Raw genomic sequence first — 202,500 nt, 5'->3', positions numbered from 1 at the left:
ACCCAAAGACCAGTCTAGTTCATAAACCATCTTCCAACCCGGACTCTCTAAACCAGTACCCAAAGACCAGTCTAGTTCATAAACCATCTTCCAACCAGGACTCTAAACCAGTACCCAAATACCAGTCTAGTCCATAAACCATCTTCCAACCAGGACTCTCTAAACCAGTACCCAAAGACCAGTCTAGTTCATAGAACAGTCTAGTTCATAAACCATCTTCTAACCAGGACTCTTTAAACCAGTACCCAAAGACCAGTCTAGTTCATAAACCATCTTCCAACCAGGACTCTCTAAACCAGTACCCAAAGACCAGTCTAGTTCATAAACCATCTTCCAACCAGGACTCTCTAAACCAGTACCCAAAGACCAGTCTAGTTCATAAACCATCTTCCAACCCGGACTCTCTAAACCAGTACCCAAATACCAGTCTAGTTCATAAACCATCTTCCAACCAGGACTCTAAACCAGTACCCAAATACCAGTGTAGTCCATAAACCATCTTCCAACCAGGACTCTCTAAACCAGTACCCAAAGACCAGTCTAGTTCATAAACCATCTTCCAACCAGGACTCTTAGAACTCTTTCCCCAAAACTTGCACAATTCTCACAAACATGTAGAATGTAAAACGGGTTCTTTGTATCGGTTCAGTCTTAAAACTACATATCCCATGACTCCATAGGGCACCATGACCTCAGAGGTGCTGCAGGAAAATGTGGAGGCTAGCTACATCACAGTGGAAACGGTCTCCATTTATGGTGTGAAGGCGGAGCCTGAGAGTGTGACTGTGAACTCACAAGATGCAGAATTCACCTACCGAGCGAATCAGGTGAGCAAATCATCACATCGTCAGCTCAGTGGGCAGGGCTACTAGTTACACTCTCACACACGCACACGCAAGCGTGTACACTCGCACACGCACGCATACACACACACACACTTTGTGGGAGAACTCTCTTTGGTTTACATTCCAAAAAATGTAAACTCACTTGTCCTGTGGTACGGGAGTCAATTTCACTGTTGGTAACGTGATAGGGACGGGACGGGCAGAAATGAACGGGAGCGGGCGGGAGGGGAACGGAGCCTGAGATAAAATTAAAACATGCGGTGAGTGCACCCAAAGATTGCAAGGCATTTCTAGAAAAGAGAACCACTTACAACTCACAATACGTTGATTGGCTACTGCTACCCGCAGAGTAGCCTATCAGAGCAATACAAAGCAGCTGCCCTGTTAACAAGCCAATCAATCAGCGTCAGCGACTACACCGAAAACTGAAGGTGTTTTCTATTACCATATCAACGTGAGCTAATCGCTAACGTTATCAGAGATGCTAGTTTTTGTAACGGCAGGAATAAACACACATGGTAACAAAATCAATCTAAACATGTGTAGCTTTACTCAACACTTTAACACTAGGATACAGTGTAATTGTCAAGTTGTATGGCTCACTGTGTTCAACGTCGATCTTAATACTCTAGTAGGCCTATATTTGTAGAGGTTTCTTGTTTCGAAAGTTGAATCCGCATTTTCCTCTAGACTTAAACGTGTATTTATTTGTGCTGAGACTGTGTAGGCCTATTGGTGTTGTGTTTGGCTATGTTTTAAGATTGTGAAATGAATAAATAGCCTATCAGAAGAGGCTTTTGCGAAATAGCCAAAAGATGAATGATAATGCACCTTACTGTTCGCGAGATGGAAAGAGGAAATATAATTTACATGTCCATTTAATTATAGCCAAATCTAATGCACTTTTGTGCGTTTTAAATCCGAAATAAGATGGAATGCGAGGAGACTGCTATTAACTTTAACCCTTAGAACCCGATTGACGCAAAGTGCGTCAAAAAACACACCCTTTCTTCTCTGTTACATTGCTCCGAAACTGTTCATCGCAGCGAGATGAAATCTTTATTGCACGACAGAGCAGAAGTGGGGCTTTCCAACGAGACTACACACTTGTCTGTACGATCAAGTATGAAAATTAAAAAAAAATCATGAAATTAAATCAAATTGCATCATATTTACAGTCTATACTTCTCTGCGTTCACCTGCACACACATTACTCTAGTTTGAATAACTCGCGAACCCGTGATCGCATCGATATGGCAAGCATATCAGATGAAAGAGGGGGCACAGGGCTATCCATTGGTACCATGTTTATCGATCCTTCTGGCTTATGAAACCAGACGAAGTGACTGCAAAATAATAACGTCATGTACTAGACTTGTAGTCAAGACCGCCTAAACCGAGACCAAGACACTACCAAGACCAGAGGGTATCAAGACCGAGACCAAGACGAGACCAAGGCCAAGACCGACTGAGTCAAGACCAAGACAAAGTCGAGACGAGACCGAGACCAAGACCGAGACCAAAAAAAAAAAAACAGCTAGCGAGCTAGTGTTACCAAAGTCCTTTTAGGCATGTCCCTCCACTCGGCGGCCATATTGCAACGCTTTTTGGGTACTCATCGGGCATCCTATTCAGCAGAAATGCACGTGCGCAAGGCTTCACCACACCAACCGTGCTCCAGTGTCGAGTTCACAACACATGATTGGCACAATGTCTGCACAACACAGCACATAATTGGCTCAAAGTAGTCAACTCACACCACATGATTCGCTCAATGTATACACATGTCGACATTTTGGCGAAGAAGGGGTGGGATATGTGTAGGAGGATTTTTTGAGTGCTGTGTCTCCACATTAGAAAGTCTCTGGTGTTACACCATAACTTGCATCAATTGAATAAGAGCAGCATACTGGGGCAGGGTTCTCAAGTTTTGAGCTCAGCTTGGAGTGAGATTGGGGGGGGGGGGGGGTGCACTCACTCACTAATTATAAAAAAAAATTGGAAAGAAGCATTAACCCTTTGAGACCTTGAATTTGTCATTGTAATCTATACATCCTATATCTGTTTTTTGTCTGGGAAAGTATAATGCATAGCCTATGTCTCTTATGTCAGCCTTATTAAGGGAAACCATTTGTTTTTTTATGTCACCAGGAAGCATGTCAGTAGAAATAACTTTTCATATTTAGGTGGGATAGATTGGAATCTTGAAATATAATAATCGTGACGCTGGGATATTCTATTTGCTCACCAATTTACGAGATGTAGGCCTATATGTACTGAGTGAGACAAATATTTTATTTATTAGGCTAATTACTTTATTCACTTGAGTAGCCTATATTGTCACTGAATCATTAGACTAAGCATGTGCATGCCGAAACCGAGGACAGCAAGTTCATTATACATTATGGTGGTTGGCAGGTCATTGTCTGCAGCAGTCCTGTATGTTTAGAAAAAAATGTAGGCCTATGTGTAGCATACTCGCTCAAATTGATAACACTCGTTAATAATAAGCTAATTTTCATTCATTGTTGACATGGTCCATGGAGGATCAGATGGGTGTCCCGGGACCTGATGAACACGGCGCTAAAAAGCACAAACGAGTGTGAAAGTTGCAGCCGTGACGACAGGGAAAGTTCAGGCAGCCACGAGAGTGATTGGTCGTGTAAAATGAACGTTGCTGATGTCTGGCTTACACAAAGCTATAACGACACAATCATTAGGTTTTCTTAATGACCGACAGTTTAGTTTAGTTTATAGATAAGAAATAATTTTGCCATAAAGTAGGCTAGGCCAAATGTTCGTGAAAAGGCTTAATTTACACACCCTGTAAAGTACCATAAGTAGGCTGGTTTACCAAATGACAGTTGAATTTCTGAATAAAAAGAATGTTGGTGCAGTTTTGAAATCTTAAACGTGTAACCCCACACAAGCATAACGTGGTTGTAGGGAGGGGATGTGCTATTTTGGAATTTTACCTGGATACAACGAATAGCCTACTATTTTTTGATTGGATGTCGGTGGCTATTTATTTTTTTGATTTTGCTGGTGAGTGGTGCGCTAGTTCTGAACCCTGCGAGAAATCCTCTCGTATCCCTGCGCCTCCTCTAATAATTATGCAGAACAATGCAGAGACAGAGCATGTCATGAATGTTTGTGACTGTGAGCTCACTCACTGTAAATGTTTTCGTAGACTGGGTGAGATGAAACTATGTAGGCTATAGCAATTGCATGACAATGATGAGAGAGAGAGACTTTGCAAAACTTGCATTTTGCAGAATGCTTCTTTCTTGCCCCTGGACTGCAAATTTCTTTATGTTCCGTGAATGCAAATTTAATGATGGCGGAATTCGCTGACATTATTAGCCTACTAGGTCTGACTGAGACTGACAGCTACGACGTAAACCTAACGTTTCGCGCTGGCTACACTTGCGTCTTTTGATTGGATGAGCGCCAGTTTCTTAATCACAACAAAATACATGTATGTCATTGATTGGTTGCATTTGAAAGGTTGCATTTGAAGGGCGTGAAAGGCGAAATAATTTAATGTTTTCGAATGTTATGTTTTGTATCATGGACATATTTGTTGCAAATCTCCCGACCACTATGTCGACCCGAGACCGCAAGACCAAGACAATGAGACCAAGACAAGACCGAGGGATCCGAGACCAAGACAAGACTAAGACCAAAGACGGTCGAGACTGTGACAAGACCGAGACCACCGGTCTCGAGACATCCAACTCTATCATGTACACAAACCAATGCTGCACACTCATTACTCTCGTTTGAATTACTCGCGGACCCGTGATCGAATAGATATGCCACGCATGTCAGATGAAAGAGGAGACTACATCCTTCTGGGTTATAAAACAGACGAAGTGACAGCAAAATAATAACTTCATATAGCTGGACTTACCCCACGTTTTTGTCTGTTCTTGTGGCAAAGCATGTTTATAATCCAATGCTATCATGTGTTTCTCTATGGCAAAGCATGTTCATATTCCGGTTTTGAGATCCTAGCAAATTCCTGCATGGCATCCAATTCAAGGCTCACATTGCATCCCAATTTGTTCAACAAATAAACACCTTTTTTGCATTTACTTTGTTCATGGCAATGCAATAAAAAGTTGAGAATTATTATGACTGCATACACACAGGCACGCAGGCTAACACGCAACCTCGGGTCAAGTCAGGTCAGATCAGTTCGTGTCACCGATATGGAGCGCAGAAAGGTCATTTTTCATCACTAAATAAAAAATGGCATTTATTTCCGTAAATCACACAGCAAATATTTCTGTAAATTGCTCAGCCCCAGAGTATCCCTCCAACATGGCAATTATATTGCCCGATTCAGGACAGTCTGCCCTACACACACATGAAATGCATGTAGAGCTGTGAGCTTGCTGTGGTGAGATACATGTTGAAATATAAGAATTTTTATAATACACTTTTTATATTTTAATTCTTTAAAAATCAAAATAAAATCAATGCTAGTATTAATACATGAAATGATGGCAGATCTGAATAGCCTAGACTCTCCTGAAAAAAAACAATATATAATATATGTGTGTGGCACTTACAATGACCAGAATAAATCCTTATGAATAAAGGTAGTGAAAATGCCCTAATAACAGCTTAGGGTTCTAAGGGTTAAAGAGGCCTGTATCTACAATTGAAACTATCAGCAGCCTATGACGCAAATAGCCTTATCCAGTCTATGGATGTCTGCTTTAGTTGTTGACAGCAGGGTTTTTGTACGATTTAAAATTATACTTTCTAGATTTTGAATCTAGAATCCATGTTGAAGAGCTGATGTCCGTTATTGTTCGTGCAAATATAGACCGATTCATGTCCCTTGCATTTTGCAACTGTGAGGTCCATGGTAGGCGCCCGAAATAAATATTGTTTCATTTTGCGAGTGATCTCCACACTCAAAACTGCAAAAATGCTGAGGGAGTTCCCAAGCTAAGGTATAAGCTAGGCCTATTAGGCTACACAACATAAATTGTCACTATGCTGGCGACCCAAATAAGATCTACGACCCCTACGGGGTTAGTAACGTGATCGGGATATGACGGGAGTATTTGTGTAGGCTCGGGATGGGATGGGAGCGACAATCGATTCCCGTGTCACCCTCTACTCCACTCTCTCTCTCTCTCTCTCTCTCTCTCTCTCTCTCTCTCCTCCAGGTTCTTACTGTGACAGAGTTGGGTCTGAACTTGAGCAAGAACTTCACCATCAGTTGGATGTAGGCCTTCGCTCCAGCTGCTCTGGGACTTTCCGGAATATTCTGTTTGGGAATTCTGTGGAGGGACGGAAGGGATCCCTCCCCGCATCTTCCCCATGAACTGGCAGAGCGGAGCGTCGTCCAATCAGAGGCCTCTCTGCTGGGTCACGTGACACATGACCATGAAGCCTCTGGGGTGCAACACCACACTGGCATCTCTGATGGTCCACCTGCTGTTTCATACAAGGAAATGTGCAATACTCTGTGTGTGTGTGTGTGTGTGTGTGTGTGTGTGTGTGAGTGTGTGTGTGCGAGTGTGTGTGCGCATGTGTGTATGTTTGTGCGATCACCCAACCTCAGCTGTACGAGAATGTGTGGGTCCATCGCTACTGAGCTAAATTGCACTAATTATGACGCTTGATGGTAGTGACGATAAGCCAACCTGCCTAGGTGTGCGTGTGTGTGCGTGTGTGTGAGAGAGTGAGCCTGTCTGCCATGCCTGTGCCAATTGTCCCTCTCTGTTCTGTTTGAAAGGACATGTTTACTCTTATTTGCATGTAAACAAAGTTACCCTTATTTACATTATCACCCTTGTTTTTAAAATGCAAATGTATTTTGGGAGATATGATCACTAGCAGGGAGACTCATCGTCCTTTACACGTCAAGCTAGCGACGTCACTCGGGACAGCCGAGACTCATCACCCTTTACACGTCAAACGCGAGACGTCACTGTCGCGAGACGTCACTCTAGCGCAACTGCTACAGCGCCCGTGCCACGCTTGGGTTCAAGTTCCTACGGGGACGTGAGTTCGAGTCTGACCCGCGTAATCTCCTAATCCCACCCCAACTCTCCCACACTCACTTCCTGTCAGCCTCTTCTCCGTCTTGCTCAAATAAAGGCAAAAAGGCCTAAAATATAAATATAAGTGAAGAGCTGGGAATTGTAGTTTTTAAGGCTTATCTCAGAGCAAGTAGAGAGCTGGAAGTTGTAGTTTTTAAGGCTTATCTTAGAGCAAGTGGAGAGCTGGAAGTTGTAGTTTTTAAGACTGATAAAGTGGGGCGGTTGAGAGAAGCAACCTTGTCTGCGCGGCCTCTGGCTTCATCAACTAGTGAGATGGATCACATTGTGTGTGTGTGTGTGTGTGTGTGTAAATATGGTGTGTTTGCAGGTGTGTGTGTGGTTGCGTGCACACGCGCCCGGTTGGTTTTTGTGTTGCCGTTTATGAATAATTGAATAGCCTAATCTCCAAATCCCGTTTGGATGTCATTGATGATGTCATTGATGATGTACCTTCGCAGAGCTAGAATGAGCCGCTTGTATTTTGCTTTAATCTGTTTGTGTTTCAGCTAATGAATGACCTGTTTTAATAAAGACTACTGCACAGAGACTGTGTGTGTTTATGGGGGGGGGGGGGGGTGTTTGTATAGTTGTTGGGCACTCTAACTTCATGTTTTACAAACAGGCTCGCTATAGTGAGCTTTTGTGTTTACTCCCACTCAACAACATGCCACACACACACTCGCGCATTTCCCTGCCGTCTATGGAATCAAAACAACGCCATAAATATTTTGTACCCATGAAAAGATTTTCACATGTGTAATAGAGTTTTGCAGCTGTATAAAACCATTTGTGCTTGTGCACGGAAACTTTGTACTTGTAGAAATATTTTGTCCACATGTGAAAAACTTTTGTCCACTGGGATTTAGTTTGACCGAGTGTGGGGCAGCTTTATAGCTAAAAGGAATTGTATTTACACATACAATTAGGCAGAAAATGGGAGAAGTGTGACATCCATCGTTTGTGTGCTACACTGGATGTACAAAGCTACAAAACTTTTCACAGACAGGAATTTTGTCAGTGTTTTGTCAGCGTTTCTGAAGAGCCAATCAGCACATTGCATCGCCTACTGACTAGCCCAGTGTTTTTCAACCTTTTTTGTGCCACGGCACACTTTTGACACTTAAAATGTCCCACGACACACTAACATCCTGTGTGAAGAAAAAAGTAAACATACCATAGCCTAAAATTTCAAATAATACACAGATATGACCTTATTATGGCTTCTATGCAAGACCTGCTCAAAACAAGCGCCCTCTGTTTCATTTGTAGGTGACTATATCTAATTTAATTGTTGTTATGAACTGGATATGTGATGATTCTGTGAATACTGGATATGGGGCCCCCGTTGCACAATGCCTGCATACCACAAATAGTGCAATCATACAATCAATGAGAGCATGTGGTTATAAATTCTTTGATGCAACAGTTGCTTTTCTGGACCAGTGAGTGACATTTGGGTAATTTTCTGCGGCACACCTGATGATCTCTCACGGCACAGCGGTGGAAAAACACTGCAGTAGCCAATCAGCTCTGCGCACCGACTTGCTGGCCTTGAATCTGCCTGAACGGAGCAGACAGGCACAGAAACGGGACTGACTGCAGAGCAGACGGAGAATTGGCTCAAGCACAAGTAAGTGTATTTGGAGTGGTTACCAAGGTTACCAAGTAAATGTATTTGGAGTGGTTACCAAGTGAGTGTATTTGGAGTGGTTACCAAGGTTGCCAAGTAAGTGTATTTGGAGTGGTGTATTTGTAGTGATTACCAAGTAAGTGTGTCTGGAGTGGTTACCAAGGTCATTGTAAAACGCAGAACACAATCAGTGGGTTTTCACACCAGAGTTATTTCCACCTGTTTTATCGTTATATCGAGGATATGGTCTGATTCGGTGCGCAGCTGATTGGCTAGTCAGTAGGCGATGCAATGTGCTGATTGGCTCATGTGTTGAACATTTAAATAGGTCATATTTGTATTTGTTTATCTCCAGCTTATATCAGAAAGTGACATCTGCAACGCCCCATTTGTCGAGTCATCAATCGTGAAACGTCAATCAACGCAGCAAGTTGACATGTAAGGAAGTTGACATGTCATCCACTTAGAATTATAAGGTTCTATCTGACATTTTTGTCGAAATTGAGTTATCTATATTTTATATCTAACGTATGACATTATATCTAAAGAGGTTTGTTCCACTTAGAATTATAAGGTTCTATCTGACATTTTTTGTAGTGAACAGCATGCTCACTCGGACCCCCCGCCCTGTGTGTGTGTGTGATGTGGAATTTCATTATTAGCACTGATGCTGCTACAGTGGTTATAGCACACACATACACACACACACACATTAAATATTTCATTATTAGCACTGATGGTGCTACAGTGGTTATAGCACACACACACACACACACACATATGAAAGCAGACACACACACACACACACACACACAGATCAAAGCAGATGGGCCTAAACACATAAAAACAGAGGAAGCCAGCAAGTATGTATGTTACAGTAGCATGCAAACTCACACACATACCAACACACACACACATCCACATACCAGCACACAAACACACACATAGCTATACACAAAGACACTCACACACACACACCAGCACACAAACACAATATATAATAATAATATAATAATAATAATATAAATATAGATACACAAAGACAGTGTGCTCACTAATACACACACACACACACAAACTCACACACACACACAAGCAAACACAAACACACATGCACACATACACACACACGTGCAGGCAAGCAGACACACACACCATTACACCCCTACACACACTTACAAGCAAACACACACAGAGAAGCACACATACACAAAAACACGCTGCACTCACACACATGCACACACACACACACACACATGCACACACACACACACACATGCACACACACACACACACACATGCACACACACACACACACATGCACACACACACACACACGCACACACACACACACACACACACTCACATGCACACACAAGCACACACATGCACACACAAGCACACACACACACACACAAACGCGCACATACACAGTACACCATTACACCCCTACACACACTCATTTACACACACAAAAGTTGCAAGAGTAGGGCCAATCCTGTCAACTCAGAGAAAGTGGTAAACCTCCTACAACAAGAGCCCTATGACATTGTTTTGTGAGGAGAATGAAGCCATACAGCTCTTCTATGAGGAGGTTTACCACTTACTGGGAGTTATCCAAGCAGCAACATTCATTCTAATCTGAACAATGAAGTCTACCTGGAAGTGTGAAAAAGTGCAATACACCGAAAATCCACTAGGGGGCAGGTCCCAAAAGGGAGCAAATGTCCATAGACCCCTGTGTTAAGTCTGTGGAGTTAACTCACCCATGTTTGTCACTAAACCACATACCCCACAGGACAAAACAAACTCAACAGGTGATGTAGAATAAAACCCAAATGAACAAGATGGATGGGGCATGTGTTTGTGTTCGAAGAGCAAACGTGTGTTGTCACTCTGCTAGAGAAAGTTGATCTGTGAGAAGCCATAAAGCACGGGAGCAGATTTCCTTCTAAACCTGAAATAAACACACTTCATTCATGCTTTGATATTTCATTAGTGGACCAATCCTGATAAACACACTTCATTCATGCTTTGATACTTCATTAGAAGACCGATCCTGTCACTGCTCCAACAAGTCCAGTAAGAGTGTGAGATTCCTTCATGCCATGTGTGCTTTGTCACCACTACAACACTTCATAGCTTTGTTTTGCAGGGATGTGAATACATCTCAGTCAGGACCACTTAGTTCATTAATCCAGATAGTTCATAACTATGTTATGTTCAATGCATGTTTCATTTGGTGCTATAGCTGTGTTCTGGGAGACCCTGCCCTTCCATGTGCAAACATGAGAAGCCTAAGGCAGAGGGAGCACTCATCTGGTACAGTGTTGCACTGAATGGAGAGATGACCTTGGTGGTCAATGCATGCCATGTCCGACTATAGAAAAATAAAGTTTGAAGAAGAAAAAGTTTGAAGAAAAAGAGATGACCTTGGTGGTCAATGCATGCCATACCTGACTACAGAAAAAGAACGTTTGAAGAAGAAAAAGAGATGACCTTGGTGCTCAATGCATGCCATGTCCGACTACAGAAAAAGAACGTTTGAAGAAGAAAAGAGATGACCTTGGTGGTCAATGCATGCCATGTCCGACTACAGAAAAAGAACGTTTGAAGAAAAAGAAATCAAATACTCTATTTTTGTTATGGCATAGAAAACAATGAAATAAATACAATGACAACAGGTTCATCACATTTCCTTTCAGAATCTTTATTTAGACATTTAAATGTCAGAAACACATTTTATGTACATATTTTGATTCAGAAAAACAAGCATGTTTTATTGTTCTATATCAACACATACATGGGGCATTATGGGGCAGCCGTGGCCCACTGGTTAGCACTGGACTTGTAACCGGAGGGTTGCCGGTTCAAACCCCGACCAGTGGGCCGCGGCTGAAGTGCCCTTGAGCAAGGCACCTGACCCCTCACTGCTCCCCGAGCGCCGCCATTGTAGCAGGCAGCTCACTGCGCCGGGATTAGTGTGTGCTTCACCTCTCTGTGTGTTCACTGTGTGCTGAGTGTGTTTCACTAATTCACAATTGGGTTAAATGCAGAGACCAAATTTCCCTCACGGGATCAAAAAAGTATATATACTTATATATACATAAACACTGACATCTCAGATCAGCAAATCATTTTTCAAAGAAATTCAGCAAAAAACAGAATACATCATTGCTAAAACATTCTCATAATCCACACATTAATTTAAGGGAAAGAGCATAATATGAAGAAAGCAACATACCGCATTTGTTTAGTTTCATCAAAACAGCAGTACATAATTGAATATACATACATACATTACACATGTGTATGAACAGGAGTGTGTGACTGGTGTTCCTGCAGTTTATTTATACAGTCTATGGGCCAAAGCTGGAGCTAATGCCATAGTAACAAGCAGGGCCACAGATCAAGCATCACAATGGATGTTGCTACGGTTACGTGGTTACTGCGGAATGTTGTGCAGTGTCTTGACTTGATGAATTTAATGGGCCGTTCTTTTTGTCTTCTAATCGCGACTTGCATCTCGATAGTGACGTCACGTCTGTATCGGAAAACAGGTAACAGCTGTTTTTTGCGTTCTGTTTGTACACAACACGACGAGTCGGAGATAATGATGGACGCCCCCAGGAAAATCGCTCTTGCATTAGCTCTGAAAGAGTACAGAGAGCTACAATCCAAGTATGTGGTTCATCAGCGAAATATGGAAGAAGATGATAGAAAACGGAGAATGTAAGTACATGTTTCAGCTAATTTGAAAGTAGTCTATGAATGTTTTAACCGCTGTTTAAGTGAAAATTCCGTTGCTACGTAACGTAGGCCTAACTTGTAACGGCTTTTTATGTATAACATTGTAGCCTAACGCTTGTTGCGACATGCAGATGTCCAATTAAAGGTTAAAGAGCGGAAGCGGGGGTTGGGCTACTCATTCACTGAGACATCATTACACTGGAAACACAAGGGAAGTCAATTAATAAAACAAGCGCGATACACGAACGGGGGTAGTCACATACAAAACACCGGGTAAAACACATGATAAGCGCTTTCAGACATACGTGTAAGACCGGAGGTTCTGCCGATGTTAAACGGTGGGGCCGTATATCTGAACGACATAACCGGTCATATGGAAGTCCGAATTCACCCGGTGTTTATACTACCCCCGACCTAGTATTTCCTCCGGACATTATGTAAATGTGCTGTGTCTGAACGAGGCTTAGAACATGCGGTTAAAATTCACACCTAGTGAGAGGGCGTGTTGGTGACGTTTCTTTCGTGCGTCCATGTGGTTAAATCTGACTTAAATGCCAGTGTTATGATGGAGTGGCAAAGTGCTGTCCAGAAAATCTCCGACATGGAAAGATGCAGACATCACGGAGCTACTGTCCATGAGGGCATACAACATTTTGATAAAACACATGAAGGGAATGGCACGTTGTAGCCTACAACTGCATGGCAAGGCCAAACGAATTCAAAAGACTGAATCATCATAAGCAGAAGGCGCTGAAAAGGCAGTAGCCTACAGCGACGTCGTTGACGACAATAACAGGAGTATTTAATAAATTGTTAGCCAACACGGTTTTCTGTTCATTGATTGCCTTAGGCAGAATTAGGCTACAGAAAAGAATACAGGATTTTTTTCTCTCCCGGCAGTAAAGACAGTAGATTTGTGTTTAAAATTAAATGAAAACTAAAGGTAGGCTATAGGCTAATTATGCATATGACCATCCAGAGGAGGCTGGTGATCTGTCAAGAATGATGAAGATCGTAAGATACAGATGGTTTTATTGTTGCTGTCATTATTACCACAAACACGAATTGACAACGAAACCATGGCGATCGTGGGTTATATCTTGCCTGTTTATTAGGCCATGCACAGCCCTGTCAGAACTCCGTGTAGCATGCATACTGGCAGTTTTCATAAACCATCACCAGCTAGTTCGCACTTTGGATATATCGTTGGATTGTGAAAAGCCCAATTTCGAATAACTACAGTACAACAGATGAGGTAGGCTGCATCTTTTGCAATTAGAATTTCGTGTTGGTGAGACCTGTTGCCTATCAGACATGTCATCTCGAGTTCCACGACAGCTTAGCTAGTGCCACCGAAATATGACACTGAAATCCTCTCACTATTGGAGTCGCTCAGATAGAAACAGCTGTAACGTGGTTAGGACACTTTTGCTGTGGAGTGGAGACGCCATAAGTTAGGTGTGGTTTTGACAATCAGAAAAGCAATATACTGAAATAGTTTAATGATGTAAAGTCAAGTGCTGGTCTGGTGTGTGTGCACGCAGTTTTTATTGATGAGTCGGAGTGGCAAGGGCATTATAAAACTTCTCGCTCTTAGGCCTACTCATACACCGCGCTGAAATGGCGTAGCTGTCTAAATTCAAATCATATCATGCTAGGGCAGAAATCGTGGGACATACATTATTTTGTTATTCAGCACCCATGGTCAAAAATATGTTCCCGCGCGCCTGCATTACGTTGAAAACAGATAAATGTGTTTACTCGAAGCACACATACAAATACTGTATGTGCGCACTTACGTGACTATCCTACTTCAAGTATTAGCCTACGCACAATAGATTTCTCTTCTTTAGCCTATAATACATAGGCTACACTTTGTAAACAAAAAGCAGCTGTGACAAGCAGCGGCCGCATATATTCTGCGTCATATATCTCGCATCTTGTGAACTCTGAGCCCCCACCCCTCACTCGACAACCACACGGAGATTCTGTAATGTGCGTGTATGTCGTTCACACATACGTCCGTATAAGGTCAGTATTAGGTCCGCAGGTTAGGATCATATCTGAATCATCCGAAGGGTAGGACCTCCGTTTGACAAACCTCCGCATGTACTCCGGAGGTTATATCTGAAAGCGCTTGATGTAGGCTACAACCTAAAGAAAGACTCTAGGCCTACAAGCTAACACATACATGGCAAGATATAGGCTACGCAATTACACTCACAAAAGATGCAGTTTTTAAATGCAGTCTACCTAAGATGTTGAAAGATATTAGTGGAACTTTATTCTAGGTTTTCTAAGCCGAATGCTGTAAGCTACTCGGATACGTTAACCTGCAACAAAGAAAGGTGCCCCAGTCTGCTCTCTTTTATAGACTTGCCTGATTTTGCAGCCTCAACTGGATGATGGAATATCCCACTTTAATTAGAGTCTACCTATATGTTATATAAGTTTAGAATACCTATTCTGTAAAGTTCTTAAGATCTATTGCTAGTATAAGCAATCAACCCCTTTTTACTGCCTTAAGAAACAAAACAATATAACAAAGCAATAGATTTTAAACAACATTTATTAATTTTAGGTTTTCTCTTTTATCAGGGCACTGATCTCGATTGTATTGCGCTCCAGACATCAAATTATCCTCAAGACGGGAACTGAGTGGGAAATAATGCTCAACTGGAGTGATGCCACCTTTGCTCGTCATCTGAGGATCTCAAAACACCAGTTTGAGTACCTATTGACCAAGTTACAGGAGAACGGCCTACACACTGATCACACCCAAGGAAGGACTCTTCCTCTGGTATATGGCCAATCAGAACAGCTTCAGGGAGATTTCTGACAAATTTGATGTATCACAATCAGCAGCGCATGGAATCATCCACCAAGTGCTGACCATCATGTCAGGCATAGGAAACACCTTCATCTCCTGGCCAAATGCTTGTGAAAAAGCTGCCTCTGCTGCTGCCTTTCACCGTGTCTGTGGCCTTGATGGGGTTATTGGGGCAATTGATGGCTGCCACATCAGGGTCCAGAGGCCACCCATAAGAGGAGGGGATTATATGAACCGCAAGGCATACTATTCTGTTTTCCTTCAGGGGATTGTGGATGACCGGGCCCGCTTCATTGACATCTTTGCAGGACCACCAGGCAGGGTGCATGATGCCAGAATGCTGAGGAGTTCCACCTTCTTCACACACTGGCAGGAGAAGATGGGGGAGCTCTGTCTGCTTGGGGATAGTGCCTACATTGGCCATACCTTCCCATTCATCAAGACTCCAAAGCGTGACAATGGGGCTCTAACGGTGGAAGACCTTAGGCACAACTCGAAGATCAGCCAGGGGAGGGTTATTGTGGAGAATGCCTTTGGAAGAATGAAGTGCAAATGGAGGCGTCTACGTGACCTCCAGAACACCCGCATTGACATTGTGGTCATGATAATTATGTCTGCTTGTTTCTTACACAACATGTGTATCGCTGCTTCAGCCGTATGTCCAGAACACCGACATGGCTGCCCAAGGCAGGATGATCACAATGAGTAGACAAATTTTTACAGTTGAAAAGCTTCTAAATATATTTACTCTTACAATGCATTCGCTTTCTGTTGTTATTGATGTTTACTTGTTATATTCTGTGTGTACTAATGATAATGTTTTACCTAAATTGAATGCTTCATCATTTTCTAGCCCACAGTATGGTTTTGAGCAATTAAATATTTATTTTCCATTAAAAAAAAATACTAAATAAGAAACATAGAATAAAATTATTACAAAATATATTAAACATACATACACACACACAACTTCACTTAACAAACTAAAGATTTTGAATAAATATATATATATATATACATCTTAACAAACAAATATAATTATATTAAATAATAACATATATTAAATAATAACATATAATAATAACAAATATAATTCAATAGAGGGAGGATCAAATGTCACTCAGAATTTATCGATTAATCGTGTAATCAGGCTTTCAAAGCCCTGCTGGGAAGTCCTCATCTGGGCCATGGTCTCCTGGTGGCGTTGCTGGCTGGCCATTTCGGTTTCCCGGAGGAAAGTCAGGAGGTCATCGTCCCTTGGACGCTTGCGTGGCATTCTTGGGGTGGTACAGGGTGTTTCTGGTGGGTTGGAGTATGCTGTGCTGGTTGTTGGGCTGGGTGTTGATGTGCGTGAGGTGGTGGCAGAGACAGTAGGTGTTGATGTGCGTGAGGTGGTGGCAGAGACAGTGGTGTGGGAGGTGGTGAGTGTGGCAGTGGCAGCTTCACTGCAAACCACTGCTTCCTGTCTTCGGACATCCACCCCATCTTTCGTTCCTACAAAAGGGAACACCACATCATGTTGGGCCCCAAGCAGATCATCCATTTCTTTATAGAATTGGAAACGCATGGGGCCCTTCCCTGTGCTGGTGTTATTATCTTTGACCTTTTTATACCCCTCTGTTACGTCCCTCCACTACCTTTGGTGCTGTTTCCTTCCCTGTTGCTGTCATTGTCTCCTTAATTGTGTGCAGGTGTGACCTGTTAGGAGTGGGCGGAGCCACCCCTTTAAATATCTGTGCAGCCGTGCAGTCCAAGAAGACTTGTGTTCCGCTACCATGCCTATTGTTGGTCTTCCTGTGTTGGTCCTATTCTGTTATAGTTAAACTCCCTTTTTCTGTTGTTTTGTAATTTACCCCATTGTTTAAATAAACCCCTAGACAAAACGAGCCCAATTGACATTTTTGTCATTTTATGTTGTGGCCAGTGCGCCTGGTCATAACATTTGGGCCCTCGTCCGTTTTTGAATCTGGTAGGTTTTTTTTTTTAGTGCGATTTTTGGGTGAGTACCTTAAATTGTTCTGGGTAGAGAAGCGTGCACCTCAATTAGTAAGCCGCCGGGCAGACACTGAGTCTGCCACTTTATTATTTTAGTTTCATTATTTTTGGTGGTATCCTTAGTCGGTACGTTTCGGGGGTTGTGGTAGGCTGCGCAATCGGTCTGCTGCGTCCTCACGAGCTCGACGTTTAAAGTACACCGGGTAGGGGGATCCGCTGAAGACTAGTGAGGTTAGTTAGTTTTTGTTTGAATTGGTAAGTAGGGTTGGGGTGTAGCAGCGAATCTCCCAGTCCTCCGGTACTCTGTTTTTGTCTTGATTAGTGCATTGCATATAGCTACTGTAGTAGTGTTTAAACAGGCTGAGGTCAAGGTTGGCTGCAGTGATTTTCGGGGCTTTTGCCCATTCGTGTGTAACTTTTCCTCAACTTGTCAGTATTGTGGCGTGGTTTTGTGGTCATTTTGGGGATTTTGCTGACTTTGTTTAGATTTTGTAGTCGTGTAGCAGCCTGTAGTAGGCCAAATTTGTTTTTGTTTTATTTTGGATTGTTCGGCTATATTAATCATGTCTGTGGCTCAGGAGTTTGTGGAAAACCCTTCTGTAGAGGCGTTTAATAGTCTTAAAAAAGACGAACTTTTGGAATTGGCTACGTTTTTTGAAATTGAGTTATCCGCTTCTGAGAAACGCCTAAAACAAAGCATAAAAACTGTCCTGCTACCAGTTTTGGTAGAGAGAAGGGTTCTGCCTCCTGTTGATATGAGTGAATCTATCCGTTTAAAGGAGCTTTCGATTCGGGAGAAAGAATTGGATAACGAGAGAGAGTTGTTGCGCTTAAAAGCCACAGAGAATGAGCTAGAGATTAAACGTTTGGAGTTTAGAGCTAAGCAAGAGAATATTGACATTCACACTGGATCTTTTGACGTTAGTAAAAACATTAGGCTTGTGCCACCTTTTATTGAGCGAGATGTGGAAAAATATTTCCCGCACTTTGAGAAAGTTGCGTCCACCTTGAAATGGCCTAAAGAGGTGTGGACGCTTCTAATTCAGTCAGTCTTAACTGGCAGAGCTCAGGAGGTTTATTCATCACTGTCACTTGAACAAAGTGCGGATTATGATTTGGTTAAGGAACATATTCTTCGCTGTTACCAACTGGTTCCCGAAGCATACAGACAGCGCTATCGGCGGTTTAGAAAGACAGAGCGTCAGACTTATGTCGAGTTTGCACGTGAGAAAGAGGCTTTATTTGATCGGTGGTGTTCATCAAGGGAAATAGACAGCCGGGAAAAGTTACGAGCACTGATTTTAGTTGAAGAGTTTAAAAACTGCTTGCCTGATGCTGTAGCTACGTACCTTAATGAACATAAGGTCGAGTCTCTGCAAGAAGCTGCTGTCTTAGCGGACGAATTTGTACTTACACACAGGGTATTTTCCGAAGACGGGCAAAGGCCTAGGTCTCAGTTCATTCACACAGGAGTCCAGTCTACCAGTCGCTCAGAGCAGGCATGTTTCTATTGTAAGAGGCCTGGGCGCTTAGTGGCAGAGTGTCCAGTGCTGATGGAGAAACAAGCTGCGAAAGGCGTTGGGCTGATTACAGCGGAGTTAAATTCTGCGTTGCCCTGCCCTGAGTTATCGAGCGCGGTGAAGACTGGCTATGATCCATTTATTAGTGATGGTTTTGTGTCGTTGCCTGGTGACCAACACCTCACTCCAATACGCATCCTACGTGACACTGGTGCTGCGCAATCGTTCATCTTGCACGGTGTTCTACCTTTGTCTCGAAGAACAAAAACTTCCGAGAATGTGTTGGTCCGTGGCTTCGAGATGGGCTTTACAGTCGTTCCGCTCCATCGCATTGACTTAAAATCCAGTGTGATTACCGGACGCGTTGCTGTTGGAGTTTGTCAATCGTTGCCCATTCCTGGCATTTCATTTATACTGGGCAATGATTTAGCTGGCAGCAATGTGTGGAATCGTGTGGGTTCTAAAGTTCTCCATCGGGTGGTTGCTGTGCCTGGCAAGTCAGCAGACCATATAGTGGAGAAGAATCCCAAAGGCTCGTCCTCTCTCGTTAATTTAAATTTTTGTGATTCTTTTTCTAAGTTTAACAAATCTTGCCAGCCCTTATCCACAGATCGACCATTTAAAGAGGGCGATAAAGTGCGTGTGCAACTTCCCTTCCCTGCCCGTTTCAGTGGTCCGTATGTGGTAAAGCGCAGACCATTTGAACCTGCATGAAAGGTGCTTGAAAGCATCTGATGCATGGAGCTTGATCGTGCAGCCTTTTAACATCAAGATCAAGCTGGTACTGATAAAGTTACTTTATTTATAAGTACCTTAGTCAATGTTTTTATGTCTGCGGTTACTTTGTAACTGTTTTGTCATGTGTTTTTGTTTGTTTGTTTTGTGTGTCTTGTGTGTTTGTTCATGTTTCAGATTACAGCCTTTATTACAGCCTTTCTTGTTTATTGTATTGTTATGGAGACTGGAGTCACCATTTTGGTATGGGGGTGTTACGACCCTCCACTACCTTTGGTGCTGTTTCCTTCCCTGTTGCTGTCATTGTCTCCTTAATTGTGTGCAGGTGTGACCTGTTAGGAGTGGGCGGAGCCACCCCTTTAAATATCTGTGCAGCCGTGCAGTCCAAGAAGACTTGTGTTCCGCTACCACGCCTATTGTTGGTCTTCCTGTGTTGGTCCTATTCTGTTATAGTTAAACTCCCTTTTTCTGTTGTTTTGTAATTTACCCCATTGTTTAAATAAACCCCTAGACAAAACGAGCCCAATTGACATTTTTGTCATTTTATGTTGTGGCCAGTGCGCCTGGTCATAACACCCTCCACTAAGGTGGACCACTTCCTGGCCACCTTGTCAGGGCAGAATGCTTCCTTGTACTGTTCAGTAAGTTTTGAGGCCATATCTGCCCACAGCTCCTTCTTATTCTTCCGGCCAAACTTTAGCCGGCTGTTGAGGTCACTCATAGATTTTGGGAGACCCTCTCCCTCCCTCTCCAGATGTAGCCTCATCAGGTCCACCAGGAAGAGGGTTTGCTCCCTCGTAAAAAAATCATGCTTCCGCATGGGCAGCGCTATGGGATCGTTAGCAGAGGGTGCCTCAGGGCAGCTGCCTATATAACACATAAAAGCATTATGCCAGTAAGCACAAGGTTATTAACATCCTTACTAATGCTATTCTAATGATTAAACTATGGTCATTATTTCCATTATCTTACCAGCTTCAACGAGGTTGACTTTGATGGATAGGTCCCCATCAGCATAGAATACTGTGGGGTCGGCTTCATGCTGGTACAGAGGACCAGGGAACCGCAAGGTCCTCTGTGAGTTGAGGAACAGGTCCATACACGGCAATTACATTATAGCCATGATTTAGCTTGAATGAACATGTAATGGTACTGACCACAATTGGCTTGTTAATCCTTGACCTATGTTTCAGGTCTCAACTAATTATCACACATACATATCATAACAACCCTGAAGAGGTTTCCATTGTGTTCAGAGTGGGTGAAGTGCTTTGCTCTAACCAGGCACATTAAGGATTCACCCATTTATGGCCTATTCACACCAAGAACGATAACTATGTGTGAACGTCGTCATTCATATTAATTAACGCACGATATATTTATAGTTACCGTTGTCGTTCTTGGTGTGAATGGGCCTTTAGTGACTAGCCTAATATGCTTGAACAATAGTATCTTTCTGTGTTTAAACGTTAATCAAATATAGACACATGTTCATTACATATTGTCAAACATATTTCACAGTTTGATATCTGAATATTCCGTTATGATTAACGTTAACGGTAACGTATGCTACTGCTCTGACTCGGCATTGTTGACATGGCAACATGGAGCGTCTCTAGACAATTTTAACGGCACAAGCTACAAAATAACTTATTAGGCGGCACTTGACACATAAAGAGACTGTAGCGACATGCCTATAGGTAACAGTATACAGTGCTGTGTGTACGACTTCTTCATTTGGTTACAACAAAGACAAAAGTGCTTTAAATAGCATAAAACCATAATTTTAACTTACGTGTGATGCTTGTAGTAGCCATTTTGTAAACTGAACTCGGGGTCCTCTGAGTTCAGACGACTTGACGAGTTGTTTAAACAACCTCGGGAGCATTCTTTTTGCAACGTCCGTTTCGTAACCCAGGTAACCGGCTCGCAAATCGAGTTCGGTGGACAAAAAGAACGGCCCATAAGTCTGAATTAGTTGGTTAAATAGTCAACAGTGTCATACAAACCACACACACGCACACTCACACACACACACACTGTTATACAATAGACACAGTAACCGATTGTAAATAACAACTACAACAACACATTACATTTATATAGCGCTTTTCACACCCAAACACACACATGCGCACACACACACACACACACACACACACACACACACAGTGTTATACAATAGACACAGAAACCGGTTGTAAACAGGGCTCCGAACCGGTTCAAGGAACGAAAACAGTCTTCAACTGTTCCGGAACAGAAACGTTATTCTGAAATCCACAAAACCGGTTAATAACGTTTTTTTTTCCGTTCTCTATATATTTTATAAAATTAGATAAAAAAAAACCGAATAAATGGACCTTTGGTCCAAATGTGTATATTTTGTCTTGCTGTTGTAATGTAACCTATCCGTCTGCCACTTCGGATCTTAGGCCAGCTCGTAGCGTAGGCTACTGAAACTGATTTGGAAATTGTTTGTAGCCTATGCGTAATAGCCTATTTTGCCTGTCCACGCCTTGTCGTTTTAAAGTCGGGATTTGAAATGTTTGCGCAATTATAGCCTATTCTATGTAGAAGAGTTAAATGGGAAATTTGAGATAGGCCTTGTCAGCAACAGACAGGTTTGTTTATAAACAGGGTTGGAATTATAGCGCAAGCCTTTGAAGATCTCCATATGGATAAAACTTAGGCTACAACCAGGTAAGGAGTTTAGCACGTATCCAGAAATATTTTTGATAAGAAATTATTTATAGGCATAGGTTAGGCCTACAGAAAGTCTGTAGGCTATGTGATGGATAGCCCATCTGAATGTTGGATGCCGCCTGTGATTTATTGTTTTTGGGCATAGCTACGGTATAGGCTAAATCAAGGGGAAATAATGAGTATGTCTATTCTAAGGTAAAGTCCACAAAAATAGACTTGATAGGCCCGCCAAACACTGCTGGAACTTTAAGAACGAACGATATTTTGCGTTCTGAACCGTTTCAGGACCGATATGTTGGTGGCGGAACGTATGCAAGAACGAAAACGTTAAACATAGGCCTACCTGAACCGTTCGGAACGGAACGTTTGAAAAATAATTTCGTTTTCAAGCCCTGCTCCCCTTTGAACTTCACCAAAATACCACAGCAAATCAAGCATACTAAAAACCCTGTGTCAGTACCACAGCAAATCAAGCATACTAAAAACCCTGTGTCAGTACCACTGCAAATCAAGCATACTAAAAACCCTGTGTCAGTACCACAGCAAATCAAGCATACTAAAAACCCTGTGTCAGTACCACAGCAAATCAAGCATACTAAAAACCCTGTGTCAGTACCACAGCAAATCAAGCATACTAAAACCCTGTGTCAGTACCACAGCAAATCAAGCATACTTAAAACCCTGTGTCAGTACCACAGCAAATCAAGCATACTAAAAACCCTGTGTCAGTACCACAGCAAATCAAGCATACTAAAAACCCTGTGTCAGTACCACAGCAAATCAAGCATACTAAAAACCCTGTGTCAGTACCACAGCAAATCAAGCATACTAAACCCTGTGTCAGTACCACTGCAAATCAAGCATACTAAAACCCTGTGTCAGTACTGCAAATCAAGCATACTAAACCCTGTGTCAGTACTACGAGACAAAGTATACTACACAGCATACTGCAACACGTGTGTTACCCAACTCAAAGGGAAAGTGACCATAGAAGGCTGCGCAGACCCCCTATGATGTACTTGCTACAGGAGTGCCATATACACTACCTAAAACATCTCAGAATGACTACTGTAACTTGTCTTGGCATGAATTAAAAATCATTATCACTCAATCTTTGATCAGTGTGTCAGTATGTGTGTGTGTAATGTATTCATGACATTAAAGCTCTCGCCAAACTACGTACCGAACTGTTTGTGTGCTGAGCATAGTGTTGTGACATGTTCTGAATCAGCCGATTCACTGGTTTAACTACTCTACGCAGTCGAGTCTTAACTACACTAGCTCGACTACTTGGGGATCTTCCAATACTAGAGAGCTGCATAGAAATCTCAGATCTCTGGTCTTCACTTTGACTGGCAGGTACACAGGGTGAATGAGAATCACTCCCATTATCCTCTGTATTCAACTGCACAGTTAAGTCTATATCCTGTATGAATGAACTCTTTGGAGGCCCATTGGATGCAGAGGCCTCTGCCACCCAACTGGCGGTCCTATCTGTCTTGTCAATCTTCGCAACATGGGAATCCTCTGAAGGTAAGTCTTCCTGGTCATTCCTCGACTCATATGACTCACTGAGGGTTGTGTCACCTTCTTCATTGTCCATCTCAATTGGCAGAAAGTTAGCCAAGAGAAGTAAATTGCGATGAACAACCTTCTCCTGTCCATTAATTGTGTTCTTGACACGGTAAGTATGGCACCTGGGATCGGCAGCGACAACAATATATGGGGTGGACGCCCACCTGTCTGCCAAATTCCTGCGTCCACGTTCACCCTTGTTCGCCATCAAGACCCGGTCACCTTCAACAATGACATTCCCCTTTATCTTTCGGTTGTACAAGTCTGCTTGATGTTCCTGGCTAGTGAGAGCATTGGATTGAGCAGTAGCCAAAGCCTCCCTGAGATCTTGCCTCATTTTAGCAACATACTGGTCATAGTCTGCGATGTCACAGTCCCTTTCAGCACTCTGAAACATAACGTCAACTGGTAGACGTGGTACTCTTCCATACATTAAATAAAAGGGTGCGTACCCCGTTGACTCATGTGCAGTGCAATTGTATGCAAATGCCAAGGTCTGTAACATCTGCGGCCATTTCTGTTTAGCTCTTGGAGGGAGGGTTCTGATCATACTGCCCAAGGTTCTGTTAAACCGTTCAACGTTCCCATTTCCCATGGGGTGGTATGCCGTGGTTCTTGACTTCCTTACTCCAGCAACTTGTAACAGCTCTCGAATCAGTTCACTTTCAAAATTGGCTCCCTGGTCCGAGTGAATTCTTTCAGGGAACCCATACACACAAAAATACTTGTCCCAGAGCTGGCGTGCAACTTGCTTTGCAGATTGGTCACGGCAAGGATAAGCATGAGCCATTTTAGTAAAATGGTCAGTGACCACTAAAACATCCACACTCTTCCCATTAGTGTCCTCTGCGGACCAAAAGTCAATACAGACCAGTTCGAGCGGACTTGTGGTTTTAATGCTTTCGAGAGGAGCTCTCCCTTTTGGTTCAGGAGTCTTACTGACCACACATTGCTTGCAGGTCTTCACATACTCTCGGACGTCCTGTTCCATATCGGCCCAAAAAAACCTCTGTCTCGCCAGATACAACGTTCTGTACTGCCCCTGATGGCCTGCTTCATCATGGATGCCCTGCAACGCTTGCTTAGTTAATGAACTTGGAATGACATACTGGAACCTTTTCTTCCCAGTCAGTGGGTCTTTGCTCACCCTATAGAGTAGCCCATCTAACATCTTGAGCTTGTCCCATTGCTTCAGCGTTTTCAAAACTTTTCCTCGTCGGCCTCCTACCACGGACCACATACAGCAGGACTCTGGAAAGCGTACTTTCCTGTTGCTGTTTGTCTTGAAGCTCCTCAAGAGAAAACACAGGTAAGGGACTCTGACCAATTTGAGAAAACTGCTGAACGTCATGGGCAAGCCAAGAAATAACTGTTATTTGGCCCCATCTCCCACTCAACATGACCTTCCAACACAGCGGTAACCTCATCATTGTCGAGTGAGTGATGCTCCAAATCAGTGGTGTGTTTGAGAAGCCCAACTTTCTGCTGATTGGCACTCAGCCTGAAGACGTCCTGTATTGTGTTGTCCTTTATCTACTGCGCCTCCTCAAGCAGGGCTCCATATGGCTCGGACACCAGCCTCTTGCTAACATGACTCTGGACAAAGGGCTGTCTGCTGAGGGCGTCTGCGACAATGTTCTTACTGCCAGGGATGTATTTGATACTGAAGTTGTACGGCGCTAGCTTCGCCACCCACCTCTGCTCGCACGCGTCCAATTTCGGTTTGATAAGAATGTAAGTTAATGGATTATTATCCGTCCAGACAGTAAAAATATGGCCTTTCAGCCAATGGCTGAATTTATCGCAGACTGCCCACTTCAGGGCCAGAAACTCCAACCGATGTGCAGGGTATTTAGTCTGGGCATGTGACAGAGATTTACTGGCAAAAGCCACAATTTTCAAGACGTCTTTTCAGTGCAATCAGTCGTCATTCGGTGACTTTACTTCATTTGAATATCTGTGTGCATGCATTAAGTCTTCTCCTCAGATTTTATTACTGATAATTTACAGGCCTCCAAAACATTCAGCTAAAGTTTTTCTTGAAGAGCTAGGTGAACTGCTATCAGTTGTTTGCATAGAGTTTGACTGTCTTATTATATCAGGGGATCTAAACTTGCATGTGGATAATCCTGAAAAAAATTATGACAAGGAATTCATTGCACTAATCGATACTTTCTCCCTAACACAGCATGTACAGGGGCCAACACTGTTAAAGACCTGGCCTTATCTGATAATTTCTGCGTGTTCTTTGATGTGTCTATGTCCCCACACACTCATAACACAGCTATGATGGTAAAAAGGAGAATCATAAATGATCAGACAAGTGCTCTCTTTGAGCAAGCACTTTCACTAAAGTCAAGTCAACTGTCAGACTCTGAAGACTTATTTGATCACTTTAATGCAAAAATGGCAAACATTATGGATGACATTGCTCCATTACAATTCAAGAAAGTTAAGGACAAACAGAAAGCACCATGGAGGCAAAATCCAGCAGATATAACTCTGAAATATGCAAAGCAAGACAGTCCTTTTTTTCTAACATTATCAATAGAAGTTCAAATAACACTCGTATTCTATTTTCAACTGTTGATAAATTAACAAATCCCCCCTCACAATTAGCACCTGAACTTCTCTCAACTAATAAATGCAATGAGTTTTCATCTTTTTTTTTAAAGGTAAAATTGACAAAATCAGACCCAACATATCTGCTCAATTACAAATTCAACAACCTGAACTTCCAGCAACAAAAAGAGGGAAACTAAGAAACTGAGTTCAGCTTGATAGACTACGAAACACTTGAAAAAACGGTACAGAATCTCAGCTCTTCCACATGTGTCTTAGACACTCTGCCTACCAATTTCTTCAAAACTGTTTTTCACCTCATAGCGGCGGATGTCCTTCAAATTGTAAATGTATCACTGCTGTCTGGCACTTTTCCTAAGTCACTGAAAACAGCTATTGTAAAGCCACTTCTCAAGAAGAATAACCTGGATGCCTCCATGCTAAACAATTACAGGCCCATATCCAATCTACCTTTTATTGGCAAAATTATTGAAAAAGTAGTCTTTAATCAATTAACCACCTTCCTAACATCAAATGGGTATTTTTAATACTTTCAGTCTGGTTTTCGGGCAAATCACAGCACTGAAACAGCTCTCATTAAAGTTTCCTATGACATACGCCTCAACACAGATTCAGGTAAAACATCAGTCCTAGTGCTACTGGACCTTAGTGCAGCATTTGACACTGTTGATCACAATATTTTACTACACAGACTAGAACACTGGGTTGGATTTACAGGCATAGTTATCAGCTGGCTAAAATCATATCTACAAGAAAGGAGCTTCTTTGTTGCCATCAGAAACTGTACCTCAACACCAACGTCCTTGACCTGTGGTGTTCTCCAGGGGTCGATCTTGGGGCCACTATTATTCAACCTCTATATGCTCCCACTTGGACAAATCATTCAAAATAATTTGATTTCATATCATAGCTATGCAGATGACACACAAATTTACTTAGCTCTATTACCAAACGACTATGGTCCTTTTGAATCTATGTGTCAGTGTATAGAACAAATCAACACCTGGATGTCTCAAAATTTTCTTCAGCTGAACAAAGAAAAAACTGAAGTAATTATATTTGGTAAAAATGAGGAAAGACTTAGGGTTGCCACTCTCCTTGACACAAAAGGGTTGAAGGCAAAGGATACTGTTAAAAATCTTGGTGTATTAATTGACAGTGATCTAAATTTCAACAGCCACATGAAAGCGATAACTAAATCAGCTTTTTACCACCTCAAAAATATTGCCAAACTCAGAGGGCTGATGTCAAAACATGACTTAGAAAAACTCATTCATGCATTTATCTCCAGCAGGGTTGATTACTGCAATGGACTGTTCACAGGCCTTCCTAAAAAGACTATTAAACAGCTTCAGGCAGTGACGGACTGGGATTAAAAAACCGCCCTGGCATTTTCACCAACCAGCGGCCCGCACGAGGACGCGCATGCACGCGCATGCATGTGCTCGAAACACACAGATATAACTTCACATGCACGGACATAACACGTTTGTAGCCCCATTGGTGATGAACTCTAACTTTATTATGCATAAAGATTGAACCAAGAACATGGATATATCAAAATGCAATATGAAATATGAAAATGAAAAAAGAATAGCCTAGAATACATGGATTTCTATGTAACGTCACGAAAACATGCGTGCGCAAGAGGCAGAAAGCAGCACAACAGTGCTCTCCATGAAAAGAACAAAATAAGTTTTTGTGCTGAAAATTGCACCAATTCGAAATCACGATGGTTAGAGAATGTTCAATATCCCTAAAGGAATGCATGTCTTCGCCAAAAATGACAAAATACGATGTTAATGCAAATGAATGGCAAACTCTGAAATATAGCCTGAAATGAGATGCTATTATCATTGAGACAACAGGGGACCAGGGGTATATAAAAAATTACGATTGTAGCTTACAGCAGCCGACTATTTAAGTCAAGTTTATAACGTTGTGGCACCAAGCGTCTTCTGCCCCATGGCTGCCCGCGAATGTAGTTTTGTTGATAAACGGGAAACCCATCAGAGCAGCCGCTCCACAAACGTGTCTTAATTAACGTCATGCATTATAGGACCTCTTTCTCTGTCGCCATCAGCATAAAGGCCTCCAAATTATCCTGTGACAATCGTGTGAATTTAAGAGTGGAAAAATTCCGTTTGCATGGCACTTGAGTAGGCTACATGACAGTGTTAGAATTCATTTGCTAACCATATATAGTTGTAGGCACAGGTAAAGAGGTTTAACTGCTGGAGAAGGAAACAGCAACAGATTGCACAATTCTTGCAGGTAGCACATTTCTTGCTCACCAGGTTTATTTCTGTATCTTCCTATATCTCCGCGGCATCATCAAAGTCCGACGCTTTGACTGTACAGGCCTACTCGTTTAGAGGAGAGTTTTTCAGGCTGTCCCAGTGCATGGCGAGATGTGTCAATTCCGACTGTAGATTTTCAACGGTAGCACCTTCACTAAATTTAAGCAGACATTCTCTTATGTTTCGAAATGCATTTGGGGGCAGTTTATTAGCTTTTATAAGGGGAAAATTCCGAGGATCAAGGCATGCTAGATCGGCAATTCCCCGTGCTGAAGGTATAGACGCATTCGGTTTTGAAATTCCCAGAAGTCCTTGCTTCATGTAGCCTAACTTTTGTAAACCAATAATAAAATAAAAGATATACAGGCAGCATATTTATTGTATTCCAATTTCAAACAATGCACTTTTAAATCATTTGATTGAATAAGGTTACAAAAGAATGTAGACTGATGTAAATATTGAGGGTTACCATTACTGTAGTGTAGAGACTCATGTCTGGTATAAATATTGATCAGTTTCCATCTATAAAGGAGGAAATAGGAGTTAGAGATAAATGGCTTAATCGAAACCATGTAACACTATTGATGCTTGATAGTGGGCCGAGAGATAAAACCAATAAGACGGAGTAAAACCGTCTTTACGATAAATGGGCCGCGCAAACCCGACAAGCATGCCGCTTCGTGATTGGCCGGCCCAAACGGCCCACGAGGGGCCGCGGCACTTCTGGCATCTGCCCAAATGCCAGACCGTCCAGTCCGTCACTGGCTTCAGGTGATACAAAATGCAGCAGCTAGGATTCTAACAAAAACTAAAAGAACTGACCACATTACTTCAATTCTTAAGTCCTTGCACTGGCTTCCAGTAAGTCACAGAATTGACTTTAAAGCACTATTGCTTGTTTATAAATCAGTAAATGGAGCAGGACCTAAATACCTGTCAGACATGCTTCAGCAGTACACACCTTCTCGTCCTCTCGGGTCCCAGGTGAAAAACCTGTTAGTAAAACCTACTGTTAAAACTATACATGGTGAAGCAGCTTTTAGCTGCTATGTGGCTCAGCTGTGGAACCAACTTTCGGATGACATCAAAAAGGCCCCAACTGTAGCCAGTTTTAAATCTAGACTTAAGACCAAACTGTTCTCAGATGCTTTCTGCTAACTGTGCCAAGTTACAAATTCTGAATCTGCCTTGATAATTATTCTACTTTGTCTTTTATTACTTTTTTTACTACTTTTGCCTTTGTTTTTGCTTACTAATTATTCTTTATTTTTAAATGATTTTACCTTGTTTTATGTTTTCTTTTTATTATGATCTTTACCTTTTAACTATTCTTTGACTATATTGCCCTTCTATGCTTTTATTTGTTATTATTGTTTGGTTTTGTTTATGTAAAGCACATTGAATGACCTCTGTGTATGAAATGCGCTATATAAATAAACTTGACTTGACTTGACTTGAAAAGCAATGGGGCGGGCCTTGCTCTCTCCCTCTGGAACTTGTGAAATGACTGCACCCAACCCATCTAATGACGCATCAGTCGATAGGATGAACGGCCGACTTAAATCTGGATGAGCCAAGACCACTGACTTCAACAGGGCAGATTTGAGTTGCTCAACCGATTCTCTGTGTGAACTCGTCCAATCACTAGGCTTAAGTTTCTTAAACATGGCAGCACCTCTTTTCTGCCCATTGGTCCTCTTTGGTGCTGATGTCAGAGCAAAGAGAGGCTTAGCAATGCCGGAACAGTTCTGAATGAAGCGCTGGTAGTACATCACCATGCCTAAGAATGATTTTATTTTCTTTTGGGAATGAGTAACACCATCATCCCCCATCAACGCTTCTTCAGTCATGGCAGTAATTGCTTGTACCTTCTCAGGGTCGGTTGATACCCCACTCTCATCAACGACGTGGCCAAGGAACTTCACACTTCGCTAAAGGAAATGGCATTTTTTAGGGGCCAGCTTCAATCCATGTGCACTCAGTCTGCCGAACACCGTTTCTAGACGCTTCATAGCTTCCCCTTCATCAGGCGCGAATACCAACAGGTCATCTAGGTAACACAGCAGTGTAAGGAAATTCTGGTCGCCAAAGATGTTTGTCATAAGTCGCATAAAGCTGGCTGGTGCATTACATAGGCCTTGGGGCATTCGATTGAACTCATGCAATCCCATAGGGGTGGTAAGAGCAGTAAGCTTCTTGTCTTCTTCGCACATGGGGAGGTTATAATACCCTGATGTTAGGTCCATGGTGCTGGAGAACGCGCTGCCACCCAGAGCTGCCAGGCAATCTGCCTGATGAGGCAAAGGATGGGCATCTTTGACAGTCCGTGAATTCAACCAACGATAGTCCACACAAACTCTCAAATCACCGTTCTTCTTCCATACAAGTACCAAGGGTGACGCCCACTCACTGGAAGACTTTCGGATGATTTCCTTCTCCTCCATCTCAACTTCTGGTAATGCCCTGGAGGAACGCGCCGGTATGGGAGTCTGAACGGACGGGCATCAGTGAGGTGGATTCGGTGAACAAAGCCAGTGGCTTCACCACAGTCTAACTTGTTTCTCGAAAACACCTTCTCATACTTCTGTATCAGGTCGAATAACTGCTGTTTCCAATAACGCGACACATCACATGAATCTATGTCAATATCACTCAATCCGAGTTTCTGCAAAGCGTCACTGAAGTTAATGGGAGACGGAGATGAACAAGGACTACCAGTGTCAGCATCATGTACGTTCTGGCTGTGCACATGAAGACCTTTTTGAGACGAGTGAGACACACCCACATCCAGATCTTCCAACGCTACACATGGAAACACATCAGCAATTTTGGCATTCCGCCTCAATGTTACATGCTTGTCACTTGGATTGATGATCTTGACCGGCACCCATCTGTCTCCAGACATTGTGGCCACGGCTCTCCCAACCATGATACTCTTCTTGTGAGACCGAGAACGCGGAGCGTCGATGAGAACGGCGCTACCCTCAGAGACAGGTGTGTTTACTGGAAGCCTACCCCACACAAGATGTTCATGACGTGGCAGCAATGTCACAGCCTGGGCCAATTTAGCTGTTCCTATGATGTCAGGAATAACACTCCCCTTCCACCTATTGACTCCAGACAGCATATTTAGAAAATGTTCAACTGCCAGGTCATCTGTTGTTTCAGGCTTGCTCATCACACGCCAGTAACTGGGGGTTTGTTTGAGTTGGTGTATCAGATGTTTAATTACATTTGAGCCCAGAATCAGTTGATCGCACTGGCCTGGCACAACTAGCGTAGGTACACTCATTTCTTGGCCATAGACTTTCATCTCCAACTGATAAATACATTTAGGTTTAACTTGCACTCCGCCACACCCTACCAGTACAATATCAGTGTTCAAATAGCTGCTGTCTGGACATAGACCAACATCTTATAGCATTTGTTCAGCTTTTTCATTCATTGTACAGGCCATGGAACCGCTGTCTATTAATGCTTTCAACAAAACTTGATTCTTCACAACTGCATCAGTATAACAGAGACTATCAGATTTCCCTAACTTGTGCACATTCTGACATACAATCACACTTCCACTAGGAGCAGACTTGCAACTGTCTTCATACACAAATAACATGTCATCTTCTAAGCTGAGGGACTGACTAAATGCACCCACATTGTCCCCTCCCGCATGTGGGTAGCTTAGTTTCCCTGAATGTGTGCAGTGGGGTTTGGCTGAGCAGCACCGCGTGCTGTGCATTCTCTCCTCTGATGTCCAACCTCGAAGCACGCAAGGCATCTCCTTTCTCTCATACAGTGGGATCTTGTGGAATGTGTTTTGTCGCTACAGACACGGCAGGGTGTGACACGAACCCAGGGACCTGGTTGGGGAACACCAGGTGAGTTAGTCTGATTGGTCTTTTCCAACACCCTCTCCAACATACAAAGAACACATTCGAATGCACCTCCTCCCACACCTGCAGACTCACTAGACCTAGGAGGGCAGAATGGACTTGGTGCATTTGTAGACTCCTCCTCCTTAACCTCTGCCAGAGTAAGTAGCAGCTGTGGCTACCTGGATTGTTTTAACTTTCCCAACATTCCCTGACTTCTTAGACAGGTGCTCCCTTTGATGCTCATCGATAGCTTCCTGCACTTCCGTGGAGGTCCATCTGCTCATTGGCTTGCTCTTAAATACACTGGACAAGTCAGGGTCATTGCAGTTCCTTATGAACATCATAGAAATCTCTGCACTTATGTTCTCTAACTTTCTACCCTGCTTTTTCAGATGACGATCTGCCTGCTCAGCCGTTGTGTTCAAACGCACCCAATAGTCACCCACACTGGGTTGAGTGGCATAGAAATCCGCCAACGGTAAGCATGATACAGGACTTTCACTGAAATACTGCCTCAGGATATCATAAATCATTTCTGGCTGGACTGTCTCATCAGGGGTAGAGACACTCTTTAACCCCACTTTCTTCTTTCTTAAATACACCTCCATCCATTCTTGCACTGTGCACTTGTCAGATTCCTCTCCTCTGAACACAGCGGGCTCACGAACATTGGGCTTGACAATCACATTAACTTTGGTGTGATCAAGTGTGCTACTGGTATGATCATGTCTGTCTCCTAACACTGGGGATACTGCATTACTAGATGGTGAAACAGACTGAGGAGTGGCAAACAGCCGACTGGCTATTGAATCTCCTATTTGGTTTCCCAATACAGTAATTAGGTCACGGAGTTCAGCTGTGGGGTCATTGCTATTGGTAGATACAATGGGTCTGGAAATTTTTGGCCCTAAAGGGGACGTAAATACATGGCCTACCTTCACCTGTGTGTCCCTACCACTATCACTGATGAGTGGAGGTGGTGTCTGTGCGAAAGATGTGAATCCTACAGTGTGTGTAGCCATGCGACCTGCCCCCGCCCAAAGTGTTCGTAAAACATAACTTTTTAACTTCTTCTCCTGTGTCAATATATAGGCCTCTGCCCCTACCTCTCCCAGCAAATGGTGTTGCATAATCAAAATAATCCTGTCCAGACATACCTCTAGCCATAATGTGAACTGAATAACTAAATATGAACTTAATATTATGACTTTGCAGTCTCTTACTTTTACGTTCTTTAAAAGAAAAATTAAATTAAATTATACAATGTGTACACCTTAGTATTTAAAACCAAAACAGTTGCAGTCGGTGTGGATGATGAAGTATCACTGGTCTTCGAACACAATACCTTCACCACGCAGACAGCTTGACCCCGGCGATCGGCGTTTGCTGCCAGTTGAATCCTTGAAAGGTCACGGCACCAGTTTATGTAACCGACTTTAACCAGTCAGTTACATGATTAATAACTAAAAAGTCTTTCTATGGCTAGAAGTGATGTAGAGGAGGCGAAGAGTTGATTTGTCAGCATTTATTCCTGGTCTGAAAGACAACAGAGAGGGCAATCAACGGATGCCATGCAGACGAAAAGAGTTCTGGCATCCCCTTTCCAGACTTCCAAAACGTGAGAAACAAATAAAAATACATACATATACTGTAAGCTACATAATGTAAGCTATATACTATTCAGTACATTTTGTTCCAAGATGATCCAGTGTGAAATAAACAGCCTACAATAGTAATAGCAATGCACTTGATCGTATAGTATAGGTTACAATATACAAAACATGAAATAAACAGTACAGTAATAAGAGACATGACAAATCTTGGTTTTTTACATTTTCTAAGGCAAACATACCTGGAAGACAACAGACAGGGCAATCAATGGACGTCATGCAGACGAAAAGAGTTCTGGCATCCTACAAAGTAATGCACCCGTTAGCACCCAGTCAAAAGGCTACTCAGATAACAATCGGTTTTCTTCAAATGAATTTACGACGCTAATTTGCATATTCAATCTAATAAAAAATAACGGAGGTGTCACAGAACATTCTTACATCATATAAAAGGATAATATCTTAAGTAAAATAAGAAATACACAGTTTTAAAGCATTTCAACTTCGCAGGATTTACAAAGCCAGCCCAGATAGCAAGCATAGTCGGCCCGATTCTGGCTGAGTGCTGGCAGTGTCGGCTGAGGTCCGAGTCGGCTGAACCACAGTAAACACAGTCGGCCCAATCCTGGCTGAGTGCTGCCACTGTCGGCGGAGTTTCAGGTAAACCTCAGTACCCGACGCCTCAAGAGTGCTGCTGGCATGCGAGCCAGTAGCCTGGGCTATTGGCTCAATTGTTAGCGCGCTCGCCTCCCGATCCGAGGTGCTGCTGTTCGCGGGTTCGAGTCCGGGCGTGTGCAGGGCTGAATCGCGCAGGTTCAACACAACGCAGGTTACATTGGTGCCGTGACCCGGATCGGGAGTGTATGGCAGGCCGATTGAGCATTTATTCAGATATCTTGATATCAGGCATAATTGTCATGTACATGCAAGCCATTTCTGTCCACTAGTTAACTAGTGAGCTATTTCTGTGTGAACTAGTTAACTAGTGACAGCCAAAATGCTCACTAGTTAACTAGTAAGGCCCAAATTCTCTCTAGTTAACTAGTTCATATGTTTCATATCTTACTAGTTAACTAGTAATGCTCAGCATGTTCATTAGTTAACTATTGGACACTGAAATGTGCACTAGTTAACTAGTTTAAATACTTCTATATTTTACTAGTCAACTAGTAAGGTACAAAAATGTTTACTAGCTGACTACTGAATGTCAAATTCCCACTTGTTAACTTCTATGTAATTTGGCCAGCCGCTTGAGCATTTATTCTGATATCTTGATATCAGGCCAACATGCAAGCCATTTTTGTTAACTAGTTAACTAGTGAGCCATGTTTGTGCACACTAGTTAACTAGTGACAGCATAAATGCCCACTAGTTGACTAGTGAACACATATTAGCTTCACTAGTTAACTAGTGAGAGCCAGAAATGTCCACTAGTTAACTAGTAAAGGCCAAAATGCATACCAGTCAGCTAGTTGAAGGCTTTTGGGTCTCACTAGTTAACTAGTGACAGCCAAAAATGTGCACATGTTTTCTAGTGAAGGCAAAACTCCTCACTAGTTAAGTAGTTGGAGTAGGTCAATGTCACTAGTTAACTAGTGAACCATAAATGGCTTACTAGCTAGCTAGGTGATGGCAGCAGGCTCACTAGTTAACTAGTTGATGCATCCTTTGTCCAAACTAGTTAACTAGTGAGGTCATAAATCTATACTAGTAAACTAGTTGAAGCCTAAATTCACACTAGTCAGCTAGTGGCGCAGAATTAAAATTAGGAGGCGGAGAACTCTGGAAATTGAGGCTTTCTATTGGCTCCCTATGTCCAAATAGAACATGACAACCAATCACAGCACAGAATTTCACAAAATCTCACCCACAACATTTGCATGTGGCACACAAGTTAACATGCTGGTGCTGCTCACTAGTTAACTAGTGAAGACACAAATGGCCACTAGTTAACTAGTGAGGTCTGAAAAGTGTCACTAGTTTACTAGTGTGCACCAAAACACCCACTAGTAAACTAGTGATGGCAATTTCCATTCGACTAGTTAACTAGTGAGGTGCAAAAAGTGTCACTAGTTTACTAGTGTGCTCCAAAATGCCCACTAGTTAACTAGTGAAGGCTATTTCAGCCCCACTAGTTAACTAGTGAGATGCCAAAATGGTCACTTGTTAACATGTAAAGGCAAAAAACCCCTCTAGTTTACTAGTGAGGGTGTTGTAGGCCTTACTAGTTAACTAGTGGCATGTATATTTTGTTTACTAGTTAACTAGTTACACCTAAAAAGAGAAACAAACTGACCGTTTTTGCCCACTAGTTAACTAGTGAAACAATTGAAGTCTCACTAGTTTGCATGTGTGGCAGTGAAGCAGCTCACTAGTTGTTACCAACTAGTAACTATAACTACTGACAATGGAATTACTCTTTTAGAGTGAGTGAGTGAGGGAGAGAGACAGAATATTTCTGTAAATGTTTAATGTTAATTTAGAATAATTTATTTCTTTGAATCATTATACAGTTTTAAAATTTTAAATTGTTTGTGTTTTTGTATATGAAAGATGTCGATTGTTGTAGATAAAAGTAGCTTGTATATTTTAACTGGTTTAATTTCTAAAGTGTATATATGTAAAAGCTTGTATACTTTTTAAATGTTTGTTTTATTTGCAAGGTTGTGTTTGTCAAACTTGTTAATAAAAGTAGCTTGTGTTTTTAATTACTAGTTCTGGATTTGTGTTTATTTTCAAGTACTTTTGGTAGTTAATGGGCCACATGTGGCCGGGGACCCAGCCGACATTCAGCCAACACTCAGTCAGACCAGTTTTATAGTGCGTGGGCCAGTACAGGCCCAGAGGCCCAGCCGACACTCAGCCAACACTCAGTCAGATCAGTTTTATAGTGCGTGGGCCAGTACAGGCCCAGAGGCCCAGCCAACACTCAGTCAGATCAGTTTTATAGTGTGTGGGCCAGTACAGGCCCAGAGGCCCAGCCAACACTCAGTTATATAGTGTGTGGGCCAGACCTGGGCCAACAGAAACAATAAGAGTCATTTCACAGTGTGTGGGCCAGACCTGGGCCAACAGAAACAATGAGAGTCATTTCACAGTGTGTGGGCCACATCTGGGCCAGAGGAAATTATTTGTGTCAGTTATCAGTGACTGGGCCATTGTTGGGCCGGAGGCCCAGCCAGAACTGGGCCAACACTCACAAAACCCTGAGGCAAGGTAGTGGGCCAGAGGTGGGCCGGTCAAATTTTGCTATCTAGGAGCTTACCCCTTTCCAGACTTCCAAAACGTGAGAAAGTCTGCAGGTGTGTTACACCAATAAATGCCCCATCGGAAACAATAGCAAAACCATTAACGGAACCATTAAAAGATGAACATATATTACAAAAGAAATTTGGGGAAGTTCACTAAAGAGACAAAACTTTATTCACACTAAATTATGCCTTTGTTACACAAACACCAGCTTTTAAACACAGAAATACCCTTGCCTAAATGGGAATCAGAACACCAGAGCATATGGTTATTGAAAATAGAATATAATAAGTATATGTCACGCTGTACGATCTTGCGAGGATCCTTGGCTTCTCCAGGCCCCAGAGTTTGAATGTCTGCTTTTGCGCAGGCGTGCTGAGACTTCTCCGTGGACAGCGATTACAGGTAGCTCGTCGAGAATGAGATGAGGCGAAACAAACAAAAAAGGAACCAGAAGGAAAAAAGTACCAAAAGGGTCGGGGGGATAGATGGGATGAAAGAAATGAAGAAATGAAAGTTAAGACAAAGTAAAGATGAAGTAAAAGAAGTCGAAGCCCCAAACTACGGGAAAAGTTGCCTTTTAAAGGAGGAAACCTTTACCATTGGCTACTTAAAATCCATAAGTCAGAGGAGTTTTGTAAAAGAACATTGTACTCATGTGATTTGTATTACCACAATGTAACTAGCATGTATAAGATGGGGCCTCGCCCTAGCAAACTTTGAGTAGTGTTACTGGAATGTGCTGTTGCTAGTGAACTGCTCCCGGTATCGTGAATAAACCTGCAGTGATTTCTCACACCTGAGTGTGCCTGGAGTGTGCCTCCTCCACATTGTTCAGAGTCAAGTCCAGTCATGTAACAGTGTTGAATACAATGGAGTCAAATCAAGTCCAAGACATTTTACAGAGTGCTGGTTACAATGGAAATAAAATAAAATATAAAAAGAAACAAAAACTAGATAGAATTGCATACATCTTGAATGTCATCTACACACAGGACACATCATGAATCCAGATCTAATTCTTATAAAGGTAGTTACTGTTTCTCATTTTAAGTAAGTTTGCATTACAATTAAAAAATGTAAATTACATAGGTTACACTAGTATATCACTCAATATGAAATCCTTTAATCATTCAGTTCAAAGATAAAATGCAGTACATCATAGCATTATGATAGGCACTTTGCATACTTAGAAAACATGTAGGAAACTAAACACTCCGACCAGCGTGATTTACTTGTATATTAGCTATCCAGCTATCAACCAGTGGTTTCAACCAGTGCTGCTTTGCCAGCTGAAGCAGAGACCCAAGAAATGATTATGAATCTAATGAAAAGATGTAGGAAAAGTAGAATTTCAGATTTATTTAAGTTATACATTTTTTTTAACTTCACTTGTTTCCCTTATTTTCCTTATTATAGCCTATGAGTGATATTTTTGAATAACCATGCATAATCATGAATAATCAATAATTGTGATTACAATTTTGACCAAAATAATTGTGCTTATAATTTTTGCCATAATCGAGCAGCCCTCCTACTACCTTGAGTTGTCTTTTGACTAAAGCTAGAGTGTGAATGAATATGTCAAAATACAATAAGGATATTTGACACAAGAGTAAGGCTAAATAAAAAAAAAAATGTGTGTGTGTGGGGAATACGAGCATCTTAATCAGGGTGTCCTTCTGGCACATGGAAAACGAGCATCTTAGTCAGGGTGTCCCTCTGTTCTGGAATCTGGGTCTTCTGATGCATCTGGACCTGCTAAGAAAAACACTTTTCATTTCATTTCATCCACACTCATCATATTTGTAGACTGAAGTGCTGAAGAAGCTGCAAAACACTTTTTTTAAGTATAACACAGAAAATACAAAAATCTCTCTCAGATTGTAAAGTAAGAACTTGGAGAGATGACATGTATTAGCTTTGAATAATTAGATTAAATCATAGATTTTCATTTCAAAGTTATACCACCATTTCCCTTGGCAGTATTTTTATGAAAGTCAGAACAGTGTGAGTGTACAAAGTCTTTAATTCAATTGAATCGTGCTGGACATGTTGGAGGTCCTCTAACCATTCCTGTAGATGAAACTTCTCTCTTGACACGTGTAAGGATTCTGACAACATCTTCACCCCTGGAAATAGTCCAAGTGGATACCTTTTATTCATAGTCTGTGCAACAATGGCAACAACAACAACTTGCCCTTATCAAGGCTCCCAAAGTGGTTATTAAAGTGAGGGGGTAACCTCACTAACTACCACCTATATATAGAATCCTCCTGGGTGATGCACGGCAGCCATTATGTGCCAGAACGCTCACCACACATGGCCGGATTATCATGACCATGGGCCCTGGGTACAAAATCGGAATGCCCCCCCCCCCTCCCCACACGCACGCACACAGGCAAATAGTAGCCTACAAGCTCTCTCATAAAGGACATTTTTTACAGTGCATAAACCCTTAATCTAACAGGCTACAGATACATATGTTTTGGTGTTTTTTTTACAGAATTTTTTTTTTTCGAAAAAGTTTGAAAACTGGAAACATAGGCTAAAGGCTTAACATTGATCAAATAGCCTACAAGTTGAAATTTGGTAATGGATGCGATTGTAGGCTACATAAAGTCGGGGGTTCCTCCCCGAGGAAATTGTTTGAATTCTGGCAGCTAATTGGACGTTTTTCACGCAATTTTGACAGAAATTTTAATCTGAAAACAGACAAGTTTGTGTAGGCCATCATCTAGAAACTACAACAAAGTCTTTCCCATCAGCAAGCCCATCAGTGGTTCTCAAAGCTGCTGTAACCTACAGGTTGTGGGGTTAGTGAGTCTGGTCATGCGAAAGGCACTCTCCCGTCTTACCTGCTGATCCAGTAATATATATCTTCACCTTTAGCTTAGTCTCTGGTCAAAATGTGTGTCATATTCATAGCATGTAAACCTTGTCTGCATTAGATTGTAATCTATACTAGGCATTAACAAACACAAAACGCTCACTCTACGCGTAAAACCACTAAATTATGCGCGTGCTTACTGCGCTACACTCAAAATTACTTAATTTACTGTGTCTACCACCTCTAAAACGTTCAGACAGAGGTAGATTTCATGTTTGTTGAAGTGTGGACTAACTTGTTAAATGCGTTCGAGAACTCACTAAGCATGTTAGCTAAAATGACATCTCGACAATGAATATTAAATGTTTAGATGTGATATCAGTAGCCATGTCAGTGTAGAGCTGATGACAGCAGGCAGCTACAGACACCGTTTTTGACGTGATTTAATATTTTGATCGAACGGGTTGCACAAATCTGCATATGATTAGGGAAGTGAGGCCTGCGTTTGTAATGTGATTGAACATAATTCACTGCCCCTGGGCAAGTGCCCAGTATAATGGTTAATCCGGCCGTCACCACACCACCACACACAACTAGTCAAACTAGTCAAAACTACCATGTCACTCACCTGGGACAGTGTTCTCGGAGTTGATGGCAGATGGACTGCATGAAGAAAGTCCCTGTCATCTTATTCCTGTAAGCATTCTCACCTTGAATGGTAGCCATACAACAGAGAAAGTCTGAGTCAGGAATGCTGATGCTCTTACTTATTGCATCATCCTTTTGACAGGCCTGAATGAAGAAGACCTTGGGTTTCCCAGCAAGGCCAGGGCATTTCACTGTTCTGAAGAGATCGAGGAGATCGCTGACCTCCATGGCTTCACTGTCTGTGCCATACACAATGCCAGCTGAGCCATGACTGAGTATGCAGCAGACAAAGCAGTCGTTATGCTCTCTGGTCCGAAAAGTCTCAAGTGTGTCCCTCATGTGCTGCGCCGTCAGATTTGTAAAGATGTGCACCTCAAAGCCGAGCCAGGTGAATACCTCTTTCAGAGCCACTTTGGAATAAGAACATAATCAGTTGTTTATAATAATGAGTCACAAACAGTTTTTAGCACATTTTAAATGATGAGGTAACGTGATGACTATGAGATGTCAATAATATGTAAACAAAACAGCAAATCTTTGAAAATACTACAAATACAAATGCATGACAGTCCACGCACCTTCATCCTTCTCAGAGCCATTGCGTTGGGTCATTGTGTTATTTGTGAACTTATAAATGTTGATGATGACACAGCATCCTCGAGGCACAGTTGTCATTGCATACACTTCGACTTCCTGAAGAGAGGGAAGCAGAGCATTCTGTGAGGCTTTCCCACCAACTAAATCTTCTGACACTGAATCTACAGTATCAATTAGTGCAGTGATTCTTAAACTAGGGGTCGCGACCCCAAATGGGCCAATTATTTTCTGTATTCAGTCTGAAATTATTATTAGGTGAAACAAATGAAAATAATATTGGCCTTTTCTGCCTTTTTCTTATTTACACGCAGTTAAGAGAAGAGAGAGAAATGTTTTCGTCTTTCAACGGGTTCAGCCTATGGGCTACTGGTCCGCTGATAGAAACAATCTGCCCCCACTATGCAAACTCAACTTGTTCCCGCTATTTTAAGTGAAACAAAACAAAAAACATAGGTAGCCTACTAGCCAAAATGGACAGGTGGCTGCTTAAAAAATTGAACAAAAGCTCGGAAGTGCCATCTACCAGTGTGTCTACTCCATGATCCTCAGATGGGACAAGTCTACAGGCCGGTGAGAATAAAAAAGAACAAACGGAGCGTCGGCTTTATCAGAAAGAATTTTTGAAATATGCATTCACTTGCCAAGTTAAAGATAACCTCGACCACCCACAATGTGTGATTTGCGGCCATGTTCTGACGAATGAGAGCTTAAAACCTGTCAAAATGAAACGACATCTCAAAATACAGATGTCGGCTCAGCACCGTGGAGGAAAATCTCCGTGTCGCCGTATGCAGCATTCCTCCTAGAATTAACTTGCTATGTTCACGGAAGCATGCCCACTCTTCCCATTGAAATTGTTAAAAATAGTAAACCAGAAAAGGGAAATAAAAAAATACTGTTATTGTTATCGCCATAAATATAATTAGGCCTAATGTAACGTTGTAGGCCTAATGCTGCATGTGTGTGTGTGTGTGCGCGCGCTACGCACATAGCGCTCTGATCTGATATGGCGGCAGCCTACACTTGTTTAATCGTGATTGTTTGGTTTTCTCGGTTCTTGTTCATATGGAGTAAATAAAACAAATGACTTTGCTTTCTAGTTTTTGCTTGATTTAGTTGTTAACGTTTGAGGGGAATATTTGAGTAAGGACTTAGAATGGGTTTGGGGAAAGTGGGGTCGCCAGACCTCGCCATACTTTTTTGTGGGGTCGCCAGACAAAAAGTTTAAGAACCACAGACGGCTACAGAGCTGGGGGGTATTCCAGAAAGCGTATGTTAACCCAGAGTAAGCAGTAAACCTGGGTTGTCAGTTCCAAATTGGTCAGGCTATGTAAGTCACTATGGTAACATAGGCTCTGATAGTGGGTAGTGGGTTTTGTTCAGGTTTATGTTCAGATTATCAGGTTAGGTTCAGGTATTTAAGTGCACATTCCGCAAGGCCACTGCTTTGACACTTGTCACACATGCCGTTTCTTTTTGAGGAAGGTTCGACTGATATAGAAGCACAAATCATCTGTGCTATTAACCGTGAGAGGGTGCTAAGACCATGACATGATATCCTGTCTTATCTAGAGCACTACAGTTTTTCCGCGGAATCTTATACTTGAACAAAATTCTCCATCCCTACATTTCTAACGTTACGCATTGTGGATCCGCCCTCAATTCTCTTCAAATGATGTGCATCACTGTTTTTTTTTGCAACAGGGAGTTTTTTGTACAGTGTTGGAGACGCAGAGCATATCGGCAAAACAACTGTTTGTCGGTCGGTGCGTAAAGTTTGCCTTGCGCTGAAGCGATTCCTGCACAACTTCATTTTATTATCATTAAAATGTAGTTTCACCAACTGGCAGGTCAGCATTACTTATTTTAAAGTGTAATTCCGGCGAAAATTGACCCAAGTGTGTTTTTCTGCATTAAAACACATCAAATAAGCCGTGAAGACAGGTTTATTCGTTGATCAACCACTAAAGAATTTCCCCTTGGGGATCAATAAAGTATCTATCTATCTATCTATCTCTATCTACAGAGCTTGGCCTGGTATATGCTGTAGCCCCAAATCGCAAACAGTGGATTAGCTAAGGGCAGTAAGCCAAACGCTTCCCAAAATAGCATTTTTAGCATTTCATAGCATTTTAACCAGTAACATTGTTCAAAACAGCACCAAACCTCGTCAGTAGCTTCCTCAGGGTCCCTACACATAAAACGAAGCACCAACAACCTAGTTAGCAAACCCAGAGTTTATTACAGAAGACTTTTAAGAAGACTTACCAACTGTCCCCCTACCAGCACCGCCATAACCCTATCCAGAGAAATTCTTTGATCATCTCTATTAAATTCTTTGATCACCTCTAAATTTACGGCTCCCATTGACTTCCATTCAACACATGTAAACAATGGGGCACGGGTAACAGTGTTACTTACTGCTCAAGTTGAGAACTACCGTCCTGTCTCATTCAACATTCCTATCCAAAGGTATTGAACGAGCAGTCTCCAAAACAGGTCTCTGAATCCCTTTCACAGAACAACCTTCTGCATCCAAATCAATCTGGGTTTAAAAGTGGCCACTCTATTGAAATGGCTCTGCTGTCTGTAACAGAAGCCTTAGAGGAAGCCAGGGCGACTGCTCAGTCATCAGTACTCATTCTGCTTGACTTATCAGCTACCTCTGGTAGGGGTCCCCCAGGGCTCAGTGCTGGGCCCCTTCTCTTTGCAGATTATCCAAACCGCATAGTTTCTCATACCACTGCTATGCAGACAACACACATCTCTATATGTCCTTTCTACCTGATGACCCCTTGGTCTGGGCACGGATCTCGTATTGCCTCTCACATATCTACATGGATGAAGGCACACCACCTCCAGCTAAACCTCTCAAAAACTGAACTGCCAGCTAAACCTACCATACAGCATGACATCAACATCAAAATTGACTCCCTGTCTGTTGCACCTACCATCTACAATCATGTTGCCTCGGTCGCCCGGTCATGCCGATTCACACTCTACAACATACGGAAAATCAGGACTTAACTCAAGATGATACCCAACTCCTGGTACAGGCAATAGTCATCTCACGATTTGACTACTGTAATGCCCTCCTGACAATCAATCTCCCAGCCTGCACAGTGAAACCCATTCAGATGATCTAGAATGTGGCGGCGCGCCTGGTCGACAATAGGGTTGGTCCCCTTAACGCGTTGAATGCCAAAAGATTTTTTTTTTTATTACAAAAATAGACACTCTAACACACCTTATGTGCAATTTTGGGAACTCTATCATCAACAGAACTGAAATAGATGACGATCGAAAACTCATGAAAATGCACGATCTGGACATTTGATCATAACTAGGCTGGTTGCCGCTTTGGGTCGAATCAGTGACGCATGCACGTCAGGTCAAAACCAGGCCATTTATTTCCGTGGGTTTACGAGCATGTTCGAGAAACAGTCGGAAAAACCAAATGATCGCTCACTACTATTATAGGGTTTGGTGATGCACTGACTCCTCAGTTTTCCCACAATTCTGCGGATGGTGGGCGGGTGCGGTTTTGAAAATTGGTCAAAAAACTTTGGTGCTGATGGATGGCTGATGGATGATAAGTTTTGCTATGCAGTTATGGTTGAAATAATAGCCCATCAGCGCATCTCTAGTGTGTGTGCCTCTCTCTCGCTCAGAGGGGAGGGAGAGGCTGAGGGTCGATCCAGCATGGATTCTAAACTCTGTGGTGGATAGGATCTACAATTAGGTGTTAACAATACTACTACGCTAGGTCGAAGTACTCCCAAGTGCTATTGCACCACACATTGTAGTTCTCCTGTTTATTCGCTTGGAAAATCGCCATGTTTCATGTTGCGTGGCCGTAGCATTTCTATCAACTACTCGTGCAACTGTATTTAAGTCGGGAAAACTTGGATGTTTTTGATTACTTCTACGCTTAATTACAGAAGTTAATGCACTACGAGGTTTAAACGGCCCTCCACTTCGCGTCGGGGCCGTTTTACAACCTCGACCGTGCATTAACTTCTGTGAACAGACCACCGTGTCGTCCATTATCCCTTACGTAATGTCTGGACTCTGGACTTATGGACTCTGTAACATTTTGTGTGGAAAACATGCCTTGGTTACCATGTTTCAAGCCATTCTAGTGTGGTATTGAAAGCCTGTAGGAAGACTCAGCTCGATTTGCGCCAGTTCTCATTAATTTTCAACAAGTTAAGCTGCTTTATTCTGATTGGCTAACAGCTAGTAGGTTTCACCCGTAACATGACAGCAGTTATCAACTAATTTTAGCTCCATGACATGAACTTAGCTTTGCTAGCGAGTGCTAGCATTGTCCAAATGGACATAAATAAAACCTACTAGGCTATAGCTCATCCAGGTCTAACCTGAAAATGGGCATCAAAAAGGCCAAGCAAGCTAAGGATTGAGGATCACTTCAAGAACAATTCTGATCCCCAACACATGTGGCAAGGCATCCAGGCCATCACCCCCTCTGTCACCAACACCTGCTTGTCTGATGAGCTGAACCACTTCTATGGCCACTTTGATTGGGAGGTGGCCATCAAGGCCGTGGTGTCTGCAGATCACCAGCCCCTCACACTCTCCCACCAGTCCTGATCATGGGCGGATTATGAACTTTCAGGCCCCTGGGCCCAGATGTATTAAGGGCCCCCCACTAATTGACGTAAATGTGGGAGGGGGGGTTTGGGGGTCCTGGCCCACCTCAAGACCTGCTTACCACCCTCACTGGACCCCTTCCAATTCGCCTACCATCAGAACAGGAGCACAGAGGATGCCATCCCTACGGCACTTCACTCTGCCCTGTCCCACCTTGACAATAGAAACACTTACAGTTATGTGCAGAATAATAGCAGTGTATTTTAAAAAATTGAATAAAGCTCAAAATCCATAGAATAGCTGTTAATTCCATAATATCAATGCATTGGGAACACTGCACCATCAAAATGACAACAACCTGGCTCTCAACACCAAGAAGATCAAGCAGCTCATTGTGGACTTCTTAAAGTCTAAAGCTAGCACACACACACCCCCATTCTTATCAACAGGACTATCATTCGTATCACCAGCTTCAAGTTCCTGGTTGTACACTTTTCTGAGGATCTCTCTTGAACCCTCAACACCTCTACCCTGATCAAGAAGGCTCACCAACATCTCTTCTTTCTGAGGAGTATAAAGAAAGTTCATCTGTCTCAGTTCCTGGTGAACTTTTACCGCTGCACCATCGAGAGCGTCCTCACCAACTGTGTCACAGTTTGGTATGGAAACTGCTCTGCCCACGAATGAAAAGCACTGCAGAGGGTGGTGAAAACTGCCCAACGCATCACCAGTTCCTCACACCCCTCCATCCAGGGCAAGCGTGCAGCATAATCAAAGACTGTTCTCACCCCAACCACAGATTGTTCGCCCCACTACCCCCGGGAGGCGCTACAGGTCTCTCCGCATCCGAACCAGCAGGTTCAGGGGAAGCTTCTTTCCTACGGCTGTCACCCTACTAAACTCTAGCTCGGCATCCCGGTTTCACGTTTAATTTGCGTAGAAGAAAACATTGTTGAAACAGTTTGTTAAGCAGTTGCATGAAATAAAGAAACTACAGACAATTTGGTTTTCAATTCAACTGTTAAACTAATAAAGTTCATTTTCAAGGTATGTGACTGGAATTTCAAATGCTTGCGCATTGCATTACGTCTGAGCACCACTGGAGACAACATTAACATGCAGTAAGATAATGTTTAACTAAGTTAAGCCGTGTGCTTCTAACTTGGCCACAAAAGGCTGATACATTGTGCACACAAATCATGACGATTATTATTGAAATGTCAAAACCGAATTGTCCACTGAAATCAGAACTTAAACAACCCTGAATTCATAATGGTGGGCAACGCTAAAAATTGTAACCTAAATTATTAATTGCACAAAAGATTGCTTTTTTTGTTTTAAAAAATAGATTAGATCCCCCATGCAAACTCTGAAATGAACAAACTGAACAAAAATATTGGTAATGTTGCATATTGATAAAGTATTGAAGAATCAGATGAAAATACAGTTGCTTAATATATAAAGACGTATAAGCCTACATAATATTGATAATTTAAAAGTAAAAATCACATAGGCCTATTATTTAGGAGATTACGGGGTGAGGGTCTGTTTGTTTCAAACGAGTAGCCCTCCATATGATTTCAAATGAGTAGCCCTCCATATGATTTCAAACGAGTAGCCCTCCATATGATTTCAAACAAGTAGCCCTCCATATGAATCCGGGTCTTCAGGTAGCCCTCATAGACCTCTGAAGTTCGCCTACAAAAAAGCTGCCATCTTTGACATCCGGTATCTGGCGATTTTTCCTATGGGAAAATAACATGGGGATTTTGAATTATCGCACCTGCTAAACTCTCGCGGGGATGGAAAAGTCTGAAATGCAGACGTTTTCCTGAACACACTTTTGTCCTCTGCCTTCGAGTGGATATTGTGATCTCCAGTACGTGAAGGCGGCACACTTAGATTTTTGCTACCCCAGAGCTAACTTCCAATGAAACTTGCCATAGGTAGTTAGCTTCAATTAAGAACCGGATCTGCTTATATGGGCAAAGATGGCCGTTTTGGTTCTTTTTTGTAGCCGAACTTCAGAGGTCTATTCCCTAAAAGGTTGGAGACCCCTGCAATATACCATCTTCCCGCTAGAGAATTTCCCCCAAGAATTAACACATGAGGTTACACAATGTAGCTTTAAGTTTTTACCAGGGATACTATTCTGATTCATAATTAATGCCCAGTCCTGGCACAACACATGCAGGTTTAAATGGTGCACATTAAGTTATCTTAACTTTTGCTTTTGAGACAGACATAACATTACACTCAGCCTGATCCTGATGCACATGAAATTACCAAAATTTGGCACCATTCGATTGAAAATGAAGAGATCACTTCACATTTGAATATGACCGTCAACTCATTTGAATGTCACTCAGCAACTGTAGGATGACAACAGACAAATGTGCAGTGCTCTCTTCATTTTTTCCAGAGCTGTATTTCAAGTATAACCACATGTGACCTTGACCTTTGACACACACACTGCCCCCTTTGAGAAACCCTAGATTAAATTAATACATGTTTTAATAATAATCTAATAAAAGATAGACTGGCTCTGCTAGTGGTTTATTTAGTTACTAAGTATTTGTGGGCCTTCTGTAAGTGTGTGTAGATACTGACTTGACCAGATTGGATAGTCCAGACCTGTTTGTCTTCACCATGTACTGAGGTGGCCACGTTCTCCTGGTAAACTGGGAAACAAAAGTAAACAGGGAAATATAGAATCAAGCTCTCATCAAACCAGTTTTTTATCAGTATTTACTAGGGCTGTCACTTTACGTTAGAAAATCGATTGGACCAACCAACACAAGTTTCGAAAACTAAAATAGGGAATCGATAAATTTTAAACAAATTAAACAAATTAAACAAATAAAAAAGATAGACAAACCCCACAAAAAAGCAAAAATATATATCTGTATATAAAATATATAAAGAAATATTCAGCAGATTCTCCCTTACATTACACTATCAACTGGAACAAGTAAATTTTACTACCACTCTCAGATGATGCATGGGATTCTGGAGCTCAGGACACCTCCCAACACCTTCACACAGGCAACATCATGTAGCTAGGGATTCATATTTCCCTCAGGCTGTCAGAGCTTTTTAGCCTCAACTACACTCCCCTCCTCAGGCTGTCAGAGCTTTTTAGCCTCAACTACACTCCCCTCCTCAGGCTGTCAGAGCTTTTTAGCCTCAACTATACTCCACTCCTCAGGCTGTCAGAGCTTTTTAGCCTCAACTATACTCCCCTCCTCAGGCTGTCAGAGCTTTTTAGCCTCAACTACACTCCCCTCCTCAGGAAAATTGAAGACAAATACAAATGCTGGTCTAAACACCCACTCACACTCTTTGGAAGAATAGCTGCTGTCAAAATGAAAACCCTGCCCCAAATTAACTACCTTTTTTCTATGACCCCCATCACTTCTATAGATAAATGGTTTAACACTCTCAATTCATTAACAACACAATTTTATTGGAAAAACAAAAAACCCAGAATATCACTCTCAACACTACAAAATAAAAAATCACATGGGGAGCTTGAGGCACCAAACTTCCATCACTACTTCCTGGCAAATCACCTACAGTACCTAGTTAAATGGAAATGCTGGAATTGGAACAAAACCAATGCACAAATATCCCAATTGCAGACCTCCCCTTCCTCTCACAGTCAATCAAGAAATCCAACTTCTGCCAACACATTACCATCCAAATTCATCACTAGAATTAAACAGGTTCACCCCACTCTGGCACAACATTCATGATACAGAAAAGGAATCACACATCTTCACCACCTATTTGAGAACCACGATTTCATGTCATTTAACACACACACACACAGAAATATGGGGTTGAATATCTTCAATACCTTCAATATCAACAACTTAGACTGGGTGAATGGTTACAGTAGGACAAATTAATGTACTGTATATAAATAATGTACTGTACAGTAATACACTGTATATAAAAAGTCTGTATTGAAACATATAATGTATGCTTGTGTATGTAAAGTATATATTTTGATTTATTAAAATAAAGTTGTCCTCCGAGGGAGGGGGGGGAGTTTTCATCTTTCACCATCTGAGTGATATCAAAACATCAAAACAAACTGAGGTCTTAAAATGCTCCCACTTTTAAGTTTAGTTTGACAGACTTTTAGGAGTAGCATATCCACTCAGACATCAGAATCTTCCAATGCTGATCTGAATTTGACAGACTTTTAGGAGTAGCATATCAACTCAGACATCAGAATCTTCCAATGCTGATCTGATGTCTAGTATGTCTGCTTCTATTTAATGCCTATTTTCTATATCTCCTCGGTGCGATGGTCCATTTCCATGCATCATTGTGAGGCGAAATTGCATACATCACACAAAATCAGCTGTGTTTATAACCATTTCTTGCATTCCCTTAGAAAGCCTCAGTGCACTCGATTAAATAAATTGAGAAATACGGATTACCTCTTTCAGGGACTTGGACGATTCTTTCTGGGATTTTGGATGTGTTTGGCTGAAGTTCATTGTTCTCTAATGGGTGTACAGGCCTACAAAAGAGGAGCAAATGGTGTCATGCCAAATCTGAGTATTCACTGAGGACCCATAACTCCCTCAGTCAGGTTGTGACTAATTGCTACTTAACTAGATGTACCGCAAAGGTTCAAAATATGACCGCCTCTCAGTCCTGCACATTCTCTCCGAAAAAAAATAAATCTCGCTTGTCAATTTGTCTCCATCTCCTTCTCTTGCAACTTTTGTAAATGAGTGTGCATGTGTTTGCTTTTGTGTATATATTTGTGCTTCTCTGTGTGTGAGTTTTCACTTGTGAGTGTGTGTGGGGGTAATGGTGTGGGTGTGTGTGTTTGTGTGTGTGTCTGCTTGCCTGCATGTTTGTGTGTGTTTCATATGTTTGTGCGTGTGTGTGTGTATGTTTGATTGTGAGTGTGTGTGTGCGTGTGCCTACTTGTCTGCATAAGTATGCTTTTACAGCGGGGAAAATAAGTATTGAACACGTCAACATTTGTTTTGAGTAAGTATACTTCCAATGAGGCTATTTGCATGAAATTTTCACCAGAAATTAGTATTAACTCAGATAATCCACCCATATAAAAAAATCCAAACATTAAAGTCCATAGACTTAGAGTTATGTAAGTTATATGCTATGTCCATAGACGTAGAGTTATGTGTTATAAAGTGGAATGACACAGAAAAAAAGTATTGAACACGCCTGCTGACATTTCTTAAATACTTTGTGGAAAAGCCTTTATTCGTAATGCCAGCTTCAAGGCAGTTCCTGTATGACGAAACTAATCAGTCACAGTATTCTGGTGTGATTTTGGCCCATTCTTTTAAACAGATAGTCCTTTAATATTGAAGATTCCAGGGGTCTCTCTCGTTTATCCTGATCTTTAGTTAGGAACTGTATGTAAGAAAAATATTTAAATTAATCATAAAATGGCCCTGATATGTCACTCACTAGACATTAAGAAATCATGTTCATTTCAAATACTTATATCACTGACAACAGTAGTCCGGCCAGGATATTGTCATTTAAAAAGTGAAGTTGCAGCCCTCAACTGATGTTGATGTTGTGTTTTGTCATGTCATGTTGTGTTTTGGTCAGATGCGCCACCCTCCACCTATCTACTAATCATGAAGTCAGTAGTGTTTCGCCATCAGGGTTGGCAACCTCGAGTCAGGGGGGGATACACCGCTCTTCAGTATTTTGAAAGTGATTGCAGTACCAGTTTTGGCCACAATCTTACATATGGTTCCTTTAACGTCCAAAACTGTTCAATTGGATTGAAGTCAGGGCCTTGATTTCCTTTCTCTGAAACCAATTTAGAGCTTCTTTTGCTGAATGATTTAGATCATTGTCCTGCTGGAAGGTCTAGCCATGTCTCATCCTCATCATCCTGGTGGATGTAAAGATTCTCCTGGACAAACAAAATGACTCCATTCATCATTCCTTTAACTCTATGAAGTCTGCCAGTACCATGAGATGAAAAAAAGCCCACACCATGATGCCACCACCTCCAAACCTCACTGTTGGTATGGTATTTTTAGGGTGATGCACAGTGCCATTTCTCCTCCAAATATGGTGTGTAGTATGACATCCGAAAAGTTCAATTTTGCTCTCGCCTGACCAAAATACGTTCTCTCAGTATTTCATAGGATTGTCCAAATGTTGTGTAGCAAACTTTCAACGAGCTTTGACATGTTTTTCTTCAGCAATAGAGTCATGCGGGGTGAGTGTGCATAGAGGCCATGGCGGTGGAATGTATTACCTATGACTTTCTCTGTAACAATTGTACCTGCTGCTTCCAAGTCTTTCTGGAGCTTTCTCCGGGTGGTCCTTGGCTCTTGGGCTACACTTCTGACTATCCTTCTGACTTCCTGGTCAGAAATCTTGTGAGGAGATCCTGTGCATGGCCGATTGATGATGCAGTTCCTTCCACTTGCAGATAATGGCTCCAATACTGCTTGCTGGATGATTCTGAAGTTTTGAAGTGCATCTGTAACCAGTTCCATTAATATGTTTTGCAACAATAAGGTTGCAAAGGTCTTGGGAGAGCTCTTTGCTTTTACCCATCATTAAATGTTTCTTGTGTGACACCTTGGTAACAAAAACCTTTTTATAGCCCACCAGTATGTACTAACCCAGCTTATATCAATTTGCACAGATAGGAGGGATAATTTCTCTAACTACTTATAGATTCCAGTTTGTTCCTTGCCATTCCTTGCCTTTATGTACTGCTTTTTCTTAGCGTGTTCAATACTTTCCCCCTGTGCCATTCAATTTTTTTACTCATAACTGTACCTTTAGACATTAATGTTTGGATTTTTATATATGTGTGGATTACCTAAGTTAATACTAATGTCCAGTGAAATTTTAATGCGAATAGCCTCACTGGAAGTATACTTACTGAAAAAAATGTTGACGTGTTCAATACTTATTTTCCCAGCTGTATGTGTGTCTGTGTGTGTGCGTGTTTATGTGTGTGCGTGTTTATGTGAGTGTGTGTGTGTGTGCTTGTGTGCGTGAGTATGCGTGTGAGTCTGTGTGTGCGTGCGTGTGTGTGTGTGTAGGTGTGTGTGTGTTTATGTGTGTGTGTATGTGCCTGCATGCGTGTGAATGTATCTTTATGTGTGTGTTCATGAATGCGTGTGTTTATGTGCATGCTTAGTGTACAGTCACTAAATGTACACATGTATTAATTCCCCATGAACGGAATTCCACAAAACTTGGCATGCATTCAGAGGATGTCATACTCATAATAATCCTACACTTCAAATTCTGTGCACTTTTGAACCTGTCAGCCAAAGATACCTGCGATTACAATGTCTCACTTTTGCTTTTTCATTTGTAACTAGGTGGCGCTATACATTAAATGAGTGGTTATGGGATGGGTTGACATGGACCAACATACAAAAAAAGTGTGGTCCTTCTAGGCCCTATGGTTCTCGAGATATTCCCAGAAATCTGTGTCCATCCTACCCCCCTTTCGGGGGGGTCCTGTCCGGCGGGGGGGCAATGGATCAAAACACTGGTTCCATTTCATCCTTGTGGGGCTACATGCCCATCAAGTTTCATGCACCCCGGTCTTTCAGTGTCTGAAGACAAAAAAAAAAAATCCAAAAGAAAAAAAAAGACTAAATCTGTATGCTTCGCTGTGCAGCGGTCATAATTATCTAGCCAAGTTGAACACTTCGGCCGACAATTTTGAAATAGAATATGAGTTAGTAGGTTGATCTTAATACAGTTGAAGCCATATAAATATATTTATACATAATTTATTGACAAAAGTTTTTGTGTCATTTTAGAGGAGGCAGAACTTCCTTTGTAATCTTAGAGCAACTGTCTCTGGTCTGAATATGTCAGTGGGTGTATTCATGCGTGTGTATGGTGAACAGTCCAGTACCTCCTTTTTCCGCAGAAGTAGGTGTGCTGAAGGCATTCCTCCACTCTTGGTCTCTGCTCTGGATCTTTACAGATCATCAACCCAATCAGATCCTTGGCTTCCTCATCTGTTATCTCATCCAATGAGGGTGTCCCATTCAGAATGTTGGCCACACACATAGGATCATGGGGGTGTTCCCCAAATGGATGGTGCTCTCCCATGGTGAGAATGTAGTACACCAACATGCCAGCCACCTAGGGACAGGAAATTAGTTAAAGGTCTTCTCAACATACTAATTTTCAAAGCTATAGACAGGAAATCAGTAACATCTTGAAATCTGACCTGAATGTCAGTGCTCTTTCTGTACTGCATAGATTGATCTTTAGATGGACCTTTCTTCTTACGATGTGCCTGTAGTATCTCTGCTGCCTCCCAGTACTGGGTTCCTGCTCGGTCTGTGCTCTTGTGGGTCTGAGTTGTATTCAGCTTGCGACTCAGGCCAAAGTCAGCCAGCCGAGCCTGTCCACTCACATCTGCAGTTGCAAAACAAAGTCAGCCAGCTGTAGATCTTTAGGATCACCCCCCCCCATGTCTGGATAGAATTGATGTTACCCAACAGTCAACAACTGTCTATGATATTTATAATGATGTGACGCTCATTTGTTTGTGTAGATATGGGTTAGATATATTTAAAATTATCGACTAATCAAAAATTATCGACAAATTATTTTCAAACATCATTTTCATCAAACCCTAATCTTTGTCAGGATCTGGACTGAACTGTTGACTTTGTGCCACCCTGGTGGTCATTCTGTGTATTGCTTTTTGTCATGTGCTCTGTGTTTACCTGTCTGCTGTCATGTGACTGTCTCCACCCATTTTCCCTTATTTGGTCTTTGCTTCCTGTCTTCCTGTCTTGTTAGTTTTCCCTTCATTTCTGCTTCCACACCTGTTCCCGTTTTTTTTTCTCGTTGGTTTTGTCTAGTCCTGTCTTTCTGTTAATTGATCTATGTATTTCTACCCCGTTTCTCTGTCCATTAAAGTGTGCTTTCTGTTTTGGATTTATTTAATTTTTAAAGAATATTAACTGAATTTGGGTAAAATTGTCATCACAGTGTAACCACAAAAACATGAACCAAATAATTACACTTGCTGAAAAAAATGTGAAATTCTCTCCAAAATCCCTTCTACAATAATCTGGCATGATCTTGCACAATAACTTTTCTATATTTAATACAAGGAATGAAACCTCATTGTTCTTAATGTTTTAATTAATATGGGGAATCATGTCTGTCACATCAACCACTTGAAATGTCAAGTGGTGTAACCACCATTTAAGGAGCAACCTTTTTTTGTATGTATTATGTAACAGGATTATGTGACATGAAATCATGTCATAGAGAAGGACCCTTTAAGACCCCAACTGCTACGAGTCAAGGTTAGCAACTCTCTTAAAAAAGTAACATAATAGTGTTTTAGGCAAGCTTAGGTTACATGTCAAATGGTATGACCTTTTGAAAATATTGATAAATCATAATAATCATAAAATATTAAATTTAATGTAAACACTGTGTTGGAATATTCACATAAAGATGAAGTATGTACATAGTTGTCCATAATAATGCCTGAAAATTTTGCTTTTAAATAGAAATGTCAAATGTTTTCTGTTTGAGACCAAGTTGATCAGATTCAGGGCCATGGGTATGTAATTTTAGGTGCAAATATATTATTTTTATAATTTAAATAGTGACAGTTAGTAATAGTTTAAATTGCTGCATATCCTACCCCTAAATCCTCAAATTATGGCCGGGATGATAATTGCTAGTAGCCTATGGCTATCAGTCCACGTGCACTAAAAGACATTGTTTTGATTTAACTCAATGAAATTAAAGAGCTCTTCTTAATATTTTATATTGTTGGTTGGTTTAATACTTTTGCCAATGAAAAGTCGTTGTCCTAATGGGTCTCAACACGTCGCTCAATAATGTAGAAAAAGGTGCGCACATCTAAATGTTAAAAAAGTAGGTGCTGGACTCAAAAAGTGACAATAAAAATTACAAAGAAGTCCGCACACTAGAGCTCCATTCATTTTTTTCTTTTTATTCACCACATGTGACTTTTCGGGACACACTGCCCTTCCTCAGACATTAGATGTACACATACTTGTACTTGACTTGTCTGAGGAAGGGCAGTGTGTCCCGAAAAGTCACATGTGGTGAATAAAAAGAAAAAAATGAATGGAGCTCTAGTGTGCGGACTTCTTTGTAATTTTTATTCTCAACACGTCTCTCTCTTTGCCCTCCTCCTCTGAGCTTGCCAGAGGCTGAAGCCGCTACATTTAAACACGATTGTTGCCGCGAGGCATTCCAGCCTACAAATTTAATTTAAAAAAAGTAGGCTAAATCATGCATAATTAAAAAAAATAACTCAATTTAGGCTACGGGCCTACTGGGCTATACACAGTAAGGTTTCCATTACAGCACAGCGCAGCGCACGTTCAATGACTGAATTAATTGCCTGTCTCGCAATAAACACAGTGGATGGAATTCACACTCTTTCAACTACATGAAACTAGTGAACCATCAAATACCCCCCTATTGCCTATTAGTCCCAACATTTAGCAATATAAACAAACAGTCCAAAAAAAGTAAATTAAATCCCAAACCAAACCGAAAATCATATGCTTTTGATACCCTACCGCCAGGCCCTGGCATATTTGGCCCAAGTGGCCCTCAAATCGGTCTGGCACACCTAATTAAATACAAAATCTTTGCATTACCCTTAAATATACATATATGTTCAACTGTCATGAAGCACTGAAATTGCTAACTGGCTAACTGGAAGCCATGGCTGACAGGGGATGTCCTCAGGCTGCTGAGGGCCAGAGACAAAGCCTACAGAGCTGGGGATGAAACTGGCATGAGAACAGCGAGAGCCAACCTGTCCCGTGGCATCAAGGAAGCAAAAAAGGAATACACTCACAAGATAACCACCCACTTCAAAGACAGCAGGAACGCACAAAGCCTATGGCAGGGCATTCAGGCCCTCACGGACTACAAGCCCGCGCCACAGAGCTGCGAGAGCAACATCCCTCTGCTCAACAACCTGAACCGCTTCTTTGCTCGCTTTGAAGCACAAAACAGCACCTGCCCACAGAAGACCCATCCCCCTCTACATGAGCAGCCCCTGTGCCTCTCTGCCGACAGCGTGAAGAGGACACTTGCTGCTATCAACACCCGTAAGGCAACAGGTCCAGACAACATCCCTGGTCGTGCGCTGAAGGACTGCGCAGGGGAGCTTAAGGATGTCTTCACAGACATCTTTAACACTTCCCTGAAGCAAGCCATCGTCCCATCTTGTTTCAAAGCTGCCACCATCATACCTGTGCCGAAGAAAACTGCTCCATCCTGCTTCAATGACTACCGCCCTGTGGCACTGACACCCATCATCATGAAGTGCTTTGAGCGGCTTGTCATGTCACATATCAAATCCATTCTCCCCCCCACCCTGGACCCCTTCCAGTTTGCATACCGAGCCAAACGGTCTACAGAGGATGCAATCTGCTCTGCCCTCCACCCAGCCCTCACCCACCTGGAAAAAAGAGACTCATATGTGAGATTGCTGTTTATAGACTTCAGTTCTGCATTCAACACCATAATACCACAACAACTCATCTGCAAACTTGACAAACTGGGACTCAGTACCTACCTCTGCAACTGGCTACTGGACTTCCTCTGTCAGAGGCCTCAAGTAGTACGTGTTGGCAACAATACCTCAAGCAGCATCACACTGAGCACAGGGGCCCCCCAAGGCTGCGTGCTCAGTCCGCTGCTCTTCACCCTGCTGACGCATGACTGCACTGCAACCTACAGCAACAATCACATAGTGAAATTTGCTGACGACACAACTCTGGTGGGTCTCATCACCAAGGGCGACGAGACTCAATACAGGTTGGAGGTCGACCATCTGACCACGTGGTGCAGGGACAACAACCTCCTGCTGAACGTCAGCAAGACCAAAGAGATTGTTGTTGACTTCCGGAGAGGTCACACCCAACACCTGCCACTGACCATCGACGGTGCTGTGGTGGAGAGAGCGAGCAGCACCAAATTCCTGGGGGTGCACATCAGTGAAGACCTCTCCTGGACCACCAACACAGCATCACTGGCGAAGAGAGCTCAGCGCCGCCTGTACTTCCTGCGGAAACTCAGGCGAGCAAGTGCTCCACCAGCCATCATGACCACATTCTACCGAGGCACCATTGAGAGCATCCTCTCCAGCTGTATCGCTGTGTGGGGCGGAAGCTGCACTGAATACAACAGGAAAGCCCTGCAGCGCATAGTGAACACAGCTGGAAGGATTATTGGTGCTTCACTCCCCTCCCTGAAGGACATTTACACCACCCACCTCACCCGCAAGGCGACCAAAATTGTGAGTGATGCAAGTCACCCCGCTCACAATCTGTTTGATCTACTGCCCTCTGGGAAGAGGTACAGAAGCCTGCGCTCCCGCACTACCAGACTCACCAACAGCTTCATACACCAAGCTGTTAGGATGCTGAACTCTCTCCCTCCTCTCCCCCCTCCACCCTCAGCTACATAACATCCTGGACATTGGAATCACAAATGGCCGCCTGCACCACTCCACTTGCACACTTGTACACTTTGCAACTTGTTGTTGTTGTCCTGGAAACACAACACTTCTGCTGCTCTTACATAACTTGCACCACTATGCCACTTTATTTCTTACTTAGGTCAAACAGAACTACCTCAGCCTCTTATTGGCCTGACTTTGCACTAGTATTTTATTTTATTGACTGTCTATGCACAATTTCAACCAAATTTTGCTGCTCTTATTTTTTTCATTATATGTGCCCTCTTATTTACTTATTTACTTACTTTTTTGTTTACTTGAATGTTATGTTTGTCTGTGGACTTAAAATTGTTAAAATATGTCTTGTCTCCACCGTGGGATAGTGAGAAACGTAATTTCGATCTCTTTGTATGTCTGGAACATGTGAAGAAATTGACAATAAAGCTGACTTTGACTTTGACTTTGACTTTGAAAGTGATGTAGGCCTCATTGGTTATCACTCTGACTGATCAGAGGTAGCCTATCATTTCAAATTATTCAATAGGCTACATTTAAACTATACAATGCTCAATTGAATGCAGCACCAAAAATTACTGAAGCCTATGTGTGAAGAGTTAAATTACCCAGATTGTCGTAGACATTAATGTAATTTATACCAGTTATCACTGTAGAACAACTGAAACAACATGAAATAAACAGGGCTGTTGCTGGAAATATTTTATTCCTGTAGGCCACACTACCTACCTATATTCCTGGTACATTTAGAAACAGTATAGCTACATGAACTAATTATCTAAAGTGTCTTCCAGTAGCCTATTGTATAGGTTATATATAGCTTAGTTGGCTTGTGCATGTTTTGTAGCCTACACTTCTGTCAGTGTACAGTCTTTTAGCCCATCTTCACCATGATAACCCTTCCCAGATAGAAACCTTCTCTACTTTGAGAGACCAACCACCACTCATGCCATCAATGTTGAATTTTTGGCGTCTGACGGACACTGATCAATCTGACCAATTGACCTACAGTAACGTCGATTTGACACTCTTTTGCTGTCCGGGTTTGCAAATCATTCATTTAGAAAATTTAAGTTGCGCTATTTGTTATTATAATCACAGCACAGCCTTACTATGTTATCATTACATTATCACAATGAATAAGTCATCATAATCATCATCGTCAGCATGGCATGTCACACATAGCCTACCTACTCCATCACTGAGTTCTTATCATGTAGCCTCAACTAGTCTCTACACTCTCCACCACCTGCTTACTGTCCCTCTGCTCTGTATGCTTGCTTACATCCTCGTTCAAACTTAACAAACTTCAACATGTTGCTGATATATGCTAGCCTACTTGCAAAAAACACATTGGTGTTAATCAAATGTTAATAAAAATGTCACTACCGGCACCCGCCGCAATTTTGTGTAGGCAACTTCGATTACCGGTAACTTTTGATACGCTCACAGAATCCTGACTCTGAGCCAAAATGGGAGGGGTGCGGCCTGGCGTGAGTTGTTATTGGATCAGTCAAGTGTCAATATGGAAATGTAACCAATGGACCGTTGATTGTCCTTCCTTTGGGCCGATCGTTGGCCAAAATAATTAAGTTATATAGCCTATTCTATCAGCCCAAAAGGTGTGTCTGCCCACCGGGAAAATGCCCGGTATGCCAGATGGCCAGTCCGCCCATGCCTACCGCTGGTATGCAGTTTCAAACGAAATGCATGCCTCACAATAACACGTAGAAATAAAGACCTGCCTCGATTAAGCCTCCCCCAAATAAAGCCCCGTGCTTTGTGTAGCCTAAGTAAATAATAGAACCAGGTCATAATTTGAGGATTTATAATTATAAAAACTTCCAATTCATGGCACGTTTTTTATTATGACCGCCGCGCAGCGAAGCGGCGGTCATATAGGTTTAGTCAGATTTTTTTTTTTTCTTTCTTTTTCGGCATGGCCAAATTTCCGTCAATGAGTCCCGGGACACTGAAAGACCGGGGTACACGAAACTTGGTGGGCATGTAGCCCCACATGGATAGCATGGAACCATCGTTTTTCATTTTCATCTGTAGCCCCCCCGCTGGACTGGATCCCCCGAAAGAAGGGTAGGGCAGACACAGTTTTCTGTGAATATCTCGAGAACCATAGGGTTTAGGAATGTTGATCTTAAGGGGCCATGTCAACCCATTCCATAACCACTCATGTCATGTATAGCACCACCTAGTTAAAAACAAAAAAGTAAAAATGAGGTGTTGTAATCGCAGGTATCTGTGACCTAACATGGTCAAAACTGCACAAAATTGGAAGTGTAGGATCATTATGACACCCTCTGAATGCACGCCAAGTTTCGTGGAATTCCATTCATGGGGGGCCACACATTAAATTAATTTATGTTACTGTACACCAACTGGCCTGTAGGTGGCAGGAGACAGTTTTCTGTGAATATCTCGAGAACTGTAGGGCCTAGGAGGACCACCTTTTTTTGTATGTTGGTCTTAAGGGGCCATGTCAACCCATCCCATTTACACTTATTTCATGTATAGCGCCACCTAGTTAAAAATTAAAAAGCAAAAAATTAGGTGTTTTAATCACAATATCTCTGGCTGACATGGTCAAAACTGAACAAAATTGAAAGTGTAGGATCATTATGACACCCTCCGAATGCATGTCAAGTTTCGTTTCGTTCATGGGGGGCCATACAATAAAATAATTTATTGTTTAGTTATTATTATTTAGTGACCGTACACCAACAGAGTTTTCTATGAATATCTTGAGAACCGTAGGACCTAGGATGACCAATTTTGTGGGTATGTTTGCCTCCAGGGGTCATGTTAACCCACTCCATATGCACACCTGTGCATAGACAGATACACACGCACACACATACATTCACAGTAATCATACGTATGACATACTCACACAGTAGATATATGTAGGCATGCATGCACATGCACACACACAGGCACATACGCAGGCACACACATAAGCACATGCACACACACACACACACACACACACACACACACACACACACACATAACATAAACATGTACACATGCACACAATTCAAGAATTTCTCAGAATTATGAACAGGCAAGATGGAGGTGGGGTTGTATAAAATTAATTTTACATGTGAAATCTATGAACTAATCATGTTTTGGTACTTGTAGTCTAGCAGATACCAGTGAGAATTGAGTGTGCATAATGCAATTCAGTGAGACATTTAGAATCATATATGCCTTTCAGCGTGACTTATTTTTGTGGAAAAAATGTGCTGGACTGGGCGGCGGTCATATACTGTGATGTGCAACTATGTATGGTAACTTCCATAACTTTGTGGGATAGACATACCTGAGGTGTATTTACTAACAGGCCGCACTTAGGTAAAACCGCAGACTACCTATCGCTTCATGCATATGTAAGGGATAATGCCCGACGAGATGTCCATTATCAGAAATAAATGGACAACGCGGAGGCGTGAACCGTCCGACGCGAAGTGGAGGACGGTTCCTTCCGTGAAGTCCATTTATTTCTGATAATGGACGCATTGAAGCGCATTATCCCGTTTATACCATGGTCACTTACGAAATAAATACATATGAAATCAATTATTAATACTAAATAAGTTTAACAGCTAAAATCGTTACTTTCCAATGATTCCATTGTTGCGAAGCCTGCCTCCAGGATCAACTATCGTCCTACTATCGTTGTTATAGTTACCATTCATAAGTATTGATATGGAACGGCAATTAAACTTTTTTTTACCAGATCTACTTCATATGTGTAGTATATCACTTTTTATACGACACCCTTTTCAACCTAGACCATGGTATAAGCTTTCTTATGAGAGTCAGGGGAAAGTGTAAAAAGATGGGAGGAGAAGTGTAAAATGCAATTAGATATTCTCCTGCATGTATGAAAACTGGCCATGAAAGTGCACGTCTGTTTTTCGGTGAAATATTTCCGCCTTGTAAAAGCAGGTGTTATTCCAAATTGAAGTTAAATGCATCAATAAGAGAAACTTGCAAAGACAACAGAATCAGTATTCAGAGCACCAGTTTTGCTTTTTTGTACTATATCAAAATCAACCTCAACTATGTCAAAAGCAGCCTCAACTTTCACTTATGTCTTACTTTCACGTCACACACTTAAACTTTCCTACTTGCTAGATTTGACTATTAAATCTGTCATACCCTACGTGCACAAGTGTTTTGAGTAGAACTACTGCTCTTCATTATCTCCCTGCTTGTTGATATTTTATCATGTATTTTATTATTTCATGATCAATAAACGTTTGATTCCTTTTAATGTTATCATCAGTTGACTTCATTAAACTATGCTTGTGATTGAAGTATGCCGTTCAGTTGGGAACATTCAGAAATTGCAGTAGGGGGCGGAGAAAGACGCTGATTACCCAATGAGCTACAGGTATGATACATAGCACGTAAAATGAAGAGGCACAGCGTGCGCTTTTTGCGGTTTGGCCATGGCGCTGATAACGCTGTGTTTGCATATGTACGTAAATCGGGCCCTGTGAGTTTAATAGAACAAATAGGAATATAGATCAAATAAAAAATATTATAGAACAAATAAAATATTTTCTTACCAATTAAAACATTATGGGGCTTGATGTCTCTATGGATCACTCCAGCTTTATGAAGGACCTGCAGACCCAGGAGCACATCCTGAGCTATCTGTTTTAGCTGACCGCCCGCTGGCTTGTTCTCTTCTAGGTATTCATCCAGGCTGTACTCGCACAGCTGCAGGGCGATGTAAAAGAAGTCTTCATCCTTTGCAGAGTCCACACAGCGCACAAGGTACGGGCTTTCCAGATTGGGGTCCTGTAGGATTTTCATCTCCTCTTGTATAATTACAAAGTTTGCCCTGACCACTCTCTTAATGGCCACCTCAACACCCTCTCTCAGGCCCAGATATATACCCGTTCCCTGGCTGCCCTGGGCAATGAGGTATTCCTCGAGAAAAATAAGAGACCCCACTCTCTTCACAGTGTTTGATTCCATGAGCTTTTGTAGTTGAGACTTCCATCTTGTGCTGTGTTGTATCCACTTCTGGGAGACTGGTTTGGTGGTTGGGGCTACTGAATGAGATGTAAGGACATGTAGACATGAAGACAAATTAGCTCAAAGATATAATTAAGCATATGGAAAAACTAGCATCTGATGCTAAGAGAAATGAGGACATTAACAAATTATTTTACAAGTTATTAATAGTGGCAAATATCGGGGTTGCTGTGTGTACACTTGTCTAAACATATGGTGTAAAACTATTGGGAAGGCCTGAGGCAGGAAGGCAGAAAACCAATGTTGAAAATGTCCCTTATATTCAAAGTCCAATGTAAGGGACAGATAGACATTATGGTTTGGCAGCTTCACTAAGAGTGCATGTTACAGACACACTGTCCACAAGCGCTAAAAGTTCAATTTTCCCTTCAATCATCACTGGTGTATAGGTATATAAGAGTTATCTTCATCATTGATTCTCTCATAATGTGACACTGAGGTTGGATTTAAGGGTCTTATCCTGTATACACTTGGTTTAATAATGCTTCCTTCACTCAGAGAGATGAACAAACTATTCTCTGAGGCTCTGAAGATATTGGTGTCTGAATAAAGGCTTATAGGAAATGACTACCGGCCTTACCACTATTTTCACTGTGAGAATCCTCACCCACTGTTGCTTCCGAAGCACTACAAGACGAACAGAGATAAATTTAAAATAGGTCACACATGACGTTAAGTTTAATGTGGGGTGCAGTGTTTCCCTAGCCTGGCTAGCGCCACCACGTGGTCTGGGAACCAAACATTAATTTTCTCGTATTTGAAAAAAAATGCCCAGATCCGTTTATTGGGTGCCACGTATGTCTATCAAATGCGTCTGTGCATAGCTCATCATCGTCTTGCTTTCCCCCTTGTTCTGTGATTGGTCGCCTATCTCAGGCGAAAATTTGCTCCATGGTCTCCAGGCTGCCTTAGCAGCGTGGATCAAATCGCGCACAAGGCAGCATGGGAACACCCAGGCTAGTGTTTCCCACAGAATTGGAGTCAATTTGTTGTGGTGGCGGGGGGGGAGTTAGGGGGTGTTGAGTGTCTGTCACTTTAAGGCGTTAGGGAACCCTTGCAATTTTAACATAGTTAAAAGGCTGCTGATATATGTGTGAATCATGCCGTTCATAATGTTTTCTGCGTAGTTAGTTAAATTAAAGGTTCGTACTTCTCCTTGAGACAAACACTTTTGAGTCTTGGAAAACTTTTCCATTTACATCGGGATTTTGCAAACATTTAGTGTCAGACTCAATAGAATGAATAAGGCACACACGAGTAATCTAGTCAATATTGACAAGCAGCTGTAACTAAGCATGCTAAACTCACATTTATGAAAATTAGCTGGAATTCTCCTTTAAATAGTATGATAATCTATTTTATTATATTCTATGCATCTATATAGACGGCTACACACCTGAATATAGTGCCTTGTTCATAGCATTGAACTCTATTTACTGGTTAGATTGGTTGTCATAGCCTACCCCTTTGGTATCTGAAGTTTCTCGATGAGGTCTCTACGAGCGATCTTCTCCAGTATGTGTCTTGTGATGTTTAACAAGTCTGTAGTGCCGTAATGATGCTCCATAAGCCATACAGTTTCTGTTACGTCTTTTTTCTCCAGATTCCCCCATTGTATACCATCATACCGATCCAACAGCTTAGCTGTTAAAAACCTTTTAAACCGATTCAATTCTTTCTCAGAAAGATCATCCAAGAGTACGCAAATGTTGAATTTCTGGTCCTCCATGTCAGAGCTAAAACAAAACAAATCTTCGCAATTTCAAAGTAATATGCCACCATCATTTTGTGATTTACTTGATATCCAAACTTAGCCTACTGATTTAGATAGATAGATAGATAGATAGATATCTTTTTGTAAAATTAGTGCACAATCTAGTAAAACGTGAGCACAATATAGTAAATAGTATACAAATAGTATACAAACATTACATATACTTACTATGTTGTGTTATTATACGGCTCTTCACAATGCTAGTAGAACGCTCCATTGACTTGAATGGGATTTCCCAAAGTTCTAGCGGTAAGATATATCATGTAATTACCGCTGCAAACATATAATCACCGCTGTCAATGGCAACGGGTTTTGTGCTTCTGATACGTCTTTCATATCACTACGCAAGGACTGGAACTTCATTCAAACGTGAAAGCAGACGGTTGATCAGCTGTGTTCTAAAGAATGTTTGATTCAAGTTCAGCAGCGTGTGCTGTTGCAAACTATTTGTTTCTCAGCAAATGCCACGATGAACGGTAACAAATAGGCTAAGTTATGTAGGCTAAAGTGATATCGTGGGGAGTTTATTATTTCGTTTTGGCAAGTAGCCGTATAATAAGCGGGATAATGTATAGAACGCCGGTCAATACTGTGAAAATAAGTCCCTTCAGGGCGGAACAAGGTTCGCCCTGTCGGGACTTATTTTCCCAGTAATGACCGGCGTTCTATACATTATCCCTTACATGTTATGTACAAACACCTCCAATGTAACAATCATCGCAAACAGTTCATATTTAGTAAACAAAGGAACTTACAGTTTTGAGTTGTATTCTCTTGTTATTTCCTGGAGTCTCAGACGCTCCTGGTAGAGAACTGTCTGGACTTGCTCTGTCTAGGGAGGTTAAGGCGTGGTCATACTATCAAGAGCAAAGCAACTCGTCTTGTCATGAATGTTTAACTCTTTCCTCCCCATTCATTTACTGATGTAACACTGATCCCCATTCATTTACTGATGTCAGAATCCAGGTGTCACTCTTCCTCTCTCTTCTCTAACTTCATGTCCATAAAGTGTGTGTACGGCTTGTATCGCATAAGTCTTGTGTTTCTGTATACATGCATGTGTAGAGGAATACTGAAGAGTAGCATAGTGGAGCAGGCAACATTGATTAAGGGGAGGGACGAGCTGATTGCTTGTTAGATAGGGCGGAGGATTGTGGGCAGTCGTGGCCTACTGGTTAGCGCTTCGGACTTGTAACCGGAGGGTTGCCGGTTCGAACTCCGACCAGTAGGAACGGCTGAAGTGCCCTTGAGCAAGGCACCTGACCCCTCACTGCTCCCCGAGCTCCGCTGTTGTACCAGGCACAGGGGTGGACCTGCCATTAGGCATGGTCAAGCAATTGCCTGGGGCCTCAGCCACCAGGGGGCCTCGTCATCCCTGTATCATATTTCGTTTTTTTTTTTTTTAAATAAATGATCACAGCATCCAAGCAATATATTCTAATCCATAATAAAGATTGAACAAATATTTTGCCTCATGATTGCTCATAAACTCATCATAAAATCAAATTACTGCAGGTCCGCTTCCTGTCACCATAGCAGCAACTAGCTATCTGAACCAGGGGCGCCTGCAGGAATTAATGCTATGGTACGCACACCCTAATCAGCTAATCGGATACTGTGCATAGTTGGGAAGGTATGGTGGGCCAATTTAGTGTGAATACACATTACACACACTAAGGGAAATTTTCTCTCGTTGTTGAGCCTGATGGTACGCACAGTGCGTACGGACGTACACCTGCAGGCGCGCCTGATCTGAACGAGGTCTTGGTGAGGTGTGGAGTTGAGCGATTGACAGCAGCCATGAAACGTTTCCAGAGTGGAAGTGATAAAAGAAAAATTGAGGAGGAAGAATTTAGAAAGAAATTGCCTAAATTAACCAACTTCTTCCAGTCGAAGAATTCTTCCACGGAAGAAAGTAATTTGGATAGCTCTTGCACTAGGCCTACATATTCTTCTGATGATGATGATGATTATAATGTTGATCTAAGTGAAACAGTCGGACAAGATCACGGTCACTGCCGAAGTCCGCACTGGTGCTGTTGGTGCTGCTACGGACACCATTTCAGTAGCAGAAGCTTTGGGTGCAAACGAAACCAGTACGTGAGTAGCCCTAGCACGATACCTAGTAGCACTACAGTTATCAGTGACGACCCTGCGTTATGGCCAGACACCGTAAGAGATGCAGAGCGAGTTGAAATCGTTAAAAAAGGCTATGTGCTAATTAAGAACTTTGAATTCCCCCAAAATGCAGATAAACCACCCAGAAGATTCACGGTTGAACATTATTACATGACCATGAAAAATGGAGAAAAAATAAACAGAAAATGGCTAGTTTATTTGGTCAGTGCAGACGCTGTTTATTGTTGTGGATGTCGGCTTTTTGGAAGATCGAACACCTCATTTAGTTCGCACGCACACACTCACTCTCACTCTCTCTCTCTCTCCCTCTCTTCTACACATAGCCTACACAGACAGACTCTCATACATAGCTACATAGAGTATATTCACACACACTACACTCTCTCTCTCTCTCTCTCTCTCTCTCTCACACACACACACACTCACACCATTCATAATTGTACTTTCAAAGGTTTTTACTAATGTTTTTTGATTGTCATCTATGGCAATAAATATTTGTTGTATTTGAGTATGCCTCAGCGTCCCATTATTACAGAAATCGGGATCGGGATCCTTTGCCTTGGGCCTCAAAGTGTCCAGGTCCGCCCCTGACCAGGCAGCTCACTGCTTCACCTCACTGTGTAAACACTGTGTACTGAGTGTGTTTCACTAATTCACGGATTGGGATAAATGCAGAGACCAAATTTCCCTCACGGGCATGGGCGGATTATGAACTTTTGGGCCCCTGGGTCCAGATGTATTAAGGGCCCCCCACTTATTGTCGTATATGTGGGAGGGGGGGTTGGGGGTCCTCCCCATGAAATGTTTTAATTTGTTTGATGTGATTTTCTGTATTCTGGTGCATTTTGGGGATGGCCAATACTAAATTCAATCAGATTCATAGCCTACATCCTGATTTGTTGATATTGAGGCAATGACTCCCTGCAAAGGCTTGGGCTTTAGGGCCCCCTGACCCCTTGGGCCCCTGGGCCTGGTAGGCCCGTGCAGTAATCCATCCCTGCTCACGGGATCAAAAGAGTATACGTATATACTTACTACTTATAGATAGATAGATTTAAGCCTTGCTCCTCCGTTCCTTGTTTAATTATAATGTTGACTGCCTTGCCATATGTCAAGTTGATCTGGGTGTATCTGTGTTTCAGGGGTGCCATCAGCTGGTTGCTGTTTTGCCTATGTGTGATTTTGTTTAATTGTTTGCTTTTGTATATGTTGGATTCCTCCCTTGCGAGGCTGTAGTGTCGACCAACTGTAGCGGATGTATGTGAACTGGGAACAGGTCAACTGGTAGCGTATAGTCCTTTTTAACTGTTTTAACGCGTAGCCTACTGCTTTCTAGTAATCGGAGATAAGCCCACCTGGCGTGGCGCGCTGTCTGGTGGTGGGGCTGTTCTCGTAACTAGCCATCCTCTTCATGGTGTGTGTGTGTGTGTGTGTGTGTGTATTAGTGTGTTAGCCGCACCTTACTCTTTGATCTTCACATCTCCCAGACTTTGCATTGTAGCTCAGTTAGCTGTAGCCACTTTCTGTGTCTGGCCTAATCTGTTTTAATAATAAATTATTGTATTCAACTATTTATTCCCACAGCTGCTTCCACACTAGACCTAGGTCTCTAGACCTTATTCTTGCACTGTTGGACTACATAAGACGTCACTCATCAGGACCAATGAGGGAACTGGGAGTGGTCGAAGGAAATCGTGAAGCTGTCCGCGCGCTGACAGCTTCACGATTTAGAACCCCTGTTAACCTAATGATTCCGACCCCGCTAGATATGGAGAAGTTTCAGTCAAAGTAATAATACTATCCATAGTAGGCCGATGTAGGCTTACCCACGATACTGTTACAAGAATGCCTTCTAGCTATTTAATTAGACTCAACTTCCCCAAGAATAGTGTGCGAGGCCCTCCTCGGCCGACTAATTCGAGGCGCCTTTTACTGAGTAATGATCCTAGTGTGAAAGTTGGTCAGAGGCTATAGTGCTGGCCTGGACCACTATACTCATTTGGACAGACCATCTTACCGAAGCTACAGAGGGTTCAGGGTGTGCTAAGGTTAGCTGTCTAATTCCAGACTACTAATAAAATCAGTGACCCACCACAGTACAATACGATGGCCAGTTCTCCTGGTACACTCTTAGAAAAAAGGGTTCTTGTGGGTGCTAAATAGAACCATTGGGGTTCTTTGCCAAGGAAATAGAACCCTTTGCCTGAAAAGGGTGCTATTTCTTACTCGCGAGGATTATTTGAACTTAAACGACCGTTTATGGAACCCTTTCCCGGAGACGCTCACTCTGCTGCAGTGGATTTAACGGTAAGTGGCACAAAGTTTTTTCTGCTTTCCCCCCATTCATAATCATTGCCCGTGTGGCCTGCAAATCGAAACATTAAGTGATACTTCTTTAAGCAAAAGCAAGGGGCGTTCCCCGTAAACGTTGGTGGGCGTTAACACATGACGGTCAGCTGTCAGAAGTAGTAAATTGTAGCTAACGTTAGAGGTTCGTTGAATAATGTTAGCAGCAGCTAACTATCATAGACATTGATTCACCCTAACGTTACTGGATCCATCATTAAGATACGTTTTGTACTTTCTTGTCAGCCTGGCAATAAAATCAACTATCGATTATACGATTTCGAGCTTGTGTAGAATGACACTACTGTTCAATATCCTCCCTCTCCCCGATTGAGTTAAAGCTATCTACAGCTAGCCTGCTAGCGCTAGCTGTCGCTAGCTAGTGAACATAGCATTAGAAGCAAAGCAGAGTAATCAGCTAGCTGCTACTAACGTCAGCTAACATACGATGCAAATGATTTGGCAATAACTAATACTTCATTAGCAGACTGTTTAGTTAAATTACAGGGAACCCAGCCAACAAGTTAGGATAGCTAACAGTAGCCAATAGTGCTATAACAGACTTCTGAAACACATACAGATAGCTACCAGTTGAACCTCCTTCTTGTATCATGCTGGGCTCATTGCAAATTACAATGTATTTAGTACATCTGTATAGCTAACGCTACGGCTCTGGTGTCTGTAAGACAATACAGACATCTAAAAGAGGATGGAACTCACTAACTCACTACAATATGTACTTAATGTCTCTATGTCTTATTTTTCATTTTAGATGAAGATGTCTGTCAATGGCTTCAGTCCATCAATTTAATTGATGGCAAAAAGATAGTATCCATTACCTCTGACTATCTTTAAGTGTCCAATTTGTGATGTAAAGTTTTACCTTCCCAAATATTTGCAACATCTACAGCTACTTCATCAGCATCTTCCTGATTTCTGCATTGTTTGCATTATATTTAATGTAATGAAAGTCTATTGTCATACTTGCATTAACAGAACAGCAAATTGATGGGGAGACTGCTGGGGTTGACAGAGAGGATGGTTGAACAACTGTTTCCTCTGATGAAGCAGTCTTGTTTTTGAGAGGTGGAAAAGTTACACAAATCATCGTTGGTTCGGTGAGTATACTTCATTAATTCAATCATTTTTTTCATGAAGGTTTTTAGGACCACATGTTATTTTTTTCCTGCATATTGTTATAAGTTATATAATAACGCTCAGCATCTCCTCTGCTACTAAAACCATGAGTAGGAAAATTCTAATTCCAATGATTGTTCTTTCAGGTACCCAAACCATAAAAAATACACTGATGTCCTGTGGTGTCTGATCACTAGATATCCATTTCTTAATGACCACAGCTAATCTGGTTATGTATGTTATTTTTTAACGTTTTGTTATGGAAAACATTATTCCTCAATTGAATTCTTATACTACTCTGACTCTGTCTGAGTCTCATAATTCATGTCTTTACTCAAAGGAGACCCTGCTGGAGTGTCTTAAGAATAAGTTCAAAAAGGAAAGGTCTCCTTTGATAAACTTGACGACGGTGCAGGAGATTAAGAGAAAGTTTGGTGTCAGAAGACAAAGAATTGTGGACCATGTGCCTTTGGAGGACCCACCTGGACATCAGGTGCCATTTTTACATTCTTGCTTGTCTTTAGCCCATTTGTTTTCTTGTCTGTATGTCTATATGCTAGCTAGTCACAGTAGCCACTGTTTGTCAGTACAGATATCTTAATATTACACATTTCTCTTTGCTAATTTCAGAGAGCAAAAAAGTACAGAGTGGGGGTCCAGATGTCTTCTGATTACGAGCCAACAGAAGAGGTTTGTAATATGTTTGTGAATGAAATGTTGAATCATACAGCAGTTAGGTCCGGCTACATTATTTATTTATTTCTGATTGAATGAAAGACTATCTGGCTTGAGAAAATTTATATTATCATTGCTCACATACGTTTTGCATTCTCTGCATGTCTTTTTTTTTTCAGATTATGTTGGACCTTGAAGCAGTTGGGGAGGACTACCACAGCTTTCAAGAGCATATAAACGCCATAAACAATTAGTTGTGCCATCGTCAGCCAGATATTAGTCATATAATGGACAGGATGAGGCAAACTGTCTATAAGAGGGTAGAGCAAATGGCAAAGCCAACTGAAGAGGTGATGGAGATGTTCCAATTTCTTTGGGTGCCAGAGCTGGTTAGTAGCAAAGTCTTATAGTAGTATTACTATAATGTCAGTTCAGTGCTGTTCAGTAGTAAGTTCTATAACCATTTATTGGTAACTACAATTTCCTCTGTTTTGTTTTGTTTGTTTATTTGTAGATGCATCATGAAATTAAGTTGCGGTTTGGACTGGACTTCAAGCTAAGCCTGCATAACACCCTCAGTATATTGACCCCTAACGTCATCAGAGTGGCTGACAGTGGGAGTCAGAGGGAGAGGCTGTCAAGCCTACGAGATACTAACACAGATGGTAAGTCACCAGCTTCTTCTTTTCCCTTGCACCCTTCAATTATTTAATAATAATAAGATCATTAAACTATGTTTTAATGAAATCATTCTTTGTTTCTTTTGACATTTCAGACCTTCAAAAAAGTGCTGCTGTCCTAATTTTGCCTGCCCTTTGTAAGGAGGATGCCAAGTTTCTGTATTGTTTAGACGAGGTATTTGATGTTTTTAACATTACAATTAACATTGCTTTATGTTGTCAATTCACATCATAGACTCTTACAGGAGATCCCTTGTACATTTCTCATTTGCATAGAAACCACTGAGCGTGTTTCCAACCATCATCTTCCAGGGTGGCGATACTCCCCTCCTTGCCAGGAGAGCATCCATAAAGATGGATGGCATCACAATAGCAAGTGGAGAGATGGATGTGCCACATGCCCTCCAATGCGAATTTGTCATTGGCCTCTCCCCTGACATTGATGCCTCCTTAGGCCTTGTCTGTATTATTTGTTTATATTTTCTTTTTGATGTTCAGTACCCAAAAGAGGCCCGCCACCACACATTACTATTCTTTGAAAGACGTCTTAACCTGTCTATGTCTAAACCCTCCACTCCAATGTTGCGTGTGGAAAAAATGTTATAATAACGTGTGTTTTATAATCATTTGAAATGTATTAATTTGTAAAAATGTAACTATTGCTGTTTTGAGCGTATTTATGACACATTTTTTATGCAAGTAATATAGAAGATATGTTTAAGCAATGAATATGTAAATTAATGTAAATATGTATCTATTGTTGTTTTGAGTGTCCTATGACACACATTTTTTTGCGAGTAATATAAAAGATATGCTAAAGCAATGAATATGTAAATTAATGTAGAAATACTGAATACAGTATTTAAATGATATTTGACTGATGTGTCAATTTTTGATTGATGTTGTCTATTTGTATTTAACATTTCGTACACATTATACACTACTTCTCATTAATTAGCACAATGAATGAATATGAATAATAATGAATTAATAAAAGTAATACTACTACTACTACTAATAATAATAATAATAGTAATAATAATAAGTAGTAGTAGGCCTAGTAGTAATAAAACACACCTGGTAGTTATGGTTCCATTTAGAACCATTAGAATGTAAAATAATGGCACCCCTGATGGTTCATCATATAGAACCTTTTTAAAAGGTTCCATTTGGAACCATTTAGGGTGCCTTATTTGTATCAAAGGATGGAACCTTTTTAGGTTCCATGTGGAACCTTTTTTTCTTAGAGTGTAGCATGCCTACTTTCACTGATTTAGCCCCACGGCCCTAGGGACTAATCCTAGCCCTTCCCCCTGGCACATCTTAAACTTTGAGGGATATCTAAAGAAATTCTAGAAAACTATGCGGGTCAAAGCATAACAATTTATTTGTCAGATACAAGCTATTCATCCAATACATTATAGAAGGTACATCTAAATGAATAATGTGAAAGTTACGAAAACAGGTTAAAGGAACATTTAGGAAGCCATATGAAGCAATCAGAACATACCAGCTCAGAGGATGATGACTACACACCAGAGTGGTGCGGGAGATTCTGACTACAGAATGGCTCCTAGAATGCTCTGTAAACTTCACTTAAATAGGCTATCCAGTTTGTGGTTGGTTACATTGATATGGATCACATGATTGGAGGTCAGCTGATTTGGGATCACATGGTTGGAGGTCATCTGATTTGAGAGTACTTTGATGAGACTTGAGACCATTGTTGTGAGAGTGAATCAATCAAGACATGACAAGGTATACATTTGATTACATTTCCTGTCCCTATAGTTAACTGCTCCTGTGGACATGTGACAGGCTCACAATAGGCCCACACTTAGTAGTTGATCTTATTGGTCCAACCTCCCTTCCTCCCTCCATTACTTCCTTCCCTTGTTATGGCCAAACACTCCTGCTAATAAAAACGTGAAGGAGACCAGTGGGATTGGATAATTAGGCTGTTAACCTAATAAAGCACTTTTGGTTAAAAACACAGACATTGTAAACATACATAGACACCATCATAGCACTGGATATACAATATTATTTCATCTGCGATTATCATGTCCTTCATTTGTCTTTCAACATTAATATCATTTGTAGTTTGTGTGCCATTTGTGTGTATAAGGGATGAAACTGGCTGCTGACTTTGCAGAGGTTTTCGTATTGACTACCAACAATGTATAGTAGAGGTGCTTCAAATTGGCGCTTAAAATCGCCTGTCTCAGAATATATAGAAGAGGTCCAGGGCAATTCCGCGCAAAACTGTCACATCCATATTTAGTTGGCGTTACGGACGTGACAGTTTTGGGTGGTATTGCCCCCGTATCGTTATATAAAGCTGTTCTCGCTGTCTAGCTTCCTCCTCTTTGAGCAATCGATGATTTGAAAATAACTTACTTATCGTTAACTTAGATATCCATCTGATTGTTTCTCGTCCCGTCTCCTCTCCTCGCTTGTTTCAGGCTATCAGTCTCTTCTCCATAGTAGGCTACTTTACTCACTGACTCGACTTTATCAGAATTCATAGATTTCATTGGCTGAGTAGCAGCAAGCGAAATGATGGTTCCTGAAGCTCCTGAAGTAAATGCTGTTATCCTAACCAACGAAACATTTAGCGCAGCTTTGAAATCTTACGTGAACATCTAAATTAGGCTATTATGGTCTGGGTCCGGATAGGATCACGTCACGGTCCGGACTCGGACCGCGGTCCGCCATTTGGTGATGGCTGATATAGCAGAATGCAAGAAAAGGTGTAGGAACAAAGGACAAAAATGCAGAAATGGTAAATGGACTGCTTTTATATTAGCCTGGCTAACGTCAGACCATATCTCATTGAGATGGGGTCTGGGAACTTGACATTCATTTTCTCGTATTTGAAATGTGGTTTACGAATGCCCAGAGCCGTTTATTGGGCGCTACGAATGTCTATCAAATGCGTCTGTACGTAGCTCATAACGGCTTCGGTGTGTCGTCATCGTCTTGCTGCCCTCCCTCCGTTCTGTGATTGGTCCCCTAACTGAGGTGAAAATTTGCTCCATGGAATCCAGGCTGTCTAGCAGCGTGAATAAAATTGCGCGCAAGGCAGCATGGGAAAACCCAGGCTACTTTTATATAGTGTTTTTTGACTCCTGCAAAAGCACTGTACAATGTCATGCTTCACATTCACCCATTCACACACACACTGATGGTGGAGACCTCAGGCATCAGGTCTCAGGAAAACCGCTGTCAAGTTTACGGAATTACAGTCATGTCTCAAACATCAGATGAAAAGGCATCAGGTCTCAGGAAAACCTCTGATATTATCCAATCCAATCCAATCCACTTTATTTATATAGCACAGTTTAAACAAACACAAGGTTCCTGTGCTGTACAGCAAGATAAGAAACACATTAACACACCACAGAAGCACAATAATAGGATAAAGTATTAAAATTAAAAGAGATAAAAACTAACTAAAATAAATGTATAAAATCAAATTAAAAAGAGATAAAAACTAAAATAAAAGTAAAAAGAGATAAAAACTAAAATAAAATTAAAAAGAGATTAAAAACTAACTGAAATCCAATAAATAAAATATACTGCCCACATAACACATCTACATACCATCAACACACTACCTGGGGTTAAAAGCCAGAGAAAAGAGGTGAGTTTTAAGATGGGACTTCAGCCTCTAGCTCAGAAGGGGGCGGCATGCGACTGGTAGCTTGAGAGCGACGTGTTGGAGACTCATGGTGTAGGACAATGACTTTGATTGGCAACAATTTTAAACCAACCAACAATATAAATTATTAAGAAGAGCTCTTTTATGAGTTAAATTGAAACAACATTATACTGGCTTTTATTTGTCCGAATCTGAGGTCCGGCTATACGGTAATGTCTCATGTAGGGTTCATGTCAGTTAATATAAATTAATATTTAAAAACATGTTCAATTGTATATTTTTTCATATATAAATCACACTTGACAATAAGTGGTGGCAGGACCAGCCAAACTATGAAAAAAAAGTGTGACTTATAGTCCAGAAAATACGGTACATATTTTGAGTCAGAAAAACAAGCATGTTTTACCGTTCTATATCAACACATATAGAAACACTGACATCTCAGATCAGCAAATAAGTTTTCAAAGAAATTCAGCAAGAGCTGTTTTCTCAAATTGAGTTTTTCTCATTTTCCAGTAGAAACATCTCAGCCTATGTAGCACCTATGTACACCAAACTTTCCAGTTATACACAGTTTTCTGAAGATATTTACAGATTTGTATTTAAATTATTCCTGGCACCTGGAGTACACCAGGAACCAGTGTACTCCAGGTACAAAGTGTACCTGGTGTACAATTTGTACCTGGCTTTGTCATATGTTCAGATCTATCTACCGAAAATATATGCAAAACCACACGTATTTAATGAGATAATGCCAAATTTGCATAATTAAAAATTCGAATTTCAAAAACTTGTAATACATTTTTTGTTCATACTTGTGTAAGTAATCAACTGAGGAAGTTTCATGGTGATGTCTAATATTTTAAAATTTTAGCCTATTCACCTGTAGTGTCTCGCCTTCAGCAGAATCACACAGGTTATATAAAGGCATACTCATGTCTCTTAATAAAACACATTCTATTTTTAATCTAAATTGCTTCACACGTGTAACTTACTATTGCAGCATGCGCACTCTTTTATTTGTTTTGGAGCAAGCGGGATATAAGAAATGACATAACTAAAAAGTTCCCAATGGTAAATCATGACTTCCTATGTTTTCACCTTTCAAATTCTCTTACAAAGTCAAAGTCAAAGTCAAAGTCTGCTTTATTGTCAATTTCTTCACATGTTCAAGACATACAAAAAGATCGAAATTACGTTTCCCACTATCCCACGGTGGAGACAAGACATTTTACCTATTAGGTCCACAGACAAAAACATAACATTCAAGTAAACAATATAAAAAGTAAAGAGTAAATAAGAAGGCACATACAGTGAAGAAATAAGAGCAGCAAAAAAGAAATGGGTTGAAAAATTGTGCAATTGTGCATACAGTAGACAGTCAATATAATAGTGCAGAAGTCAGGCCAATAAATGGCTGAGGTAGTTATGTTTGACCTAAGTATGCATAGTGGTGCAAGTTATATAAGAGCAGCAGAAGTGTGTTCAGAAGTGTTTTCAGGACACAGGACAACAACAACAAGTTGCAAAGTGTGCAAGTGTACAAGTGGAGTAGTGCAAGTGGAGTAGTGCAAGGCAGCCATTGTGGGTCCAAAAGTCCAAGATGTTATGTGACTGAGGGTGGAGGGGGAAGAGGGGGGAGAGAGTTTAGCATCCTAACAGCCTGGTGTATGAAGCTGTTGGTGAGTCTGGTGGTGCGGGAGCGCAGGCTTCTGTACCTCTTCCCAGAGGGCAGTGGATCAAACAAATTGTGAGCGGGGTGACTTGCATCACTCACAATTGTGGTCGCCTTGCGGGTGAGGTGGGAGGTGTAAATGTCCTTCAGGGAGGGGAGTGAAGCACCAATAATCCTTCCAGCTGTGTTCACTATGCGCTGCAGGGCTTTCCTGTTGTATTCAGTGCAGCTTCCGCCCCACACAGCGATACAGCTGGAGAGGATGCTCTCAATGGTGCCTCGGTAGAATGTGGTCATGATGGCTGGTGGGGCACTTGCTCGCCTGAGTTTCCGCAGGAAGTACAGGCGGCGCTGAGCTTTCTTCGCCAGTGATGCAGTGTTGGTGGTCCAGGAGAGGTCTTCACTGATGTGCACCCCCAGGAATTTGGTGCTGCTCACTCTCTCCACCACAGCACCGTCGATGGTCAGTGGCAGGTGTTGGGTGTGACCTCTCCGGAAGTCAACAACAATCTCTTTGGTCTTGCTGACGTTCAGCAGGAGGTTGTTGTCCCTGCACCACGTTGTCAGAAGGTCGACCTCCAACCTGTATTGAGTCTCATCGCCCTTGGTGATGAGACCCACCAGAGTTGTGTCGTCAGCAAATTTCACTATGTGGTTGTTGCTGTAGGTTGTAGTGCAGTCATGCGTCAGCAGGGTGAAGAGCAGCGGACTGAGCACGCAGCCTTGGGGGGCCCCCGTGCTCAGTGTGATGCTGCTTGAGATATTGTTGCCAACACGTACTACTTGGGGCCTCTGACAGAGGAAGTCCAGTAGCCAGTTGCAGAGGTAGGTACTGAGTCCCAGTTTGTCAAGTTTGCAGATGAGTTGTTGTGGTATTATGGTGTTGAATGCAGAACTGAAGTCTATAAACAGCAATCTCACATCTTACAGAGCATAATATGAAGAAATCAATATAAGCATTTGTTTAGTTTCATCAAAACAGCAGTACATAATTGAATATACGTACATACATACACTACACATGTGTATGAACAGGAGTGTGTGTGACTGGTGTTCCTGCAGTTCTTTATACAGTCTATGGGCCAAACCTGGAGCTAATAAACGTTCAAGCATTGTTTTTGTTTTTATTGTTGAAAGGGTCTATATAAACCACACACACAGTGTTATACAACAGACACAGTAACCGATTGTAAATAAGATCTACAACACATTACATTTACATAGCGCTTTTCACACCCACACACACACACGCATGGAATGAGAGAGTAGAGAGAGACATAGAGAGAAAGAGGGAGGAAGAGAAGGGAAGGGGGAGTAGAAACTGAGGGTAGAGAGAGAGAGAGGGAGGAAGAGAAGGGAGGGGGGAGTAGAAACTGAGGGTAGAGAGAAAGGATGGATGTACCTGTTGACGGAGGAGCTCATGTGATCTAGCAAAGGGACACTGAGGATTGATAAACCCAAAACCCTGGATAGAGGGGCTCAGTGAATGTGGAGTGGAACGTGTGCAGGTGGATGAGTGTGTTAGTGGAGACGCTGTTGAAGGACAGAGTGCCGGCCGGCCAGTCCAGGTAAACTCCTACTCTTCTGGAGGGAGGGGAGGGGGCAGGTATGTCAGTGCGTTTCTTATTGTGCCAGGCAGAGTAACTGTCATCAGGAGAGCAGTTCAGAATCCAGGACTTGGCATTGTATCCCATTATGACGTCATCACCCACCCCTTTCCTCTTGATGCTTTTATAGGCCACAGATATATGTGGGCTATAGTCACTCAACTCAACCTCCCAGTAGCAGCGTCCAGTCAGACCCTCTCTACACAACACCTGATGATAGTAGTCAAATCGCTCTGGGTGTTCAGGATACGCTTCTCTCGCATGTGTCACCGTTCTGTTCCCCTCAGAGAGAGAGAGATTTCTGTGTGCTGTGTTTGGGTCCAGTGTGAGATCACAGGCATCTGCAGACAAGAGGAGAGGAGAGAACATGAGAACATGAGAACACACACACAGACACACACACACACACACACACACACACACACACACACACACACACACACACACACACAGAGAAAACATCCTCATCAGAATATGGGGAACACACACACACACACAGAGAGAACAACCTCATCAGAATATGGGGAACACACAGACACGTACACACAGACACACACACAGACACACACACAGACACACACACACACACACACACACACAAACACGTTTAACGTATCTAGCTTAATTATCCACCATTTAGGCTATAGTATTAGTATAGTTATATCATGTAATCATGCACAAACTGAAAGAATTTGACTTGACTTTAAGCATCATTGAGACCATCTCTCAGGAAAGGTGAGATTTTGATACAGCAAGAGTGAAGACATTGATGATTTCAACATGCTTTTCATTTATTTGGCAAAAAAGTAGAATGTGTTAGTGCCAACTAAGCAAACTAAGATTGACTGAAACATTAGGGTAAGTGTTGCTTTTTCCAGCCTATGTTTTCGATGGTAACCCATTGTCAGTCAATAGTGAAAGTAACTGCATATAACTGTCTTGTCGTTGACTGACTCCTTGGTGAAGTTAGTTGAGAACGGTAATGTGTTTCTTTTTAATAAACTGCCTGTACACTTACAAAGTTCTCAATGCTTCGGTTTACATGTAGAGACCCTCATTATGATACTGTGTAAGTGTAGTGCTATTTTGAGCCTGTTAGTGGTATAGAAATAGCGATTTCTTTCTACAGTACGTGTGCCCCGAAGGCTAGCGTTAAACGCTAATAAGCGGTTTGCAATAAAACTGGTCACATTCGACTAGCATGAAAACAAATCCCAGCGAACGGTCGAACTCAGTACAAATGTGTTATTAACCCCTAGGTTCATTTTGCGCCGGAATTGTCCTTTAAGAATGACTATTCCATACGGTTTTGCAAGCAGCCTCCTTCAAATACGCCGTTGAATGCCAAAATACCGATGCATTTATCTGACATATCGCGCGTTAAAGGGAATGACAGATGTCATTCTCATTGGTTTAAAATGATGTTACGCCCCAAACACACCCATATGACTGATTAAAAGACCTAGGAACACCTTGTTACACCATGCACTCCACTTTTGAGAACGAAACCCCTCCCAATGTGAACTGGACATCCTACTAAATTTGAATAGACTTTTGACGAGTGACGATGCACTTTAGAATGTCATCATAGGGCCCATAAGGTTACAGTATATACAGTATATGCACCATATAGAATGCAGTTAATTTGGGTTGAGGATCTGTCTTGACAAGTCTTTTGATTTTTTATTGGCTTGCACATACCTTGAAAGGCTAGCCAGGCGCTTCAGTTCAATATGCCGTTTCAGGTTTGCTGAAGTGCGGGCAAAGTTTGCACAGAAATGTACGATTTTTCCCATCCTCACCGACCTTGTCATAAAACTTGTTTAAATGATCATATACTGATCATAATGATCACATCAGCCTTTCTCAAACTTCTTTGACCTGAGACCCAGTCAAGACATAATTTGGGGTCATATGGCCCACCTACATGAACCCACCCCCTCCTCCCACCCCCCATCAAATTATCATAATGATATCACAATTATTATTATTTTTATACTATATTGCTATACATGCACTTCAAAACAGTCAATGTTTAAAGTGCTAAGATTGTTCACAAAAGTTTGTGAAAACATGCACATCAGAGTACTGCTTTACTAATGTAAAATATAATTAGGCCTACAATAGTTTCATTGTTTTTGCATTGTTGCATAATGCTTGCATGAGAAATACTTCTCAAAACAACAACAATTATATGGGTGGCTTTGTTTTGGGATGTTTCCCTCATGCAAGCATCATACATATTTATATGCTATTTAATTACATTTCATTTGAACGCCTGAATGTAAGGATTCAGGAAACACAATACCAGCTTTTGTGAATAGTAAATGGCGGATTAGATCATGTGTAAATCACTGATCTTTAACTATCTTTAACTAAGACTAATTAATAGCTTTTGGCTGACTTTAATATTTAATGCTAGACAGGCACACACACACACACACACACACACACACACACACACAATGTCAACATAAACAAAAAAACACACACACACACACACCACTACCGTACCAGCACACACACACATATACACACACAGGCACAAACATACAGGCACACACACACAAACAAATATCTCTCACACACACACAATGTCAACATAAACAAAAAACATACACACACCCGTACGTTCAAGCATACCATGCTAAAACATATGAGTGTGAATGATCACAAATACTGAATAAACATAAAAACTTACATCTCAGCAAACGTGGTCGTGCTCTGCTTACAGAAGCATGGTCAGTTCTGTAATGTAAACAAAACGTCACACACATGTTCCATTTGACAGATGTCAACATTGCTGTTTTTCTGTTTGTCCCACCTATGAAATGTAAGGTGATTTATTATCCCACTGAAAATAGTCTGCTGCCGTATATGTTTCCCCTGATATAAAGTAAAGAAGTAACTCTCTTTCCAGCTGTCTTTATCGCGTACAAACACTCTTGTCCCAAGGCGACGCCTCAATGCCCCTCTAGTTCTCAGAATAAATATAATAATAAGTTTATTTTATATATCGCCTTTCTCAAACCCAAGGTCACTTTACACAGTAGGAAGGCAAAGAAACACAATAACAAACAAACAAAACAATACAACAAAGACAAGCTATCTGTATGGAACTATGTGTTGGGTGTGGAGGAGAAGTGATCATTAAACAGTAAGGTCTTGAGATGTGCTTTGAAGAAAGGAAGAGAAGGACAGGGACGAAGAGGTTGGGGGAGGGAGTTCCAGAGTTTGGGTGCCAAGGCACTGTAGGACCTGCCACCCAGGGTGGAGAGTCTGGAGTGGGGGGGAGGTTTTGGTCAGAGGATCTGAGTGAGCGGGAAGGAGTGTAAGGGGTCAGGAGGTTGCAGATGTAGGGGGGAGCAAGGTTGTGAAGGGCTTTGAAGGTGAGTAGTAGTGCTTTGTATACTGCTCAAAAACAATTAAGGGAACACTTCAATCATACAGTGGATCGGTACTCTGACACTGTTTGGTTCTGAGCAAGTAAAACTTTTGAGGCGAGTGTTTTATTTTGCAACAACTGTCAGACATTATGTGAATGTAATTTGAGAATGGAGAAAAGGGTGGAATGTTTCAAAAATGTGTTTTAACAATTGTGGAAAACTGTAAGTGCTCCCTTAATTTTTTTGAGCAGTATATTTGATCCGGGACGGAACTGGTTGCCAATGGAGTTGATGGAGAAAGGGGGTGATGTGTGCTGATCGTCTGGTATGGGTGAGGAGCCTGGCTGCAGAGTTTTGAATATATTGTAGTCTTTTGAAGGGTTTTAGTGGGGAGACCAAGGAAAAGTGAGTTGCAGTAATCTAGACGGGACATAATGAAAGAGTGAACCAAAGTCTGTGCATCACTAGCAGAGAGGAAGGGTCGGAGGTGGGCAATGTTAGAGAGGTGAAAAAAGCAGTCTTAGTGAGTGATTTGATATAAGGATCAAAGCTAAGGGTGGAGTCAAGCTCAATGCCAAGGTTTTTAACAATAGGGGTAGAGTGGACAGGTGAGCCATCAATGTTGAGAGTGAGACAGAAGATTTGGTGAGGATGCTTTTAGGGCCAATCAGCAGAATTTCGGTCAGAGAGGCAGCATGGTGGGGGGTCAGAGGGAGAGGGAGTGGTAAGATAGAGTTGGATGTCATCTGAATAGCAGTGGAAGTTGAGACCGTGGCTGTGAATAATCTGGCCAAAGGGAGGATGTATATGAAAAAGAGGAGGGGCCCAAGTACAGAACCCTGGGGGACACCACGAGTGGAGCAGGCTTTAAGTAGAGGGGTGGGGGCAGGGTCAAGCAGACATGATGAGGAGTTGGACTTAGTAATGATGTCAGTGATAGTGAGGGAGTCAGTAGCAGTGAAATGAGAGAGCTGAGGGCCCAGAGAAGGAGGAGAAAAAGAGAGAGATAGCATTGGGGTTGAAGTTGTTGTAGATTTGGCTAATTTTATCATCAAAGAAGTGTAAGAAGGCCTGGCACTGCTCAGGGGTCTTAGGACAGGCAGTGACAGGGGGTTTTACGAGTTTGTCCACAGTCCTGAATAGGGTTTTTGGCCTGGATATGGAGGAGGTTATGAGTGATGTAGTAGTTTGAGTGGGCATTGAGGGCTTCCCTATATGTCTGAATATGTTCGGTGTAGAGCATGGAGTGAATTGTAAGGCCAGTTTTTCTTGTATAGCCGTTCAAGAGAGAGGCCACCGACCTTTAGTTGCCTAAGCTCAGGGGTGAACCAGGCGCATGTACGGTTTGCTGGTACAAGCCTAGTCCTGACAGGGGCTAAGCTATTAAGCAGGCTGGTCAGGATTCATTGTACATAGCAACCAGGTTATCTGCGGACGAGAGCTCGTCCAGGTCAAACAGCAAGCAAGCATGCTGTGAGGCAGCAAGCATGCTGTGGTCAATTGATCTGATGTTACGACCTGTGATAGTTGTTTTCTCTGAGGAGGGAGGAGGAGTGATCATATGAAAATGGCATTCAATGAGCTTATGGTCCGAGACACCAGAGAGGGAACCAGAGACAGAGATGCCATTCAGACCAGAAGAGCAGAGCAGATCCAATGTGTGACCATGAGTGTGAGTGGGAAAGTCAACATGCTGTGTCAAACTAAAACAGTCCAATAAAGAGTTAAACTCTGAGGTGTAAGAACAATTAGTACAGTGAGTTCATTGAATTCAGACAGAAAATTTGCAGGTGGTTTTGGGGGGTGGTAGATTAGCAATAGTAAAAGTGGTAGGGTAGAAACAACCTTCACAGCAATATATTCAAAAGATGTCACTTCAAATGGCCTAAGTTCTTTAATATTCAGATCTGAGCGGTACACTACAGCCAACCCACCCCCTCTCCCTACAGATCTGGGTTTGGATAAGTAGCAGTATCCAGAGGGGGTCAGCAGGTTTAAATGAATGCAGTCCCCGGGTTGTTGCCAGGTCTCTGAGAGACAAAACAGGTCACATTTTTTGTCAATGATGAGATAGTTCTGCACCAGATTTTATGGTAGAGCCAATCAGGACACAGGGCGGGAGTTTCATAGATGTGACGTAGCGTAGAAGCGACTGTGAGACTGTTCTCAGCGTCACGGGTTGGCTTCGATGTGAGTGGTTGAAGTAGCACGTCAATAGATGACAGACAAGTGGCTTATCCAATCATACGCAAGGGCGTAGGTTTGGTCTCAGCTTTGGTGGGGACACCACTACCCCCCCCCAGACTCTTTCACCAGCCATTATAGATATATAAAATGATTAAAATGTTCTACTGTCTAACTTGATCTAACTATACTGTGTAGCCTACATAATCTGATTTTAATATGTACAGATATGTATGCTATATTTAACATTTAACATTTATTTTCTATTTGGTCTGTTATAAGATCATGCATTGACCCATTTAAGCACAGCTCAGTTTTAAGAAACTTAAATACATGCATGCAGGCGCGTAGCAAGCGTGGGGGATGTGGGTGTTATAACGTACGCACTTTTGCTGGAACACGATTCTATCCCCCACACTTTTTGTCAGATTAAAATGAAAGTAAAATATGGAAATAAACGCTCCCGTAAAGAGTTGGAACCGTATAACGCACACACAGGGAGACACATAGGTCTGTTGATTTGATTGAACGGTCATCCAGCCAATCACATCAAGTTAGCCAGTGAAGAACCAGAGCCGCTCTGATCAAATTCAAAGTGTGCGTCTTTCAAGGCTGCGTGCTGCTCCTTGGGTCTGCATTATAACGTCTGCAGTGAGCAGATTTCAGGTAGAATTAAAATTATAATTGTTACCGCATTATGGTAATTTAGTAAACCAAAATTCACTGTCTGACTGACAGTTTTTGTCACAATGTAGAAATGCAGGGAGTCAAAGTGAAAGCGGGGGTGCGTGTCATCAACTAGGTTATACATAGCCCAGTCAGCACACATACGTCTCCAGGACCTTGAAAAAGATCTGAACAGCTTACATTGCGTTCCATTTAGAACGTCTTATTTAATCTGATCTTACAAATGTCGGCGGCATTTCACTGTCAATGTGTCGTAGTGCTACATCTAGGCCTACTGGAGATCTTAATGTGTTAAATACAATCACGTTCCATTTAGAACATCTTATTTTCATCTTACAAACAGCGTGGTCAAGACACATTTGAGTTCTACATCTGAGAACTAAGATTTCCATCATGTAGAACTCAAATAGAACGCTAGTGTGCAATGTGTGCGTCCCTGCAGTAAGTGAAACTGGAGGTAATGTGGGCTAGAAGCAACAATAGTTTAAACAACAACGTGGCTTCCTGTAACTTTCAATGGAAAAAGCATAAACTGCTAATCATAATCTTTAAATTGACATTAATTAAGCTGTGTGGTCAAGACACATTTGAGTTCTACATCTGAGAACTAAGATTTCCATCATGTAGAACTCAAATAGAACGCTGTGTGCAATGTGTGCGTCCCTGCAGCAAGTGAAACTGTAGATAACGTGGGCTAGAAGCAACAATAGTTTAAACAACAACGTGGCTTCCTGTAACTTTCAATGGAAAAAGCATAAACTGCTAATCATAATCTTTAAATTAACATTAATTAAGCTGGCTATATGCAACACAATTTATTTATATTCCCTTTGCATATGTTTGGGTAGACTTCAAACGTTTTTGAATTTGAGCTTACAGTTCTGTCACTATTCTGTGTCCTTTACATTTATTTAATAGGTATTAGTGATACCTCGAAATGAGGCTGCTGTCTGTTAGGCAATTTATTGTAGCTTGCTAACCCATATGTACAAAACATAATTTCTGAAATGATTTCTTGATTTATAACATGAGATATGTCTCCATGTAGGGTAGTGTCAAATAGTGAAGTGATAGCAGGTAGATCATGTAGGCCTACATGTTACATGAGCCACACATGAGAGGCGCTGCTTCTTCTGTCCCTTCCAAACTGCATTAAAACGGTGTGTTTAGCAATCAGAATTTCACATTTTTTTCGGGGGAGAAACTCCCGGACACCAATATAGTCCGCACCCCTCTCAGAAAATACTTACAACGTCCCTGTAGGTAAGGGAGTTATTAATAATTTGTCCAGATTGTTTCATTTGACTATCCCACAACCCCCACACTTTTAAAAAGCTTGATACGCCCCTGCATGCATGCTTAGCATTTTGTGAAAAGAAATCATTAAGGCTACAATGAACCGTGAGCTGCCAGTATATTCTCTGATTCTGATATTTACAGATATCTAGGCGATGTAAGCACAGCTCAGTTTTAAGAAATGCTTAAAGCCGAAAGACCATGTTGAATTTTGCTACAATTTATTTCAAAACCGGATTACTCTGGAACAGTTAACTATACACGGAAATGCATTACACCTTTGTGTTCGGTAAGGTCTGCTGTTTATTCTGATATATGGTTTGTCATGTGTTGCGTGAAGAGTGTAGGCCTACGAGATTCCACCGAGACGAATGGATGTGGAGATGTGCGCAGAGAATAATTGTTAAATCACTTGAAGTTATTTTTCTCGCGAACTGTTTATCACAGCAAATAGTGGCTAGCTAGCACCGTTTAAAAGCTGAGAAAAGGCTCTTTCATGTGACACATGTGTGATGAGTAGCCTACTTCTCAAGGAGTTCAACAGAGAAGAATGGGTGAATTTGGACGCACTCCATATGCCTTGTAGTGAAGTGAAGCTGAAGCGCGGAGACTGCGGCTCACTGGTAGTTATTATAGGTAACTTCAAATCAGCGCGATTTACCCTTATAGGCTACTGCACATTACAAGATCTGTACGAGATGATCCGCAGCACTGAAGTGAGAAATTATTTACCTAACTCTTTGTGTAGCGCATGTGAGCGCTTCCCCCCCATTTCGACCTGAATATTGGTGGGGACATTTCAGTCGTAATTTGACATTGGTGTGGACACGTCCTTCGGTCCCCACGCAAATCTACGCACCTGATCATATGCAAGGATTTTTGATAAGGCCCAGCCTTCTGAAACACCATTCCAATGGATCGGTTCCAGATGGATGAGTGGAGCTAGGCGGAGCGAAATTCATCTGGCGAAAGTCAGGTTAGGTGTAAACAGGCTCCATTGCCAAGTTACAAAAAGCACACAGGCACAACAGCATGAGGCGAGCTGAGAGGACTTTAATCCACCGAGGTGAAGTTAGTTTGATATTTGATATTCGGATATTCGACAGATATTCAAAAAAAAAAATATGCGGCCGGTTTCACCCCGTGTTTGCAGACAATGTACAAACAGATGACCTGTCTACTTGCTCCCAGCCGACCATAGGGACCGTCTAAAAAGTACATTCTGAATTACCTTCATAGTCTTTTTTGTCAATAGCTTTGACATCATGTGACCTAGTGACTCCAAACCAATTCAAAATAGTTATCCTATATGGGACTCATCAGACACACCTCTTTTTATAGTCACTGTATGCACACTGTATTTTATATGAATATTTTAAAGAAAATACATTATTTCATATAAGAAACAGTCTCCTTTTTTCAATACCTCCCAGGTCATGTGACCTAGTGACTCCAAACCAATGCAGAATTGTTATCCTATATGGGACTCATCAGACACACCTCTTTTTATAGTCACTGTATGCACACTGTATTTTATATGAATATTTTAAAGAAAATACATTATTTCATATAAGAAACAGTCTCCTTTTTTTCAATACCTCCCAGGTCATGTGACCTAGTGACTCCAAACCAATGCAGAATAATTATCCTATATAGGACTCATCAGACACACCTCTTTTTATAGTCACTGTATGCACACTGTATTTTATATGAATATTTTAAAGAAAATACATTATTTCATATAAGAAACAGTCTCCTTTTTTTCAATACCTCCCAGGTCATGTGACCTAGTGACTCCAAACCAATGTAGAATTGTTATCCTATATGGGACTCATCGGGCACACCTCTTTTTATGATCACTGTATGCACACTGTTTTTTACATTAATATTTTAAAGAAAATACATTATTTCATATAAGAAACAGTCTCCTTTTTTTCAATACCTCCCAAGCCATGTGACCTAGTGGCTCCAAACCAATGCAGAATAGTTATCCTATATGGGACTCATCAGACACACCTCTTTTTATAGTCACTGTATGCACACTGTATTTTATATGAATATTTTGTAAAAAAAATACATTATTTTTTATATGAATGGTCCTCTTTTTTCAATACCTCCCAAGTCATGTGACCTAGTGACTCCAAACCAATGCAGAATAGTTATCCTATATGGGACTCATCAGACACACCTCTTTTTATAGTCATTGTATGCACACTGTATTCTATATGAATATTTTGTAAAAAAAAACACATTATTTCCTATATGAATGGTCCTCTTTTTTCAATACCTCCCAAGTCATGTGACCTAGTGGCTCCAAACCAATGCAGAATAGTTATCCTATATGGGACTCATCAGACACACCTCTTTTTATGGTCACTGTATGCACACTGTATTTTATATGAATATTTTGTAAAAAAAATACATTATTTCCTATATGAATGGTCCTCTTTTTTCAATACCTCCCAAGTCATGTGACCTAGTGACTCCAAACCAATGCATAATAGTTATCCTATATAGGACTCATCGGGCACACCTCTTTTTATAGTCACTGTATGCACACTGTATTTTATATTAATATTTTAAAGAAAATACATTATTTCATATAAGAAACAGTCTCCTTTTTTTCAATACCTCCCAGGTCATGTGACCTAGTGACTCCAAACCAATGCAGAATAATTATCCTATATAGGACTCATCAGACACACCTCTTTTTATGGTCACTGTATGCACACTGTATTTTATATGAATATTTTGTAAAAAAATACATTATTTCCTATATGAATGGTCCTCTTTTTTCAATACCTCCCAAGTCATTTGACCTAGTGACTCCAAACCAATGCAGAATAGTTATCCTATATGGAACTCATCGGGCACACCTCTTTTTATGGTCACTGTATGCCCACTGTATTTTATATGAATATTTTGTAAAAAAAAACACATTATTTCCTATATGAATGGTCCTCTTTTTTCAATACCTCCCAAGTCATGTGACCTAGTGACTCCAAACCAATGCAACATAGTTATCCTATATGGGACTCATCGGGCACACCTCTTTTTATGGTCACTGTATGCACACTGTATTTTATATTAATATTTTAAAGAAAATACATTATTTCATATAAGAAACAGTCTCCTTTTTTTCAATACCTCCCAGGTCATGTGACCTAGTGACTCCAAACCAATGCAGAATAATTATCCTATATAGGACTCATCAGACACACCTCTTTTTATAGTCACTGTATGCACACTGTATTTTATATGAATATTTTAAAGAAAATACATTATTTCATATAAGAAACAGTCTCCTTTTTTCAATACCTCCCAGGTCATGTGACCTAGTGACTCCAAACCAATGCAGAATTGTTATCCTATATGGGACTCATCGGGCACACCTCTTTTTATGATCACTGTATGCACACTGTTTTTTACATTAATATTTTAAAGAAAATACATTATTTCATATAAGAAACAGTCTCCTTTTTTTCAATACCTCCCAAGCCATGTGACCTAGTGGCTCCAAACCAATGCAGAATAGTTATCCTATATGGGACTCATCAGACACACCTCTTTTTATAGTCACTGTATGCACACTGTATTTTATATGAATATTTTGTAAAAAAATACATTATTTTTTATATGAATGGTCCTCTTTTTTCAATACCTCCCAAGTCATGTGACCTAGTGGCTCCAAACCAATGCAGAATAGTTATCCTATATGGGACTCATCAGACACACCTCTTTTTATGGTCACTGTATGCACACTGTATTTTATATGAATATTTTGTAAAAAAATACATTATTTCCTATATGAATGGTCCTCTTTTTTCAATACCTCCCAAGTCATGTGACCTAGTGACTCCAAACCAATGTATAATTGTTATCCTATATGGGACTCATCGGGCACACCTCTTTTTATGATCACTGTATGCACACTGTTTTTTACATTAATATTTTAAAGAAAATACATTATTTCATATAAGAAACAGTCTCCTTTTTTTCAATACCTCCCAAGCCATGTGACCTAGTGGCTCCAAACCAATGCAGAATAGTTATCCTATATGGGACTCATCAGACACACCTCTTTTTATAGTCACTGTATGCACACTGTATTTTATATGAATATTTTGTAAAAAAATACATTATTTTTTATATGAATGGTCCTCTTTTTTCAATACCTCCCAAGTCATGTGACCTAGTGACTCCAAACCAATGCAGAATAGTTATCCTATATGGGACTCATCAGACACACCTCTTTTTATAGTCATTGTATGCACACTGTATTCTATATGAATATTTTGTAAAAAAAAACACATTATTTCCTATATGAATGGTCCTCTTTTTTCAATACCTCCCAAGTCATGTGACCTAGTGGCTCCAAACCAATGCAGAATAGTTATCCTATATGGGACTCATCAGACACACCTCTTTTTATGGTCACTGTATGCACACTGTATTTTATATGAATATTTTGTAAAAAAATACATTATTTCCTATATGAATGGTCCTCTTTTTTCAATACCTCCCAAGTCATGTGACCTAGTGACTCCAAACCAATGCATAATAGTTATCCTATATAGGACTCATCGGGCACACCTCTTTTTATAGTCACTGTATGCACACTGTATTTTATATTAATATTTTAAAGAAAATACATTATTTCATATAAGAAACAGTCTCCTTTTTTTCAATACCTCCCAGGTCATGTGACCTAGTGACTCCAAACCAATGCAGAATAATTATCCTATATAGGACTCATCAGACACACCTCTTTTTATAGTCACTGTATGCACACTGTATTTTATATGAATATTTTAAAGAAAATACATTATTTCATATAAGAAACAGTCTCCTTTTTTTCAATACCTCCCAGGTCATGTGACCTAGTGACTCCAAACCAATGCAGAATTGTTATCCTATATGGGACTCATCGGGCACACCTCTTTTTATGATCACTGTATGCACACTGTTTTTTACATTAATATTTTAAAGAAAATACATTATTTCATATAAGAAACAGTCTCCTTTTTTTCAATACCTCCCAAGCCATGTGACCTAGTGGCTCCAAACCAATGCAGAATAGTTATCCTATATGGGACTCATCAGACACACCTCTTTTTATAGTCACTGTATGCACACTGTATTTTATATGAATATTTTGTAAAAAAATACATTATTTTTTATATGAATGGTCCTCTTTTTTCAATACCTCCCAAGTCATGTGACCTAGTGGCTCCAAACCAATGCAGAATAGTTATCCTATATGGGACTCATCAGACACACCTCTTTTTATGGTCACTGTATGCACACTGTATTTTATATGAATATTTTGTAAAAAAAATACATTATTTCCTATATGAATGGTCCTCTTTTTTCAATACCTCCCAAGTCATGTGACCTAGTGACTCCAAACCAATGCATAATAGTTATCCTATATAGGACTCATCGGGCACACCTCTTTTTATAGTCACTGTATGCACACTGTATTTTATATGAATATTTTAAAGAAAATACATTATTTCATATAAGAAACAGTCTCCTTTTTTTCAATACCTCCCAGGTCATGTGACCTAGTGACTCCAAACCAATGCAGAATAATTATCCTATATAGGACTCATCAGACACACCTCTTTTTATAGTCACTGTATGCACACTGTATTTTATATGAATATTTTAAAGAAAATACATTATTTCATATAAGAAACAGTCTCCTTTTTTTCAATACCTCCCAAGCCATGTGACCTAGTGGCTCCAAACCAATGCAGAATAGTTACCCTATATGGGACTAATCAGACACACCTCTTCCTATAACCATTGAAAGCACACTATTTTATATTAATATTTTAAAGAAAATACATCGTTTCCTATAAGGAATGGTCTCCTTTTTCAATACCCCCCCCCCCCCCGCAAGGGAAGTGATGTAGACTATGGAAACTGTGTTTCTCTCAATACCTTCCATATAACAGTAGATGCCAAATCATTTTTCATATTGAGGTGTGTCTGATAAGTACCCCATAGCAGAACAGTTCTGTATTGATCTGTGTTGTCTAGGACCCCTTATATGGCAGCTATTGAGCAAAAAGCTGTTTTCCATAGGAAATAAATATGATTCTTTAAAAAAATTAAATATAATAGTTTATGCAAAATATTATTTCACATTGACATGTGTCTGATTATTATCACATAGCAGAACAGTTCTATGTTGATCTGTGATGTCTAGCGAGAAAAAAGCTTGCAAGGTATTGAAAAATGGAGACCATTCATGATGGCAAATAATGTATTTTCTTAAAAATATTCATATAAAATATAGTGTGCATACAGTGACTATAAGAAGAGGTGTGTCTTATTAGTCCCACATAGGATAACTATTCTGCATTGGTTTGGAGTCCCTAGGTCACATGGCTTGGGAGGTATTGAAAAAAAGGAGTCTGTTTCTTATATAAAATAATGTATTTTATTGAAAAAAATTCATATAAAATACAGTGTGCATACAGTGACTATAAAAAGAGGTGTGCCCGATGAGTCCCATATAGGATAACTATTCTGCATTGGTTTGGAGTCACTAGGTCACATGACTTGGGAGGTATTGAAAAAAGAGGACCATTCATATAGGAAATAATGTATTTTTTTTACAAAATATTCATATAAAATACAGTGTGCATACAGTGACCATAAAAAGAGGTGTGCCCGATGAGTCCCATATAGGATAACTATTTTGCATTGGTTTGGAGTCACTAGGTCACATGACTTGGGAGGTATTGAAAAAAGAGGACCATTCACATAGGAAATAATGTGTTTTTTTTTACAAAATATTCATATAGAATACAGTGTGCATACAATGACCATAAAAAGAGGTGTGTCTGATGAGTCCCATTTAGGATAACTATTCTGCATTGGTTTGGAGTCACTAGGTCACATGACTTGGGAGGTATTGAAAAAAAAGAGACTGTTTCTTATATGAAATAATGTATTTTCTTTAAAATATTCATATAAAATACAGTGTGCATACAGTGACTATAAAAAGAGGTGTGCCCGATGAGTCCTATATAGGATAACTATTCTGCATTGGTTTGGAGTCACTAGGTCACATGACTTGGGAGGTATTGAAAAAAGAGGACCATTCATATAGGAAATAATGTATTTTTTTACAAAATATTCATATAAAATACAGTGTGCATACAGTGACCATAAAAAAGAGGTGTGTCTGATGAGTCCCATATAGGATAACTATTCTGCATTGGTTTGGAGTCACTAGATCACATGGCTTGGGAGGTATTGAAAAAAAGGAGACTGTTTCTTATATGAAATAATGTATTTTCTTTAAAATATTAATGTAAAATACAGTGTGCATACAGTGACCATAAAAAGAGGTGTGCCCGATGAGTCCCATATAGGATAACTATTCTGCATTGGTTTGGAGTCACTAGGTCGCATGGCTTGGGAGGTATTGAAAAAAAGGAGACTGTTTCTTATGGTAAATAATGTATTTTCTTTAAAATATTCATATAAAATACAGTGTGCATACAGTGACTATAAAAAGAGGTGTGCCCGATGAGTCCTATATAGGATAACTATTCTGCATTGGTTTGGAGTCCCTAGGTCACATTACCTGGGAGGTATTGAAAAAAAGGAGACTGTTTCTGATATGAAATAATGTATTTTCTTTAAAATATTAATATAAAATACAGTGTGCATACAGTGACCATAAAAAGAGGTGTGCCCAATGAGTCCTATATAGGATAACTATTCTGCATTGGTTTGGAGTCACTAGGTCACATGACTTGGGAGGTATTGAAAAAAGAGGACCATTCATATAGGAAATAATGTATTTTTTTTACAAAATATTCATATAAAATACAGTGTGCATACAGTGACCATAAAAAGAGGTGTGTCTGATGAGTCCCATATAGGATAACTATTCTGCATTGGTTTGGAGTCACTAGATCACATGGCTTGGGAGGTATTGAAAAAAAGGAGACTGTTTCTTATATGAAATAATGTATTTTCTTTAAAATATTAATGTAAAATACAGTGTGCATACAGTGACCATAAAAAGAGGTGTGCCCGATGAGTCCCATATAGGATAACTATTCTGCATTGGTTTGGAGTCACTAGGTCGCATGGCTTGGGAGGTATTGAAAAAAAGGAGACTGTTTCTTATGGTAAATAATGTATTTTCTTTAAAATATTCATATAAAATACAGTGTGCATACAGTGACTATAAAAAGAGGTGTGCCCGATGAGTCCTATATAGGATAACTATTCTGCATTGGTTTGGAGTCACTAGGTCACATGACTTGGGAGGTATTGAAAAAAGAGGACCATTCATATAGGAAATAATGCATTTTTTTACAAAATATTCATATAAAATACAGTGTGCATACAGTGACCATAAAAAGAGGTGTGTCTTATGAGTCCCATATAGGATAACTATTCTGCATTGGTTTGGAGTCACTAGATCACATGGCTTGGGAGGTATTGAAAAAAAGGAGACTGTTTCTTATATGAAATAATGTATTTTCTTTAAAATATTAATGTAAAATACAGTGTGCATACAGTGACCATAAAAAGAGGTGTGCCCGATGAGTCCCATATAGGATAACTATTCTGCATTGGTTTGGAGTCACTAGGTCGCATGGCTTGGGAGGTATTGAAAAAAAGGAGACTGTTTCTTATGGTAAATAATGTATTTTCTTTAAAATATTAATATAAAATACAGTGTGCATACAGTGACTATAAAAAGAGGTGTGCCCGGTGAGTCCTATATAGGATAACTATTCTGCATTGGTTTGGAGTCACTAGTTCACATGACTTGGGAGGTATTGAAAAAAGAGGACCATTCATATAGGATATAATGTATTTTTTTTTACAAAATATTCATATAAAATACAGTGTGCATACAGTGACTATAAAAAGAGGTGTGCCCGATGAGTCCTATATAGGATAACTATTCTGCATTGGTTTGGAGTCACTAGTTCACATGACTTGGGAGGTATTGAAAAAAGAGGACCATTCATATAGGATATAATGTATTTTTTTTACAAAATATTCATATAAAATACAGTGTGCATACAGTGACTATAAAAAGAGGTGTGTCTGATGAGTCCCATATAGGATAAATATTCTGCATTGGTTTGGAGTCACTAGGTCACATGATGTCAAAGCTATTGACAAAAAAGACTATGAAGGTAATTCAGAAGGTACTTTTTAGACGGTCCCTAAGGTCGGCTGGGAGCAAGTAGACAGGTCATCTGTATGTACATTGTCTGCAAACACGGGGTGAAACCGGCCGCATACATTTTTTTTTTGAAAATCTTTCGAATATCCGAATATCAAATATCAAACTAACTTCACCTCGGTCTTTAATCCAGCTGCCAGCGGAGAACATGATATCGACACAGTGAAGTTGTCACAAGCGACACAGCAACACCACGCTACTACATGTTAGCCAACCAGGCTCACAACACAACCCAGTCCGCAATGTAATCAGCGCAGTTTAGTACGCCAACCATTGAACAGACTGGGGACAACAACGAGGCAAGAGGGTAGAGACACACTCACCACTGCAGTAGTCACTGTGAGGGGAGAGAGGAAGAGAGCTCATGCAGGGGAAGGGCAGGTGTGCCGGGCAGTGGCAAACAGAACTGGAGGAGCAAATTTGTAGCATTAATCCATGGACAACAGCAAAGCAACAATGCTCCAGCGACAGGGCAGGAAGGTTCAGCCTTCCGTTGGCCGTGACGCCCCTTTAAAAAGGTTTACAGGCCACGGTGGCCTTGGTGCCCCCTTCTTTAAATATTCTGCTTTGCGTCCTACTAATAGCGATATATATTTAGCCTATGGCCTGTCAAAATAATCTTAGCATTCACAGCACAAATTACGCAGTGAAGAAAGTGACAGCGCAAGAAAGAAAGTGCGTCCAAATTAACCCATTCTTCTCAGTTGAACTACTCGCGAAGTAGCCTACTCATCACACAGACATCACAAGTATCACATGAAAGAGCTTTTTCTCAGCTTTTAAACGATGTTAGCCGCTAATCGCTAAACCGTTCGCGAAAAAAGTAAATAATATCATTCAATTTAATCATAAATTCTACTGAAAGTTTTTGAAGGTCTCGGTGGAATACTTCACGAACCCTTCGTTTAACATATGACAAACCATATATCAGAATATACAGCAGACCTTACCGAACAGAAAGGTGTAAAGCAGTCCCCTGTACAGTTAGCCGTTCCAGACTAATCCCGTTTTGAATTTGCAGTAAATTTTTAACATACATGGATGTCTCCAAATTTGGGATTTAAGTTTTACACTGTGTTTAAATTCTTCCACATTATTTAATAACAGGCCAAATACAAAATAAATATTACAAATGTCGCCTAGATATCGGTAAATCAGAGGACAGCTGACTATAAGAGTTTGTGAAAGTAGCCTTAATGATCACAAAATGCTAAGCATGCATCTAGGCTATTTGAGTTTCTTAAAGCTGAGCTGTGCTTAAATTGTTCAATACATGATTTCATAACAGGCCAAATATAAAATAAATGTTAAATATAGCCTAGATATCTGAAAATATTAGATAATCAGATGATTTACAGTTATATGTAATATGTCATGTTTTATGTTTTTGTAATGTTTCATACAGTGATGCAGGTCTACTGCAGTGAATACAACTGATCATTTTTATAGCATACTACTGTATAGTTAACTTTGGCCTTGGTGCCCTGACATGTGGCCTTTGTGCCCCTCACCAAATATGCCCAACTGAAGGCCAAGTGGCCTTGTCCCTAAAATGGTGAAATTCCAAGCCTGTTCAGCAGACACCGGGAGGAGAAGCGGTAATCCACTAGATTTGGGGGTAGATAGACACAGAGAAAGAAGGAGTCCAGCGATAGCAAGGAAGACACCCGGTGAGCAGTGGCAACCGGAAATGACACCTATGTGACAGGAAACTGAAGTAAAAAGCCCCGACACTGTCTATCCTGTACTTAGATTACAGTTAGTGAGCAACCTGAGGACTACCTCTGAATGACAAATGCACTTTCCAACAGTGAAACTCCATTATTTAATGCATGATCAGGGACCAGCAGCAACACCTTCACGGCCGACCTGTGGACCATAGGCCACTTGTTGTGAACCCTGAACTAATGAACATAGACCACTTGTTGAGAACCCTGAACTAATGACCATAGACCACTTGTTGAGAATCCTGAACTAATGACCATAGACCACTTGTTGAGAACCCTGAACTAATGACCATAGACCACTTGTTGAGAACCCTGAACTAATGACCATAGACCACTTGTTGAGAACCCTGAACTAATGACCATAGACCACTTGTTGTGAACCCTGAACTAATGACTGTTTGTTGTACTACTTCCTTTGGTTACTGACAGTGATAATAGGCCTTAATGATATTTAACTTGTTAAAATTTGATTTACTTCATACGTTTTCCCGATATACAGAATTAATAGACCCCCTGTCAGACAATCAGAAAATAGTCTTTCTTGTCTCCTGGGGATAATCAGCTCCCTGTCCTTTTGCTCGCTTCCCTGTCTTTCTGTTAATCTCCCAGTCTGGAATCTGAACAGTTACAAACAAACAGGAAACTATTTGCAAAGGTTCCTAAACATTCTACTATGTTTGCGAATATGAATGCGCCTCTAATTTGCATTATTGCATGCTGCAAAGAGATACATCTATTACAATACACATTTGAAAATAGGCCACTACACTCGGTATGGAGACAACATCTAAATGTGCAACACTGGGGTTTCTTTCCAAACATACCTAAGTATTGCCAGTTTACAGACAGGATCCTCCAGTCTAGCAGATAACAGCTTCAGTCCTGATTCTCCAGGATGATTGTAGCTCAAATTCAGCTCTTTTAGGTGGGAAGATATTGAAGTCAGAGCTGAAGCCAGAAAACCACAACCCTTCTCTGAGATGAGACAATCAGAAAGCCTGTGAGAGAGAGAGAGAGAGAGAGAGAGAGAGAGAAAGAAAGAAAGAGAGAGAGAGAGAGAGAGAGAGAGAGCAATAGAGAGATTGTCCTTTTCATTGCTCTTTCCTGCATACAACTCGTGACATTGTTTGAATCTAAAGTAATTTCTATATAAAACAGATCGGTCTGGTAAAACTATGTATTAATTTCTGATTGGACAAGAGACATTCCTTGAGTGGCAATATCTCAGGACATCCCTATTCAAACACTCTGCTTTTTGCTCTTTGTAAATAAATATATTAGAAGCAATTTGGCATCTTTCAAATCGACTAGTGGGTAGTAAAACTGTTGCATGAAAGCAATATGGCATGAGTCAGAGTGGAGTTGGAAGCAGATATTGCCATGGCTGTGATTACCTGCAGCATGAGGCTGAATAAAAGCCATGGTGATATGTGCTACCAACCCCACTCTCACTTGTGCCATATTGCTTCATTATAAACTTATGACACAGATTTGATCAGTTCACACATTTTAAAACTCACAGAACAGTTCAAAAGTAGAATGACACCTGCATAATGATGCAAACCAAATATCACAATAAACAGCAAACCATACCGAAAACAAGGATATAAAGCATGCTTCTGTGCAATAAGTGGTTCCTGAGTAATCCGGTTTTGAAATTGCAACACATTTCTAGTCTCTGGGGCGAAATTATGATGTATTCTAATGTAAACTATTTGTCAGTACATACATTTCTGTAAATTGCTTAGCCATAGATTATCCCACTATCATGGTTCTGATATTACCAGGTTCCAGCCAATCCCCCTTATACAGATAAATTAATATATTTCTATTGGCATGCTTCCTAGTGACATTAATGCAAAAATATGACAAATCAAATAATGAGACACAAATATTTTTTTCTTGATATAAAGCCTGACATTCACATCATATGTTTCCAGATATGGGTACATCCTGAAAAAGGAAGAGCATGTAGGCTATAGGCTAGATGGCCATTACAATGACCAATATCTTACTTAAATGAAGTAGCTGAATAACACAGGTGACCACTTCTGCATGAAATACATTTTTGACCATTTCTGAACTGTGAAATGTAGCATATATGTTTTGTGGTTGCAAACTTATTGCAATATCACCATAACTATTCCACCTGTGTGTGCACGGTTACAATTTTTTGTATGTTGATCTTAAGGGGCCATGTCAACCCATTCCATAAACACTCATTTAATATATAGCACCACCTAGTTAAAAACAAAAGAGTAAAAATGAGGTGTTTTAATCACAATATCTCTGGCTGACATGGTAAAAAACTACACAAAATTTAAAGTGTAGGATCATTATGACACCCTCCGAATGCATGCCAAGTTTTGTGGACTTTCGTTCATGGGCGGCCACACAATAAATTAATTTATGTGTACATAAGTGACCGTACACCAACAGAGTTTTCTGTGAATATCTTGAGAACCGTAGGGCCTAGGATGACCAATTTTTTTGCGTATGTTTGCATCCAGGGGTCATGTTAACCCATTCCATATGCACACATGTGCATAAACAGATACACACGCACACACATACATTCACAGTAATCATACGTATGACACATACTCACACAGTAGACATATGTATGCATGCATGCACATGCATGCACACACACACACACATAAACATAAACATGTACACGCACACATGCACACAATTCAAGAATTTCTCCGAATTATGAATAGGCAAGATGGGGGTGGGGTTGTATAAAATGTATTTTACATGTGAAATCTATGAACTAATCATGTTTTGGTACTTTTTGTCTAGTAGATACCAGTGAGAATTGAGTGTGGATAGGTTAGAATCATACATGCCTTTCAGCGTGACTTATTTTTGTGGAAAAAATGTGCTGTACTGGGCGGCGGTCATATTTTGTAGTACAGTTGTACATCTAGTTTAAGTTTGATTTAGTGGATATAAAGAGTCACCATGGCTCTATACTTTTCAAATAGCTTATTTAAAACATGACCATACAAAACCTACTCTCTCTCTCTTTCTCTCTCTCGCTATCTATCTATCTCTCTCTCGGAGATAGGATTATTTGTTATAACCACTGCTAGCATAGCTATTATTGCGATCATGTGTAAGTTGTCAAAGTTTTTATCTTCCTGAATTTTTGGTCAACGATTCTGAGACGGCAAAACACCAGGGCTCATGAAACTTGGTGGGCATCTAGCCCCATTAGCTATTTATGGAAGATTTGCTCTGCACTGGGCACTTTAATCGCGCAACTTCAAACAGTGCATCGGAATTTTGATAATATTTGAAGGAATCTGCTTGCATGCGAAACCGTATGGAACAGGGATTCGACTGAACCTTCCTTTCTAAAACCTGTTTGTGACTAGATAGATAGATAGATAGATACTTTATTGATCCCCAAGGGAAAATTCAAGACTAGCAGAGTATAGCATACATCCATCTGCACTCGGCTACTATTTGAACTCATAGGCAAAGTGGGTGTACAATAAGGCCCCTATAAGTGAATCTCATGTTGGTTTATCAAAGCCACTTTCAATTTCGAAACTATAGTGTCATCCCCTCTCGTCCCTGTTTGGGCAGGTAATCTGCAACCGATGGAAACGGTAATGAACTATGGTGTTCCAGGCGAATATCTCCCTGAAAGGAGATCTAGGAAGGCGTAGCCAGGCTAGTGTAGTAGTCCTGTGTATCTCTTAGACTACACCACTGGTGGTCAGATCTTTAAGCAGCTAAGAGGTAATAGTAACTATGTGCCATGGAAGTGTAAGGAAACGATCAGACAGGACGCATTTTTTGCAGCGAGGTGCGCCTTTTTTATGTTGTTTCATATTGGCAGTAAGCATTTTCACGCTGCTTAAATGCGCCCAGAGCGCCTTTCGTTTTTTGCACCTGCTGCGCCTCAAATTGAAAAAGGTTAAAACTCCAAGCTGAAAAGTGCCCGGGTTTATATAAAAACATAGTGCACTGTTTAATAAGCGGCAAAGTGGGTCCTGTCTGATTGCACCCTAACACTTTATATCCAATAAAACTGCAAGCATCAATGACGGGGCCAAGCAGCCCAACAGGCCATAGTAACCATGGCAACTCAATACTATTATATCAGACATGTCAAACAAGAAAAGAATCATGTGAATGTCCTGAATCAGTGTGCCAAATTTAAAAACTTTTCACCAGATAGTTCTGTGGGCTGCCATAGACTATCATAGCGGAAGAAAGATGCATAATTATCATAATAATAATGATAATAATAACAACAATAATGAAAATGATAGAAAGAAAAAGTAGAAACACTATGGGTGCCTTCGCTGCTTGGCCTTCAAAATTATTACATTATTGGCTGTCATTACATTATTGGTATTATTGTTTCCCTATCACTATAGGGTATAACTATAACAACAACAACAACAACAAGAGTTAAGTAAACAAATACAAAAAATATCTGAAAATGCCTGGCCTTACACCAACCTTAAAGTGGAAATGAAGCAGTCAAATAAAACAGATGTCTATAGCACTAGTTAAATATTTAAATATACCTTAAATACAAATTAAGTCAGAAATATGACCCGTTATTCAGAATAAAGCACAAACAAGTTGCATTAATTTCAGCTGTGTGCCGCCATCTTTGTTTTCAGAAAATGATGACATCACAAGAATGGTTGGTACAACATTCTATGCTGGTTACATAGCGGCTGTCATAGGTTCAGTTAGCTTACTGCCTCAACAAAATGGATATGGAGGAATGGGATAGACCCACCAATGAGGACAGGCATCCAATTGCCTATGCTTTTGAGCCAGTAAGAGCAGTGGGAGTTTTTGTGCCCCCAGAGCCTGACTATGGAGGAGAAATAGATGATCGAGAGAGAGAGAGGTGTATCTGAGCGCACAGAAAACAATCGGTGGTGCTTATGTGGGGTTGTGTCCCTATGTTCACTGACATGCCACACATGGAGAGTGTCTGCTGCCAGGAAATGAACCTGGGACATCTCATCCAAAATAACAGATATATAACGTCCAATCCTACGTGCCAAATGCTGTCATTAAAGCGAGACGTTGAAGGTTGCAATGCGGTCGCTGAGGGACATCCGAGCCGAAACACTGGAACGCCCAATAAACAGCAGTTAACCAACTAACACACTCTTGATAGGTTGTGCAGAGGGGGTAGGCTAGGGGACTACACTGATCGCCTGAGACTACACTGATTTTTACACCCATACTCAGTTGTTCTGCAACGTATTATCATGGTAGAAGCTGCGATACAGTACTAGCATAGCATAACATAACAAGCACATACTGTAACTAGCATAGCATTAACCCTAAAATCTTGCTACAAGCGGCACATCCGTGCATTTATTTACTTAAAGCGAACAGCAGGTTATTTTATGTTAGCTTACATAAACAAATAAAACTCAGATGCCTTACAGTCCATAAACAACGTCTACCCACAAAAACCATGCCTGTCACAATCATAGAACTAGGCTGCTGCAGAGTAGCCTACACAAGTCAGACGTACTGTAGGCTAGCGTACCCACAACAGGTTCTCACCAGGTTCGCAAGTCTCTGCAAATAGTTTCTACTACTACTTGAGTGAAACAAATGCAATCATTGATACTAATCAATCACAAAAAGAAACCTCTTACTCACACATGAGAAGTTCGCTCCCCCGAGTTTATTCACCAATTCATCAACGATGCAACTGCATTTTCAGGTCGCGGTAATCCACAAGTTGTGCGAGAACATCCAAACACATTATTGCGACTTAAGTTAAATCTAATTAAGTACTGTCTCTGATAGGCCTACAGGCTACATTACAGCGGCCCTTGTTCTTGTACAAACACAAAAACAAACATCAACAGAATTTGTGTTGGCATATTGAAATAAAGTGAATGTCCGCTAATGGATAAAACATCCAGGAACAAACGCTAACCATTCTGATGACGTAGCGCCTGCATTTTTAAAACATGGCCGCGCCCTAGTGGCGAAAGTCGTTATTGACATGTCATTTTCCAGTGAAACCACTTGAATTTCAGGTTTAATGAAAATCCATGTATCTTCAAAAATGAAAAAGCAGCCAAAAAATGGTCACAGTTCTCACTGCTTCATTTCCACTTTAATATCTGCAGTTTGCAGTGGGGACTAGACAGTCCCTTAGAAAGAAGCTGAACTCCAGAATCTGCCAGGTCATTGTGACTCAGATCCAGCTCTATCAGGGAGTTTTGTGACTGTAGAACAGCAGCCACAATTCCACAGGACTTGTCAGTGAGTTTACAATCAGCAAATCTGCAACAACATTTGACAGAATTATGTCGAACTTCAATATATTACGCAAAGTCACTATAAATCAAATTGACTAAAATGCTGAAACAATGATACAAGTGTAAAACTGTAGTTCCCTCACTATCTAACTGGTGTTGATTTTTATTATGCTGCATTTAGATTTGCTGACAGATATGTTACCTCTAAGCAACTAATACTATTATTTAAGGCGAGACACGGCAGGTGAAAACATCGTTTTTTCATGCACTGGTCAATTTAGAGGTTTTGAGCTAGTATGTTACCTTAGCATGTATTCTATCTCACTACTACAACAAAAAAGTCCGATTTACACATTTAGGTGTTTATTTCATTATATTGTGTCTACTCGCGCCTGTATATTTCTCCTAAATTCAGCAAAAGTTAGCATTCTAACCTTGCATGCACTCCCGCGACCGTGGTCCAAAACATATCATGTGTACTACAGTTGGAAAGCTCTGTTTTTCCTTTATCACGCTATGTGATCCATATATGGACACTTCCTTTGTATCAGCAACCAATCGTGAAAGTTCAAAGGCAAGTCTAGGCTGAGAACGGAATCTCGTTGGCTGTCTTTCAAGGCTGTTTTCTCAAACTGAGTTTCCTCTCACACTCTGAGCTCAAAAACTCCACTTCAGAAGCACGTACATACACCAAACTTTCTAGACGTATGCCTAACTATATGTCGAAGATTTCTACAGAGGGGTTTGTTGATATATTATTCCTAGCCTGACTTACATGACATTTTATGCCTAAAAACATGGAAAAAATCGATTTTTTTAGGGCTAGTGACATAATTTTCTAATTTACAGGATAACAAAAGTAGATATTCATAAATCCCTCTGTAAATGTTTCCCCATCTAATATCTGAACACAATGAAAACATAATTTTGAACCTGGCTGTATCCAATGCTCAGGTTTCGTGCCTTAAAATGTATGCAAATTAGCGCATATTTAATTAGATAATGCCTAATTTGCATATGTAAACATTAAATTACAGCAAACTTGTTTACATTTTTTTCTCATATTAATGTAATTAATCAACTGGGGAAGTTTCATAGTGATATCTGCTTGTTAAAAATGTTACCCTATTCACCTGTAGTGTCTCGCCTTAATTCATACACAAATTGCTGTTCTTATGTTAAATAATGCACTTAAATTATTAACCTACCTAATGTTAGGGCATATATAATATTCCGTATAGGGAACCTTTATATCTGCAGTCTGCCTGGCCTTACACCAACCTTAATGTCTGGAGTTTAGACAGTCCCTTAGAGAGAAGCTGAACTCCAGAATCTCTCAGGTCATTGTGACTCAGATCCAGCTCTATCAGGGAGTTTGGTGACAGTAGAACAGCAGCTACAATTCCACAGGACTTGTCTGAGAGTTTACAGTCAGCAAGTCTACATAACAACATGAGAAAAGATACAATATTACATATGCTGAACCTACCAAAATGATACCACTAATGGACTTTATTTTTGAACACTGGCTCACCTTAGACACACACACACACCCACACACACACTTTAAGTAACACACTGAGCACCTTGGCACTGCTGGCTCTTTAACCCTCTAACCGCCCATGTCGCAATATTGCGACAAGCGTCATTACTGAATAAAACAGACGATAGACGCGAGTACAGTGTAAAATCTCATTTGTACTCTTCACCACTAGTTGGCAGACACCCAGAGCTTCGATTCAAGCTCAACCCCTTTTTTCAAAGTTTTCAGGAAGCATGTGAAAACACGCGAGAAACACACGAAGAAGACGTGCATTTCCTCCATAACGCGGAAGCGATGCGGGCCATAGTTTTGCACAAATTGAAGCAGAAATACACCAAATGTTGGAAAAAAAATTCACGTATGATGAAGTCTCGGGTCTTTTATTCATCTATTCTGATTCTAAATGATAAAATCTGCATTTTGGAGGATATGATCGATCGTCTATTGGCAGTGATAGTCACGGAGCGTCAGTGAATGGAGGTGCGTCATTTGCGTCTTTCCGACAGTGTTCACTAAGCATACAATGCATATTTCGACCCTCTGCCCAACATAGCTGTAGGTGCCAGTGGTAATAGTGATGATAGTGTCCGTAATGGACGTGGTATTACACGCGATTACACACGAGAAACACATAAGAAGACATGCATTTCCTCCATAACACGGAAGCAATGCAGGCCATAGTTTTGCACAAATTGAAGCAGAAATACACCAAATGTTGAAGAAAAAGTTAACATGTGATGAAGTCTTGGGTCTGTTATTTACCTAGTCTGATTCTGAAGGAGAATATCTGCCTTTTGGATAATATGAGCGATCGTCTAGTCACACTGCATCTGTGAATGGAGGTGCGTCATTTGCGTCTTTCCGACAGTGTTCACTAAGCATACCACGCTTATGTCGACCCTCTGGCCAACGTAGTTGAAGGTGCCAGTGGTAAAGGTGATGATAGTGTCCGTAATGGACGTAGTAAAGACAGCAGGGGTAGTAAAAATAGGGCTCTGAAGAACTACAAAGTCACCCGCGATAGGAACTGATTTGACCAGGCTACTTTATTGTATAGTAGAATAAGGTTTGTGGTAATAGTAATAGTTTACTATTGTTGGTTTACATGTTACTGTATTCCTGTTCATTTGTTATGTCGGTGAAATGACAAAAAATGAAAGTAAAACTGCTCAAATATGTTCAACATTTAGTATTTACTGAAATGTGCATAATTCACGGTGGTTACCATCCAGTGACGTCATAATATGCAAATTAGATGAGTAAATTCACCCCCTTCATAAACTTCTGTTCATACTAAATGATTTTCACATTTACAGTAGGACTTTATCTCTGACCACTTGCAAGCCATGGCCTTTTGAAATTTTGATGTACAAATCCAATTTATTCTTTTTAACCCTTAGAACCCTAAGCTGTTTTTAGGGCATTTTCACTACCTTTATTCATAAGGATTTATTCTGGTCATTGTAAGTGCCACACACATATATTATATATTGCTTTTTTCAGGAGAGTCTAGGCTATTCAGATCTGCCATCATTTCATGTATTAATACTAGCATTGATTTTATTTTTATTTTTAAAGAATTAAAATATAAAAAGTGTATTATAAAAATTATTATATTTCGACATGTATCTCACCACAGCAAGCTCACAGCTCTACATGCATTTCATGTGTGTGTAGGGCAGACTGTCCTGAATCGGGCAATATAATTGCCATGTTGGAGGGATACTCTGGGGCTGAGCAATTTACAGAAATATTTGCTGTGTGATTTACGGAAATAAATGCCATTTTTTATTTAGTGATGAAAAATGACCTTTCTGCGCTCCATATCTGTGACACGAACTGATCTGACCTGACTTGACCTGAGGTTGAGTGTTAGCCTGCGTGCCTGTGTGTATGCAGTCATAATAATTCTCAACTTTTTACTGCATTGCCATGAACAAAGTAAAGGCAAAAAAGGTGTTTATTTGTTGAACAAATTGGGATGCAATGTGAGCCTTGAATTGGATGCCATGCAGGAATTTGCTAGGATCTCAAAACCGGAATATGAACATGCTTTGCCATAGAGAAACACATGATAGCATTGGATTATAAACATGCTTTGCCACAAGAACAGACAAAAACGTGGGGTAAGTCCAGCTATATAAAAATGATTTTGCTGTCACTTCGTCTGTTTTATAACCCAGAAGGATGTACTTGGTATCAAATGATAGCTCTGAGTCACCTCTTTCATCTGACATGCGTGGCATATCTTAGCGATCACGGGTCCGCGAGTAATTCAAATGAGAGTAATGAGTGTGCAGCGTTGGTTTGTGTACATGACGTTATTATTTTGCAGTCACTTCTTCTGGTTTTATAAGCCAGAAGGGTCGATAAACATGGTACCAATGGATAGCCCTGTGCCCCCTCTTTCATCTGATATGCTTGCCATATCGATGTGATCACGGGTTCGCGAGTCATTCAAACTAGAGTAATGTGTGTGCAGGTGAACGCAGAGAAGTATAGACTGTAAATATGATGCAATTTGATTTAATTTCATGATTTTTTTTAATTTTCATACTTGATCGTACAGACAAGTGTGTAGTCTCGTTGGAAAGCCCCACTTCTGCTCTGTCGTGCAATAAAGGTTTCATCTTGCTGCGATGAACCGTTCCGGAGCAATGTAACAGAGAAGAAAGGGTGTGTTTTTTGACGCACTTTGCGTCAATCGGGTTCTAAGGGTTAAACCCTGGCGGCTAAAGGGTTAAGTGGCTAATTGCTGGCCATGCTCTCACCTGTCCCTGTACATTTATATTCCCCATTTATGCCCATGCTGGCAGAAGGGATGGACCAACACACACACACACCATTTAGGCCCATGCTGGCAGAAAGGATGGACCAACACACACACACACACACACACACACACACACACACACACACCATTTAGGCCCATGCTGGCAGAAAGGATGGACCAACTGACGTGTTGCCAGGACACCGACCGTATGGACCACAGAGCAGTAGCACAAAACCAATACGTCTTACAAGGCGAAAACGCAGAAAGGCTAGATTCAGCGCTAGCTATCAAGGTAATCTCTCTGATCTAGAAAATATGATTAGGCAAATTAGGGAAGAAACTGACCAGGAATTGAATCGTAATGTTAAACCAATTACTTTGCAACCTACTCTTGAATTAAGATCACCTGAAAACGTGGAAGTGAATGAATGTGTTGAAGCAGATGTTGAACGATGTGCAGGATTATTAAACCAGATCACCCTGACCTCAGAAATACTTGATGATTATTGAATGTGAATAAAAGAATGGATGATGAACCATAACTGCAAACAATGACTTCATAATAAATAATAAAGTGCGATGAATGAAATGTATCATTACAAGTATTTAGTAGCCTGTATCTCTCAAAACTGTGAAATGGATAAAGTGCCTTAAACTGTTCAAATGAATGTATTCAGATTGCATTGTGTGAAGAGTAGATGCCATAAGTGTTTATAACCTGTAAGAATGTAACCGATCTCTCTTGATGACTGTAAAAGTGTATGTTGCTAAATGTAATGTGTTATATGGTTATAAATGCCATTGAATGTAAACTGTTTGTGTAACATCTGGAAACTATCTGTAAACCTGAATGTGATGTATCATCTCCGAAATGTAACCCGGAGAAGGATGTGAATGCGTGTTATTTTAAATTGTTGGTTAAGATCAGTGACTTCTAGAATGTATTAGCTATTGTGAGAATATTCCCAGCTATATTCCCAGCTAACGTGAGAATATTCCCAGCCCTCGTGGGAACTTCTAGAAGTTTCTAAACTGTCGTGGGAAAATAGGATTGATTTGTCTCAGGAATGTGTGGGGGAGGTCAAGTCTACCTAGTATAAATAAGGGCTGAACTAGACGATCGGGGCTGCTTCTTCTTTTTTCTTCTACTGCTACGTGCTGTTTGCTGTTACGCTTGATAGTCAGGATTCGTTGTCCGTACTTCGTTGAGAAACCAAGTGTTGGAACTTTGTGCCAGGCTAAAGCCGCGGATCGTAACTCCGCACCACCTGTTGCCGGGATCGCACTGTTGCTCCGACAGTAAAGAGACTGCAAAACGACTATCAGCGGATTTTTCCCTTTTTTTGAGGACTTACTCTTTTTCTTATATACCTTTTTCTCCATTTGTGGATTTACTATTGTATTCTCTTCACCATTTGTGGATTACTATTTTTATTGTACTATCTTTTGTGGATTTACTCTTTTTACATTTTCTACAACTTTTTAACCTGTAAGTGGATATTACGCCGCATTTTGTTAACATCACCAAAGTGCTGAAAAGTAAAGAACTCATTTAACCTTGGCATCTCATTCTTCAAGCAGTATTTTTAGTCTTTTCTTGGTTTTTTCTACGAATTCCAGCAGGAGGGTAAGATAACTGGTTTCTTCTGTGGTTATTCATCTATTCTTTCTAAGACTTGGGTTTGTTGGACTTAGGTGCTGCTGGACGGTAACTAAATCTCCATCCTTATAAAACCTGAGCAAGAAGTAGCCTATAACCTGTGTCTCTAGATAAACTCTAGGGTCAAACATCTTCGCACGTTAGCCAACTGTTCGAGACCTAGGCGTAGTTGCTCCTTATTTCATAAACATATTAATAAATCCTCCACGGAAGCCTGATCAACTTCCAAGGGGGATATTTAAAAATAGGAGTAGTTAGGTTATATGCGCCGCAGAGGGAAGTCGTGCGACTGCACTCGACAGTAGGTCCCTGCCATCTGCAATTACTTCTAGGGAAGTATCGTAGGTTTTAACTACTTAGGCCTGGGGATACGTCTGAGAAACGGCTGACGTTGACTAGGTTCTGGGGGTTACCTGCAGGGGGCAACACATGGTGCCGAACTGCCGGGAGGACCTTTAGATGATAATATTAGATGTTGAGAAAGCAACTCTACTTATCAGTCTAATTTTAGCGTCGGAGAAGTGTTAACTCGTCGCATTAGGTGTGTTCTGATAGACACATAACGGTCCTTGGTGTTATCTCTGGAACTTATATTAGATAATATAATATACAAACAACGCGTAATACAAAACACTGTTGTGGCTGTTGTTGTAAGTTCCAAGGGGAAGTGGTTATTCCTCGACAAAAACACCTACAGAAAGTTCGTGGGTCGAGACCGTAAAAGTAAGACGGTTCCTAATATTCCGGACTATTAGGAGGATAACGGGTGTAAACCTCAGAAAGAAGTTGCACTGATATCGCAGAAACAGTTACGGAAAGTAACACATAGTCGAGATACGCGCTTGCCTGGAAAAGGAAGAGACGGAGTCTAAGTTAGATATATTGGATAAATATCTTACTTTAGGGAATAGATTCTAAACGCAATTTTTTGCTACTACGGGTTGTTCAGTAGCATACAGGCGGATACATTTCGTGTAAAGAAACACAGACATTTGAGTTTAAAGCTAAAAATCTCAAATCGTTAATTATGGATGAATACGTGGTATTGTTTGTTCCTACTGCTTATGAAGTTCTTGTGGAAGAAACAAGACGGTATTTGGAACAGGAACGGTTAGACAAGTTTTATCAAACCGCGTATGGGCTTATGCAGCAAGACCCATTGGTGTCATCAGATATCCGGCGAATTGTCGACTCCGCTCAGCCGCAGCGTACTGTGTTGGGGGTCCGAGTGCCCATGGTTGCATCAGAGGATGCCAGTAAAATTTACACGGCGTATGTTAAATGGATACAACTGCAGTCGGCCGTGGCAGAAGCGGAAAGAATAACTATTATAGCCACAGATCACTATGTTACGGAGAAATTGCGACAAACGAATCCGGCATGTTATAGGAAAAAACCCTTAGTTATTCTTAAAACTCTGGAAGGTAATGAGATAATACCTGAAGGTAGGAATAAGTGTAAAGCAGATGAAGTAGGGGAAATATTAGGTTTATTGTTACAGCTGGATGAACCGTTTAGGAGGGAGGTTTATGGAGGAAGAGGGCGAACGTCATCAGTGAGTACTGAAATTGAAGGTACTGGGTTGCGACAGACTTTAGAACAAGCACAGGCCCAGGAGCAGACTCTAATTCAACCCGTTGATATGTCCTTAACCCCCTCTCAGCCAGTTCTAGTTGAACCTATCCCCCCTAGTCCGTTTGAGTCGGCCCTGCCGCCAACGCAACAATTGGCCGCAATGAAAATAGTCCCAGCCGAAGCTGAAACTTCGGATCCCTACGCACCAGCCGCGGCAGCCCTGAAGGAGATGGGAGCTGTTGGCGGGGCTGCGCAAAGTAATGGGACGGGTAGTTTGTTAGGCGATGTACAAGCCACAAAGGCAAATGTTACAACTGAAAAGCATAGTATGCCACTGACCGGTACTCGTCCTAAGTATAGTAAGTGCATATGTTTAAAATTAGAATGTCCCTTGTGTACTCCGCGGGGACCTATGGCGATACAGCCGCCTCCTCTCGCAGTACCTTGGTGGAGTAATCAGAGAAACCCAAATTCAGATCGGTTATCAGAATCAGCTTTTATCCCTATTTCAGGGGATTCTGTTAGACCATTAAGTAGTACTCCCCTACCTATGACTCCTGACCGAACTAGCTACATTAGCTCCCCGATGTCTACGGCTTATCACCCATTGCCCTCCAGGCAGCCTCCTAATAAGATAGGCGTATCGGGGCGGGGAAGTCCCGCGTTGCGTAGTCGCTCTAGACCTAGGGTAAGCTGGGGTGATGAACAGGATGGACGGGGTTCGGGTTTGGCTTATAGTGCAGATTCAGGTTCATATGGAGCGCCTAGGGCTGTTAATTTTGATGAGGATGCGGAGGAAGCCGTTATTAGTGAAGTTGATAGATATCAAAGGGAATATCCCCCGTTAAAAGTACTTGATACTATACGTAATATGCGAAGTAAATCAGCGCAAATGTTTGATCCTACTAAAGCATGGGAGCAATTTAGAGATCCAAGATACCCAGTAACATTAGAAGCATATGGCAATAGGAAGATTTCTGTACCAAAATTAAACACGTGGACTGCGCCAGATCCTACTCCATATTTGCAGCAGGGGGTGGACGAAATGGTGCCTCGGTTAAATTACACATGGGGACACGCTGCGAGTCATGTAGGACTCCCGGAGGTTAACGTGCTATCACAAGCTCAGGGGATTACACCAAATGCAAAGCAAGCCTTTATCCAAACCGGGTATGATTATATGAAAAACGTGCTTGCGATACAGGCTAATGATGCATTGGATCAAAGACAAATTATAGCTCCCCCGGCTACTGGAACGTTGTATCCGACGTATTCCCCAAGTCGCGCATCATCTTGTCAAATTCCACCCTGGACACCACAGCCTCCACGCGTAGATCAGGAGACGAGACCTACGCCTTATTCTCTGTTTCCCACATCGCCAATACAGTCAGCTGCTAAATCTTTTCCTTCAAACAATCCCATTAAAGAAGCACAACAATTATTAAAATGTTTACCCACAAGAGAAGTGAGGGAGGATAATAGGCAATATATGAAACGGATTGTGCCATTGTTAGCTCACTATCCTAGTTCGCCTACTGCAAAGGATTTGTTGATTTCAATGATAACGGGACTCCCGCCCGCAGCAGGGTTGGGGAGTGACGAGAATTTATCCAGTTTAGCTGGCTTTAATGGTAAAGATTACGAAGAGGAGCTACTGAGTCGCGTGTATAAGCAGTTTACTTCAGGGAAAATTAGTCTGGTTGTTGCATTACGTGAAATACAAACTCAGTTGCCAACCGAAAGGCATGTTGTTTTTCTTAAAAAATTGGGGAAAATGTTACCGGGGGGTATGGAATTGGCCGCTTTATATCCAGGTATCAGCCCTGATTTATTAGCTATGAAGCTTCATGAATATGATGAGAAAACCCTGTTCTTACAGGAGAAAATAGATAAAGGAAGAGTTAATGTGCGCGGGGATGGAGAACCTGCTCGTAGCATACAGGTTTCTGTAACGCGTGATTCTAATTCTGCGATGCAGCGAGGATCAGATATGCGACCGCCCCTTAGGCCACCTTTTAGACCTAATATTAACACGTACAATTTAAGATCGATGAACCGTAGACCTAATCCCCCAGCAGGAGGGAACGGACGGTCAAGCCCAGCATGGGTGACTGCGGAGGAATGGTCTAAAATGCCGCCAGAGCGAAAACAGCGTGTTCTAGAGGCAAGGAGACAGGCAGTTTTGCCTAAACCAAGACCATAGGAAATAGGCCGGGGACTGATGGACTGCATGGAAAACATGTTATATGAAAAAAATGGACAGATGTATTATGATATAGATGGCGACCCATATTTATTTGATAGTGCGGCCGATATGTCGGTAACTTCAGAAAAGCAGCATTGCCCCTTGGCCAGACAGTTAATATACAAGGTATAACAGGACGGATCCAGAGCTTGCCATTAGTTAAAATAGCAGGAATTCCCATGGCTCAGGGTTCTGAGAATTTGATTTGCGTAAACGATTTGCAAAAACTTTATCAGGAGCGAAAGAAAGTTAGGTGGCTCAAGGAGATAGATGTGCCACAATTGATAGAGGAAAAAGTTCAAGATAGCGAGTTAACTGCTGAAAATAAGGATAAGATGAGGGCTTGTTTGTTAGGTTTATGTAAAAGATTCATTGTGTCAAATGCCAATAATCGTGTATGGGATGAGAACATGATAGATATGCATGTTTTTCTGAATGATACTATAGGACAAATTCCTCACGCCCAACAGTTGTTAGGAAGGAGTTTACTACCTGCATTAGATACTTCATTATTGGATGAGCAACCCGATAATTTCGGTCTTAACTCGTTGCAGGTTGGTGACACTGTTTGGGTCCATAATCGTGAAAACCGACCCGTCAAAGGAAAGCCTGTTGTCCCTAAGACCTTGACGAAGGATACCGTGGTCGAGATTTTGGGTAATAATACGGCGAGACTACAGCGAAAGGGAGTAGTACACACAACTCAAATAACCCCAGCAAAATGAGTGATAAGTGGTGGAGTGTTGTTGCTGTTAAAGGCTATTGTCGCATTCGTAGAGGGACACAAGATTGTATCTTGTCTACTTCATATGAAGCCCTGGATCGGGCTAAAATGCATTGCCTGCAGACTTATGGTAGTCTCCTTAGACATCAGAAATGGCAAGCAGGGAACTGCGTAAGTTGTCATAGTTTCGTATGTAATGTAACATGGTCCGGGATTGGGGCTGATAAACCGAGGAGTGTGCCAGGGAATGTTACATATTTTGGGGATATACGTGAAGCAGGGCCGTGTCAAGCTTTAGATGCAATATTTTGTAAACTTTGTAGGAAAACACGGGCATCTCGTACCTTGATAATAATAGAGAAAAGTACGCAAACCGAGAGTGGAGATTTAATCTGTGAGTGTCAGTGGGATGGTGTGAGTCTTAATACGTGTGTTAATTGCGCTGATAAGAATAGCCAGGGGCTTATAACACATGTCACCAGTTGTGATGGATATCTAATACGTAAGGCGTATGGGCTTGTTAAACCTTCTGTGCAGTATCCAGCGCATACGGGGGATCTAAGACCCGATTTATCAATGTGTAGTCAATATATAGAACAAATTCAGGGACATTTTCCAGGAATACGTGTGAGCCAGGAGGCACAGTTACCATGGCCTGGTGAGCAGCAGCAGCCGGCATTATTGCGAGTAAAAGTTAAAGATGAAATTGTAGCCCAAGCCATATTTGGGACAAAACAAATTATGGAGGGAAATCTAATAGGAAGAGATGTTGTAGAAAGAGAACTGGACTGGTTGCCTACGAATTGGCAGGGAATTGCCTTAGGAATGTTAAACGCAAAACAGATACCATGGCATTTAATTGGAGATGTACCGAAGGAGGCTGGAGATAGAGATAACAATAACCGACACCGATATTATCTAACAGAATTATCCATGTGGGGCGATGACCGTTTGCGACAATATCAAAAGACCGCTATATTAATTTGTGCACCCGAAACTATAAGACGAAACGTAGCTGGTGTGACAAGAGTTGTGACCCCGAATCACTGGGATGGATTGTTGCCAGCCCATCTCCCAAATGTCAGTAAACATGAAGGTCCGACTGGTGGAAATGGACAACCATTATTGTGTACATTGCATGCAGTATACATGGAGGATCAGGGCTTAGCATCAGTATACTTTACTGTAAGTGAAGGACTTAAACAAGCAGAGACGCAAGAGGTGACAAGTAATGAGCGAGCAGTCGTCCGAAGGAAGCATTGGACCCCGCTGGGTAGATTACGGCAGATCATTAGAAAAACATCCACTCAATAAAGATATCAGGATAACTAAAGGAAATCATCTCAAATTACCATACAAATAGAATAAATACAATGTATATGCTTTGGTTTAAGTTAAACAAGTCAACTCTGTTAAAATAGAGCGGGAAAGGAATAGTATACGAGTTCACACTTAGTTTAAACCCACCTAACCCATTAAATGACCCCTGGAGACGTTTTACAATGGGCAAAAGAATAGCAATTTAGGGTGACAGTTGTTTCTGGAAAAACTCAGAGGCTGGAAGGGAACAACAAATAGACCTACAGCATGTTAGCGCAGAATTGGTACATATGGCTGTCGCGCTTGACCGATCTTCCTGATTGAATGCTGATAGGGACAATAAAAGTGTGAAAGAATGCCATTATACATGTCAAGACTAGAGTTGAAGAAAACCTGGTTGCAAGAAATGGTTATTTTCTCACGGATGAGTTGCAGTAGTAGGTGGGAACTAAATGCGAGATTGAGCAGAAGGGGGGAAGTACTTAGGATGCCAATAACTAGTACTATATCGTAACAAACTGAAATAAAGACAATGATACTTAGTTGTAATACACTAATCTTGGACAAATTATAAATCTTTATTATCCTTGGATAAGCGTGCGCAGAGTATCGAAGAGAAGGTGCGACTAAATACTAAGCGATTTTTTGGATGGGGATTTCAAGTAAGCAACGCTAGATATCCCTTGCATTATTCATTTCCCAGTAAAGGGGACTGTAAAATAAAGAACGTGGAGTTTGATCAAGAATTAAATAAAACATTGAATTGGTTATCTGTCGAGATAGTACAAATGATGTACTGGTCTGATGAGAAGCAGGCTAGTGAATTAATAGATGTTTGCGTATGGTCGAGTCCTTTACCTTCCCCTCAGCAATTTGAACAGAATCAACGTATAGCTCAAGATTTTCATAAAATAGAAAGTTGTGTGATAAAATTGATATATGACAAATTGCATGGACAAACTGTGCTCACTCAAACCGATCGAGGAATGGGCGAGTGGGTTACAGATCTTTGCGCAGAAGAATCCGGAGAGGGAGCCACAATTACAAGAACTGCAAAATACGCTCGAGTATATAACTGTACACCATTGATGGACATGAAGAGTGCGAAATTGTATGCGCAACATGTGCCTGTTAATGGTAGAATTGGTGAAATAAAATGGAATAGGGATATCATATATGGGTTCACGAAGCAGCAAACTCATGATTATATTATTCCTTGTTTAAAAAAGGAAGATTCATACTGGGCTAAATATCTCTATGTCGCCACATATTATCAACCTAGTCTGCGAAGTTTAGAATTGTATAATAAGGATCCTACGTATGACGGATTAACTCATTTCTTTGCAGGAACCCAAACTTCATTGCATGTCTCTGTAGGAGGGGGACAAAATCCTAAGTCTTGGACTTATAAACATTTTATGATACCTCCGATGTATGTTTTAGTGCGGAATGATACGCAAATGTGGGTGGCTATAGCAGCAGGGAATTATACATTTCAACAAGCTAAACCAACCTGGGAGTATCTTTATAGAATTTGGTATAAGGTTCAATCCAGGTGGATTCTAAACACACCACCAGGAGGTCCTGGAGTACGAAATGCTTTGCCCAGCATGTGTCATAATTTGTACCGACGGTGTGGGCAAAAAGATTGGCGTCGAGTATTAAAGATTACTTTAGGATATGATAATGTGGGAACACTAGATGGTAACACAAGACGATTGCATGGGTCATATATATTTCCTCCAATTATGCCCCATCCAAAGCTAATGAACTTAATACTCAATTGGAAAAAGTTTGTATGGTGTAAAGGCAAGGCCATACATTACTATGGATGGTTAAAAAGTCCAACCTTTTCTAACATTACTTGTGAACGAGCTGATAAAGATCTAACTTGGGAGAAATATTGGACAGAGGTTGGGGAAGATTTTAAAACTATAGTACAAGCTGTAGCGGAAGGAGCGAAGAACGTATATGATAATTTCACTGGGGTCTTTACAAGCATCTGGAAAGGGATAAAATGGTTTTTAGAAGCCTGGTGGATTATAGCATTAGTTTTGGGCATAGCTTTCGTGTTAGGGATTTTAATGAAATTAAGAGGTTGTTATTTGGATATGCAACACAGATATAAGTCTCAGAAGTTAAAAATGCTACAAACTCTTAGTCAACCTGATCGGAATTCAGATAGGCCTATAGTCTGGATGACAAGTAGTCAAGCATATCGATAACTCCGCCCGCTTAAAGAAAGGCGGGGTGTGGGGTGTCTGTTAGACAGATACATTAAGGCCTAGAAGAAGTTTTTACACTCACTACGACTTTTAGTCTACCAAACTACGAAATCATGGCTCAAGATATGTTAAATTACCAGGATATCTCATCTGCTAGTTCTAACTCCTCACCTACTCCATCTATTGCATCCATCACTGAGGTGGATTCTACTACTACTCACGTAAGTTACATGATATTTACCATTATCTGGATCGGATACATGCTTGTGCAAAGTATGGATTTGACACCATATAGCATTCTGATAATCATCATTAATATGATGCGTTTAACTATAATTTTAGTACAGCAGTCACAGGACATAGTGGTGACATTTATATTTGCTATACTACCAAATAGAGTTGGATTATTTAAACCTTATGCACCATTAGGAACCTATAATGAACTTAAACAAATTCAATTGATACTGGCCATCACAGGATGGGTTGTCACCTGTATGGGAATAGTAAGACAAGTGTTGTTAATGGAAAGTTATTACCTGGCGGCCAATTATAGTCATGTCATTCAAATTACAGTTGTCCTTTTAACCTATTTAACTTGTATGATGCCTCTACAGGCCATATGGGACAGACTTACTGATTCTGAGATACGTAGGATATATAGATTGGATGTCCTGAAGTCTGTGATATATGGAGTAATAATCTTAATTTTGGAAGTATGTCACGCCGTCTGGTTTATACCAGGCTACGCTGCTGCTTTCCTCACGAGTTTGTATCTAACTGAGTTCTGTAAATGTTACCCTAGGACTTCCACATCTGGAAGCAGGGGATCGGGAGACTCCGACCCGCTCGACGATTTTATAGGGGACAAATTCTAATGATCAAAGAGTCTGCATGTTCATTTTGTGACATGGACTATTTGAACAATGCTTTTGAGACCATGGTGGGGAAAGTGTGTGTTGAATGCATGCGTGAAATGTCACTGGATCAGGTGCAATACTTTATTCAAGAGTTAAATTTGTGGGAAGTGAAGCCATTGTGTCAGTTAGTTTATGGAATGTTACCCCTACGAGGGCAATTGGCAAGCATTTTGGGGAATATCCCTGGAATCCAAATTATGAAACGAGACGAGGTGTACATAGAATCAGCAATAAGACATCCTAGGCCTTTAGTCTCTTGTTCACTGTCATGTGATTATTTTGCCTACTCGATACCTTTACAAACATTTGGAAAAGCGATCCACATATCAGAGAAAGGGGCACTGGATAAATGTTTATTTATTCCCTCATGTAGCCAGGACCATGTGATGGAGACCGATCGGATAGCCCCGACCGAGACTCCGACTTTCCCACTACAGACCCCGGAATATCGGGCAGATTGGGCCGATGTGTTGCTGGAACTAGCCTTGCCTCAGAACAGGTGTGTAGCAACGTCAGCTGTTCCCGCGCAGGTATAGCGTTATTTCTTCTGCTCCAGGCTGACCATGACCTCGGACGACAGAGTAATACCTACCTCCTGTGTGGAGCCTGCGTTTCTGCTAGACCCGAGTGCTGGGTACAGGTAGTAGCAATAACACACAGCCCAGAACCCTTGATAATGAATGGAGTGTATCCTGATAATATATTTGATTTGATCAGTTCTTCTGTCTTGCATGCATGGAATCTCTCTCCATATCGACAAATTCCAATTCTGTACAGTTATCCAGTGACCCGTGTAGTGTTAATGTGTTTTTATGATTATCAGACGCGAGCCCCTTGGGCCTCTTTGCAGTATCATACTGGAGCCCGGATTGGCATCTTGTGGGGTCCAGTTTCCTTTGAAGTTCCTTACGCTGTGCCTACTTCTGTGCTATGCCCTGTGCTCCACGTAGGGGGTAGGGGTGTAACGGTTCATGTATTCGTATTGAACCGAAACGGTACGGGCGTCACGGTTCGGTGCATGAATTTACACGGAGAATACACGGTATAAAAATACATAAAACTCGTGTGCGGATTAATTAATGTCATGCGCAAATACTGTTAAGTAGCGAGAGTTACGGGAGTTCTTTAGCGACACCTAACGCTAATCTGTAGCCTCGCCTTAGCTCTGAAGCTCTGATTGGCACCTATGTTTTTTTTTGTCAGGTCGTCAGTCGAGTCCGTCAGTCATTAGCAGCACTAAGGTAAGACCCACAAGAGTTAGAGGATCCGCTGGTCTATTTAAGATCGCAAGTTTGAGAACTTCAGTTACAGTAACGTTAGTACAGGCGAAAGAGTGGTGGATAAGATGAAACTTTGTGTCAGCGTTGTTCAGCAGTTATTGGGTATGTGAGTGGAATAAATGCTACACATATTCGAAGCCATCACCCAGATGATGTAGGCTACCAATCACTGAAACGAGGGGAAAAAAACTTCCCCTGCGCTTTAGCAGCCTTTGGATACACATACAAATAGGGCCAAAACCTATGGCTTAAATTAAATTATTTCGTAATGACAGAAAGCTATGTAAATCGCGTGGTAATTACCTTTATGTTGGGGTAACTTGTAACTTCTCACATGAGGAGCTGGTAGTGTTAAGTGCATAGACAGTAAAATAAAGTGACAACGCTAACCAGGCTAATAAACAAACCATGCTAGTACGGTGAGTTAACGTCAAAGGGCAAAGTCACGTGACTTCTAGTTGTAGTCTGTTTATGAAATGAAAGGAGCAATTTCGTTTTTTAAAAAAAGGCAAAATAGTGTGATATTTTCACAGTTAGTAGGCTAGATTATTACTTTACACACAATGAAAAATATTGAGGCAAATTGTAGACCCTTCCATATACAACTAAACACAGATGTTGAAGGTCTTGCTTAAGTGGATTTTTAAAAATAATTTTTCTATGTAATTTGCACTTTCAGAAATAAGAGATGCTGTAGGCCTATTTTCAGTTTTATAGCTGATTGTCTTATTTTGTTTACAAGTTACAGATGGAGTCTGGGTACTTATTGTACTGTTTAGCCTACATCTTACACACTTCAGGCTGTTGCAGATAGCTCAGGGAAGAGACTGTATGACACTAGGTGGTACAGCCTGAGACATGCACAATAAAAAAAATGCTTTCTGCATTTTTGTTTTGCTTTTCCCTCCATTGTACCGAACTCGTACCGAACCGTGATGTCCGAACCGAGGTATGAACCGAACCGTGACTTCTGTGTACCGTTACACCCCTAGTAGGGGGTGACGTGTTGCCAGGACACCGACCGTATGGACCACAGAGCAGTAGCACAAAACCAATACGTCTTACAAGGCGAAAACGCAGAAAGGCTAGATTCAGCGCTAGCTATCAAGGTAATCTCTCTGATCTAGAAAATATGATTAGGCAAATTAGGGAAGAAACTGACCAGGAATTGAATCGTAATGTTAAACCAATTACTTTGCAACCTACTCTTGAATTAAGATCACCTGAAAACGTGGAAGTGAATGAATGTGTTGAAGCAGATGTTGAACGATGTGCAGGATTATTAAACCAGATCACCCTGACCTCAGAAATACTTGATGATTATTGAATGTGAATAAAAGAATGGATGATGAACCATAACTGCAAACAATGACTTCATAATAAATAATAAAGTGCGATGAATGAAATGTATCATTACAAGTATTTAGTAGCCTGTATCTCTCAAAACTGTGAAATGGATAAAGTGCCTTAAACTGTTCAAATGAATGTATTCAGATTGCATTGTGTGAAGAGTAGATGCCATAAGTGTTTGTAACCTGTAAGAATGTAACCGATCTCTCTTGATGACTGTAAAAGTGTATGTTGCTAAATGTAATGTGTTATATGGTTATAAATGCCATTGAATGTAAACTGTTTGTGTAACATCTGGAAACTATCTGTAAACCTGAATGTGATGTATCATCTCCGAAATGTAACCCGGAGAAGGATGTGAATGCGTGTTATTTTAAATTGTTGGTTAAGATCAGTGACTTCTAGAATGTATTAGCTATTGTGAGAATATTCCCAGCTATATTCCCAGCTAACGTGAGAATATTCCCAGCCCTCGTGGGAACTTCTAGAAGTTTCTAAACTGTCGTGGGAAAATAGGATTGATTTGTCTCAGGAATGTGTGGGGGAGGTCAAGTCTACCTAGTATAAATAAGGGCTGAACTAGACGATCGGGGCTGCTTCTTCTTTTTTCTTCTACTGCTACGTGCTGTTTGCTGTTACGCTTGATAGTCAGGATTCGTTGTCCGTACTTCGTTGAGAAACCAAGTGTTGGAACTTTGTGCCAGGCTAAAGCCGCGGATCGTAACTCCGCACCACCTGTTGCCGGGATCGCACTGTTGCTCCGACAGTAAAGAGACTGCAAAACGACTATCAGCGGATTTTTCCCTTTTTTTGAGGACTTACTCTTTTTCTTATATACCTTTTTCTCCATTTGTGGATTTACTATTGTATTCTCTTCACCATTTGTGGATTACTATTTTTATTGTACTATCTTTTGTGGATTTACTCTTTTTACATTTTCTACAACTTTTTAACCTGTAAGTGGATATTACGCCGCATTTTGTTAACATCACCAAAGTGCTGAAAAGTAAAGAACTCATTTAACCTTGGCATCTCATTCTTCAAGCAGTATTTTTAGTCTTTTCTTGGTTTTTTCTACGAATTCCAGCAGGAGGGTAAGATAACTGGTTTCTTCTGTGGTTATTCATCTATTCTTTCTAAGACTTGGGTTTGTTGGACTTAGGTGCTGCTGGACGGTAACTAAATCTCCATCCTTATAAAACCTGAGCAAGAAGTAGCCTATAACCTGTGTCTCTAGATAAACTCTAGGGTCAAACATCTTCGCACGTTAGCCAACTGTTCGAGACCTAGGCGTAGTTGCTCCTTATTTCATAAACATATTAATAAATCCTCCACGGAAGCCTGATCGATCAACTTCCAAGGGGGATATTTAAAAATAGGAGTAGTTAGGTTATATGCGCCGCAGAGGGAAGTCGTGCGACTGCACTCGACAGTAGGTCCCTGCCATCTGCAATTACTTCTAGGGAAGTATCGTAGGTTTTAACTACTTAGGCCTGGGGATACGTCTGAGAAACGGCTGACGTTGACTAGGTTCTGGGGGTTACCTGCAGGGGGCAACACACAACACACACACACACACATACACACAGAGACACACACTGTACAAACAGACACACACACACACACACACACACACACACACACACTCAGATATTGTTACTTACAGAGCTGATGTGACTCCTGGCAGCACCTTCTGAAGAACTTCATCTGGACTGAGGAGTTCAGTCTGATCTTCTTCTGGTGTCTTTATGTAATTCTGCAGGTCAAACTTAGCCAGCTGCTCCTCTGACATTTTAAACGTCTTCCATACCTTAGTCTCCCACTCTCCTGGTAAGAGTGTCTCTACATGCAGATCTTCTGAGCTCATTTTGTGTGCCACTACAGCATGGTGATTCAGCTCATTCAGACAGTAGAACAGGTTGATCCTTCTGTCTGAGCTACTCTGATCTCTGATCTTCTGTTTGACATACTGAACTGTTTGCTCTGAGCTATCTGATTGGCTACCGCTCTGTGACAGTAGGTGCTTTAAGAGATTCTGATTGGACTCCAGAGAAAGGCCCAGAAGGAAGCGGAGGAAAAGGTCCAGGTGTCCATTCTTACTCTGCAAGGCCAGGACCACTGCGGTCTTGTGTAGGTCATGAAGTGTTGCAGTTCTGAACAGAGCAAAGAGCTGAGAGGTTTGCTGTTGGTCAGGCATGTTTCTCTGTCTGTTGCTGAAGCAGAGGAACACATACAGAGCTGCAAGAAACTCCTGGATGCTCAGATGCACAAAGCTAAACACCTTCCCCTGGTACAGCCTAGCTTCCTCTCTGAAGATCTGAGTACACACTCCTGAGTACACTGATGCTTCTGTGACGTCAATGCCACACTCTCTCAGGTCCTCCTCATAGAAGATCAGATTGTCCTTCTCCAGCTGTTGGAAAGCCAGTTTCCCCAGTTTGTAAATCACCTCTTCATCTGTCTCTTTTCTCTCTGTGTACTTGACATTTGTTACGTCTGTCTGCATCATCAGGAAGTGTGTGTACATTTGAGTCAGAGTCCTTGGCATTTCTGCTTTGTCTGATTCTTTTGATGTTTTCTCTACAACAGTGGCTGAAATCCAGCAGAAGACTGGAATGTGGCACATGATGTAGAGGCTCCTGGATGACTTCAGGTGTGTGATGGTTCTGCTGGCCAGGTTCTCATCACTGATTCTCTTCCTGAAGTACTCATCTTTCTGTGGGTCGTTGAATCCCCTTATTTCTGTCACCTGGGCCACACACTCAGGAGGGATCTGATTGGCTGCTGCTGGTCGGGTTGTGATCCAGAGGAGAGCAGAAGGAAGCAGATTCCCCTTGATGAGGTTTGTCAGCAGCACGTCCACTGAGGCTGGCTCTGTCACATCACAACACTTCGGGTTGGAGAGGAAATCTAGAGGAAGTCGACACTCATCCAGACCATCAAAGATGAACATGACTCTGTATTCGGAACTAGTGAAGACTCTGGGATTTTTGATTTCTGGGAAAAAGTGCTGAATAAGATCCACCAGACTGAGTTTCTTCTCCTTCATCAGGTTCAGCTCCCGGAAAGGAAGAGGAAATATGAAGTGGACATATTGATTGGCTGTTCCTTCAGCCCAGTCTAAAATGAACTTCTGCACTGAGACGGTTTTTCCGATGCCAGCCACTCCCTTTGTCAACACTGTTGTTCTGAGGGGATTGTATTGTCTGGGCTCAAAGACTGTGCCCTTCTTTTTTCCCTCATCTTTTCTACGTCTTTCCTCTTCCAGGAAGCGCTCTTTTCTGCGTATGTCCTCTTCCAGAAAGCGTTTAAAGAGGTCACTGCATTTGGTGGGTCTGCCTAGTTCTGCTTCTCTCCAGGATGCCCTCTCTATCTGTCTGACCTCATGTTCATAACTGACCTCTCCTCCTCCCCCCTCTGTGATGTAGAGGTCTGTGTAGATCTCATGGAGGAGTCTGGTGTCTCCCTGCTGTGGGATTCCCTCAAACAGACACTGAAACTTCTTCTGCAGGTGGGATTTGTGGTTCTGCTGAAATCTGTGTGTGAAAACCAAACCCCATGGTTTAAGCCTAAATCCAGCCATTAAAATACACATATTCATGCACAAACGTATGTACTTCGGTTCTGTGCACAAACACACACACAAACACACACACACACACACACACACACACACACACACACACACACACACACACAGACACACTCCTTACCTCCAAGCAGAGAACAACCTCCATCAATACATTAACTCATTATATCAATCATCACACACACACACACACACACACACACACTTCTCACCTCCATGCTTCATGGCTGGTGTGTTGCTCATCAGAGAGACTGGTGTTAAAGGCAGCACCCCTCTCCTCAGGAGCAGGTCTTACTCTAGAGCACAAGCAGAGAACAACCTCCATCACCACATTAACCTAATCATCACACACACACACACACACACACACACACTCACATCAAATAATAAGAGTGTCTGGTAGATTCCAGACACAAAGTAATATTCAGTGTTTCCTCTAGATTTTTTTTTTTAACAGTGGCGGAAGGTTACAAAGCTACCATTTAACGGGACTTGAAAGGGACCTAAAGACAGGCCCAGCTTCTGTTTGACTGACGTCACGTTAGCCCATTAATTAAACCACATGTCACTGCTTGAACATACCGGTAGTTCACGTGGACAAAAGAGAAAACGCTTACCTGTAGCTAACTTTGTTTATGACAGTTTTGTGCCAACATGCTAGGATGCCGGGCTATGTGAACCCAGAGCTGCTAGGATGCCGGGCTATGCAAATTGGGAGCTGCAGCAGGTGGAGGTGGAGGTGGTGTTGAGAAGGATGAGGCCAAATAAAGCACCAGGGCCTGACCAGATCTGTGGCAGCCTGCTGAAGGCCTGCAGTAACCAGCTTGCTGGTGTCTACTGCCACCTCTTTAACTGCTCACTGCTGAAGGCCTGCAGTGACCAGCTTCCTGGTGTCTATTGCCACCTCTTTAACTGCTCACTGGCTGCACTCTATCCCCTCAGTCTGGAAATCTTCCATCATATGCCCTGTGCCTAAAAAGAGAAACCCCACCTGCGACAATGACTACCGACCCGTGGCCTTAACATCCCTGGTCATGAAAGGCTTTGAGAGGCTAATGATCACACAACTACAGGCGGAGGTCAGTAAGTACGTTGACCCGCTTCAGTTTGCATACAAACGTCACAGAGGGGTAGATGACGCCACACTGACGCTGCTGCATGGAGCCTATACCCATCTTGAGAAGCCCAAGTCCTTTGTATGGCTGGTGTTTCTAAGACTTCTCGAGTGCCTTTAACACTGTGCAACCCCATCTAATGGGACAACATCTTATCCAGATGGAGGTCAATCCCCACCTCATCCTCTGGGTGCTCTCATTCCTGACAGACAGACACCAGAGAGTGAGAGTTAACGGCCACCTCAGCTCATCCAGAAGGATCTCTACAGGTGCTCCACAGGGCTCTGTCATCTCACCAGTTCTTTACACTCTCTACACCAACGACTGCAGAAGTACAAACCCGGACATTACATACATCAAGTATTCTGACGACACTGTCATCATGGACTCCACAAACTCATTCGATCAGCTACAGTCTGAGCTGGCCACTTTTTCAGACTGGTGCAGCCGAAACTGCCTTGATCTCAATATCACTAAAACAAAAGAACTAATAATAGACTTCAGAAAGGCCCCCCCCACCATCCCCACTCTGACTGTCAACAACCAGCCGATAGAGAGGGTTGACACATACAGATATCTTGGGACAATAATCGACCACAAACTCAACTTCAAAAGAAATACTGATACCATTTACTCCAAGTGTCAGCAGCGTCTCTTTTTCCTTCGTAAACTCCGCAAACTCCAATCCGTTCTGACAGCATTCTACAGATGTTTCATTGAATCCATAATCACCTTCAACATCACTTCCTGGTTTGGAGCACTGTCCAACATCCATAGGAACCCACTAAACAGAATCATCAAACTGAGCAGCAAAATAACTGGACAACAACAGGAATCACTCACCAGCATATACAAGAAAAGGACTAAGCAAAAAGCAAAACAAATCACTTTGGACATCACACACACTCCACACAGTCAGTATTGCCTCCTACCCTCAGGCCACAGATACAGAGCACCTACACTAAGGACAAACAGAGCCCTGTCAAGCTTTGTCCCAGCATCCATTAGACTTTTGAATGGCTGAACCCCCTTCTTGAACTGTCTTCTCTCTCTTTTAACACCTGGACTCTTTTTAACTATTATTTATTGTCTGCCATATGTCTAGTGTGGGCTGATGGTGTGTGGTGTGTGTGGTGTGTGTGTGTGTGTGTGTGTGTGTGTGTGTGTGTGTGTGCGTGCGTGCGCATGTGTGTTGGTGTGAGTTGGTCCGTGTGTGTGTGTGTGTGTGTTTGTGTGTTTGTGTGTGTGTGTGTGTGTGTGTGTGTGTGTGTGTGTGCGTGCGTGCGTGCGTGCGCATGTGTGTTGGTGTGAGTTGGTCCGTGTGTGTGTGTGTGTGTGTGTTTGTGTGTGTGTGTGTGTATGTCTGTCTGTGTGTATGCCTGTGTGTTAATGCACTGGTGGCAAAATACGCTGCCATACTTGGGATGTTAGAATGTTAGAATATGTTCTAGAATACTCTCATGCCCAGGCTAGTTCCCTATAGATCAGTGGTCTCCAACACGGTGCCCGCGGGCACCAGGTAGCCCACGGGATGGCTATGAGGCGCCCCCAGCGCACCTTCTAAAAATAGCCAACAGGTCGCCTGCAGATCATGCTCTAAAAACACGCTCCATTGTTAAGTTTTCAATAGATATTTAAGTCTAGACCAGAACCATTTTAAGAATGTATGTAACCATACATCTGTAACATTAAATTGATATTGGTGATACCTTACAAATTGTAGCTGCGTTAAATTTTAGCCTTTGTCTCCAAATCCGTTCCCCATTTAATCTTTTAACAACAACGGAAGCGGAGCGCATACATGCTGCTCGCACGCTGCTCGACAGTAAAGGGGGAAAAAGCTTGCTTGTCTGGTGTAGCCAATGGAAGCATATCTTTGCAAAAGTTCTGTGGCCATTCCATGTTCGTCAAATACGGTTCTTGCATGATTGTTCAAGGACTGAAAAACAATTGCTTTAGCTCACAGGCCTTTTCTCCTCTGTAGGCTACTGCCGTATAATAGCGCTGAAAATGTTGTGCCATGCATGACTGAGCAGGACTGTGCATTACCTATGCATTTTTTGCCAGATCATGGAGAGATTTCAGGTGTGAAATAACTTTAAAAGGCGTCTTCATATGTTAGGGTGGTGTGGGTGATTACTTAAATGTTAAAACCAAATTGTCCACTGAAATCTGAACTTAAACAACCCCTGAATCCATAATGGTGGGTATAAATTGGGTAAAAATTGTAACCCAAATTATTAATTGCACAAAAAGATTGTTTTTTTTGTTCAAAAAAATTAGATTAGATTCCCCCATGCAAACTTTGAAATGAACAAACTGAACAAAAATGTTAGTGTGGTAGTGTTGCATATTGATATTAAAGTATTGAAGAATCAGATGAAAATACAGTTGCTTAATATAAAGACTTATAGGCGTACACAATATTGATAATTTAAAAGTAAAAATCACATAGGCCTATTATTTAGGAGGACTACCCTCGAAATAAAAGGGGTGAGCGTCTGTTTGTTTCAAATGAGTAGCCCTCCATATGATTTTGGGTCTTCAGGTAGTCCTCATTCCCAAAAAGGTTGGAGACCCCTGCTATAGATGGTATGAGATTATCAGTCCAATACTCTCATGCCCAGGCTAGTTCTCTATAGATGGTATTATCAGTCTAATACTCTCATGCCCAGACTAGTTCCCTACCAGTCTAATACTCTCACGCCCAGGTTAGTTCCCTACCAGTCTAATACTCTCACGCCCAGGTTAGTTCCCTGTAGACAACACAGACAAGGTACCAAATTATACAAAATACAGACAATGAGGCACCAATGCACCAGAGAAGAACAGAGGGGGTGTTGGGACAGGTATGATGTGTACTGTATCTGTGGATTAACTATCCTCCATCAGAGTGTGTGGGGACAGGTATGATGTGTACTGTATCTGTGGATTAACTTACCCTCCATCAGAGTGTGTGGGGACAGGTATGATGTGTACTGTATCTGTGGATTAATTTACTCTCCATCAGAGTGTGTTGGGACAGGTGTGATGCGTACTGTATCTGTGGATTAACTTACCCTCCATCAGAGTGTGTTGTTCTGGTGCTTTGTTGCACACAGCTGTGTGCTGCAGACTCTGGTCTGAGTGTCTCACTGTGACCTGCAGCCTCCTCTCTCTCCTGAGAGACACTCATCCTAGCAGCAGTGGGAGAGTCTCTCTGGGAATGTACATGAGACATATGCAGCTTTACATATTGTTTCATGTGTCACCGCATACTATAGATTATAGCTGTAGCTAAACATGAACCGCTATCTTTGTTTTTAGCACTCTGACAAGATGAAGAAACACAGCGGTAATTACAGGTGTGGTCCGACTGACCGCACACTTGACCTCACTCCCAGAAGGCCATCAACGGAACAGGTTGTGTGAAGAAAAGATGGAGATTGTAGAAGTAGAGCCAGAGCAGGAGCCGGGCCTCTCGAGAAAAAAACATTATGTCAGCGATGAGAAAAGGCAGTTTCAATATATAAATAAAAGAATAAATGGACAAACAATTACTTTGTCGAACCTCACGGGTCGGATAAAGTTGTTTGCCTGATCTGCAGGCAGGTAATTGCATTGCGCAAGGACTTCAATATAAAACGCCATGATACCAAACATAAAACCTAAATTCAGTGGCAAGGTGCACACCAGTAAGCTTGAACAACTTAAAAGAGGCTACACAGTCAGTTTTCACAAATTTGGCTAAAACCAGTGAAGCTGTAACACAGGCTAGCTACATGATAGCTCAAGAAATAGCTAAGCGGAGCAAGCCGTTTAGTGAAGGAGAATTTGTGCGTGACTGCATGTTGAAAATGGCCGACATTGTATGCCCAGAGCAAAAAAGAAAGTTCTGTGACATAAGTTTGTGGAATGACACAGTCACACATCGAATCAAAGACCTGGCCAATGATCTGAAAGAGCAACTGGGAAAACGTGTGGAGGGGCTAGGAGAGGGAGCTTTTTCTATTGCACTGGATGAAAGCACGGATATTTCCGATACAGCGCAATTGCTCATTTTCATCCCAACAGTCACAGAGAACTTTGACATTGGTGAGGAGCTGCTAAGCATGGAGAGTATGAAAGACACAACAAAGGGAGTCGACATTTGTGATGCTGTGTGTCGCAGTCTCGATGCATACAAAGTGAACAGATTGAGCACCGGCAATGGTCGGGAGTAGGGCACGTGTCGCTGCTCTCTGAGAAAGCGGTCAACAACGGAGGTGAGAAACTCGTCAGATACCACTGTATAATACACCAAGAAGCCCTCGCTGCTCAGACGCTTGAAATTAAACATGTCAGCGACATAGTTGTGAAGACAGTTAATTTCCTGAAGTCCAGAGGTCTGAATCACCGCCAATTTAAGGCTTTTTTGGCGCAGTCAGAGGCAGATCTTGGGGACGTCATATGCCTACTAAACATACATAAGTTGACTTGATAAGACATGATAAGATCAGCTGTTTCCCACCTTGTCTAAAGTTTTCGTAATTCCATCTTTCTGTATCTCTTCCTCGATCGCTGGCTGTAGTGAAAGCTCCACTCCGCTGATTTTTTATATAGGAAGCACCCTTATCGGTGGACCGTATCATTACAATAAGGATGTTCAGATGTGGTAAAATCCACGTAAAAACGAACATTTTAATGACATTTCAAAATTGATCGCGGGCCGCACTGAGTGAGGAGGACCGCCAGTTGCCCATCCCTGCTCTATGTTATCGTCTATGTTCTCTTGATTTATTGTACAGTGTCCTTGGGTGACTTGAAAGGCGATTTAAATAAAATGTTTTATTATTATTAATATTATTATTATTATTATTGTTATTAATGTGTACGGGATCAGGGTTGTGTGTTTAAATTGATGTCTTACTCCACCTTTAAGGGATCAAGGCTGTGTGTTTAAACTGATGTCTTACTCCACTACTCCACTTATAAGGGATCAAGGCCATGTGTTTAAACTGATGTCTTACTCCACTCCAGTGACTTTTCACTGACAGCTGAGCTCTTCCACAATGTTTCATTTCATTGTAATGTTCCTCATTTCCCTTTGTGCTGCTGCCTTCATAGTTCTACTGAAACAGTTAATAGGATGCCTGATCATTCAGCTACAGACACATATTGAATAGATATGTTAGGGTGTAGGCCTACAGGCTAAAGTAAATTCCTCAGTAGTAAAGTGTGGGCAGCCGTGGCCCACTGGTTAGCACTCTGGACTTATAACCGGACGGTTGCCGGTTCGAGCCCCGACCAGTGGGCCGCGGCTGAAGTGCCCTTGAGCAAGCCACCTAACCCCTCACTGCTCCCCGAGCGCAGCTGTTGTAGCAGGCAGCTCACTGCGCCGGGATTAGTGTGTGCTTCACCTCACTGTGTGTTCACTGTGTGCTGTTTGTGTTTCACTAATTCACCGATTGGGTTAAATGCTGAGACCAAATTTCCCTCACGGGATCAAAAAAGTATATATACTTATACTTATACAGTGCAGATTGAGGTCTTTGGCCACTGTAGTCTAGTTTGCATGGCTTTATGACAGTCGGGTCTGGATTAAACGCATGGTCATCCCAGTCCAGGTCCAGGGGGTCAGAGGTCAAGGGTAGGGATCCTAAAACCATGTAAGCCCCACTGACTGCACCAGGGTTGACCCTTGACATTACATTAATACACAGGATTAGATGTTAAAATCCCTTGTGCCAAAATCCAAGGTAAAAACACATTCAGAAGCCCCTGCTCAAGTTTAACTTTAAAAGCACACTACCCACAAATCCGCCAACAAATGGTCACAAGCACAATACAAATGGCCTATCCAACAGCAGTAGCCTATATAGTATGCGGCATGTCATTGGGGTTATCAAGTGGGCACTCTCATTCACCGATGTTTCGTTAAGTTAGGCCCACGACACCTCATGAAGGCTTAACAGTGAAACCAGCGTCCTGGAGACAATCCCCTCCATGCTGCCACCATATTACCACATTGAAATATCCAATACCCAAAATACTCTTAACCAGCCCAGGCATGGTCAAGGTTGGCTAGGTTGGTCCGTCCCGTTGATGTGGACTGAACCATAACCATAATAAACCTTGGCCAACCAACCATCACCCTAGGCACAGCCCATCACAAACACAAAACAAATTAGCCAGTTAGCTTAGCCTGTTAGCTTAGGCCCCATCCCAAACACAAAACAAATTAGCTAGCAGTTAGCTTACGCCCCATGCTGCCCCATATTACCACAACAAGCATCCAAATACCCTTAACCAACCTAGGCATGGTCTAAGTTGGCTAGGTCGGTCCGTCCCGTTGATGCGGACTGAACCATAAACCATAAAGAACCTTAGCCAAGTACCATCAACCTAGGCACAGTCCATCACAAACACAAAACAAATGAGCCAGTTAGCTTACCTTAGCTTGCGCCCCAGGAAGGGTAACTTCTCCTTACCCACAACCAAAACAAATGAGCCAGTTAGCTTACCTTAGCTTGCGCCCCAGGAAGGGTAACTTCTCCTTATCCACGACCAAAACAAATGAGCCCGTTAGCTTACCTTAGCTTGCGCCCCAGGAAGGGTAACTTCTCCTTACCCACAACCATTCGCTTGCCCGTTCTGCTGCTAAAGACATGTTACTAACCACCTGCCTTAGACTTCGACCACAAATGCCCAATTCAGACAGCAAGCCAATAGCAGATCTGGCCACAAACCCACGTGCACCGATTTCAATAGGCCTTAATCGTGCACTCCTACCTCGCTTAGCTGCTTCCTCTGCTATTTCAGTATATTTAGCTCTCTTCAGCTCATTGGCCACTTCCACTCTGTCTTCCCAAGGAACAGCGAGTTCAATGAAGTAAACTATCTTCTCTGGATCCGACCATAGAATTACGTCGGGACGTAGCTTAGTACTCACTATATGTGGAGGTACCGCCATCTGCTGGCCAAGATCAACCTTCATTTCCCAGCCCGCCCCATTTTTCAACTGGCCGGTTTTACACCTGGCCTTCGCGGAACAAGGTTTATCCCCCTGACGTACAAAGTTAATTTGCCTTACCCCTTTACTAGCTGCTAATGAATTAACTTCTCTTCTTTTATCCTCTATTGCCGCTGCCACACATTTCAATACCTGGTTATGACGCCACGTATACCGCCCCTGGGTGAGACTTACCTTGCATCCTGATAGGATATGGTGGAGACTGCCCACACACGAGCAAAGTATGCATTTATCATCCTCACCAAACCATTGACTTAAATTCTTGGGAGATGGGAGCACATCATATGTAGCACCTAACATAAATCTGATCTTACCAGCTTCCATGCCCCATAGATCTTTCCATTTAATCCGTCTTTTTTCCACCCCTTCCCAGTTCACCCACTGCCCTTGTTTTGCCTGCGACACTGCCTTAGTACATCTTACAGCCTCCTCCTGTCTATGCATTTCCTCCACTACCATTTTCCTCTTTTCTCCTGCAGAAGCCTTACTCCACAAGGGTTTACTTGCACCCACCCCTAGACCCCCCCGCCCGTGCTGCACATGGCCCATTATATCTCTATGCTTCAATGCTGATTGAGCTTGCTTAACTGCCTGCTCTGGGTTCCACTTCCTCCCTGCATTAACTGTGGGTGCAACTTTCCTCACCACTGGGTCCTTGGACTGAGTAAGAGTCAATTCCAATCTAGCCTTAGCACACTTAAATTCCTCTGTCAAACTAGATATTGGCAACTCTACAATACCCTTCCCATACAAGGCTACACTGCTTAAGCAGCGTGGGACTCCGAGCCATTTTCTGACAAAGGAGTTGATCATTTTTTCCAACCTCTCTACCTTTGACAGAGGAACTTCATAAACTGTCAATGGCCACATTAGCCGAGGCAACAAACCAAACTGCAAACACCACAGCTTGAGCTTACCTGGCAGCCCCGACTTGTCAATTTTTGCAATACCTTGCCTAGTGACCTGTCTCAAGTCTTCAACCTGTGATTTATCACTAAGGCTTGCATCATACCACCTTCCCAGACTCTTCACTGGTTTCTCCAGAACTGTGGGAATCACCTCCTTATTTATAGCAAACTTCTTATCTGTTACCTTCCCTTTAATAATTGAGAGACTCCTAGACTTACTTGGTTTCACCTTCATTCTGGCCCATTGCAGATTACTATTTAACTTACCCAGCAACCTGTTGGTGCATGGAACGGTTGTCGTCAAGGTTGTCATGTCGTCCATGAAAGCCCGAATCGGGGGGAGGCGTGGCCCTCCCTGCAACTTCTCCCCGCCCACTACCCATTTTGAGGCCCTAATGATGACCTCCATTGCCATTGAAAAAGCAAGTGGGGAGATGGTACATCCGGCCATGATTCCTATCTCAAGTTGTTGCCAACCTGTGGTGTAATCAGCTGTAGTAAAACATAATTGAATATCCAGAAAGTATGCTTTTACTAGGCTTTTAATGCTACCTGGGATTCTGAAATAATCAAAGGCCTCCCACAACAGACTATGCGGCACAGACCCAAAAGCATTAGCCAAATCCAAGAACACAACGTGCAGGTCTCTCTTCTCACGCTTTGCTAATTGAATTTGGTGCCAAATCATGCTGGTATGCTCTAAGCACCCGGAGAAGCCAGGAATTCCAGCTTTTTGCACCGTGGTATCAATCAGTTTATTCCTTTCAAGGTAATTTGTCAGTCTCCGTGCCACCACACTGAAGAAAACCTTCCCTTCAACATTCAGTAGACTAATTGGCCTAAATTGATTTATCTCCAATGCGTCCTTTTCTTTGGGAATAAATATTCCCCCAGCCCTCCGCCAAGCCTTGGGAATACTCTGCTTTTTCCAAACTATCTTCATTAATTGCCATAAAAATCTTAAAACATCTGGTGCACTCTTATACAACCGGTAGGGCACTCCATTAGGTCCTGGGGCTGAAGAGGCCCTTGCACGTTTTATTACTTCTTGCACCTCTTTCCACCTTGGTGGACTATCGTCGCATTGGCTACTTAAGGCGAGACACGGCAGGTGAAAACATCGTTTTTTCATGCACTGGTCAATTTCGAGATTTTGGGCTAATTTGCTACCTTAGCATGTATTCTTTCACACTACTACAACAACAAAGCCCGATTTACACATTTAGGTGTTTATTTCATTACATTTTGTCTACTCGCGCCTGTATATTTCTCCTAAATTCACCAAAAGTTAGTCTTCTAACGTTTCATGCTCTACCGCGACCGTGATACAAAACATAACATGTGTAGTACCGTTGGAAAGCTCTGTTTTTCCTGCATGACGTTGTGCTATCCAAATATGGACAATTCCTTTGTAACCGCAACCAATCACGAAAGTTCAAAGGCGAGTCTAGGCTGAGAACGGAATCTCTTGGCTGTGTTCCAAGGCTGTTTTCTCAAATTGAGTTTTTATCATTTTCCAGTAGAAACATCTCAGCCTATGTAGCACCTATGTACACCAAACTTTCCAGATATACACTTAGCAGTATTCTGAAGATATTTACAGAGGGATTTGTTAATAAATCATTCCTGGCCTGATTTATGTGACATTTTAATAAAAAATATAAGGCAAAAATTGATTTTTTTAAGGCTATGGACAGTATATTCTGATTTCCTAGGTAATGAAAGCAGATATCCTGAAATCCCTCTGTAATTTTATTTTTATCTTGTATGCAAACAAAATGAAAGAATAATTTTGTACCTGGCTTTATCATATGTTCAGATCTATCTACTAGAGATGCACCGATATGGAATTTTAGGGCCGATAACGATAACCGATATTTATTGGTTTGTTGTGGCCGATACCGATACGATAACCGATAATATTACTCTTGAAAAAAAATTGTGAAAAGTGATTTGGGGAAAGCATTTAATAAGCATAATTTTATTGCATTAATTTTACCTACCACCAAATGATGGACAGAACTCATAATAGTCCTCAATAGTAAGGCAGTCAACAACATAACAGTAGCCTAGCCCTACAGTATGTGTGGCTCCTTTAAGTGAACCTGACGTCAGTGAATTGCGAGTGAGTGGCTAGAGAGTTTGAATCGTTTTCATTTAGGACTAAACGCTCATAAACGGCTCAGTTTGGAATAAGCTACAGTATAGCGACCAAATCAGTGTTTGTGAGGGAAACTTCACAACTTCAACTGCGGGTAACTGAATAAAGCTGCAACTCCTCAGACTGTATCTTATGTCCGTCTACTCTGTTGCGCACAACCTGCTGCAGCAGAAATGAAAGGAGTTAGCCCCGAAGGTTTTAATAACTTTTTATGATGACCTGTCTGGAACTGAAGCACGAATGGTTAGCATATTTCTAGGTAATAATACAAAACCCAAGATAAAGTAATGCAAATATAATACTAAAACACAACTTAGAACTAGGCCTACTTATGTACTCGTCCCACTAACGAGTTTGTTTATTTGTTTCCCCAACCAGCGCGGTAAAGTGCAAACACACCAGCACAAGACGGCTCTAGATAGGGCTGAGCTCCGCTCTGTTAAGGTTAAATGGCGGATCATTCACGAGAGGATTTTGAGATGCAGATTCCCAAATGAACGCATATCCACAGATTTTGTTAGAGTGGTGAAATACATTCACACCGCTGACATTATATTGAGGAAAAAGTATAGCCAACCAAGCTCAAGTAGCTCAGTGTAGCCAGACGGACCTTACGTAGCCTAGGCTTAAATTAGGACTTTAAAAAATATCGGCGCAAATTATCGGCCAGAATTCTGTTATCGGACCGATAATAATATTTTCATTTTTTCACTTATCGGCTAATAATATATCGGCCGCCGATATATCGTGCATCCCTACTATCTACCGAAAATGTATGCAAATTTGCGCATATTTAATGAGATAATGCCTAATTTGCATAATTAAACATTCGAATTTCAAAAACTTGTAATACATTTTTTGTTCATACTTGTGTAAGTAATCAACTGAGGAAGTTTCATGGTGATGTCTATTATTTAAAAATTTTACCTTATTCACCTGTAGTGTCTCGCCTTAATTCACCAATAGGTGGGATATCAGCAGGAAGTACCATCTCCCTGAACCTCTCCCTATCTTTGTGCACTCCCTCTAAATACTCCTCAAGCTTCTGCTTAGGTTCCAAAAGACTACCACTCTTCTGCATTACGAATAAAGACTTAACAAACTTAAATGGGTCTTTATAGAATGCTAGTCGGGCTCGTGATTTCTTCTTCCTATTTTTCCTAATATTTTCAGCTCTTCTTAGCACTACTAACCGCTCCCTCACATCTGCCTGTAGACAGTCAATACCTTCCTTCTCATCATCTGTAGCTTTTCTCCACTGCTTCTTAAGCTGCCTCCTCTCCTTGATAAGTTTATCTATCTCCTGCTGGCGCCTAGATTTAACTACCTCATGTTGCCATTTTGTCCTTCTCTCAATAGTCCCAAATCTTTCCTTACCATAGCTATAAATAATGTCTCCCATTTTCTCTAATTTGCTTTCAGCCGTCCCCTTGAGCTGACCCAGGATACTTACCAAATCACTATTAACCCTAAAGGGCCCTGACATACACAGCACCATACACATATTCATCCAGATAGTTTTTGTTACAACCATCTCCTTAATTTGTCAGTGTATAGGCCTATATTCATATGTTTAGCTGATCCACTAGAAAGGGGCAACATGTGCATGCTAAAGGGCAAAGGGAATATGAATACTTATCTGAGGGTTGTTGTACCCTTTCTTGGGGTATCCTACTACTGGCAGACATATCATTGTCCACACACCTGCTTGCCTCATGTGTTTGTCGCTAACGCGACAAGAGGCCTATGCTTTGACATTTTTCACATTTCAGCCAATCAAATGACAGCATATCTAAACTGGTTGTACTGGAGATGTAGGCTACACTTTATGAGGATGCATCGGAATAAACGACTTCACAATAAAACAAATAATACGAATGACTTTGCTCAAGTATTGGTATGGACAATTTTGCCACCCCAAAGTATTGGCATGGACATGTCCCTAATGCAAACCTAGGCCCTTGCTGGTCACAGGCTAGCGCCCGTAGTAGCCTATCTGGTTAATGCACAATGATTTTGCGCTTGATTTCATAATCTGGCCCTGGTAAAGGAGTAGGCCTAGCCTAGGTTAACTCGATATGTTATGTTACAATTAAGACATATGATATATTTAGTGGCCTCGGCTTATATTTAGCATGCCCGCATTTACTTGTGATTTGTTAGGGCTAGGCCAGGGGTCGGCAACCCGCGGCACCGGAGCCGCCTTTGATCCCTCTGATGCGGCTCAGCTTTTGAAATTAATTAATCACTTGACTCCGTAACTGTAGCTTGCACAATATTGTTACATTCGCGGTTCGTTGCCATGTCAATATAAAAAAAAATCACCGATTTCTCTCCATTTCAGTCAACGAGAACACTTTAATTGTTATTGTTGATGTGTGCGGTTGCTGTAGGCTAGATAAGGAAAATGTCAAAAAGGACACATCAGTGACCACAGCTTGCGAGCGCGAACACAAGAGGGCTGAAATGGGAAAGTTTCCATCCGAAGACTGATTCTGAAAATGTGAAATGAACTGCCCGTTATATATCGCACACTGCAACGAGTTAGTAGGCTATTGCTTTGTTAACCCTGTTCGGTAGATGGTGTGCAGCCCATAGATGTAGTGTACTAGATGCAGCCCATAGATGTAGTGCACTAGATGCAGCCCATAGATGTAGTGCACTAGATGCAGCCCATAGATGTAGTGTACTAGATGCAGCCCATAGATGTAGTGCACTAGATGCAGCCCATAGATGTAGTGTACTAGATGGTGTGCAGCCCATAGATGTAGTGTACTAGATGCAGCCCATAGAGGTAGTGTACTAGATGCAGCCCATAGATGTAGTGTACTAGATGGTGTGCAGCCCATAGATGTAGTGTACTAGATGCATCCCATAGATGTAGTGTACTAGACGGTGTGCAGCCCATAGATGTAGTGTACTAGATGCAGCCCATAGATGTAGTGTACTAGATGCAGCCCATAGATGTAGTGTACTAGATGCAGCCCATAGATGTAGTGTACTAGATGGTGTGCAGCCCATAGATGTAGTGTACTAGATGGTGTGCAGCCCTGCTATTCACTGTTTATGTGCATGTGGCATGAGACGCCAGCACATAGATGTAGTGTACTAGATGTAGTGTACTAGATGCTGTGCAGCCCATGTAGTGTACTAGATGATGTGCATGAGACACCAGCCCATAGACGTAGTTAACTAGGTAGTGTGCAGCTTGTATGACTTCAAATATTGCCTATTTAAGGTTGTAGCCTGTTCAATGGTTCATAAGTGATAAGGCAGTGTTTCTCAAAGTGTGGTCCGGGGACCACTGGTGGTCCGCAAGCTATCCCAAGTGGTCCGCGAGCAGACGTGGTAAAATATAATATAGATGAGTTGTTTGCCATATTGAACCAACTTGTATGTAAATCCAAACAGTTCTGCAACGCTGCCTATGTAAATTATGCCAGTTTAAATCATATGAATCCTCTGACACAATAAGCACGGTGCAAAGAAAATAAGCAACGTGGCTCAGTGAGTAGCCTAAGCCTATTGTGTAAGTAACTATTTAAGTAGGTCTACTCTTTTTTTTAGCTAAGTGGTCCGTGAGGTTTTTTTTATTGATTAAGTGGTCCTTGGTCTGAAAAAGTTTGAGAAACACTGTGATAAGGGATGGTACAGGGTGTGAGTCAGAGACAATAATCCGGGTTCATCGATGATGCAATGTCCACTCACTGTGGATCAGTGTGAGTTGGATCACTACTAAGGTCTGGAGGCATAAGCATGGAGCTGTTACTCTCCAAAGAGACACAGCTAATCATTTCAATGGCATCACATGTTGCTAGGTAAATCATCAGCTACAAGGTTCTTAACAATTATCTTCCCTCAAAGTTATTTTGTCAAGTAAGCTACAACTCATTCGTCACGTAGGCTACATCTTTCAAGTTCACAGGAAAGCCACAGACATTTACTGTAGCATGTTGCTTTTCTGCGTCTAAGAAACAAACAAAAAATGCAGACACTCTCACATACTCTAGGTCAGTGGTTTTCAAAGTGGGGGCCGTGAGGGGGTGCCAGGGGGGCCTCAGCAAGTTGGAAGGAAAAATAAAAGCAACAAATAAATACATTTGAAAATTTTTAAATATACCTATTACTATGAGGGTTGTTATACAAATGCCATTATAATAATTTGTCGCATATCTGAACATTATTTTCCATGATAATGACTGGGAATAATAGTAGAGTGATAGCTCTCATCTAGCAGAAAGCCCCAAATGTAATTTTTACACACTGTATGCTCCATCACAAAGTGCTTGTGGCTAAAATAATTATTAGGAATAGCTTAATGTATTTTTACATTTGCCGTAGTATTGTCGATGGGTTTAATAACACATCAATGGGGTCCTTGGCCAGAACCTAGTGGTATTTGGGGGGCCTTGTCGTGGAAAAGTTTGGGAACCCCGGCTCTAGCCTACCAAACGCCCAAAAACATCATCAACTTTACCATCAATATCACGATTATACAATATAGTTAAAATTCTTACAATGCAGAAACATTATCATGATATACAGCACCCTCCACATCTACTGGTACCCCTGGTAAAGGCGCATTCGTCACGTAGGCCACATGTCATTTGTCACGTAGGCTACATCTTTCAGGTCCACAGGAAAACCACAGACATTTGCACAAGCACGTAGTTTCTCTCAATAAAAAAATAAAAAGAACTCGAGCATACAGTAGGCCAAAACATATTGATTATATTATCATCAATATCACTGTAATACGAAAACGATGTAGGCTATAATTTTTCACCCACACACAGATCAAAATCTGTCGGATGATAAGTCTGTAATCATTTTGGAAAATGGAAAGCAGATGCTACATACCAACCCTAAGTATTGCCGATGGCGCATGTGTTCTGTCATTCTACCTTATTAAGAAAATTCGAAACAATTTATTTTGTTGTTGGTGGGTGAGAGGACACACAAGCATGCAAGGTGCAACGTTGACGTTGGCGTTGCCATTCACACGTTAGACTACTACGGGTACAATCTACGTCATCAGCTAAACAAAAGTGAACCATTAGCTGCTACACTTCCCAAAACATGTCAAGTTGCCACTTAAAATGCCTCAGCCAGACAGGCTAGCCTAACAGGCAGATAAACGGCTACTCGATATAAGCTCGCCTCTCAGATGTCGACCCGGACAAATGCAAAACCTTCCAACAACAAAAAATCGTGAAAAACAAAGTAGGCTAGTCTGCCTGCTGCTACTACGGCCTAGCATCATCTTTTGCACTTGATAACACCGTTCACTTATTTTATTCCCGTTAGGCTACTGAACAACTATCCCTCTTACTAATTAGGCAATTTAACGAAGCAGGACAAACAAACAGTATTGTAGGTCTACTCACCACGAAATTGGTTCCTGTAGTAAAATATCAAGTTTCCAAGATGTCTCATCAAACAAAGCCTGTCCGCTATACGTCTGAATGAAGTCTACTAACTTCACAACCTTTCACTTTCGATATCACGGTAGCCTACCGTACCTTCAGTTGGGCGTCTGTGTTCAGAATGACAGAGGAGCAATTAAATTCTATGCATGTACAGCAGGCCTATTTTTATTGATTATTTAGCATGTAATTTTTCTTTGGTAAAATAAGTGCAAAATTGTATGAAAAAGTGTTATTCCGCAGTACTAGGCCCAGTCTTTCAGCATGTCGGGTAGGCTATTGTTTCTTTAGTAGAGTAGCCTAAGTGCAAAATTGCATGACTGGACCAAAACAGACTTGACTTGACTTGACATCTTGACATATCTTGACATGACATAACATTAACAACAGATATAGAGGCTGATAATTATTGCATACAGGTTGACTATAGATATGAATGAAATGCCAGGAATGAAATTACAGGAATAAAATAAATGACAGGGATGAAAAAAGGGGGGGGGGGGTTGGGGGTTAAAGGGAATGTGGAAGTAGTGGCCTTGGGGGGTTGGGGTTCCATGAGTATGTGGGGATGTCCGTTTGTTAGAGTGTGTGTGTGTGTGTATGTATGTGTGTGTGTGTGTGTGTATGTGTGTGTGTATGTATGTGTGGGATGGGAAGATGGAAGCTGGATCACAGAGGAGGAGGGTTACAGGGGAAATGAGTGTTATTTTCTTTATGTAGGATAAAAATAATTGATTGGCTGACTGTCTGCCTGGGCACCCCCCCCCCCCCCCCACGATCAACCACACCCTGACCCCAGACCATCACCCAACACGCCACGGTCAACCACACCCCGACCCCAGACCTTCACCCAACACGCCACTCTTGTCCTATGTATGAGTGTGAATGGCTAGATTTTGGGCTTCCTCTAATGTAGTGCATTAAAAGAAATGGACATGCAGGGTGAATATCTGCTCAGATTTCCCCCTGCACGACGCACTCACCCTGCGTACTAGTGGCTCCTCTGGAGTGTGTGCACTCACCCTGCGTACTAGTGGCTCCTCTGGAGTGTGTGCACTCACCCTGCATACTAGTGCCTCCTCTGGAGTGTGTGCACTCACCCTGCATACTAGTGGCTCCTCTGGAGTGTGTGCACTCACCCTGCGTACTAGTGCCTCCTCTGGAGTGTGTGCACTCACCCTGCATACTAGTGCCTCCTCTGGAGTGTGTGCACTCACCCTGCGTACTAGTGCCTCCTCTGGAGTGTGTGCAGTAAAAGAAGTGAGACGTGCAGTGGAACACCCGCTGAGGCATCTGCATACACAGTAGTATGTTGGGGAGGAAGCACAAGGAAGAAGGATGCGGGCGAATTGACAGGCTGGTATGGACTTATATGGACATAAATATAATAAAACATATTCTCATAGGATATTACTAAATAAACTACTAAATTCATGAGAGCAATTGCATGACCTCTAGGTATATTTGTCATTTTTGTGGTTCCATCATTTGACAATTTAACAGGCTGTCTGTTCTATCTTTTGTAAAAAATAGTATAAACGTCATATTGAATAATATGAATACAACAGAAATACAAAGTATAGTCTGGTATGTTGTTCTTGTTAGTGGTGGAAGTATGATGTGTGCAACCTAATGTGTAGTGCATTTAAAAGAGAGTAAGGCGTGAGAGTAAGGCGTGCTACCAGGAAGAGGTGTGTGTATGTTCGCATGAGGAGGGCGCACAATGGGGACCCAGATCCCACAGATACCCCACAGGAGCGGCCAACGCGTCAGGACCAGGCCGTCCAAGACACCCATGGGCCCAGGCAGAATAGGGATGAGTGAAGTAGACAGAAGCCGAGAGAAAGAGAGGGGAGGGAAAATGCATTAAGTTATTAGAAAAAAAGAAATAGAAGAGGGAGGAAGGAGAGAGGGAGATTCTATTTATATGTAACTAATAATAATAATGATTATAATAATAATGATAATAATAATTGTTCCAGCTGCCATCCCCCGCCCTAGTGTTTGTGGCTATTTACATGTGGATGTGGAGGAATATGTGGATGTGAGGTTGTGACTTGGATCTCAGGCACAGAGGGTCAGGTCAGGACTGTTTCGTTAAGATAAAATTCTTATTTAACAGTCCTTAACGAAAGTTGGGCCAGGGGTATATTTATCATCGTGTGGCTTCACCCCATCATTTCCCCATAATTCTGTAAAAGTTGCTGGAGTTTTGAGAACGAAATGTTGTCCCATTCCTGCCCGTTATTCTTAATCATGTTTGTCATTCTGTGTGTGTGTGTGTGTGTGTACTACAGATGAGTGAACACCAGGGGGCACTGTGTGTGTTATTTTATGAGGCACCTAATTTGAAATGTCTGGACCGCAGACAGGCCATGTTAGCACCTGGACTCTGTATTCCATGATGCACCTAATTTGACAGGTCTGGATCGCAGACAGGCCATGTTAGCACCTGGACTAATTTGACAGGTCTGGACCGCAGACAGGCCATGTTAGCACCTGGACTAATTTGACAGGTCTGGACCGCAGACAGGCCATGTTAGCACCTGGAATCTGTGGAGAAATGCTGTTTAATTATTTTCAGCTCGTTGAAGGTTGTTTACCCAAATTTTAATTTTCAAATGATTTCTAAAGAAGCCAGCAATATGTTTTTATGATTCTTATGATTTTCATATGATTTTCATTATCATAGGTTTTCTAAAGAAGCCCTAAATATGTTTTTATGGACATTTAACTTTTATTTATGAATGTTTCTAAAGTTAGCGCAGGCAATGAACTACAGATGAGTGAACACCAGGGGGCACTGTGTGTGTACTACAGATGAGTGAACACCAGGGGGCACTGTGTGATTGATTCTGGTCTTCATCATGTTCATCTCTCTCTCTCTCTTTTCTCTCTCTTCTCTTCCACTCTCTCTCTGTTCTTTCTTCTTTCCTCTCTCTCTCTCTGTTCTCTATAATTCAAATTCAAATTCAAAATGCTTTATTGGCATGACAAGTTCACTTATCAGTTATTATACAATAAATATGGACATACACACATATCAATAGATTTGCATAAGAATAACATATCTAAATAAATAAAGTAAAATAAAATGCAGTATACAATAGTGTATGTGTGTGTGAGTGTGTGTGTGTGTGTGTCATGAGTGTCATGGCATGTTGATACATATTGGGCAGCAAGATATGCTCTATCTCCTTCTCCTTATAGTATCTTTATGATACGTTCATTAAGTTCATTCAAATTAAGAATTTCTGAAATGAATCATAAATAGTTCAGTTTTTGTCCCGTTTCTGGTTTTAGATATGGGCGACTGACATTGTTTCGTCAGGTCTTGCTCTACTACTTGACTAAAGGTGACAATAGCTGGATTGAGATTAGAAGAGGATGAGAAAAGTGACTTCTTTCGAAAAGGAGTAACTTCTCTAGAAATATTACTGGAATCATGGTTTCTGCAGACTGCAGTGTTGTTTTGTAGGACATTAGGTCTGGAAAAGAAATGTTTGAGGTGTAGTTGGCTGAAGAATTTAAAAGAGTCATCCTCGTGACCGAAAGGATCAGTATGGTTAGTTGGGGCTAGAGTCCTTTTCTTTCGACCTTAACTTTTGTTTGCCTTTCTATTATTGTATTTTCACTTTCATGACACTTCCAAATTGAGGGTATTAAGTCATAGCCCTAGTCTACGTGCAGTAAATAGTTCAAGTATTTTTTAAGTGCATTAGTAGAACCACCAGGCCTACTGTATGTCGCTGCTCGTTGACATCTTATTATCATGTATCGCATGTATCATGTATTAGCATGATCGCTAAACTTTGATTCTTTTTAATGTAGCAATTGGTTAACTCTATTCAACTGTACTTGTGGTTCAGCTGTGGGCACGCAATTAGCGTTGTAGAGGGGGTGGAGACGGGCGATGATGAGCGTTGTTTACGTAATGAAGTGACAGCTTAGTAAATTCCATGCAATATGACAAAGCACAGCGTTCACTTTCCTGTGGATAGAAAAACTCGGTATTAGCGCTTTCTCTGTACATCCGGCCCTCAAACTCTATGCTGATGGTTGACAACAGTTCATCTAACTCTTCAAGAAAGACATTAGCTAAGTATTAGGCTGTGTGTAGGTGTGAGGCTATGCGATCATGGGGGGATTATGAACTTTCGGGCCCCTGGGCCCAGATGTATTAAGGGCCCCCCACTTATTGTCGTATATGGGGGAGGGGGGGTTTGGGGGTCCTCCCCCAGAACATTTTTAATTTGTTTGATGTGATTTCCTCTATTCTGGTGCATTTTGGGGATAGCCAATACTAAATTCAATCAGATTCATAGCCTACATCCTGATTTGTTGATATGGAGGCAATGATTCCATGCAAAGGCTTGGGCTTTAGGGCCCTCCGACCCCTTGGGCCCCTGCAGTAATCCATCCCTGTATGCGATGTACCAGTTGCTTCTCTAATCTGTATAGATTCCTGTGGTGAATGTCTCCTTTTTTATGTCTCTCTCTCAAATGTCTAAAGAGTCTGTATTCAGGCAAAAAGACACCATTGCTTTTGCATTTATTCATCAACCAGTGGATATTTATTCAGGGTAGATTGACTGACAATTACACTTGAGTCACTAAAATCAAATAAGAACCAGCAATAAAAGAGTATCTTAAACAAAAGTCAAACCAGTCTACGTTTCCATTGAAGCCCCCTTGTTCAAAAGTCAAACCAGTCTACGTTTCCATTGAAGCCCTTGTTCTTCTGATACAAACTGAACTGAAATTTGTTCCATTTATTGGGGGCAAAAAAAATATATACACTAAACTCAGACTTGATTTGAGGAATTTCAATACATTTAAATACGTAGGCAGGTATAATAATAAGGTATGACAAATTGATTTCATTTTTGGAAGAAAAGTAAGGCAGAACGGTAACCATGTTCTTAAATCAAAATGAACCACGTGGACTAAAAATGTGAAGATTAATAGATTGTATTATGAGATCAAGTCCTCTGTCCTGGATGTTGAAATAGGAGACCAGAAAGAGTCTAAAATGTCACACAACACAGGAAGATGAATTCACAGATACATTGTGATTATATGCTGCACAAGGCCAAATTACATAAAAGGTTTAACACACCATGCCACAACCAAAGAAACAATAAAGCAATACAAATCAGAAATCATAAAGAACTGAGGTCCATGGACTCAGGTCAACTAATCTAGTGGAACCCAGAATCCAAACTGAAGTTGAAGCTGCATTTAGCTGCATGCTACTGGATAAACTGCCAAAATGCAGTTGTGCCCCAGATGTAGCTATTGCTCATTATAATTTATTAATTATATTTATAAATTGTACTTATTTGTTTTACTTCTATATTTATTACACTGACTATATCTTTATATGTCCTTACATTTCATGTGGTTTGCCGGTTCGTAAACAAGATGCTGGCCCAATTCAGCGATGTTGTCTGCTGACGTAGGTGCCAGCTTTAGCTTTAACTTTGACTTCACTCTTTTTATTTTTCTTCTCTTTCTTTGCCTTAGCTACAGCTATACCTAAAGCTAGAACTGTAGATACCAATACTATTGAACCTAGCACAATGCCTCCTACCATTATGTTAAACTGACAGGGTGTAAAGGAGATTAGCTTCTCAGATTGGATTTGTTTTTCAGCGTCTTCTTTGAGTGTTTTAATCTTCTCCAGAAGTTGCTCACGAGACAACTGATCAAAAAGTTCCTCAGTACTCCTCACAGCCTCTTCCCCTTCGATCATCTGCAAACTGTGGTCATCTTCACCTGGCAAGGGGAAAGACCAAGAGTCAAATTTAAAAATGTTACAATTGTTCAAATGTCAGGGAAGGTGGAGTCTACCTCATCTTAGAAAGTACTTGTAGGCCAATTAAGGGCACTAATAGTAAGGATGACAGATGAGATAGCTACAAGATGGTTATCGCTATCAATGGTTCCTTTAACAAAAAATAAAGACATGGATGATACACTACGTAGATGGTCAAATACATGTAAACACACACACACACACCCTATACCCTGATACATCAGGACTAGGTATTGCTCATCTCAAAGATTTCAGCTGATTGAACCCAACGAGCTGAAATCATTTGAACAGTTAGTAGAAGGTTTTAACATACCAAAACCAGACTTTTTTTTGATATTAGAACATTAGCACATTAGAAGTTTTCTGATTGGGCCAAGCTGGTATAGACCTGATATACGGTACCTGACTAACATCCAACAGGGAGCAAATGTAGGGAAACCAATTTCTATTTTAAACAAAGCATTAACTAACATGGAACAAGTAAATACACTCCATGAAAGATGGGAAAAGGAGTTAGGAGTGGAGTACATTTGTAAGTACATAGAGGGCCCTATTTTCGCTACCTGGCGGAAAGCGGATAATTACGTTTATTCTTATCTTGCACGTCTTTTTTTTGAGCAAAGCACCAAGGGGTGTGGCAATTAACGACCTAAGGAGGGGTCTGACGCGTCATCTAAAAATCAATATTGTAAAACGCATTACGCCACTGACCAAGAGAAACCTGGTCCGAAATCCATGGCGAGTTGTTTATATTAAGAGCGCATTATTATTTTAAGAGCACATTATCAACAGCGAGACCAGGTGCTCGCTAACTCATAAGAGAGATGGGGAGCTAGCGAGGTGAATCTTCGAGCTGACGCTTCGTGAGTTGAGGCGTGCTGTACAGACGTGGCTCCCGGAATGGAAAGGGGAGGGGTAAAGGGGGAGGGAGGGAGCAGTCGACGGACGACTGGAGGTGGGGCAGCCCTGGACCGAGTCCTGGCTAGGGGAGGTGGATGGGGGAGGGAAAGAAGGGGTGGGGGGGAATAGCGACGCTGTCTGGGTGCACAACTACACACTGCTTCTCTCGTCCACAGGAACGCGCACCAGCGCACATCCTTACAGGCAAAACATTACAGGCATTACGAGCATTGCTCTGTTGCTGGCATGGGCCTCTACATCGCCCAAAATGCTTGATTGCATTACATTCTCCACGTTTGTAGCTACATTTCCATGTACCACATCCGCATTTTTTTGCACAGTGAATCTTTTGTAAATTGCTTTACAATTACCGTTGGCCGCCTTAATTACCGCCTGGCTCGCCTCAGCTTTCTCTTCATTAACATTCCTGGTAAATTCTCAATCGTTTTGGCCTCTATGTGTCCAGTTACATAATCTCTGTCTGTTCTTGGTCTTGGATTTTGTGAATTATATTTCTAAATAAAGTATAGTCCTGTGCAACTTATGTTTTTTTTTTCATCTTCACATTTTCTGACTGATGCAACTTATAGTCTGGAAAATACCGTAAACAAACTCAATAGCTCCAGAAACTGAATCGGCCTAATACTTACCTCTGAATACTACATTTAATGTCACAGAGAATACAGGAAAAAAAACATCTGGATGGTGTCAACATTCAATGCCAAGTAAAGTTGCTGTCTTTTGGTCGGTCTGGTAAAACACAACACATTAAATTGGATATTGCTTATTTACTTACCAGATTCTTTGTCCTTGTTGGTAGATGATGTTGGTGCACTGGTAAGAAATAAAACATTTTCCAACATTACACAGAGCATGAATGGAACATCTAGTGCCTTCTTAATGCGGTTTCACTACATTGGGAGATTTTGGCTCCTTTTTTAACAGAAACCCTGTTCATGCTGTTACCATAGTTTTGCTTCTACCCTTCTACTAATTTACCTCTTCTTCATGTCTCTTTCTAGTCTGTCTGCAAGCTCATTGTGATTCATCTTCTTCAGCACCTGCAGAGTGATGTTCAGGGCACCATCCTGGCCGTAGACGTCCCTCAACTTACTGGTGACATCTGTGGCATCGTCCGTCTCCAGCTCTCGTCTGGGGATGCGCAGAAAGCCCTCCAGAGTCTCATCAGTTAAGAGGAAAGTGAACTTCTTCAGCTCTTTAGTTTTCAGGTCTTCAAGAGTGTTAACGAGAACATTCATGTTGACCTAGAACACATAAAAGGTGACTGTGTGAAATAGGATTAGTTTGCCACCAATTCTCATCTGTTTGGTAACCATGGTAACTATGTTTAGAAAGTCATTACAGAACAGCTGCTCCTATAAGTCAGTTTTATCCTAACTTCAGATAGGCATATGATGCTAGTCATCTCAATAGAACTCTACTACCTCAATGTATCGTAATGGATACTGCTCAATGGAAAGTTCAAGCCCAAAGCGGACAAAAACAGCGCCCCCATGATTGTGCACGGAATAAGGTGAATAGGCTATGTTGGAAATGTCGTGCTTCCGCGCATGCGTCAGTATGCACATTTTCTGCCGTCACCTCAAGTTGGATGCAACATTTTGTTCCGTGTTATTAAGAATCAACTCAGTGCAAATTCATGACAGATCAGTATATATAGTATAGTATAGTATAGTATAAGTATGTATAACCTTTTGATCCCGTGAGGGAAATTTGGTCTCTGCATTTATTCCAATCCGTGAATTTGTGAAACACACTCAGCACACAGTGAACACACAGTGAGGTGAAGCCAGGGATGGGCAGTATTTCTAATACATGTATTTAAAATACGTATTTCGTATTTGAAATACGTATTTGAATACGTATTTCAAATACAAAATACTATTTTGTAATTTGTATTTTATTGAGATGATGATAGTGCCTTTTTATTTTATATCAAAATACTTCAGTGTTGTGTATTTTTGTATTTTCAAAATACTCTGTGAAACACTGTGATCTATCTGTGGCATCTATCTAACTATCTATAAAGCACAAAAACTATGGGCTATATTTTGGGTCACCAGCGCATGGCGTAAAGTTCATTATTCTCCCGCGCAAAGTTGAATTCGGTATTTTGCACGTTTATTTTTTTAAACATTGCGCCCAGGGGTGTGGCAATTAACAACCTAGGGAGGGGACTAGCGCATTGTCTAAAAATCGCTATCATACACCACCTAAACCTGGTCAGAAGTCAATGGCGAGTTGTTCATATGCTATTTTAAGAGCGCATGTCAAGTCGTATTGGTAGGTGCACGCACCATCCTTCTATCATTCATGAACGCACACCAGCGCACGTCCATGCAAAGCATTACAAATTGCACGATTACAATGGGAAACATAATTAGAACAAAGATATTACGAAATACTGTACATCTCATGATGAGTAGTTATTCACCATCATTTGCAAATTGGTAATGACGGTTAAAAGTGATTAGGGGAGAGGCGAGAGACACGTATGGAGCACAGCTGAAGACGCACTGTCACGAGATATAAGCAACTCCTCTGCAGGATAAATGTTGTTTTATTCAGTCATTTCAGCAATATTAGGGTAAGTGTTGCTTTTTCCAGCCTATGTTTTCGGTGGTAACCCATTGTCAGGCAATAGTGAAAGTAACTGCATATAACTGTCTTGTCGTTGACTGACTCCTTGGTGAAGTTAGTTTCACTTTGCCAATGAGTTCAAATAGACGAGTGCAAATGCGTGAAGGCTATGCTAGGTTTTAGTAGCATGGTTTAAGAATGACTATTCTATACAGTCTCGCAAGCAGCCTCCTTAAAATGCGCCGTTGAATGCCAAAATACCGATGCATTTATTTGACATATCGCACGTTGCACTGTTGAAGGGAATGACAGATGTCATTCTCATTGGTTTAAAATGATGTTACGCCCCAAACACACCCATATGACTGATTAAAAGACCTAGGAACACCTTGTTACGCCATGCGCTCCACTTTTGATAGCGAAACCCCTCCCAATGTGAACTGGACATCCTACTAAATTTGAATAGACTTTTGACGAGTGACGAGTGACGAGTGACGATGCACTTTAGAATGTCATGATAGGGCCCTATGTCTGTCTGGCTGTGGCACCCTCGCATGGTCAAGCACCTGTGATACTGCTCTCGGCCACTAGGGTATTTTGCCGCTGTTTCACACTTGCTATGGGCATGCACATTGCACTAGTCATCACAACACAAACACAACACTTTGTTTGTACTTGGACTTCTTCATCTTCACAGAAGACGTGGAGGCTTTCCTGAAGTCAACTCACAGAGCTAGAGTCACTTATTTTTTAGAGGACCAAAGGAAGGTCTTGCCATCCTTGGACCAGTAAACCTTTTTGTAAGGTCCAATACCATCATTCCGTCTTCTCCAGTAGAGTGTTTATTTTTTATTATTTTCCTTTGCAACACTGTTTGAGAAGTTAGTTGGAGACACCATTACACACTCCTTTTTGCACACTAATCCCGACGCAGTGAGCTGCCTGCAACAACAGCGGTGCTCGGGGAGCAGTGAGGGGTTAGGTGCCTTGCTCAACGGCACTTCAGCCGTGCCTACTGGTCGGGGTTCGAACCGGCAACCCTCCGGTTACAAGTTCGAAGCGCTAACCAGTATTTTGTATTTGAAATAAGTATTTTATTAGTAGGCCACGGCTGCCCCAAATAATAAGTGAGACTATGAAAGACGAATGATAAAGGGAAACCTTGCTGCTGTCCTTTATCCCTCTCTGTTTGTCTGTCATCACTATCCCAACAGAGAATGATAAAGGGAAACCTTGCTGCTGTCATTTATCCCTCTCTGTTTGTCTGTCATCACTATCCCAACAGAGAATGATAAAGGGAAACCTTGCTGCTGTCCTTTATCCCTCTCTGTTTGTCTGTCATCACTATCCCAACAGAGAATGATAAAGGGAAACCTTGCTGCTGTCATTTATCCCTCTCTGTTTGTCTGTCATCACTATCCCAACAGAGAATGATAAAGGGAAACCTTGCTGCTGTCCTTTATCCCTCTCTGTTTGTCTGTCATCACTATCCCAACAGAGAATGATAAAGGGAAACCTTGCTGCTGTCATTTATCCCTCTCTGTTTGTCTGTCATCACTATCCCAACAGAGAATGATAAAGGGAAACCTTGCTGCTGTCCTTTATCCCTCTCTGTTTGTCTGTCATCACTATCCCAACAGAGAATGATAAAGGGAAACCTTGCTGCTGTCATTTATCCCTCTCTGTTTGTCTGTCATCACTATCCCAACAGAGAATGATAAAGGGAAACCTTGCTGCTGTCATTTATCCCTCTCTGTTTGTCTGTCATCACTATCCCAACAGAGAATGATAAAGGGAAACCTTGCTGCTGTCCTTTATCCCTCTCTGTTTGTCTGTCATCACTATCCCAACAGAGAATGATAAAGGGAAACCTTGCTGCTGTCATTTATCCCTCTCTGTTTGTCTGTCATCACTATCCCAACAGAGAATGCACTTTACGTTTGAGCCACTGGGAGTCACGTATATTACGCTGATAGCCTAGTAGCGTGAGATGACATGTCTTGCTCAGAGTTTTACAGTGCATCTGTGCAACATAAACAACTAGGCTAGCCTACTTGCTGCTGTGCTGAGACAGAAAAAACACCCACACCCTCACACACATTCACCCACACATACAAACACACCTACACACACACACACACACACACACACACACACACAAAACTAACTTATATGAAGGCACACACACTCAATAAACACACAGAGAAGCACATTAACACAAAAACAACCACACACTCAATTGCAAACACAAAAAAAGGAACAAAGTTTCTGAACACAATTTGACAAATATGATAGCCTGGGTGTTCCCATGCTGCCTTGCGCGCGATTTGATTCACGCTGCTACGGCAGCCTGGAGACCATGGAGCAAATTTTCGCCTGAGATAGGGAACCAATCACAGAACAGGGGGGAAAGCAAGACGATGATGAGCTATGCACAGACACATTTGATAGACATCCGTGGCACCCAATAAACGGATCTGGGCATTTTTTTCAAATACGAGAAAATGAACGTTTGGTTCCCAGACCACGTCTCATTGAGAAGTGGTGGCGCTAGCCAGGCTACAAATATAACTTATTTTTGTGGAAAAAATGTGCTGGACTGGGTGGCAGTCATATTTTGTACTGCTCTGCGGTACATCTAGTTTTTTTATCACACAGTTCTTCATAATGCTGTAGAATGCTCTATTCACTTGAATGGGCCTTCCCTACATCCGTTGTTCTGATAATTTTGTAAAACAGAAATGTGCTATGTGTAACAGACTGCTGTCAAGGAAAATGGGTTTTGTACATAGACAGTAAAATAAATGGACACAAGTCACCCCATAGGACTTCAATAAGACAAGTGAAGCCAATTTGAACTCGTATCCCGTTGGGCCCTTACTGGACATCCTCAGTGTCAGTTGAGTGATAAAAACTAAGTTTAGTTAGCAACATACTGAAACACAGTAAGTCATCTGGTCGTCGCACTAAGAAAATAAACTAGACTGCACTTCCGAGGAACTGCGAAAGTGTGCTTGCTCTGGTGCGGTCACTAACGTGAGCAGACGGTGGAATATGCTACGTTGAACCTGGCTTGATCATGGAATTTTAACAGTGCCTATTTTTTTTTTTTCAAAATTGGGCATACAGGTCAACGGTTACGTGCTTTAACATACATCCAAAATGCCAAAACACATTTTTGCTAGTTGCAGCGACCTCTAGGTCAAAGGGAACCAAATTATATGTGTGCCCTCACAATGGAGTCCCGAGTCCCTGTACCAAGTTTTGTTTTGATAAATGAAAGTGCTTAGATATGAGCTAAGTTCCTGTAACTCTAGCGCCCCCTAGTGGTCAAAGGTCACTAAATGTATTGTGTGTCCTCAGGATGAGGACCCAAGTCAGTATACCCAGTTTGGTTTCTATACGTGAAAGCGTTGCTAACGGTGTGTTTCCACACAGCGAAACACCTCGCGATTTTCGGCCAGCGAAATTTCGCCTCGGGGGCGTGACGGTGAAACCGCTAACCTTTTGACTGCAGTGTCTAGCCAGTGGTGGTAAGCGAGCTAATTAGGCTAATCAGCTAATTCAAACGTTTAAGTACTTAATGAAGATATCCAGGGGTCTTTATGCCTCGACTAAGTTGATGTTGCCTATAAACAACAATTCATGTTCATAAAAACAACAAAGGTCAATAAGACATAATATATTTCATACCTGTGTTACAGCATGTAGCCTAGCTGTCTAGCTAGGTTTACAATGCAATCCAATGTCCTAAAATACTAACATTTCGCCTGTCGGCTAGCTAAAAAAGATCGAGTGCTTAAACTAACATATATAGTGGTCTATTTAGTGGTGTATGTGCTCTGACTAAGTTCGTGTGGCATATAAACCACAATTCGTGCTGATACAAGTGCCAATGTTCGTGTAGAAACATTTTAATCACATACAAATTTTTGTGTTACAGCTCAGGTAGTCTCCGCCATCTTGGTCAGACTTTTTTGTAACTCCTGCCTCCAAACACAAAGACGCGGACCTGATTGGTTCTCGAATGGTCCTCATTTAAATAAAGTTAAACTTTGGCCAACTTTGTTTCGCCTGCCTCTGCGATTCGCTTTCATTTCGCCCACATAGGGCGAATTTCGTCTCCATTCAACCTCAATGAGAGCGACGCGAAATTTCGTTGTGTGGAAACACACCGTAAGATGTGAGCCTACTTCCTGTGATCATAGTGCCTCCTAGTGGTCAAAAGAGGCCAAATGTACTGTGCGTCCTCAGGATGGGGTCCCGAGTCTATGTACCAAGTTTGGTTTCGATATGTGAACAGAAATTGGGTATGATTTTATTGTATTGTTTTACTGGTTTATTTGACAAATAATCTATATGGACTTGGGGCCGTATTCACGAAGCATTTTATCTTACCGCTAGGACTACTCCTAAATCGCAATAAAAGTTTTTAGCTAGGAGTTTTTACTTAAAACCTATTTACAAAGCCGCTCAGACCTACTCTTAGTAAGGAAAAATTACAACTCCTAAGATAAGAGCTCCGTTGCTATGGTTGGCTGGCACACAAAGACCCAGTGGTTTCCCTGTCTGGCACACTTGGTAATGAAGTTGAATAGCCCAGCTCTAGGAGCAGGTAATAATGGGAGAGAAATTGAGGTTGCAGTTAATGCTGGTCAGATGTATTTTGTCTACACAAGCTGTCATTTACACAATATATTTCCAAGTGATTTTAATCCATTTCAAGAACATGGTTTTAACTATTTATGTGTAGGCCTACTTGAGGATGTATCCTATTTGCATGGAAATAAATATAGCCTACTGGAAAGATTTTTAATTGTGAACTACAGAGTTGGGTCGGTGGTGATATCTCAAAAGGTCTAGGAGTAGGAGCTGACGAAAAATCTGGCTAACAGGAATAATAATAAGAAAACTTAAGAAGAACAATAAATGTGCTGCTTTCAGCAACATGTAGAGTAACATGCAGAGTTATCCGAGATCGAGTGCAGCTTTTGGTATTTCTATATGAACACTATTTTCTACTGAATGTCAAAAGTCCTCTTATAAGTTGAGTAGGTGTCCGAATCTCTGACTTGCAGGCCTATATTGCATAGTTAACCCTAAGTTAGCACTAAAAAGAACCCTACGGCCATTTATAAAAGTAGCTGCATTGAAATTGTGACAAACTTGGCATTTACAAAACAAGTGGTAGGCTATGAGACTAGGCTACAACATAAAACATTTATCTGTCACAGTTCCTTTAGTTTGAAATATATGGCTGACACAAAATTGTCTGTAGGCTTTCTTACTTCTTTAAACAGGTGACAGATGTCCTTGTAATGGTAGTCTTCTCACTGCATTAGATGAGCAAAGGACTTTCGATTAGCAAGAAGCCTAGTCTTGAAATGAAATCAGGCACTTGTGACGATTGCAACTGTTTGCCTTCACTGTAGTTGCCGGGAATGATAACATGAAGTGAGATTGTCACAGACTGCTGCGATCTCAACAACAGGGCCGTATAAGTTTGCTAATGATTTGCTAACCCAGATAGCAAAAGTGCTTCAAAGCAATGTTGATTGCTGGTCAGATTGCTCGGTTTCCAACTAAAACTCAAAGGTCAATTGACAGTGTGGGTGGTCGTTCTCTCAAAGTCAAAAGTTCCCTTGGTAAAGACTGGTTGAAAGACTGTAGACTGGGCTACAAAATGTCAAGTTATATGCAAAAGGTCAACTCATCCTAATATTGTGTTTGAAAGATGGGGTTTGCTTAATTTCATATTATGTGGTTTAGTAACTGTGACAAACCCCATTTTTCCAGCATATATGCTTACCTTACATGATTTAAATAAAAAACATGGATTACATAATTGAAATGAGTATTTGAACAGAATAAGGTTGTGTTTCATTCAGAAAATACTTTTTTGTAGTTCATGTATTATAGTTTGATAAAATGGACAGCCCTGACTTCACAGATGCTTCAAAGTGCTTCAAAGTCTAAAGTTCCCCTTGTAAAGATTGGTTGAAAGACTGTACACTGGGCTACAAAATGTCATCATATGCAAAAGGTAAAGCTTTAAGACAATGAAAGACATCAAAGTAAAATGAGATCATGTACCAGTAGCTCTGCTCTACTGTAATAAATATGTACCAGCAATGTAGACTACGACAGGTATAGAGGAAAGAGGAAACATTTGATTCCAGCAACATGTTTCAAAAAAGTTTAGGAACTGAGGGGACCAGTTGCTGGAGTTTTGAGAATGAAATGTTGTCCCATTCCTGCCCGTTATTCTTAATCATGTTTGTCATTCTGTGTGTGTGTGTGTGTGTGTGTGTACTACAGATGAGTTAACACCAGGGGCCACTGTGTGTGTGTGTGTGTGTGTGTGTGTGTGTGTGTGTACTACAGATGAGTGAACACCAGGGGGCACTGTGTGTGTGTGTGTGTGTGTGTGTGTGTACTACAGATGAGTGAACACCAGGGGCCACTGTGTGTGTGTGTGTGTGTGTGTGTGTGTACTACAGATGAGTGAACACCAGGGGGCACTGTGTGTGTGTGTGTGTGTGTGTGTGTGTGTACTACAGATGAGTGAACACCAGGGGCCACTGTGTGTGTGTGTGTGTGTGTGTGTGTGTACTACAGATGAGCAAACACCAGGGGGCACTGTGTGTGTGTGTGTGTGTGTGTGTGTACTACAGATGAGTGAACACCAGGGGCCACTGTGTGTGTGTGTGTGTGTGTGTGTGTGTACTACAGATGAGTGAACACCAGGGGCCACTGTGTGTGTGTGTGTGTGTGTACTACAGATGAGTGAACACCAGGGGGCACTGTGTGTGTGTGTGTGTGTGTACTACAGATGAGTGAACACCAGGGGGCACTGTGTGATTGATTCTGGTCTTCATCATGTTCATCTCTCTCTCTCTCTTTTCTCTCTCTTCTCTTCCACTCTCTCTCTGTTCTTTCTTCTTTCCTCTCTCTCTCTCTGTTCTCTATAATTCAAATTCAAATCCAAAATGCTTTATTGGCATGACAAGTTCACTTATCAGTTATTATACAATAAATATGGACATACACACATATCAATAGATTTGCATAAGAATAAAATATATAAATAAATAAAGTAAAATAAAATGCAGTATACAATAGTGTGTGTGTGTGTGTGTGTGTCATAAGTGTCATGGCATGTTGATACATATTGGGCAGCAAGATATGCTCTATCTCCTTCTCCTTATAGTATCTTTATGATACGTCATTAAGTTCATTCAAATTATGAATTTCTGAAATGAATCATAATTAGTTCAGTTTTTGTCCCGTTTCTGGTTTTAGATATGGGCGACTGACATTGTTTCGTCAGGTCTTGCTCTACTACTTGACTAAAGGTGACAATAGCTGGATTGAGATTAGAAGAGGATGAGAAAAGTGACTTCTTTCGAAAAGGAGTAACTTCTCTAGAAATATGACTGGAATCATGGTTTCTGCAGACTGCAGTGTTGTTTTGTAGGACATTAGGTCTGGAAAAGAAATGTTTGAGGTGTAGTTGGCTGAAGAATTTATAAGAGTCTTCCTCGAGACCGAAAGGATCAGTATGGTTAGTTGGGGCTAGAGTCCTTGTCTTTCAACCTTAACTTTTGTTTGCCTTTCTATTATTGTATTTTCACTTTCATGACACTTCCAAATCTGTTAGACGAGGGTATTAAGTCATAGTCTATGTGCAGTAAATAGTTCAAGTATTTTTTAAGTGCATTAGTAGAACCACCAGGCCTACTCTGTATGTCGCTGCTCGTTGACGTCTTATTATCATGTATGATCGCTAAACTTTGATTCTTTTTAATGTAGCAATTGGTTAACTCTATTCAACTGTACTTGTGGTTCAGCTGTGGGCACGCAATTAGCGTTGTAGAGGGGGCAGAGACGGGCGGTGATGGGCGCTGTTTACGTAATGAAGTGACAGCTTAGTAAATTCCATGCAATATGACAAAGCACAGCGTTCACTTTCCTGTGGATAGAAAAACTCGGTATTAGCGCTTTCTCTGTACATCTGGCCCTCAAACTCTATGCTGATGGTTGACAATCATAGCACTAACTAAGAACTAAGACATTAGCTAAGTGTTAGGCTGTGTGTAGGTGTGAAGCTATGCAATGTTCCAGTTGCTTCTCTAATCTGGATAGTTTCCTGTGGTGAATGTCTCTCTTTTTTAAGTCTTTCTCTCAAATGTCTATATTCAGGCAAAATGACACCATTGCTTTTGAATTTATTCATCAACCAATGGATATTTATTCAGGGTAGATTGACTGACAATTACACTTGATTCACTACAATCAAATAAGAACCAGCAATAAAAGAGTATCTTAAACAAAAGTCAAAACAGTCTACGTATTGAAGACCCCTTGTTCTTCTGATACAAGCTGAACTGAAATTTGTTCCATTTATTGGGGGCAAAATATATATATATATACTAAACACAGACTTGATTTGAGGAATTTCAATACATTTAAATACTTGTGAGCAGGTATGACAAATTGATTTCATTTTTGGAAGAAACGTAAGGCAGAACGATAACCATGTTCTTAAATCAAAATTAACCATGTGGACTAAAGATTTGAAGATTAATAGATTAATAGATCTATAGATTAATAGATTGCATCATGAGCTCAAGTCCTCTGTCCTGGATGTTGAAATAGGAGACCAGAAAGAGTCTAAAATGTCACACAACACAGGAAGATGAATTCACAGATACATTGTGATTATATGCTGCACAAGGCCAAATTACATAAAAGGTTTAACACACCATGCCACAACCAAATAAACAATAAAGCAATACAAATCAGAAATCATAAAGAATATAAACTGGGTCCATGGACTCAGGTCAACTAATCTAGTGGAACCCAGAATCCAAACTGAAGTTGAAGCTGCATTTAGCTAGCCTGACGAGCCAGACCCACATTAAAATGTAGGGTCTGGGCACTCACCGTTCGCAGTGCTCAGTAAGAGGGGCGGGATAATCAGTTGTCTTTCAAATTCCCTCTGCACGCAATAAGACAGCGGCAGCGCTATGAGTCCCATGCGTTTCCCACCAGCGGAGCTAGTTGGCTAGTTCAAACGTTTGCCAATTTAATCAAAGCTTAACTCGTGTCACACTGTTCGCCAACAGCAACATCCATCTTATTTGTTTTCAAGTAGCAGTGAGTTCAAGCCAAACCGTTGCAACTCTGCCATCAATCATTATGTTAAGCCCGCTTAACGACTCTATACACGATTTCATTGGCCTGAATAAGTTTCGATTTCTGGAGCTCACAAGCCAACGGAGAGTTGCTAGACTAGCCGCTAGGGGCGCGTCTAGATTTCTAGGCTAGCATTTAGCTGCATGCTACTGAAACTACCAAAAGGCAGATGTGCCCCAGATGTAGCTATTTCTCATTATAATTTATTTTATATTTATAAATTGTACTTATTTGTTTTACTTCTATATTCATTTTACCTACTATATCTTTATATGTTTTTACTATTCATGTGGTTTCCCTGTGTGCAGGATTGTAAACAAGATGCTGGCCCAATCTAAGATTTTGTGTGAAGGTGTTACATGGGCTCGAGAAGATTAGTTTAGGTTTTTGCGTACTGCGACCCGATTTTCTGCAGGCACTTTTTCCCTATTACCCTTTCTATTGGCTTTTTTTATTTTTGGTGGTTCTGGGGTTGCAATCGGAATGGGAGCGGGGTTCCATGAAATGGTCTGTGGTGGTTGCACTACATGCTCAACTTCCGAATCAGTAGCATGGATCCTGCCGCAGCGGATGCACTCTTTTCCTGATTTCCTCTCTTTCTCTTTACTCATTAATTCTGCTGTCAACGCAACAATTATAATCTGTAGATCTTCTAAACTGATACGGGGTATTTTCTTCTCTTTCCTTTTCTTCTCTTTCCTCTCTTTCCTTTTCCTCCTTTCTTCTTCTGCTGTCAAGAAATCATCATCAGTTATTTTCCCTAAATCAAGATCAGATAAACTGTTTTGGGGTAATTTATTTTTCTTCTCTTTCCTCTCTTTCTCGTTACTCCTTGCTTCTTCAGTTATACTATGGGGTACTTTCTGTTTCCAAGCTGAATGTGCATCTGCTGTGAACACATAATCAGTTTTTTGGTGTTTTATACCCCCAACGTTGTCTTCAAGGTAGCGCTGCCTGGAAAGCGCTAGAGTTAGGTTTGAGTTAAGGTAGGGTTTAGGGTTAGGTGCCCTTAAGTCGATGGTGGCAGCTCTGCCTGGAGGGTGTCTGGGGCTTAAATCACGATTGAACCTCTTATGGTGTGCTTTCTTTTTCCTAGCTAAATATGCTCGTCGACCTATAGCTACAACAAATGTAGCTACCGCCATGCTTACGGTTAGAATTATAGCAGCAGGCATGCTTTGATTTTCAGGTTCTTTGCAGACCTGCATGTTAGACTCTAGGGTTGGGATATGGTTAGGTGCCTTGAAGCCTTCTGCCTTGAAGTTGGTCACAGCGCTGCCTTGAAGTTGATGGTGGGAGCTTAAAACACCGTCTACCTGGCAGCGCTGCATGGGAGACTCTAGGGTTGCAGTGCTGCCTTGAAGTTGATGGTGGGAGCTTAACTCTTGTCTATCTTTCTCTTTCATTTGTTTTTCTTGATGCTCCCTCAAAGTCTGGCCTTCCTTTTCTCTTTTATGCATTTCAGCATCATCCTCAGCACAGTTTGGACACAGGAATTTCTCAGCGTTGCAACCCCCTCCATTCTCCTCATTCATTTTTTCAATCATCTCCAGCAGTTGAGTTCTCTGTTCATTGGTAGGTTTGGTGTTGTCAAATGACAGATATTTAAACTGTTCGACTAATTCACTGAGAGAATTGCTCCCCTCAATGAATTTTTTGAGAGGCTCTCCTTTTAATTGATCACCAAAAGTGAAGCCAATAATTGTATTCATCAAAGCCTCTTTCCCATAAAGGTCTTCGATCTCCTGAAAAATGTATGCATCCTCTTCTTCTGTGTATTTTAAAGGATTTATGACAACGAGAAAGGTGTTAACTACTTTAGGGCATAGACGAATGATTTGCTTAAATTGATGGTCATATTCCTCTATTGAGAACTCTGTGCTAAACAGCCCTGGAGTATCGATCACAGACACCTGTCTTCCTGTAACATCTGACTGTTTTAGCTCTGGCACAAGTGTTACAGGTTTGGTACTCATCTCTGTATGAAATGCAGACTTTGACTCTTGGGGTATTCCCAGTATGGTGTTCGCTAAGGCACCTTTCCCGACTCCAGTCTTGCCGATCATTATAATATTCATTGTGGGCAGGTGTAGAGATGATGAAGGTTCTGAAACTGGGCCTGGAGAGAAAAGAGAAAATAAACTGGTCATGACAATAACAGGCATTCCTCTGTTCTGGATGGACTGCTATTTCTATGACAAATGATGCCATGCTTTTTACATGCCTTTTGCAAGTATTAATTTTAGCAGGTTTAACAGTCAACACAAAATATGGTGTGCAAACACAAAAAAGTTAACTTCTGTCATTATGACCTCAACAAATGAGGTATATCTTGAACACTTATCTGGGCATGCAAATTGTTTCAAGCAAACAGTGTCTAAATGGTGAATAACTTTGAATGTGGTAAATTGAATGAAGACTTGTGTACTACCAAGTAGTCTACAAAGGATGATGTCATGCACATGCACATACAAGCAAGGCCGTAGTCATGATGTCAACATTGGGGGGGACCAAATCTGGTCCCCCCCCCCCAAATATACTTTAAAAGAAATTACAAACTAGAGTATCTTTTGATAACCTCTATATTACACATAATGTGGTTCTTTGACTTATTACTTACACCTGAAGAGTTTTTTAAACTAAGGCTTAGACTCATAGGTTTGGAGCCTAATAAGATTTTGTCTTTTAATTCAGATTTTATTATGCTGGCGGCTAATCACACAATTTTAACGTAGTTTGAAAGGGACAGGATTCAGGAATAGGCTACTAAGACAGGCCCCTCTTCTGTCTGACTCACCTCATGTTACCCCTGTATGCATTATAGACTGGCTTCTGACAGAAATGACGTTTTGTGCCAACATGTAGAAACACTAGGCCTACTACAGCCTTTAATTGGTGAATGGAGGTGCAAATTCCTTTCTTTGGTTATTGTCCGCGATTCACATTAACTAGGCTATCACGTATTGTAGCCTAAACGTCGCCACATTTGATCACGTTTTGCCTGCATGGATGCGCGATTGAGTGCGCATACAGTAGGCCTATAAATAATATGCAAGATGCAACAATCATTTCTAAGAGGCCTATACACGGTAATTTCTGGCATTACTACTAGCATATGAATGCATTAAAGACGTGAAAGAAATGACACAGGCTTGCACAAATTCATCATTTAAAATGAAACGTTTCACTTTCGCTATCATTGCGAGAATAGGCTACAAAATGTTCCCTTTCAGTCTGATCGGCTCCAAACATGTATGGGATTTCCTTAGCCTGTGCTACACCTTTCCAAGAAGTTTTGTGAAAATTGTTTTGGTAGCTTTTGCGATATTGTTGACAGCCCTACCTCACCGCAGTAGGGTGCAGTAAATGGAAGCTTTTGATAGCGCACGCCATAACGAAAAACGGAAAATCACCAGGACAAACCACTCAGGGTGTAGGCTACTCTGGAACCATAGGTCACTAATTTGTGCGTTATTTACGTTTGATTACATTTCAGATATGTGTTGGTTTCCTGTAGGCCTAGTATGGCGCTTTATTCTTTCTTTATTTTTCTATGTCCGAATATTGGGGGGGACATTTTGGTCATATTTGAATATTGGGGGGGACACGTCCCCCTCAATGTCTATGGTGACTACGGCCCTGCATACAAGAACCAGGCTAATAGACTCACCCAGTGCCAGATTAATGGTGCACAATATTTTATGGACAATATGGTAAACTCAACCACCAATATAATTTATTGGCTAAACACTGATTGGTTACACAGGTTTCTGCCATCTGCATAAAGGGCAGACACCTAGTTCTGGCCATGTTACGTACAGAACAAAGTTATTCATACCCCTGGCAAATATTGATTTAAAGTTGATTTTCTCTTGACTGATATGTTTGTTCTGGCTGAAAATCACACTGCCACAAGACAAAAGGTTGTAAGACAATGTGGTAGAAGCATGGAATCAAAAACAGAGGTGTTTTTGTCTTTTTTTTTTAATTTTTATGAAAAATGGAGTGTCCAACATTATTCATACCCTTTTTTACTGGAAACATCTTTATTTGCATTCACAGCTCTCCAAATGGTTCATATAATTCCTACCAAGCCTCTCCATGTCTCCACAATGATTCTAGACCGCACTTTTTTAGCAGCAACCCAGATTTTGAGGCAGGAACGATTATTTGTCATCACTCTGGCCTCGTGCTCACTTTTTTGACGGATTGAGGTCTGGACTATGGACTACTAAAATGTTGATATTGTTCTCTGTTAACCATTTCTTGCCTTGTTTGACTATATGTGACCCTGCCTGTGATAACCCAGCTAAAGTTGTTTTTCAATGTTATGTATTTTCTTAGATCAGGCTGTGAAAATTCCTTCATGATATACCTAATATTGACTGAGTTAGGCCATTTCAAAGATTTGGAGAATTCTGAGCTCTGAATTTTAGGGTTTTGAGAAATTCCAATTTGAAAATAAGTGAGCAGTGGCGCTGCATACGGTCAGATAGTGTCCAAACACTGAATTGTTTCAAGAGGTAGAATGCATGACACGTCCTTAAAATAGGTTGGTTAGATTCACAACAAGTTAATCTTCATGAAAGTAAAACAATAAAGTAAATGGAAACAAGCGTGCACAGTTCGGGACTACTTCAAGAATCTCCATAGAGTGCTGCAGTTCACTGGGGGTTTGACTAGGATCATTATCACATATGTTTTTACATTTCTGAATCTGGAAAAGTCTTTCAGCTAAAAGCTTAATCGTTTCTGACTATTATCTGACTATTATTCATGGGTCATGTGTATGTGTATCATGTCATCCTGTATGTGTCATCTTATATGTGATTTTGTACTGCATTTTGATTGTCTGCTAATGGCAATCTTTGTAACATGTCTGAGTCCTAAGATCCTCATTACTCAGTGCACAGAGCACTCTTCAGGGTGAGTACTATTGTTCCTTGTAGTAGTATTGCTGTCCTTAGCTGGGCAGAGGGGGATTCTGGGAAGTAGTTGTGCTGTCATTCTAACAGAATAGACAGATCAGGCATAGTCAGAGTGTAACAGCTCATTCTTTACAGTTCGAAAGTTGCAGCTTTACCGGGTTTCTCTGAAACTGAGGACCAGATGTACGTACATTTGCGAACGTAGCATTATCAGCGTCATGGACAAACCACAGATTGCAAACGCTGTAAGACCCAAGTTTCCGTCGAATTTATCAAACTAGTGTAAACTGCGCCTTCCTCTGTCTTTCTCCGCCCATAAACGCAATTTACGAACATCCACAACTGAACAACACAGCCTACATACAGTGGGCATTACTTTGAAATGGCCACTTCAGTCGCGCATTACGTGACGTGAAGCTGCGTGAAACTTTAGTACCACTTTCAGCCACTGTGCATCGCTCTGCCACTGTACAGTGGGTACCAGTTAAGTTTGGACGGTTTCCTTCATGAATCACTCACCCCATTTTCTCGGCAGAAATGGCACAAACTGCAGTTGACACAAACAACCACAAGGTGTCACTTGGGAGTTCTGCCACTACTATTTTTGATGCGACTTGACTTACTGCTTCCATGACACAGTTTCTAAGTCAGTCCAAATCAGTAGAACAATCAAAGACAGTTGAGCCATTACCAAACATATATGATAATACAATAGCGTGAGTTTATATATCTTATCAGGGGCGTCGCCAGCTGATTTTGCCGGGGCTTCAGCCCCAAATGTTTCGAGTGTAGCCTTGAATGTATTTTGCAAAGTTGACTAACAAATATAGCATTATTCGGATCATGCATTTGAACTGTGAGAAGAGATGGACCTATTTGTCAAATATAAAAGCAGGACACGGGTTTCCTCTCACTCTCACTCTCACTCACAATTGTGAGTAATGCAAGTCACCCCGCTCACAATTTGTTTGATCTACTGCCCTCTGGGAAGAGGTACAGAAGCCTGCGCTCCCGCACCACCAGACTCACCAACAGCTTCATACACCAGGCTGTTAGGATCCTGAACTCTCTCCCCCCTCCACCCTCAGCTACATAACATCCTGGACTTTTAGACCCACAATGGCTGCCTTGCACTACTCCACTTGCACTACTCCACTTGTACACTTGCACACTTGCAACTTGTTGTTGTTGTCCTGTTGTCCTGAACACTTCTGAACACACTTCTGCTGCTCTTGCATAACTTGCACCACTATGCCACTTGCATACTTAGGTCAAACAAAACTACCTCAGCCATTTATTGGCCTGACTTTTGCACTATTATATTGACTGTCTACTGTATGCACAATTGCACAATTTCTACCAAATTTTGCTGCTCTTATTTCTTCATTGTATGTGCCTTCTTATTTTTACTTTTTATATTGTTTACTTGAATGTTATGTTTGTCTGTGGACCTAATTGGTAAAATATGTCTTGTCTCCACCGTGGGATAGTAGGAAACGCAATTTCGATCTCTTTGTATGTCTTGACATGTGAAGAAATTGACAATAAAGCAGACTTTGACTTTGACTTTGACTTTGACTCTCCTTCATGCAGCAGATCTAACTTGAACGTTAACTACCTTTGGCTACAATAATTTGAAACGTAGGCTGCTTAGAGCATGCGCACGCACGAGAGAGAGAGACAGAGAGTCAGTCAGTTCCAGGGTTGGGCATGTCATTGTTTGCATTTCCTATTTACTATAAGAAAATTATGAGGAAATCATAAAGGCAACAAGGCAGGGGCACCGGAACAAGTTTCAAAGTGCAGCCCAAAATCGTGTGCACTGTATTTTCTCTTTCTTGTGCAAACAAAATGTGTGCAAATAGTGCAAATGCGTAATTCTGCTTCATAAAGTTGAACAAACGCATGTGGTAATATTATAGATAAATAGAAATAGCCTACTGCCATGCAGTTCATGCGATAGGCCAACTTGGAGTGAACTTACACACGGGAGATTCTTTCTCTAGTTGTAGCTGAGCAGAATTGGGTGTAACGTGTCATTAATCACATTACAGTTCCTACAGTGTGCGAGCAAAGATATTCAGAATTCTGTGAGGGCGACAAGAATATTGGCAAAAAAAATAGAATATTGGGTGGGAAACAGTGCACAACTAACTAATGACCATGGCCGGAGCTAGAATAGGGCTGGGAGGGGCAATGCCCCTCCAAATATTTCTTTGCCCCACCTAATTGGTCAATTTTAATTGACAGCTATTGAATCTGCCAATCACTCTTTTCTAATTCGTCCCGTCTGAATTTCGAGGGTGCTGATTTGCTGGTTGGATAGTATAAATACCGGAGCAGAAGCGTTCCCCTACCATTCCACACTGTGTGCATCACTTGATGTTTCATACTTCAGTAGAGAGGGCTTAGCTATATTTCCATAAAGGTTATAGGCTACTAGATGTAATATAGATTCTTGTTGCTGGTTTAAATAAAGACCTTTAACTGTAGTGTTAGTGTTTGTATTTGTATATGTATCCTCGTTTTGAATAAGTTTGTTTTTTAGCTAATGTGCATGTTAGCTTTCTAAGGTGATCTAGCCAGTTAGTTTGTTAACATTGGTCATTCCTTAACTGTGTTATAAGCAGGGTGGGAATTTTACGGCTGCCACGTCATTGCCCCTTGCGTTGGCCGTGATGTCCCTTTGAAAATCGGAGGTTCACAGGCCACTGTGGCCTTGGTGCCCCTTTCTTTCTATATTCTGCTTTGCATCCGACTAGCGATTTTTATTTAGCCTATGGTCTGTCAAATTAAGCTTAGCATTCACAACGCAAATTAATTTTGCCTATGTCTTTTACGCAGTGGAGAATGTGACAGCGCACGGCAAGAAAGAAAGTGCGTCCAAATTCACCCATTCTTTGCTGAACTAGCCTACTCACAGATATTACATGTATCACATCACACGAAAGAGCTTTTTCCTCAGCTTTTAAACGATGTTAGCCGCAAGTTGTTGTGGTAAATATACTTCACGAATCTTTCCCGAACACATGACAAACCATATATCAGAAGAAACAGCAGACCTTACCGAATACAAAGGTGTAAAGCAGTGTTTCCCAAACTTTTTTTCTGGGGACCCACTTTTTAAAAATGACAGACCATCGCGACCCATTTATTTTACAGCAAACAATCATCCACCAATATTGTTAAACTTTTCTATGCCCCCCCAAACAATTCTACAGTGCCATATCTGGATACGTAATAGCGCCTACTACAGTAGGTCTGGCCTACTACCACTACTATTACGGGGATTGGTGATGCACTGACTCTTCAGTTTCCCACAATTCTGCAATCTCAATTACACATGAAACAATGTTAAATACTTTCAAAGCTGTAAAAAGTTTTGTACAAACACACAACCTCAGCTTTTTCTCATCCTGCTTTGAGCACAGTTGTGTTGCATTTTGAGCATCATTAGCGTGGAAAGTTGGAAATGACTATCGAAAAGATACGCATGTCACGGTATGTTGTGACAGGCTATGTTGTAAGAATGGAACAAGAGGCTTTTGCGCAATAGCCAAAAGATAATGTGCCTTTATTGTAGGCTAGCCTAGTAGAGTTCACAAGGTGGAAAACGAGAGGAAATAATAGCTTTTAAAATGTCCATTTAAATTGTAGCCTAATATAATGTGCTGTAGTGTGTTTTAAATCCGAAATATTAAGGAATGTGAGGAGGTCGCTATTAACTTTAAAGAGTGCATCTACAATTGAAAATATCTACAGCCTATGACGCAAATTGAATTGCCATATGTCCGGTATACGGATGTCTGCTTTAGTTGACTAGATTTTAATCGGTCAAGTTGAAGAGATGGTGTCCGTTAATGTTTGTGCAAAAAGGCTGATTCATGTCCCTTGCATTTTGGAACTGCGAGGTCCATGGCAGGCGCCCCACAGAAATGTTTCATTTTGCGAGTGAGATGTCCAGGCTGTCCCCTCTGTGACGCGTTCACCCCCTAGTTTCAGAGCTATTCTAAATGCAAAATTGCACATAGGGCCGTGACTGTAGTTAACAAACTAGATCCTAATAGAAAACTGTTAGCTTTCCTGGTTAAATGGTATAAGTTAGGACTATTACACAACATAAATTGTGCTGGCAACCCAAATAAAAATCTCCTGTGACCCAGCCGTGGGTCGCGACCCAGTCTTTGGGAACCAATGGTGTAAAGCATTCCCCTGTACAGTTAGCCATTCCAGAGTAATCCGGTTTTACATTTGCAGCAATGTCTAAACGCATGTCTCCAACTTTGGGCTTCAGGTTTCACAGTGTGTTTAAATTGTTCAATACATGATTTCATAACAGGCCAAATACAAAATAAATGTTACAAATATCGCCTAGATATCTGTAAATATTAAAATCAGCTGACTAAGAGTTTGTCAAAGCCTTAATGATCACAAAATGCTAAGCATGCATGTAGACTATTTGAGTTTCTTAAAGCTGAACTGTGCTTAAATTGTTCAATACATGATTTCATAACAGGCCACATAGAAAATAAATGTTACAAATATCATCTAGATATCTGTAAATATTAAAATCAGTTCTATGATTAACAGTTCTATGTAATATATCATGTTTGCTATTAAATAAGGGTTTTTTTTTAAGGGGGGGGCGGTATTCATTGTGCCCACCCCAAATTTCTATTTGTCCCCCCAATCTGAGCAGCCTAGATACGGGCCTGCTAATGACTAGTCTGATGTCAATCACACCACAAATTGATTCCAAAAAAAATATGTTAGGCTGTAGGCTACAAGCTAGGACTGCCACTGTTACCAGTGTGAAGAAGAGCATCTAGTATAATTAATTACAGAAGGAACGCAACTCACAAGTGCACTTCACTCAAAGCTGGGCAGCGCTTCCATAAAGGTCTCTTTTAAAATGTCCTGTTACAATTGCAGCTGCTTCCCATTGTTGAATATTGACAAAGTAGCCTACATGACGGCATTTTTGAGCTAGTGAGAGAGTCAGATTTTTGGCTTCTGGTAGTAACTTTTAATTAACTAAAGCAAGACTTGAGTGATATCACAAATTTGAAAAGAAAAATATGCAGGCAACAATTGTGGCGGCAGAGTGAGGGATATTGTGTCCTGTTGCTGTAAAGGATGAGCCCAATCTCCTATTTCTCAGTTGTGTAATAAAAGCTGTATGATCATGCAGTGGTCGAAGTTTGCCAGGGTGGATAAACATAGTTGTAAAGGGCATGAATAAAAAGGCAAAAAACGTCCTTTGCCGAACCCAAAATTTAAATAAGAATTTTATATTAACGAAACAACTCTAAATATCAGAGTGGGATAGGTTGGGATATTGTATAAATTTCACTTAAATTGCAACCGCAACATGCCTGATTGCCATTAAAACGACAATGAAAAATATATCAAAGCACTTTTTGCGTTTGAATGTAGAAAAAATTTGAAAATTTGAACAGCTGGACAAATGATTTAGCTAATTGATTATAGCCTGTAGGCCTACACCAGCAATTGTTGAACATTTACCTGTACAAGACATTGACAGTAGCCCAGCCTAACAAGCAGATGTTGCAAAAGACATCAAAAGACGCAATTAATCAGAAATAAATAATGTAATCTGCATCGCTTTATTTAACAAACTGCAAGCCAACAAGAGGGTTGAGTTCGCTGTGAGGCCAAACCCAAGAGCAGAGCCTATCTGTTAAGGCAGTCGATGGGCTATATGGCAACAAGCTGTGTGCGCCTGGAAAGACGATAGAAGATGCTTTCTGAATAGCACAAATGTTCTTCCCAATCGTTTCCATAAAATAGGCTAAGTCAAAGACAGAAAACTAAGTCTTATAATGACATAATGGTATAGTCTTTTTTCCCATTTAGGAGTGCGGGTGAGGGATAAGGCTTTCATGGTGGACCACACACTTTTTCTTGTGTCAGGAACTCTGCACATAGGCTTAGTCCGTCCATAGCCCAGCTCCAGTGAAGACAGCTCTGGTCATCCCATACCCTCCCCCCACTTCCTGTACCCTACCATTATGAAGACCTGCGGGGAGTAAAACGACTTGTTGCCGTTTTGGGACATTAAGCTTTTTCACGTTAAGCCCCCCCCCCCCCCTTCTTTCACAAGCAGTGGGGGAGCGCGGGGCACAAAGTAGCACTTTTTGACTTTGGCTAAATATTTCTAAAATAATTTGAGTTTCACTAGTCATATGTTTTAACAAGCAACACTTGTTATTGAACTAATAACAGATGTGTGTCGAAAATTGACTTTATTTTCCATACGGAGAAATAACATATGCAGAGTCTAACCAAGGTCAATCTTGGCAAAAAAAGCCCTCAAATCTGAAAACACATGAGGTAAAAGTGCAAAACATCACAAAACTAACTAAACTAACACGCGCATATTTTTGTATTGCAATACTTGCAGCCTACAGTTGTAACAGCGCGTTACAACTAACTCCGCTGGGTCACGTTTCTTTTAAGATAAGCTAGCTCCTATGTGTTGACTACATGTTTCAAAACGGTGTTCATTTTTAGCCTACAAGACGATTATTGGTCAGTGAGCTGCACCCACAACTCAGTAATCTAAAGACAAGTAGCCTACCACCTATTTACTTTGATGCCCTCAAAAGACGTTTTGCTGTATAGTCTAGTCGTGATTTCATGAACCCAGAAATGTTGAGTACCCTAAAGTTTTATTGCAGAAATGTCATCTATAGGCCTAGTGGGTGGAATTCAACTTGGTTGCCTAAAGTTGCACTTTGGGCAATTTGCATAATTAGCATAAATAGGCAAATAAGGCGAGGCAGTACAGGTGAATAGGGTAAAAAAATTAAATAATAGATATCACCATGGAACTTTCTGAGTTGATTACTTATGTTAAGATGAGAAAAAATGTATTGCATGTTTTTTATATTTTAATGTTTACATATGCAAATGAGGCCCTATCTCATGCTGTGCCCAGCGCTCCCCTGCAGCTTTCTGAAGCGGTGTTTCTGAAGCTTATGTCATGGAAAAACCAGTCCACTTCCGAATCCAATGAACAATTTATCCCTTAACTACTTACTAATTAGCACTCTGGAACAAGGCGTCCGAAGGAGACAATGCAGACAGGAGATCTCTGAAGACTGTTGATCTTTATTCACCGTATTGCAGTGATAGTCCAGCCTAAACGATGTCCAGACCAGGTGTCAAGCAATAGGGTGATGTGAGATGTCATCAGCTGGCGCCCCCGATGAGATCTGACTAACAGGTGGCTGCGACCTATCTTTTATACTCCTTAACCTTGGGGTTGGGCCCTCTCGCCACCCTCGAAAGACACCTGTTGGCCTATCAGCATCCACCAAGGTTACGACTATTGGTGGAACCCATTGTCTCATCATGCATAAATTTTATGCAAAACTGTCTTCTTCTGGGTTTTTCTGTGAACTCCCTCACCCCACTCCTTGACTGCTGGTCTGGTCTGTTTAAGATGTGTACAGGCCTTGAAGTCTCATAATACTTGCAGTAGGCTAATATCAGAGTTTATAAAAACCATACATGCATCCGTTAAGTCATAGAAATCCACCACACTAATGTAACAACAAATACCACCCTGACGTGAAAAAGCTTAACGTAGCTTATGTCCCAAAACAGCAACAAGTCGTTTTACTCCCCGTATGCGCTCATTATAAAGAACGTTTAACGTGTCCCAAAAATAGCTATCAAGTAATCACCAAACGTATATAAACAAGTCTTGCCAGGAGCAAGACCTTGCAAAAAAATGATAACAATAGGCCTAGGCCTAATAATGGTTGGAATGGAAAGATGCAAGTTAGCCCTATGTTTTAAAAACAAATGCTCCCGTTACCCTGAGGAAGTTTTAAAGTAGCCTACACCCAGACCTGTTCTGGAAATACGTGCATTAACCCACTTGACCGTCAGACAACGCTATAGCTGCTTCGAGTAGTCCTATTGGGTAGGACTGTAGCCTACACTGGTTGCTGTGGCACAGTCTTGAGTGACCGAATTCGTTTTCCTTTGTCATATGAATGCTGTCATTTTGTTAACATTACTGTTAAGGTGATGCTGTAGGCAAAGGCTATATTTCAACCTCGTTAGTGTAGTAAAAAAAATCAGAACTATTCACAAGGTTTCTGGGCAGCATATTTATGTTGTTAGCAAGCAAACCTCTCATGAATGCCGACAAAGTAGCCTACTGCCAGCTGACGAAGCTCTCATTTTAAAACATTACTGAGAGACAGGCACTGTACAATCAAGAAATTTTGCCACTGAATCCAAAACTATGTTTAACATTATGTACAAAGCGGGGTTCACCCTTTATTACGACATACCGTTATTATGACATGCCTCTATTTAGACATGCCCCTACTCTGCCGATTTTTTTTAGTACCGCTATTCCGACATTACCAATCCTCATTTTCAATTTATCTCTGCAGTTCCTGTATCCTATCAAATTACAACATCCTAGATGCATGGATGAGCTAGTCATGTCATCTGCATCTGCAGCTACATCAACACCCACCATCCACTCCAAACAATGTTTTTCCCAATAATTGATATCGGCACACATTTCAGTCAAAACCTTAGGTGATTTTGAACTGGCCATGTGAATAAATGTTACACATTATGTAAAACACAGGTAGCTCTCCTCATTTTATTCTCTAAGCTCTCAGGGGAAAACGGTCGGAAACTCCATGCATCAAACAAACTCTGTGGGTGCAGGCCACCTATATTAATATGGCCGTCAATCAATGGCCAATTGCGCAAAGACGGGCGGAATTCTTATAACCTGACTCTCGCCAGACGAATTTCTTTCGCCTAGCGAGAGTCAGGTGAGAATTCTTACGGTCCAGTAGCCTAAACCACTTCAGTGAACGTTCAAATAACCCCCAGAGTTCAGTGTCCATCAGGGTGTTCAAACTGGATGTGCGATATATTCAAGTTGCTTATATTGCATTTTAGAGGACAATGATAAAGCCATGTGCAACGCATTTTGGCTTGCCAGCAGGTTGGATACACTCAATTTACTACACAATAATGTAGGCTAGGAATATATCTTTTACATGTCATGCGTGCAGTTGTTGAATTGCACATAACATGTCTGCATATTTATTTAGTCTTCTTTCTCTCGACTAGGCTAGCGCAGGCATTATCATGGCCCTAATTGTGCAAAGACAGGCGGGATATCCGACGCTCCTTTTACAGTAAACCACTTCACAACGAACGTTCAAATAAGCCCCAGAGTTCAGTGTCCATCAGTCCCAACATTTAGAAACATAATCGAAAAGTCCAAGCGTGAATTGGGTGTGTTTTGATTTTGAGAGAGACTGGAGAAGGGCCGTAGGCTATGTCTCACAGCAACTGCAATAACCTTGTTTCTTGAAGGCTATCCTTACCTCCAGATATCCACATCTAATGAGGGTCGGCGACTATCCAATACCCAATACTATTTGCATACCCTCGATATACATATTGTTGGAAAGCTTATGGCCGTTGAGTGTGAGTACAATAACTTAATTTTGTAAATTTTACCAAAACGACTGGTTTTGGCTTGCAGGGTCACATTTCATTTGTTGTCTTATCTTTTTTTATTCAAAACAATTCATAGGTATCCATACTGAAGTCTAATTACCACCAGACACAAATAATCGTCACCTAGGTTAAATCCTCTCTCTCTCTCCAAAATCTCTTCCTCTGAGATGCATGCGCTATAGGCTATAATTTAGGCTACCCGACATTTCAAATGTGACTCTCTAATCAACTTTTTTAGCTCTTAAACACGAAAAATACACTGTTCAACGGAGCTGGTGTGTGTGAGGCGCACTCTTGGACTCCTTGAGACGCGACTAACCTTTCGGTTGAAGTTATTGTGCGTAGGCTATTATAGAATCCAATCCTGTTGCCCCTGCTATTTATCAATAGCCTTTTATTGTTTTTTGCCATGAATTATCTGAGCTGTGATGAAATCGAATGTTGTTTAAAGTTGGGATTACTGTAGGCCTAGGCTATACTGCCCATATTGGAATAAAAAAATAAAGGCCCACCCTAGGCCTACTTCGCAAAAGTCCACTCCGTTGAAAAATTCTGGCTATGCCACTGTTAATGACCTCGTGTCGGAATGGCAGGACGTCTGAGAAAAAAGGTCAAGTGTCGCTACTCCGAAAATGGAAAAAAAAAATTGTCGCAGTAGTGGGATGTTTGAAAATTAATGTTAATGCCGCCACTTCGACAATTAGACGCCAATGTCTAAGTAGCGGCATGTCGGAATAGCTGCATGTAACCGTACAAAGCTTATAGGCTACAGTGGACTAGCATGTTGCAGGGGCTGCTAAAAACACAGAGAAACAACACACTGAAAACTCAGCCAATCACAGCCCTTGCTGTCGAACGTTCCTTCCGGTTTGACCGTGGAACGCCACAGTGGACTTATGCTGCCCCCAAGTGGCTGCAGTTGTACTTACCTTTCACCCAGCTGCGTGAATCACCTTAATCGTGAATGAAGTGTCAATTTTTAACAGGTACCCACTGTACGTCGCTCTGTCAGTGCTACTGGAAGCAACTGAATCCATGCATTTCCACTGAATTATTTTTGGAATCTGATCCCTTATCATATCTGTTCGTTCATACTCGTCGCTTGACTTATCGTGACTAAATTCAAGATGGCGTCGAACGGTAAAATTCCTTAAGGTACTGTCTGTATAAATCGTCTTGTAAATAAACTACCAGTGCTTTTTCAAAGTTCTCCATGTCTCGTTTTAAATGTCAAGGCCCTCGGAAGTCTACCAATGAAGTATGGAGCTACTTTGAGCCTCGTAAATGGTGTAAAACAGCTATTTATTTGCATGGCTAGGCCGATGCCTGAGGCACCGCAATGAAACACTGTTGGTAGCATTGGCTAACTAGCACCAGATTTCTGAGTGCAGGGGACAAGCCGAGGTGAGCTATGAGACATACATTCACACTGGGTATCATGTTTCAACACACTTTAGGTCAATATCACACCGGAATTCTCCTTTAACAACAAAAACAGAAAGGATGCAGCAGGCAGCAAATGTAGAAGAGTAATTTCCAGTGGGAGAACAAAATGCTGAATGAAGCCCGAAGGCATATCTGGCAAGTTGTTATTTCATGAAGACGTAAATGGTTGTGCTATAGGCCTAGTCTAAGTTTGCAAGAAGGAGACATAACGCGTGAGCATGCCACATTATCCAGGGACGCGCTCACACAGCTGTGGTAGCGGGGGCAGGAGGATAACTGTTAACGCAGGCTTTATATAAAATTCTTCAACAGAAGCCTTATTAAATAAAGGCCTGCCTCGAATGCAGGCTTGCCCAAAATAAAGGCCTGTGACAGTAAGTAGGCTAAATAACAGACCCGCCACATTCGTTGATCTCTCCCTCTCTTGCTGGACAGGAGCTGCAGGCCAATTGGGTGGCGGGCTATCTCGGTGGTGGTGTCCCTTCACTTTTTTCTGCTGTGGTGAATCTTGAGTATCTGGTATTGACATGTTCACGTGTGGTGTGTCTCTAGACTCTACTCTGATATACTCTCCAGCCCTGGGTAAGCTTCAGCCCTGTTCCTGGCTCTTCCTACCCTCCATCAGCTGTTAGCCCACTAATCTTTGCAACACAGTCTGCTGTGTGTGTGTGTGTATTTGTGCATGTGTGATTGTGTATATTGTACATGTGTGTCCAGGCCTTGTAGGCCATTTGTGTCAGTGCCTTAGTGACTAAGGTTCTGACTGTCTGGAGAGAACCCACTCCCTGTATGTTTTAATATTTGTTAATAAAGACAGTTTATTTTTGGAACCACGCCTCTGGTTTCTGTGACCACGAACCTGTGTTGCCTGGTTGGGCTTCATGTATGAAGTTATAGTCCAATTGATTGAATATTCTGAGGGGTAGGGCCTCAGATGCCGTAGTCGACATTTCTATTAGAGAGCTAACCTACCACTTGCCACATATAGTAAAGTGACATTCGATGTAGACTTGAAATGAAATATTTACAAAGGCTGGAGAGATTAAATTAATGGTATCCAGGTTACACAAATACGATGTTGGACTTTTATTTTGAGGAGTCTCATGAAACAGTCATGAATGCTTTATGTGCAGTTTATGACAGCTGCTATGAATGTGTTATGAACTCACCCGTCAAGTAAAGTGTTACCATTCTTTTTTTAGTCTTACTCTTCCTCGCTATCTTCTTGAGGCACAGGTTCATAGTCCTCATCTCTGTTTCACTCATCACCTGAGAGCTCCAAATCTGACCCCCCCCCCCCCCCCCCCATTCATCCTATACAAATGATCTCCTAAATTTCCCAAAAAATCAAAGTATTTTGGTCCTGGTGTCCATTATAATGGACATTCATAAAGTCACTATTATTTTATTATTTAAAAATGTAAATAACTTAACTTCTTTCAAAATTAATCATATGATTCCTGACATTTTCGTTAACAAGACCATATATTGCCGTCATAATGAATGCTTAATAAGAAGACACTATTTGACTTATCTCTCCTCCTTCCATAAAATGTGCTTGTTTTGATGTCAACCATTTTTGAGAACAAGAAAGAGGAAGTTCCCAGCAACCCAGCCAATCACATGATATATCATTAGACATGTCATCTTTAAAAGAATTGTTGAATAGCTCAAAGGGGTAAAGGGGTATGCATCTAGAACTTATGTCCACTGTAGGTCTATGGATTGGGTCTCAGGAGGTTATGGCTGAAAGCTGCTTAGGATCCCCCCCCCTGTCAAGCAATATAACCATACAAACGTGCGGCCTGCTCACTCATTGTTTCAAAAGGAGTAATTTCGGCTTTGTCGGAACTGGCCATTGTAGGCTATACGTAAAAATAAACTTCCAAAACTAACGAAAAATATGTATCTTCTTTCAGTTAATTCAACCGTTTCCAAAAAGTTAAAAACAGATGACGTGATGCGCGTCATTGACATAATGCGCAAATAATTTAGCCTAGATATTCCAATATATTCGAATACATGTGTTTATTTTAGAGGGAAACGTTAGAGGGAAAAATTCGAATGTCATTTTTGAGCAATTTTGACAGCCCTAGTCGACTGTAGGCTATGCCAGTCGGCTATTAACAACACCTTCCACCTAGCCCCGGTGAGTGGGGGTCGCTATAATGCGTGTGAAATAGCACCATTGAGTAGCCTATGCGAATAGCCTTAAAATCCTTAAACCTGAGAGAGGAGGAAAAGGGCGTGCTGCCCGAAACGTTAGGAGATTAAAAATAGGATTTCGGTCCCTTCCAGTAAAAAAAGTCATCCAATGCAGATGTAAATTAGGTAAATAATGCAACCTTAACGAATCCGAACTCTAGGATTTATTTGAATGTTTATTTTGAAGTGTTTCAGTTCATTTGATGTCAGATTTACATGATTCAAACGTCCCTACCAAGGCAGGCTACTTGCTGTAGGGTTTAATATTTTTTTTGCTCCCTAAGCCCAAGTAATGTATCCATAGCCTACCATTCAAATATGTGTTTTGAAAACCCAAAAATAACTACATTATTTTGTAATCATTAGTAAAACAAAAGCAAACAGTTTATGTCTATGAACACAGTTTGTAATGATCAATTCTGAGCTGTGTGACATCTGCTGCAACTCTAATTATGAAAAGCCAAGTGGATTGTATGTGTCTTGTCTGTTCTGAAAACCTATAACCATTATGAAAAACAATTCAAAGACCTGTTATTTTCATTTTTGGTTGCACACGCCATCTCCAGTGGTTCACTTTTACTTGTGCAGCAGACGCGCAGATTGGATGAGCGCTGACACCACTACCCCCTAATTGCATGTCTCTTTATTTGATAACACTAAATTAAGAAATATTTTCTAATCAGGAATATGTTTAGTTTTTTTTTTCTCTCGGTCCACGGTTCCATAGGCTACCATTCAATTGCAGCACATTATCCGCGGACCAGCAATCTCCTCGTCGAGGAGGCCCTATAAGCCTGCAGATTATAGACAGAGAAAGTATGCTCTGGGAACAGAGCACAGTTGCCTGCCTAGTGTAACCATGGGTCTACAAGGAAAATGTCTTAGTGCGCTTGGGGGTGGCCGCACCCCCACTTCCAACGTCACTGGCTGCCTGATAGGTGAAGAGAACAAGAAATGGAGAAACATCAACGCAGTGCCTTGGTAGGCCTAATGTTATTAGGTTGGAAAAAAAAAGGTCAGAACTCGGTGACATTACTGTACCTGAACATGCTCAAGACAGCACTATACAGTACTTGTACAGCCATTTGAAAACTACAGTAAAGTTAGAAATTGCTGTAGTTAGGAGAGTGAGTACAAGACACTGAATATGTACGTTTCACATTTTTACTGTATGCTCTTTGCAATTCTACAGCATTGTGACAGAATTTGATAACTAGTTCACCAATTTTGTATGTAATGACTCAAGCAATGAAATGAAGACTATTAGTTTTATTGGGAACGACTATTCAGCATCCATAAGTATAGTTCATTTTGACTGACATGACTGATACATGTCCAAAAGCATTTTCAATTTGTTCAGAGGAAGGAGAAATTGCTACTATGATGTGCACAAATGACTAAATGTTGTGGAGGTTGAACTAATAGTTATGAGAATTTTCATTCTGATCTGAGAAAAGCACCAAAGCGACTGAGAAAAACTGTAACTGTAACCCACCCTCTGAAGCCTTTTGTGACACATAGAAAATACTTTTTAATGAACCTGACGTGTTCTTCATTCTCTGATTCTAAAAATGTCATTTTTGAGCCATTAAAACTTAATACAAAGTGGTTTTGAGCCATTTTAAATCGCTGAGCTGCAGCATCGCATGTTCGTAGACTGTGCGCTCCTCCTCCGTCTACTGACAGCCAGGGCGTATACATTTCTTCTACGGCTGCAAACGGGATTCACTCGCAGTTAATCAAATATTTCTTTATAAGGGCAGGGCAGGCATATTTCTGGCTATTAAATTATTTCTAAACCAGTCTGCTAAAGTCTGTAGTGAAGTCTGTGTAGGGTTTTCCAGGCTCCACCCTGCTCACCAGAGCCATCTGGCGGTTGTTTGGGTTGTTGCAGCGACACTGGACAAATACAAATTAAAGTTGCGTGATCCCACGTGAGGTCACATGCGAATCTTGAGTGAAGCTGGCCAATTTGAGTGACCAACGTTTAGCGATCATGAAATAATAACATACATGATAAGATGTCAACAAGAAGGGAGATAATGAAGATCAGTAGTTTTACTCAAATGGAAAATTGGTCAAATCTAGCAAGTAGGAAAGTGAATGATTTAAGTGAATGATGTGAAAGTGAACACAACTCAAGTTGTGTTGTTTTCAACACATTCATTTTAAGAGTGTACTTACAAAACTGGTGCTCTAAATAGCGATTCTGTTGTCTTTGAAAGGTTCTCTTATTGACGCATTGAGTTCCATTTGGATTAACATCTGCTTTTACAAGCCAGAAGTATTTAGGCGCAGAATAGACGTGCGCTTTCAGCAGGCGCGTAGCAAGCGTGGGGGATGTGGGTGTTATAACATACACACTTTTGCTGGAACACGATTCTATCCCCCACACTTTTTGTCAGATTAAAATGAAAGTAAAATATGGAAATAAACGCTCCCGTAAAGAGTTGGAACCGTATCTACCATAACGCACACACAGAGAGACACAAATAGGTCTGTTGATTTGATTGAACGGTCATCCATCCAATCATATCAAGTTAGTTAGTGAAGAATCAGAGCCGCTCTCTGCTCAAATTCAAAGTGTGCGTCTTTCAAGGCTGTGCTGCTGCTTGGGTCTGCATTATAACGTCGTCTGCAGTGATTAAATTTGAACGTTGAAAGTAGAATTGAAATGATAATTGTTACCACATTATGCTAATTTAGTAAACCAAAATTTACTGTCTGTTTGATAGTTTTTGTTACAATGTCGAAATGCACGGAGTTAAAGTGAAAGCGGGGGTGCGCGCACCAAGGCAATTGTTGTTTCTGGAGAAAGGCCCTTGGCTGCTGTTCTCAGAGCATTATGCTTTCTCTGTCTATGATCTGCAGCTTTTCTCAAACTATGGGCCTCCTCAACAATAAGCCTACTGGTCCATGTAGCCGCAAAATTAAGTTATGCCTGCTGCTTCACGTCTGATCATTTGCAGCCAGATTGAATGGTAACCGCGGACTGAAAGAAAGATAAACTAAGCTAAAAGTTTCCCCAATCAGAAATAGCCTACTTATGAATTTGGTGTCATCAACTATATAGACATAGTCCAGCCAGCACATATACGTCTCCAAGACGCTTGGAAAAGATCTGAACAACTTACATCGCATTCCATTGAGAACGTCTTATTTGATCTTATTGATCTTACAAACGTCGGTGGCATTACACTGTCAATGTGTGTCGTTCTACATCTACTGGAGATCTCAATGTCTTAAATACGATCGTGTTCCATTTAGAACATCTTATTTTGATTTTACACAGCGGCGTCAAGACACATTTGAGTTCTACATCTGAGAACCAGGATTTCCAACATGTAGAACTCAAATAGAACGCTTATGAGCGCTCATGCAATGTGTGCTTCCCTGCAGCAAGTGAAAGGTAACGTGGGCTAGAAGCAACAATAGTTTAAACAACAACGTGGCTTCCTGTAACTATCATTGGAAATAAACAGCATAGAAACTGCTAATCTTTAAACTGACATTAATTAAGCTGGCTGTACACAATTTATTTATATTCCCTTTGCATATATGGGTAGATTTTTTACGTTTTTGAATTTGAGCTTACAGTTCTGTCATTATTCTGTGTCCTTTACATTTATTTAATAGGTATTATATTAATAGTCCAGTGATACCTCGAAATTAGGCTGTTGTCTGTTAGGCAATTTATTATAGCCTGCTGACCCATATGCACAAAACATAATTTCTGAAATGATTTCTTCATTTATAACATGAGATATGTCTCCATGTAGGGTAGTGTCAAATAGTGAAGTGATAGCAGGTAGATAATGTAGGCCTACATGTCACATGAGCCACACAAATGAGGGGCGCTGCTTGTTCTGTCCCTCCCAAACTGCATTAAAATGGTGTATTTAGCAATCAGAATTTCAAAAAAATTTCGGGGGAGAAACTCCCGGACACCTGCCAATATAGTCCGCACCCCTCTCAGAAAATACTTACGTTAGGGAGTTATTTATAATTTGGCCAGGTTGTTTCACTTCCCTATCCCACAACCCCTTGATACGCTTGATACGCCTCTGGCTTTCAGGAGCAGTCTTTGTACATACCGCGGAATACATAATTAGGTGCTCTTTACGCTTCCCCTCCCATCTTTTTACGCTAAACTCCCACTTTCCCCTAGCCTGACGAGCCAGGCCCGCATTAAAATGTAGGGTCTGAGCTAGGGTTGCCACCTGTCCAGGATTTTCCTGATTGTCCAGGATTTTCATGGTCTGTCCAGGAAAATAAAAATAAAAATCCTGGACACTGAATGTCCCGGATTTTTGTACATGATGCGCAAAATGTGTATTTCAGTTTAATTGAAGCGTGCCTACGTCCATAAACGTATGCACAGCCTTATTGGCTCTACAAAAATGATAGCATAACATGGGTGGTGGTGGTGGGGGCACGCACCGTGGAGGTTCATTAGAAATGGTAAGGTGGAGACGGAGAGTGTGTGGGACAAGGAGAGACAGAGAAAGGAAAGTTTATTCCACATAAGCAAAAAAGCAGAACTTAATTATGTATTCCCCCTTTTTTCTCAATACTGCCCCCAGGTGTCCACAACAAAAACTGTTGAAAATATAACAAAATAATAAAGGTCTGCTATTAAATAAAGCAATTAACTAAACAAATAACTAGAAATTGTCATTCTTACTAATTTTAGCTATACAATTGTCACTTAGAATGACGGTTTTTATCTTGGGTTAGATGTGCGAAAGGCGCCGTTTCTTACAAACAAAAAGGTCGATTGGATGGTCAAAATGTCCAGGATTTTTGTCAGACACAGGTGGCAACCCTAGTCTGAGCACTCACCGTTCACAGTGCTCAGTCCGAGGGGCGGGATAATTGGTTTTCTTTCAAATTCCCTCTGCATGCAATAGGACAGCGCTATGAGTCCCATGTGTTTTCCCACCGGTGGAGCTAGTTGGCTAGTTCAAACTTTTGCCAACTTAAAAAAAGCTTAACTCGTGTCACACTGTTCGCCAACAGCCACATCCATCTTATTTGTTTTCAAGTAGCAGGGAATGCAACTCTGCCATCAATCATTATGTTTAAGGAACACGCCACCCAATGTCAGTACTAATATATGTTCTTACCTTAACTTTCATGAGTTGAGTCATACCTCTCCCGTGTCCGTACGTGCACTCAAACGCTCTGGTGCGCGGCTGGACTGTGTTAGCATGTTGCTATGCTAGCGGGCTTTGACGGCAACTAAGCGTAGAAGTAATCAAAAACATCCACGTTTTACCGACTTAAATACAGTTGCACGAGTAGTTGATAGAAATGCTACGGCCACGCAACATGAAACGTGGCGATTTTCCAAGCGAATAAACCGGAGAACTACAATGTGTGGCGCAATAGCACTTGGGAGTACTTCGACCTAGCGTAGTAGTATTGTTAACACCTAATTGTAGATCCTATCCACCACAGAGTTTAGAATCCATGCTGGATCGACCCTCAGCCTCTCCCTCCGCTCTGAGCGAGAGAGAGGCACACACACTAGAGATGCGCTGATGGGCTATTATTTCAACCATAACTGCATAGCAAAACTTATCATCCATCAGCCATCCATCAACACCAAAGTTTTTTGACCAATTTTCGAAACGGCACCCGCCCACCATCCGCTGGTTGTTTTAATGTAGGCTATATGGGTGATGCAGCGCTGCTGACGTGAGGCTAGAAAGCCCTTGCCTGTTCTAGGAAGACTGATCCAATGCAGCACATATATTAAAAGGCTAAAGTCGTACATTGGCTATGTTGTAGCCTATCCCCAGAATATCAGCAGCAAACTCAGTCTCTGTCTCGCAAAACAGTCTCCAAATAAAACGCACATCGGCCTGTTGCCTATACTGCCAGCTTGTGACAATATATCGTCCAAAATGCTTGATTGCATTGCATTCTCCACATTTTTAGCTACATTTTCATGTACCACATCAGCATTTTTGTTCAGTGAATCTTTTGTAAATTGCTTTAAAATGAATTGCGCTGTCTGTCTGAAAAAGACGCGCTCGTGTAGTCAAAATGAATGGGAGTCTTCAGAACAGGCTTTCAGTCACCCTGACATAACAGTGTGTAAAGTAGCCTATAATGTGAATGACTTGTTATTTTATCAAGGATTTCTTTCTTTTTGCAAAAAATAAAGTACAATAGGCATTAATTAGTAGGCCAGGAGCATGTTGAAATTATGTGGCAAATTGCGTTTTTTATTACAATGATAAAATTGTAAAAGGACGTGACCGAAGCTGAGGCAAGCCAGGCAATAGGCCTATAGGCCCGACGGTAATTGTAAAGCAATTTACAAAAGATTCACTGAACAAAAATGCTGATGTGGTACATGAAAATGTAGCTAAAAATGTGGAGAATGCAATGCAATCAAGCATTTTGGACGATATATTGTAGATATATTGTAGATATTTCTTATTAAATATATATTAATAAGAAATGAGTATTTGAACATAATGAGGTTGTGTTTCATTAAAAAAAAATCACTTTTTTGTAGTTCAGGTATTATGGTTTGATAAAATGGACAGCACTGACTGTTCATTTTTTACAATATATAATGGCATTGACACTAGTCTCAGAAAGTATTTTACAGTATTTTAAAAATACAACACACTAAAGTATTTTGATACAAAATATGAAGGCATTTCCATCATCCCAATTAAATAAAAATACAAAATATTGAGTAGGTGTCTGAATATCTCACTTTCAGGCCTATATTGCATAGTTAACCCTAAGTTAGGGCACTGAAAAGAACCCTACAGCCATCCATAAAAGTAGCTGCATTGAAATTGTGACACACTTGCCATTTACAAAACAAGCGGTAGGCTATGAGACTAGGCTACAACATAAAATCCATATCCATCACTGTTCCTTTATTTTGTAATATATTGCTGACACAAAATTGTCTGTAGGCTTTCTTACCTCTTTAAACTGGAGACAGGTGTCCTCGTAACGGTAGTCTTCTCACTGCATTAGATGAGCAAAGGCATTTAGATTAGCAAGAAGCCTAGTCTTGAAATGAAATCAGGCACTTGTGACGATTGCAACTGTTGGCCTTCACTGTAGATGCCAGGAATGACAACATGAAGTGAGACTGTCACGGACTGCTGCGATCTCAACTACAGAAATGCAGTATTTTGGACATGAAAATACTATACTGCACTGTAGCCTATTGTGTTATAACTGAACTGTACTTTGAAAAAACTGCAGTTATTTTTGCAAGGGGATATGTACAGCAAGCATCAAAAGCAAACAGCCCAGACACTGAAACTGGGCATTTACTGCTGTGTGAAGGTGATTCACACACAATTGTGTTTCTTTCTCCTAGTCCTTTATAGGGAAAAACACTATATTTGGTAACTTCTATAGACATCCAAAATGAGGTGGGATGATTGTATTGGGAGCACTGAGATGTCAGATGATACTGTAAAAAAATGGTTACATTTTGGCGCTCAGAGTTCAGGTAGGAGGTCCCCTTAGCAGGATGCTGCTCAGAGTTCAGGTAGGAGGGCCCCTTAGCAGGATGTTGCTTAGAGTTCAGGTAGGAGGGCCCCTTAGCAGGATGCTGCTCAGAGTTCAGGTAGGAGGGCCCCTTAGCAGGATGCTGCTCAGAGTTCAGGTAGGAGGGCCCCTTAGCAGGATTTTGCTTAGGGCCCCATGGAGGTCTGAACCGGCACTGCGGACTGTTGTGTTCTCAACAACAGGGCCGTATAAGATTGCTAATGATTTGCTAACCCAGATAGCAAAAGTGCTTCAAAGCAACGTTGACTGCTGGTCAGATTGCTCGGTTTCCAACAGACGACTAAAACTCAAAGGTCAATTGACAGCGTGGGTGGTCGTTCTCTCAAAGTCAAAAGTTCCCCTTGTAAAGATGGGCTGAAAGACTGTAGACTGTCAAGTCAAGTCAAGTCAAGTCAAGTTTATTTATATAGCGCATTTCATACACAAAGGTCATTCAATGTGCTTTACACAAACAAAACCAAACAATAAAAGCATAGAAGGGCAATATAGTCAAAGAATAGTTAAAAGGTAAAGATAATAATAAAAACAAAAACATAAAACACAAGGTAAAATCATTTAAAAATAAAGAATAATTAGTAAGCAAAAACAAAGGCAAAAGTAGTAAAAAAAGTAATAAAAGACAAAGTAGAATAATTATCAAGGCAGATTCAGAATTTGTAACTCGGCACAGTTAGCAGAAAGCATCTGAGAACAGTTTGGTCTTAAGTCTAGATTTAAAACTGGCTACAGTTGGGGCCTTTTTGATGTCATCCGAAAGTTGGTTTCACAGCTGAGCCGCATAGCAGCTAAAAGCTGCTTCACCATGTTTAGTTCTAACAGTAGGTTTTACTAGCAGGTTTTTCACCTGGGACCTGAGAGGACGAGAAGGTGTGTACTGCTGAAGCATGTCTGACAAGTATTTAGGTCCTGCTCCATTTACTGATTTATAAACAAGCAGTAGTGCTTTAAAGTCAATTCTGTGACTTACTGGAAGCCAGTGCAAGGACTTAAGAATTGAAGTAATGTGGTCAGTTCTTTTAGTTTTTGTTAGAATCCTAGCTGCTGCATTTTGTATCACCTGAAGCTGTTTAATAGTCTTTTTAGGAAGGCCTGTGAACAGTCCATTGCAGTAATCAACCCTGCTGGAGATAAATGCATGAATGAGTTTTTCTAAGTCATGTTTTGACACCAGCCCTCTGAGTTTGGCAATATTTTTGAGGCGGTAAAAAGCTGATTTAGTTATCGCTTTCATGTGGCTGTTGAAATTTAGATCACTGTCAATTAATACACCAAGATTTTTAACAGTATCCTTTGCCTTCAACCCTTTTGTGTCAAGGAGAGTGGCAACCCTAAGTCTTTCCTCATTTTTACCAAATATAATTACTTCAGTTTTTTCTTTGTTCAGCTGAAGAAAATATTGAGACAACCAGGTGTTGATTTGTTCTATACACTGACACATAGATTCAAGAGGACCATAGTCGTTTGGTGATAGAGCTAAGTAAATTTGTGTGTCATCTGCATAGCTATGATATGAAATCAAATTATTTTGAATGATTTGTCCAAGTGGGAGCATATAGAGGTTGAATAATAGTGGCCCCAAGATCGACCCCTGGGGAACACCACAGGTCAAGGACATTGGTGTTGAGGTACAGTTTCCGATGGCAACAAAGAAGCTCCTTTCTTGTAGATATGATTTTAGCCAGCTGATAACTATGCCTGTAAATCCAACCCAGTGTTCTAGTCTGTGTAGTAAAATATTGTGATCAACAGTGTCAAATGCTGCACTAAGATCCAGTAGCACTAGGACTGATGTTTTACCTGAATCTGTGTTTAGGCGTATGTCATTGGAAACTTTAATGAGAGCTGTTTCAGTGCTGTGATTTGAAAGTAATCAAAATACCCATTTGATGTTAGGAAGGTGGTTAATTGATTAAAGACTACTTTTTCAATAATTTTGTCAATAAAAGGTAGATTGGATATGGGCCTGTAATTGTTTAGCATGGAGGCATCCAGGTTATTCTTCTTGAGAAGTGGCTTTACAACAGCTGTTTTCAGTGACTTAGGAAAAGTGCCAGACAGCGATACATTTACAATTTGAGATACATTTACAATTTGTGATACATTTACAATTTGAAGGACATCCGCCGCTATGAGGTGAAAAACAGTTTTGAAGAAATTGGTAGGCAGAGTGTCTAAGACACATGTGGAATACCTGAGATTCTGTACCGTTTTTTCAAGTGTTTCGTAGTCTATCAAGCTGAACTCTGACATCAAGTTTAGTTTCCCTCTGTTTGTTGCTGGTTGTTGAATTTGTAATTGAGCAGATATGTTGAGTCTGATTTTGTCAATTTTACCTTTAAAAAAAGATGAAAACTCATTGCATTTATTAGTTGAGAGAAGTTCAGGCGCTAATTGTGAGGGGGGATTTGTTAACTTATCAACAGTTGAAAAACAGTTGACTGGGCTACAAAATCTCAAGTCATATGCAAAAGGTCAACTCAATTTAATAACATTGTGTTTGAAAGATGAACATGGGGTTTGCTTAATTTCATGTTTTGTGGTTTAGCAACTGTGACAAACCCTTTTTTCTTCCAGCATATATGCCCATCTTACATGATTCAAATATAAAACATGGATTACGTAATTGAAATGAGTATTTGAACATAATAAGGATGTGTTTCATTAAAAAAAAAATACTGTTTTGTAGGTCATGTATTATGGTTTGATAAAATGGACAGCCCTGACTTTAGCCCTGACCCTGAGTACTGTATATAATGTCATCACACTAGTCTCAGAAAGTATTTTACAGTATTTAGTATGTATATATATATGCATAGATTTATAGAATATATATATATATATATATATATATATATATGGGCGATTCTACCGAATTCGTGCAAATTGCTGTCCCAGACCCTAAAAAGTAATTTAAAAAGCATTTATACAGAAAAATGTTACATATTTATGAAGATCTTTTTATTATCTATTAAGAACTAAAACAATATTTGAGGTAGCATCAAGCTTAATATATATAAAATCATCATGTTTAGGGTACTTTCAATTGAGAGGTGGCTGTCCCAAACCCTAAGGCCTAAATTTCACCTTATAAAAAAAAATATGAAATCATTTTTGTAATTTTTTCCACTGATGTTTTTCTAAAGATCTTTTAAATACCTATGATAAAAGCAATCGAAAAAATATATTTATTGCATAATTTTTTCAAAAATCATAAATTATTATGTAAAAAATGTTGTCCCGCATTTTTATGTCACAACCGAAACACTGTAAGATTTAGCCCATAGGATGGTAATGATTTTAGCCACACCCCTCCATTTGGACCAGGAAGTGTGTGTGAATCCCTCTCTCTCCCATGGCCACATGGTGAGTAGATCAGTCCAATAATTTTTGAGTAAATGCATTCAAAAGTCTCAAAATCAGGCTGGAACATTTAAAAACGTCACTACCGAACACATATTTTTTTCAATTAATCAAGTTGTTTTGGTTGTTTTTTTTTTGAAAATGTAGTTTTATGTGTATAAATGTTCAGAACTGTGCTATCTAACCATGTGCTGACTAGCATCTTTGAGATAGGCTCAAAAATATATGTTTTCGTCACTACCGAAACAGTCACAACCGAAACATGTATTGAAGTTTCGGTTGTGACGAGATTGTTTCGGTAGTGACTAAATGGACCGTTAGGTCCTATATTTTGGTAAATCAGTGATATTTCCAATTGCACATTTATATAAATAAAATATAGACAAATATTGAGGGATGACTCAATATTTAAGAAAGGAAAGTGAAAGAAATCATTGTTCAACTGCATATTTTTGCAGAAGCATTAGTTAGGAAGACTGAGGGCCCTATCTTACACTCAGTGCAATTGTTTTCCTAGTTTTAGGTCAGCGCATTTTATCATTATTCCGCCAGACACCCATACTGTGTGATCCTTGCACACCCACGGGTGTATCGATGAAAAAACAGGGGTGGTCAGACATTGATATGATCACAAATTGCTATTTTGACGCCACAAAAATGATAACACCACTGACCAAGGAAAGTGATCTAAAGTTAAATGGGCATTATTTCAGTTATTTTGAGGGTGCACTGTCAGAGGAGTCTAACAGCCTGGTAAGACCTAAGCCAGTGTTTCTTGAACTGGGGTTTGGGACCCCCAGGGGGATTGACAAAAATATGGGAGGGGTTGCGAAATGATTTGCAGAAGGTGTTCAGACCAACATGTTTAAAAACTGGGATATTCAGTAGCCCTAGATATATGGTTACAATTCACAGTGTTTCCATAATGTTCCTCCGAAGGTGGATGCTTTGTTTACACAAACTCAAATCTCTATCTGCGCCTCTTGCAACGATAACTTCAAAGATGCTGTGCGTAAGCTTACCAGTGACAGAACATTATGCAGCCTTTTCTTGCCACAGGACTGCCAGTTATACATTGGATGAATGCTAGTTATCTAAACAATAAATCAGATTGTCAAAGGCTTGGTTTTGATGTTGACATAGCGTACCATTTCTGCCTCTGCCTCCAATGCCAGTCTTGCAACATTTTCCAAAAAGGAAACCAAATTTCATTGGCTGGAGAGAAGGGGGTCTCGAGACTTGGCCAATGTTTTTTGGGGGTCGCCAGTCAAAACGTTTAAGAACCACCAACCTAAGCAACAAGTCCCTGGCAACGCAATTCAAAGTCTGTGCTGGTGTGCTTAGATGAATGTCCTTAGCATTTTTTAACATTCATTGGAATGTTATCGGGGTGTTAGGAAGCGAAGTGCATGAGCATAGACAGTACACAGACACATATATACTCCATACACCTGGGGACGCTGGTTTGCCTGTGTAATCTGTGTTGTGTTGAACCACGTAGCTCAACCGGTCACTCGTCTGGAAACCCGCAAACAGCAGCACATCGGATCAGGAGCATGCTAGCATTAGCAAAGCAAAAGCCCAGGCTGCAACACTACTCTATAGGCGTCTGCAGGGAGGTTTACCAACATACTGCACACCTACCGTTACACTCCTAAAGCCCCCTAAACCTCACTTCTGATCCGGGTCATGGTCCAGGATTCCTACACAGTGGACCACCCCTCCACCCTTGTTTTGTTTTCATTGTTGAAATTTGGGAAAGAACCTTGTCTTACATTTAAAAAACAAAAACTGAACTGCAGATTTGCCTAACTACTTGGGCTGTCTGACCGAGTGGGTCAGAGTTTAGGCTGGCTATGGACGAGGCAAAGCGGTGTCGCCTGGTTTCAAGCATTCCAACAATAGTTCCATACATACTTTCACATTTTGTTTTGCACACTTTCACATTTGTGTGAGTACCTAGTAGAGGTAATTGTTGATTTAAATAGTAAAAAAAGAAATGTGTTTGCTCATCCAGATGGTGGTACTGTGCCATGGTACATGCAGTAGGCCTACTTGCTTTTAGGGAATGGGAGATGGCACTCTTATTGTTTTTCTTCTGATTGGTTATGGCATACCTACGGAGCCCAGGAGGTGTCATTGCAAGATATGTTTGTGTATCGAGAGAACGTGCGCTCATTTTACTAAATCGTGCACACGTTTTACTAAATTGTGCTCTCAATTTAGTAAATTTTCTGCACAATTTAGTAAAACATGCACACGATTTAGTAAATTGTGCGCATGTTTTACTAAATAGTGCGCTCGTTTTACTAAATTGTGCTTTAGATTTAGTAAAACATGCACACGCACGATTTAGTAAATTGTGCGCACGTTTTATGAAATTGTGCGCTCAATTTACAACAATTAAAATGAGAGCACAATTTAGTAAAATGAGCCACTATATAGTGTGCACGTTTTACTAAATCGTGTGCACGTTTTACTAAATCGTGAGCACGATTTACTAAATTGAGAGCACAATTTAGTAAAATAAGTGCACAATTTAGTAAAATGAGCCCACGCTTTCTGGATATATACCAAAAAATACCTTGCAATGACTCCTCTAGGGCTCCGTATATACCTGCCGACATTTAGCTTTTAAAAAATCGGGTTTTGGGTTGCCAGGTTTTATGACAACAGGATTGAAATTGAAAGTAAGTCATTGTGTTGGCTATGTGTAGGGTGCATATCATACCCAATTTGGCAACCTGGGAAATGTCAGACTAACAGAAAAAATGAATACATCCGTGATTTTAAAATTAAGTTTGATGGTCATGCAATATTCTGGGAGTTTCCCCGGGAGAAATAACAAAACGGGTGTGCGCCGGGAGATGACCTTGAAATATGGGAGAAACTAGGGAAAACGGGAGTGTTGGCAGTTATGGGTTATGCGTTATACCTAACAAACATTCATGCTTAAAGGGATACTCCAGCGTAAAAACAACCAAAACAAAATAGCCTTACACTTCGACGGTAGTGTCCATGGGCATCCTACAGATAAACCGATAAACCCTAGGTAGTTTTTACTTTGAAGTAGCCTTTCAATTAAGGAGCGAGGGACATTATAACAATCCTTTTGAACAATGCACCCGCTGTCAAACTAGGAAAAGTGAACTAGACACTCCCTACATACATCTGAACCATATGCTTCAGATCATGCGTCTTAGGTTATCAATATAGGGCCCTGAAGGTAACAAATTGAACACTTAAATGAGATCTGGAGGTTATGTGTTCTTTGAGAAATTGTCAACATGTTAGATACTAATACTTTTAAATGTGACCATTTTTGAACACTTAATAAATCTTTCTTGAAGGATTATAAAACCAAGCATACAAGTTCTATCTTGCATCCCATAACACCCAAACTATCCATCAGCAGTGAAATATTAAACAGATTTCTTAAAAAAAAAAATATATATATGTCTGTTAAATGTGCTAGCTGCATTATGTGCAACATTTGTGACTTATTTGTCATTTTTATCAACACAAAATACTGGCAGTCTGATGTAGTAGTCACTACCGAAGCACTACCGTCACTACCGAACATGTGCTGTCACAACCGAAACATGGGATGTTTTGTTAAAAAAAGATTATATCTAATCATCTGACAAGATAACAGGGTGGTGTTTGGTTAAATATATATTTATAGTAATACATCCTTAAATTTGAAAATGGTATGATCAACTTTATGCGTTTTACAAAGAAATATTGTTTTTAAAATGCAATTAATCTCATAAATGACCTTTATTTTGTGTTAAAAAATATTATTATTATCAGTTGAATCATGGAAATGCTTTAAGAAAATTCAAAAAAATATATTTAGAAGGTATATGTAAAGAAATTCCTGATAGGTTATCATAAAACTTCTTATTTTGTTAATTTTTATTGTGTTTCGGTAGTGACACATTTTGGGAGAAGGAAAACATTCCAAAACTGTACAAAAAGACAATATGAAATTAAAATGTCCAATTATTAGAAATGTGTACCTTAGATGTTATACAATGCATGTGAATGAAAAGTTTTGGGGAAAAAAGACACTTTTTTCAAAATGTTTCAACCTCTGAATTTGCACGAATTCGGTAGAATGGCCCATATATCAAATGGGCCTGTCATGTTAAAATGGTATGATTAGCAACCAGAAAAAAATCCTGTGGGAAACACCATCAGTCCCTGTGTAATTATTACTAGGCTATAGGTCCCAATTAAGAAAGGTTTATTTACAACGTATTATTATTTTTATATATGATGCTGTAGAATGCTCTATTCACCTGAATAGGCCTTCCCTACATCCGCCACTCTGATAATGTTGTAAAACAGAACTTTGCTATGTATAACAGACTGCTGTCAAGGAATATGGGTTTTGTACATAGACAGTAAAATAAATGGACACAAGTCACCCCATAGGACTTCAATAAGACAAGTGAAGCCAATTTGAACCCGTATCCCGTTGGGCCCTTACTGGACAGTGTATCATCAGTGTCAGTTGAGTGATAAGCACGTTGACGTTCAGTTAGCACAGACTGAAACAGAGTAAGTCATCTGGTAGTCGCACTAAGGAAATGAATAACATGCAGACTGATCCGAAATTGAGTGCAGTTTTTGGTGGTGATTTGTTCTGACATAGTGCCAAACCAACAAAACTTCATTGTTTTTTCCCTTTGACTAACTAATTTAAACGTTGTTCTTGGATATATGCACAACAATGTCTTCTTTGAGGTATTTGGGGACATTAAAGGCTATTCTTAAAGTGTGTTTGTATGTGTGTTTTTGTGCTTGTGTGTGTGTGTCTGTGCACCCAACAGTAGGTCCCCTGAATACAGAACCATATTCAGGTCACACCATAGATATTCAGGTCGCACCATAGATATTCAGGTCACACCATAGACAATAAAAGAAATGGACACAGTCATCCCATATAGAGACAAGTGAACCCAATTTGAATCTGATTTCAGTTGGGCCCTTATTGTAGTCAGTGTCAGTTGAGTGATAACCATGTGACTTTAGCAACAGACTGAAACACAGTAAGTCATCTGGTAGTCACACTAAGAAAATAAATAACATGCAGAGTGATCCGAGATCAAGTGCAGCTTTTGGTATTTCTATATGAACACTATTTTCTACTGAATGTCAAAAGTCCTCTCATAAGTTGAGTAGGTGTCCGAATCGCTGACCTTCAGGCCTATATTGCATAGTTAACCCTAAGTTAGCACTAAAAAGAACCCTACAGCCATTTATAAAAGTAGCTGCATTGAAATTGTGACAAACTTGGCATTTACAAAACAAGTGGTAGGCTATGAGACTAGGCTACAACATAAAACCCTTATCTGTCACAGTTCCTTTAGTTTGAAATATATGGCTGACACAAAATTGTCTGTAGGCTTTCTTACCTCTTTAAACAGGTGACAGATGTCCTTGTAATGATAGTCTTCTCACTGCATTAGATGAGCAAAGGCATTTAGATTAGCAAGAAGTGAAATGAAATCAGGCACTTGTGACGATTGCAACTGTTGGCCTTCACTGTAGTTGCCGGGAATGATAACATGAAGTGAGACTGTCACAGACTGCTGCGATCTCAACAACAGGGCAGTATAAGTTTGCTAATGATTTGCTAACCCAGATAGCAAAAGTGCTTCAAAGCAACGTTGATTGCTGGTCAGATTGCTCGGTTTCCAACTAAAACTCCCATACAAAAATGTGATATATGGCAATATATGAACATATATGTCAAATAACAGGGACTTATAATTTTACTTATATGGACATATATGTGATTCAAATATTTATGTCAAACATATATTCAAAGCTATATGTCCATACATGCATACAAAATATTTTAATTTCCCATATAAGATGCTATATATCTTCATATACTAGATCCAATTATTTGTTTTCCAAATATATGGGGCTGTATTTTGGGTCACCAGCGCATGGCGTAATACTCGTTATTCACCCGCGGAAAGTTGAATTCGGTATTTTGCACGTTTATTTTTTAAGCATTGCGCCCAGGGGTGTGGCAATTAACAACCTAGGGAGGGGACTCGCGCATTGTCTGAAAATCGCTATCATACACCACCTAAACCTGGTCAGAAGTCAATGGCGAGTTGTTCATATGCTATTTTAAGAGCGCATGTCAACAGTCATATTGGCAGGTGCACGCACCATCCTTCTATCATTCATGAACGCACACCAGCGCACGTCCATACAAAGCATTACAAATTGCACGATTACAATGGGAAACATAATTAGAATAAAGATATTACGAAATACTGTACATCTCATAATGAGTAGTTATTCACCATCATTTGCAAATTGGTAATGACGGTTAAAAGTGATTAGGGGAGAGGCGAGAGACACGTATGGAGCACAGCTGAAGACGCACTGTCACGAAGCAACTCCTCTGCAGGATAAATGTTGTTTTATTCAGTCATTTGAGCAACATTAGGGTAAGTGTTGCTTTTTCCAGCCTATGTTTTCGATGGTAACCCATTGTCAGTCAATAGTGAAAGTAACTGCATATAACTGTCTTGTTGTTGACTGACTCCTTGGTGAAGTTAGTTTCACTTTGCCAATGAGTTCAAATAATAGACGAGTGCAAATGCGTGAAGGCTATGCTAGATTTTAGTAAAGCATGGTTTAAGAATGACTATTCTATACGATCTAGCAAGCAGCCTCCTTCAAATGCGCCAGGGGCGGAGCCAGACATTGTAAACATTCGGGGCTTAGCCCATTTCATTTTTTTTTAAATAACCCCTTAAATAATGACTTTTAGTGAATTTTGTGTAAACTAATGGACACATTGAGACTTAAAAAATGTGAAACTAACATTCAACAGATTCAAGGTATCTGACTGGCACACTGTGTAAAATTATAGTTTTGGGTCTTTCAAGAGGCAATATCTGTTCATATCTGTTTAGCATGTACTTAGTTAATTAAGCGTTTCTTATGGTTTGTACATTATAGTATTTGTTTATTTTCATTAGGCTATTGTTTGATATGACATTATTGTTTATTATTGCTATTCTCCTTCTTCCTCTTCCCTGATCTCATCTGTGTGACAAATATATAGAATATCTTATACTATAATATACATAATATGATATAATTACAGTATGGCCAGTCATCATGATACAAGGAATGCATTATCATCTTGACATAGGCGTTTCTAAATTATATTAATTTTGTAATTTAGCAATATTATTTATAGGTTTCATCAGGTCCCTTTACACAGGTGCATAAAATCAAGCACCTAGATTATGAATGCAGACTGCATGGTGCTTGATTAACACACTTATGGAAAGGGCCCTTTCCTCTCAATATATCATTGTAATGTTTTTTTTTTGTTAGTTAATAATTAGTTAGGCAGCCAAAACAACATAACATGACTTTTATATTTATGTGGACTCTTGGATTATAAGATCTGTGGTGGATAGGATATCAACAAGGTTTTAAGGTAGGCTAACAGTTAACATTCTTTTGTGCAACATAGGACACTGAAAAGTTGACATGGGCAGATAACTGTTAATGGGTTTTTCTGACATTTCAAAACAGTGTAGCCTAATTTATTACAAGACGAGGATCACTTTGTTTTGGGAGCTGGAATTTCTTATTCTGCAGTAGGCTTAGCTAGCCTATGAGAGTATTGAATTTGCCTTTTCCGCCGACTAACGAGGACATTTAACGTTAACATTAAGCATTTATTTAGGGAGCTAGCCAAGTAGCCTAACGTTAGCCTGCCTAACTGACTGAGCTCTTAACGTGAAATCACCAACCTGAAACAACACCATCCGTCAGTTCACTGGGCGATGCTGTTGCTTGAACGGAGCTGGGTGGTCTTTTGAAAAACTTTCTAATATCCATAACGTTTCAACAACATGTACACAAAGTGTTTTATCACAGACTGTAAAAGTGACAGACATGGCGTAGCGTTGTCAAGGCAGCATTTTCACTGGATCTAAACAAATCAATCTAACCATTGAAATCACCATAGCGGATAGCCCAGAGACCTGGCATAGATCGTGTAGCAAGTCAAATTATTTTTCAATATTGGGCTTTGAAAATAAGGGATATATTTCCTCAGTAATAGAGCATTTTGTGAGATTTATAGAGAAACCGAGGGGAAGTTATATTGGAAATAAGAGTTGCCGGGAATTTAAAACACTAAAAAAAAGATTCGGGGCTTTTGAAAAAAGATTCGGGGCTTAAGCCCGCTAAGCCACCCCCTAGCTCCGCCACTGAAATGCGCCGTTGAATGCCAAAATACCGATGCATTTATTTGACATATCGCGCGTTGCGCCGTTAAAGGGAATGACAGATGTCATTCTCATTGGTTTAAAATGATGTTACGCCCCAAACACACCCATATGACTGATTAAAAGACCTAGGAACACCTTGTTACGCCATGCGCTCCACTTTTGAGAACGAAACCCCTCCCAATGTGAACTGGACATCCTACTAAATTTGAATAGACTTTTGACGAGTGACGATGCACTTTAGAATGTCATCATAGGGCCCATGGAGAAGTTTATGTGTGAATATGTGACAGACTTATATGTAGTCTCTATGTATGGTGGCATACATATCCATACACTAGATTCCACTACTTATTTTCTAAATATATGGAGAACTTTATGTGTGAATATGTGGCAGACATATTTGTAGTCTCCGTATATGGTGGCATACATATCCATACACTAGATTACATTACTTATTTTCCAAATGGAGAACAGTGTGAATATATTTGTTTATGTCTTGGCGTCACAGATATGGTGTCAACTATGCTGCCTTATGTGTCAATGTTTTGTGTGGAGTGCTTTGGGTTGCACTATATGTGCATGAAAAATGTGTGAGGCCAAAGCTACTTTAAATATTCATGGGTTTCATCTGGTCCCTTTACACAGGTGTATCAATCAAGCACCATGCAGTCTGCATTCATAATCATGGTGCTTGATTTTATACACCTGTGGAAAGGGACCTGATGAAACCCATGAATAACGAATGCTTATCGCATCTTGATATGCGCATGCGCACACAGCAATAACCATCCCCCACCCTGGACTGACATTTGAACTCCAACCACGGTGACTTTCCACCGTCTTTTTGTCATGCATCCACTGTGTAAGCTGTACAAACTCTGCTGTCATCATATCCAAGGTAAGAAAGCCTTTAGTAAACGGGAATTAGTTAGAAAATATTGTTTTTATAATGTAATGTTAACCAAATCCGTTTGTTAAAAGTCTAACCATCATGTTAGAATTAGCTAACGTTAATGTTATCAATTAGCTATCGATAACGTTAGCGAGCTAATATTGCTAACGTTAGCGATGTTAGCTGTTAATGTTAACTTTTCCATTAACTTACTTTACCATTATGTGGAATATCTAGAATGGTAGTTAACATCACATCCAACAACAAGCCTGTCTGAGATGTTGTTATGAATATAAGTTTTAGTTTGAATGAAATATCAGGTGTGAGTAAGTTAGTTAACCTAGCTATAGCAGCTAAATTATATTTAAAGTGTCTGCTTATAACCATGCAGGCTAACGTGAATGTTAGTAGGCCTAAATGGATCTTTAGTTTGTGAAGGGTAGTGTTAAGCCATCCTTACAACAGAAGACTTTGAAGATTTGGGAGATTCTTGAAAGATAGTCTTTTGAGTAAAGCTTGAATAGGGGGCATTAGTTAAAAGACTCCAATCTTTCAAGAGTCTTTCCCAAATCTTGTCAAAGTATTCTGATGTATGGATCATTAGGCTACATGTTCTTCATCTCATAGCCCTTATTTAAGCTTACTTGTGCCAAGGTGTGTGTTTATTAAAGATGCATGTGAAGGTCGTAGTGCTTAAGTGATGGTCTTTTCATGTTCTGTGTGTTTTACAGCATATTAATCTTCTCTGTTCCCTGTTTGCAGGTGGTGATTTGTGAGGACTGCTGCCCTGAGAACACTGAGTGCATCATATGCCAAATCAATGTGTGCCACTTCCATAAAGGGGAAAAAAGTTTCTACCTGGAGAGTGTACTCACTGTTTGTGTGGAAAAACTAAACTTTAATAAAAGGTTAAACAAATATTTTGTGTGTTTTCTTTGGAACATCAACAATGTTATATTTCTGATACATATATTGTGACATATTTCTATAAATGTGACATAGCAGAACATTACATATATTTGTATATCTGGGAAAATATATGTGACATATAGCCTGGCGGGCCATCCTATATCATTGACATGTATAGTCTGGAATCGAATCATTCACCTGCTTAATCCAAGGGGCGGGCAGAGAATTGTCTTTCAAACTGCAGAGGCATGCAATAGGCCAGCGCTACGACCATATCCGTATCCGGTCGGCAAAACGGCAAATACATCCTTCTTCGAAAGGAATGACTTAAGTGCATTGTGTTGCTCTACTTTCAAAGAAAAGCACAAGTCCAACTCCTCCAAAGTTGACGCCAACGGCGATTCAAACAACCGCTCTTCGTTCGCCATAACCACCTTCCTTGTTGTTCACCGTCGCAGGATGTCGTTATCCTGTTAAGCCCGCCTTAAGACTCTAACGAAATAGAGCGCTGTGATTGGAGAACATCCACGGTGTTAAGCCAATAGAAATTCCTATGGTTCGATACTAGACGTACAGGCTGAGCAAATTAATTTGCCGCCGCTAGGGTGCATCTAGATTTCTACTGTAAGCTATGTGACATATATAAAAACGGCCAATTTTGCTATATTTTGAAATATATTTGACATGTATGTGTATATATGTGACTTATATGTGTGAGGCATACATTGACATACTGTATACATCATATATGTGATTTACATATATTGCCATATATCACATTTTTGTATGGGCTCGAAGGTCAATTGACAGCGTGGGTGGTCGTTCTCTCAAAGTCAAAAGTTCCCCTTGTAAAAATTGGCTGAAAGACTGTAGACTGGGCTACAAAATGTCAAGTTATGGCGGCCTTACATTGTACGATTTTGGCCTGTTTTCACAGTCGGCGACTAAATTTTCAAAGATGGACAGAAATCATGGGAGTTGTACTGGAATCGCGGCGCGCTCCCGTCAACTAGATCGTTAAGTGTAAGGTGCCAATCTTAGCAGTTTTAAGTCAGTCGGAGTCAGTCCTTTTCTAGTTTTGCCGTTACGACAATATCAAACATGCAAGTCTTTCTAGTCATGGCTCATGCAAATAGTGACGTGAGCTATAAAAACCAATAGTGACCTCTCTCCAACACCAAACAGGAAGGGGCAAAGTAGGCGACAGCTGTAGCCTATATCATTATTTGTTATTCTAATAATATTTGTCATTTATTATACATATTTAGTCGGCTCTTCCACGTGACAGAACAACTCTATATGGGTTAGGCATGTCACGCATGAAACAATGCTGCAGAAACACGAAAATACGACTTTGTGTTTAGTAGGCTATCATTTCAGTTCCTGTTTATCTATTGCACGATGGGTAATAATTTAAAGGAATCTAGTTGCAGTCTTGTAAATAGTGACCCTGCAAAATCCCTAGTCATTGCAAAATCATAGTCTGTGACTTAAAACTCTACTACTTGTCTTTAGATGTGAGAGGGTCTGAGACTGTAGTCTTTCACAAATCTTTTCGAAATCTTTGCAAATCTTTCCAAAGTCAGTCAGTGTAAGGAGGGCTTTATATGCAAAAGGTCAACTCAACGTAATATTGTGTTTGAAAGATGAACATGGGGTTTGCTTAATTTCATGTTGTGTGGTTTAGTAACTGTGACAAACCCTTTTTTCCAGCATACAGTGATGGCCAAAAGTGTTGGCACCCATGCTAAAGTTGACTGAAAAGAGAAATATAAATTCATCTTTTGGAAATTGATCTTAATGCCTTAAGTGAAAAATGAGAAAATATCTAACCTTTAAGGACACCAATTTTCTTAGTGAATGAATAATGTATCATAAATAAATAAATGTTCTTCCTTAGAATACAGGGGTCATTGGCATGGGTGCCAACACTTTTGGCCATCACTGTATATGCTTACCTTACATGATTTAAATAAAAAACATGGATTACGTAATTGAAATGAGTATTTGAACAGAATAAGGTTGTGTTCATTCAGAAAATACTTTTTTGTAGTTCATGTATTAGCCTATAGTTTGATAAAAATGGACAGCCCTGACTTCACAGATAGCAAAAGTGCTTCAAAGTCTAAAGTTCTTGTAAAGATGGGTTGAAAGACTGTACACTGGGCTACAAAATGTCATCATATGCAAAAGGTAAAGCTTTAAGACAATGAAAGACATCAAAGTGAAATGAGATCATGTACCAGTAGCTCTGCTCTACTGTACTAAATATGTACCAGCAATGTAGACTACGACAGGTATAGAGGAAAGAGGAAACATTTGATTCCAGCAACATGTTTCAAAAAAGTTTAGGAACTGAGAGGACCAGTTGCTGGAGTTTTGAGAATGAAATGTTGTCCCATTCCTGCCCGTACTACAGATGACTGAACACCAGGGGGCACTGTGTGTGTGTATGAAATGTTGTCCCATTCCTGCCCGTTATTCTTAATCATGTTTGTCATTCCATGATGCACCTAATTTGACATGTCTGGACTACGGACAGGCCATTTTAGCACCTGGACTCTATGGAGAAATGCTGTTTAATTAATTTCAGCTCATTGAAGGTTGTTTGCCCAAATTTTTATTTTCAAATGATTTCTAAAGAAGCCCTTCATATGTTTTTTATGATTCTTATGATTTTCATATGATTTTAATTAATTATCATAGGTTTCCTAAAGAAGCCCTAAATGTTTTTTTATGGACTTTTATTAACGAATGTTTGGGGGGCACGGCTCTGCCACTGACCCTGTGTGTGTGTGTCTGTGTGTGTGTGTGCGTGTCTGTGTGTGTGTGTGTGTGTGTGTGTGTCTGTGTGTGTGTGTGTCTGTGTGTGTGTGTGTGTGTGTGCGTGTCTGTGTGTGTGTGTGTGTGTGTCTGTGTGTGTGTTTGTGTGTCTCTGTGTGTGTGTGTGTGTCTGTGTGTGTGCGTGTCTGTGTGTGTGTGTGCGTGGTGTGTGTGTATATGTGTGTGTGTCTGTGTGTGTGTTTGTGTGTGTGTCTGTGTGTCTCTCTGTGTGTGTGTGTGTGTGTGT

General features: G+C 41.0%; 3 protein-coding genes and 2 long non-coding RNA genes across 21 annotated transcripts in view; 3 read left to right on the top strand and 2 right to left on the bottom strand.

Moving 5' to 3' along the window:
- Positions 1 to 7,457, top strand: part of gaa2 (alpha glucosidase 2) — a 43,158-nt gene extending 35,701 nt beyond the window's left edge. The window contains exons 20-21 of the mRNA XM_076282172.1: positions 681 to 827; positions 6,032 to 7,457. Coding sequence (XP_076138287.1) covers positions 681 to 827; positions 6,032 to 6,094 — 210 coding nt within the window. The 3' untranslated portion in view covers positions 6,095 to 7,457. The remainder of the gene's footprint in view (positions 1 to 680; positions 828 to 6,031) is intronic.
- Positions 7,458 to 37,416: 29,959 nt separating this feature from the next.
- LOC143121611 (uncharacterized) lies at positions 37,417 to 74,759 on the bottom strand. 12 transcript variants are annotated; one of them, XM_076282057.1, is made up of 13 exons: positions 74,669 to 74,759; positions 66,047 to 66,123; positions 64,981 to 65,253; positions 64,098 to 64,144; positions 63,043 to 63,534; positions 54,185 to 54,375; positions 53,864 to 54,096; positions 50,406 to 50,488; positions 48,565 to 48,635; positions 41,322 to 41,436; positions 40,724 to 41,153; positions 39,337 to 39,397; positions 37,417 to 39,026 (listed from the first exon to the last, which is right to left on the bottom strand). In XM_076282057.1, the coding sequence occupies exons 3-13, from the start codon at positions 65,244 to 65,246 to the stop codon at positions 38,931 to 38,933; spliced, it is 2,085 nt and encodes a 694-aa protein (XP_076138172.1). In that variant the 5' UTR covers positions 65,247 to 65,253; positions 66,047 to 66,123; positions 74,669 to 74,759; the 3' UTR covers positions 37,417 to 38,930. The 12 variants fall into 12 exon arrangements, with proteins under 12 accessions (XP_076138172.1, XP_076138190.1, XP_076138199.1 ...); XM_076282075.1 differs by having other exon boundaries at positions 37,417 to 39,023; XM_076282084.1 differs by having other exon boundaries at positions 48,589 to 48,635.
- Positions 70,914 to 72,877, top strand: LOC143121663 (uncharacterized). Its single transcript, XR_012986526.1, has 4 exons — positions 70,914 to 71,147; positions 71,254 to 72,253; positions 72,364 to 72,443; positions 72,545 to 72,877. It is a non-coding gene; the product is annotated as an uncharacterized LOC143121663 (long non-coding RNA).
- Positions 74,760 to 78,449: 3,690 nt separating the features above from the next.
- Positions 78,450 to 141,838, bottom strand: LOC143121582 (protein NLRC3-like). 6 transcript variants are annotated; one of them, XM_076282027.1, is made up of 8 exons: positions 129,657 to 133,771; positions 129,374 to 129,513; positions 125,412 to 125,495; positions 123,275 to 125,146; positions 98,554 to 98,727; positions 81,916 to 81,962; positions 79,010 to 79,555; positions 78,450 to 78,530 (listed from the first exon to the last, which is right to left on the bottom strand). In XM_076282027.1, exons 2-7 carry the CDS (start codon positions 129,487 to 129,489, stop codon positions 79,035 to 79,037), a joined length of 2,814 nt encoding a protein of 937 aa, XP_076138142.1. In that variant the 5' UTR covers positions 129,490 to 129,513; positions 129,657 to 133,771; the 3' UTR covers positions 78,450 to 78,530; positions 79,010 to 79,034. The 6 variants fall into 6 exon arrangements, with proteins under 6 accessions (XP_076138142.1, XP_076138116.1, XP_076138134.1 ...); XM_076282001.1 differs by adding an exon at positions 141,762 to 141,830 and having other exon boundaries at positions 78,502 to 79,555; positions 129,657 to 129,771; XM_076282045.1 differs by lacking the exon at positions 78,450 to 78,530 and adding an exon at positions 96,326 to 96,408 and having other exon boundaries at positions 79,466 to 79,555.
- A 56,653-nt stretch (positions 141,839 to 198,491) lies between these two features.
- Positions 198,492 to 199,439, top strand: LOC143122619 (uncharacterized). Its single transcript, XR_012986746.1, has 2 exons — positions 198,492 to 198,527; positions 199,284 to 199,439. It is a non-coding gene; the product is annotated as an uncharacterized LOC143122619 (long non-coding RNA).
- The last annotated feature ends 3,061 nt before the right edge of the window (positions 199,440 to 202,500 follow it).

The sequence above is a fragment of the Alosa pseudoharengus genome, unplaced genomic scaffold (assembly GCF_046254945.1).
Source record: "Alosa pseudoharengus isolate Yale_2024_CS ecotype anadromous, Long Island Sound unplaced genomic scaffold, YU_APseudo_1.1 YU_APseudo_1.1_scf_1, whole genome shotgun sequence".
Taxonomy (NCBI): domain Eukaryota; kingdom Metazoa; phylum Chordata; class Actinopteri; order Clupeiformes; family Clupeidae; genus Alosa; species Alosa pseudoharengus.
This window is presented reverse-complemented; position numbering and strand designations above follow the sequence as displayed.

What these genes read in the sequence shown, in the direction of transcription:
- LOC143121611 (XM_076282057.1), bottom strand. Translation starts at nt 65,246, where the DNA reads ATGGAGGACCAGAAATTCAACATTTGCGTACTCTTGGATGATCTTTCT. An exon ending in CGTCCAAGTCCCTGAAAGAG is followed by an intron (nt 48,636 to 50,405) that starts GTAATCCGTATT and finishes TTTGTTTCCCAG; the next exon opens with TTTACCAGGAGAACGTGGCC. An exon ending in CTCCGAGAACACTGTCCCAG is followed by an intron (nt 39,398 to 40,723) that starts GTGAGTGACATG and finishes GACTATTTCCAG; the next exon opens with GGGTGAAGATGTTGTCAGAA.
- LOC143121582 (XM_076282019.1), bottom strand. Translation starts at nt 129,489, where the DNA reads ATGAGTGTCTCTCAGGAGAGAGAGGAGGCTGCAGGTCACAGTGAGACA. An exon ending in ACAACACACTCTGATGGAGG is followed by an intron (nt 125,496 to 129,373) that starts GTAAGTTAATCC and finishes CTTGTGCTCTAG; the next exon opens with AGTAAGACCTGCTCCTGAGG. An exon ending in ACCAGCCATGAAGCATGGAG is followed by an intron (nt 125,147 to 125,411) that starts GTGAGAAGTGTG and finishes TTTCACACACAG; the next exon opens with ATTTCAGCAGAACCACAAAT.